We start from the raw sequence: 207839 nt of genomic DNA on the forward strand, positions 1-207839 counted from the left end.
CCACGCAAGGATTTAGTCCAGAAAAAAGCCGTTTGCTGCCAGCTTAATCAAATGGGGTTTCATTACTTAATACTGTACTGTAATGAGTTTTACCGGACACCAACCAGCTGATTATACTGTATTTGGCAATAAGTGGTTATAAACAAAAACATAACCTCTCTTGGAGGTTATGACTAGTGATTGTTAGTCCTTTAGTTGGATTGGTGGTAATATACAGTATAAGGATTCGTACAGATTTAGTATTATGGCATAAACTATCGTACGTCGTCACTCGTGGTAATCCCGTACTCGACTTTGTCTCGCACGGGAACGACCACACTCATCCGGTAAACACTTATTTTCAAGACTAGTAACGTAATATACTATTTATTCAGGTGTTAACGTAAAATAACGTGTTTACTAGGATAAAAACTTATATTCCGAGTTCAGCATTTTTACACATAATTTTGTTTCTATTATTATTATTATTATTATTATTATATATATAAATAGCCAAGTTGTCATACGAGGTATATGTTCAACTTTCTGTATACTATTTTTTGTTGTAAACTCTTTCTTTAATTGGGCATTTATATTTGAGAAATTGATATCTGGTAGCTGAAACATTTTTATTTATCTAAACTGTTAGAAAATATGGCTTGTACTCTATGAGTTGGCCTACATCTTTGAAAATGGTTCCTCATTCGTACCTCTCCTAACCCTACAATATTTTCATGCAGTTTTTCAACAAGAAAAAAAAAGGTGAGTGCATTGTTGAGATACTGTTTTTTAACAGCTGTTTTAAGACACGTTTTTTTCTGCAAGATAGAGTATTTTTTTTAACAGGCAAAATTACTTTCATATAGTAATTTTGAGCTGTTTCAACTTTTATTTTCGATCTACAGTAGAACCTAGATTATTCTCGATAATCCAGACTCTCTAGTAAATCGACTCTATCCCATCCCTGAAAAAATCATAGCCAAAAAGAAGTAGAATGTACCACGAAAACTAGTAGTATTCGTGGTATTTACTACAGTATTAAAATACTTATGTACACCCCAAAAATATTCCCCAAAACTAAAAGGAAGCCGGCTAAAAATAGAAAAATCGCCCAGTTGGGAACAGCAAAACGGACATCATTATAGGATAATTAGTTTATAAACAGTGTTGATGCAGTGCTGAGATTCGCTCGGTTATAAGCAGATAATAGCCGCATTTGCATATTGGTGCGTAATTTGCGTAATTAACTGTGCATGAAAATCAGAGATGTTGATTAAAACCAAATTAAGTGTAATTATAGCTATAGACAGGCCTGTAGGGGTAAGGAGGACCGGCTCAGTCCCCCCTTACCTGGGTGGATTTAGCACGTAATTGAGAGGTGATTTCCTGACTTGATGATATGTCCAGGTGCGAGGATGGTTTGACGGGTTTTAGCAGTGTGAGAGTGTTATTCAGAGATAAGGATTATAACAGTCAAAACCAAATAGGTGCAAATATCATGTCAAAATGGATCTGTAGCAATGTTCAGTAAGTAAATGGATCTATAGTATTTTAATGTTTTATTTGTCCTAGGACGCTAGGCACGAGCCCGGAATTATTTTTCACATTACTTCAGGCTGGACCTGGGGGTGCGGTATTATCACATGGATAAAATCCATTGGTGATTTGTTGGGATTTGAACCCGGGACCTCTGGAACCGAAGTCCCTCGCCGTAACCACTAGACCGGCTTGCTCCCCAAATGAATCTATAGTGTACATATACAGAATGTCCCGTAAGTAACCAGCTAACCCCGGTAAATGGTTATATGTGTCAAAATAAAGAGAAAATTTAAAGTAGCCTAACTCACATAGATAAGAAGTCAACCTTGATAACAAGTCTTATTTGATAATCCCCATGGCAGTCTTTTTATCGAGGTTCTACTTATTTATTTATTTATTTCCAACGGCAGCAGCCAATTTACAAAGACAAGCATATTAATATAAACTATTAATAGTATCGTATTAATATCGTTATTAGTATCGTATTAATAGCATAGTATCGTGTATTGGGATTTAGTCTACTGTACTAACATTCTAAGAAAATGTCTCATAGAATGATAAATTGTAAGCTATGGGGGTGAGTGGGGGTGGGGATGAATAGTGCAACGGATATGAGTAGTAAAGCGATACTCATAAAACATTTTGGTGCCCCGATGAGTTGAAACAAAAACATGAACTTATCTGACTTAAGTCAACAAAGATTTGAATCTCTTCAAATAAATAAAAAAAATCTTATGAAAGTATTGTAATACAACAACTATAACAGTATTCCTAGTGACAACCAAGTTTTGCAATTCGTTTTTACTTTCTCTCCCTATAAATAAAAGTAGAAAAGTATTGATTTCGTCAATATTTTTCGAGTTAGAGTTTTGGGTGGGGGATTTCCATTTTAGGTCCCCCTAAACCTAAAGAAACCCTAAACATTAAAGTGGTTTTCGAAGAGGTGTATGTGTGTGTATGTTTGGATACGTACAGTGCTACAGACTTCAACTTTGGTCCAATTTTGATCGAATTTGGTATTTGGGTAGTCTACTAACTCATGGTATTGACGACCTATTTCAACATTTCCAAATCTTTATTATAAAATGCACTTTTAAGATTTCCTTATAAAACGGCTTGAATGAATTTTATTTAAATTTATATCAATATCAATTATTTAAGATGGGGACATGTGCGTATTTCAACCCAAATATGAGTGAAGGATGAGTGTAGGATGAGTGGCGCGATCTTGTAGTCTTGTTAGTGACTAATGGCGACATTTCAACACAGCTGTTAATTAATAGCCCATACAGCTAATAATAAGGGACCTACAGTTTATAGTGAAATCCGAACCAAATTTTGGTCTTGGTATTAACGAATTGGTCTAATTATCAGGATAGTATTGCGGAGAACGAAACGATCCTTTAACCTCTAAATAGTACAACCGTTAATGCTATACAATTTTTGGTTCAAAAGTTATAGATATTTTGTGATTTTCTCTATAAAATATCATAGTAACCCCCACCGCTTACTCATTGTGAGTGTTTTTGAAAGCTAATAGGAGAAAGTATGTGTCAGTTTGCTGATTCAAATTTTTTGTAAATGCTTGAACATATTAATTAATTTTATTTACAAAGCGGTTTGGAATACTATCATGGGTAATTTCATCAGTAGTCTTCCCCGTTGTTTTCTTAGGGCTTCTAAAAATTTTATTTTTACTGGGCAGTTGATACAGGCTGAAATTAGACACAAACTAAAAATTTATTTTTCCAATGACAATCTAGACTAAATCAACGCTAAACATTTTTGAAATCCATCGCACAGTACACTACAACTATCCTACAAACTTCTCAACTTTCGGCAGTCCAATCTTCAAACAAATCCCAAAGAATATTCCATTTTCCAAGTACAAAAGCACCCTAATTTCCAAATTCGGAGACGATGGGGCGGAAGGGCAGCCGACGCGCATCTCGAGAAAGGAATCAATAGTGAATAGGTTATGCATTTTAACGATCCCTCTTGTACACCCGCCACCCTCTTATAAGAATAAAGTAAGATTTCTGCCGTTACTATGGCAACATTAGTCGCTGGACCCGACACACACACACACACACACACACAACATGATGTATGTTCCAACCAGTGTGATACACATGGTTAAACTCCTGACAGGGGTGGTCCATTTTGGATATTACAAAGCTTTTATGTTAACACCCCGGTTTAAAATCGGACATTTACTTTATGTAAGTTTGAATTGTGGGGGCACTTTCCCCAAGGAGGGAATTTCAATGTTGTATTGAAATCGCGAATTTGTAGCAAATACGGTGTTTTGTAAGGGGTGGGCCTATACTATTTTATCTCTAGTAGTTAAGAGCGTTTTAGCAAATTTCCCGTATAGGGAATAAGCTATTACCACAGTACTCATGGTAATACCTGGACTCGGGACCGATTTACTTTTTCGTTTTGAGGTCCCTAGAGGCCAAAAACACCATCCGTTCAATTTCCTATTTATATAATGTGTGTCCGTTAGCGTGATAACTCGAGCAAAAATGATCCGATTTTGATGAAATTTGGTACAAACGTGTAAGCTACGTCTGTTCGAACGAGTTCGCTAACCAGCATAATCGGACTATGGGAACGGGGTTAATGGGGGGTTTTGTGGGGTAAAAATTGATTTTTCCCATTTTGACCAAAAAACACAAAATTTCATAATTTTCTCCAAACCATTTTGTAGAGCTTTAAAGAAAATTGTGTATTTAAATGTTGTTGTATGCCCAATGGTTACGGAGATAATTTGAAAGAAATATAAATTTAAAATTCCGATGTTATTCTTATGGAAAACAAATAAACTGTTGTAGTTTACTTGTTTATGGATATATTTTAACCAAATTTGGAAATTTTGTTTATTTCATACTGAGCTACCAACATTGCAATAAAAAACACATCTCAATACCTTCCCTAGCAGCACACCTAAGTACTCACTAAAGTTAATGTTATTTAGATATAAAATAAATAATGTTATTTAGATAGGAAATAAATCTGACAACTTTTAGGAAATATTTTAGTAGAAATCCAGCCAGGTAAATGGAAATTCGCTTAGTCTGCAGGTATGGTGCGACGGGGTTATTTAATTGTTTAAAATGTGTAGTTTAGTATTTTCTCTGTTTTGGCTTTTTGGGAAGGTATTTTAAAAGTTCATCACTGGAGCTTTCTTCCATCTTAGCTAAGTTATAGTTTGATTAAAACTATTGCATTTAAAACAAGTGTAATTAAAACATTGTACTCCATGATTTAATCTGATCCAATCAGCAGAAAAAATACTAAACCGTCTTACCAGAGGTTCAGGGGACAGATCAGATTAGATCAGATTAGTTATTTAAGAAAATATCCAAATACAAAATCAAAACTTTCTTTGATTTTCTCTTTTTATTTAAACCCGAAAAACATAAATGGACACAAAACAATTAGCGGAAAAAGCTGAGAATTATATCAGAATAGATTTGGTTATTTTGTGTACACATTTTAAATATACCAACCAATATCTCTGCTACTCCCTTACTTCATAAAACCCTAAATAGGAAAATAATTCAAGCATATTGACTATATTTAAAAAAAATATATATGAATAATATAAATACAACCTTTATAAAACCCAAAAAGTGATTTCTGTTGCAATATCATTCAGTTAAGATTGTTTAGTTCAACAAATCTTATAATCTCCGACAAATATAAAAACTTTTGCAAAATTTATGACAGCTAGCCTGATCTACTGGACCGAATTACACGCAGTTTGTACCAAATAAAAAATATTTTCCTGTAGATGTGCAGAATCCTTTATAAATAAAAATAGGCTCAAAAACAAGCACAAAAAATTGATTTAAAATTTGAAAAAATTAACATGGGTCTTATGGGTTGCTATGTTGGTGACGAAATAACAACAAAATATGAACAGAAAATCAAAACAAATGGAAGAAAGTCCAATCACATGTATTATTTACAGCATGGGGTGAAAATAGAGAAGTTTGCACAGTACATACTTTTGGTCAAGTTTTCGACCACGGGGCGAGCTCTCGTAATTAATTAAAACAAATATTCCTGTATAAAATCTAAAACTACTTTTTAAGCATATACATGACAAAAAAAGACATCCCTCACTCAAAAGGTACACCTACCCACTATTGATCATAAAAATAACACCAGATGTTATATTATTATTAAAACAGTCTTGTATAAATGTCCCACCGATTTCATTGTCCACTTTCAGAATCCCTAATTCAATCAGGTTTACAACAAGACAGCGGTCTGCCTTTCTCTGGTGATAACAATTCAAAGCAATGTCTGAGTTTTACTATCGTTTGATAGAAAGAGAGGGACTGGAGTGTATTGGGGTTATGACACGTCGTTTATGGAACGAGCCTCAGTCAAGAAACTATAACACCCCCCCCCCTACCCCTCCCCGCCCTTGTAGTGCCTTACAAATACTCCAAGAGTTTGTGAGAGAGCTTCTGTTAGGCTGGATTTGTGTTTAAAAACAATGAATTATTTTATAAGTAAGCCAAGACTGAGATTGAATATTTTGGGTTCAAATGTGACTCTTCTGGGCACAAGAAGTTGTAGCCAAAAACTAGAAAATGAGCGGTCAAAAACACATTTTGTATTTTGACCAGTCTGGTGAACTATTTTGGTAAATTACACTATACCAAATAATTTTCAAATGTAAATTTCGGATGTTATTTACATTTTTGTAAATCTATATATACATCCCAAAGTACCCATGAGCTTTTCGTAATGACGAGAAACCTTGCGCAAAACTATCCATTATTTCATAAATAATTGTCCTTTAATGTCGGAATTCCTTTCTAAATGGGACTTTCCATGTAACTAATGTTAAAAATTCATCAGCTGTACTTAATTGTTTGTTATTCTTTCAATTTATTACCTTATGAAAATCAGGTGTGATTATTTGTTTGTATTACTGTATTCTGTTTTGTTTATTTCAGTTCAACTTAACCAATCAATAGTTTTATTAATACTTATGAAGTAAAACGGGGTGAAGCCCGTGGGTAACAACTAGTTAGCTCTAAAATTGGTTCCATCTTGGTTTACTAGGCCTATTATGTATGAGCTGTTGATAAGTTTTGTATTACACAACCGGCACAATAATAAATTCAAATTACAGTATTGACGTTTACAGTTGAAATTGTCTAAAATTGACATTGTTCTAAAATGCTCTATGTGACCCTATGGTGAACAAAAACAAATCTAAGTTACGATATAAATGTACTTTTTTAATCAGGATTTTTCCGTGACAAAATCAGCGGGCTGATTTTTAAAGTAACAATCGCGAGCAGCTGTGTTGACTACATACAGTTCATTCTTTTTCGCCCTAGGCGAAGAACAGCTACTAACCGCAACGCATTTATTGAAAACTTTTCCGTTTTCTCTTCAGTATGACGAAAAAGTAGATTTTATTGTTGTGCTGATACTGATGTGCAAGGCATTTTGGTTACATAAACAAAAACCCAACACAGCAATTTAAAAAATCTCAGAGTAGGCCTACAGAGCTGTAGTTCTCTCTCCTCGGAATCGGAATTCAATCGATTAGAAGATCAGATCGAGACGGAGAGTGCAGCAGCACAGTCGCCACAAGAAACTGTTCTAATATGCAAGTTCTACCCGTGGGGGGGGGGAGCGTGCCAAATTAAACATTCTTCGCAACAGCGCAGCAGACTGCTCGGTGCCCGATACATTCCTACAGAAACCCGCAGCCCCGGGCACTCTCCGTTCCTTGTACAGTTGGCATACTGTATATGCAGGATACTACGTTCCTTGTACAGTTGGCAGACTGTATAGGAAGGATACTACGTTCCTTGTACAGTTGGCACACATTGGTTATAGGAGGGCACTGCGTTCCTTGTACAGTTGGCAGACTGTATAGGAAGAATACTATGTTCCTTGTACAGTTGGCACAACATGGATATAGACAGGGCACTACGTTCCTTGCACAGTTGGCAGACTGTATAGGCAGGATACTACGATCCTTGTACAGTTGGCAGACTGTGTAGGAAGGATACTAAGTTCCTTGTACAGTTGGCATACTGTATAGGAAGGATACTACGTTCCTTGTACAGTTGGCACATTTTAGGCATAGGAAAGACACTACGTTCCATGAACAATTGGTACTAAATGGGTATAGGAAAGACACTACGTTCCTTGTACAGTTGGCATACTGTGTAGGAAGGATACTACGTTCCTTGTACAGTTGGCACAACATGGGTATAGACAGTACACTACTTCCATGAACAGTTGGTACTAAATGGGTATAGAAAAGACACTATGTTTTATGTTCAAAATGAGACTAGTGGACATAGCACTTAGTTCCATCTAGTTAGCAGCCAAAGGATGAAATACTGTATTTAATATCTAGTTAGAAAACCATTGGTATGAGATGGACACTATATTCAATTGGCACCTAGCAACACATCACTATGTTCCATGTTTATCAAAACATGGGTGTTGATCATGAGCAGGGCAGTAAGTTCTACATCTAGTTGGCACACATCGGACACCACTCTATTTAACGTATAGTTAGAAAAGGGGGTATAGAAAGGACACTACGTGCCATGTTTATTTGGTACATAGTGGACACAACACTATGTCCCATGTACAGTTGTTCCAGTTTGAAACAAGGGGTTTTAGGGGTGTTTTAATTTCCTGTAAATACTTTTACCAACTCAAATTGCATCATCTATTTAGAACCAACTCTTGTATATTTAAGTATTATTTGCGACAAAGAAGTTATCTAGTGTACGTTCAACACCAAATTTGCAACAAAGTAATATGTAGTGTATGTCTAACAACAATTATCAAACAGCCCAAAGTTGAACCAATATAGCGTTTTTTAAATATCTGACACCCACTATAAAAACTTAAAATAATTTTAAAACTGAAGACTCTCCTGTATTTCGCCTTTAATCTCCCTCCGAGATGTCACAGTCCCCTCCGTCGCCATTTTAGCGCCTTTGAATGCTCGAAACAAGAAAATATATTTGAAGGGGAGGCTGTAGCTGTGCATATAACCCCCCCCCCTCCCACCAGGCTACACAAGGACTAACGACGCCCTTTATTTGGGACTACGTAATTAGGATCTCGCTACGACGTTGACGTTCTCCTGCTATTGCCTTGGAATTGAATTACTTGAGGTACCTACTTTTTCTACTTGACTCCTTCAATTCACACCCTTGAATACAGAGAGGTGTGAGTAAATTTTTGGAGAAAATGTTGCTAAGCGTTGGAAAATGTAAACATTTATTTCTCTACATTCTACATATTTAAGGTGGGAGTGAAATGAACAATCAAATTGATATTGTCAAAATAATTGTTGAGTACTTAAATAAATGTTTGAATACTACAAATAACCATGATTGAAGTAAATAATAGTGTTTCGAAATTGTAATGATTGAAAAAATAACTGTAAATAAATGTTTGAAATGGACCAATTTTCATTATTGAAATAAAATTAAATGGAGGCGAAGGTTTAAAATTAAAATATCTTAATGTTTTACATCGATCTTGGAGTGGTCTTTTACTCAAAAGCAGTCACTTTTAATGTAATTTGATGTCAGTTAAAAAAAAATTCTGTTACTTACTACTTAGCATTGAAATACTTAAATTAAGTTGAATTGAGATTTTGAGTAGGTTTATTGTCTTAAGCTGTCCATTCAACCGTATTATTAACACTACATAAAAACCCACATTTTTTTCTCATTTATAATCTAAAGCTTTTTTTACAGCTTTTCCAAATTTCCCTACATTCTAAAATGGAAACTAAATCCTCAAAAGTTACCAATTTCACTGTTCCCAAAACTTCAATGAAATGAAAATTAAATTTAAAATGCCTTGATCCAAAGCTACTTCCAACTCTCACTACCACTTCTCTCTTGACTTAGATGAAGCCACAAGTTATCATATTTCTATTACTGCAGTGCTAAAGCTGAGTTAACAGCCTGGATAGTAACGAGACTTTGGCTCGAGTCACAACGGGCGACCCGTCCTATAAAAATGTCACGTATCGTGGTTGTACCGGTCTTATATTATACAAGAGATACGCTCTCTGGGTGTTCTGTAGTGCAACTGCTGCAGATGCTGTCGGTAATATTCCGATATTGTTTACCTAGTGCAAAAATTTACCACATTACAGTATGTGTAGGGTTGGAGTTAATGGTGACAATAGGATGTTGGTATACTTTTCTTTATATATGCAGGTTTCAAATTGAAAGTAATGTTTTCTACACCTATTATGCTGTTTTTAATACTAAACTCATGATCCAAGACAAAATGATTTTTAAAAGATGGTATTTTTTAAACTAGAATGTTAAGTTGGTTTCAGGTATCAATAAAAATGTATTGTATCACGTTAAAAGTTAAAAGGAGGAAAACGAGTGATTTTATGATTTTTTATTGAGAATTGGCCAATTTATTGAAATTAAGAAATCAATTATCAATATTTTACAACCGGCCCTAAGTATGTCTATGTTCTTTATTTAGGCATAGGTTAGGGTCTTAATTGTATTTTAGGACCTGATATAACTTTTAAAACAGCTCTTCCAATGTTTTAGCTTTAGGTAATTAATGTTGAACATTTTACTTTGGACATTGCAACGAGGTATGTCAACGTTGGACGCAGATGTCAAATAAATATTTTCACTGTTTTAAGGTATATGAAATATTTGACTTTAATATTAAAGATATAGAGAGAATTTAATATTAAAGAGAATAGTTCCTAAGTGTAGGTTTTAATTGTTTATGTTGATGGTATAGTAAGAAATAGTAGGCTAAATTTGACAGGTAAAAACAGGATAACAAGAATATGCACTAGAAAAAGATTAAGCTGTGTACACTTATCAAATAATTTATTTTTGTTAAACAGAGCTAATTCACAAACAAGAAAATTTAAAGAATGTAGCACCTATGATAACACCTTGTAGTATACCAACCGTTATCTCATTACCACTAGAACGCCTGCAGGGTGTGTCAACCACATAACACACCTCAGTGTTGCGGGAAGTCACCGCCAGATCGCAGGCTGTGTCAAGTGGCTAGTGATAACGACTCTATAAGAATGTGTGCTGGGGTCATACAGCCGTTAATATAAATAACGCAGCAGTAACCGGCCGACTGAACGCACGTTTTTAATTTCGCCGGGGCGAGAGGCGCACAGAAACGGCCCTTTTGGGGGATGATGGACGGTAATGTCTGTTATAAACATTAGATAAGCCACAAACCGCCCTATGTTCATTTGCTCAACGGTTTGTTTGAAAAACACGGCCAGAGCGATTTTTATGAGGTAAAAATGCGAGAGATAGAGGTCATAGAGGAGATGAAAATAATTTAAATTATTGGAGCCATCACAAAAATAATAATAGCCTGTATCAGCTATGAATTAAATGTATGGTAAATTTTTGATTTTAGCACAAACATAAATTTTTTTATATATATTTTTGTTTGTAAATGAAAAAAATTGTTATTAAAACCCAACACAAAATGTATGTTAATTATCGTCAAATAAATCAAACATTTTCAATAAAAAATTAATGAAAATTTTGAAATGATAAAGATGAACACAACCACTGACTTCAACCTTTAAATAATGGTTTATTAGTTTTTAAAATTATAAATATGCATTTTAACAGTATGTGTTGTATTATGACTAATTTCAAAGGTATTACCAGATAACTACAAACAGAGAATTAATTAATAAATCAAATAATCATAGCCATATTTGTTTTTCTTTTAAAGTTTGTTAATAGTAGGCAATATACTTATAATCTACAGGGTTAGTAAAAAGTGTGGAGACCCCCTGTTATTTTTTAACGGCCCATACTAGAAAAACTAAACTCGGCACACCATTATGGCATGTTATGAAGTACTTTTTGGGCACAACCGCCACTTGGTGTTCATCCCCAAAATGGGGGATTTTGGGGGAAACTAAAAAATTTCAAATACAAAGACCCATCGAATGACCCCTCATTTTGAAGGTCCTGGTAACAAAAATCCAACAACGCAAACTAGAGGTCTCTTTCTTAGTTAAGTAAAAAATGGCAGCCAATTGAAATTCTCATAAGTTCCCAAACCCAAAATGGGGGATTTAGGGGAAACTCAAAAATTTTAAATGATAAGCCCCATCAAGTGACCCCTCATTTTGAAGGTCATAATAAAAGAAAACTAACAACGCAAATTATAGTTCTCTATCTGAACACAGTAAAATATGGCAGCCAATTGAATATAAAATTGCAAGTTATTTCCGATTTCTAAAGATTTCAATCAGTCAATCAAAAGCTCCATTCCATTTTCCATTTTTTACTGGATTGAGATAGAAACCTCTAGTTTGCGTTGTTAGTTTTCTTTTACCAGGACCTTCAAAATGAGGTGTCACTTGATGGGGCTTATCATTTAAAATTTTTGAGTTTTCCCCAAAATCCCCCATTTTGGGTTTGGTAAGCAAGTGGCTATTAGGCTTAAAAAGTACTTTATAACCTGCCAAAAAGGTGTGTAGAGTTTAGTTTTCCTAGTGTGAGCCGCTACCAAATTTACAGGGGGTCTCCAGACTTGGAAAGCTGCAAGTTAAATTCAACTTCTGAGAATTTCAATTGGCTGCCATTTTTTACTGGATTGAGATAAAGACCTCTAGTTTGCGTTTTTGGTTTTCTTTTACCAGAACCTTCAAAATGAGGGGTCACTCGATAGGTCTTTGTATTTGAAATTTTTTAGTTCCCCCTAAATCCCCAATTTTGGGGATGTACACGAAGTGACGGTTATGCCCAAAAAATACTTCATAACATGCTATAAAGGTGTGCCAAGTTTAGTTTTTCTAGTATGGGCCGTTAAAAAAATAACAGGGGGTCTCCACACTTTTTACTAACCCTGTATATTGGTATATACGAAATAATAAGAAACGTCGGATTAAAATTCGTCTACAAACTACTTAATGTGTGCTCACTATTATACTAAAACAACGATCATTTCAATCCTCTGTTTTGGATAATGATCTAATATTTTCATTAATATTAGTAATAATTGGTAATGAATTTCGCAGGGTTGCCAATCATGAACTTAAATAAATAAAACAATATTTAGTGGGAGGGATATATATATATAAGGGTGTATTTATTTGATTTGTGTATTGAAGTTTTATATCCTTTGTAAACATGCATTGTTTTTATCTCAATAAAGCACGGTTTTTATTTAATTTCATAGTGGAAAGGATAGAAGGTACTGTAACGGTAGTAGTGTTCTATTTCAATTAAAATAACAATAAATAAATGAGTTTAACAATTTCGAAAATTTGAAATTAAATACAGGATTGTCTAAAAAGCAAGTTACAGCCCATTTAATGGTCCAGCTGGAAGTCCATCTTGTGAAATGGCCAGAGCCCACGTGACCGTTATCACAACAGCTGATAATGACGTCATCTTTATCTTGATAACAGCTTTCCCTTGAGCCCAAGGGTTAAATTTTGTACAGAATATAAAACATTGTTTATCCGAAAAATATACCGTCTCACTTTCACCCTCATAGGTATCAGTGGAAGGGTTTTGTTACTGAAGTTGGGGATTATTGGTTTTGATTTAATAATTGACTTCTTTAAATATTGTGTATATCGCCTACCCCTCACCTACCACAACTCCAGACTATGATTTCCGTTTAGTGAAATGAATTTAAATTATTTGTTACTGCAAATGAGTGTATTAAAAATTTGTACACAAAGATTAAATCCTGAGATGAAATAAACAAATTTGTCTAAAAACACCTTTAGGCTATCTACAGATGAATAAAAAATTTGTGAATTCGTTGAATTAAAGAGAGACGGGACCAACAACTCGCCACATCCTCTTAAAAAATATCATTTACGTAAAAGAGTGTTGTTGAAAAAATCTCATTTACGTAAAAAAAATTGTTGTTTAATAGATAGTCATAAAAATTTAACTTGTTTTGAGATGGTAGAATCTACAGTTGCAACTGCAATAGGTGTAATTCAGTTTTGAGGGTTTGCGCTAAAATTAGTGGTAATAATCATTTTATTAATATCGTTCATGTGACAAACCTGTAAATTACAAAGTATAAACTTGTATTTTAGATTAAACCCCGAGCATAAGTAAACGATTTCTAGTGGCAATAATTGAATGTTAAGTTCTTGAAAACTTCAATATGTGCTTAATACAACTGTTTCATAAGTATCATCAGTTACATCATAGCTTTGGTTTACAATGTGTTCGATATTTGATTTGTCATATCATACTAATATTATTCATACTATTTATTATTGTTTGTTTGTTTGAAGTTCAACAACTGGTCGGTTTGGGTTGAAATTTGGCATGATGATAGGTCACATTACCTACTAACATATAGACATCTTATCTCAAAAAATCCTTTCGGGCTCCACTACAGTGACTCTGCAGTTTCACATGCTATCCTTATGAGTATTCATATTTAAAAGGAATTAAATAATTTTGCCAGCTGTGTCAACTACATCAGTTGGTTCTATGAGTTGGATAACTTGTTATTCTATTGCAAAAATGTTATAAAGTTTACCAACAGGGTGCAGCATTATTAATTCTCTTTGCATTTACGACAACAGCTAATTTGAACCAAGCAGCAAAAAAAGCTGCGAGAATTTTTTATTGTTTAGTTGCAGTGGTAGAACATTATGGCTATGGTAGATGTGCTATAGGTACAGTATACCACAAATTATAGCAAAAAAATATTCTTAAAACGTGTCAATGGTGGACATTGCAAACGCAAAGCACGAGTATAACCGCAATAAGCATTTCATACTTATACACCAACCCCGTACGAAGGACGGGTACTCTGATAGTGTACAATATGTCCAAAACAAAAGATTTATCTTCCCAACTTAAAATTACCGTCAAAAACTGTAAAATCACCTTTTACGTTCCCAGGCCCGAAATCGGGGCACGCAGGTTTTGAAATCCCGGTGATTACTGGAGCCGACAAATTGGTCAGAAATTCATTAAACACAATACTCAGCGGTCTCGGAATGATCTTTTGTTGCAATTAAGAGCAATTTGAGGAGGGATGGGGCACGGTTATTAGTAACCGTCTGGTGCCAGTCGGCGTCTGCGCACAGCGCCACCTAGCTACACTAATTGTAAATGGTGTTATAAGTGCGAACTAAATGTGGCGCCAAAGTCATTGTTTCAAGCATTACCAAGATGGAACTTATTGCTGAGTCATATTTACTAAGGGGTTGCGTTGGAAATCGTGATGTATGGGGTGAATGTTGAGCAGTTTTATTAGATGACAATGTTAATGATTTCGGGAATAAATTTGGTAGAGTACTTATTTAGACTGTATGTACAACTGTGTCACTTTTGCATAATGTGCACAGGTATGTTTAACATACAGGGTCTCCCATAATACTCCCCCCTGGTTTTTGAACGGCTGCATATATTCAAACGAAAATCGTTACTAGGGTAGTGTAAAGTACATTTTGGTGGTATTTTGAAATTCAACCCCTCTCCAAATAGGGGATGGTTAAAAAATATCAAAACCTCACCAGCAACTTGATAGTAGTTGCTATTTACACTTCTTAACTTTTTTAAACACCAGCAACCCCTGTTTTGGGGGTGGGGGTGAATTTTAAAATACCACCAAAATGTACTTACACTACCTTAGTAACGTGTATCGATGCTCATTTGAATATATACAGTCGTCAAAAATTAACCAGGGGGGCTAATATGGGACACCCGGTAGTTGCTTAAAATTGCGTAGGACATGTAGCCTACAGCAGTAAGTAATGCAGACAGCCAAGCCATTGTATTCATAAAACAAATTGCACTATTGAAAGTTAAATCTAACCAATAATCGTGGAACTTTTATAAAGGAAATATATACCTGCAAGGTACGTATCCTTATATATAATACGTGAAGGCGATATTTACGAAACACAACTCCTCCGTTAAAAATGGATAAATTTGTATTTTTTGTGTGGACGCACCCTTTCACCAATTCCTGTAACAAAAGCCCTCGGGCTTTGCCCCACAGGCGATCAAAATCCCAACGTATTTCTTATGAAGAAAATATTTTGTTTACTTAAACAGATAAATAATTTGTATTAATTACTGTTCATAGTAAACACATGATACACACAAGAGCGTTCGTTTTCAGAGGGAGTTAGTTTCCAGTTTCAAAAACTGGGGTGGAGTGATTAATTACATTACCTTTGAGTTGACTTTTAAGTCATCGGAAATTATAGCTGTAATTCGTTTTGAAATGACGCTTGTAACACTTTGAAATTACTCGAAGCAACAGGTACAGTAGTAAGACAGTAATAACCGTGGTTGCATAATTTATCAAAGTACAAACTACAAAACGAACTCCTTTGACATAATTTGCACATACTGTATTTTCTTATTACAAAACTAGGTTGACATCCTCTTTTAACTTTTAAGCCCGTCCACAATATCTACCAAGGCCTGTGTGGAACGCCTTAAAGCAAGGCATGAACAACATGAGAACGAATTTTAAGCGTTAAGGTGCAACGTCACAATCTTTTAGAGATGTATTAGATGATGATTGATGTGTTGATCACTCAGCTGCAATTTCTAAATATATTTAAACAGACAAAAAATACGTTGAAAAATAAATCCAAGACAATGGTCTAACAATAAGATGAACCCAGAAGCCTTGAGTTCTGCAATCCTCAGTCCGCCAATCTTCAAAATCCCACCCTCACCTTTCAATCATTTTCCTAGACATCCATACCCCACCATTGTCTGCTCCTCCACTTCCAGTACCCGGGTGCCCGCGGGCAGGGCTCCGCCACCGCGTATCAGCTGCTACAATTAACGTGATTTTTCTCGCCCCGCACGAGATTTCGTTGGCCTTTGGGCGGGCCATTAATTGATATCGCTCAGATAGGATCTAAATAGGGAACAATAGTTTAGCCACCTACACTCTAATGATTCCGGCGTGGAGTCCCCAGGCTGCGGGAGGGATAATCGTACAAAATTACCCATCAGAGGGAATAATAATTACCGGCCGATGGTAATTATATATATGATACCATGTCTCAATAGGAGCTCGCAGGGATATTTTGTTTTCCAATATCGGGTCGCGGATTATAGCGGTGAAAGGGGAGTATTTGGGTAAAATATGTGGCTATGGAAAGGTGATGAATATACGTAAATCTTCAAACACAATTTTTATTTATCGTAACATTTTAATGTATCAAGTAATGATTGATGACAAATTAACGATTTTTAAAAGGTAGACATACATTACCGAAGTAGTCTGGTCGAGTAAAGAAATTCCTCTTTTGCAAGACTTTCATAGAATGTTAAATCGGTTATAAATATTCTACCATCTATTTGACCCCTTGTAACTTAACCGGAATACTTTTCCAATACTTGTTCAGTTAACTTTACTATGTACAGTGTTTTTAAATTTATTTGCTATACCAACAAAAGAATTTGTCAAAAACATTAAAACAATACTTTGAAAGATATGTTGTAAGTTTTGAAAACTACAACAGCATTTCAAAGTATAGAATCTTTGTTATAACATTCTAAACATACAATAATGTAAATGATGATATTTTCTGACATAATACTAGTTTCCTTATTCCTGCTATAATATTAGTCAAAACCACAGCAAAACGACACAAGTAATGTATAAATTAATAAAATGATCAATCAAATTTATAAATTGTTACAGTTAAAAAATGTACCTTTCCAATTTGGAATTATTATAATGGATTTATGTACAGTAGTTTATTACAGTATTACCAAAGAAAATATTTTCAAAAAAACACACTATTGCAAACAACTAATAGAAGAACGAAGTTCTCACTTTCTATTGAACACAAATGTAACAATAAAATAGTATGCCTACTCATAATAGATAAATATAGTCAAAAGTTATATTAAATGAAAGTTCGACAGTTAGTACAGTTAACCTGTGTTGGAATTTTCAATTTAATATGATCATACTGTCGTATGATTGTATAATTGTGAAATCGAGGAACTTCTCAGCAGACAAAATAACGAAAGACGTAACCATTCCATTGCCTAAAAATGCTGTTAAATACTATTAAACCCTTACTTATTTTAAAAATAACAACCCACTACGAAATCCATACAATATATCAATTTATTCAATAAAAAGTTGGATAACCAAAGGCAAACACAGCAATCAAAAATGGTTAAAAAAATTCAAGACAGCCTAAAAAGGCAACATTTAAATTGAAAATGAAACTTCAACTCCATGATTTTAGACAAAGGTCTTACCAACTCAAACAACAAGTCATAGACAAATGAATTAAATATAGACTCTCAGCCATGCTTCGGCTACCATAGGTTCTGGCGCACACCGCTGGGAGCGCCGTGTAGTTACGTAGCGCGTACGCCGTAACTACACGGCACTCCCAGCGGTGTGTGCCAGAACCTATGGTAACCGCAGCACAGCTGACGGTCTATATTTAATTCTTTTTGTCTATGAACAAACTTGTCCAAAACCGACAAACCCTAAACATCACCAGCCACAACAATCACACACATAGATCATCCCACAAACTCATACAGAACAAAAGACGGTCCAGTGCCCTTCACATTTCAAGGCCACATGATACATAGGAGTACAAGGTAGCGAGGATCGTGATAATTGAAGTCTAATGAGTGGCCATGTTTTTATTGTTCTTTGATAATTTTTGAGCCACAGCTGTCATTATTGACTTTAATCTGAGGCTGGGAAATGATAGGTTGCGATGCGTGAGCCCGTGTCTTTCTCTGTAATAATTGTTAATGAACTTGGCTGGGATAATGACCAATGGTAATTAGAGAAGAGATGCTGTGGCTTCACTCGAGGTTGATGAGGTCCTTAGCTTTTTTTCAGTGCCGTAAAAATCAATTAGGTTTTCTCAAGGTTTGCCAAGGGAAAGTGTTAATTTGGTGTGGATATATTTGCCAAGCGGGGAAGTGTTATAAGGAGATGCTTGTGTTAAGTTTGGAAGTGTTTTTGTTGCTTTAGTTTATGAAGATTCATTTTATTTTGATTAATTAATTGAGTAAAACGCAGTATTATCTTACCTCCGTGGTATATTATGTAAGTAGTATTTGAGTATTCATTGCAGAAATTTACCGTTAAGAGAGATCGTCGTAAATTCCTTTAAGACGTTTCAATATCTGGACTCTGATCCCGTCCTCAGGTGGGCAAGTACCTAAAACATAAAGAGATTAGCAAGGAGAGTAAAAATAACATAGACAAATTTTACAAAAAAAAACGTTGGGTACGACCACGACCAAAATAGTCAAGCGAAGGGGGCTTTAGCTGGGTTTGTTTACTCATCTTGTTGTGTTTTAGTTTTTTATTCACCTGAGGACAGGATTAGATTCCAGATCGCGAAACGTCGTGAGAACTTGTATTTTACTAGGTCTAATCATGATGAAAAATGTCTTCAATAACACATCAAATACCATAAACTTAACATCACAAAAATGAACTTCAAACAAAGAATATTTCCGTCTTTTACGTCAACTCGTAAGCTATATCAGCGTCATCTGTTTTATTTAATGTCCATAAACCAAAAGAGTATGAATTTCAATTGTGACACAATCTATAGGAAAATCAACTATGTACTCTTTGAGAGCAAAAATGGATAGTGGATTAGATGGAAATCGGATATCTACTTCTACTCAGTATCCAAAGGAGATTGTAATATCTCAGGAAAATACCTTTTTACAAATATTAGTAGTTTAGATTTTTTAGTCTAGGCCTACTAATATATTTGTAAATATAATACTTATTGCATTTGAATCTGTACATATACCCTATTCTAACGTTTTAAAAGGTGATCAGTTTTTATATAAAAATGATCGTGGTTGCCTCCATTGACAGGGTGTGCCGGTGTCAATTTCTGATACATGTTGTCAACATTGACTCCATAAGTCAATCCATTCTGAAAGGACATCTTGAAATGAAATAAAATTCTTCTTTAATGAGGCGAACTTAGGAACTCGTGGTCCCTTTCTTACAGTAAGAAAGGACCTTCCTCTCTCACTGTCCTTTCTTACCTCTATCTAGAACCTAAGACGTGATGTACAATATGATCACGTCTTCCAAATTTTCTTGTTAACTATGTAATCTTTTATTCCGTCAATAATCATAATAATATAGAAAACCTACTAAATAACTGGATCTATACAACAGTAGGTACACGAAGGAGGCTTCATTACATTTGCTAAACTTCTAACAGGTAATGCTTAACAGGGTATGCTGTTGTTAATTTACTGATGAATTCATAACCAAGTCATTTTGAAAGGATGACTTCTTGGAAACTATGACACCTTTTACCACATCAAGAATCGCAGTGTCGAAAACCTACTGAATAATATTTATAGTACAGTTGTACACTCTGGGAGGCTCAACCACATTTTCTATGACTACAAAACTGACTAAAGCATTGACAAAAATAATTAAATATAGACCGTCAGCTGTGCTGCGGTTACCATAGGTTCTGGCGCACACCGCTGGGAGCGCCATGTAGTTACGGCATACGCACTACGTGACTAGACTACATGGCGCTCCCAGCGGTGTGCGCCAGAACCTATGGTAACCATGGTAACCGCAGCACAGCTGACAGTCTATATTTGATTCTTTTTGTCTATGCTAAAAGTAGTCCATATAGATGTGATGTCTACTTCAGTACGCCAACGGCATAATCATTCAGAACGTAAGACGCTGGTTCACAGAAATTTGGCAGTTCGGATTGTTTCACAGGCTTCATAGATGACCTGGGAAGTGAAAGCAGATGATGGACAGCAGAAAACTACAACAGTTACCTTAGAAGAGGGAAACAGTTCCTTGCAATGTTTCCTGTGTACTCAAATTACCAACGTTTCGTGATTCAAAACTCTTCTCCATATTGTTTGCCATGTTTTGATTATGACATCCCTAGCGGTAAGGATGAAAAATACTATTCTAGTTGCTTTGGATCTGAGACAAATATTAGAAACTAAATTATTGCTTGTTATACATTTTTTGGCTAATGTGTCTGAGGATATTGTATACAAAAGTTAAGATTGTCTCTGTTACCAATAATATTATAGTTTGTTATTATGACCGAATATGACAAATACTTCAGTCCATTGACTTAAGATGATACAAATTATAGACTTCTTGTCTCAGTGTAAATCCGAACATTTGACGTGTGATTCATGTGGACGACACGTAAATACGTATACGTCAATTGGAAAGTATTTCTTTTAGAGTACATTTTACAATGTGCCCCTAAGGATTGGTTGTGATGTCCGAAAAATTAGTAGTCAAAATAGATCTTTTTGTCTAAATAATTTTAAAAATAGTAAAATAACTTAACTATAAAGTTAAGCGTGCAAGCGTTTGGGGAGCGAGCTGGTCTAGTCGTAGAGCGGTAGAGCACGGGACTTTGGTCCCTGAGGTCCCGGGTTCAAATCCCGCCAAATAACCAATGGATTTTATCTAAGTGATGATGCCGCAATCCCTAGGTCCAGCCTGAAGTAATGTGAAAAACAATCCCAGGCTCGTACCTAGCGTCCTAAGACAAAAACATATAGTCAAACGTGCGGATAGTAAACATAATCAACAATGGTCATCAGCTGATCCATAGTTTTGAGAAATATATATATGAGAGTGTATTTAGATATGTATTACGTCAAATTGTTGGGTTTGAAATTTAAATTACGCCATACCTTACTAATTTTGTACTGGCATGGAATTTGAACTATCGCAAATCCCTTTAGTGAATTTACGTTAATAATTGGCTGTTTCCTTAAAAATAATCATAAATTCCGTTTATAATCCAATTGTATAATACACAAGCAACAATCTATTGTTTCCTAGATTACACATTTCAGAATTACAGCACCACCCATTGTCCTCTTGTCACCGAAAAATCGGCACTCACATTGTCTCGAAATGTTGATGAAATTGGGAAATCCACGACACAGATTTCCCTGTCTGCGGAACATATTTGATTCACTCCACCCCTCCTCAGTTACATAATGGCTTATTAGTATGGTACGGATCGAAATTATCGTATTTTAGTAGATGGAGTTCTTAAGTACTGGGAAGTTTAACCTTCCTGAAATATAAGTATATTTCGTAAATTATTCTAAAATTATCGTATTTTAGTAGACGGAGTTCTTAAATACTGAAACAATTAAGTTTCCTAAAACACCAGTATATTTTCAATTTGATTTAAATTAAGTAATTTTTATTTATTTATGAATTTTTATTAATTTTTTTCAAATTGTTTATAAACTTTTATCAATTTATGAATACCTGAAGTTGAGAGTATATGAATAACAACAAGTTTGACCTAAATTTAAATTGATATGCAGTTTGACTTATATAATACCAATTAAAAATTATTGTTGTTTTTGTGATATTAATGTAATATTGTAATAATATCAAAAGCAGAATATAAAATGATTATCAGGTTAGTGTTTTTTGTATTTGGAGAAAAAATACATAGTATCAATTCAAAATAGTACAAAGCTTTTCACATTAGAAGTCGCCAAATAAGTAGTAAAAATAGTCAAATTCTGGTTTCACCAAAATAAAATTTATTAAAAAGAGATTTAATAGTATGTAAAATACTGAATATGTTAGCATTTGACAATTTTGTGTAATATCTTTACTAGTGAACTATTGGTATTGTACCATCCTTTATCAAACATTAAACCAAATTTTACGTCATTCCTTATATATAAAGAAAATATTTCCTAAAAAGTCGGAAACATTTTCATTTTACCATTGTATGACCTTCTGAGATTCGCCCTGTATATAATGTGGTCAATAAATCTAATAAGAGATGTGGGGAACATTATTATTAACATTTAGGAGGGTAAAAATGTTTCATTTATATCAATCAAAGCGCATTGCTTCCTGTGACTTTTAACCCACACGTGTCGCCAAAACTGTTTGGGAGTTTCAATAAATACGTCTGATTCCTTCTTATTTAACGGTTTATTGAAAAATACCAGTCTGCTTCCACATATCATCCAGTAATAAACAATCTTTCTTAAATCGTACGTTTCAATCTTTATATTTTAAATAATTTGATGGAACCTAATCTTACTTTGAATTAAAATTTACTGTGTAACATTGTGACGCTCTTGTTGCAGCAAACCTGCAAACCTGGTGAATTTTATGTTGATTAATTAAGATTCGATGAAGGTAAATGCAAAAACGCTCTGAAGCATGCAAAAAACGCTCAATGAATACTTACATCCGCTGTCACAAGTAAGGAAGTAACATTCTTTTCTTTAAATACCTTTTACAAATAAAATTATAAAATTGTCATATTTTATTAGGATCGGGTTTATAATCAGTATCAACAAATCTACAAAAACCAATATTTTCTCTATAATTGTGACATTGGAGACAATGCACAAAACAATGTTATACTGTACTGCCTTATGTTGTACTTTTAATATCTCGATAACCATTAGGTGTATAGTAAACTTATAACAAATTTAATTGTTTGTATTTAAATTGTATTGCCTACAATTTAAATTCAAATGAACCTCTATTTTTTTATTTTTCAAAACTAGTAACAAATTATTTCTTAAACTCCCCTTTTGATCATACTGATTTGCAAACGATATTATATTAGCAGATTATTTAGATTTACATTCAACACAAGTTTAAACTTACGTCTTTGGTCAAAGATTGTTAAAATGAAAGCGATTTTGCCGGAAACAACGTTATAATGGGCAGTAAAATCAGTTTTTGTTGACACAGAGACCAATAAATACTTACTTCAAAAATCTCTAAACTTTGGACGTCTATGTGTAGCTCGAGGGGACGTGAATACATCAATACATGTCTATGCTGGCTGTATTTGAAATATAATTTCATGCAAAGGTGGTTCTGTAGATTTTGCGTACACAAAAACAGATAAAAAAAGTTGTTTGTGGTCCTTGGACTTAAGGCTATTTGCAGGTATTGTAAACAATTTTAAATAGAAAAAACTAACCACTTTTCTTCATTATTTTACAACCAACCCATTTGTAACTACGATAACCTCACTTTTCCAATAGTGTGCGCAAAACGTGAGTTTTACGAGTGCAAAGTGGCGTCGAATCGTGCCGATGTAAGATGAAGGATTCAAGGTCACAATAATTAAATAGAAACAAACACTCACGAGTTGGAGGCCAATTAATTACGGCAATTAACGATAATTAGATGAGGCAAGCAACTCGCCGGCTAATGGTATAAACATAGGCTCATAGATTATTATTTATGTGTGACCACTTAACACTCTCGTGATCTCCTGTAACTAGAGTTTCATTCGTGATTTATGATCCGTACTACAAATTCTACCGGGTGATTTTGTGGTCAGGTTGTTTTGGGTTGATCTTTTGGAAATTCACCATTGGAAATGATCATTGGTTGTGTATTTCAGAAAGGCCCAAGAAAATACATTAAGTTGGCACAAACGTAAAGAAATACGCAAAACAATTGAATAATATTATTTGAAAAAAAACATAAATATTCTTTCACGGTCTTACTACATGAACTTTGGTGTCCCACACTAAAGCAGTGATATATTAATTTATCCTTCATACTGTAATTATTATAATATTCCTCATGTATTAAAAATGACCAAAGATCCAATCTTCTAAAGTTCAGCTTCTCCTAAAAATTTAAATAAAGCCGAAACCCGAAAAAAATTATGTATTTAGAAAACCAGAAGTGTTAAAATTTCAGGGGCATAAAGTGATTTACATTTCTTGCTAGGAAACATACATAGCTTTGTCCTGAAAGGATAATAATAATTTACAATAATAAGAGTAACTTTTGCAATTTTCAAAACATTCAATAACTTTTTTGGAATCTAATAGAAATGCAAAGATGGATTAACTGCTGCTTCCACGGGGAAGCATTTTTAAATTTCATGATTTTTAATACTATTTAATTTGTGTAAGAGTAATTTTATACACAGTTTGCACGATTACACACAAGTGTGTACCACGTACTCCTTAATAGATCAGAAAGTGATTTTTTTTTATTCATGCATAAAATTATTTCAAAGACAACTATACAAGAACCCCCAAAACTGTCTTAGCACGATTTTTACTACAACCACACAACTTTTCGTTTTATTCCATCGGACACAAAGATTCCCATAAATAACCACGCAACATTTCCCAACATTCCTGGCAGTTTGATTAGAATAGAAACCGAGTACGAGGAGCAGTACCAGCGCACGTTGACCCGCCGGTGTATCTTACTATGCAAATCCCTCCACAGAATGCCATTGGCCGAGGCAAAGTGGCCAATTTTGGCACACTCGCCGCCAGATTAACACGTTGTGGAAGGTGATCTACCTGAGATGCCGAGGAAGATGTGGACAGTGAGGGTCTTGGAGGCTTCAGCAGCTGCTGAGGAGCGCGGGGTGGAAAGACTTAAACGCGCGGGAAGACCGATGGCGTGGCGTCGCTATGAGCTCTTGAGTTATTGCAACTCCTGCTAATACTATACTGTACTGGGCATTTTGTGCTATCATGAAACATTGAAACACTTCAGTACGAAGGTATCTTAGAGAAGCATTCGTTAAAATATTCATTTAAAACTTTTGATGAATCAAAAAACAACTTGAAATAGATTTTCACTGATATAAATTCTTTCTGCGCGAAAACAAATTTTATTAATGGATTATTTCTTTATAAATACTTATTATACGTTTTAAAATTATATTATTTCAATGCTGGTTTATATCACGATATTACATAAACATTTCCGATATTGTTACACATGTATGTTTTTAAAGAACTATATTGTAGTGATTGATTTGGGCCAACAAAATAATCGTAAATAATCTTATATTTTAAAATAATACAAGCTGGTGAAAAACAACGTTTATATAACTTTTGGTTCTTATCATTCTTTGGTGGTTTGAGGGTTATTATTTTTGGAAAATATGGCTTTTTGAATTTTAAAGTAAAATTCAAATATTCACTGAACGATACACTAATAGTGAAATATATTTCCTCCGTAGCATACGTAGCATCAAATGTAGTTTTCCACTTAAATAAAGATTTCTATGTTCGCTTTACTTTTACCAATGTAGACCCTACAAGCAGTATTTCTTTATTCATGAACTACTGCACCAGAAGAGTATCGTACTACACCGGAGGCGAGTACAGCCTATCGTCAAATCAGGGCGGAGCCCCATCGCGTTGCATTGAGCCGCTTAACTTAATTAACAATGCTAATTGCAAGCCGACCAGCTGTTTTAAATATGTTTTTTCTCTAAAGTACGGTGGTTACTGCCGCTAATGTATCATTAGCCGAGCGCTTATCGGGCCTGTAATCAAAACAAATAAAATCCTTCCAGGCTAGACTTCGGCTGTTATTACATTGTTGGGGCAGATTACATTGGAAAGGTTCCTTTTAAGTGGCGGTTCAAAGGATAATTGTTTCGTCGGGTTTCTACGAATGTTCAACTGTAATTGTAGTGATCGATTTTGTCGATGAAGGGTTCCCTTGATGCCTGTAAATAGGCTGAATATTTAAAACACGTTTTAGGCCACCAATGGTAGAAGTGTGAGATTTTCATCTTTGAGCATCAAAAGCTGTGGTAGTTTGCACACTTTTGTGAATGTTGAAAAAGTATTATTCGTCTACTTTTCAAGCTATACATGTTCAGCTATGAGACGAGGCACAGGAAAAACCCAGTTTCTTAAATCATAACGTAAAGTTATTTAAAGCAGATCTTCCTAGGTCAGGATGAAGTTTTTTTAACGTCTGCCTGATACTATCCTAAAGAGAACAGACACAAGAAAATTTTCGAGGCAAAATAAAGTTTTGTGTCATTAACGTTTGCCTATTCTTCGGATGAATTAGATAGTTGTCAGTTTGAAGGTTAGTTTTCATCTTTTATGCAGCTTGTTTTAGATGTAGTTATTATTTAAAAATTATTTTTGACCATACAACACCTTTCTTGTGCAACATGATTTAATTTTGAATGAAGTACGTATGACTATGACTAAGCTGTGGACGTATAGAAATAAAAAAGACCAATTTAAACTAAGTTGTAGCTGCATGATTCACGACTTTCAACATAATAATTTCTTTCTTGAAATCATGCATATTTACTAGAGATAATGATAATGTAATCTTTGAAAAGATGTTTATAATTTGTGTAGGTACATTGTTTGATTATTCCAAAAGAAATATTAACAACAACTCGCCAAGTATAAATTGAACCATTCGAATTTGTGACAACTTTGATGAATACTATAGCTACGACTTTCTCAGCTACCGTGGTCAATTATAACTGCATTGTCTGTGAAAGTTACAGTCTTTGTATTCATATTCAAATCATTATTCCCATGACAATACCTCCATCATTAGTTATATCAAGAGGTCATCTTGCAGTCGGAAGCAGACAGTGCCAGGGTCAGCTCTGCAGTAACTCTGCACTAGCCACTTTGTACTGCAGGACTGCAGGCTAGGAAGTGGTACAATGGTACAATAATAATCCGGACCTTACTCATAGATAACCTTCAACCTATGATAATCATCTAATAGGTATACCCTTATTTATGGGCTGTTGTAGGCCCATTGATACCACACAAAACACAGGATGAGAAAGTATAACATTTTAAACAAAGAATAACATTTGATGGTAAATTTTTCCCAATATAAGTCATTTTCAGAACGACACTTCCTGTTGTAGAAATGTATCATACCTACAGCAAGTGACACAGACACTCCTAGGTATAGGAATGTTCCAGACCTACAGCAAGTGACACATACACTCCTAGGTGTAGGAATGTTCCAGACCTACAGCAAGTGACACAGACACTCCTAGCTGTAGGAATGTTCCAGACCTACAGCAAGTGACACAGACACTCCTAGGTGTATGAATGTCCCAGACCTACAGCAAGTGACAAGACACTCCTAGGTGTATGAATGTTCCAGACCTACAGCAAGTGACATAGACACTCCTAGGTGTAGGAATGTTCCAGACCTACAGCAAGTGACACAGACACTCCTAGGTGTAGGAATGTCCCAGACCTACAGCAAGTGACACAGACACTCCTAGTTGTAGGAATGTTCCAGATCTACAGCAAGTGACACAGACACTCCTAGATATAGGAATGTCCCAGACCTACAGCAAGTGACACAGACACTCCTAGATGTAGGAATGTTCCAGATCTACAGCAAGTGACACAGACACTCCTGGGTGTAGGTATGCCCCAGACCTACAGCAAGTGACACAGACACTCCTGGGTGTAGGAATGTTCCAGACCTACAGCAAGTGACACAGACACTCCTAGTTGTAGAAATGTTCCAGATCTACAGCAAGTGACACAGACACTCCTAGGTGTAGGAATGTTCCAGACCTACAGCAAGTGACACAGACACTCCTGGGTGTAGGAATGTTCCAGATCTACAGCAAGTGACACAGACACTCCTAGGTGTAGGTATGTTCCAGATCTACAGCAAGTGACACAGACACTCCTAGGTGTAGGTATGTCCCAGACCTACAGCAAGTGACACAGACACTCCTAGGTGTAGGAATGTTCCAGACCTACAGCAAGTGACAAGACACTCCTAGGTGTAGAAATGTTCCAGACCTACAGCAAGTGACACAGACACTCCTAGGTGTAGAAATGTTCCAGACCTACAGCAAGTGACACAGACACTTATAGGTGTTGGAATGTCCCAGACCTACAGCAAGTGACACAAAAACTCCTAGGTGTAGGAATGTTCCAGACCTACAGCAAGTGACACAAAAACTCCTAGGTGTAGGAATGTTCCAGACCTACAGCAAGTGACACAGACACTCCTAGGTGTAGAAATGTTCCAGACCTACACCAAGTGACACAGACACTCCTAGGTGTAGGAATGTTCCACACCTACAGCAAGTGACACAAAAACTCCTAGGTGTAGGAATGTTCCAGACCTACACCAAGTGACACAGACACTCCTAGGTGTAGAAATGTTCCAGACCTACAGCAAGTGACACAGACACTCCTAGGTGTAGGAATGTTCCAGACCTACAGCAAGTGACACAGACACTCCTAGGTGTAGGAATGTTCCAGACCTACAGCAAGTGACACAGACACTCCTAGGTGTAGGAATGTTCCAGACCTACAGCAAGTGACACAGACACTCCTAGGTGTAGGAATGTTCCAGACCTACAGCAAGTGACACAGACACTCCTAGATGTAGGAATGTCCCAGACCTACAGCAAGTGACACAGACACTCCTAGGTGTTGGAATGTCCCAGACCTACAGCAAGTGACACAAAAACTCCTAGGTGTAGGAATGTTCCAGACCTACAGCAAGTGACACAAAAACTCCTAGGTGTAGGAATGTTCCAGACCTACAGCAAGTGACACAGACACTCCTAGGTGTAGAAATGTTCCAGACCTACAGCAAGTGACACAGACACTCCTAGGTGTTGGAATGTCCCAGACCTACAGCAAGTGACACAAAAACTCCTAGGTGTAGGAATGTTCCAGACCTACAGCAAGTGACACAAAAACTCCTAGGTGTAGGAATGTTCCAGACCTACAGCAAGTGACACAGACACTCCTAGGTGTAGAAATGTTCCAGACCTAAACCAAGTGACACAGACACTCCTAGGTGTAGGAATGTTCCACACCTACAGCAAGTGACACAAAAACTCCTAGGTGTAGGAATGTTCCAGACCTACACCAAGTGACACAGACACTCCTAGGTGTAGAAATGTTCCAGACCTACAGCAAGTGACACAGACACTCCTAGGTGTAGGAATGTTCCAGACCTACAGCAAGTGACACAGACACTCCTAGGTGTAGGAATGTTCCAGATCTACAGCAAGTGACACAGACACTCCTAGGTGTAGGAATGTTCCAGACCTACAGCAAGTGACACAGACACTCCTAGGTGTAGGAATGTTCCAGACCTACAGCAAGTGACACAGACACTCCTAGGTGTAGGAATGTTCCAGACCTACAGCAAGTGACACAGACACTCCTAGGTGTAGGAATGTCCCAGACCTACAGCAAGTGACACAGACACTCCTAGGTGTAGGAATGTCCCAGACCTACAGCAAGTGACAAGACACTCCTAGGTGTAGGAATGTCCCAGACCTACAGCAAGTGACACAGACACTCCTAGGTGTAGGAATGTCCCAGACCTACAGCAAGTGACAAGACACTCCTAGGTGTAGGAATGTCCCAGACCTACAGCAAGTGACACAGACACTCCTAGGTGTAGGAATGTCCCAGACCTACAGCAAGTGACACAGACACTCCTAGGTGTAGGAATGTTCCAGACCTACAGCAAGTGACACAGACACTCCTAGGTGTAGGAATGTTCCAGACCTACAGCAAGTGACACAGACACTCCTAGGTGTAGGAATGTTCCAGACCTACAGCAAGTGACACAGACACTCCTAGGTGTAGGAATGTCCCAGACCTACAGCAAGTGACACAGACACTCCTAGGTGTAGGAATGTTCCAGACCTACAGCAAGTGACACAGACACTCCTAGGTGTAGGAATGTCCCAGACCTACAGCAAGTGACACAGACACTCCTAGGTGTAGGAATGTTCCAGACCTACAGCAAGTGACACAGACACTCCTAGGTGTAGGAATGTTCCAGACCTACAGCAAGTGACACAGACACTCCTAGGTGTAGGAATGTTCCAGACCTACAGCAAGTGACACAGACACTCCTAGGTGTAGGAATGTCCCAGACCTACAGCAAGTGACACAGACACTCCTAGGTGTAGGAATGTCCCAGACCTACAGCAAGTGACAAGACACTCCTAGGTGTAGGAATGTCCCAGACCTACAGCAAGTGACACAGACACTCCTAGGTGTAGGAATGTTCCAGACCTACAGCAAGTGACATAGACACTCCTAGGTGTAGGAATGTTCCAGACCTACAGCAAGTGACACAGACACTCCTAGGTGTAGGAATGTTCCAGACCTACAGCAAGTGACACAGACACTCCTAGGTGTAGGAATGTTCCAGACCTACAGCAAGTGACACAGACACTCCTAGGTGTAGGAATGTCCCAGACCTACAGCAAGTGACACAGACACTCCTAGGTGTAGGAATGTTCCAGACCTACAGCAAGTGACACAGACACTCCTAGGTGTAGGAATGTTCCAGACCTACAGCAAGTGACACAGACACTCCTAGGTGTAGGAATGTTCCAGACCTACAGCAAGTGACATAGACACTCCTAGGTGTAGGAATGTTCCAGACCTACAGCAAGTGACACAGACACTCCTAGGTGTAGGAATGTCCCAGACCTACAGCAAGTGACACAGACACTCCTAGGTGTAGGAATGTTCCAGACCTACAGCAAGTGACACAGACACTTCTAGGTGTAGGAATGTTCCAGACCTACAGCAAGTGACACAGACACTCCTAGGTGTAGGAATGTCCCAGACCTACAGCAAGTGACACAGACACTCCTAGGTGTAGGAATGTTCCAGACCTACAGCAAGTGACACAGACACTTTTAGGTGTAGGAAGGTTCCAGACCTACAGCAAGTGACACAGACACTTCTAGGTGTAGGAATGTTCCAGACCTACAGCAAGTGACACAGACACTCCTAGGTGTAGGAATGTTCCAGACCTACAGCAAGTGACACAGACACTCCTAGGTGTAGGAATGTCCCAGACCTACAGCAAGTGACACAGACACTCCTAGGTGTAGGAATGTCCCAGACCTACAGCAAGTGACACAGACACTCCTAGGTGTAGGTATGTCCCAGACCTACAGCAAGTGACACAGACACTCCTAGGTGTAGGAATGTTCCAGACCTACAGCAAGTGACACAGACACTCCTAGGTGTAGGAATGTCCCAGACCTACAGCAAGTGACACAGACACTTCTAGGTGTAGGAATGTTCCAGACCTACAGCAAGTGACACAGACACTCCTAGGTGTAGGAATGTTCCAGACCTACAGCAAGTGACACAGACACTCCTAGGTGTAGGAATGTCCCAGACCTACAGCAAGTGACACAGACACTCCTAGGTGTAGGAATGTTCCAGACCTACAGCAAGTGACACAGACACTCCTAGGTGTAGGAATGTTCCAGACCTACAGCAAGTGACACAGACACTCCTAGGTGTAGGAATGTTCCAGACCTACAGCAAGTGACACAGACACTCCTAGGTGTAGGAATGTCCCAGACCTACAGCAAGTGACACAGACACTCCTAGGTGTAGGAATGTCCCAGACCTACAGCAAGTGACACAGACACTCCTAGGTGTAGGTATGTCCCAGACCTACAGCAAGTGACACAGACACTCCTAGGTGTAGGAATGTTCTACACCTACAGCAAGTGACAAGACACTCCTAGGTGTAGGAATGTTCCAGACCTACAGCAAGTGACACAGACACTCCTAGGTGTAGGAATGTTCCAGACATACAGCAAGTGACACAGACATTCCTAGGTGTAGGAATGTCCCAGACCTACAGCAAGTGACACAGACACTCCTAGGTGTAGGAATGTTCCAGACCTACAGCAAGTGACACAGACACTCCTAGGTGTAGGAATGTCCCAGACCTACAGCAAGTGACACAGACACTCCTAGGTGTAGGAATGTTCCAGACCTACAGCAAGTGACACAGACACTCCTAGGTGTAGGAATGTTCCAGACCTACAGCAAGTGACACAGACACTCCTAGGTGTAGGAATGTTCCAGACCTACAGCAAGTGACACAGACACTCCTAGGTGTAGGAATGTTCCAGACCTACAGCAAGTGACACAGACACTCCTAGGTGTAGGAATGTCCCAGACCTACAGCAAGTGACACAGACACTCCTAGGTGTAGGAATGTCCCAGACCTACAGCAAGTGACAAGACACTCCTAGGTGTAGGAATGTCCCAGACCTACAACAAGTGACACAGACACTCCTAGGTGTAGGAATGTTCCAGACCTACAGCAAGTGACACAGACACTCCTAGGTGTAGAAATGTCCCAGACCTACAGCAAGTGACACAGACACTCCTAGGTGTAGGAATGTCCCAGACCTACAGCAAGTGACACAGACACTCCTAGGTGTAGGAATGTCCCAGACCTACAGCAAGTGACACAGACACTCCTAAGGTGAAGGAATGTCCCAGACCTAAAGCAAGTGACACAGACACTCCTAGGAGTAGGAATGTCCCAGACCTACAGCAAGTGACACAGACACTCCTAGGTGTAGGAATGTTCCAGACCTACAGCAAGTGACACAGACACTCCTAAGGTGAAGGAATGACAATAATTGCGTTTCCGACTGGTTCGGCCGGTGACATACATACAAAGGTCAGATGGCTACCAGGCTGACACCATACTGTCGCTGTGCTGTCCGTTATTGACACCCACAAATGTGGCCTTCCTAAAATAATTCTCTCTCATAGCTATACTGAAAAATTTACAAATAAGATAACACCAATGTTGTACATCATTTACTATTGCTTTTGGTCTATTAGTTTGTACCCTACACAACAAAAGCTTTGACAAAGAGTTTTACCTACTATACTCATACTCATTTAGCGTCTTTTGGAAGAAATTGTAGTTTGTACTAAATTATCGAGCTAAACTAAAACATTTTATACGATCAATACATTTTATGATTGTTATACATTACAATTAGGTATTACTTTTACACAATAATTAGTGTACACTACTTTACACAAACAGTGCAAACTGTGTAAACAATTTTCCCAAATTCAACAGAACATAATATACACAGAATTTACAAAATCAAAAGCGATATAATTTGGTGGGTGGATCTCCAAAGCTGATCATATGCAAACCATTCTTCTCCAGCTGGCACGAGTATGGGCCCAAACTGGAGTGGTATGCGGTATAAATTACACGACGCGTAGTGGGAGTTGTAATGTCGTAGGCGGGCCCATTGTACCAGGGGCCCGGGGCCCGCACCAGATTTGGACCACAATTATCAGAAATCGAACAGCAGATGCCGAGTTTAGTTAACAGGTTTTTAATTTCACGACCGCCATATCGTGAGCGACGTGATGCATCGGATAATTATCCAATTACCGGATAAATGCCGCCATTATATTTGCATAGGAAACATAATTCGTAATTACAGGAACAGAGAAATCATAGCGTTCGTGGTGAAAGGTGGGTGGACGCGCGCACGGACGGGCGCGGGCAGGCGCGCACGGGCGATACCGTCCTGTGAGGTGGGGTTGTTTAAATACAGCTAATACATTCAGTCTATTATATCTTCAAAGATGCAAATAAAAGACGCAATTTTTTTAGGCATGAGTTAGGTATGTAAGTGGAAGCGATACTCCCTGGTATGGATTAACGTCCACACTAGTGATTACTACGACTATCCGCAGTACTATCCTGATAATTAGACAAATTCGTAAATTACAAGGTAAAAGTGTTTCGGGTTCCACTATAAAATGTAGGCACATCCTACACTATGGTAGGATGGTTGCCATTTCAGTTAAAAGTATTAAAGTATGAATCCATGCAGTTGTTTTTTTATCATAACAAGAGTACACAACAATTTTTCTTCATCACTTCACGCAGCTCTTTTTCCAACAACCTAACTATGTTTAGTGGAAAATATACTGCCCCTAAACCAAGTGTGTTTTAAATGTTGTGAGAGTGTGTAAATGTTAAAAAAAACTTACATAAATGTAAATTCAAATAGGAGTTTTGTACCCTATTCATTCGCTATACGTTCAAGATGTGAATTCGAACAAAAAGATTTTATTTATTTCACACTATCGATATTTTATCAAATGTAATGTTGTTTTTCGTTTTTCTCAACAAACACATTGAGCAATGAAGAATGGTAAAGAATGCAGCAAACAAATCAATGATGTAAAAGATTGAATACAATTTGACTTAGATTAATTGTCATGTAATTATTACTTTATTATTTATTTTATTTAACATGACAAAAGATATTGTCAAAATTACTAATTTATAATTAGTAAGCAAGAAAGAATAGTTAATTTAATTTCTTATAATACCAAGTTGGTATGAGCAGGATAATTTCATTTTTTAAGTTGTCAGTCCTGTAAATGCAAGCAGTCCAAAAATCATACAGTACAGTTCAATCACTCTCTCACTTTAACTGTGCTACTTTAACCATGTTGATGCCAGTAAGCATCAGATCAGTTCACAGTGCAAAATTAATATCATTTAATATCAAGTGCAGTGCAAGATACATATAAAATAGCATAGCAAGATATATTTAACTAAATTGCCAGTATGCAATATGAAGAGAACCACAATAAGGGGCCCCTGGACAATAAATTTTTAAATGGAAAATACATGAAGAGGATTAGGCCTAGTGAAAACCAATGCAACATCAAGGTAACAAACATCAGTTAATATTTATACAGTCCACTTATAAACTCTTTCTTTTTGTATATGGTTATTACAGCCAAAACATAACATTAATAATCTAATCGGTTATTGAAAAATAAAACATAAAAATACTTGTTACGCAGTACCTCCTTCTCAAGTACCTAAAAACAATTCACATTGAAAACTGCGGATGTAAAACAAATCACAACAATAAATCGGAATCGTATCCAAGGATAACAACTGGAGACCTCGATCAGTCTGCAAGTGGAATCGCTCGATTTCGAGCGAGTATAATTAAGCTGGATCAGAACGGTAGACCAATTAAAAGTTGTAAGTGGCCCGAGGTGGTGTACTGTGCTGAGATGTTGCCAGACACGTTGTATTAGTCACACCAGACACTGCCAGACACGCCAGACAAGAGGAACTGGTCAGACACAAAGTCTGGCACTGTATAGCTGAAAATAACGGATGAAATGAAATCAAAATTACCAGAGTCACGGCAAAATTAGCGTCGGAGATCTTCTTTGTCAAAAATAAATGAGGTAACAAAATACTTCAAATTTCAGAAGGGGAGGAAGACCGTTGTAGTAAACAATTCGATTTAATTATAAACCTACGCTTAAGATAAAATGTTGGGAATAAAATGTCACAGTGCTCAAAATGGGTTTTCGTCACACTACAGCAAAAAACAGCATTTTTTGTACATGCGTTGCTGGTCTAAAGTTACATAGGGAGTGAAAGGCCTTTTCAGTCCCTAGGGAGTAAAAAGTTGTAGATTTCGATTGTAAACAATCGCATGGATCGAAATTATCTATCGATTGATTTATTTGGTGATGTTTTAGATTCTTGTTAATTGTCCGACATATCGATTGTAATGTTCAATAACACAATCGCAATAGGCGAAATGATTGAATCGCTTACTAAACAGCTGCTTATTTACATTAGCAGAATCGGCTTCGCCTCGATCATTGGATACTGGAAAAGTACACATTTTATTCCATTGCGAAATCTAAAGTCGGTTTTGATGTTATTCATGTACGTCGACTTACTTTTCTTTCCTTTTTTATCGTTTGAAATTATCTCTTTAGAGAAGTATCTAAATACGAATTGGGTACAAAAAACCAAATTATAGTTTTTTTCAGATTGTTTACTCATTTCAGTGGGACCTCCCCTGAATTCCTATGTACAATAATATAGATTAAACAATTCTCTTTTACTGATTCCAAATAGCCAAAACGCCTTAAAAGGACATAACCTTAAATCCCCCAATAACTCAAACCCCAAGGTAAACTGTACGTTGAAAAATTACATTACAGGTTAACAGAGCTTATCAACCCTGTTTTGTGTTAAACGATGCTTTTAACCCATAAATCATAATCAATCGGGTGCCTAACACAGCGGAAGCGCTCCCTGGGTGTATCGTTAACGATGGAAGTACTTTCATAATAGAATATTCCTTGTCAAAATCAATCTTAATCAATCAACGAGTTGCCATGGCAACGCTATAATAACAGGCGACTCCGGCTCCTCAAATATTAACACTTGCGCCCCTCCAAATATTTTTGGATGTTAAAGATCTCGTACAATATAAAATTGAGGTGGTTTCTGTCTGTCTGTGCAGCTACCACGACTAAAATACTAGACGATACAGCCAAAGTTAAGCACAAAAATTATCCACATCTCTAGGAATGTTATAGGCCTATTCTCTTCCCAGAGTTCCTCTCGGGCTACGTCCCTTAGACGTCCAAAGTTCTTGTGAGGTTTTCAAAAGTAAATATTAATAAGTGACATTCATGGAAGCATGAGAAAATTTACATTGTAAACCTTTGCACTGACATTTCAATGTAAACAAGCAGAACTGTCAAATGCCAGACAGCTGATCCGAACAAATTAAATACACAGCTATGTGGTAGAAAACTATGTAACTGTGTAACTTAAACTATGTCATTGATTATGGAAATAAAAGAGATTTGATAACCGTCACTATTACATCTCTGGCTCTGCTTTTGATTTATAGCATCTAAGTTATGAAAATAATGGTTTTGATATATTTCATGTAAACAGTAGGACAATCACATGTATATTATACTTTTTTTTATAAATTTGGTGTTTTTTTTTTAATTCGAACTACTTATTAAGTGTTTGAATAGTACTTCTTCCCGTTACGAAGCAACGGTATAGCAGTTAGTTTATTCTAAATTAATAGTTTCATTCACCCAACGAACAATAAAGATTTTTTGCCCGAAACGAATAGACATAATCTGCATAATTTTTGAAAGGTAAAAGAGTGTTGATGTTTTAAATTTGCCTCGGAAACCAGTTTTGAACCCTATTGCATTGTACACATGTCTCCTGGTTGTATCTTTCTTGTTTAATATGTGGTTACTTATTTAATCAGTACCTTACTCAAATACAATTCTAAACCGACACTTCACTGTTTGATCTAAAATACCACGTCTACTCCAGTTTAGTTCTCACCCTGTACATTAACATAATTATTCTAGTTCCGTGTTCGACCGCCAGACTGCAGTAGTAGTCATTACCCAGCATGCTACTAGATCTGTTATCGGAATAATCAAGGCTTTGACCCCCAGATCCATTTAAAATCAAATTACGGAATCTGGCCCAGTATTCGCCTCTATAATTTCCATCTACACCTCAAGCCATAAAGCGGTGAAAAATTCCAAACATTTGTGGCAAGCACGCGAACAACAATCGTCTGCATTGAGATATTCTAAAGTCGGAGAAAATTGTTTCTATATCGCCAAATTGATCGCACAGAGTTCGTGCAGATTGGAATTATAACTTAATGGTCTCATGCTACATTGGCTTTAATGGGCGAATTAAGTTAACTGGTGTAAAATGTTGAGGGTTATTGAGAAAAATTACAAAAAGCTGTGGTTTACATTTTTCTCGTTGTGGTTGTACATTAAATTAAGGGTCGACGAATTAAGTTAATGTTGTATATGTTAAAATATCCTTTGGATTTGTTTTGATAAGGGTCTGACTGTACAATTCTCTCTTCTAAAATGAGTTGTGTCAATATCCAAAAAAGAAGGTTTAACAATATCGTATAGTCCTACTTTTAAGTCTAACTCCATACAGTCAAATGTTGTGAAGTTGTCTGAAATATTTACTTTCATATTACATAATATTTTGAGACATAAGAAACAAATATGAATCACAGATTTTAACTGGGCTTGAAAAAACGATGTGTGTTCCTAGTTACTCGGAACTTAACTTGAATAGGGAGAGGCGGGTTCGATCCCAATATAAGTACAAAACATTGAGGGAGTTCCTCTTCACCCATTTAACTGTCTAATGTTCTTTGCCACAGACATTAACTCTTGAAACTAACTCTGATCGTCTAAGCTACATTTTAATGTGAATCCACAAGTTTCACGTGACAACTGTTTGTCTTTTATATTTTGAACCTAAACAATGAACGATGTTGAGATACACAACATATACTTATAATTCACTTTTTTCAAGAAGAACTGTTTTACTTAGATACATAACAAATATTTTTTAAATTCCAACAGGTTATATCTAGGGTTTTTCCTCACATTACCTCAGGGTATAGGAGAGAGCTTGCGGCATAACTTATAGAAAATTTCATTCGTGATTGGCTGGATTTGAACCCAGGACATCGGGGACGGGAGTCCCTGTCTGTACAAAAAAATACAGTACTGATAATCGTTCTCCACATTACTTCAGGCCGGGTCTAGAGGGGTTCACGTTATCACTTAGCTAGAAATCTATTGGTGATTGGCAGGAATTGAACCGGGGACCTCGGAAACTCTAGCCCCTCTCAACCAATAGACCAGTTCACTCCCCAGCACAAAGTACATGCGAGTACTCGCGGAGGATAATCGTATGCTACTTATAATTAATTGCCTAGACACAATGCAGCTCTACTAAAAGAGTGACCAATGGGGAGCGAGCTGGTCTGGTAGAGCGCAGACTTCCGTCCCTGAGGTCCCGGGGTTCGAATCCCGCCAACCACTTACATTTAATCTAAGTGATAATGCCCTAACCCCTAATTCTAGTCTGAATGTGAAAAACAAGCCCGGACTCCTGCTCCTATTACAAAAAACTATAAGTGACCACTAGGTGGGCCGAGTGACCGATGGTCCCAGCTCTACTGACCAGAAACAAATGTCCGAGGATCCATTCATCTGACCACGTGACCGCTGACGCCACTTATATTGACACTGATTATTTCAATATTTCATCTTCCGTGATAAATATGGCGCGAAGGTGGTGATGAAATTAACGAGAGGAGGGGCCCGGCCTACGCTCAATCTACCATTGATTTAGGACCACTGCTTGTTTCGAATTTGGAAGGCTCTGTTGGAGAGAATAACTTTAAAGGTAATGTTTACCAGTTGTGTTAAAGGATTGAAGAAGAAAGTGTGGAGTCAGATGGTTCTGAAAGAAATTGTGAAAATAAGCTCTATAAGAAAGTTATCGCTCAATCAATTAGTTGGTGTTGAACAAGGTGGCTTCAACATACAGTAGATAGAAGATAGACGATAACCCAGGAGCTAAATAAATCAAAATATATAGTTTTAAATTGTAATTGATAAAAGAAAATGGTAGAAAAGTGCACCCAAACCTTTACTCGCTCAAACAGATCAAACTAGTTGTAGTTTTAGTTATTAGTATGCTGAAAATCATTTTAGGTTTAGTCAGCAAATTTTCTGAAATTTTTATTACATTTATCAAAACGGTGGTGAAGAGTGCAATATTAACAACCTTAAGTGAAAAAGGATAAAGTCGAAAAATTCTGTAGTAACTTCGTAAGGTTTTTTTGCAATATCGTAAATGACGACTCCAATGATGAACACTTGTTTTAAAATCTTAATGCCTGAGGGGTTGACATATACAGCATTTGTTAATAGTCCTACGAATACTCAATTCTTTGTATTTAGAAGAAATCCTAGTGAACTTTATATATTCACTAAGGTTGAAGCCACGAAATTTGGCACTTAAAAATTAAGATACTATTTCGTCCAAACAGATTCCAAATAAAGATCCTACTTCATTCAAATAGATTCCAAATTAAGATACCACTTGATCTAAACATATTCCAAATAAAAATACCTCTTTATCCAAACTTATTCCAAAATAAGATACCACTTCATCCAAATACAGTAAATTCCAAATTATTATACCACTTCATCCAAATACAGTAAATTCCAAATAAAGATACAACCTCGTCCAAACATATTCCAAATTATTATACCACTTCATCCAAATACAGTAAATTCCAAATAAATATACAACTTCATCCAAACATATTCCAAATTATTATACCACTTCATCCAAATACAGTAAATTCCAAATAAAGATACAACTTCATCCAAACATATTTCAAATTATGATACCACTTCATCCAAATACAGTAAATTCCAAATAAAGATACCACTTCATCCAAACATATTCCAAGTAAAGATACCATTTCATCCAAACAGTTTCCCACCGCTAATTAAAAAAAATTCCAACATCAACTCTTTGCATCTATCAAACACAGCTGTTGGAGTCGCAGTTTAAACAATCAGCTGTAGAGATGGAGATAACTGTCAGACCAATCAGACGTGAGATAAAGAGATATAGAGACAGTCATAGTCTAGTCTCTGGCTTGTATCCAAGGAGACCAAGGTTTGACTTGGCACAATAACTGCTGCATTATTGGCTAACGGATTAGGTGTTGTACCTTGATTCGCCACCGATAGTCCCCAGGTATTGTGAAGAAAACACAATATGTGTGGGTAAGAAGTGTTTATGATCAGCTGTTAGCAAGAACATTTTACCTAGACCTATTTGCTTGCAAATGTTGTAATTGAATTGAGGAATGGTTATTTACAATTTACATGACGATGTAGTTTGTTACGTGTGCATTTTAGTGGATAGAGTCATTTAATTTGGAAACAGCTTTAGCTTTAAAGAAAACCATGTTAAGGGTATATTTATAATTTAATCAAAAATTGAAGTACAGGACTAGAGATTCTGAAGTAAGTCTGGAAAGTTTATTCGTGTTCTTGTTCATGATATTGCAGTAGATAGATGCTCTTATAATCTACTAACTGCTTAACTGACTCACTGTCATGGCCACTTGTACCCAAGCTGGTACTTGGCCTTCTTCGTTGTCGCAAATTCTCTCGGTCCCCCGAATCTTCCTCTACAAGTCTCATTGTTTCCATATCTTGATCCCATTGCCTGGTCTTTGGACTTCCTACTGGTCTCCTTCTTTTAGGACAACCCCTTAGTTCAATCTTCAATAAGGTCTTGTTATTAAACAGTGTCCATTATTGTAGCAAAACGACTATGGGAACAACCATCTTGCTATAAGTTCTAATTTGGCAATGCAATTGGGAAGGAAGTGGATAAGATAGGATGAATATTTCCAATGCTTAGAGAATGAGTTCCAACAAAAACAGAGTGGTCTTTGTTAGAGTCTAAATAGTATAAGAAATAATAATGAATTTTTGGTTGATACAGAATTTTCCAGACTTTGTTACGAAATGAATTAATTCTGAAGTTCAACTATGTTAGGTTAAGCTATGTTAGCTCTCGATCAATTTCTTAGACCCTTCAAGGGGGTGCTAAGAAGTTTGGTTTGTTCACAACGCTATTTGGTCAGTTCAAGACTTGATTGTTCACATTATTTGTTACATTTCATGTGGCATAAAGAAAATTAACTGAATTTCCTTTTGATGTTGAATTTTCCAGTCTTTGTTACAAAATTAAGTAATTCCGAAGTTTAGCTAGGTCAGGTTAAGTCTTTGATCAATTTCTTAGACCCTTCAAGGGGTGCTAAAAAATTTGGTTGGTTAGTAACAACGCTATTTGGTCAGTTCCAGTCTCCACACTGAGAAAACCCAAAAGAAATTAACCACACAACCAGATTGACCCATTTACTTAATCAATCTTCATAACCATAACCAATCGATCCTCCAACATCTTGTACATCGAGTACAGTTATTACCTTCGACCTCCGCAGTGTTCGCACCCTGACAATCCTACTACATCATCCTCGCTCATGTATTGACAACAATCACGTCGTCCAATTATCCTGCAGATGTTGTGAAATAGGTCTAACTCGTTATCCAAAACGGAAACGTAGCATTACGGTCCGGTCGTGGGTACGTGCCCTAGCCTAATAGAGCCCTCGCGACCTGGCGGTGTAAATTGACCCTAAATCGAATGATTATCCTCTGCCTCCGAATGACCCTTGAGATTTCTCACAGATCCGAGTCCGAGTCGCCTAAAGCCTCACGTGTCTCATTACCCGAATGGTAACCTGAGGCCGTCTCCCCATCACGACCGGCATTATCCTGGGCTCCGAGATGTGTCCTGTGCGAATCTCCTAAGTGGGACCGAGGCGGGGAATCGTAAACGGGTATGAGGAGACGCTGAAGGATGGGTTTGTATAGGTTAAAATGAACTGTTTTAGATCTCAAGATGAGGTTAGAGTATAGGATGTTCATTGTTGACTTACATTTTTGGGACTAAATGTGGTCTTTCGTACCGTGGTGTAGGCTTATTGGTAAACACGAATTTTTATTTTACGTAGTTACATACTTTTTTGTCCCAGGCTCTATCCCGGGTTCATTTTCACATTGCTTCATGGTAGACCTAGGGATTGCGGCGTTATCACTTAGATGGAATTAATTGGTGAATTTGCGGTATTTGAACCCAGTATGACTTTGGACAAAGTTACGCGCTCTACCAGCTCTTCGTGCATAGATAACATACTAAAACCACAATAAATAACCTCGGAGACATAACACTAAACCACCCCAAATGATTCTACTAAAAAATTATTTGGCAAAATACGTTTGCTATTCATCTCTAAAGAAATCACAAAAACAAATTCGTTGCTGGGTTTAATGTTCAAAAAATGTAAAAGCTAACCTTAAGGTGCAATTTTTTAACAAACAGGACATAAGGAATGCTATAAACTAATTCTGACTTTCTAATGTTAAGGGTGATATATTTAGAAATCATCAGAATCGTTTTCCACTGTATATACTGTATGATAAATTGTCAATTAAAATAAAATATTTCATTGATATGTTTAATATTGAAATATAAGGTTAAAAGTACTACAAGTTGCACCGAAAAACAGGGACGTTTACGTTATTACATATTTGAACGGCAATTATCGCAGCCCTCAATTACCCATTTGGCGTTGACAGACAAAGACGACAGAACAAATCAGACAAACTGGCCGCTAAATAATCCAAACGCCGTAATGGCGATGGCGCTGTTATAATGGCAGATAACAACCTTAGTCACATCAAATATTACTGACAATTCCATCTGTTTTGTTTCTCCAATTCCCTCGTTCATTAGTGATGGCTGTGGTTTGGTATTGTTAAGATAATAGACTGGCTAGAGACTACATCGACTGGGCCAGTTGACCGACGTGTCACTTGGTAGAATTGTTAAAATAATAGACTGACTAGAGACTATGTCGTCTCTGCCAGTTGACCGACGTGTCACTTGGTAGAATTGCTAAAATAATAGACTGACTAGAGACTACGTCACCTTGGCCAGTACATCGATGTGTCACTTGGTCGAATTGTTGAGATAATAGACTGACTAGAGACTATGTCGTCTCGGCCAGTTGACCAACGTGTCACTTGGTCGAATTGTTGAGATAACAGACGGATTAGAGACTATGTAGCATCGGCCAGTTGACTTATGTATCACTTGGTTGAATTGTTGAGATAATAGACTGACTAGGGACTACGTCCCCTCGACCAGTTGAACGATGTGTCACTTGGTCGCACAATAGACTGACTAGTGACGATGTCGTCTCGGCTAGTTGACCGACGTGTCACTTGGTCGACTTGTTAAAATAATATACTGACTAGAGACTACGTCACCTCGGCTAGTTGACCAATGTGTCACTTGGTTGAATTGTTGAGATAATGGACGGACTAGAGACTATGTAGCCTCGGCCAGTTGACCGTAGTGTCACTTGGTAGAATTGTTGAGATAATAGACTGACTAGAGACTACGTCACCTTGGCCAGTACACCGATGTGTCACTTGGTCGAATTGTGGAACCTGACTTCTGAACCCTTCGGCTAAATAGGGATTGGTCAATGGATTAAGACCATTACAAGTCCCAGGTAGACGAAGGCACAGGAGACAGGTTCCATCATACAGACTATAGACACTCATTATCGTAGGCGATTCAATCCACTGCAAGTTGCACTTTATCCCTTTACACAAAATATTGCCACCATAAAATATTATGATAAACTACATAACCTAAAACTCTAGAGCATTCCTCTATCTCTCCTCTAATTGGTCACCTATATATCAGTCAGTCAGCTGTGTTGTCATTAATTAACACTTGGAGCGCTAGTGTCGTGACGCGGAGACAATCACCTGCCCAATCACAATCATCGCTACTTCATCACTCATTATAATTGGCAGTCGGAACAATGACGTCATCACCCGCGGGAAATGATTTGACTGGCTTAGTTTATTGATGTTTTTTAACGTGTTAATCACTTTGGTAAATATACGCCATCTTAGACACTATTGTAGTATATATTGATGTCTTTGAATTAAGTTAAGACTCAATAAAGTGTGAGTAGCATGGTAGGTACCGATTTGGAGGCTTGGTGTGATTGCATGAGAAAACATTTTTGGGCGTATGCTGATCAACAAAGGAAACAAATGCTTAAATCTAGACTTTTATGGTGTTTTATGATTTTTAATGTTGCCCCAATTGTATGAGATTATTATTATATTGTTGTTAACTTGGTAGTTGCAAGGTTGATTTTTATTTTTCTGTTCTGGCAAATTTCCTATGTAGGGAATAACGCTATTAGCTTCCGACAATGATTTCCTTTTTTTTATTTGAGACCCCCAGAGGGCAAAAACACCTAAAAATACATCTATTAAATACATCTAAATAAATAATATAGTAGAGCATGAATCTAGTAAAAATTATACGACTTTAAATTTAAATTCATTGTGTATCCCCTGATATTTTTAATTAGACTATTATAGGTGCATACTCTACGTCAACAGTCCAACAAGTGGTGGTGAAACTCACCACATTTTGTACTTTAAATTTGGTACAAACTTATATACCTACTTCGAACGAATTCTCGAAACAGCATGATCGGGCTATGGGAACGGGATTTTATCGGATAAAAATGGGATTCTCCTTTCCTGTTGCAGCAAACCTAAATAAGTTACTCATACACTTTATTATTGTTACGTACACAAATAGAGGAAAACTCTGATAACTTTAAGGAGATATTGACTGGAAATATCCAATCCAGCAAATATTCACCTAGTCTGTAAGATTTGCTGCTGCGTTGTTAATTTATTTCTGTTTGGATGTTTTAGTTATGACTGTTTGCAACAGTGTTTTACAAACCAATGATGGAACATGTCTCAAATAATCAGATAAAAACAGAACAATACATTTTTAAAAGGAAAAAATATTTCGTCCAGCAAAAGTACAACTTTTACCGTATGAATTATATATTTTAAAGTATGCATCCCTCTGATTGAGAAATTAATAACTTTACTACTGAGCAACGAGACTTCGTTAAAATATTCCAAGCTGAAATTTTGCAAAGAATTATAAAAAAATACATTTTCGGCCTTAATAGTTTTTACATAAGTCATTAACGTATTTAATTAATGTATAGGTTACAATAAAAGTGCTAATCTTCAACAACGTATCTGAAAGTTAGATAATCCAGATAATTTCAGGTCCTCGGTAGTATAGTGGTCAGTATCCCCGCCTGTCACGCGGGAGACCCGGGTTCGATTCCCGGCCGGGGAGGAAATTTTTGGTAATGTTCGATCTTGTGAGTTTTAAAAATAATTTTGTTGTTTGTTAAAATTAATGTAATTTGAACTGTTTAATTACGTTTATATAGTAAGAAATGTAGTTAAAAATTAATAAAACTCCTAGAAACAATATAATAAAAACAAATAAAAATTAATTAAAATAAATTTATTTTTTCTTTCTAGTATGACCTATTTAATAGGTCATACTAACGAAAATGCAGTTAAATCTAAAGTTATCTCCCTATACATTAAATAATTCCTTTATTTTATTTTAACAATTGGTATTTACACAAAAAACCTAGTCGAAGTATTTGAAATTTAGTTAATAAAATAAGGTTATTCATAAATGTTTAGGATAACAATATTACAATTTTTTCACGGGTTTTCAAAGACCATTCAAACAAAATTGCTATCTATGATAACTTTGTAGTATCATGGTTCTATTAAGGGCAATTTTAAAGTATATGATTCTAACAATACATAATGTGTACCTAAATTGTATCGCTTAAGTATCTTAATGGAGTTTTCATACTGTTATGCTGTAATAATGGTACTGTACGTTTATATACGATTTAGATGAAAGTTTAATATGTAGCATAACGAATTTAAGAACTCCAGGTATGAGAAATCTTCATTCCAACCAAGTTTTAAAAGTCCACATATTGCGAACGTCAGCTGAGCATAATCCAGTGTGAATCTGGAAACTTCCCTCCAAAATTGACACCTTTTGTTTTTCAACCAAACCTACCCACACCTTTTTTTATTTAAAAGTAGGTAGATAATATGATGAAAGTCATCCACAATTAACTGAAAGCTTTAAGTTAATATTCGTCGTGAAATAACACAATTTCAACGCTATTTTAAACACTTCAATTTAATAAACATATTTTTTTATTTCACACATAATGGTTTGCAATGTTGTTCAAGTTAAAGTTACGATTAAGATGTATACATTCATTTCACAACATAATAACATTTTGATAATTCCTATTATCTATAATTAAATTGAGGATAAAACTGATTCAATTCATTGAATTAGTTAACCTTACTGTTGTTTATTTCTAAATGTTGGCATTGGTAAATTGGTTTAATTGTATGTAAAAAAGTATTTCGAATGTGAATTTGTTTCTACAGCTAGCCAGCCAAAGAAATTAATAACTACAGTTATTATGTTTTTGGACAGGCTGGTCCATTGGGCAGTATCCAAAGCCAATGGGATCTTTAGTTCACACTACTTGCAGCATCCAAAATAATGCTACATCTGCTTCTCGTAACAGAGATGTATACTTACAGTATCTAAAGTCAATGGTACATCTGGTTCTCATAAGGTAAAAGCCTATTTGCAGTATCCAAAATCAATGCTATATCTGCTTCTCGTAAAAGAGATGTCTACTTACAATATCTAAAGTCAATGGTACATATGATTCTCATAAATTAAAAGCCTATTTGCAGTATCCAAAATCAATGCTACATCGGCTTCTCGTAAAAGAGATGTCTACTTACAATATCTAAAGTCAATGGTACATATGATTCTCATAAATTAAAAGCCTATTTGCAGTATCCAAAATCAATGCTACATCTGCTTCTCGTAAAAGAGATGTCTACTGACAGTATCTAAAGTCAATGGTACGTCTGATTCTCATAAATTAACTGCCTATTTGCAGTATACAAAATAATGCTATATCTGCTTCTCGTAAAAGAGATGTCTACTTACAGTATCTAAAGTCAATGGTACATCTGATTCTCATAAATTAAATGCCTATTTGCAGTACCCGAAATCAATGCTATTATACATCTCTTTCTCGAAAAGAGGCGTCTACTCAACGACACCAATGTATGACATTTCTAGGTTCGTACCACGAATACTTGCTAGTAATCGTGGCCCGTACCAACTCAAATTTGAAACTATAACTCCCTCAGCCCCAGATCGGTGAGTTCGCGTCTACCTCGGGGCGAACGAACCCACCCATTACGTCACAATTAGAAAGAGATCGTTTTACAAAAAAGTCGAAAATTTCAATTGCTTTTATAAGCTAATGGGTCCGAGGACTCCAGGCTGTCACGACCGTCCATGTTTATCATCGACTGATTTCAATTTAAAATTAGACATCTAAAAATGAGCAACGTGGTAAACGTTACGAGCGCAGGCGATAGTATCTGTGGCAGTGCGCGGCTGCTGAAAATCAAGGGTTTTGGAGTGTCAATTGTGCAGATCCGTCGTGGAATCGTGGAAATTGGTCGTATAGTTTGTGGTTGGATTGTTGGAGTGGATGTGTAGCAAAATCTAAAGAGAATGAGCAGAGTGTGAGTTCTGCAACCTAACCTGTAAGCTCTGCAAGGTAGGAACAGTCTATACTCTGCATAAGGAAAAGAATTAACACGCTCCAATTCGTGACCAACTTCCAACTTAAAAGTTTATGAGTAGAGCTGATAAATGGACGTACCTCATTAGGAAAACACTTCACGGTATTTCTGATTGTACATAACAAATAAAAAAATAAAGTTTTACTTTCACATTTGGGGACATTTTTGTTACTCCCATTCAGTACGATGAGGCTTATCCTCATCGGAAATCTACAGTTTCCCGTAAGAACAAATAGGTAAATTTTCACTCGCTGAATAATCATTTAAATTCACACCCAGATTCAAAATACGTCCCAGAAGAATCAATTAAGTAATCTAACAAGCAAAAACATATTCAAATGACTTAAAATTTAACTATTAGTGTATGAAGTGGTTAATCTTCAACCCTAAATACTTTTGAAGAATTGTTCCATCACATTACCTTCACAATGGGAAATGACTAAAAACACAAATCAAAATTAACACACTTAACCAAGAATTGTAATTAAATCGAGGAAAACAGTTCTTCAGCAGCTTCATAGACCCTTTTCATTCACTTCCAGCCAAAGTTCAAATTCCAACTCAATTTCCAATCTTCCCCCACAACAATCCGGAGTGGTGACGCGATTCGTGCAAGCACCGTCTAAACAGCTCGGTCCACCCAAGCTATACCCTGAGGTCAGCCTTCTTTGTCTCTGATAACCGCACTATCAGCTCAAGGTCATGCCTGGTCGATCCTGCGGTTGCAGCAGCTGCCGTGATTAGCTCCGCTTACAATTAACCGACCCGCTCTACCGTCACCTCCACCTAAACCCTTTGTTCATCCTAATCCCGCGGCGGAACATCTGATTATGTGGTTGTAGATGAACCTGACAAAGGATCAGATCTCGGTGTCACTCCGGGGAAATGCTTTAGGTGCCACTCAAGGTCGAGGAAAGGATGCTGATCTCATAGATGGTCGAGAAAAATCATTGTAGGGTTTTAGTTTTAGTTAGGTAAAGATTTTTTTAATCATAAGAACCTGGTCAAGAAAATTTTGATTTGGATTTTACCAACTGTATGTAAAGTTATCTCATATTTCAAAAAACATCCCTGTTATTCTAATAATATAAACTTGCTTTTTTCCGTTAGCAAAATTTAGGCGGTTTCAGGGGGAGCTTTCCTGGGTTCCCCAGCATTTTTTTTTCAGCTGTTGGCTGTTGTTGCAAAGTTAGGGTGAGGTGAAGAGGATGGAATCATTTCCCTCCAAACCGACAAAGATTTTTTAACGGAACAAAAGTTGTGTACAAAGTCTTATAAGATAAAAAGATTAATTATAAGGAAAATGACACACATACAAGGAAAATAATAACAGTAGTAACGGGCATTTCCTCACCCAAAGCTAACCTCCTTGGAATTTTCCTTTATGTCAAGTGTTTCAACAAAGAAGCTAAATAACCCAAACCAACTTGGATACTAAGTTAGATACAGTATTTTCCCCATTTCTTGTGCTTTTTTCGTGTTAGTTAAAGAACTTACATTCATATTGAGTACTTCTAGAGTGTTCAAGATTCAATATAAACTGAAAATCTTAATTCAATATTTTTTTGACAAACTGCGTATTTAAATTAGTATCCATATACTTTTGGCTGCTAGACTTCTTCAATGACAAAGGAAGCTTGGTTCGAAGGGTGGTTCTTTATGTATCCATGTTTACATAGAATGCTGTTTTTATCCCTTAGTTGGGATATTTATAATCGAATCACAAATTAAATGATTCAACGAATTCAAAACACAAAAACTACTAAAGGAAAGATGTTAAGAGCCAAACACGTGTGCAAGTACAATTCATAACACAAAATGAACTACATTTCATTATGCGTTCTTTCTGAACACTTTACACACGTGGCATTCCACTAAAGTAAAACAATAAACATTCCACGCCCGCAAATGAGGTGGAGAGTTACAAAGTTCGACTCAATAATATTTTTAATCTTGCCCACGTCCGTTTACTGCGCCCATAAACGTTCACCAAATTTTACGAGCGGAGTTTTAATATTACAACGGCGGAATGGACCTCAGCAGCTGCATCTATTTATAGGTTAGACACTCCAAATTGAACCTTTGTTACTCGGTTTTGTTACTTCCACTGGAAATTTAATCCGCTCCGTATAAATTTATGACGCGCGGGCCGCCTTGGTCGCCGTAGAACCGGTGTTTTACTGGACTTAACCTGCAAGGTGGGTTTAGAATGTGTTTTGACGCATGCAAATTTATATTAAGTAGAACGATGTTTAACGACTTTAGTTTTAGTTGTCATTGTGGTGGCAGAAGTGGTAAGAGGTTCAATTTGATGAAAAATCATGTTCACTCAATATGGAAATAGTATATTTCATTACAAGTACCTAAAAGTGGCATTTCCCGTATGTGTGACGTGAATGTGTGTGAAAGCCCCAGTTACATCCCGCAGGTAAATGTATGTGTTATTTGTTTATGTGTGTGAATCCCGGTCACATCCCGCAGATATGTGTTATGTGTGTATGTGAGAGAGCCCCGGTCACTTTCCGCAGGTATGTGTATTGTGTATGTGTTCTGTATATGTGTGGTATGTGTGAGAGAACCCCGGTCACATCCCGCAGGTATGCTAACCGCAGGTTTGGTCCTCTCATTGTCTCGAAGGTTATAACTAATTACGTCCCGGGACAATTAGCATTGAATATGATCGCATAATAACGCACGAGGGACAATTATCGAAATTGTGGCCGCGACGTGCCGGCCTTTGGACGCAATTGAAGCGCTCGCCGTCAGAATCACACGAGCGTTGTACTGAGTGGGTGAAATCTAACTGGTTGTATAATTTCTGACGAGGGGCGTAATTTTTAAATAACTTAAATATAAAGGTTACTTACAGTCTTCGCAATCCAGTCGCAACTGGATTGCGAAGACTGTAAATAACCTTTATATTTATTACACGCAATCTGCCACACTGATTAATCATAACTTAAATAACCAATACAGTATTTTCAAAGCATGCCGTGATTGTAAATTTGTTATACGCATTTTGCTACTAATGTTTTTTCTGAGATCCCTCTAAACATTTTTCTAATACAACATATTGATTTGGTGAATGTTCCATCCAATCTCTACACAAACCAACGCATCTGGATACTTTAATACTTTTAATTGAAATGGCGACCATACAAAGTAGGTATTTTAAGCCAAGTATAAATGGAGATAAGTGTAGGATGAGTGGGACGATCTTGTAGTCTTGTTAGTGACTAAGGCCGACTTATTCCTTAGAAACAGCTTTGAACCAGGCCAATATATGAATTTGTGGATGCTAATACAGTTATAGTGTGTATTATGGAACCTGTCTCATGACTCACGTTTCGTTTCCGTCTATCTGGGGGATGTCCAATGATTTAGGCCATGGACTAATCCCGGGGAAACGAAAGTTCAGAAGACAGGTTCCATCATACATATTATAGTACACCGTTGGAATGTGTAACAACGAATGTTTGCTGGAAAGAAAGTGTCATCCGCAACTGAGTCCAGCAAAACTCTTCCACATTGCCATTGAGGTCATTTACTTGCAGACATCACGCTACAGTACTTCCCTCGCTCTGCAAGTCCGGAATTTCGCCCACACCATCGACAGATACATTCTGGCTGAAACCAGCGGTGATATGTGGCCTATAAACCAGGCAGAGAGGCCTATAAACCGAGTCCGGAGTGTGATTAGGGGAGATTTGCGCATCCAGCGCCCTTGAGGGGTTCACATTAGCGGGCTCTACTTTAACCTTGTTTATTTACCCATAAATCCGACCAACGATAGAGCGTATTACCACGTTGCGACTGTGTAATGGCGGGTAAATCGTGTGGTAACGTACAGGGTGTGAGTCGTGAACTCTTAGCAAAGCGTGTACAATTAGTGGGAACCGCACGAACCCGCTATCTCGCACTGAAATATAACTCAATCATGTCTACGTCAGCATGTTTGGGCATGTGATGGTATCAGCTGATTGGGAGTGACTCGGATTGAAATGGATTGTGTGATAATTGGTGAGGGTTGTGTGTATGCATCTGTGGGGAAGTGTGCAAATGAGTAAAATTTGGTTAGGGTGCGAGAAATAAGTTCAGAAAGAGACAGGAACACTGAAACTGCCTATAAGAGTTGTGCTGGTCAACGTATAGCATGTGAGAGGGGAGGATTCCTTTCAGATCCATACAGGTTTGTCTCTTTCTGTAAGACTAGTTGACAAAGGAAGAATCAATAAATACAATTGCTCCCTTCATTTTAGGGATACAGGTGTTGAGTGGTAAACATATCCATCTCAGAATAACATTAAATGCAAATTGAAATGTCTAGGCGTTTCAATTTTTCCAAATTTATCATAAAGGAATCAGCAAATGACTACTTAGCAAGTAGAAAGTTCAAATGCCACGTTTACAAATGAAAATGCGTTTGTGAGACGATACTTGTCCGATTCTTTATCGTCAAAGACAACTTTCTCAATACAGTAATTTAAGATTTGATGTTTAGTCACAGTCGTCAATAATCACCTGACTTCGCCACCTTTGGTCTTCCAACGCCAGCCGGTGGGCGGCACAACGTAATTTGTAAGATACCCGCAACATGTTAACGCATGATTGAGTAGGCGATCACCACCGGGGGGGAGGGGGGGGGTACAGCACGACTGTACGTGTTTGTTTACGGCGTTCGAAGCTAATAAGCGGTAATTAAACAAGCCACGATACCGCTAATCGCCCGATAACCACAGGCTGCGAGGTGCAAGCTACAAAAACGTGTTTGTATTTTTCCAAAATAAAACCGACTGCCACAATTATAATTATTGGAAGAATCAAGGCCGCGCCGAGGCTATCCGGTGGGAAGAAATAATTAACGAAATTATCTCGGAATTAACTCTCCAGGCCGATTAAAAACTTGATCACGGCCGACTGTACTCTCTAATTCTTCGGTAATCATGCGTTCGTTTTGTTTGCTTCGCCGTGATCATCGCTGTTGGGAACCGACTCGCCGCGGCTCAAATTAAATTCGGACGTGGCTAATTCTACCGATCGGATTCATCCAGTGGAATTCTTTCTCACACGATTCATAATTGTCAATCTGCTAAGTATGTGGATAACTCAACGCTTCTGGTAGTAGTTTGGCCATCGATGGGTTTGATTTGTTAGGCAGAAACTTTGTTCTTTTCGTATCGTCCCCGTAGAGATAGGTTTTGGTAGTGAAGCTACTTTGGTTACTTTTAGATGAAATTACTTTATGGCAGGATAATATTATACCTAGAACCACAATTAAGCTATGGACAGCAATTACTTTAAGGAATCTTACAGTGTATACTGTGTCAGTTTGAAATATATCTGAAGTTACACTTTCAAGGTAGTTAAGAAGCAGACATCTCTTTATTTTTGACCAGTCCTTCTTATTATACAGTACAACATTTCTTTACATATCCACCCATATCTGATGAGCGAGATCGACTGATTTTAGGGCATACTTGTCGTTTTTACGAAGAAAACGTTAACAGGAATTTCGCACAGACTGTCATTCAGTCATGAGTTTAGGTGCAAATGGTGTTCTACAGAACGTAGATTCCAGATCATTGATGTGCTCGGGATGTGACTTTGGAGCTATAGAAAATTATTGTCCATACTTTCATTACGATGTGAGTTCTGGACACAATCCATATGAAGCCAACTTGGATTAGATGGCTAGATTTATCTTTGACAGAAGAGTTGTTTCTACAACAAAACATTTTTGGTACTTTTTCCATTAATTATACAATACTGAAACCCCACCAAACAGGTATTAATGCATGAATGGTAACATCATTTTGATTTAATATATATCCACACTCTTGTGGTTCTTCCCACATTTCCTTAAGTACCCATTAAGCTGGTCTAGACTTCGATCCCTGAGGTCCTGGATTAAAATCCCACCAAATCACCAATGGATTTCATCAAAGTGATAATGCCACAACCTCTAAGTCCAGCAAAGGTATTGTGAAAACAAACACGGGCAAGAGCATAGTGTCCTAGGAAACATTTGCCTTCTGAGGAACGATCTTGTCTATTGGTATCTATTTTAGATCGTACGACTTCGATCCCTGAGGTCTCGGGTTCAAATCCCGCTAATCAATGGATTTTATGTTGACAATGCTGCAACCCCTAAGTCCAGCAAAAGTATTGTTGAAATCGATCAGATGCTAGAGCACAGCGTCCTAGGAAAAAAATTTCCTTGTGTCTAAGGAACGAGCTGGTCTAGTAGATCACGGAACTTCGTTCCCTGAGGTGTCGCGTTCAAATCCCACAAATCACCAATAATGTTTATCCAAGCCACAATCTTAGCAAAAGCAAGGTAAAAACGATAACAAACTAGAGCGTTCTAAAAAATCGCCTTGTGTCGCTATGATCGTTGGTCCTGTGACGGATGCTGCACCAATTGTCCGATACATCATCAATACGTGAACATGTCTTTGTGAGATCCCATCACGACCTCCATTGTCCCTGAACTCACACTTGACATCTGAGTACACAAAGGCTCTGCAGTGAATTACGGTTATTCCGTGAGACGTGTCGATCGCCATGGCCTGTTTTTAGAAGAAAGATGATCCATGGCTGTGATCGGATCTTGCTGCAGATAAGTATTGAAAAAAACTAGTTGGTTTAGCAGGTGAATAAAAGTCGAAGAGCTACAAGACGTCATTAACCTTATTTAACTCTTTATTTTAATTCGGAACTGTTACTATACCACCTTGAAAATCTGCAGAAAATTGTTCAGACAGTATCGAAATTCCCACTATATATTTATTACTTAGCAGTATGGGAGTGTCCCTGATGTATTTTACCTGGCATTCATGGGCATTTGGCAAAAAAATACTAATATATCTCAAGTTTCAAAGACGACAAACTTTACGAGGAGCTTCTTAGTAATTAATTATTGTACATCTAAACAATGATATAGCTAAAGTTACGGAGAATTTAGCCAAAATAAACAATACTGAAACTAAATCAGCTGATCCATTTCGGTACTGTTTATTTCGGTATACTGTATTACCTACAACCAATCTCAACAAATATTAATTAAAACTTGGAAACCCCTATTTTAAACCCCTCTACAAGATAAGACAGCAAATTCCTAACTAAAAAAAATTCTCAACATACTCTACTTGGAAATTAAATTAAACCTAATCGTTTAACCAACACATAAACCTTCTCCGTGGAGATAAATCTATCAACAGGCACGTGGGAATAAACGCAACAATTACAGTTTGGACATGTGACCGGCCAATCAGAGCGATGCCAGCTGTTTAGGTAGATTGCCGCGTATATCGACACCGAGCCTATCATTACTGTACAATCAGAACAATCAGCTGCGATTGCTCATCTTGTGATCTGAAAACTCCTCTGAATCACTCCGCGTTCTTTGTTGCTGGTGGCTTATGATTGTTTACTAGACAAAGGTGAGTTTTGGTTGAAATAATTAACATTAAAGGGGTTAAGATTAAGATTAAGGATTAAGATAAGGGGGTTTTAATGTGATCCACATCGTGGTGATTCCTGAGTGATGCGCGCTTGTAGAGCATTTGTTCAAGTCCAATACAAGGTTTGTAAATACCCTTATCTTAAAGGAAAATTGCAATATACTATAACAAGAACTATCAATCATTAGTACAGCAGCCAACTTCGTATTCTATGGATAAAAAAATTTCTTCTTCTCCAGTTTCTTCAAAGATTATTTCGTCTTCGGACCTACCTTTTTTTAAGTTTTGTGGATGTACACCTAAGAACCTTTTGTTAGAAGGGGATTTTGTGAATACCTCTTCTTTCTTGGAGTGTCTTAGGGGATCACAATTTCTTCAAGTCCCTGTCTTTTCTTCCAATAAGGTGAACCTTGTCTTCAACAGTTTTGATAGGTGGATACCTTTTGGTCTAGGACATATCCTTGCTTTCCTAAACTCCACCACATCACAGACTTGTCTGAAAGACCGAATGAACTGGAGGCTCGGATCCATCCATTGAGTCGCCGGTACAAACGACGTACAGCTAATGAAGCTAGTGTCATTAAGACAAGGCAAGGCGCTGATGTGTTCGGTAGTGGCGAAGACATAATTAAATACAAATTATCATTAACTGGAAGCCCAGTAGCTGATGGGCCTGACCGTGGAGAATCCAGTATGACACTCTTTGTGCTTCCATCGCCGCGGCCTTCGTCTGCTGCTGGCTACTGTTCATCTACCTTCACCTCTCCAACTCTCTCTCTCTCTCTCTTTCTCTCCCTGTTCTCGCTCTTCCTCACACACACTGACGAACCTAATTTAGGTGTACGTGGGAAAATTGTGTAATGTATTTTAGTTGCTGAGTTGACAAGACGATTCCTAAATTGTCCATTGACAAATATTGGTCTTTGATTGTTCGTCTGCACTAGTTTTCTTGCTTCATACTAAGGTCCTCACACAAACAGGTCTGATGGACCCTACCACTTTAGATGTACGTTGAAAATTGTGAGGAGGATTTCAGTATACAGTTGGTTCATTATTGGTCTTTGATTGTTCTTCTTTGGTTTTTTTCTTACTTCATACTAAGGGTTTCTTGAATTACCATCCGAAGTTCGTTCATAAATAAGATTAAGTACCAATGTACCGTTGCTGTTCAAGTAATAGGAAGACAAACTACTTTGCTTTGTACGTACACTTTAATTCGGTTTAGGCACCTAGTAACCTTTAGTAACTTTAGTAAATTACCATCGTATGACTTTAAGTGAAGAATCTTAAAGTACGTGGACCTACAACGTAAGGTGGGCTAGGAACTTTTCAGTGTCAGCATTACCAAAAAAGCCTTTGGTGACTGGTAGGATTTAAGCCATGACCTTTCATACAAAAGTCTTCTGCTTCAACTAGTTGACCATCCACATATTCGAGGGCGGAACCACGACCAGTTGTCTCACAGTCGAGTTGAATCGCCGTCAAGTTAACTCGCAATCAAGTTAAATCTAAGTTGTATTTGGCTCAGGGGCAGGTTGACGTGGATACAACTTGACGCAGACAAGAAAGTATACAGCTTAGGGTGGCGTATCGGTGGTGGTTATATCTGCAGATCTTTGAGAGGTACGGATGACGTAAACACAACTTGGCACAGACAAGAAAGAATACAACTTGACGGTGTAGCAGACGTCAAGTTGATCAACCTTGTACGGCCTCGTCAAGTTGTCTACGAAACCTCTTCATTTGTTTAAAAAATAAAGGATGCTGAATGTTTAATTTTGTTTTGAAATTTTAAACCACCCCCAGATGGCAAATTCTTCCAGAAGCAAGTCTAGTTTCTCGCAGTAATTTCTCTCTTCCCACAACGAGAAGACCGTTTTGACACGGGAATTAGCTCCAGCTCGGACCACAATCAGCTGATAAGGAACTACGCGGGGCTCGGGGGCCGTAATAGCTGCCAAATTTGACTAGAAAGCTCGCCTGGGATGATTGCCTAATTACAATATCCAGATGTTAAGTAGACGCGAGCGGTTCCCACAGCGGCTAGTGAGTAGTGGAGACTACTCCACGACTGTAGTTGAGTAGTGAGTAGAGAAGTGAGTAGTGTGGACAAAGAGAAGTAGCAATAATTTCTATAGAGCACCTTCCTGCCTTACACTACTGTACTGGAGAAATAATGAAAAACTTCAACACAAGATCGTGCCACTCATCCAACACTCATCTCCATCATTCATACTTGGCTAAACCTAACTTCGTAAGGTCGAAATTTCTGTTAAAAGTATTAAAGGAAAGTATTATTTAGAATACTGAGTTCAAATATACTACTGTATGGTATTCAATTACATAATGACCTATTGTCGAGCTATAGTAGTGCTTACCTTCAAATCTGAAGGCTGCTAGTTCGGTTACGGACGCTATCGGTTCTCTGGACCAAGATGCCATGTTGGGCAATCGACTGATGCTATGCAATACAAAGTCGATTCAATTGAGGTAGAAAAAACACAAACACTTACAAAACACTATCAAGGATAATTTATCATATGGAATTTACAACCCAACCACATAAATACCACCAATATATTATACTCTTCATAAAATTTAGGTGGTTTGAGGGGAAGATCCCCTACCTTTTTTGCATAATGTTGCAGCTTATTGTTTTGGCAAACCTTAGCTGTTGAGATATAGTTTTAAAGGTAGGATCAAGAGGAGGAGATAGGTTTCTTCATCTAAAACCACTTAAACTTTGTGTGAACGGAGTATAATAGAAACTATGAACACAGTAGTTGATAATTTACGCCCCTTTAAAGCTTAAATGATGATAAAGCATATCTGGTCACTCTTATATTTGCCACGTTACCTCAAAGTGGAGTTTAAAAATATTCTTAACTTGTCTCGGAAAATTTCCAACAACTTTTTTACATAGGCCTACTTAAAGTTAAATAAAATGTGATGGGAAAGGTAAATTAAACTGATGTTTGTAAATAATTGTATACAGTTTCTATATCCTCAGCATGTACCTTTCCAAATATGTACTTTCTCACGTAAGATTTGGAGATTCGTAGAACACCCGACACCATAAATTGGTCTAATTTATCTAAAGCAGTAAAATTATATAACACCTTGGATTGTTGACAACCAACCGGAAATGTAATCAAATATAAACATCGAGATTCCGGGAACCCAATAGGTCAACTGAGGGAGAAACTGATAATAGAAACAGTAAAATGGTTAACTGATTTCTCAATATCTAAAGCTCATATAAGAAAACTCGGCTGCACTTTACTTGACGTCCTACACTCATTCGAATGAAAATATCGATCGATATATCGATTAATCTATTGCTTCATTCGATATATCGTTTGGTTAGTTAGGTAAGGTTAACCTAACCTAACTAACCAAACGATATATCGAATGAAAGAATCGAATGAAAATATCGAATCGAAAAACCAATCGAATGAGTGGAAAACTCAGTAAGAACATCTTAAATCAAAATAGTTGTTTGCTAGAACTATTCGAAGATTTGACATATAAATTGAAAATTCGTATTTTGACTCGTGGTTGGTATCAGTGATCAAATTATATTTTAGAGCATTGACTGGATGTCGACATAATTACCTTCTTGGTAAATGCATTTTTTAAGTAAACTAAAAGAAACAGTTATACACTTACCAGGAATAATAAAGGTGAAGCTCAATCCTACTTATGGCTTATTTTAATGAAGATTTCTTACGTACTATCAAGAAACTGGGAAGCACAATCATAACAAACTAGTGTACATGTTGCTCGAATTCGAGCAATTACAAAGTATTACAGGAGTTATTTCAGATTGAATAACAGTCATATTTACAATGAATTTAAAAGAGTCAACTCAAATATTACCGTTGTGTAACTCAGACCCTGTTTATCTTCGTTATTGATAAACCTAAAGCATTCCGGACGGTTCTCTCCTTCTCAAAATGCCTCGCTGTACAGGCAACACAGGTCATTAATAGAGGGCCAATTGAGAACGAAAAGTCGTTTTGGGGTAGTGTAAGGGCGCATTTGTAACCAAATAGTTGAAGTTGTCCAGGTTCATGTTCAGACTGTTAAGCTGATGAGTTAAGCCTATTACGCGCCACTGTTCTGTAGTTGCGGTCGTTATCACGATTGCGCCTCCTGTCTATGTTTCGTTGTCGTTGCGTCGGAGACATTTAAAAGAAATAAACAACAAATAATAAACAAATTATAGCTACACAAAACAACGATAAATACACAAATTTAAGATACAACCATACTAACACGATCCGTCTTGGGGGTTATGTTTACACAAACTCAAATAGTAAATAAAAGTACTCAATGTGTTTCATTGAATTGAAAAGTAAATAACAGCAATTAAATTATACAGCTGATCAAAATGTAAGCAATATGTTCTCCATAAGGATAACGTGGGAACATTCAAAGCCACTGGGGCAGAGCCCAAGGGACTTTTTCGAAAATGTAAGGCCAGTTTGCAAATCTACGCGACACGCTCTTTCCAATGAGACGTCAATGGATAAAATCGGTTAAGAAATGGCGGAGGAGTTCAACCGACAAAGTTTCATGTAGCGTATTAATTATATAGATAGTTTCTTGTCAAACATAGACAAGCTATAAGAATCAAAGGTTAAAGGGGAAAGTAAACAAACAATTAAAAATAAAAACAAGTAACGGCTGATTTATATAAATACAACTCTTTAAGGTTCGTGCTCTTTGGAGAGGGTTAGTGGAAAAACTGTTATTTTTGTGATAAGTTTCACATCATAGAAAAGTATAGACTTATTATAGGTGTGCAATTTACGGTTTATCAAAAGTCCGTGATCATTGTTAGCTTTTATTGACAACTTCACCTAAATTTATTAACACTGTACAACATTTAAGATCCTTGACAAAGAAATGTTCTTATAAACAATTTATTTCGGTTACGACACATTTATATAAACAGCTGATGCAATGCTTCCTACGATGATTTAATTTTGAAGTGAATATCTGCAAAAATACTTTTGGTCTTAATCTGAACAACACGTGTTTCCCCACGTCTCCCTTTAACATCAGAATGCGTCTGTTATGAAACTCTTTAACGGTATGTAACCCACCGACATGTCATATTAGTCGACCGTTATAAAACAGCCCCTCTATATATAAACGGACAAAAAGGAGGAAAATACTCATGTTTTGTTCATTATTTTATTCTTTGAAACTTCAGAAATGTTTCCGAAGATGTTTGCGTTTGTTAAAGAATGTTTTTAGGTAGGTAGTTGTTTAATCTATGGTAGTTATTTGTAAATTTTTTTAAATTTTATACTAAGCTTCGTTCAAATGAAAAATTTCACTTTATTACCTTATTTGTAACAGCAAACCTAAGCACTTATTAAAGTTAATGTTATTTAAGTAGAACATAATCTGTAAATTATAAGGGAATATTTTAGTAAAAATCCAACCAGCTAAATGGAAATTATTTCGCAGATTTGCGGCGATGATATTTATGTCTTTGATTATAAATAACCAACTTAATATTTCATAGGTGATTGACTACTAAGTTGAACTCATCATCTTGTTGGTTTTCGTTTTAATAAACAAGCAATTTAGAATTTGATAATTTATGACCTGCTGATGAACTATAAAGCTAATAATGAGCTATAAGTTAAATAAACTAATCCCTTAAGGCCTGGACGGAACGGTTTTAAAATTGTTCCTTTGGTGTTTCGAGGGGTCAAAAACACTGTCCAATTAGCAACGGGTTAGCACGATAATTCAAGGAAAGATCATCCTATTTTGATGAAATTTGGTACCATTTGGAGGGTAGGTCATGAGGCAATAAATGGGTTTCTCATATGTTACTTACAAAGTATAGTATTTTGTGTTTTCCCCCCAAACCAATAAAAAATCATTTTGTATAAAGCGTTGCTGTTCGCTCAATGGGTACATAGGAAAACCCTGAATAAACTTGAATAATAGGCTATTTATTTTATTTTATACTAGGCTCATTTTACTTAAAGCACTCTTTATTACTTTGCCTGTGGCATCAAACCTAGGTACTAGTTAAGACCAATGTTATTTGAATAAGGAATAAATCTGTCTTGTTAAAGGAAATACTTAGTAAAATACTATCAGTCAAGGAAATTTGCTTAGTCTGCAAGTTTGCTGCAGTGGGGTGTAATAATTTATCACTCTAGGTGTACATAGAGCCATGAGGTCTTAACTTTGTATCAGTGAAACAAGAATATTATTTAGTAACATATTTTTAATTTGAATAAAAATTCGTTTACCTAAGTAGGTAAGGAAACAAGTATAAACCCACATAAAAACCGAACTAAATCTCTACCAAAATTATCATACCACTTAGGTGCTTCTGCAACCCAATGGTACTATTTTCACATTTGCTGTCGGTGACGGTAGGCGGCAGCACAGTAGCTCTGTTTCTCTAATTGGCTGTCTCTGATTGGCTGGTGGGTAATTAAGCGGCCATTGCGCTGCTGATGTGTTTTCTCGTTGCGGGAAATGAGGCTTGAAATGAACGCGTTGCGCCAAAATTGCCGCGCAGTCCACGAGGGAAAGGTTTTCATGGGGGGAAAGGGGGGGGGGGGGGTGATGAAAAAATAATCCTTGTTCTAGACTCGTGGATCGCTGAAACCCGTTACAGGCTGAATTGGTTTTGACAGAATGATTGGTTACTAGTAACACAGGATCATGTGTTTTTTACATTATCTTTTTATAATCAGCTGATAAGTATATTAAAATGTATTGTTTATGTTTTTAGTTAAGTAGTGTAGGCCTATGTTTGTGATTTCACATTGTCCAATTTCATTATTTTTTTTAATTTTAGAGACAACCTAGATGGCTAAAGTAAACTAAATATAAGATAACTAAAACAAAACTAAAATAATTAAATCTTACAATTGAATTGTGAAAATTAAAATTATACTTACTTTTGTGCTGTGTCAAACATTATTTTCTATCTAGGGGTGTGTGTACAGCTGTGAAAAAGTAGCTTTAGTGTATTAAATTGTTTTTCCTATACCAATATAAAAAAATGATCTACTTATGGCCAATGTCGCAGTTAATAGAATCATAGAATTGTGAGTTATTTTGTGATAAATGCGTTTATATGTAACGAGCAAATAAATAGATATACAAATTTAAATGTGAGCTTTACAACGCACGTTTAAGCTACCACGAAAAGCTCAACAGTTTGTAGTCATAACCAAGATATAAACATTCTAATGTTAAGAGCCAGTTTAACACTGAATATGATAAAGCCATGATTTAAAACAAAAGTTAGGTGTAAAATATACAAAAATGAAAATATTTGATGATTTCTATTCAGTAATAATTAAGTTCTACAAGAGATGTTCATGTGTGCATAGTATTTTCTGCAAAAATGACAATTACAAAATTGCAATCAACGAATGAAGTATTTTTACATGGATATTAATCAATCAATGAAGTATTTTTACATAAATATCAATCAATGAAGTATTTTTACATGGATCTCAACCAAGGAATTAAGTATTTTTACATGGATATCAGTCCAGGAATGTAGCATTTTTACATGGACATCAATCAAGGAATTGAGTATTTTTACACGAATATTAATCAAGGAATGAAGTTGACTATTTTTTACATGGATACAGTTGGAAGAATATTCCTCGCCTACCACAGACGATCGCAACTTTCCATCCGTGAAAACACCTCTCAGATAGTAATTCAAAACCAAAGACCACCGAGCACCGCTTCATTAAGCGGTCACACACTGCTGCTCGAGCTCCTGTTTTAATTTTACCGGTCTTTGAGTCCGTGTTCACGCTTTTTAGAATGCTCGTACCAAAGATTAAGTAGTGGCATTGAGCCAGATTCGAACCATGAAGGTAGGGAAAGTGGGCCTCTTAAGTTATCAATCTCAATCACACGAATCACTCTGTCCGTCTAGGATTTGGATTACAGTAATTATGAAATAAAAAATTATAAAATTCTTTTATTTCTTTCTTCTTTACTTTCTTCTTCTGTAAAATTCTTTAAAAATATGGGTAAGGGGATTTTTAGATGATCACAAATATTAGAATATTGACTCCTCTACAAGGTTGGTGTATGGCAACGTCGCACAAGCCGGCCTGATGCCATAGTAGTAACACGTACACATAAACATTGTGCGGGAACTCCATTATGAATTAGTGCAACAGCTGTTTTAGTCGGCCGGGACCGTGTCGTGCCATCTCGGACAAGTGCTATCTCGGCCAAGTGCTATCTCGGCCAAATTCTCGGAACTAAGGGTGGTGAGTTAATCCCCTACCGCCGACTAGTGCTATCTTGTCCAAAAACTGTTCATTGATAGTCTTATATATTTTATTAAGTCAGTTCAACAATGTAATGTACAACAATAATGTAAATTAACGCTGTTGGCAAATAGGACTAAACAATAAAAACTACACAATGTGTAAAACTGAAACAACCATAAAATTCAGCATGAAATCTATTCTCTAGAATGTTTTGACTCGTTCTCAGTGACCTTACAGCCAAATTCCACATTACTAAAAAGGTTTGATTTTAAAACACAAACGAAGTCTGGAAATGCAAAATGCGGCATTTCGGCCTTGTCAATTTATTTACATATTTTAAACGATTACATAATATTTACATATTTACAAAATGATATTAACTATGTACAATATAGCCACATATGCTTTGTCATCATGTTTTCCGTGTCTTGTTTAATCCATTTTGATAAAGTAAGATACATTCCTCAAAAACTTTTTAACGTCCCCAGAAACCTCAAACTGCTATGTAGCAGCTCTTTCCTATGCGCGTGTCTATCAAAAATATACTTATTTCTCTTTACTCCTTCTAAATTCAAGCCCACTCTTGTCTTATGGTGTAATATTTGTATCACTCACTTTACGCACCTGTTTCTATAGTTACTAAGTATTTAGTCCGCTGTTTTCTGAAATTTTAAAATTTAGTTACTTTTTGATTTAAGTTCTTATTTCTTTTTAACTATCAAAGCTATATGAATGATATTTTTACAACAGATTGTTTATACTAAAGCAGATATTTGTGCATGGATATCGTAATAGGTTTAATAGCAGTTCATGAAAAAAACAAAACAAAAATTATATAGTAGTTTAAAAAAGGATTTAAATACGATGAAGCCATAATTTAGAACATTACTAGCTGTAACCCGCGGGCTTTGCTCCGTTTAACTTCTTAATTTTCAAGATTATCTCGTTCGCATGGCTCAATCACGTCCTGGTTGAAGTTTGTTCGCTACGCTCACTCACCTTTAGGTTGGAGCTCGTTCGCTACGCTCACTCACCTTTAGGTTGGAGCTCGTTCGCTACGCTCACCCACCTTTAGGTTGGAGCTCGTTCGCTGCGCTCACTTGCCTTCAGGTTAGCTCGTTCGCTACGCTAACTCGCCTCCAGGTTGAAGTTCGTTCGCTACGCTCACTCACCTTTTGGTTGCAAATTAGCTGTTGTCATAAATGTAAAAGAAATAATAGTGCTGCACCCTGTTGGTAATCCTTGTAACTTTAATGCTATTGAACATCATAGAACAGAACCAACTTGTTTAATTGAAACAGCTGTTAAGATTCAATAATTCCATTTCTCATAAGGTTAACATGGTAAACTCCAGAGCCACTGGGGCGGAGCCCGAAAGGATTTTTGAAATAAGAATATGCCTATATGTTAATCGGGAATGTGAGCTATCATCATGCCAAATTTCAGCCCAATCCGACCAGTATTTTTCGAGTTTACTTTTCCCATACATACACACATACAGCAACCACCTCTTTTTTATAATAGTATATAGATATAGATGAGTATGCAGAAAAAGTTAGTACTTTACTTGCTCTTTTAAACGAGATATCAAACAAAAAAATTGGTTCAGCAGTTAAAAAGTAATACTGTAAAATATTTTTAAACCCATATTTTTCCCAAAAAAAGCTCAAAAGACTTCAAAGAGTATGTAAAAATATTTTTTCGCTTACACAGTGGTTAATCTCTTCTAAGACTAAATAAACTCAAAAAAAGTATATGTGATAATTTTTTAAAGGATTTTGTTTTAATCACTAGTTTCAGTAGCATTATATACCCTCCTTTAAAAAATCTGAACTAATAGTTTCAGCAAGAAACAAAATTCAAAATAATACTTTAAAATTCTAAGAGCAAATTAGTAGATACTACAAAATCTATCATTTGTGAGATACTGTGTAACCGTTGTGAGATAAAGGAAGTTGGACAAACACAAAGAAATGTAAAATTAGATCCAAAGAAGACATCTCGCTTGAGTGGGGTATTAAAAGTGAGTGCAATTTAAATTTTTGTTTTCAATTAAATCATAAATGCTAGTCACATTATTTTTAACCACAAATCAGCACCTTTTCTAAACCGATCCAGGATGATCATAACAATTCAAATCCCCATCAGAAATTAAAATTAGAAAATTTAACAAATTGAGTGGTCAAATTATTGAACTGGGGCAGTTTATTTAATATGACAGTGATTGGCTGGACATGTCTCATCAATTTCGCTGAAGAAGAACATGACTATGTAAAATGAGCTAACGTAATTGTTATATTTGGTCATTTTAATTATAACACTGTATATTCTCCCCTGTCCTATTAAGAAACGTTCAGGAAACAGCCTAATCAGGCTATTATGTTGTATAAGAGACTCTTCGACCTGATAACTCTGTAACTGGAAATCGTAGATCGCTCACTCAAAACTGTTTTTATTCCTCTTTCTTAGACGAACAAAATGAGCCTTCGCATAATGCTCAAAGTCTTATGGTTCAATTTATGCAAATTGTAGTAGGACGCGGAATTTCTAGGAACAACCTAGAAAGATTCAAAATTGAAGACATGTCGTCTTCAAAATTGGCCAAGATAGCACCAATTAGTGTGTTTGATCAACTGTAAATATGCACTGGCCGAGATAGCACTCATTTCTTAGGAAATTAGGCTTTGGCCGAGATAGCACTTGGCCGAGATGGCACTACATCGGCCGGGACTGCGGTGTTGCCACTTTTGTCTCGCCACGGCCTTCTGGAGGAGGACATTATCATAAGCATCAACTGTGTACGACCTGTTAATATCAACTATGCCGGCAAGATCAGTGATGCCGTCACATTTTGCCGTTGATCAATTACATATATTAAGTGTACCGTGCTAGTTACCAATCGTATGCAGCTTGAATTAAATGGACAGGTCCTGCATCCTGTTCCCCCGCATAACCGTGGTTTTTGTGTTCGTTTGTGACGTGTGTATGTGTTATTCGTGTTTTAAGACTTATTACGACATCCTACAAATTTTAAGTCTTCCAGTTGACACAATATGCGTCAAAACTGACAGCCATACAGACGAATTGTGAATTAAACAATTAATTGATCAGAAAAGGGTAACTTAATCGTAGATAATCAATCCCTACACTTTATATACACTCAAATACATAACCACTTATTTCAATACGTGAAACGTCGCAGCAAATCTCGTGTGGAAACTTCCACAAATAAAAGTCCCGTGTATAAATATTTTTACATTTTCGTCCAAGGTTACATGATTATGACGTAACTCGCTGCTACACACGTGAAGGTGGGTCACGTGGGTTCGAGCCAGACACTGTGGGTTATTGTCAAATATGTATTTACGTAAGTCTCAGACGACACAGAACCGTCTCTTCCGATATGCGTGCAATAACTCACACGTTTTCCTCAATTGTAGGTTGTGCTTTTAATAATATGATATTAAGGTGATGTTTTGTAATTCCGTGCAACGCTGAGAACCCCTCTCTCACAAATTAAAATGGTGTTTTGATTGGTTCATTCAAATTGAATAAATTGCTACTAAATTTGATTACGTAAGCTATTTTAGATATTTTGAAATATGTGAATCTGCATTACCATTAGATAAATCTGAAATGTCCATTGCTAAAGCATATAGACCAGTGCGCTTCTTCGGTAAATAACGTGAATTGAATTATCCTTAGTTAAATCACGTTATTTTGAATCTTCCTTAGCTAAATAAAGCGGGTAAATCTAAATTCTTCTTCGCTAAACACCGTGAGTTTGCATTATGATACGCTAAATCACGTACTGTACCCATCGCTGTATAATATTATAGATCGATGACTGTACCTTGAAATGCTGAAATGTGTAAACTTGCTTACCCTTTGAAGATCGCTAAAACATTTTATAGAGCTGCACTGTCCTTTGCTAAAACATATAGAGATCTAAGCTATTATTTGCTAAAACATGTAAACTTCCATTATGCTTCAAAGTAAGATAATCTTCATTATCCTTCGCTAAAGCATTTGAATGGTTTCAGCCTTCACTAAAAAGTGTTTTCTGTCTTATTCTTTGCAATGGACAATGGTATCGCCAACATCACGTTTTATCAGTTCTTCAACAAGTTCAGTTTTAGTTCTATGTTTCAGAAACCTTGAAAGGTCATCCAAGTGGCATTTACAAAAACTTCAAGCAGATATGCAAGTAAATGCAATTTCTTAAACACTTCACGATTTTTCATTTGGGTTTTGTCAAAGGTCGTGATCGAGTCGTTTTTCGGTATCATATTTTAACCATTAAGCTCATAGTAACCATTCTGTTGCAAATTTGGAGAAATACCATCCAATCCATTCAGTTCACCAATAAAAATCCAAATCACGTATGAAGCTGTTTTGCAAATCGCAGCTGAGCAGCCAAATAGCGATAGACTGTAGTCACGACATTTTACTTGCAAAGCCACCCTCGGCGGGGTTCACACGGCGCGGGTGCGTAAATAACCGTTGACAGGCGGCTGAGGTGATGAGTACGAAGATGCAAGTCCGCCATCTTCGGCACCATTGGAATTGTAAATAGACTGACGGCATTGTTCGTTCGTGCGCTCGGAACGCTGTTAATCGCCCAATCGCGTGGAGTACCGTGTTGAACGCCGGGAGCCGGTAGCAACCACGCCGCACCAATCTTGTTCCTTCGGGACGGATATAAGTATCATGTATAAAAGTATTACCTATATGGATGGGATGACGTTTTATTTTGGTAATGTGGTCCGAATAAAATGTTGGATTAAATAGTTTGGCTATAGATGGTTCATCTATGGTGTGTTTCGTTTTGGTCCTTCGAACCGGATAGAATGTCACGTGAATTGTTTAACCTTATTTGTACTTTGGGCCAGTTAAAATTATGTTTACATAGTTTAACGATTCAAGTTGGATATAACGTCATGTAGATTAAATAATTACGATTCATATTGGTCCTTCGAGCCGGATAGCGCTTCATATATACAGATGGTTTAACGTTTCATATTTTTGTCATCGGTCCGAATAAAATGTCCGGTGATTGGATAGTTAAACTTTTCGTCATACTTGTCATACTTGGTCGGATTATTGTTACGTATAGCAAACAAAAACTTATACTTATAAATAACAAAAACAAATGATTCAATCAGCCGATATGTTTTAAAACTCCTGATTGAAGTACAACAGATGATTGTTAAGATATTTGGACAATGTAAAAGGAGTATTAACATTGTTTAAATGGAGTGGTCATACATTACGAAAAGATCTCATTTTTCTGTTATTATTAATTCCATTCAACAAATAAGGCATCAATGAAAACGACATAAAATTTTCTAATTTTTTGTCGCATGCAACTTTTTTGTGATATTTGGCATCAAATACTTTAAATGGACGCCATTTTGAAACGGTTGATGATTTTTAGTAACATTTTTAATTTTAACGAAAGTAGGTCTTAATAAGATAAACATTTTTGCGAAATCTCGATACTGTATCTCAACCCATTTAGGAATTATATTTTTTTGTAAAAAAACCACAAGACCAAGACCTACTAGCAATAAGTAGTAGTAAGTAAGTAGTAAGCAATAACGCTATATACATGGGTCTAGAGAGTTACGGGACACCCTGTATAGTTAGAATAACTATTTAAAATATATTATTAATTTATATGAATGTATTAAAGATTATCATTCGAAATATTTTGGAACTGCTGACAGGGACTGCAGTCGTATGATATTTACTAATCTAACATGTTTCGAGCATAATAAATTTCATACTATTCGTAAATTTCTTAGTTTTGATTGATCATTAAATTATTGGCGATAAAATTATTAAATATAATTTACTAGTGGATTGTAAGGACGTTATATAAGTATCTAAAAAGCTCAAATGTAAAACAAATTATTGTCATATTAAAATAAACTCTAAATAAAATGTTCTTTTCACAATATTTTGTTTAAGCCTCTTTTTTGCTTTTGACGATGTTATTTTAAATATATAATTTGAATCATTCCAGAGGTTTAACTTTGCAAAGGCAGCAAACATATAGGCCTATAATAATTTTATTGTTTGAGGAAAATTGTAAGTTAATCATTTTTAGATCACTTTAGTGAAAGCAGAATTTATCTAAATTATTTGTTGATCAGTAAACGAACTACACTCTTACACGCACTCCATCGACAGAATTTAAAGTAGAATACAAATGATAATACATTTTTAACCACATGTTTAATATAAACAAAGCCGATGTTTATCAATCCCAATCCATTGGAAGATATTTTTAATATTTTCTCATTTTTTCCCTGGGACAAAGACCTCTAATTTGACTTATTTGAGCCCTCTTCTATCATCCTGCGGGCTGTCAAACTATCATAATTTTCATAAAAAAAATCTTTTAGAATATATAAATGTAGTACCCACCCCTTAGCCACAAATGAGTATAGCAACGGCCATCTTTAACTGCTGTGGCCTTCGAAGTGGCAACGTCGCAAGTAGTGTTGTAACAGCTGTTTTGTTTGGAGGCATTTAATGGTACTTTTGGATATAAAAAATGAAAGCTTGGTTACTAGGCTATGAAAATATTGACCCATTTTTAAATATACTGAAATAGATTTTCAATTTATATTGTTTTGGTTTTCAATGTTATGTTTTAATTTCTATCTTTTAATAAATTTATGTTCTTACATTTAAATTGAAATGCATAATACGCGGATTAATGAGCTGGCGTCCCCTGTCAGCCATGTTATCTTATGGGGCGTAAGAAACTAAAAAACAACACTACTTGCGACGTTGCCATTGCCAAGTCTACTAGGCCGTGGCCAAAGCACGAAGTTAAGAGTGTTCTTTCTGCTATATGTGGTATGGTTATGGTTTTGGAAAATTAGTTAATCCATAATAATGATTTGTCTAGACAAACTAACATAAATTTGGCCACTCATGGTGTACTTGGGAATACTATACTGTACAGTGTACTATCTTTGTTTAGTCTGTTAGTCTGTTGGTGGCTGCAAACAATGTTTCTACTGAACTTGCTGCAGGAAAAGTACACTTCAACTCTTCAGAACTATCGCTTTAAAATCCAATTTTTAGTGTGACTTTTTTTCTAAAACAAAGCATTTGTATATTTTTACATGAACATGCTATGTATATTGGCTTTAGGTGGCATTGGCTAACACTACAGACGACGAAGACGAATCCAATCCCAATTCCCAATCAGCTGACTTGACTACACTGTTGGTGTTGATTGTAGATTTGTTTGTTTTATTCTCAGATGTACTGTCATAATACACCATAAATTTTGTGCTATTGATTATTTACAAACATTATTTTGATAGTGCAAACTATTGCGCACAATCGTTGACTTAATGATAACTAAATCATTTGCTGTTTCGTGATGTAAGTAGAAAAGTCCTGTAGTTTCCTTGTAGGTAGAACTAGAACATACTTTTAGAGGTTATTGTTTTGCTAATATCTTTACCGGCTGTAAACTATGTTAATGGTATCTAAGTGTCATTAGAGTTATCAAACTTATTCAACGATAAGGTGTAAGTTCCCTGAAATAATAATGTAAATATTACTATAAACACCTATTTTTCAATTTCAAAGTGAGTTTGAGGTTATGTCTTCATCAAACAACTTCTAACAAACCTATGAAAGTATGCATTTCCTGTATAGAAATATCTTTTTAAAACAGATCTATAACCCTTATTTAGTCAGCACTGTATCACAGTATATAACACTGAGAATCCAGCTTGTTAAATGTTCATGATTAATATACTACAGTAAGAACTGTAGGGTTAAGTTATAGCTAACTCTTTGCTGCGATTTAAGTAGGCCTAATCTATCACTGGTCCAGTAAAATTTAGCTTTGATCAACTATAAATTAACCTTATACCTTTAAAAATACTGATTAGGCTGCATAGAATGTTTAGTTGTAAGTAGTTCCCTTTTTACGATCCTTGCAACACGTTGAAATAGGGCTACTTTTTACTAGCCTACCCAATTTGTATGGTACATTTCTTAGTGACCAAAACTCTCGAATGAAATGTTTGTTATTTATTTTATGTGTTGTTAACTTAGGCAAAGTCGAATACCAAGAATTTGAGGTTGAATCAACTACGTGGCGCATGGGTAACAACTTAAGTCCTACCATTGCTTGTTTTTGATTTGGTTCATGGATCTGTCGCATTATATTAAGAGTAGGCTAGTCTATTAAAATAATCACAATATATTCTCAATTCATTCTAACTTACATTGTATGTAACTGATAGAATAGCCTATTCACAAGTCGGCTAGAACACTTGTTTCGATGCATGAACTTAATCTTGACTCGCTATTCACCGGTACCGCTTAGTTAGCCAAGTAGTACTTGACCAATTTTTTTGTCAAAATGTGTTTTTTTGTCTCCATGTTTTCAGTTTTGTTATTTAATACTTGTCCTTTGAGGTATATGGCAGCTTGAAGTTTTTGGCTATAATAAGTCGCTCTAACTACACGGGATCGTTTTGACAGTAGCACAGTAGGAGCTATAAACCTCACCTTTGCTTAATTTAACAATTCAGAGACTACTCCATAAAGACAAATTTGTTTGCTAGAATCACTTTGTTTTAAGACATTGACACACATACTCGTGACACCTAGCAAGGTTAACCAATTTCAGTTATCGAAACTTTGCTAATGCTCGTATCTGCGGCCTAATGCTTTCTGTTTAATTGAAAGCTTCCATTTATGATAAAAAATTTTATCTGTTTCAGGTTAGACGAGTTCCTTAAATGCTTTTAAACTATAAAGCAGCAGCAATTGCAACGGTTCCTCTTGCAGTTATACTTACAACCATGACGTACAGACAGTCGAGTCAGCAGCGCAATCATTCCAGGATATCTTGCGACCTCTGTGAGATGGAAGACAATCAGATGGCAACAATGCGACAGATGTTCCGGCCTCGTGGTGCTTTGGCTAGAGCTCTGTACAGCAAACAGCTGATGGATTGTCGGTTGGAACGTATGGACCGCTCCAAGGTAAGAACAATTTTTATTCCTTTGGCTTTACCTATTTATAGTAAGTGCTGTGCGTACTACTCCATTGCAATTTGTATTAGCCTACTCTATTTATAATGTGTGTGGATGCTTTGTCTTATTTTTAAAGATTTGAGAACAGGCTACTCAGATCAAGTGTTGGCCTACGTTATTCATTTTTTTAGCGCGGTAAACCGCGATAACGATACATATTGGCAAAATTTTTATTCTGAAGTACCTACCAATGTAGTTTTATACCTGCTAAACATACTATGGTAGTATTATATTGTTGAATTGCAATTACTTCTACCCAAGAAAGACACACACGACAATATTTTACTCAGTGTTTTTAATGCATACAGTAGGCCTATTAGATTCCGGATAAGTCCGGCCTTAGTCCTTGAAATGCTGAGAGCCAAGCCAGTCTAAGGGTAAAAACACAGTGGAGCCGGGCAGGTCGCATACTCGCATATACGCTGGTCCCCGCATTACGGCTGGTTACCTGGAGGGTAGCTGGGACATACACACAGTGGTGCTCAATACAGTCGCTTGTCAGCTGCCGATAGGATAGGATAAACTTATGTTTGAATCCTAGTTCATTTGCTGTTTCATTCTACAGATCGTTGAGTACGTGACGGTTGAGGTGGTCCCGGATAGGTTTGGTTCAACAAAGGAGCACGGATAAAAACTTCTGATATTAAATTTTCTACGTCCATTATTTTATATTTTATTTCATGTAGGTAAAGAAAACAACAACCAAATAAATCAACTAAAACAAACAACACTCCGTATACAAAGAATGCGCAGGGAAAGATCCTGCGTGGAACTTGCAAACTCGAGAACACGTAGCTGTCAAGTTCTGCTATTTGCGCATGCCCCAGTCGAGCCTTCCCCGCTTGCAGCTCCCAAACAATCGACTTGGCAATTCTTCTAGCTTGCCGCCTAGCTTACTGCTACCATGTCGGCTACCTGCTAGGCGCGACTGTGTGCGTACCCATAACAACACGTGCTTTAATTCTACATCGCAGTAAGCGACCGGCCAGGCTACCAGCTTCCTGCCCTGCTTCACTGTGTTTTTACCCTAAGAGATGTAGGCTAGTTTTAATTCGCCTAATTGTGCTGTCGACAGTGCTAGACTTTAATTTAGGCCAATGGCCTCGGCCTACTCAAAGTTACATAGGGTAACTAAGAACTCTTATCCATGTTTATGATATTTCACCATCGTGCTTCATTCTCATGTTAGGCTTAATAATTCTAATTCATATTACCTATTGAGTTGCGCCATAAAAAATTGGTTACTTATATTTTTCATCCCCCGCTGTCATATTGAAACATTACAAGCCATCGAGGGTATTTAAATATGGGTCTCAATTTAAGTCTGTAGGTGAACAGTCCAATCCAAATAGATATTTACCTCCGTTATCAAAGTCCGGGTGGTTCTGGGACATCTATCAGCTTTCCTCTTCGACCATTGGAGTTCCTCCGCTAGGAAATAGTTAGAAAACCATCCCTAGAATTTGCTACTTCTGTGGCATATAAAACCAGAACCGCTGACCTATGCAGTTTAGTTTTTACTCAGTTGAATCTTAGGCTATTGTAGTTTTTCTTTCAAGTCTCTTCCCTCCTTAGGGAGGCATTAACGCATCAGCAAAAGTAGTTTTGTATTCATTTGGCACTTTCTGGGTATCAGATTCTTTTAGTTCTTTAGTACCCTTGCTTAAAATAGCCTACACACTCATATTAACATATACGCTACAATACCGATGATGAGTGCGGGCATCGTTGATCCCTTTTGGTAAGGTGCCACTCTGAACTAGCCAATATTTAATGTCAAAAGATATAGTTGAATGTAAACATAATACAAGGTAGGTACGGACTGCGGAATTGCTTGAAGCTTTCCAATTACTGATTTATTTTCTGAGGTTGTATAGCAAAGCAGTTATTATAGCTTATGGGTAAAAAGCCACAAACCCCGTTGTACCATACACCTTACACTTGCTAGCCCTGCGACTGTCATAGTTTAAAATAATAATAATACCTTTGTAAAATTATCTAAAAATGTTAACTTATATAGGATTTTAAATGATTTTCATGTATCTGTTTCCTGTCCACAGTACATTGAATACATTTTCTGGAATTGAAATTAATACATGCAAATTCAAAATGTACATGTTACCCTAAATTTACACCAGTTATGCTATATCTACAAATTAAGAAAACATCCTATAGGCAAGCATGTTTCTTGAAAACCTCTTTGTCTCAGCTCATGTGCTGTCACAGGGAAAATCTATGCATACTGTTAAATATATTTTCCTGTATATGTGCAGAACCCCTTTATAAATTAAAATAGGCTAACAAATAAGCACAAAAACATGGGTGTTATGGGTTGCCATTCTGGTGACGAAATAACCAACGAAATATAAACAGAAAATCAAAACAAATAAGAGAAATTCTAATCACATGTTTTATTTACAGTGGGGATGAAAATATATAAGTCTGTGCATTACATATTTTTGGTTGAGTTTTTGACCACTGGACGACCTCTGCGGTACCTATCTATTAAAAAATTTTACCATTAGCCTATATATTTTGTTTGATTCAAAATTATTATTTCCTAAACTCATTATAATCTGGTGATGTTTTACACAGTGTAAGGTGGCTTACTCCACAGATAATTGACTAGCACATGTTGAAAAGGTTATGATATTCGGCTGATAGTCTGTATATTCCAGATACGTTTCAGCATCAAGTCTCATTGTATGCTAATAAGACACGACTCCATCAAAGCATCCTTAATTACAAAAACAGCCTCCTTCAACTTCTCTTTGCTTGTAAAGATACATTCGTAGATTCGTACATGCATAATGTGCGTTTTTTTCCGATATAGATTTTATAGCTTAATGTTAAGATTTAACCTGTAATGTGTAAATGTAAAATGTCAAATTACTAAGCAGCTGAGAGAATATAGAGCTTGTGAAAGTAGTTTGGTAAGTTAGTTCATGTGACGATTCAAAACTTGACTTAGGTGTGTTTGATTGTTGGGAATTTAATCAACTTTATATTCCTCCCAATAGAAACAGCTGATTTTAGTCAATTATAAATTCGTCATTCCTTGAACACTATATCCTTGAACATTTAACTTCAAATGAACATTCTAATTTTTCTCTCATTAAAATCCTAATCCGTTTATGTATTAGGTAATTACTAAAGTTAATTAATTTTATTTTACAATTCAAGGCTAAAGATTTGATTTTTGATTGTAGATTGACATAGTTCTTGCAGATATATTTTTTTCTAATCGTATGCCAGACTTTTTCATTGGTTGGGGTATCCTCAGTGTTTGTCTATTCTAAGATATTTTTACTTGGGTGTTATTTTAAAAGACTCTTACTTTTTTTACATTGAAGCCAGCGGCATATTTATAGGAGAGACAGTATACAGTGTATTCAATATTCAAGTAAAAAACTTATGGAAAGCGGTCCAAACCCATGAGTTGTGGAAAAGCTGGGAATCGAGTCCGTCCCTCCTGCCCCGAAGTCCGAGACACTATACTGTACAATTATTAAGGTTTTAACCTTGAAAAATCCTGAATCTCAACGTTTCAACTTTCATAGTATGAGGCGAAAAAACACATTTACGAAAACAATGAAATTGTAAAAAACTCCAACTGAATTGTATGCTATATTTTCTATCAGAATTGGAATTATTATGTCTCGCTCGTATATTGTTACTTGACATTCATACAGAATAACCGTACATGTAATTCTCTCGCAATATTCCTAGGCTGCAGTTTTATAGTGCACTAAAGTTGTTTGGTATACGGCCATCAATACAGTTGCAACTACTTTGGAATTAAATTGTACTGAGATATAAAACGTCCCTGAAGTGTCATCTCGTAGGGGTGAAGACCTCGAGGGCTGGACGGAGACGTTATTTTTATTGTGGCGTTTTTTCTGAAACAAAATATACTCAACGTTTCATGAGAATAGAAATATTCGGTTTTGATAAATTTAGTTACAAAAACGTTCTATGTGCGGAGAATAAAAACATGTCCTATTTATCAGTTGGTTTAAAGTAAAAATTTCAACTAGGCTAGTTAATATTTATTCTAAATAATCTTTTTGTTTTTTGTGTAGGATTATATTTTGAAAAGCTCAAGATTTTTAAAATGTTTTTAAAAGTCCTTTTAGGTGGTGTTGAGTTCAATATGGTTATGAGAGATTGTTTAAAAATTCTATTTTGATAGATTGATGTAAGGTATTATTTTGTATTCTGGAAAAAGAGATGCAGAAAATAAATTATACTAGGCTATATAGTTTCAGAATTGGGATTAAGATTGATTTTCTGCAGTGTCTATTTTTTTATTTATTCATAGAACTAATGAATATTGAACGCAGTTCACTAATCTAGTTTTGTACCTCAATCACTTGCCTTATACAAGTAGTTCATGAAAGTAGGTAGTATTTTTGATCAAATTAAATGTATTCACGTGTTGTGCGTAAACCAACTTATAAATTGTGTCAAACTAAAAGGCATTAACCAATAAAACAATTTTTATCAAATAATATTCTTGCTGACCTTTTAAAGTATGTGGTAGCCAAAGTTATACAAAATTGTATAACTTAATTTAATTACCTAACTTTCCTGATTTCTCTATGTAATAAATATGACCACTTAAAATCAAAACTGTCACATTTAATTATTTAATCTTAAACAATAGGCTATATAAAAGGTATAAACATTCTAATGTCTCAAGTTGAAAAAGAATTCAAACAACCTTCCATAATTTAATAAATTTCAAATTTCAGTAAAACTCGCCGGACGCCCTGTTTTATAATTCCATTTTCCCCGTGTATTACGGACGTGTCATATATAAAGAATGTTTTTCCACATACTCCGTGTATGAAGAGAAGAATGGTAGAGTGTTGATTGGAAGAGAGGTGGGACGCTGGGAAAATGTGAAAATGAGTTTTCTCCCGTGGTTTACATAAAGGCGAGATAGTGCGCGCTTTGTCGGCCACCACCAGATAAATCAAATTTTCTCCTCCGAACCTCCCCCCGCTTCACACCCCTCGCTCCTCTCACAAACTACCCTGGCAAATAAATTCCTGGCTAACACGGTTGTTGTGCAAAGTATTATTTCGGTGATTGAACTGTGTACAAAGGAAATTGAACAGCCGTGAAAATAATGTCTTTGAGAAACAATCTGCCTGTTTTTTACACAAAATACAATAGCCGCTGCAAACCTGCATGGTAAATTTTTCTCTGTAGATGCTATGTGTTCATCAATACTTTAGTATACTAAATTATTCCTTTTTTTAAGTTTTACAAAATGGTTTGAAAAGAAATTGCAAAATTATAGGCCTATAACTTGATCAGTAAACATGGGGGAAAAACAACTTTCATCCAAACCCCCCCCCCCTTAAACCCCTTTCCCATAGTCCGATCATGGATGGTTTGCTAAGACATAGGTTTACTGAGTTTGTTTGTCCCAAATTTATCAAAATTTGATAATTTTCATTTGAACTTTCATATTTGAACTTTTTGGGTGTTTTGGACGGAAAAAGTAAATCAGTCCCAGACCGAGGTTTACCACGAGACCTATGGTGATAGCTTATTCCCTGTGTGGGAAATTCAAAGAAATGGTTGTTGTGTACAGTGTACTAACCCATACTATTTAAAAACTAACCTTCTCTAACGTCTTGTGTGAATAATCATAAATAATTGTTTCTAAAATCGTCTCATTTGATTGCTAAAATTTTAAATAATGCAATATTCACTGGCTCTTGGGAAGCAAGCTGGATAACCCCCACGGCCAAAAACACTGTTGGTGAAATTTATATTATAGTATCTGTAAGAACGAAGGCCAAAAACACCGTTGGTGAAATTTATATTATAGTATCTGTAAGAACGAAGGCCAAAAACACTGTTGGTGAAATTTATATTATAGTATCTGTAAGAACGAAGGCCAAAAACACCGTTGGTGAAATTTATATTATAGTATCTGTAAGAACGAAGGCCAAAAACACCATAGGTGAAATTTATATTATAGTATCCGTAAGAACAATAACTCTATTAAAAGTAATTCGATTTTAATGAAATTGTATAAACCTGTAAACCTAATTTTTTGACAAACTCACAACCTATCATGATTGGATTACAGGAACAGGGTTTTATGGGTAATAATTTATTTTTCCAATTCTAATCCCCAAAACTTTTGCAACTTTTTTTTCCAAAAAAAAACAAACTTTTTTTACATTAAAGCGGTGTACCTACTATATTGCAAAGAAAATTTTAAAAAACCTTAAATTTAAAATTGTCATTTTTTAAATGGAAAATAAATAAATTGTTGTTTAGGGATATAGTCTCAATAAAATTTAGCTAATTTGTTTATTTCTTAAAAATCTGTTATTATTTCTAAAAAACATCCTTTTTTACCAGCAAACCCTAAGTAGCCTACTCATAAAAACTTAAGCTATTTTAGTAGGAAAACAAATCTGACAGTTTTAAGAGGGAATTTTAGGGAACAACGAACAAGGTAGATTGAAATTAATCCGCTTTGTCTGCAGGTTTGCTGCGCTTGAAATTTTAATTTATGACTAGAAAGTCTGAGACAAAGCCAATATAAAAGTGAAGCGTTGGGTAGTAAACTGGCCTGTTTAATGTGATACAATATAGAGCGAAGCTTCTCTGTTTATAACAGGAACTGAGCTTTAATATGTACCAACCCTTCTCATATAGCATGAGGGATGAAAACAGGGAAATTGTGCTCTGCTGCCATGTGATATATGAGTTGGTAATGAATTTGGCTCTTGGAGAAAATGTTGTATTTGTTTTACGTGTGTTTACATTGTAATGTAAATTGAATTGAGTATTTCAATTTTGTAAAATATTATGTAGTTGTGTTAAGTGTGGAATATAAAGAAATGTTATTGTATCCTTGCATTATAACCCCAAAATATTACACGTTTAGGTAACAACTTTTAAACAAGAATATATGATGGTAAAACTTTTAATTTTTGCATTCAGAAGTTTTACAAATTTTTTTTGTATCACATTTAGGAGCTTTTAGCTCAAAAGATAAACAATCTGCCTTGTTTTCAATGGGAATACTTTAGTTTTTCTATTAGAAGTTCTGATAAATTATGTTTTAGGCTACTAAATCAGTAGGACAACTAAATAACGAAAACGTATGCAATGCACTATATACTGAATGTATTTTGTGGACAAATATTCAATTTTGTAATGTTAGGAAATAAAATTATTTAATATTTTTGAAATTAAAGATTAATAAATTTAATTGTACCAATATTGCTGCTAGTGGTTGGAATACATTCGAAATTCTATAGAAACGTTTAACAAAATTAGTAGGCTATTGCATACATCGACAAAACACTGTTGTTTTTTTATGAAAAAGTATTGTTTACACTTTGCCAGCCATTGGTTGCCAGTCATTTTATACTGCACTACAAAAACCCAGTCTTACCTAAATAATTGAATACCTGGATTTTAACACCTACTGTAATGCAAATAATAGACCTGAGGAATATTAAACATATAGAGGATTTCATTAGATTTCACAACGTTTTAAGGCCTGGAATCTGATCCCGTCTTCCGGTTAGAAATACCTAAAACATAGCAGAATTAGTACACAAACTTGGTAAAAATAAATCAACCGAAATTATTTAATTATTGCAATTTTTAATTTTCCATCTTAATCACAATGAGTTGAGGCTACTAATATTGCTATTATTTAGTAGTTTTCCTACAGTTACCTAACAATGTACATGTTGTCTCACTGATTTGAGAAAGCAAAGTGGCCAATTCGCTCATCAGTGAGACAATGTTAACATTGTCTCACTCTAATTACTTTGTCTCACTCCAGATTTGCAACGTGAAGGCACGAAATATTGAGCGCGTAACATGCAGGAAACGTCGTATGCGCGCGAAATACGTTGGCAGCACTGGCTGTAAATCAGCTGGTCAGCTGTTGTACTGTTGTATTTGTCACTTCACATTAAATGTTATATTAAAAGTTCACTTCTGTGTACAAATAGGTTATGTTTCTTCACCAATTTATTTGTTTTATGGTAACTGTAGGAAAAGTATAATGTGCAACTCGAGTTCAAAGTACAATTGCCTCACTCGAGAAACCATTCCTCACTCGCCTACGGCTCGTGAGTAAGGATTTCTCTCGAGTGAGTCAATTGCTCACTTTTCTCACTAGTTGCACAAATAACTATTTTCTCCCCTGAGAATGGTATCAGATTCCATATCACGAAACGCTGTGAAATATTACTATTTTACATTTTTTTATTGCAAATGTCTGCAATCATTTATTAATCAACATAAAATCACAGCAAACATGAACTTAAAACAAAGAATCTAAGACAAATACCGTATTGATTAGGCTACTCCTCATCTTTTACCTTGAAAACATAAATATTTTAACAAAATACCAAGTATTAAATCCACGAACATAGGCGTACGGTCAAATGAAACGCGCCAACAGCTGATTGTACCGACCGCGTTGCTCCCGCCATCGTATTGTTGCCCGCTATGATGACGCAATTAACGGACATTGAGGTCGCTGTCAGAAGGGTGACTGGTTAATTACAAGTACAACTGTGGCTTTGGTAATTAAGTGTTTGTGGCTATTGATAAACTCGATCGCTCCCAGGCCCTGACTCTGCGTTTTGAACTGTTCAGAAGTTCAGTGCGAGACAGGCGAATGTAACGGGTAATGGGCTCTCGCTGTTAGAACTGTTGTAGTTTAGGAAGTTTATTTAAAGCTAGTTTTCAGTTACTGAAGAACATACATGAGCCGTGTGGATTTAATTTATTTTGATTTGAAATACTCGAGATGTTAAGATAAACATGCACAAGTTTCTGTATTGGCTGAACGTTAAAAATGACTGGTTAAGCTATATTATTGTCTTTAGATGCTGGAAACGTTTAATTCATACGGACATAACTAAAAAAATGCTTAATTGTATCATTCTCTCATGATGTGTGACTATCGAAATTACACGTAATCTTTTAGTATATCTTACTGTGATAATTGATAGGGGCGAATGAGATGGGATATACTGTAAAATACAGACAAAAACAAATAAATTACAATAGGAAGACCGTTCAGTTAGCATAATTAAAATGGTTATTATAAAACAACTGCATTTAACCTCTAACTGAACACTTCACTGTACATCACTACTGTCTGTGTAAGATATGTAACACAAGTGTGTAGTATTGTAAGGGAAGATCTCACCAGGGAGGTACATAGTGTGACAGAGTTGATTGTCATTGATGGATGACTGGGGTGAAACAACACAGACTGTGTCTTACCTCTAACTGAACACTTCACTGTACACCACTGTCTGTGTAAGATATGTAACACAAGTGTGTAGTATTGTAAGGGAAAGATCTCACCAGGGAGGTACATAGTGTGACAGAGTTGATTGTCATTGATGGATGACTGGGGTGAAACAACACAGACTGTGTCTTACCTCTAACTGAACACTTCACTGTACACCACTGTCTGTGTAAGATATGTAACACAAGTGTGTAGTATTGTAAGGGAAAGATCTCACCAGGGAGGTACATAGTGTGACAGAGTTGATTGTCATTGATGTATGACTGGGGTGAAACAACACAGACTGTGTCTTACCTCTAACTGAACACTTCACTGTACACTACTGTCTGTGTAAGATATGTAACACAACTGTGTAGTATTGTAAGGGAAGATCTCACCAGGGAGGTACATAGTGTGACAGAGTTGATTGTCATTGATGGATGACTGGGGTGAAACAACACAGACTGTGTCTTACCTCTAACTGAACACTTCACTGTACACTACTGTCTGTGTAAGATATGTAACACAACTGTGTAGTATTGTAAGGGAAGATCTCACCAGGGAGGTACATAGTGTGACAGAGTTGATTGTCATTGATGGATGACTGGGGTGAAACAACACAGACTGTGTCTTACCAACTGAACACTTCACTGTACACCACTGTCTGTGTAAGATATGTAACACAAGTGTGTAGTATTGTAAGGAAAGATCTCACCAGGGAGGTACATAGTGTGACAGAGTTGATTGTCATTGATGTATGACTGGGGTGAAACAACACAGACTGTGTCTTACCTCTAACTGAACACTTCACTGTACATCACTACTGTCTGTGTAGATATGTAACACAACTGTGTAGTATTGTAAGGGAAGATCTCACCAGGGAGGTACATAGTGTGACAGAGTTGATTGTCATTGATGGATGACTGGGGTGAAACAACACAGACTGTGTCTTACCTCTAACTGAACACTTCCCTGTACATCACTACTGTCTGTGTAAGATATGTAACACAAGTGTGTAGTATTGTAAGGGAAGATCTCACCAGGGTGGTACATAGTGTGACAGAGTTGATTGTCATTGATGGATGACTGGGGTGAAACAACACAGACTGTGTCTTACCTCTAACTGAACACTTCACTGTACATCACTACTGTCTGTGTAAGATATGTAACACAAGTATGTAGTATTGTAAGGGAAGATCTCACCAGGGAGGTACATAGTGTGACAGAGTTGATTGTCATTGATGGATGACTGGGGTGAAACAACACAGACTATGTCTTACCTCTAACTGAACACTTCACTGTACATCACTACTGTCTGTGTAAGATATGTAACACAAGTGCGTAGTATTGTAAGGGAAGATCTCACCAGGGAGGTACATAGTGTGACAGAGTTGATTGTCATTGATGGATGACTGGGATGAAACAACACAGACTGTGTCTTACCTCTAACTGAACACTTCACTGTACATCACTGTCTGTGTAAGATATGTAACACAAGTGTGTAGTATTGTAAGAGAAGATCTCACCAGGGAGGTACAAAGTGTGACAGAGTTGATTGTCATTGATGGATGACTGGGGTGAAACAACACAGACTGTGTCTTGCCTCTAACTGAACACTTCACTGTACATCACTACTGTCTGTGTAAGATATGTAACACAAGTGTGTAGTATTGTAAGAGAAGATCTCACCAGGGAGGTACAAAGTGTGACAGAGTTGATTGTCATTGATGGATGACTGGGGTGAAACAACACAGACTGTGTCTTACCTCTAACTGAACACTTCACTGTACATCACTACTCTCTGTGTAAGATATGTAACACAAGTGTGTAGTATTGTAAGGGAAGATCTCACCAGGGAGGTACATAGTGTGACAGTTGATTGTCATTGATGGATGAGTGGGGTGAAACAACACAGACTGTGTCTTACCTCTAACTGAACCATTCACTGTACATCACTACTGCCAGTGTAAGATATGTAACACAAGTGTGTAGTATTGTAAGGGAAGATCTCACCAGGGAGGTACATAGTGTGACAGTTGATTGTCATTGATGGATGACTGGGGTGAAACAACACAGACTGTGTCTTACCTCTTGAACACTTCACTGTACATATCTGTAACTCTTGCACACGAACGTAGCGCCAGCATATCAGCATGCAGCATGAGCCATCGGCAGCCTAGATACTACTATTGGACTATAATGAGACCCCGAGCATGTGTGGTGTGTGGGAGCTGGCTACAAACACTGCATGATAACCAACCATCGCTTGTTAGCGACCACACCTGAGGTTCTCACGACCACTCTGTGATTCTTGTCAATCAAGCATACACGCTCGTGTCGAGTCACTGAGTCACTCTATACCCACAATCCATAGTATCTCCAGGTGGTTTTCTTAATTTTTTTTGAAACTTTTACGCGCGATTTCCCCATAAAACCCTATGAAATAGAATTTTCTCAAAAATGACCCGAAAGGTGTTGATTAAATTAAGTATCTTCCTATTCTTATAATTCCAAACAAAATGGTACAGCCTCCACAATGATGTTAACATTGCGATTTATAAGTTATTGCAAATTTGAGACTCCCCCCACAAAAATCATAGTTACTGCCACCTTTTACCCATAATATATTAGTTTGCAAATTCGCACATCAACTAAAATGCACCATTAACACTTTATAAGATGAACAAATACGACTTGGCTACACATAGTACTATTTTAATCACCGAAAGTTTTGAGCTTGATATTTCCACAACAAACCTGTCTATGACTCCTCCATCGGACTCTCACTTTGACCAATCTTCACAGTTCCCTGACCCCCGAGGGAGCACGACAAACGGCCATATTGGTCTACGCCCAAACTGTTTGGAAATGGCAACAAGAAGAAGACTCTAATTTGTGGAATGTTTACCCGCTAGAGGTCATCTACATATCTATAGACCTGGGCCAGGTGGTCGAAGTGGTGGCTGTATTGTTAATTATCGTCGATCGACCAGTCACGGCTCATAGAAATGGTAAAGTGTTTGATGGGGCCTGCCTAAACACTCATTCATCACGATCTCACTCTTCTGTCGAAAATATTGGGTGGTTTGGAACTGTACAGAGTGTGACTCTTGTAGTGTCTAATGTTGCTGGGAGTAAAGTGATCAGTTTGTCTAAAAACTCATTCACGACCACACTCATCTGTCGAAAATAGTGGGTGGTTTGGAACTGTACAGAGATGGCAAGTGTGACTCTTGTAGTGTCTAATGTTGCTGGGAGTAAAGTGATCAGTCTGTCTAAACACTCATTCACGACCACACTCTTCTGTCGAAAATAGTGGGTGGTTTGGAACTGTACAGAGATGGCAAGTGTGACTCTTGTAGTGTCTAATGTTGCTGGGAGTAAAGTGATCAGTCTGTCTAAACACTAATTCACGACCACACTCTTCTGTCGAAAATAGTGGGTGGTTTGGAACTGTACAGAGATGGCAAGTGTGACTCAGTGTCTAATGTTGCTGGGAGTAAAGTGATCAGTCTGTCTAAACACTCATTCACGACCACACTCTTCTGTCGAAAATAGTGGGTGGTTTGGAACTGTACAGAGATGGCAAGTGTGACTCTTGTAGTGTCTAATGTTGCTGGGAGTAAAGTGATCAGTCTGTCTAAACACTAATTCACGACCACACTCTTCTGTCGAAAATAGTGGGTGGTTTGGAACTGTACAGAGATGGCAAGTGTGACTCAGTGTCTAATGTTGCTGGGAGTAAAGTGATCAGTCTGTCTAAACACTAATTCACGACCACACTCTTCTGTCGAAAATAGTGGGTGGTTTGGAACTGTACAGAGATGGCAAGTGTGACTCAGTGTCTAATGTTGCTGGGAGTAAAGTGATCAGTCTGTCTAAACACTAATTCACGACCACACTCTTCTGTCGAAAATAGTGGGTGGTTTGGAACTGTACAGAGATGGCAAGTGTGACTCAGTGTCTAATGTTGCTGGGAGTAAAGTGATCAGTCTGTCTAAACACCCATTCACGACCACACTCTTCTGTCGAAAATAGTGGGTGGTTTGGAACTGTACAGAGTGTGACTCTTGTAGTGTCTAATGTTGCTGGGAGTAAAGTGATCAGTCTGTCTAAACACTCATTCACGATCACACTCTTCTGTCGAAAATAGTGGGTGGGTTGGAACTGTACAGAGATGGCAAGTGTGACTCAGTGTCTAATGTTGCTGGGAGTAAAGTGATCAGTCTGTCTAAACACTAATTCACGACCACACTCTTCTGTCGAAAATAGTGGGTGGTTTGGAACTGTACAGAGTGTGACTCTTGTAGTGTCTAATGTTGCTGGGAGTAAAGTGATCAGTCTGTCTAAACACTCATTCACGATCACACTCTTCTGTCGAAAATAGTGGGTGGTTTTGAATTGTACTGAAGTTTATGACCAATTGGTTCATGACATTTTATTCTTGCTAACCTCCTTTGGTAAGTTGTTCCTTTTTTGGGACATTTCCGGTAGATAACTTATAAAATTATTTAAAAATAACTAAGTGAAGTGAATACACGTAATAACCATAAATTATTTCGTTGTAACCCAAATATCATGTTTATACATGCAGAAACCCACACCTCATCCTCCCATTTACCGGATTACATACATTCTGGAGTTTCATTCACGTGCAAATCCAGCTTGAGATAAATTCTCAGCAAACTCGTAACTGTAATCAAGCTTGCATACAAATCCGCTGTTGGATATTTACGAGCTGGTCCAGATGATCTAGAGGCTTCTGATAAATCTACCATCGTCACCCGCCGGATGCGAAGGTATTGAGTCGCTAAATAAGATTTCGTTACCGCACGGTCAGGACCGCATATATTAGGCGGCCTCTAGTATTACAGGAGAACACCGGTTTCGTTTCCTCATGACTTCATTTTCTCGCAAATTTCGCTAATTCGATGGCCTCGGAAATGCTTGTAGCTTGTTGGAATTGTATCACCTCTCGTAGGGTCTGGTGGATTGTTTGTGTACTGGAGTTTGTTACTGCTAACGAAGATAGACTCAAAATGTATTTGTATTCTCAGTTAACTGTTGCACATCCGTAGTTTACTCAGTACTAGGTACGCACAACCGTTCCAGTACAGGTAACTCATTCCTTATCATCGCCACTGGTTATCAGTACTCTGACAATGTATCCCTATTCTCGGTTACAGGTTACATATCCGTAGTTTACCCAGTACTAGGTACACACAACCGCTCCACTACAGGTACATTCATTATCATCGCCACCGGTTATCAGTACTCTGACAATGTATTTGTATTCTCAGTTACCTGCTACATATCCGTAGTTTACTCAGTACTAAGTACACACAACCGCTCCACTACAGGTAACCCATTCCTTATCATCGCCACCGGTTATCAGTCCTCTGACTATGTTTTTGTATTCTCAGTTACCTGTTACATATCTGTAGTTTGCTCAGTACTAGGTACACACAACCGTTCCACTACAGGTACATTCCTTATCATCGCCACTGGTTATCAGTACTCTGACAATGTATTCGTATTCTCAGTTACCTATTACATATCTGTAGTTTGCTCAGTACTAGGTACACACAACCGTTCCACTACAGGTACATTCCTTATCATCGCCACTGGTTATCAGTACTTTGACAATGTATTCGTATTCTCAGTTACCTGTTACATATCCGTAGTTTAATCAGTATTAGGTACACACAACCGTTCCTCTACAGGTATCTCATTCCTTATCATGCCACCGGTTATCAGTATTCTCTATACTCGTATTCTCAGTTACCTGTTACATATCCGTATTTTACTCAGTACTAGGTACACACAACTGTTCCATTACAGGTAACTCATTCCTTATCATCGCCACCGGTTATCGTCGGATCGCCAGGCGGGTAGTTTATCATCGGTGACTCTAAGTGGCCTATTACCACTATCTACTGTCCAACCAACGACAGATCGCGCCCCGCACGTGTGACGGCATCTCGCGCATGCGCGTTCCTCATAGACACCTGTGCGCGCGCTTTTTGCGCGCCTTTATTGTTATTACAGCCCACTTATCACATTGCCGGCCACTTATTCATATTTTCAAACCATACCGGCTTGATAATTTCTCGGAAAGGAGTGTCGCTTGATGAGTGCCCGCGTGTTTTCTCGCGCCAGATTAAGATTACTTAGCCTTATCTGGCGCGCGGTGTGTATGGTTTTTACCCGCGCAAAATTGCTCTTTTCACACCGTCGATTCCGCGCCCGTGTTAATTGTTTTTTGAGGGAAATTGTCGAAGCGCCGTAGTTGGAAATAAGTGGCGGTGGGTTGTGTCTTTCGGGACATGGAATTACTTTAGCACTATTAGATTTGGTTTTTATCTTTTCTTAGGCGAGAAGTAATCATGGATATGAAAAAGTAGAATGGTTACATTAATGTTAAGAACGTTAATGTTAACATTAAGTTTTACTCTCTCTTATGTGTTCATTGAAGAAAATACTAAACGTGTTTAGATTTTACGTTTTGTTGAAAATTTTCGTTGAATAGTAAAAGACATTTTTTAAGTAGAGTTTTTGTTTATGTTAACATATTTTAATCACTCAAACCATAGCAAGTCTCGTGTTCTTCATAATATCACTAATTATTAATACTATGAGCAGATATTATCAATGACATAGCTGCAGAAGTTACGACAAATCTTCCTTTCTAGTTTGTAATCGTGCCCTGCCTTAAAACGAATCTTCAAAACTTCTATCTTACGAATAATTTTGATTTCACTCCTCAATTGTTTTATTAGATGCATACAAAGTAAAAAGTTGTTTTACTGACATTCGACATCCGGTAATTCCTTCTAAAAAAAGTTTATTATCATACATTCACCCCCTACAAGGTTCTTCTGGTCCTTGAATGTTTTGGTTTTTTTACTACAAAATTGTCTTTGGGTACACATACAAATTTAGTTTGTAACTCGCTCTTAACTGTGTGAACAAAATATATTTGTTTGGCCAATGACAATTCTCAGTAAGACATACAAATAAGAAAATGTCATTGGCGATCAACAATATTCCTAATACTGGAGATATTTTCTCAAGTGCGTCCCCCAGTGTCCCACTGTAAGGGGGGGGGGAGGGGGAGTGACAGCATATATAATGTATGCATATTGGACAAGAAAAGGAATAATGGAACGTGAGTGGTGGGGAGAGTGAGGGAAGGGGGTGATTGGATCCCTTGGCGCTGGAAAAACTGAGCCCGGGAAATATGAAAATGAGTTCTTTGTGTCGCGAAGGGCAGGTACTTTTATGAATTTCTTCATCAACTTTTTCTCCTTGAGGTCTCCAAATGAGTTTTGAGGACTTTGGGGTAGATTGAAGTATTAAGTGTATATTTGGGATTTTATCTGGGTACATTAGGGGTACATTGATTTAATTAAAGTCATAGGAGTTTATGCAGTTTAAACGTTTAGGGTTATTTTACATTTACTAAATACGTACTGATACGTAACTTGTGTTGGATGGAGTTGAAAATCTTTGAAGGAAACTTTTTGAAACTGAAAATAAAGCTTTTATTCAATTTGGCTGATAGCTGAGAGGTTAAATTTTTCACCTAACAATCAAAATATTGCTGGATCGATCCTGAGAAAAGTCAGTAGCTTTTTGGTGATACTGATCCCAGCTGTCCCAGATCATTGGACAAACGATTGCTCCTGGCTAATGAAACAGCTGATCTCAGTCAGTAACAAAACTACACAGATTATCTCATACAATTCTACACTCCATCCTTCCCTTATTTGAGTTTAATTGCTCACCTAGGTGGCATCCCCATCTTAATTGATTGATAAAATTGTAGGATCTGGACTTCTTTTTTAAAGGTGTTTAACGTGAAGTAAGGGTCGAGTACGACTTTGTTTTTCACCTTTTTCGTCAAATTTACAATACTTAAATGCTTCATTCTATGTCGTATCAAGAGATGTTTGTTGTAATAATTTCAAAGTTTGTAAAATGGAAAGAAAGAAATACAAGGCGTCACCGTCGATGTTTGACTCGACTTGAATATTGCTTAAAGTTTTCTTTATTTAATCTCTAAGGATGATGAATCTTCAAGGCTTTTAGCCGTAAAAACCTTATCAGAGTCTAAAAGTGACCATTGTCCTATTTTACGACACATAAAGAAATTATAAAGCTAAAATGTAAAACAGGTTACACTATTTAAAATCACTTAAATCCGTCAACACTATTCCTATTGCTATCCCTACGATTGTAGACGTGCTTGTTATTTCTCTTCGAAAACTTAAATGGTAAAATTTGTTCTAAACTCATGAAGTTTTAAACCATGAGGGGACCACTAGATTGCCAGTTACGGGGTGGATGTAGAAGGAACATTTTACTACCGGGGAGCTCCTCTATACAATGATACGATACCCTTGGGACAAACTACATTGTGCACTTCAGGTGCATCTGTGTGATGTATTCGATACATTATCGATACATCCGATGAAAACATTTGCTATAAAATATTTATCGTTATTTCGAAACGATAATCAGAAAAGTTGGGTTACCACTTTTGACCGTTATAGATATGGAATGATTGGTTTAAATCAATACTATAAAAGAGAAGGTATATTTTGCAAATAACTTTTCTCTTAGAACATAAGGTTTACGAATAAATTAGAAATTCATATTCCCTATAGGTTATATACGCGTTCTAAGATATGTTTTCTTCTATCGATTCTGCTAGGATTTGACTTGATTTTGATAATACATCCGAAGTTAAAATTTACTTATTAACATGAATTTACTTATTTACCTATTTCCGAATTTTATTTAGAACCAACAACGGTCAAAGTAGACCTACATACAAGTATTTACGTCGAAGTATTTACTTTATGCGTTATGCTTCCTTACCATCAGAAATACAGCAAACAGTGGACAGGACAGGTCTGCTAGTAACTAATATACTGAACATGTAATGAACCAATTTGTATAGGAAATACTATGTAATCAATGCTTTTGTTTTTATTTCACACGTAATAACATATTCATAAATGGACGAAACTTTAAGACAAAAGTCCTCCCATATTTTATTCATTCTTGCTGCTAATCAGCATATATCATTTTCTCTAACTTTGATCAATACTTAAATACTTTCTTATGAATTGACGACCATACAATGTAGGTATTTTAAGCCAAGATGAGTGTAGGATGAATGGTGCGATTTTGTAGTCTTGTTACTGACTAAGGCCGACATATTCCTTAGACACAGCTGTTAATTGATAGCCCATACAGCTAATGGCTACTAAGGGACCTACAGTTTATAGTGGAATCCGAAGCACATTTTTGCCTTGGTATTAATGAATTTGTCTAATAATCAGGATAGTACTGCGGATAGTCGTAGTACTCACTAGTGCGGACGTTAATCCACACCAGGGAGTATTGTATCCACAGTGCATGCCTATAAATATCCACAATTTGTGACCTCTTAGTAGCTGGCGTACAGGACGACGCCACCGTCCCAATTACCAATTTATTTTAACTTAAAAATTCTTCATTTCTTCACTTATAATCACTCAGAATGTCTATGAACATTACTTAAAAAACTGGCTTCCAACCAAGAATGTCCCGCATGCATCACTGTTGTCTCACAGTTATAAATCGTGTTTCAACGGACGGTATTAGGCAGATCTGATTAGCGATTGTTGGGATATGATTTATGCGACATTAGCATACGTGATTGTTTAAACACGTAGGAGTCTCGTAGCCGCGTAGACGCGTGGCTCGCCCAAACATTGCAACAAATCGTGCAATAACTCATATTTCAACTGAATACAATGATTTTGGGGAAAGTATGAGCGTAAGAGTCGTATTGGGTAGATTTCCGTATCTGTTGACACAAACAACCGAATTGAAAATATCGATTGTTCGATTGTTTAATTCGATATATCGGTTGGTTAGTTCGGTTAGGTTAACCTAACCTAACTAACCAAAAGATATGTCGAATAGTCGATATATCGATCGATATTTTCATTCGGCTGTTTGTGCCAACAGATACGGAAGTTTACACGTCGTATTTGTACTTGTGTTTCAGATAAGGTCTATTTAAGAACAGTGTATGTGCAAAAAGGTGTGTGTATATTTGTGTGTGTGTGTGCAAAAGGTTCGGATTCCACTATAAACTGAAGGTCCCTTAGTTGGCTGTATGGGCTATTAATTGACAGTCCTGTCTAAGGAACATGTCGGTCTTAGTCAGTGACTACAAGATCGTGCCACACATCCTACACTCATCTCTATTCATACTTGACTTAAAATACCTACCTTCGTATGGTCGCAGTTTCAGATAAAAGTATAAAGTATATGGCTGGTAGCTGAGTGGCTTTTTGATGGTTCGAAACTGGGCCTAGCTGATCCTGATCATTGGGCTTTAAATGTGTGATTCTGGCCATAGGGACTAACCCAACACAAGAAGACTTCTTTCCATTGTTAATTTTGAAGCTCGTTTCCGTGTCTAGTTCATGTCCGGTGACACTGATACAAGTGTCGATGAAATCTAAGTCGCAAAATTAAAGGAACTTTAGATTTTATGTTTACAAAATATTGAATCATTTTCATGTCGTAGACAAAGAACGCTAAAAGGTACAGATAAATATAAGAATATCTATATCTATAAAAGAGGAAGTTTGTATGTATATATATATATATGTTTGAACGTTATGGACTCCGAAACCGCTCGACAGATTGTAATGAAACTTTCAGGAATTATTAAGCATCTTTCAAGGATGGTTTTTGTGAAGTTTGGTGCAGATCCGTCAAAAGGGCTCCGCCCCAGAGATATAGGTGTTCTTAATCCCAAGAATACTGATGACTTCATCCAAATTACCCTCTGAATTGAAGCAACTACAATTTCCTTCCCACGTTAAGTGGGACAATGTCAGACTTTTTGAACTACAATGTTTACAAATAAATATAATTTAAAAGCAGATATTTTCTTTCACCAACTGTTTTGTAGGTTTGAATAATCACAACGTTCTGTATTAGTCATGATTTGAAATAGTGCCACAATGTTTCTACAGAGTGCAGCACAGAAAACTATTTTACTTTTGAATAAGTCCAAATATATTAAACCCCAATCGCAGCACACCTGTGCACTCAACAACGTTTAAATTCTCCAATGTTGAATATGTAAACATAAAAACCTTGATTAAAGTATTATAAACAATAAAAGGGATGGTAATGCCTCAATATTTTTATCTTTTGTTCTATACCCACACAATCTAACATAAATTATTAAGTGAATAATAATCGTGCGTGCTATCTCAGGTATTCAAATGCCATTACTGGCATTAAAAGAAGGAACTCCATTAATACTAATGCGAAACTTAAATCCACTTAAAAGGAGAAATAGTCTTAATCCCAAAAATACTGATGACTTCATCCAAATTACCCTCTGAATTGAAGCAACTGCAATTTCCTTTTTTGTCTTTCTTTCCCAATCACCATTATAAGGCACTAGGGCAAACCCTGACTATCGTCGGTTTAAATTTTGAAAATGCATGCTTTTCACACGGACAGCTGTATGTTGCGTGCTCACGTGGTGGTAGGTACGCCTAAAAACTTATAGAAAAAACAAAAAAAAATTGTTTAGGCCCTATTCACTGGCAATTAAGTAAAATATTCTATTTTTATTTTTTGTACACACTTTTATTATTCATCGTAAAGAACAAATTACCATTTACAATAATAGTTGTCAAGCGCAGCAACGCGCGCCGGGTAACTGCTAGTATAAACTAAAACAGTTTAGAGTAAAGTGTGTTTTTGTGACTCTATTTTGTTTACATTCCCCATTTCCATTGAAAAGTTTGAGTTTTCAGCTTGTACAAGGGTAATTAAATTTGATTAATCTCGACAATATGTTTCCAACTGAAATATATACTATGTAGATTCAGTTCTATAATTTGTGTACTCAACCTTTTACAAGTTCCAACTAATTCCCAGAATATAGGTGAACTTTCCTTATCAACATGACAAGTCGCATGTCAGACATGATATCGTACTAACAATGTTGTCTTGTTATAACTATGAGATACTGTAGAGATCCTTATTGCCCTACTTCACCCATTGTAAACTATGATACATACTAATGTTCATACCTAGAGCTACAGTTAGGTATGTATCTGTGTCAATGTAGAGAATATAGATATAACACATAAATACCCCCGCCGCAGCAAACCTGCCGACTAAGCGAATTTCCATTTGTCTGAATTGATTTTCAGTTAAATATATTTTAATAACATTAGGTTTAACGAGTACCTAGGTTTGCTGCTACAAGGAAACTAATAAAGTGTGTTTTTGAGTAAAATATTGATAGCTTAGTACAAAATAAATAAATTTGCCAAGTTTGATCAAAATATATCCATAAACAAGCAAACTACAACATTTGACAATATTCTCCATAAGAATAACATGGGAATTTTAAATTTACAATTTTTTTAATTTTTTCCGTTACTAATAATCGAACAAAAATACTTTTATATACTAAATTATTTGTTTTTTTAAGCTCTTTAAAAAGGTTTAAAGAGAAATCAGGAAATTTTGTGTTTTGAGGGTCAAAAGTGAGAAAAACCAATTTTTACCCCATAAAACCCCCTGTAAAGCCCCGTTCCCATGGTCCGATCGTGCTGGTTTGCGAACTCATTCAAGTTTATCCCGCTTTACACCTTTAAACCAAATTTCATCAAAATCGGACAAAAATTACTCAAGTTATCGCGTTCACGGACGTATATATATATATATATATAAGTCTATATATATATATATACAATACATATATACAAATTTGAACGAATGGTGTTTTTGGCCTCTGGGGACATCAAAATGAAAAAGTAAATCGGTCCCGGGTCTAGGTCTTACCGTGCCACCTACGGTAATAGCTACTTCCCTATAGGGAAATTCGCTAAAATCAACCGTAATATGTTCAAATGAGTAATGCGGTAATTTTACAACATAGATTAGTAAAACTATAGACTCAAGTAGACTTCTCGTCCCATAGTAAATTTTGAAGCTCGTTTTTCGTGTCTAGTTCATGTCCGGTGACAATGATCGCTAGTGTCGATGAATTTTTTTTAATATTATTTTAGGGTTAATTTCATGATTTGTGCTTTCCTGGCAATACAACTAAGGGACTGTTTATGATTATATCGTTTTATTTGGCTATACTAGGTTTTAAATTACTGGAACAACAAGAAACAAATTATAAGCAAAACAAGCTTTTTTCTGTAAAACGTAACAATAACATTTTCTTTAGCTGTTCCATAAGGATGAGAAATCTACTAAGGGAGCATTTTTTATTGGTCTATGGTTTTATCTATGATAAAAATATTGTAAAACCTTACATGTTAAAGTTGTTGCAATTTTTAAAATAAAAATAAACGTAGTTGCGTTTAACCACCGACAGAGCACAGAGCAATGGACTAAACTATAAAAAATCATGATCAATTGCGCATTTTTAAGCTCTTCTTTTTTAATAACAAACTCAAAGAAGCCCCTCAAAGAAGTCAAAAATGTCAACGATGAAGCTAGCCAGGGGCGAAATGTACAAGCCAAAGCACTTCCCTTCAGCGACAACCCTGTATTTTGTACATGTTAAATTTCTTACAAGTAGATGTTTGAATTTTTGTACTATGTCGAGTACACAATTTGTTTTCATGAGTGTATCAATAGGCGATGGATTAAATAATTGTAACAAATTAGTTAAGTTTTACCTACGTTTTTACGCAGGGTGAAAAATTTTCCAATTATGAGTGTTATTAGACCTTGAAAATGGGATTTAATAGATTAATGGAATTATTAGTCTGATAAAAGTATCTATTAACATTATACCATAGATAAAACATACTCCCTTAGTAGATTTCTCATCCTTGTGTATCAGATGAAGACAATTTCACTGTTGGTACCGTCCGGTGCACTGTAGGGTACATGTTTTGTTTACAATTAGTTTCTAGTTATTTCAGTAATTTAAAACCTCGTTTAGCCAAATAAAACTATCTAATCATGAACAATAACTCGTCCCCTAGTTATATAACAAAACAGTAAAGCATAAATCATGAAGCTAACCCTAAAATAATAGAAACAAAATTTCATCGACACTAGCGATCAGTGTCACCGGATATGAACTACACATGAACACTAGCTTCAAAATATACACTGGGATGAGAAGTCTAACTTATCGGTACAGATACTTCAAAATTCAAATATAACACGAATAAAAATTAGATTTAAAACAGTCCTACCAAGATTCTAAGACAAAATGGAGACTCTTTTTTATCCAAGCAAACATCCGAATCGAACATACAACCAAAAATAAATCACATGACCAACGCGAAATAGAAATAACACAAAGCCATTCTACCCCATTTAATTCACATCGAAGGAGAAAAGAGAAAAGTATTGGTAGCTGATTGGAACCCGAGAGAAATTGAGACACAGAGAAAATGTGAGAATGAGTTTCCTGTGCGGTTTACATAAAAGAGTCGCTTTTGGATCTTGAGGGTTGGGGAGGGGGGGGGGCTCCAATCACTCGTCCACAGAATTTGGGTTCTAACGGCCCTCCCCGATCGATAAAGTATCTTGGCAAAACACAATTACGGTTTGGAAAATGTTACAGACTTTGTGAATTTTTAAATGAACTAGAGGTCGTCCAGTGGTCGAAAACTCATATGTAATGTACAGACTTATCTATTTTCACCGCACGCTGTAAATAAAACATGTGATTGGAATTTCTTCCATTTATTTGATTTTCTGTGTATATGTCGTTGATACAGTATTTGCCATGCTGATGACAAAGCATGACAACCCTTAAGGCCCATGTTATTTTTTTTTTACTTAAAATTCATTTTTCGGGCTTATTGTTGTGCCTAAATTTATAAAGGGATGCTGTACATCTACAGGTAAATATCTTTCGAATAGTATGAGAAAAAAGGTTTTAATGAAACATGATTGATTATTAGAAACATATTTGCCTATTAGATTTAGTCTTCAAAAGAACAAGAGTGATGACAACTTTAATACAAGTTTTTACTAATCGGTTAGTGAAATTTATTTTAATAACCATTTAAGCATATTCCGGTTGATCTTTATGTATATAATATTTCTACATGTACTCATCTCTTGAAGCAAGTAGGGAAGTAAGGATCTCCGCAGTATCTCATAGTTATAACAAGACAACATTGTTAGTGCGATATCATGTCTGACATGCAACTTGTCATGTTGATAAGGAAAGTTCACCTATATTCTGGGCATTAGTTGGAACTTGTAAACCTATTATGGGTGAGTAAAAAAATCTTGATTTAAAATTGGTGTATGATTATACCATTCTCCTACAATCGTTTGAAGGTTAGACATCTACACTTCACATTAAACAAGATACTAAAAATGTAAAACCAATTTCTTCAACTTTTGAACTTAAATTTTTTTTGTAAAATAAGGAAACTGAGAAATGATATGGTTTGTAAGAGATTTGAGTTTTTGAAATGTAGTTTGGCACGATACTTACCTTATAATGAGTTAGTTGTTAGCGTATTTCCCGTTTAGGGAATTATCCTATTACAGTAGGATAAATGATAAGACATGTACCCGGGACCGATTTACTCTTCAGCAAAAACACTATTGTGTTTAAATTTATGTATTGAATATAAGAATGTTTTATGCATTGATGTCCATTTTGATTTAATTGGCAAATTTGTTTCTTTCATACTAAACAATCAAATGTTCAGTTAAAAACTCTTTATTACCTTCCTTGTAGCAGCAAACCTAGGTACTAATCAGACTATTTTTTTTTGAATTTTTATTTATGACAATTTTAAGAGGAGGTTTTTGTGGAAATTCAATTGGACAAATGGAAATTCGCGTAGTCTACAGGTTTGCTCTGACGGTATTTCTTTTTGGCAGTAGTTAAAAGAATAATGCTTGTGTAGTACTTTCCTTGTTGAAATAATCGTGGAAGCGTCTATTATGCTATACTCTCACACTTTTATCTGTTTTTGTGTGGATATTTTCATAAATTTACCGATTTTACACGTTATCTATATATATAAAAGGCAAAGCCCTCACTGACACACTCACTCACTCACTCATCACTAATTCTCCCACTTCCCATTTACCTACGAGGCTGAAATTCGGTACACCGATTCTTTGGGCATTAAATAGGACAACTAAGTAGTTTTTATTCTGATCGGGCTTTCGGGCTCCGCCTCGGTGGCTCTGGAGTTTCCCATGTTAACCTTATGATGTTTCATATTTAAAAGGAATTAATTAATCTTAACAGCTGTTTCAATTAAACAAGTTGGTTCTGTTCTATGATGTTCAATAGCATTAAAGTTACAAGGATTACCAACAGGGTGCAGCACTATTATTTTTTTTAATTTATGACAACAGCTAATTTGCAACCAAAAGGTGAGTGAGCGTAGCGAACGAACTTTAACCAGGACGTGATTGAGCCATGCGAACGAGCTCATCTTGAAAATTAAGAAGTTAAACGGGGCAAAGCCCGCGGGTACAGCTAGTATCTCAATAAACGAACACACGTATGCGCAAGAAATGTCCAAATTTAATGTGAAACATTGAATTTCGTACGTAAATCAGGTACTAGCATATAGATTGGTGTTAAAGAGCGACGAGTTGAATAAAACATTCTGGTCGATATATCTGTGTGTTTAGCAATTAGTCGAGAGGTACATGGCGACACGCCACGATCGACCGCCTACTATAGTCTGTATAGAGGACCTTAGCAGTCATGTGTTCGGTCCATAGTATTTAGAAACTAAGGATTTTTATGTCCTTCCTTTCCACATCCTAGGACACACATTGGGCAAGCTGGTCTAGTGGTAGCGCGGGGCTTCGGTGCCGAGGTCCGGGGTTCAAATCCCGCCAATCACCAATGGATTGAATTTATGTGATAATGCCACAACCCTCTAGGACTAGCCTGAGGTAATTTGCAAAACAGTTCCGGGCTAGAAACTAGTATCGTAGAATTTGAAAAAGTCCTAGGACAGTAGGTTTAAGTCCGAAACAGTTTTTCTCATTATTTCTAGCTACGCCCACAATGTCTTGGTATTATTACTTAACTACAATTGTAAAACATTACAATTGTACATGTTGTACATGTTGTTGTTGTAGTATACATGTTGTAAAACATCATCTACTGATTGTGTGGATTTGTACCCAGGACTTCGAGGACCTAAGCCTAGCGCTCTACCACTAGACCAGCTCGCAACCTACTTAGCATAGACGACCTTGATAACAATCAAGTATTCGGTCCATAGTATTATGAAAATGTGTCAAGACTTTTGACGTTTTCCCTTCATATCGTAGGACGCTAAGCTCTAGTCATAGGGACCGTTTTGCTAAATTTTTAAGGCTATGCTTATAGACTTACAAGATTAACATATATCTGAAACCAATTAGTATTCCAAAGTGATAGAAATACAGTATCAACAATAGACATAATTTGTAGCCCAAGACTTTGATCCCTGAGGTCCCGGGTTCAAACCCCGCCAATCGCCAATGGTGTTTATCTAGTTTATAATGTTGCAACCCCCTAGACTTAGCCAATAATAATTATGAATACCCCCGCCGCAGCAAACCTGCCGACTAAGCGAATTTCCATTTGTCTGAATTGATTTTCAGTTAAATATATTTTAATAACATTAGGTTTAACGAGTACCTAGGTTTGCTGCTACAAGGAAACTAATAAAGTGTGTTTTTGAGTAAAATATTTATAGCTTAGTACAAAATAAATAAATCTGCCAAGTTTGATCAAAATATATTCATAAACAAGCAAACTACAACATTTGACAATATTCTCCATAAGAATAACATGGGAATTTTAAATTTACAATTTTTTTAATTTTCTCCGTTACTAATAATCGAACAAAAATACTTTTATATACCAAATTATTTGTTTTTTTAAGCTCTTTAAAAAGGTCTAAAGAGAAATTGGGAAATTTTGTGTTTTGAGGGTCAAAAGTGAGAAAAACCAATTTTTACCCCATAAAACCCCCCGTAAAGCCCCGTTCCCATGGTCCAATTGTGCTGGTTCGCGAACTCATTCAAGTTTATCCCGCTTTACACCTTTAAACCAAATTTCATCAAAATCGGACAAAAATTACTCAAGTTATCGCGTTCACGGACGTATATATATATATATATATATATATATATGTCTATATATATATATATACATATATAAAAATTTGAACGAATAGTGTTTTTGGCCTCTGGGGACATCAAAATGAAAAAGAAAATCGGTCCCGGGTCTAGGTCTTACCGTGCCACCTACGGTAATAGCTACTTCCCTATAGGGAAATTCGCTAAAAACACTCCTGGGTTGGATCCTAGCGTCCTATGAAGACATAAATTTTATGACAAGTCTATATTTTCTAGTTAGTTTTGTACTCATGAATATACATCCTAATATTCGAAAACTAAGAAACTGAATATATATTATTTCATTCCAGACGACGCGAATATAAGAATAATTTACGACGTGTTTTGCCAAGTTTGCCGAACTATTGATATCAATGACAATTGCACATTTTACTACCGAGAACCTAGACAGAATCGCTGTTTTATTTTATGATTCCATAAAGTAAAGTTGTAAAACTTCATACATTGTTTTAGCTGGTGTCATTGATAAGTAATTTGATACATGAAAACTTTAAAGTTTGCATTAGATTGTGGTTTAAATGGAACAAGGTTTTTACAGTTTTTGCAATTCATTGTGATAATGTTTTCAAACATAAAAGTTTAAATGGTTGTAATCATGGATTCTTAATTCATCTTATAATGATTTATAAAAATACATATCTGCTTTTTGTCATGCATAGACAAAATGACTAACTCAAACACAACACTGAGAACGTGTGTAAACATGTTGTACTTAGTTAGGGTTACTAAGTACTACGGGACAGATCCGCTCCGTGGCATTGCATTTTTTGGGTGAAAAAGACACTTAAAATATAGGATCGACGTAAAAAACTTTTGTCTCAAAAAGATTTAATAGCAAATAATGAAATTTTTCTGATATAGTGATTTAAACAATATTCTTTTCACCTCATTTCCAACCATCTCTCTGCTAAATTTCATTATCTACCTGTATTTTACAAAATATACCCACAAACAATCGAGAATTGCAAAAATCCAATGAAAGCTTTGGTAATATATTCAATCTAAGTTTAGCAATGTTTTAATGGATTCCATAAAGATAATTATCCTTAATTTTGTAAAGAAAGGTCAATTAAGTTTTATGTTTAATTTGAAACAACTATTATTTCCCAAAATAAATTTTCAGGTTAAAGATTTTATATAGAAAAACACAAAAGTGAAATATAGATTTAAATAGAATTATTCATTCAGAAGTTGAATTTTTTTTATCTAGATGATTATCAATGACATACCATAGTAGAGATAAATTTAAATACCCATTGACGATGTCGCGAATGAATGGAGATAACGGGGCTTTAAACAGATAAGATAAGATAACCACTGCGTCGACTTTCTTTCTTTATTAGCCTATCTTTTTTAATGATTTAAATACCTCTTACCTCACATATTATTTATACTGTAACAATATTTGCTATTATTTCGCTTTAAATATATAGTTTTTACCATATTGTTAATCAAGATAGAAATTTGGGGTGTATCTTGACCTAAACACAGGGTGTTTCCGAATTGTCTGGACATATTTTGTGGAGATAAACATAAAACACCGTATAAGTATGGGTCTAAAGTGCCTAGATTTCCGCCTGTCGGTCTGTTTGTGATTTTTGTAAATTATTTTATATCTTGGGCATCTTTCAAGATAGAGACTTACAATTTTGTATGAATGTGTAGTTCTGAAAGAAAAAAAAACTGTGAAAGTTTCGTTCCAATATGTCAAGCCGTTTCAATATGGGGGCCCATTAAACACTTTAATGCCAAATTTTAAAAACTGTAAATATTAAGAAACTTCTTTTCCTTACACAAAAGATACAGAATTTAATACAAATCAAATGAGGCCTTTTTAGTTAATATCGGATGACAAACAACCGAGTTATACGTTTTTTCTACATTCGGTTACGCAATTTAGTAGGACTACCATACTTGAGAACATGGTTAGTTAGTAAGATAAAATTCTTTGTAACAATATTTGGTGTCATCGTGAGTATGACTATTCAGTTATTTAATGGGGTGGTCACAATTTAAAATCAAAATTTTAAGACAGTAAAAAATCTTTAACACACCATGGATTAGTGACGTACAAAATTTCATTGAATTGGACCACACTTGTAGTATGTAGCTTTATGTCTAACACACACACACTTAGACATGACTTTGAAACCCACCTTTTGTTTAAGAGATTTTTCCGCGTTTGGGGCCCAAAACGGTTATTTCCACTCAAAACTCACTTGGAAATACCATAGACGAAAAGAATTAAATACATACTGTCAGCCATGCCATGTTACCATAGGTTCTGGCGCACACCACTGGGAGCACCATGTATTTTCGTAGCGTGTAGGCCGTAGGCCTAACTACATGGCGCTCCCAGTGGTGTGTGCCAGAACCTATGGTAACCATGGTAACCACAGCATGGCTGACAGTCTATATTTAATTCTTTTCGTCTATGAAAATACTGATGAGAACAATACTTTCTCCACCATGGATTGCGTCAGAAGGGGAAGGAAATGTAAACTCTACTCATATTCAACTATAATCCCTCTAGTCCTGTCTGAGCTTATGAAGACATAAAAACTGAAACAATCGAAGCTTTGAATATTAAACAATGTAAATCAGTGGAAGGTGATTGGATTAGTACAGTAGCCCAAGGGAGTTATAAATTCTTCAACATGTGTTTGGCCAGAATGGTTCGATTCCCAAATTTGGCCCCAGGCTTGCCTCACTCATTAACAGGTTCTTCGGAATCTTCTGTTAATTTGCATTCTTGTCTTTGAGATCGATTTGAGGAATTTTCGGCTGTTTTGATTTGTAGTAGGAATGTTGTGGAATGTGTGTTTTTTTAGGATTTATCTTGTTAGATATTTACTTGGATGTTGAAATAGTTAGGCTTAATGAATACTGCTGTTCGTAAAAGAGAGTTTAATTCTTTGTAATTAAAACCATTAACACTAAGTTGAATTGTTTTACAGTTATAAACCAATTCCCATATATCTCCTTGCTGAATAATAAACCAATATGAATATATTTGAAAGAATGCAAATTGATTTTTCGTTTAAAATATTTGACAATGTTTAGCAAGGCACATCTAAATATATACATAATCCTTACTAAAACCCGATATTTTATAAAAAATATAGTAACCAAATTATCATATTGGGTTGGATTTTTGTATTAATTTATGGATTAATCGTAACTAATTAAACCAATAAGAAAGTATAGCAGTAAGTAAGTTTTATAACCGAAAATCTTTAGAGCTAGTCTAAAAATATTTTCAGAACCATTCTTGGTATAAACCTAATTCAGAAACTGAAAAATTAGTAATATTGATCTGAAAATTACGTAAAATTACTTCCCAATTTAACAATCTCTAAATCTCTTGGTAAGTCAAACAAACTAGGATAAGGGTGTATACAATTTTTTCACGATATTGACAATATACAGACAATTTATAAATCATCATATTAGAGCGGAGCAACCGGTTGTAACATTTTCCATTCTACGTTGCGCACAACAAAATGTCCATACATAATCTATACTAAACATAATTTTTCCTATCATAAATAATATCGTACCATACTTTAATCGTAGCAAAGGATTGTGTAAACTACTACACGAGAAACATACACCTTTGTTTGTAACCGATAAGTTTAATTTATGTTCTTTTTTTATTTTACAAAGTTTGCAGTTCAACTAAATTTGTAGCAAATTCTCGATAACGCTTAAGATATGTGGTAAATTCCCTGGATTAAGTTGAATCTCTTGTAAACTTAGAATACTAGGTATGATTGGCTTAAAACAGGAAATCACGAAACCACATCCCATGTCTAAATCTAAAGATTTGCTTCCGGAAAACTTGAAAACTATTGAACCGAAGGCTGGAATTTTGCTCAAAGTAAATCATGATCCAAGTTAAAACACAGTCTTGAAAATCCCGTCAACGCCCTACACAGGACAAAGCTTGAAGGTGAAACTTTTGGAAAAAAACTCGTTTACATATTGCTTCATTATTATTTTGCTTAAATTTTTATGAGGTAGGCCTAATTATGTTTACTACATAACTTCTAATTGAATTAAACCAAATAATATTTCGTAGAACAGTTAAGATAAAGTTTGGTGTTTAGTCAATAGTGGATGTTTTTCTACAAGGAATTCTCTATAAACTCCCGTGACACTATAATTACCATTCAAATCTCAACTGCAGCAACATCTGCTCAATACATCTTATAATTCCAAACAGTCATAACTCATCTTCTACTTTGTCACAGAACCGGTAACACCATAACATCATAAACTATGCAACGCGTAGCGCGTAGGCCGGGTAAAAATAAACTCAGACTGGCAGCATTAATTGTCGACGGTATTTATCATGTCGGGATCGTTGTAAATTAGAAGAGCACCGATACCGTGTGTCATCCGACCAATGTATGCTAATGGAAACAGCGGGGCTCCCAAAACGGACCCTTGCGGAATGCCAACAATCTGGCGAAGGGCTGAGCCAGTCAGTCATTAGGCACTTTGCATAACAGATCCTGGAGTCATAAGTCTCGGAGGTATGAATATGTATTGATGTGTTCATCTTGGTTGTCATTACTGAATAGATGAATCATTAGACCTGTGCGTGAAATGCAGGGGAACAGGTGGTTGTGAGTTTTCTGGAAGTTTTAGCTTTTGGTTTGATCTTACTCTCTTTTCAAACTAAATAGTTTAATTTTTTTATAGTTGAAATGCAATGAGGCTTTAACGACGCTGTAAAAGTTGTCGCTTCAACATCTTGAATCAATTAAAAAAAATGTTACATCGCTCAATAGCTTACTATTTCCATAATTATGCATCCAAGTATGAATGCATAGAACTTGGGATTTAATTGGTGTACTAGTAAAAAATAGTATTAAATAATAGTTCAATAGCTTACTTCCTGACAAATGCTATGTGCTATACATTTACTTAGGGGGAGCGAACTGGCGTAGAGGTTAGAGCGCGGGACTTCAGTCCCTGAGGTCCCGGGTTCGATCCCCGCCAAGTCACAAACGGAATTTATCTAAGTGATAATACCGCAACCCCTAGGTCTAGCCTGAAGTAATGTGAAAAACAATCCCAGGCTCGTGCCTAGCGTCCTAGGACAAAAAAATTTACTTTGACTTAATTCAAATAAGTCCCTTAGTTGATTAGGCATTAATGATTACAACTGTAATCAATACGCCTAATCAACCGACATCAGGTTCCCGGGTCTTACATTAAGATGATCAATGTCTAGAATGCTTTACACACGCATCAGCCGCCGCAATCACTGGTGGTCGTGGCCGTGTGCGGCATTTTTTAATTCAACAGTTAATTTAATTAACCGACAGGGACAAAAACGGTTGAGACGTGTCAGTAGGGACGAGAGCGGCATGCGCAACGTGATCGGACAAAAACCGGGGCGATCAGGGACGGGTGCAAAAGGAAACCGAACTAAATATATGACAAGTCCCGAAACGCGATCAATCTGGAGGTAAAAACAATACTCAGCTGTTTAGCATTGAACAGCCAATGTCGTACAGTTGTTGCATCCGGCTCGAAGGACCAATTAACAACGCATGCGTATTGCCGCGCAAGTTTGCCGCGCTTTTTGTCGCCCTAGGTGGCGATGAAACACCGCCGTGTTGCCTTCTACGTAACGCGGCGGTCGCGGTGTAAATGTACACCGTAGTTGGAATGGTGGTGGAGATTTATTCATTAAGAAGTGAAAGCTAGATAATGTTTGTAAATTTATGTGTAGATCTCAAAAGATATCTGTCAATTGATTTAAAAGTTTGACTACAATTAATTAACACATTATTTAAACATGTATTTTTTCATGTACTTTGTTAGTGACAAAAATCGGCTAACGATTTGCTTGAAATAAATACAATCCTGTAAGCTTTTCATAAATCAACCGAATTAAAACACGATTTAGTATCAATTTATGGGTACTGAATCAACATTGAAGTGTATATGAACCAAGACTTTTCATGCGATTCTTCTAGATAAGCCTACAAAAATGGTTACATTAACATATTGTTGTTAATTGGTGGCTCACTGATCCAAATCCCACTTTCTTAGGGATGGGTGCTGTAATTCTTGAACTATATGCGTAATCTTATAAAATACAGGGAATCATACTATGTAAATTACTAATGGTCACTTCACATTTTGCTCACCTTATACAAAGACTATTTTTGGCCTAGATTGATAGTCTTAGTTTGTCCTATTCTATTGTTGGTTTTTGGTCACTAAATAATAATGAAGGTATTCTCATTTTGTTTTATCAACACTGTAAACTTATATCTGTTATTCAACTACATTAAACATTTTTCATTAATTTATCAACAAGAAAGTTACTATCATGACTAACATCATTGTCATCATCTTCTGCTATGTGTCTAGTTGGGATCTCGTTCGGCTTCTCCAGAAGAATCTTTTAAGATAGTCTCTTCAGCTGACTATCTACACCAGGCCATTTCTTGACATCTGGGAATCCTCACAGTGTGCAGCAATTATATTTTCGGAGGCCTATTCGATGTCAAGACCAACATAAACACCTTTTGTGAAAGAACAAAGCTGCACTGCTTGAACCTTCGACATGCCATTACATAAAACCTCCCTTACTACAGACTGAATCAAATAAATTACCGTTCACCCAGGAATTAACTAGAAAATTCTGGCACTCAAGAAATTCTATGGGCTTCCAACTGGAGTCAAACGCTTGGATCACAAGTGTCAAGACCAAAATTAAGTCGTGACCCATTGGCAGAGCCTACTCGTTAACCTAGTACTTTGAAAACGACTTTGGAAATATTATCCAGCCAAAAACTCTGACGCAATCAATCCAGTTATGGTCAAATATGAAAACTTTAAGTATCAACTATCGTATATTACGTATTCTTAGTCTTGGAACATTCATTCACCTGGGCGGGCATTGATTGTGCCAACTTACCTGCATGAGGTAGTAGGGTATTCCTGATTGCGCCAACTACTCCATGGAGCTACCCGATACGTTCATTAACTGTCCCAAGTGGTGGCCATCTTTGAATGTATAATCGAGTAAGTTAGGTTAGGTTAGGATGACACGTAAACAAGAACATCCCTTCTGCCGGCAACTCACCCCTACCAGGCTTGAACGTGGTGCAACCAAAGAACATTTTTTTGGACCCTTAGATGGCTTGGCGCAACTAAGGAACTTTGGCGCAATTAAAGCACGACCCTAAGCCTTCAGTAGACCATGGACTATTGGAATAGTAGGTGTTACGCAAGTCAGGCCACCACAGAAGCTTTATCTGATCAGCCAGTGGCCATCGATACACTAATTATCTCATTTCCGTACAAGGTTGCATTTGAAATGCAGATCGCCGCAATTTGCACAGTTGTCTAATTAATGATCGCAGATCTCGGACTTCATTAAAATAATTAAGGTCGGACCACGGATCAATCAGGCGTGCCAGTCATTAATATTGTTCTCGTTTGATCTGATCAACAGTTGCGTGGGTGGGAGTGTGTGGTTGCTTGTGTGGAACTATGAAGTAGTGAGTTGAAACAGCAAAAGTAGTTTTTCCATTGGAAAGTGATGTAGGGAGTGTATCTTTTCTAGTCCCCAAAACATTACATAACAAAATGCGTTTGAATTTCAGTTTTGATAGTGCTATCCTCTGCGGTCATTATTATGCCGAATTGAATGTAAATTAAAAAGTATCGGGATCCTTTCCTTAATTAATTCCTGATGCACCTAAAAGTTTTACTATTCAATAATGCACATACTTGCGTTAATTGTAAATGTTTTGGTTACATTTAAGTAGTAAAACAACATGATGTATATTATTGTTCTCTATGATTGCCAAATGCAGGGCATCTTCCCTTTGGTATTGAAAGCTTAAAACATGAGTTATTATTTATTTATTTGTTAGATGACATAAATCGTGCAGTGTTTAAAATATGATGGATATAATCACAAAATTCTGGTTTAAAATTATGATTCACAAGTCTTCAGGCTCTTAGCATAAATTAAACATTCCGTACCATGTTTAGTTGCAATTCATTTATGAAAAATAGTGGTAACATTTATAATTTGTAAGTTACGCTTATGTCTGGTTATAATTAGTTTCTCGACGAATTATACTTCATCTCTTGTTATTTTACTAACATAGTTATTACGACCATGTTGAACTATGTATTGTAAAATAAACTCTTCTTGTATTTTATTCATAAGCATAACTCACGTTGTAAATTAAGTACCCTCAAATAAAAAAATAAAAAAAAAAAAAAAAAAAAAACAACAAAATTATAAATAAATAAAATTATGTTAAATGTAAGTTGAGTTGAACTCAAGCTACACATCAAACAGGCTTCACATCGTACAAATTTTGTTTTGGTTTTTTAATTCTTACCTTCACATCCTAGAACGCCTTTTAGCCCGGAACTGTTTACATATTACGTCAGGCTAGTCGTAGAGGGTCGCGGTTTTATTACTTGGATCAAATCCATTGGTGATTGGCGGGATTTGAACCCGTGACCCGGGGACCGAAGTTCCGTGCTCTACCACTAGACAAGCTCACTCCCCTTATGCAACTTAGTATTTTAGTAGTTCATATTTTTCCTCCAATTTCTAGGTCGGAATCATTTTACCACATTACTACAGGCTAGTCGTAGAGGGTCGTGGCACTACCACTTAAAAAAAAAACTTTTTGTGATTGGCAGGACTTGAACCCGGGACCTCAAAGACCGAAGTCCCGCCTTTTGCCGACGAGAAGTATCCCAAATCAACACTATCAACGTGTTCAAAAACATTTTGCACAATGGCATTCTCATGGTCCGAACCAGGTCATTTCCCATGCAGCGTTAAAAACACGAAACGGAGGATCCGAGTGGGAGTTTAGGAGGCAAAAACACCGTGACGGATCGCTACAAAGACGGTTATGATTTGCCTCCTTTCCACCCAGGCCTCATTATAATGCAATTTTCTTTTTACGCAGTTTTTGCCGATTATCGATGGCTGTCTTACTATTGTTGGTTTACCGGAATGCGGAAAGGTAATCGTCCCATATGGGTGTCGTGACGTGGAAATCAGCGCCGATTACCGTGATCTGCGGTGCTGTGAAATCGGCCACGTGTAGACGATATATGATTACAAAACGATAGTGTTGCTAGTGGTAATTTACATGTGTTGAGATGTTTTAGTGTTATTTGACTCTACGTGTTCAAAATGTTTCATCATTTATATCCTGGTAATTGTAATTTTATTACAATGTTACAAGGGTATTCACAAATATTTCCAATTTTAATATGACTGAATAAATATTGTATTTGGGCCAGATAATTTATCGTGATAACCTTAAATGCTAGTAAAATGACTAATTGAGAGAGCTGTGAGCGGTTTTCTATACAATAGAAATGGCTTAGACTATAAATGGAATATAGTACTAATCAGTACTAGTAAACAGATTTCCATCATGTAAACATGGTGATGTGATGTAATTCCTACGCTACATTTACTACAATGAACATTTTCCAACAGGAAACGTTTAATTCCCAATATTGTTCAACGGTTTTTTTTTAAATTATCAAAGCAAATAAAAACTAGAGCAGCTAATAAATATTATTATACGGTTTTTAGAATTATGTGAACAAATTCGAATAAGGACCAAAAGTATTTTAAAATACATTTTGGAGATCTGCCAGAACCCCTAAGACACGAATAGTACACACTGTGGTCACATATGTTATTTTTTTGTCCTCCGGATTGTTACACCCAATCGTCTACATGGGGTTTGCCCAATTTTTAAGCCCTAGACAAAAGTTCAGAAGACAGGTTCCATCATACAGATTACATACCATAGTGATGCATACAGTAGGGAACTTGAGGAACTCTTAAATGGCCCTATAAAATTTTACTCGAGCCCAAAAGTTCTAAAAAATTTTTCTCGTTATATTTTCCTAAAATAAAAATACAAAATTTGTCTAAGTTTAACTGGAGAATTAAAATCATTCACCTTCCCAAAAACAACATTCAAACATTGCCACACACCAATAAATAACACTAATTACTTTTGCGTGGACCAAACCTAACCCAACCCGGGAGGTCAGCTGACAATGGTACATCAGTCAGCTGTTAGCCACCTGTTTATACCACTGCTACCAACTGACAAACGATAATTATTCCCCATTAATACAGGCCGTATACTATTTCAACATTAGCACAACGTAGGCTTTAGGGCGGACGAGATGAATACAATGTGGCAATATTTACGAGTTTTCAACGCGTGATGGGTGGCTTCCGTCCTCAGTCTGTCTGGTCTCGTATTCAACTATGGGCTTTTTTACGAGATGTATCCTTTCCCTATTCCATAAACCATTTTCTCCATGCCGTGGCGATTGCAAGACGTGGATTTACGCGGGGAAACTAGTTTGTAGAGGACATTGTTTTTGTAGTGATCACGTTTGAATTGAAGTGGTTCTCTTAGAAAAAGCTATGGACCAATTAGAATTTTATTGTCTAATAATCAACTAATTATTCGAAAGATTGTTCAACCATATTATAACCAACTGTTAAAGCTGTTAAGCGCAAGTCCATTTGAAATCTAATGATTTTAGGTTCGTAAAAAATCTGGGTTATTTCTTTGAAACAGTTAAAGGTTTACACCAGAGTTAACTAATTGGTTTATTTTTTTACTAGCTGGCCCGACAGACGTCGTCCTGTCCTAATGTGGTTTTATATCAAATGCTCGTTAATTTTCAAGATGAGCTCGTTCGCATGGCTCAATCACGTCCTGGTTGAATTTCGTTCGCTACGCTCACTCACCTTTAGGTTGGAGCTCGTTCGCTGCGCTCACTTGCCTTCAGGTTAGCTCGTTCGCTACGATAACTCGCCTCCAGGTTGAAGTTCGTTCGCTACGCTCACTCACCTTTTGGTTGCAAATTAGTTGTTGTCATAAATTAAAAAAATAATAGTACTGCACCCTGTTGATAAACCTATTAACTTTATAATGCTATTGAACATCACAGAATCAAATTGTTTAGTTGAACCAGCTGTTATGATTCTTTAATTCCATTTAAATATGAGTACTCATAACGTTAACATGGGAAACTCCAGAGCCACTGGGGTGGAGCCCTTTTGACGGATCTGCACCAAACTTCACACAAACCATCCTTGAATAATGCTTAACAATGCCTGAAAGTTTCATTACAATCTGTCGAGCGGTTTCGGAGTCCACAAAGGACAAACAAACAAACAAACAAACATACATTGGATTTTATATATAGAAAGATAACACGTGTAAGTGAGTACATATCGTGAGACTAAACATTCTAAATAAGCATCAACACAATGTAAAACGAAATTTGGAAAGAATGCGTTATAAGGTTAAAAATAGGGGGTAGTTATTAATTTTAGCAAAATACGAAAATTCATCGTTAACTAAAATGAGTGTTTGAAAACTGTGATATTTATTGTACAGGATTGATATTTATCAGCAATAGATAATAAGACAAAACTTCTTCAAAGATAAATAACCGTTTTACCTTTGGTGTATTCCATTTTTCGTCATCTAAGGTTTTGATGATTGTGAGATTGCAATTGAATTTCTGTTTCACTTTTTTTCAAAGGTGCAAAGAAATAAACCCATAAATATTTTTAACATTTTGATTGTTTTTACAGTGGTACGAGATAGATGCGAATCAAGTTCCTCCGGAGATGAGGAGGATATTCCTCCAACTGTCGATGGACCAAGAGACGCTCAAGTTCCTAGACAACTGCAACGACAAATCTGATGCTTTGCTGACTCAGATTTGGCACAGCATTGTCAAAACTTTGCTTCGCTGGTTCCTCACACAGACTGACATTAATGGGTGAGTGAATTGCATGCAATTATTTTAGATAGTTTTAGCAGCTTTGTCACTTGAGTTTGTCGTTTGCTCAACTCAACACGTGCTCTTTCTTCGATTAGTCGTTGTGCAGCAATTGTCTGCAGAATTTTTTACAATGCCGATCATAAAACGAGACAAAGTATTTTGGTCAATACTTCATCGCTTCAAAACATATTTGTTTTGAAAAAAGTAAAATTATCTCGTGCGGTTACATGTATATGGATTTCGACCGCTTTCCCAAAAAGCTTTTCACCTACACTCACACTTCTTTTAAACAAAGGAAAAATCTACGAGAACTAAATGTATATTTCAATCACGTTTGGGAGGAACAAATTTTCGACTACCTCAACTCTCTCTTTTAACTTCTAAGAAGATAACTCACCTGACCACCCGAGTTTTGTAGCCTCTTGTAGCCTTACCTCTTTGCCTGGTTGAAGAAAATTCCCTTGAGGATCAGAAGATATTTTCTGACCCTTTTAAATGAGGAATGTTTTCCAGTTTGTGCCTTGCCTTTTCTCAATACTTAATCTTGCCTAAGTCAGCTTAAAATGCATCACTTTTCCATGACTTGCTCGCCCAATTTCCCTCTCAGTTGCACAACTGCCAAATACCTGATATGAAGCGATCTCCTCGCCACTCCGAGCGGAAATACCGATTCGCTAAACTTCTTCGGCCGAATTTAAGTAACCCATCAAAAGCGCGGCGTTATTACCTTTTTGCAATAGCTCCATATGGAGACGGGTTGAGTTTTTAAATCGGATAAAACTGACACTTTTTGCCACCGAAATCCCGTCAAACACCATTCTCGCGTTACATATAGTCCGGACGGTAAATCAGATGTTGACACGAGTATAATAAAATTGACAAATGCAGATATGCCTTTGAAGCCGCCGATAATTATCACTGAAGGCAAGAGGCGGTTTTTGTTCGCGTTCGATTCACCTTTGCAACCGCCGCGGCGACGAAAGAATTATCTAATTGGAATTTTAATTCTGAAAGAGATTTCTTGTGACTTAGAGGGTCGAGGAAAGAACCTTTAGCTCTCCAGGATTTCCTATCGTAATCAAAATTGTGCTGTTAATTTGACTATTCTTAACCTCCATACTTTACATTTTTTGGGTGTAAAAGCTAGAATCAACATCGAAACACTGCGGTATTCTTCATCGATTGTTTTATAGAGGAAAATGCCCAATGGCCTACGGACTACACCTGCAAACATCATATAGAATAGATTATTTACTAATACCTACGCTTGGCTTCTAGGAACTCAATAGCACAGACTATAGATACAGCACAGTATAAGCCTGTGTGTTTTTTATAGTTATACTGTAAAAAAATCGTTCACAGCTTTTATGAGTCAATATCTTATTGGGTAGGCAAGGTAGCCTTACCTTACCTACCTATGTGGTCACTCAAACCTCACTAGGTTTTTGGCCTCACCAACAACAAGTCGCCACCTTTCTCCGTCTTCCGTTTTATGTCTCTGCTCTTAGCTTTCCTACATTTCTTCGCACCTGGTCCTGCCATCTTAGCTGAGGTCGTCCTAGTGGTCGCCTTCTTATATGGGTAGGACGTTTGTAAATATGAATGCATCGATGTGTTAATCGAGTGCAGGAACCGATACGCGTAAGTGTAAGAAAGAGCACTAACTTAGTCTGTGATAATAAATCATTTTTCATTTCATTTCATGTGATTCGAACCTACTCTATCCTAGGATCTGTCCAACACGTAGCATTTCCAGCCCAAACCACAAGATGAGTTCGTCGATCAAGCGACAAGCGACAGCACGAAACAAGCCCCACTTGACGAGTCATTATCGATTACTCGGCCCGATCGACGATCGACCAACGAGTTATCGCGAGATGTGGGAACGCGAGGCTCCGGCAGGTCTGGCCTGGTGCGACGAATCGGACCAGATTGAAATGATTCAACACCGGTAGCATCGGCGTGAAGCAATTAAAACTGACCGTTGGCTCTTTTGTCGTCACATTCCTGAGGGATGGGCTCTGGGGCTCTGCCTCTCCCATCATCGCTCGGCTTCGCCCTCCTGGGTACGCCTGCTACTGTTCTATTTTTCTCTATTTCGTTGTTTGCAGTATTTCTTCGTCTTTGGACATCTGAAATCTTTTATACTTTATACTTTCTTATTAAATGGCGTCCATGCAAAGTAGGTATTTTAAGCCAATGAATGGAGATGAGTGTAGGATGAGTGGCGCGATCTTGTAGTCTTGTTAGTGACTAAGACCAACATTCCTTAGACACAGATGTTTATTAATATCCCCTACAGCTATGGCAAGGGACCTACAGTTAGTGGAATCCGAACCACATTTTTGCCTTGGTATATACGAATTGGTCTAATTATTATGATAGTAATGCGGATAGCCGTAGTACTCACTAGTGCGGACGCCCACACCAGGGAGTATCGCATCCACATTGCATGCCTATAAATATCCACAATTCGTGACCTCCTAGTAGCTGGATTACAGGACGACGCCACCCGTCCCAAGGAAATTACCAGTATACGAAATTAGTAATCAAAAGGTTGTTTGAAACTTTTAGCGATGAGGTACGTAAAGGAGTAACTATTGGAAGATTATTTCTCACTTTCCAAAAATTTTTCTTTGGTGTTCTCCTTGTCTTGACACATTTTAAATTTTTAGATCAGGAGATTATTTTGTTTATAATTAATATATTTCTGTAATTACTTGATTATGATCTCTTTAGCAATGAAGAAAGAGAGGTAATTAGGTAGCTATTGGCTATTCGTCACTGCGTTTCAAAGTACTATAGCGTGCCTTGAATCAAATATCTCATGATTTTCCAAAGGCCCTACTTGTTGGTTTATGCAGTCTCTTCATAGTATGAATGGTGCTAAATATCGATAGCCAAGCGTCTAGGAATTAACTTTGTGAAGAGGTGATTTTCTTCTTGTTTATTTACGATTTTACTAGACAACTCAATGAAGTACATAATTGTTACATATGAGTTTAACAATAATATTTTTGATTCTCTAAGACATGACTCAAGATACATTCAATACTCTGCTTGGAACAAAGCATGCATTTGATCTCTGAACGACATTTTAATAATGTAGGACTTACTATTCTCAGTTTTGATAGGCAACTTTGCCAATTTTGCTTCTACTGGACTATCTGACATGTCATACTAACCATTGGTCCCTTTTTACTTTTTCTAATATTTATCAATAAATGGCTGAACCACTGATCTACATCTTCTGATTTTCTTCTCATACTCTGAAGTTCCTTATAAGGCAAATCTACAGATTTCTAACCACGAAGACATTCTTCTAAGGAATCATGTTCTCAAATATGTGTGTAGGGGTTTTCTGGGATTACGAAAATTTAGAAGCCTTTCAGTGTTAAAAAGATGCCATTAAACATACAGTTTTTCGTCACAATTCGTTATCCACATCTAAAAACCCGGTACATCAGAAAACCACTGAGACTCGCGTCGAACACGATTAGGCGGTATGATTTGCAACGCAAGTTAGTAAAAGTGCAATAAACTGTTGAAGAGTTGTTACAACAGTCTGGTATGACTCAATAAATCAAGTTGTAACTGACCACCGCCACGCCTCGGCCTCACCTATAACCCTCCATTAAACCGCTAGATAACTCCTTGACTGTCTATCATGGCTCTACCCTCGCCCCGCCCTCGCTGCTGAGGAGGGGACTGTCGTGTTTGTACTATTTTGCAAAGCTGTTAGTGTGGAATTACAAGGTTTGCTCAGTGGGAAACTTGTTGATTGATTTTGCTCTGATATGTGGACTTTTCCAGCTTTTTGTTTGAAGATAAATGAATATCAGAGATTCGTGGACTTTTCGGAGAAATGCTGAGGTGAAATATCTAGATCCATGAGTCTCGTCGATTTTCTTAACGTTGAATTTCCTTGTCCCTGAATCCAGAAACACCGAACCGAATATACTGCTGATGATATTATTCTAAGTCTTGCAAGTGAACTCCGCCATCGCAATATATAGATTTTGCCAGCTATTCGCATTTTATTTTAGTTATTTTTGGTTCTGCTCAGACTGGTCAAGGTAGAGACGCTGGAAGAATCACAGAGCATCCAAATGTTTACGCGAGTTGATGGATATGCTAATAGAGGTGCTACTGGAAAAAATAGCCAACAGCTTACTAAAGGACGATTTTATGGAAAACGAACCGAAATTTCCTGCCTTATTGAGTTGGGAACGATCTTGACCAATTGTCTAGTGATAATGGTACTAAGACCCCCACAATGTGAGGTACTTCTATAGTCTGCGTGATGGAACCTGTCTCCTGGCCCCACCTGTTACAGGCCAGTGCCTTACACTAGGTAGATCGAGTGCTAAGAAGTCAAGTTTCATCATTCAGACTATAAACATATCAATAAGACGCCAATCTTTTTAATGCAGATTGTGTTCCTATACACAGTATCCGTCAGTGTTATGGAAGTTGGAAGGTTGCGTCCGTGTACAACACTCTTTTATTTTAGTTACCACTTAAGTAAGCTGAGGAAATTGATCAGTCATCGTTGAGCATTAAGAAATTTTTTTTAGACTTATCCAACTTGCGTAACAATGTCACAACTCTGTTCCAACAATGGGCTGAATTGTGTATCCAGCAATCGAGTGTTTTCTCAGTCGTGTCCAGCAGACTGGTTGTTTATTCAGAATATTAGATCGACCCATGACACATGACGGACGCTGGTCTCTGGTGATGGCTCGCCATTGTGTCCTGACGCAGGAATGTCTGAGCCATTGAGCCATTGAGCATCCAAGCCCGAGGCAGCTTCTGTGCTACGCCAGACTGGGTGGCTTCGGGTAGCTACTGTACGTGCTGAAAACATACGTGCGAAACTGCAGAACCCGTGATTCCCTGTGAAAACTCTGCTGAAATGTCTGCAGATCAAGACTGGGTGGCTTCCACTGGTTGCTACTATATTTGGTGCAAACATACGTGCAAAATCGCAAAACCTTTGGATAATACCATCTGGAAAATCTCAGATGAAATGTCTGCAGTTCAAAACGGGAGATACAAGACTGGATGGCTTCCACTGGTTGCTACTATATGTGGTGCAAACATATGTGTAAAATAGCAAAACCCCGTAGCAAATCCCCTCTAGAAAACAGATGGAATTGCTGTAGTTCAAAACTGAAGATACTAAACTAATAGCTTCCACTTGCTACTATACGTGGTGCGAACTTCGCAAAATAGCACCCCGTGGAAAATCCCCTCTAGAAAATCTCAAATGAAAATGTCTGCAGCTCTAAACTAAGGATACAAGACTGGTTGGCTAACACGTGTAGATACTATACGTACTGCAAACATCGCTAAATCGCCACCCTCTGAAAACTCTGATGAAATAACCGAAGAGCTTCCTCTGGTCGCCATTATACGTGCAAAATAGCTAAACCCGTGCTTCCCCCTCTAAAAACTCAGATACAATGTTTGCAGTTCAAAATTTATGGTACATGACTAGGTGGCTTCCGTAGGGTGCTACTATACGTGCTGCAAACATAGTGCAAAATAGCAAAACCCCGTGGATAATCCCATCTGGAAAATCTCAGATGAAATGTCTGCAGTTCAAAACTAAGGAACATTGGTTGGCTTCCACTGGTTGCTACGATACGTACTACTACTACAAACATCGCAAAACCCGTGGTGGACCTTCTGAAACCTCTCAAATGAAAAGTCTGCAGTGCAAAAACTTTACAAGAGCATTTATAAAAATTTAATTGTGTCAGAAAGATGCATGCCACTGCCCAGAAAGAAGCTAAAGATTTCCTAAACAAACAGCAGAATTCGAAAATGTCTTTGGCTGTACCAAAAAATTGTGAAATGGTTGTCTCTTCATCTTCTCAGTTTGTGAAAGATCATGCTCAAAGTTTAGTTTCTGAAGAAGTGGTTATAAAGAGATTAATCTTCTATTCCCAATAGATTATACCTTGTATGATGGAACCTGTCGCCTGACCCTTTGTCTACCTGGATTGGAATGGTTTAATTCCAGTCAATTCAAGGTAGATAGGTCATGAGATAGGTTTCACCATACAGACTATAGAATAATGTGACACCCACTCACTAGGGTGCGAGGTGAAGAAGAGTTGAGGAGAGTTGTTGAATGGAAGCTGATTCAAGCCAGTCCTACTTTTCAAGGACAGCTGGGTCCAATTTCGAACCAAAAATCTACCGAGTTCCCCCAGGATTGAACCGTCCACCTTCTGGTCAAAAGGCATGTCCGGATGAGTACAGTCTCTCCAGTAGCTAGTCCGCTATTGTGCCTATCAGGCTTGTATTCACAGGTGTCCAAGCCAGTTGTGCTTCATTATTCTTTTTGTTGCCGTTTTAATTTCGTCGCTCTTTTTGTTCGGTTCTGGACGCTTGCTTTGTGAACGCTTATAAGACATTCCTTTCTCGCAAATGACGCTTTGTTTTTCCGTCTCGCTGAGGCTGCTGTCATATTTAGCACGCCATTATCCTCTCCCACCGTTCTACACTTCGGTATGCTCTGGCTGCTTTATTATGATGTCGATTTGTTGGGAATATGACGTTTCTGGAGCCCATTTAGATATTTTCCTAATGAATTACATATTTGAATGATCCTTGGTTTCACTATTGTCATTATACGTATTTACATTTTTTTTTTGTATTGTACATTAACCTTCGTTTTAGTGAGGCCCTGTCGATGGTTATGTTGCACAAATTAACTGTAGGTTACTTGAAAAGTTCATGAGAGTTCAAATAAACTCTAACATTTCTGCAAAAAACTAATTTTAAATAATTTTAGTAGTTCATAAGTTCAATGTTAAAACGTTTGTTATAGTTGCTAAGCACTGATAACAATTAAAATTTAAAGTAGACACTTGCAAACGTCATTCGCCTGAAACCTGTTGACATTATGCAATTTGTGGTTGAAAACTGTTAAAATAGTTTAATGAATAAACCTCAACTATCTGGACACCTATAGTATGAGTTTTTATTAATCCCAACAGCCATTCCCTAACAGTTGTAAAGTTTCATTCTGCTTTGGAATGTTCAACTGTAAATTACACATTCAGTTGTGTAGCACAGTATAATACATTTTTTTTTTATTCTGTAAGTTCTGTATGTTCAAACGTTTTCAGTAAAATGGTTGAATAAAAGTGGTACTCAAACGGCTCTAAAATCCATTGATTGTTTTCACATTCAGATCATAGTCTGGAGGATTTACAACATCAGCCACACCGAATTAATGGAAAGTTGATGTATTGACAACTTATGTTCTCGAATTTCGGGTTCAAACAGATTTTCGTTCCTGGACCGCAAAATGATGACTTTCATCTTCAAAATACACCAGAATTATTGAGGAAACATCAAACTGTAAAAAAAACATTTTTGCTTTTGATACCATTTAGTTTCCATACGTTTTCAAAGTTAGTGCGCATGACTGTGCACTGCACCATATCGGTCTTGCCGTCACTGCGCGGACTCACTATCAAACAAATGAGTCCGAGAAATAATTTATTTGTATCGGAGCGACTACACATTGTGAGAGTAATTCATCGTCGGAGTGGGAGTGGAGTGAGTAATAGTTGAGAGAATTCTACATTGACTGACCATTAGCTTATCGTGGAGTAGGCCGTGGCGACGGTGTTGGATGATTGACTACATTTTTGGTTATTCAATTTGTAGTAGGTGAAGACAGTCTGTGAATAGGAAGAAATGTGAGATATCCAAAGGTATTAAGTAAGATTTAATGTTGTGTGGTTGTGAAAATTTTATTAGTTAACAGTTCTGTGTTCAACCTATGAAAATGTGAGACGCGTAGTACCACAGATTAAAGACTCCTTATTCTATGTAAATACAGTACTACTAACAACACGACTTCATAGAACATTCGAGGAACTTGCCACTAAATCAGTCATCTTCACAGTTTTCGGAAAAGGGGTATTCAGACGATCCCAAAAGAAAACCTTCTTTCCCTTTCAATTTTTTTAAATTGCGATTTCCCCATAAAATCCTGTAAAAGAACGGAAAAATCTAATTTTCTTCGTAATCGGTTCGAAGATTTTGTATGCTATAGTACTTTTAACTGTCAAAAATATTGTAGGGATTCTGTAAAAATTCTGTCAAAAATGTATTGCAGCTCTCGTGATTTCTCCATAAAATATCGTAATTACCCATCGCTTGCCCATGATAAGGGTTGTTGACAAGCTAATGGGAGAAAGTATGTATCGGATTGCTGATACAGCTGATTCCATAATGGTTCATTTAATTTTATTTGGACTTCCATCTATTTGGGTAACTTTGATCCCCAATTGTTCCACATTAATGACAAGTTAATGATTCTTGAATTTTGGTGTCAAAAGTAACGTTTTCAATCCTGGGGCATGTGTATTTCGTTATTTATGTCTACCATTTGTGGGTTCGGAGGACCCCTTGGCGATTCTGTACTTCTGTGTTCATTGTACAATGTATCATTGGCTTAAAACCAAGGGTATTAACATAACACAAAAAAACCATTTAAAATCTCACCCCCATTTCTTTTGGTTAAGTCTTGAATCATAGGTTTTACTGGTGGTAGACTACTATTAGTAGTTTTAGAACCCGAGGTAAAGCATTTACATACAACTGTATCATTTGATAAAAGAATAGTCTCGCCTTACGATAAATTTCATTATTTTCCAAGTTCCAAAATATGGAGCATATCCTCTCTCCATTCATACTTGGCTTAAAATACCTATTTCAGAGTTAAATTTGGAGATAGCATTACAAAATTGTACCCAATTCAAGCTGGCGTTCCCCAAGGAAGTGTTCTCGGACCTGTACTCTATACGCTGTTTACAGCCGATCTACCTGAAAATGTGAATACTTCTGTGGCCACTTTTGCTGACGATACTGCTATTTTAGCGTCCCATCCTGATCCAGTGGTAGCTTCACTTAATCTTCAAAATTCGCTAGATGACTTAGAAGAATGGTTGCAAACATGGAAAATAAAAGTGAATGAGAGCAAATCTACTCATGTGACCTTCACTACCAGATTAGGTACTTGTCCTCCTGATAATGTCCTTAAATAATGTCCAAATTCCTCAATCCCATGAAGTGAAATATCTCGGCATGACGATTGACAAAAGATTAACATGGAAAAACCACATCTGGAACAAAAGAATGTACCTAAGTTTAAAATTTAAAAATCTTTCCTAGCTCCTAAATAGTAAATCAAAATTGACCATTGCAAATAAATTATTACTATACAAAATAATCCTGAAGCCAATTTGGACTTATGGAATCCAACTGTGGGGAACATCTAGTATGTCGAACATAAACATCATCCAACGATTTCAGTCAAAAGTTTTAAGGTTCATCCTGCAAGCCCCGTGGTATGTTAATAACAATATCCTTCACAAGGACAGTGGAATTCCGACGGTTGAAGAGGAAATAACCAAATTTAGTACAAAATATCTAAAGAAGCTTGAAAATCACCCCAATCACCTGGCTCTAAACCTTTTGGACAACAGTACCAGTATATACAGGCTGAAAAGGATTCATGTCTTGGACCTAAGCTCACGTTTTGTTTGAACAATTTAATTTTCTCCTGTTTATTTACTTATTTATTTTTTCATTGAAATATTTTTAAGTTAGATCTGCCAATGGACAGAGACTAACTAACGTTTTATTAATAATTGTTATTGTATTTGCTGAATGTTCAAAAAATGAACAGATTGTAAATAAAATTGTTATATATATATAAAAAAAAAAAAACTTTGTATGGTCGCCATTTCAAAGAAAATTATAAAGTACCTATTTTGACTTACCACCCAAAGCATGACAGTGCGCATAGCCAACTCTCCGTAGCAACCGTGATCAAATGAGAAATGGTAATTAAGTCAAGACAATGGCTGACGAGCGCTGCGCACACAAGTAATTAATTACTTTATTAATTATTTGGTGCGCATGTGCGGTAGCCGTGATTGATGCGTGCCACCTGCGCAATGCTATGCGCCTCGTCAAAACGGCATTAACACTAATTAATATGAGGGACAAAAGTGGCTTAGCGCATTGTTCTTTGCCGCAACCTTTCTGTGGGAAAGTATGCTGTGGTGTAATTAGAAGACGTCTGGGTTTGAGAGTGACGTATGTATATGCTGTATTACGTATGACTACGTGGTGAAATAGGCTATCATGTTGATCATACCTTTATCTGTAATCCAATATTTTTAACAGCTGACTAGATTCCTTGCAAGCGAGCGAAGCACACCATTGTCAAAGCGAGCAACAAAACAAACAAACAAAAACAAGTGTTTTGTGTCGTGCTTTACGCATTTATTCATTTTGATTTGTTGCACGCTTTGACAATGATGTGATTGCAACGAAACGAGTCAAAATCTGTTGATGAAAGTTTTTGACCAAAGGCGAAGGTGAGAAAACCTATTTTCTTAGTCTTATAGAAAATGTATACCCCAATGGCTATATTATGGAATAATATGGATGGAACTGTGGGTGTGACGTATGTGTTATCGGTATGACGTATGTAGTGTAAACTATGACACATATTTTGTTTGGCGGGTAGATTGTCACGTACATATATGCATGACGTATGGATGGTGTCTGACGTGTGGGTATAATATTTGACTATTGTTATAAGATTATGACTCTGCATAGCATCATAGTCAAAAAGAATTAAATATAGACCGTCAGCTATGCTGCGGTTACCATAGGTTCTGGTTCACACTGCTTAGCGCCATGTAGTTACTGCCTACGCGCTAAGTAACTACATTGTGCTCCAAACGGTGTGCGCCAGAACCTATGGCAACCATGGTAACCACAGCACGGCTGACAATATTTAATTCTTTTTGTCTATGGTATGACGTGAAGATGTGGGTGGTAAAACGTATATGTACGACTGCGACATAAAGATGGCAAATCATAAACCCACGATTTCGTCATCGACACAATCAAAGCCATTGTGTTTACCATTTACCACAATCAAAGCCCAGCTGATGTGAGCCGCTAGTTGTGATCAGTGATGGCGGACGTGTGCTGTCATTGGTCGATGGATGGACCGCGGTTGCATACAAATCAGCAGCTCGACCATCACCGGGCAGAGCTTACTTTGCATTTCATCGTTTTGCAAAAGCCTCGTTGCCTCGTTGGCCACGGATGGTTGATCATCGTTTGTTGTTGACGATGCGTTAAAAAGTTAGCTTAACGATTTGTTATTAGTGTTTTGCGTACATTATGGTGGGTGTGAGTTGTAGTTTGCTAATAATGTATAAGTAATGAAAATATAGTTTTTGTACTATATGAAGGTACTTTGGTAAAATACTGACCACACCTGAATAGGTTACCCTTAGGTTAGGTTAGGTTAGGATAGCCGGAAGATAACCTAACCTAAATGTGTGGTAACCATTAACCTAACCCATTTAGGTATCGGTATAATACCAAAGTACCGATATGAATTGACTAGAATTCTTAGAAAGTAAGGTTTTAGTTTTGCTTCTGTTTAAAAAACAATTTGATTTACGTCAAAACTTACGTCAAACAAATATTCACCTTTCATATCCAAACATTTCACCCACGATTATTAGAGAAAGTGGTATGGATCATAAACATTAACAAATTACGTTACTGGCCCAAATTACTGCTTACAAGTGGGATTTGAGGATACAGTGCGAATGCTTCGCAAGAGTCGGCTAGTCTTATAATAAGTTCAAATAGCGCAGCCTTGATACACTTTAGTATTCAATTACAGATTAACCAAACGATATCAGAAATCTGACACATACTTTCTCCTATTAGCTCGTCACCATGGGTGGGTGGGTGTAACTTGATATTTTATAGGGAAAATCACAAAAGTTGCAATAACTTTTAAACCATAATTTTTACAGCAATGTTGTACAAAGAAAATGTTGTACTATTTTGTTTAAAAAGTATAAGGACTATGACGTACTAAATTTTCATCAAAATCGTTCGGGCTATTTTCGAGAAAATTTGATTTTTCTGTTATTTTATGGGAAAATCAGGATAAAAAATCAAAACTTCAAAAAATGAAAAAAATGTCTTGGGATATCTTGGATTAGTACCTTCATACGAAATTTCATCAAAATCGGACTACAGGTGTGGTCTGTAGCTCTGTACTTATAGTACATCCACACATACAGATATCACTTCGAAAACCACTTTTTTGGGTTAGGGGGACCCAAAACGCATATATCCATTTAAAACTCAAACTTAAAAAATTGTATGCAAATAATACTTTCTCCATAATACTATGGTATAGGGGAGAAAGTGAAACTAATTACGTGTTGGCAGAAGGTGTCAAATGTAAAAGGCGGCAATTTCAAAACGCACAATGTTTATTCCTGTGTGTGTGGCAAATAATTGTCTGATGATATTAGATACACATGGCTCAATGTGATTTATTTTAATTACTGTTAAAGATGAACTTGAAGAAGCTTGAAACATGTACAGCATGAAACATTTCATTTTACACTTTAGCAACACAAGTAGATTTTCATCTAAAACTTTTAATAAAGATTATGTTGTAGAAGACTAAATAGCAGTGCTGTGGTTGGTATACGTTCTAGCGTCCACCGCTGAGAGCGCCGTGTAGTTACGTATCTCGTGCGCCGCAACTACACGGCGCTCCCAGCGGTGGACGCCAGCACTTATGCTAACCGCACTGCTGACGTTCTATATTTAATATGTCTATGATAGAAGTCTCTGTTTCGGCAAAACTGTTGACCAATTACGTACTTCATTACCCACCCACCCCAAGATGCGATAAAGGCATCCAATAAGTCTGTAATGCTGGAAACCCCTATCGTATACACTGGGAACATTTACATGTAGAATAAAATGCGCGATATTAGGTCGTGCATGCAAATGCAGGTGGAATAAACCAGACAAGACTGATGCACATGCAATCAGGGTCTCGCTACTCGGTGCAACAGTTCGTATTATGGCCGTCATAAACTGGCTGTACAAGCGGGAGTTACGGCGGTTGAAAAGAATGCCGTGGTTTCCGCTAACTTGGAGAATCACGTGTAAATTATAAGAGACGTGTAACTTGTGTGAGTTTAATCTTTTGGGAAAAAGGATTTGGGTTTTGGGAAATTTTACGTTTTTGTATTCAGTAATTAAAATCTTATAAAATATTGACTTATATAAAAAATACCGTCACTGAACCGGAATAAGACAAACTTTTGTAGTGAGGGGGATGTTTAAAAGCATTGATCTATCAAAGTAATGTAGAAAGTTGTGGCATTGTCACATAGATACAATCCATTAATGATTGGCTGGATTTGAACCCGGGACCTCTTTAAACGAAGCCTCGTACTCCACAAGACCAGCATTCCCCCATTTCTTGGTACTGCACACATTTACACCAATCTTCACCGACATTCCACTCGCGCTGTGTAATCTACATGACAATGTGTTTCACACCTCGCTCGCTCCGCTCTAGGCGCGATTTTTAGCGACGCTCGCCGCGCGCCGCCCCAATTGGTCGTAACTATAATTCATGGCGACTTTACGGCCGCGGCGATGCGCAATGCGCGACTATTTCGTTATTAACCCTACCTATGGTAACTAGAGTGCTGTGAACGGGGTTGTGTGGTCTGTGTGTAAATCGGACATTGTTGGAGTTGTTCAACTAACTGTGACGGAGTTTAGTACTTTTAGTAGTTTAGTATAAATTTGCGTATAGCTAGAACACAGATTCCACGTGATTATCATGTGGGGTTTAGTGGTAGAGAATGTAATGCAGAGAACGTTTAGCACACAGAGAAGTAACAGAGGAAACATTCAATGGTACACTTGAGTGTCTAGCACTAGTGGCTGGTGTCTAGGACAAAGTCCAGCCACCCTCTCGCCCTCATGTAGTACTACAACGCACACGGTGGAGGAAGACCCTATGCGCTGTGCGATAGGAATTGCCGCAACAGAGAAGAAACGTACAGAGGAAACATTCAATGGTACACTTGGGTGTCTAGCACTAGTGGCTGGTGTCTAGGACAAAGTCCAGCCACCCTCTCGCCCTCATGTAGTACTACAACGCACACGGTGGAGGAAGACCCTATGCGCTGTGCGATGGGTTCTTCTTTACTCGTCATAAGTTAGTTGTTTGTTCCTTTATTACTATGTGTTTATCCTGAGAAACGATTGGTTTTCTAAATAGATGGGCCCAAAGATTTGGAAGGATTCCGAGCAACTGGGTGTCAGTATTCATAACTAAACTGAAGCCAGGTCTCAATTACCGGAAGAAGTTCAGCGCTCTCACCACTATACTAACTTTCTACCTACTTATGCATCTTCTGTAAAAAGTATATAAAATAGGATGCTCAGGGACCATTTTCAAATCCATATTTACGATTTCAACACAATACTGGATTTCAGTTAACAACAACATAGATTACAAAAACTAAGATTTTACACAACTTTTTTTCTTAGTATAAATTGGGACAAGGTAATTAATTATCTCTTTTGCCTCTTTCATATGCAATACATGTCATAATAGTTATTCGTGTAAGAACTTCTCGGTTCTATTCTTGAATTACAATTACGACCTTGTGGCCAATAAAAACGTCATCATAAAAATCATTTTCGTTAATCTTTGACCACCTAATGTGACACCTAGGTTCCTCCACTGCACCAGAATCAATATTAATTGCGACTTGTAGGTAGCGGTCACATCGATCTCAACCGCATACAAGTCCTAATGACATTTTGATTACTCCCCCCCCCCCCCCCGCCCCTGACCCATCCTTGGTGACAGACATCGCCCGCGCCCGCGACTCTGATCGTTTTCCATTAAACCGTTTGCTTACGACGCCATCCATTGGCAATGTTGACTGTTCTCGATGAATTATAGCTGCGATGTCGTGGTAATGTCTGTTTGTAGGGTCGACTAATGCCCCCGCGAGTGTAGTTAAGTAGGATGCTTCGACTTGTTCTGTTCGACGTGAGGAAAGTGGTTTTGAGTCATGTGGATTTTGTTGTGGTAAATTGCTCATTCTAATTAATTAACGGCGTGGCGTAAGGATCAGGGTTACCACCTTAAGGGAAAATCCGGAAGGAACCCCTCCCCATTCCTCGGATGACCATGGACATAAACATAGGCATAAGAAGGGACCAAAGACGAGACTGTTCCGACAGAATCGGGACGAGTGGCAACCCTGCTACCTTACTAAGGATGGACTGGGATTTTTCCAAAATAAGTTCCCTTATTTAGTATACATATAATTAAATGAAAACACCCTTCTTGAAAAAGGTGAAGTTAGGACTGGCAAGATATTTATAAGACCGTGTAGTAAAATAATAAAGGGCGAATTGCGTGAATAAGTAAAATATCCCAAATATTACTTAGGTAACACGGTGGAAGTGAAATTAAACTAAATCACAGGCTATGTCCAAACAGAGAAACTAATCCCACAATTTTTCATACGAGCTAGAGACTCTTGCATGTTCCTCAATATATATGTCAGGAGATAATAGGACACTTTTACTGAAGAACGAAAAAACAAAAGTGAGGAATAAGTGAGACAACTTTTTCAGTTGGATGTATAATTTAAATTATCACATTGCCTTCTGACAAACCCTAGTTTCATTAAAAGATCGTTCTACCTTATAAATCCTGACTATCTCGATTATTTTCGAGGACTCCTAGTCAAGGTTAGAAACGAAAATGCACAACTTTCTGGTGAGTCCAGACCAAAACCGAAACAGTCAAAGGAATCGCCAACATGTTACCACATTATGTATAGTAATCTTCAGACACCTGACTTTCTTGCATGTTGTTATTCCCAGCACCGACCGTGTTAATATTTGTATTACATTCAAACATAAATCTAGGAGGGCAATGGCAGAAACAATACTTTTGACTTCTCAGCTATGTTTTGAATTTGGAACAGCCAGCGACGCGACGAAAGCCAACGTCTATTTGACAAAAATCGATAACACTATTATCATTTACAAAAAAATAACACATATAATTTCCCCAATAACGCTAGTTTTTTCTTCTCTCCACAATTGTAGGTAATGCGCACCCAGAACCATGGAGTTTTTGCCGAGTCAAATTGTAAATTAGGGAATACCCGCGTTCACACGAGCACCGCGAATAATCCACAAGCTGGGACCGCTTGTTTAAACTGTGGCAAACGAGAATCATCTCCCAGCATTCTTATGCGGCTATTTTGCATCGAAAGAAATGTCCTGTTTGGATACTCGATTATTGTGGGGAACTTCCCATTCGATTGACTGGTACAGTAGTTTGAAACGATTATTCTTGGTTGTCTTAATCTACCTCAAGGGTGTATCTAGATCATTGGTTGTCAAAGATTTCCAGTTGCCTGAAGAGGTCATAGTCCTTTAAACAGCCTCAGTTCAGTAAGGTTTCAGCACATCATGATTACGTCAAAGTTTTCTCCGCTTACTTAGCTTGTAAATTAATTACTTTCTTCTGAGTCTTTACACCAGTCTTTTCACTCCATTCCTAAAGAGGGATTATGCAAGTATCTTTGGGGACAACTAAAGCATTTGCAGTGCTTGAAAGACTATGAGCTTTGTAGTGATTGAAGAGTCCAAACATAGTCACTTTGAAGATATCAAGGCCTTTGGTGACTTATTTATTGGATGGACTTTTGGATGAAGTAAACACATCTTATCAAGGAGCAATTTTTGATGAAGCTTTTAGATTGTGTGTTGTTCCTTCATGGCGAAAAAGTGATTAAGGTTTCCATGTTTCTCTTACTTATCTTCGTTGGCTTCACGTATTGAAGGATGGTATGGTGGATGCTCAGCAAGCCTATTTAAAAAAATTTGGCTCGATATTGAATTTCCTTCTTGTACTGAAACAGTTAAACAGGCTGAAATTAATTGAGTATGACATGGAAATGCAAACTCACTTGACGCTAGTGTGCCTCTATACGATAGTGGCCGACTAGTGGCCAGTGGCCATATTGTGATGTCTCCCAGATAGGCCACGGTGTAAGCCACATTGTCCTATGATATGTGGTGTGCTGCTGTCGCTATCTGGCGACAATAACATAAACAGCATTGTGTGTTTGCGCTAATTGGCCAGCAGGGTGTGCTCGCTGTCATCTGATAGGCCTAATTAATGCGCCGTTGCCTGTGTATCTACCGACCACGTCACTTTGCGCCATCTACATTGTCGCGTAGATTTTACGGAACGCGCCTCGCGGATGAAAGGGCATTCATTTGTATCTGACCCATTGATGCTGGAATGTTGATAAGTTGAATGCTTGAATGGAGTTTGTGTAGTGATTAAAAGTGACTTTACCGTTAACATAAGCTCATACACCTTCTGTAAACAATGCAGTTGCTGGGGAGATTTTTAAGGTGGTATTGACAGTGGTGAAAAAGTTCGCCGATTCTTGAGAACAGAAAACAATATTTTCTTACTACTGCGTGGAAATTATCATATTGCCACACCTGTAGTTGTACGCAAAATAGTTCATTTACGCTCTAGGGCGGGAATATATCATTCCCTCTTGCTAATCAGCTCATTTCACTGTTTGTGTTTCTACACCAATCCCAGCCGTGGACCCGCGATAACAACCGGTAAGCAAATAACATATCCTAAAAAAGCAAACATAACCTTAATGACATATTATAAACTCATGTATGGGTAACAGTAGGCATACAACTAGTTAAAATCTTTGTGTTATGATGAGTTGGGTGTGGTGGTAGAAGAAATCTTGTGTGTATTATGAGCACAAACAGTCATTGCCCCTCTCAAATGACCATGACCATGACGTACTTTGCGCTCTTGAAACACAAACAGCTATTTCATGGTCCGATTGATGATTAAGTTAAATTATGGATGATTTTGTCTAGGGTGCTTGGATTGATGTTGATCTAGCAATGAGTTTTCTCACATAATGTAAATTTGACTCTTCTTAGCTGGGAAGATTTTGTCACACATAAATGATCAATCAGATCAACGAGGCTGAGAACGAAGAACGTAGATTTCCACGGCATCTTTCGGAATAAATCCAAGTAAATCTTCGTAGTTGGGACAAAGAATCATTTGATCTTAGTTAGAATGCTGCTGCAGTTGGATAGGTGAGTAGGTTAAAAGTGCTTTCTTAGTAAAGTCAATAGCTTTTTGGTGGTTCTATGGTTCTAATCTGTACCCACATGGCCATGGGACTTTCAAAACGATTCTGTCCCCAAAGACTGCCTCATCATAGTTTGCTGTACGTCTATCACCTCATTCGTTCAATATTCATCCAGTAATTTTCACGAAGAAAAACACGCCCTGATGTGTTTGAATTTCATAAATCCAATCTTCCAACCTTTTTCCTGTAAATTGGACTCGGCAAGGTTTACTCATTGAAATACATTTTAACCCCGTGAATCCTCGTTTTAAACAAAGGTATGGTTAAATCTTTCTGAATTAGGAAATGTCTACTCATGGCGAAACTTCAAACAGATTTCTTTGAATTCAAGCACACTACTGCAACCTCCACTTAATCACACCCACACACAACTCCCCTATTACTCTATGTATTGGACCTCCCACAATTGCGTTACCTCATTGTATCGGTGTCAATCGTTCCAATTAATCAGAGTCGCGCCAGAATGGTCGAGTTTACCGCGCTTTTTACTGCCGAGTTCCCGCGCTCCGGGCGCACATTAGACCTACTTACAAATTACCAAACATGGAGTGCAAACTCGCGGACTACCGGGAACGGCGAGGCACGCTTTGTAATTTGGCACGCGTGCCGAGTGTTTGTACACCATAAACCTACGGTTTACGAGTTTAGGCGGGAAAACAGCTTCCACTTAATTGCGACTCGGTGTCGGGTCTGCTGGGGGAGGTAAAGTAGTGCGTAAGATGGATCCTGTCTTCTGTCCCTCCGGATACCTTGGGATTGGCCAACTGTTTAAGGACTGGGACAATACCTAGAAGAACGAAGGGTTAGGAGACAGGTCACATCATACAGACTATAGCAATTGTTGGTGAAGCAACCTTGTATGGTACCACAGTTTTTGTAGTTAAGTTGATTTGTGAACATCATCATCAGGTAATCTCTGATTGTGTGAAATGTTGCTGAATTTCTTATTTTGACAATGTTTCTCGTGAAAGAGTTAACCAACAAGTTATTTTTCGACCTATTGTGAATTTGTCACTTTGGATCTTTGGTTAATAGCGTGCTACAGTTGTTTGCAGTGATTTTGCAAAGGGTTTCTCATATATTTTGAGTTAAATATAACTTTTAGACCGTTTGATTTGAAGCTGTCTGGAATATTTCAGTGATCAGACTGTTTTCTCACATTATGTAAACAAAATGCATCTGTGAGGCTTTTGACTAGAAATATTCCGTTGATGTATACCATTTTCGAAAAATGAGTCTGATAATGAATCGTTATTCGTCAGCACTTTCTTTAAGATGAAATCCTTGGTGTCTTCTGGGTTGAACCATGAAGATGTCGACGTTTCGGAGGAATCAGTCCTCCTTCTTCAGGGCAACGTAAACTCCCACATTAAGGAAGCTGTGAAAAGTGTCAACGTTGCCCTGATGACGGAGGACTATATGTCTCTGAAACGTCGACATCTACGTCGCCTAGACAACACGGTTCAACCCACAAGGATTTCATCGATAGACAACTCTTACCGCATTGTCACATATCGAAGCACCTCTGTAGTGTTGGGTGTTAACATCGCGCGACACCCAACACCAATACCATTGTTGGTCGCGATACCGCAGACAATGGTGCCCATTCATTTTGCCCGTATTTACGAACGGGAACACATAGAGGAGTACCATAATTGCCATTAGCTGAGACCGAATGCAAATCCGGCATTGTGCGGCAGATAGCCATCTCGCAGGTGTGTGTGTGTGTGTGTGTGTGTGTGTGTGTGTGTCGGAGCATGTTCTCGTGTGCCGTGTGCACCTCCTGATTATCAGCTGCGGTAATTAATTGCGGTCCGGTGTGGCAGTGTCCGCCGCCGCCATTCATGTCCACTGTACAGTCCCGCCACTGTCACTTGGGGCCTGTGGTAATAACAGTGGTCATAGGGTGGAGAATTTTACTCTGTGTTTTACAGAACTGCAGAAATTCTTAGACGTCAACGATGAAGTAGCTGCTGTTTCTCCTTCGGTGATGGACGATGCTTATGAAAGAAACTACGTATTTAGATATTTCATTAACAAGTTAAAAATGGGTGGTAAAACTGGATTTTTTCTATGGAATATAATACTGATGTTGATTGCCTTAATCAATGTAAATGAAAACCTGTGCTTCTGTCTTCTGTCTAATTACATTTGGTCGTTTGAGAATTTCCAAAAGAGGCAGTGACAAATTTCCTCCATTTGCCCAATTGCCAGTTTATGTTTGAATTCTAAGCTCTTAGTTTGTAAATTTAAACTGTACTTACTGCACATATTATTTACCGTGTTTTAAATTTTGAAAAATCAATGTTCGAATAACATGTTGTGTGCCAAGATTTTCTCACCCTCATCAGTTACACGAATGTCTCCATTGGCTTCAGATTTTGTAAAATATATGAAATTTAAAATTTTGGTGTAGGGATCTCGAAATCTTCATCGTTCACATGAAGCACACCTGCATTAGTATTATTGTAGGAAATTAGATCCCCCCTCTAGTTTCCAAACAAGGGAATTCGTTGAACTGAGCTTTGGATATGAACCCGCTGCTAAGGATCGTCAACCTGCAACCAAAAGCCTGTAAAGTCAATACAAAGAAAATTTCCAGGTTGAGTTTTGTAATGCCGAACAATCCATACGAATTATAAATAAATAATAAGTAGTTGGATTTGTCCGTGTAGGTGGATGACTCTACAGATTCTCACGTTGTTTGAGCGTTGCTGTCAGTTTGGTTGATAACCAGTTATTAGCAAAGATCCTCGGTATCGTAATGATACATCGCCACCTACATCGTCTTCCTGATAAAACGGTTTTGTAACGGAATCGGAAATTTTATTTATATGCTTTACGACCGTTTTCTAAACTTTTTTAATCCAGTTCTTAGAATTGATGAGATTAACATCATTGTTTTTTAGGTTCAAAGATTGAGAGAAAAGAAGTAAAATTGCAACGCTTCGAATTTCAACTGATCAGCTGATAAGACCACTTTAATTGACAATGTGTTTGGTACAATGAGTCATTGCATCGCTGTCAGTGGCTATAAGAGGTGATAAACGAAAACATAACCAATCTTAGAAGTTACTAGCTGTACCCGCGGGCTTCGCCCCGTTTAACTTCATAAGTGAGCTTGTTCGCATGGCTCAATCCTGGTTGAAGTTCGTTCGCTACGCTCACTCACCTTTAGGTTGGAGCTCGTTCGCTGCGCTCACTTGCCTTCAGGTTAGCTCGTTCGCTACGCTAACTTGCCTCCAGGTTGAAGTTCGTTCGCTACGCTCACTCACCTTTTGGTTGTAGCTGTTGTCATAAATTAAAAAAATAATAGTGCTGCACCCTGTTGGTAATCCTTGTAACTTTAATGCTATTGAACATCATAGAACAGAACCAACTTGTTTAATTGAAACAGCTGTTAAGATTCATTAATTCCATTTCTCATAAGGTTAACATGGGAAACTCCAGAGCCACTGGGGCGGAGCCGATTGGACGGATCACGAAATTGATGGTGTATAAACCTATTCCATGAAATTCTACACGTATGTACCAAGTTTCGTGGCAATGGGTTCAGCGGTGTCTGAGTTTATCACTGCCAAATATATATATATATATATACAAACATCCTCTTTTATACTTATAGATGAGTTGAGTAGTGATTGTTAGTCATTAAAAAAAAAAAAACTGTGTGTGGTGTACGCAGCTCGAGTAAAATAGTCTTTACGGGATCGTTGCGTTATCTATTAGATGTTCCTTACAATTTATTTGAACATTTTAGCTTTACTGTATTTTCATTGGACGAATTAGTGGCTTCTTGATGATTTATAAATGGACCAATTCTTGATAATTGGGATATTATCAAACGATATTGAGAAATACAGGTGATCAACGAGTACATCCATACTTGCTGGCACATTTTGTCAAATTTATTAAACATTTTGATTTTCTTACTGCGATTGTAGGTTGAATAGCATTGCAGCTTGCAGTATATGCCCACTCTGGTAGGCTAGGTCTTGTACATTATATTAAACAGGGTCGTATATACTCAATGTCGTGTTTCGCCAGCAATACAGTGCTTCTGGATGTCCCCTCTTACAAGTCGCGGGGAAGTATATTTGATAGTTTTGTCGCAGGGTATCGTTAAGTTTTATAGAAATACGCTTCCTGACTCTGTGGCTGCTAGTTTCACAAAGGTTTGACATACAAAAATGTTTATAAGTTCTCTTTGATGATACTTTAAGTTTTTTTTTAGGAAGCATTAAGGATATTCACGACGTTTCGGTATCTGGAATCTGATGCCGTCATCAGGTGCGGAAGCTTAAACCACCAAGATTTGCAGAGATCGTCACACCTACGTTCCCACGGCAAGATGAGGACGCCTTGCCGACCATTAGCAAGGAGGTGACACCTGCGACCGTCAGTGACGTCACGGTGGTGGACACAAGTGTGGAACTGACTGCGACACAACTTGCCGACCAAACAAGTGTAAATAAGGTAGACTTAGCTAGTAGTAATAATGGTAACAGTGAGGAAAAGTGGAAATTGTGTAAACATAAAGGTAAACTAAACAAAGCAAAAAGTAATACACCAAATCAAATCTCTTGCAAAAATAAATTCTCTGTCTTAAGTCATATTAATGAGGTGTCTGATGGTGTTGTTTTTAGAAACCCTTCAGGTCATTGGTTAAAAAAGCCTAAAAATTGTATAAAAAAGCAATCTCAAATTCAAAGAAAAACTAAAAGAAATATGTCAAAAAAACCCAACAACACTCAATGTAAATCTATTCCAATTATTGATTCCAGTGTCACTGGTGACATAGTCTGTGACTCAGTTAGCTTGGATCCTAAGAATGCAACCACAGTTCCAGAATGTAACACTAATGTCTTTGTAAATAGTACAGTTAGTAATTTAGTTCATTGCCTTACAAATCAATTTGAAAAAGTGTTAGTCATTGGCGACTCACATTTAAAGTTTGCTGGTAAACAAGCCTCAAACAGAGGTGCTCAAGTGCATTGCGGCCCTGGAGACAGAATCCAAGATGTTAAAAGAAAACTTTTAAGCTTTATAGATAAGGATTTGTCTGTGATTTACCTACATGTTGGCTGTAATAATTTAAAGAGAGGTTTTAGGGGAGGTCCGGGTTACAACGGCGGGCACGGTAAGAGAGAGAGTTTGCATCATATGGCAGATCTCCTGTATACTGCCAAGACACGGTTTCCAAAAGCTGAAGTTTGTCTTAATAGTGTTTTATCTCGCCATGACATTCCTTTTAAGCCTTTACGTGACTTTAATTCTCAGCTGGATCTCATGTGTAATAATTTTGGCGTAACTTTTGTTGATCCAAACCGTTGTGTTGGCAGGAGTGACTTAGCCCGGGACGGAGTCCACTTCAATCGAAGGGGCACCTCTCGCTTAGGTTCTCTGATTGTGGACCACATTTCTGCAGCTTTGGATCGTGTGAGTGCTCTCTCCCGTGGAGCTGCCCCTACTCCCTGTCATGTTCCCGGGACTGAGAGTGTCGATTGCGTCTCCAATACTATTGTAGAGGCATCCAGGGCTTCTCATGTCCCGGAAAACTGACTGGGAGGGGGGGTAAAGGGAATCTCAAAGTGGCCCATGTCAATATAAGGTCTCTAAACACTGCATTCGATGAGCTCTGCTCACTTGTTCATGACTTTAATTTTGACATTTTAGGGGTTACTGAGACCTGGCTCCACCCAAACACACCCACAGACAGTTATGCTATACCGGGATATTCAATGCTTCGTTGCGATCGCAATGATGGAAATGGTTACCCAGGAGGGGGTGTGGCATTGTATGTGAAAGACGGCATCGACTTTCAGCCTTACCCCCTACCTGATTTCATCGATCCTGGTATTGAGCATCTCTGTGTGGTGGTGAGTTTTAAAGGGAGTAAGTTTGGTATATGTGTGGTTTATCGGCCTTCCTACATAAGGTACACTCTCCTTTCGGATCTGTTTCGCTCCCTCTTTATTGACCTTGCGGTCGAAGTCAAATCAGTCATTTATTTGGGGGACACGAATATTGATATTCTGTCACAAACCTGCGAAACAAATTACTTGTGTAGGCTGATGAGAGAATCCAACACTATACAAATTGTCAACGAGCCTACAAGAGTGACAGAAACCTCGGCAAAATTGATTGACCATATTATAGTAGACAAATCTGCCGAGATTGAAAGTGTTGGAGTCATAGACACCCCCAGCATAGTTGATCACAGAGGAATGAGGATGACTGATCATAAACTAATATATTGTTGTATATCTTGTCAGAAAGACAAAAGGGGGTCGAAGCTTATCACATATAGAGATTATTCCAAATTCAATGTTGATACTGCACTAAATATAATTGCTGATATTAATTGGAACTATGTGTACAAACTAGAGTCTCCTGATGAGATTGAGAAATTCATTACCGATAATATAAAGATGGTGTTTGATGAGGTTGCTCCTGTTGTTTGTAAGAAGGTAACACGGAAAAAAGCTCCTTGGATAAATGAAAAGATTAAAGAATTGTCACTAGTAAAAAATAAGCACCGTAACAAATACTGGAAGACCAGAGATTCTTCGGACTGGTATGAGTACAAGACTTCGAGAAATAAATTGAATTCTATGATACTAGAGGCTAAAAAAAGATTCTTCTCTAATAAGCTTGCAAAATGTGAAAAACCTGCAGAGTTCTGGAATTGTTTAAAAAATTGTGAAATTATAAGTAGTAAGAGAAATAGTATGCTCCCCCCTGATTTAGATATTAACAGAATAAATGAATATTTCACCAATATGGGATATGGAAACGATATAGATATTGAAATACTAAATATATTTCAGAATGATAAAAAACACGGTAATAATGATAGGTTTAATTTCAAACTTATTACAGAAAATGATGTTAAGGAGGCAATGAACTCTATAAAATCAAAAGCTCTAGGTGCTGATGATATATCTATAGAAATGATAAAATCTGTTAGCCCATATGCAATAGGAGCAATTACACACTTATTAAATATGAGCCTGTCTTCTGGTGTTTTTCCTAACAGTTGGAAGATTGCCTACGTGAAACCTTTGCCTAAAGTTACTGCGCCAAAAACCATCCAGCAGCTAAGACCGATATCTGTGTTACCTGCAATTTCAAAGATACTAGAGAAGATAGTAACCGAACAAATTGCTTTATTTCTAGATGAGTATAATATACTGCCTAAACTACAGTCAGGGTTTAGAAAAAACCACAGCACGTGTACTGCACTGACTAATATGTTTGCCGATCTATTTGATGCCAAAGACAAAGGACTCTACAGCACATTAGCTATCTTAGATTATTCTCAAGCATTCGACTCTATTGATCATGAATTATTATTGGCAAAAATGAAGTACTATGGTTGCAGCGATAAGGTTGTATGTTGGTTTCGGTCATATTTGGAGTCCCGACTGCAGGTTACTAAAATTGGGAGTGGGACATCAGATCCGCTTTGCAAATTGCGAGGTGTTCCTCAAGGTAGTTGTTTAGGCCCTGTGCTGTTCAATTTATACACGTCTGACTTGCCCAGAAGTGTAAATTATTGTACAGCACACTTGTATGCTGATGACTGCCAACTACACTTGTCATACAAGCCAGACATGACATCCGCAGCAATTGGACTCATCAATGCTGATTTGCATAGCATTTTTCAATGGTCTGTCATGAATGGCCTTGGACTGAACGTTGACAAGTGTGTTGTCATGCATACTGGACCACCTATTCTAATGCAGGAGTTGAGAAAATCTGACATTGAAGTCACCCTTGATGGCATGGGATTGTCTGTTTGTGACACTGTCAACACGCTTGGTGTTGTACTTGACAAGGACCTCTCTTTTTCTGACCACGTCACATCTGCAGTCCAACGTGCAGTGGGAAGATTGAGAGGTCTTAGCAGATTTAAAACTCTCCTGCCAGAATATGCCAAAACGCAACTCATGCGGTCCTTGGTCCTTCCAGCCTTCACATATTGCTTTCCTGCATATGGAAACAGCATCTCTAAGGAGGACATGGCAAGAGTTCAGAGAATTCAAAATTCTGCCATAAGGTTCATTTTTGGCCTTAGTCGCTTTGACCACGTGTCCTCCTACAGAGATGCTGCTAAGCTCATCCCAATGGATGACATGTGCAGAAAGCTGACCTGCTGCCTGGTCCACAAAGTGCTCACGCTGGGAGAGCCTCATTACCTCAGTGAGAGGCTGAAGTACAGGAGGGAGATCTGTCTGCGTAGTACTCGCTCTGACCTCAGGCTTCACTTTCCTAAAGTTAGGCTTGAGGCTGGAAGAAGGTCTTTTTCTTATTTCGGCCCGCAGTTGTACAATGGCCTCCCTCAAGTGATTAAGGGTTCGAAATCTTATAACTCATTCAGGGCCGCAATGAAAAAAACAAGTGTATAATTTATGTTTTAAATCATTCTGTTTGACATTTCTTGTATATACTTATTTATGTAAATATATTAGGATAGTTTAGATTTAGTGACTTGAGTTAGTTTGAAAAACATGTATCATGAAACTCGCTCGTAAATAAAGGCATTTTTATTTATTTATTTATTTATTTATTTATTTGTACACATTTAACCCAGCCAATGCTTGAAACCCTCAGAAAAAACCATAGGGAGAACTTTCTTGTTGTATACATAACACAAGAAAGAAAACTCTTGGAACAATGCCCATAGGTTATAGAGAGTTAAAAATCTCAATAATTGCAATAATACTGCATTTATTTTTTGTGACTGTTTTAATTTGTTTCAAACTTGGACGAATGTGCCTGAAACCAATGTAATTTTGTTCCCGATGTAAGTATTTTGATATAGCTTGTACATTGTACAATGCAGTAAACAGAAATGACTAAGACTAGGTAAACATAAACAATTTTTTTTTATTTTTTACCTAGGGTGTAGATTTTTTTATATTTTCTAACCTTTTTTCGAAATTCATCACAAAAAAAATTAAGTGTAAGAAAGTTTCAAAAATGTCAAATTGTAACGTAGTTTTAAATCGATGATTGTAACATAGTCCATTCATGCTGTTCTTTGACGAAAATACATAGAAACGAGAAACGGAAGGGTTGAGGGTGGTATGAAAGGGTCTTGCGCGAAGTGGTGGCTTGTGATTAGTTGTCTGTCGTAATTAACAGCTGATTAACAGCTGAGTCTGCGTCTAACCTCCCTCCCTCCAACCCCCTCCACACAACCCTGTCTCATCAACCAATCGTGGCTGTACCAACGGTCATGTCTTGTACATCACTAACTTTCTAAATCCTTTTTTGTAACGTTTATACTAAAAATAATTACCCCCGAAACAAACCTATAGACTCAGCGAAATTGTCATTTCCTAATGGAATTCTCACTAAAATATTTCCTTAATCAAGTAAATTTATTCCATACTAGCTGTTACCCACGGGGTTCACCGCATTTGACTTCATAAGTATTAATACAATTATTGATTGGATAAGTTAATCTAAAATAAACAAATCAGAATACAGTAATACAAACAAATAATCGCACCTGATTTTAGTAAGGTAATATATTGAAAGAATAACATACAAAATAAGTACAGGTGAGGTATTTTTAACATTACGTATATGGAAAGTTCCCTTTAGAAAGTAATTACGACCTTAAAGGCAATACATGAAATAATTGATAGTTTTGCGCAAGGTTTCTCGTCATGACGAACATTTTAAGTTTGTTTATGGGGGTGTGACTTGTAGTTTTCCCAAAAGTTCATGGGTACTTTGGGATTTATATATGGATTTTAATAACATTAGGTTAACGAGTACATGTTTGCTGCCATAAAGGAGGAAAAAGTGTGTCGTTCTGTTGTTAGATATCAACGTTATCTTAGTTTATCTCCTACATTTGCCTATTAACTGTACACCTAGCGACACCTATGAGCGACGCGTATAACCAGGTGTGTGTGTGTGAGAGAGAGAGAGAAACAACACCCACGCTCTATTACCATGGGTCTACAATCTATATGGGAGTGTTAATTTAATTAACACAACACCTGCACATGAGTCATCGAAGTTTTTCATTTCAGCCATCGAGAAGAGCTAAAAAAATAAACAATTTTGCACCTTGAAGCATTGTTGTAAATCACGGAGAAAATTTAAAAAGCAACTGGTCGTAAAAACATCCCATGTTTTTCTTATAGAGAAAAAAAACCTTTTGAAGTCTTATTGTTTATGAAAAAATTTTGAATTATGTTGGCAAATTTGTGTATTTCATGTTATACTTGTTAACATTTGATCAAAAAACTGTTTTTTCTCCCCCGTAGCAACAAACTACGTTTTCGTTAAATCTAATGCAATAGTAAATTGGAAAAAGGATTTTTTTTTTATTTTAGTAAAAATCCAATCATTCAGCAATGTAAATTTGCTTAATCTGCATGTTTGCTGCCAAACGAAAAATATTAAATTGTAATTTAAACGTTCTATTTAAAAACTATAAGCTTACTTAGTTATGATTTAGTACCTTAGAATTGACTTGAAAGGTAAAGGATATTTTTATAACACAAATTTTAATATATTTTCAAGTCGTTACTATACTATCATTGACTTTAAAGTCAAACAACAACAACATTTAATCAAAGAAGAATCAATTAAATAACAATATAACAATAAGCTGTTAAATTATTAACACACTATTATTGACTTTAGAGTCAATGATACTTTAATATAGTTGTGAAAACATCCTATTGCTGCAGTACTGTAATTTTATCATTGCGTTTTAGAACTCTAGAACCCAGGGAAAATTGTTTACAATTATATATTACAAATATTTCAGTATCAATAATTTTACTAGCTTAAATATTAAACAAAAAGGTTGTTCTGCTACATAAAAAGTAACCTCCCCGGCCGGGAATCGAACCCGGGTCTCCCGCGTGACAGGCGGGGATACTGACCACTATACTACCGAGGACTTGAGATGGAGGTGATTAAAAGTGTCTACTGACTGGAATCACATGTGTAGTAACATTTCTTTCAATAGGGACTTTGTACAGAACTGTTTTATAAATACTGTAGTGTATGTTTAGTTTTACCATACACTGGATAGTGATTGTTAAATACATCAATGAATTTGTATGAATACATTTTATTATTTCCAACTATCAAGTTTTCTCTAAATACGGAGTATAATATATTTGCATATTCGTGCATCTCTTCGTGGATTTATTTTTTATATGTGTGAAAATTACCAGAAAAATATCTAAACACAACAAATATTTGGATCAATAAAAATAATGTTAAAACGAGAAAAATATCAATTTACGATCAAAACCGCACACGTCAAAGACTTTCCTTGTGATGGGACTTTATATTTTTCTAATTGTCATATTTTGCACGTTTTCCATTTGTTCCTGAAACGATTGAAAACAAGGTTTGTAAAAAAAACTTGTTGTACGATCGTTGTTGGTAGGGCCACAACAAATCTTTAAATCTACTTTGCATATTCGTTCGTGTATTCATTGCATATTTCACAATGTATTACCCCTTTAACGTGTAAAATCAACGTACGTTATTGCATACGTATTCAATAAATGTTTCAAATCGGCGTAACAAATTAAATTCTTCCTATTCTTTTTCAAAACCTCACATTTTGTAACACATACATTTTCACCCTACAAAATTTGTACGAAAAAACTATAAACACTTTAAAATATCCAATACATAAAAAAAAACATATAATTAAATTTGAAAACAATAAAAAAAATTGCATCAATATTTAATTACAAAAGTTGAGTAAAAACAAGGCCACGCCCAGTAATAACTTAGCAAAGCCAATACTTGACCTGAGAAACGGGAGGAGTCTGATTACTACACGATCCGAGGAAATAGAGAGAAGAGAAAGAAGAAGAGTAATTACGGAGGGAAGGGGTTGCTCATAGCTGATTGGCGCGTTGGAGGGTGGCTCTGCTAATTGTGTTTCTAATTAGCCTCCCCTCCACCTCGTTGACCATTGGTCACTGGTCAGACCCTCCCCTCTCCCCTTTACAACCCCCTCAAATACATTGTTCATTGTTGCTGCCTCCCCATTGTCTGTCTTTCATGTTCCTCTTTTCATTTCTTCGAATTATTTTCAGGGCTTCATATTGGATTTCTTGATTGGGCTGGTTGAATGGAGGGATGATTTTAGTCTTGGGTTGTATTAAAGTTTAATTTTTGGGGTTAATGTTACTTTTAACAATGTAGGATTTTAAATTGATTTTGTTTAATTTTAGTGAGTGTCTCATTTGAATTAGTTATTACTGTAGGTCTCATGGTAGGACCTAAACCCGGGAACGGTTTACTTTTTCGTTTTGATCATACTATGAATACGGGGTTTTATGGGGTAAAATTTGATATTCCCAATTTTTTACATTCAAAACGTTGAAATTCGCAATTTCTCTTCAAACCACTTTGTAGAGCATAAAAACAAATAATTTAGTATATTGAAGCGTTGTCGTGTGATTAATAGTATGGAGAAAAATGTAAAAATTGTAAATTTAAAACTATTATACGTTTCTTAAGTAAAATAAGTATACTAATGTAGCTTTCTTGTTTATGGCTATATTTTGATCAAATTTGGCAATTCGGTATATTCCTATTAACATTTAACAACAAAAACACACCGTATTACGTTCCCTGTAGCAGCAAACCTAAGTACTCGTTTTAGTATTATTTGAAATCCAATGAGGATGGGAATTCGCCTAATCTGCAGGATTGCCGTGGCGGGGTTATTTATGTTATTGCGTGGGTAAATTAATTGATGCCTGATAATCAACTGTAGATAGATCTCTGCACATCATTCAATGCTAAAAATTTAACATAAGCTGTGTTATCATACTTGCTTATCTTTGTTATCATTTCGGGTGTTTGTAGCATAAAAAATCTTTGTGAAAGTACTATGGTCCGTTCACAAAATTTAGGCGGTTTAAGGGGAATGATTCCTGGGTCCCTCCTACTTCTTTGGCTTAATGTAAATATCAGCTGATCAGCTGTTTGTTATTTTACATTTAGGGTTAAGTAGAGGGAATTGATTTGCTTCCCCTCTAACCACCTAAATCTTGTGAACGGAGTATAGTACTGTTTATATAATCAAAATATTCAGCTACTTTTATCTCACCGGTTATTGGTATACTACAGCAGCTGAGAGTGAGAAAGAGCACGGGTACAGGGGGTGGTATGAGGGGGTGTGGTGGGGGAGGGGTTGAACTTCTGCGCTCTGCTCACCAATTACTGTAGAGTAATTAACAAGCTAACTGAACATCAACGCCTACTAACATTGACAGCAACCTACAACACACCTCCCTGTAACGGTGCGCTGTAGTGAGTGACAGTTTTAACTTATTTTTTTTTAAATTTTTGAACCTTCAAATGCTATTGACGTTTTTCAAGATGAAACTGGTGAATTTCTAATTTTTAGGCGGCCCTTAACCTCTCAGCTACCCAATGATGTTTAGGTATCAGAACGCGTACAAATTCAACTTTGGACACTCTTTTTTTGTCCTTGTACACTAGGTTGGAACCCAGGATTGCATTTCACATTGCTTAAGGCTAGACTTAGGGGTTGCGGCAATATTACTTAGATAAAATCCATTGGTGATTGGTGGGATTTGAACCCGGGACCTCAGGGATCGAAGTCCCGCGCTCTAATGCACACTCAATCACGCAATGGCCACTTGAGAATGCCGCACATGTTTGGTTTGCGTCGCCAATTCGTCCGTCACGGGTTCGAGTCCCGCTCCAGCTATTGTTAGTTAATTGCCAACAGCGCGCTGCGACAATCGAGTCATACCGAGGGGAATCGATAATGTATCGATAACGTGAAAACTCAGGTCAAACCGCAAGAGCGAGTAGCGGTCGTATCGCTGGAATGTGTGGCGAAGTCATCGGGTACTCGGTAAATGAGAACGGAGCACATGAAAAGAGCCCGAAATTTTAATCCCCAAAAAGGTTCAGTAATCTTAAGCATGGAAAGAGCCCGGGTCTCCACAGGTACCTGAGGAGGAGGACGCTGACTGCCTGTAAATAGTGTTGTGTTTATTTGGGTTAGGTTAGGTTAGGTTAAGTTAGGTTAGGTTAGGTTAGGTAAACAGACTATACCTTTTAGTAATGTAAATATCTTTGAAAATTGTGTATTTTATTAATATATCTTTTAACAGTGTATATTTCAATATTGTAAATAATTTCATGTATTTCAACCGCGTTATTGGTTCTTTCTCCTTTGAAGACCCGTTGTGAAAGTTCTAGAAAGAGACCGTGCTCTTTTCGCATTCGTCCTGGGTGGGACCTTGGAGGTCCGGGCGCTTTTCAAGCGTCTGCCTGAGTTTTTGGCTCTTTTCATGTGCGCCCGTCGGAAGTCATTTACTGTAAGAGTTGTGATTAACGTAAATGTTGTGTCACGTCACGTATGACAATAAAAAAAATATCAAGTTTTTCGCCCAACGTAACCAAAACGTTTCTGAATGTAATTCTTGGATTTACAATAGTAATAAGTTAGAGATCCAGCGACCACAGAATAACAATTTCAATTTCTAATTCCGTGGTCGCTGTTAGAGATCATACTGCGATGTTAAGGATTGTAACGGGTAACAGGTAATGGTAACTATGAGAACATGGAGTTCATAATCGTTCTGTTAGATCGTGGTGATTTTTAAGTTAGTAAAGTAAAATTAACGATAAATAAATAGTAAAAGACGACGCACTCAAGCATCACCAGACAGCAACATAATGTTTCATATTTAACTGAAGATGAATGAATGATGAGTGAAAAATGGAAAAGTGAAGAATAAGTGAAGGATATGTGTTGAATGAAAAGAGATGCCTTGTGTATGTTTGATTTTGTGTCAGTAGACCAAATGTAAGACCAGGTGTGTTTTGGCATAGACCAACCAGGGAGTTTTATCTATGGTATTAGCCAGGACCGTTTAAAGGCCATATGATCAAGAATAGAAAACGGAGAATGAAGTAGACGATGTCAATCCTATGTAAAACAGTTAGTGAAGCCATAGATTAGGATTTCACTATGAACATGAAGGGAAAATGACGACAAATAATGTCTATGCAATTTTACAAACTAACGATTTTGAGGCCAAAAATTACATTCGAGTTTCTCCAAGCGAACGCTACGTTTTCCAATCGAGACAAAGATAAAGGATATGTGACGATTGAGCTGATAGATTCAGAGAGGGAGGAAATCTCACAAACGAGGGAATAAATAAAACGACAAGAAGGAATAAAGGAGTCGCAGCCTCAGCGGTAAAGGAATAGGTAATCGTGCGTGCTGTGAAGTCACCAACAGCAGATTGGGGATGAATAATAAGGGTTGGTTCTGCCGTGGCGTGGCGCTGCTGGGTGGAGAGAGTAATAATTGCTATTTCGAAAACAATTCTTAATTGGTGATTTGTTTGTATATTGCCGAAAGATTAAGAGTTGCAGAAGAATCTCAGAGTCTGAGGAGAGTAATAAAATGTATTGTACAATGTACATCTGTCGTAGATTGAGATTTACAAGTGCGTGTTCATGTAAATAAAACAACAAAGCATTATATTTGAGAAGGTTATAAATCGACTACACGACGAATGTTCTGTTAAACTATTGACAGAAGAATCTCAGAGTCTGAGGAGAGTAATAAAATGTATTGTACAATGTACATCTGTCGTAGATTGAGATTTACAAGTGCGTGTTCATGTAAATAAAACAACAAAGCACTATATTTGAGAAGGTTATACATCGACTACACGACGAATGTTCTGTTAAACTATTGACAGAAGAATCTCAGAGTCTGAGGAGAGTAATAAAATGTATTGTACAATGTACATCTGTCGTAGATTGAGATTTACAAGTGCGTGTTCATGTAAATAAAACAACAAAGCATTATATTTGAGAAGGTTATAAATCGACTACACGACGAATGTTCTGTTAAACTATTGACAGAAGAATCTCAGAGTCTGAGGAGAGTAATAAAATGTATTGTACAATGTACATCTGTCGTAGATTGAGATTTACAAGTGCGTGTTCATGTAAATAAAACAACAAAGCATTATATTTGAGAAGGTTATAAATCGACTACACGACGAATGTTCTGTTAAACTATTGACAGAAGAATCTCAGAGTCTGAGGAGAGTAATAAAATGTATTGTACAATGTACATCTGTCGTAGATTGAGATTTACAAGTGCGTGTTCATGTAAATAAAACAACAAAGCATTATATTTGAGAAGGTTATACATCGACTACACGACGAATGTTCTGTTAAACTATTGACAGAAGAATCAAATACAATTATTCATTCCTATTCTTAAACTTTCTCAGTTACGGAGAAAATTCCGAAAACCTGAATATTTAAAATGGTCATTAACAGTTAACTATTGTAGTTTTCTCTTAGGTATAGAGTATACCTGATCAAATTTAGCAAATTTGTTTATTTCGAACTAAGCTATCAACATTTCATGAAAAACATAACTTATTGCCTTCCCTGTAGCAGCAAACCTAGTACCCATTGAAGTTATTGTTAAAAAAAGCCTGACAATTTTAATGGAATCTTTTAGTGGAAATCTGACCAGGTAAATAGAAATTCGCTTAGTCTGCAGGTTTGCTGCTGCGGGGTTAATTTAGATGTACATAACGGTTGCTAATTTTTATTTTTGTTATTCAAAAACTGGAAACCCCAATTGTTATCCCATTAAACACCGTTTCCATGGTCCGATCATGCTGGTTCTTATATATGAATACTAGCTGTACCCGCGGGCTTTGCCCCGTTTAACTTTATACGTGAGTTCGTTCGCATGGCTCAATCACGTCCTGGTTGAAGTTCGTTCGCTACGCTCACTCACATTTAGGTTGGAGCTCGTTTGCTACGCTAACTCGCCTCCAGGTTGAAGATCGTTCGCTACTCACCTTTTGGTTGCAAATTAGCTGTTGTCATAAAAATGTAAAAGAAATAATAGTGCTTCACCCTGTTGGTAATCCTTGTAACTTTAATGCTATTGAACATCATACAAGAGAACCAACTTGTTTAATTGAAACAGCTGTTAAGATTCATTCCATTTAAATATGAGTTAACATAAGGTTAATCTAACAAAAAACCACTAAGGCTAGGATTATACTAGGACGCTAGCGTCCGAGAGGCTGGCGTCCGGGACGCTAGCGTCCCACTTCGAGCCGATAAATTACGTGATTTGTGTTGGGACGCTAGCCTCTCGGACTACTATTTTATCAATGTTTTGTCACTTTTTGTCAGTCGTCAATATGGCACCAACAAATGAAGAGATGTTGCTGATTGATGATGTTATTAATTAAGAAAAGAAGGCGTCGTGCAAAAAGAAGGTTTAGTGTAGACCCGTTTTTAGCTGCCCGACGTGTTAAAAGCCTGTATTTTACATTGATGATCTTTGCAATAGTGAAACAAGATTTTTTAATTACTTTAGAATGTCACTTCCTTCATTCAAAGAGCTTCTAGGCTACATCCAAAGTGACATATTTAACAAAGTCACAAAAATATAATAATATAGAATTAACCACCTGTTATAAACAAAACATTACAACAAACACGATGAGCAGTCAGCTGACTCAGACCATCACGGGATCAAACTGCGTACGCGCGCACATGTCAAAAGAGAGCGTCCCAGCTCGGACGCACAAAATCGAGCGCCCGGTGGCTTTTTTAGCATCCGACGCTGGCATCCCTAGTATAATCGTCCCCATTTGATTTAATGCCCCGCTAGCGTCCCGGACGCCGGCCTCCCGGACGCCAGCGTCCTAGTATAATCCTAGCCTAAGTGGTAACACTTTCCCCGCCAAGTCAGCAATCCAAAAAAGACAATAAATCATTACTTTTTCCGCCAAGTAAAACAATGTAATGTATGTAAGTTTGGCAACTTGGCAGCAGACTTTTGCTTGGTTTTTTTCATTAAAGTTACGTTCGTGGATAATTTCACAAATCAACTTCTCTAATTAATTAGTCCAACTAAGTATAACAATTTCGAGGTAATCAGTAAATATAAAACCATCAATATTATGATTTTATGAAATGTGGCACAAATAAGGTCAAATTTTGTAAAATAAGCTCTCACCTAGCAATGTACTATTGGGAGAGATACTTGCTCAATGAAACTAATTTTATGGTATTTTTTAAAGTGATCAAGCAAAAGTCTGCCGCCAAGTTGCCAAACTTACATACATTACATTGTTTTTCTTGCCGGAAAAAGTAATGATTTATTGTCTTTTTTGGATTGCTGACTTGGCGGGGAAAGTGTTACCACTTAGTGGTTTTTTGTTAGATTTTATTTATTTTTGTAGAAAATTAACAGTTAAAATAAAAGTCCTCCTTTCTCTGATATATAGACCAGGGAACAACTACATCTCATTTAATTTCAATAATATTGTTTTTTGTAGAAATAATTCTAAATTTTTGGTCTTATCTGCTTTAAACCGATTAAAAACTTTTTGACACACGTACCAAAATTACTATTTAACAAACCCCCTGGGCTTAAAATCAGTTTAAAATTTCATCAATGGTCATCTTGAACAACATAAAATGCGTTGGTGTTACAAGTGTTCTGATAATTAAACCCGTGTATCTAAAGACTAGTGTAAATTGAGCCCTTATTAGAGAAGTAAAAATGTAATCAAACAGATTAGGTTTGTTAGAAATAGCATAAGGCAAAGCAAATATGGAAAACTCATTTATCCTAAATTTAAATATCACTTTTTTGCTTGTTAACATACGTAGAGGGATTTTCCCGATTGTTTTATTTGTTTTAGTGTATCAAAACATAAAACAAACCTTAGTACTAGTACTAAGTTTAAAGTTCCTAGGTTTCATGTTTTGATAAGTAGTATTAAACTGTTAAAAATGACGAGCTACTGTACCAGTGTACCGTCGGTACACTGCATTTTTCAATGGAAAGTATCGGGGAATATCACTGCTCTAAGTAATTTTATATAGTAAGTAGTTCAAATCATTCGGTATACCTGAAAAAATACTTTATAAAAGTTTTAAAATAATTTTTCAGCTGTTCTTATGAATTTCTCTAACATTTAAATTAATTGAGATTTAATCGCAGCTGGTCCTTCTTTTGTATTGATTTTAATCCCATGTTATTTAAATGGGCCAACATCGTACTTTGAGGGCTAGCCAAGGGTTTATGGGTCAACGCACCGACTTGAGACCCTCAAAAGGCACATCTACACGTTAAGGGCTTTCAAACAACATAAAAAACATTAAAATTGAGCCAGTGGTTTGGGCTGTAGGTCAGTCAACATTTAAGGAGAAGGAGGAGAAGGAGGAGGAGAAGGAGGACACGGAAAATTTGTGAATTTTCAAACTAGATTTTCTTGGCTCAAACACAACCGTTTTTTAATTTTTTTTTATTTTGCTGAGAATGAGTGCCCCTATCCAGTAGATGAATAATTATTTTAATAGCTTTTGTATCTTCAGAGCTATAGACAAGTAAAAAAGCCACTTTGTCACGTCATGTATATATACACTGCAGCAGCTGTGTACCGCTGGGGGACTTGGCGGGGCGGAACGCTGCCGCGTTCCTTAATATAAGTTAATATAAGGTTAACATGGGAAACTCCAGAGCCACTGGGGCGGAGCCCGAGAGTCCGATCAGAATAAAAACAGCTTTGTTTTCTTATTTAATGCCTAAAGAATCAGTGTACCAAATTTCAGCCTCCTAGGTAAATGGGAAATAAGAGAATTAGTGATGAGTGAGTCAGTGAGTCAGTGAGGGCTTTGCCTTTTATATATATAGATTAATATTAGTTTTTTGGCCTCTGATGACATTCAAACGGAAATTTTAATCGGCCCCGGGTCTGTTTCTTACCATAAGACCCTCGAATACTAGAAAAGACCCGGTATGGATCATAAACAAATGATGTTGTTGGCCCGAATCCTATAGGGCCTACTGTACTAATAGCATAACACCCTACTATACTAATAACATATGTTTTGGCAGTTCAATTTAAGCAATATTAAATCATATTTATTTTCGGCCCAAAACGTCTTTTGTTTATGTTTATGATCCATCCCGAGACCTGCGGCAATAGCTTATTCCATGGGAAATTCGCTGAAAATGTTGAGGTCACTTTTACTTTGCACATGTTAAAATCAAATCGGATCAATTGAAACCAATTAAATGAAACTCGTTTAACGAACAATAAACCCAAACCGTCGTTGATGAGAGATTGTGTCGTGATAGAACACGATGGCAGTCAAGCCCCGCCCCGAGTATTGGAATATTTGTCAGCTCAGAATAATTTGAGCAATTCGAGCGGAAGCCCGCCTCCAGAGAATACCAAGTCCGTAGACACCACTTGCTGACTAGAGCGTCCGTGAGATGAGCTGTGTTCAGTAGTTGAGACATTAGTGCCGAAACTCAATAATATCAGAACTTTTATTGGTGTTGCATTAGAGTCACGATCACAACGATAATGAGTGGCTAAGTCATGGATGATGGTAACCTAACCTAAATCGGTCAAGTCATAACATTGGCTTTGAATGTATATTTAAGCTTGATAAAGGTTTAGGTAAAAATACCCCCGCCGCAGCAAACCTTCATTCTAAGTAATTTCAACATGTCTGATTACATTTTTACTCAAATATTTCTATAAATAAGACATATTTATTCCCAATTTAAATAACATTAAATTTAACGAGTGTTTCGGTTTGCTGCTAAGGGGAAGGTAAAAAGTGTTTTTGACCAAAAGTCAATAGTATAGGATGAAATAAATAAATTTGACAAATGTTATCAACATATATCCATAAACAAGTAAACTACAGCAGTTTTCATTTTCTCCATAAGAATAACATGGGAATTTTAAATTTAAACTTTTTTGAATTTTCTCCGTAACCATTAAGCATACAACAAAGCTTCAATATACTATATTATTTGTTTTTTAAGCTCTACAAAATGGTTTAGAAAGAAATTGTGAAATTTTGTGTTTTTAGGGTCATAAAAGGGAAAACCCTATTTTTACCCCATAAAACCCCCCATAAACCCCCGTTCCCATAGTCCGATCATGCTGGTTCGCGAACTCGTTCGAATATATGTACGTTTACACGTTTATACCAAATTTCATCAAAATCGGATCATTTTTGCTCGAGTTATCGTGCTAGCGGACACATATATAAATATATATATATATATATATGAATTAGAACGGATGGTGTCTTTGGCCTCTAGGGACCTCAAAACGAAAAAGTAAATCGGTCCCGGGTCCAGGTCTTACCATGAGTACTACGGTAATAGCCTATTCCCTATATGGGAAATTCGCTAAACAATTGAAGATTTCCTTTGCAAAATGTCTTTGCAATTAATTTAATTGTATCCTAATCCTTACAATGCTACAGCTTAGTATCAAAATATTGGGATAAATGAAAAAACAATTCAAACTGATATACGTTTAAATGAAATATACATTTTTTAATAGGCTATAATTAATAGTTATCATATTAAACTAAATGGCATTTTATATAGAAACATTATTGTTGTCATTGTATTGTAAAACATTATTTGCACATTAGGAACTACTAAAAATGTAACTGTATTATACTAGAAATTATCTTATCAGTTTGTTAATGAGAGGATGAAAAAATCCACCAGGATGACGTAACATTATTAACAGCTTAATAAAAACAGAAGCCTAAAATATTTTAGCAAAGAATAGCCATGCTTAAATATATTTAAAAAAACATTAAAGACTTACTTTAAAAAATTTCTTTGCGATTCATTTTGTTCTATTAAACAAAGGATTAAGGTGAATTGCAAAATAATTGAAAATGCAGTAAGTTTGAATGAAATATATATTTTAAATATAGTTCTTTGATATATTTAATAAAAAATTAAAAACATTTTACATACTAGAAACATTCTGTTATTATATTGTATTAATTATTTGCTCAATGTTGTGCAGTACTACAAATGTAATTTTATAGCCCTTAAAACACTTTTGCAAATGACCACTCATAAAAGTAAAGTGATGAGGAGTCCTCATAGAAGACCTCGTAAGAACGCTATTAATCACCTCAACGACCAAAACCCCCAATACCAATACCATCATCCTCCTCAGGAACGGCGTAGGGCGTGGGTCCAGCAGCGGGGCCTGACTCTACAGCCTCAGCCAAGACTGAGATCATACACTGCATCACCAGCAGTGCTCCTGTAACAATATTGTACCTCAGTTATTGTTGTACACTATAGGTCTAGTGATGGTACTGAGGCAGCTGACTCTACAGCCTCAGCTAGGACTGTGATCATACACTGCATCACCAGCAGTGCTCCTGTAACAATATTGTACCTCAGTTATTGTTGTACACTATAGGTCTAGTGATGGTACTGAGGCAGCTGACTCTACAGCCTCAGCTAGGACTGTGATCATACACTGCATCACCAGCAGTGCTCCTGTAACAATATTGTACCTCAGTTATTGTTGTACACTATAGGTCTAGTGATGGTACTGAGGCAGCTGACTCTACAGCCTCAGCCAAGACTGAGATCATACACTGCATCACCAGCAGTGCTCCTGTAACAATATTGTACCTCAGTTATTGTTGTACACTATAGGTCTAGTGATGGTACTGAGGCAGCTGACTCTACAGCCTCAGCTAGGACTGTGATCATACACTGCATCACCAGCAGTGCTCCTGTAACAATATTGTACCTCAGTTATTGTTGTACACTATAGGTCTAGTGATGGTACTGAGGCAGCTGACTCTACAGCCTCAGCTAAGACTGTGATCATACACTGCATCACCAGCAGTGCTCCTGTAACAACATTGTACCTCAGTTATTGTTGTACACTATAGGTCTAGTGATGGTACTGAGGCAGCTGACTCTACAGCCTCAGCTAAGACTGTGATCATACACTGCATCACCAGCAGTGCTCCTGTAACAATATTGTACCTCAGTTATTGTTATTGTTGTACACTATATTATATCATGATTGATTTGTAGCAAACGGATTGATATTTTAATTAATAATTGTAAATTACGTCAACCAATTCAGTTGTGTATTGGAGGGACGTACGTTTCGACCTTTAGGCCATCTTCAGCCCCGCTGTTACACTAAGTTGTTCCATCCTTAGTTGCATTGTTGGTGTAGCAACCGCGTCAAATATTTACAATTAAGAACATAAAAAACACGAAAACACGACATTGACGAAGACGAACACATATTAATAAAACTATCACCGTGCGCACGGCTGAATGGGCTCGGGACTGCGGCGGCACTGACTTGTCTAAGTGCCTTGCTTTAGACTTTGTACCATGACGTTACTCACTCCTTCTTGCATTATCTGTCAGTCGAATAATGGTATCATATACAGGATTGGCGTCTGAATGAATTCTTTCATTTAAAATATTTTTATTTAGCTTGAAACCCTTGTATATGGCCATTTCACGAAATGGTCTTTGTCAACTAGGTCAGATGTGTTTTTTAAACTCTTACTGTCCTGCAAAGTGATGGATTCTCTGATGATTTTGTCAATTTTCATTGCCAAAAGATAAGATGGGGCTTCTTTGAAATTGATAAGAGGTCGAATTGGGGTTCCCAAATTGTTAAGTAAATTGTTAAGTAAGGAAATTGACGTAAGTTACAATTATTAACTATATTATAATATTATACCTCAGTTATTGTTGTACACTATAGGTCTAGTGATAGTACTGAGGCAGCTGACTCTACAGCCTCAACTAGGACTGTGATCATACACCAAGTATTTCCTTACACCTGCTAATATGTTTTAGTCTATTAGCTAAATTTAGCAATTTAATTCATTTTGCTTGATATTCAGTCATTCATTTTGCTGCTACAGGGAAGGTATTGTGGTGATTCTTTCATTGTAATGTTGATAGCTTTGTATAAAATAAATAAAACTGTCAAATTTGATTAAACTATATCCATAAACAAGCAAACTACAACAGTTTATTGATTCTCCATAAGAATAACATCGGAATTTTAAATTTAATTTTTAAATTATCTCCGTAACCAAGTTAGGCATACACCAACGAATCAATTTACAAAATTATTTTCTCAGCTCTACAAAATAGTTTCGAATGAAATTGCCAAATTTTGTGTTTTAGGGTAAAAAATGGGAAACCCCAATGTTTACCCCATAACACCCCCCATAAACCCCCATAAACCCCCGTTCCTATAGTTCGATCATGCTGGGTTCGCGAACTCGTTCGTATAAATGTAGGTTTACACGTTTGTACCAAATTTCATCAAAATTGGATCATTCGATCATGCTCGGGTTACGCGCTAACGGACATATATATATATATATATATATATATATATATCAATAAGAGTTGTAATGATTCCTTGTAAATCACTTTATCTTTATTACAACACAGATTAAGTATCCTTCAAATACCATTTTTTATTTATTTTTTTTAGAATGATGTATAGTTTTTAAACATGTGTTCATTAATCAACTGTTAATGTTTACCGATTTTGTAAATAGAATTGTATTGTTGAGTATTGAGTATTGGATTGAGAATATTGTTTCTTTCGAGTTGAATCTAATTATTATACAATACAGAATAAAATTATTTTCATCCGTTATCATCACAAAGGGTGTTTAATGTTTTAGGAAAGTAAAATAATTTGTTTATGATCCATACTACATATACTGTGTTTCTGTTAAAATATCCATGGCTGAATTGATAAGAAATCAATCGTTGCGTGGTAAAAATTTGTATTTTAATCAGTTTTCTCATTCAAATAGCCATACAGGGTTAGTAAAAAGTGTGGAGACCCCCTGTTATTTTTTTAACGGCCCATACTAGAAAAACTAAACTCGGCACACCTTTCTGGCATGCTATGAAGTACTTTTTGGGCATAACCGCCATTTGGTGTACATCCCCAAAATGGGGGATTTTGATTTTGGGGGAAACTAAAAAAATTTAAAAATTAAGCCCCATCGAGTGACCCCTCATGTTGAAGGTCCTGGTAAAAGAAAACCAACAACGCAAATTATAAATCTCTATCTCAATCCAGTAAAAAATGGCAGCCAATTGAAATTCTCAAAAGTTAAATTTAACTTGCAGCTTTCCAAGTCTGGAGACCCTCTGTAAATTTTGTGACGGCTCACACTAGGAAAACTAAACTCTACACACCTTTTTGGCATTGTATAATGATCATATCGAACTTATTTTGTATCCAGTACCGTGACCGTGTATAATAGCTGTTTTATTGTCCTTTTTTACGCAAAGATGGAGTGATAATACTAAACCATCGTTTGTGAACTAAGGCCATGAAGATCCATTTTTGAAAAGTTTCTGTATAAAGTTTAATGTGTAACGGATTGATTGATTGTTTATTGATTTATTTATGTATAATGTCTTCCTTTTAAGCCAATCGATACATTTTACCCTCATACTAATATAAGTTTGTATTATCTGTTATTGTTTATAAGCCATCTATTTACCCACAATAGATTGATATTTAACTTAAATATCTTCTTAATTCTGTAATTAAATTAACTTAAATCATTTAAGTTCACTGAACACTTTTAAAACCAACCAGGTTTACTTACCCAACAGAAAAAGTACGTAAGATGTTTTCATGTTGCTCAACTAAGTGCTGTTAGACGAATGTGAAAATTAATTTTTTTCCTTATCAGGAACGAAATATATAAGTATGGGTTGTTGACATAAACTTATGGTCATTGATAGCTCCTTTATCACTGTTATAAAAGGTATGGCGAGACATGTGATATAAATTGTAAATTGAACAAACAAAAGGAAATGTATTGATAGTGTTGCACAGAGTGAATCAGACCACCAGTGCACATACTTTCACGGGAGTAAGTTTTCTCCTAGAAACGCAAAATGAAATTATTCCCCCCTAAATCACATACGAATAATCAATTTAAAATACTTAGAACATGATCCAAGTACATTAAATGTTTATATTGTATCGGCAAAGACATCTCAATTTTAACTCTTTGTTGTCGTAAAGGAAAGGCTAGTTTACCTCATTTGCGGAATTCACTTTACTTTTAGGAACTTATTGGAAACTCCAAGGCTTTTAAAATTAAACATTAAATATAATATCCCCGCTGTAGCAAACCTACTGACTAAGCGAATTTCTATTTGCCTGGATTGATTTTCAATGAATCTATTGAATTAACATTTATGTTTAACGAGTACCTAGGTTAGCTGCTACAGGGAAACTAATAAAGTGTGTTTTTTATTAAAATATCAATAGCTTAGTATGAAATAAATCAATCCTCCAAGTTTGATCAAATATATCCATAATCAGGCCAACTACAACATTTTATAATATTCTCCATAAGAATAACAAGGGAATTTTAAATTAGCAGTTTTTTGAATTTTCTCCATACCAATCACCGTGCAAAAACACTTTGATATACTGAGATATTTTTTTAAGCTCTTTAAAAAGGTCTGAAGAAAAAAAATTTATATTTTGTGTTTTAAGGGTAAAAAATTAGAAAACCCCATTAATTTTTACCCCATAAACCACCCGTTAAACTCCGTTCCCCATGGTCAGATCATGGTGGTTCGCGAACTCATTCAAGTTTATCCTAGAACCTTCAAACCAAATTTTATCAAAATCGGACAAAAATTACTCAAGTTACCGTCTGAACGGACATATAGCCTATATATATATATACATATATAAAAATTTGAACGAATGGTGTTTTTGGCCTCTGGGGACATCAAAATGAAAAGGTAAATCGGTCCCGGGCCTAGGTCTTACCATGAGACATACGGTAATAGCTACTTCCCTATAGGGAAATTTGCTAATACTGTAAAACGTTTCAAATGTAGTGAAGATACCTTTAAATATGTTTAAAAACAAATAATATTGGATAATCTTTATGCAGAAATGAGAAAAGGACGATTATTTGCAGCATGGTTAATCCACTCGTGGATAATAAGAAGTCCACTGATATTTCATATAAAAAACATTTTATTCAACGAGCACTTAAATTTCCTCCTATATGGAAGTTAATTAAGTGTTGTTTTAGCTAAAACCTAATACATATACATATATATACATGTATTACAAATGTGAACTACAGAATTACTTTTTTCTCTTATGGGGCCATAAAAAAAGTTTCCCAGATTTTTATGTTATTTTGTCACCTATGATAAAATCTTACCTTGGAAGAATTAGCTAAAACTGTGAAAGCATACCATGGTTATGCTTAGTAAAGGAAGCATGGCGAGCGGTGTTAGAGTTAAAATCAGATATGCCGTCGACTTTCTACAGAAGTTTTAAGAATTTCCTTTCGTCACTTCGCAGTTGTCGCCATAACTTTTAAAAATACAATTAATTGGCATTTTTACACACACTGCTTCGATCCAAATAACTTATTCAGCAAGGTGACGCAATGTACTTTATTGTAGCATAACTACCCTTCTTTTATTCATTTCAATCAAATACACAAAGAAAATCACAAAGTTTCAGCCTGGAAACGTCCGGATCCGGGCAGCTAGTGTGAAAGGGCCTTCCGGGTTCTCCCGCATTGACGGTACTGGACGGACCCGCACCGCACTGGTGTGTAAGAAGGCTAATTTAACATTGTATCCCCCCTTTGAATTTGTAGTGTGTCAATGAGCCACATAATAAATCTTTACTATAGATTTCGAGTTGTTCCAAACGTGATGTTTGATAGTATCACAATCACCACAGTTGCTATATACAAATTCCGATTGATCCTATTGGGAAACATGGTTAACCCTTAGCGAATTAACATATGACAACATACCCAATGCTATTTGCTACATCCAAATCCGATCACCGTTTCCATTTTCTCTAGCCAGATTCAACACTATAATTGAATGTTGCAACTGTAAACCGCATACCCCAAGCACCCTCGGTCCAGTAATTTTTCAAGAGTTCTATTGACCAAATGCCCCACTAATTCTCCCGTTTGGGCAGACGCTGTCCTTTTCGCATGCAAATTCTGGCTTTAAGAAAAAAATCGCAACACTATGCATTGTGAAGGGGGGGATTGGGCCTGTTTTGAGGGGTTTAGGCCCCGTTCAAACCGGCCCCCGGTACTCTTTGAAGAGCAATTAAGAGATTATAAGAACATGCTGTCAAAGATGCTGTTCCCTGCATGCTACAGTGTGCAAATGCCCATTCAATGTTGCCAAATTGGGTTCCCACTTAACGGAATTTGTGGTTAGAACGGTTCGAACTCGTTGTAATTTTTTCAATTTTTAAATAGCCGTTGGATTTCATTCGATAATATTATGTCCTTGAGGTATAGGTGGTAAACTTGGCTGAGAAATCTTAACTTAAATTCTTTAACTTAATTTATTTAATACAATACAATAAGGGGTCTTTCTGTAACATCAACATCCCTTTTTCAGGTGTCTTATTGACCAATTGAGTTGTCTTGGTAAGTTTATGATGTTATGGAGGGATTGATAACTAATAAGGTCATTTCCTCAAGGTCTTCGCCCGGTAGGGTTTGATTTATTACTAGAGTTCCCTTTCGAAGATCGAATGATCCTGACCAATATAAAACTTCAACCAATTTCAGCAATTTCTTTCCAAACCATTTTGTAGTGGTAACAATCAAATAATTTAGTATATTGAAGCGTTGTTGTACACTTATAGTTGGATAAAAGGTAAACAAATTTAAATATAAAGATCCCATGTTATTCTTGTGGCGAACGAGTACACTGTTGTACCTTGCTTGTTTCCGGATATATTTTCATTCTAATCTTTGGACACTTTACTAAAACACACTTCATTGCCCTCCCTGTAGCAGCAAACCTAACTCATTGAGCGAACACCTAAATTACTAAACAGCTTGTTCCAAATTTTGTGAAAAAGGGAATGAATCTGACATTTCAAAGAAAATAGTGAAAATCCAACCAGGCATATTCGTTTAGTCTGCAGGTTTGCTACAGGGGGTACTTAACCCTACACCGTAGGTGCAGCGCTATCGGGATAAGCCACATAGACGCAGTTAGCAGTGATTTGCGACGCTGTACGATAATTTACAGCGCAACGTGTCCGTGGGCCGCTACAGCGCATGACATCTTACTGGGTCCTCGTCTCCTCCCGCCTACGGTTTGGACCGTTTCTCGTTCTGTATTTTATTTGGCGCGTTTATTGGCTGCCCACATCCCGCGCCGATTTAGCACCGTTGTCAAACGGCTGTTCGACACGGCGTCGTGGTGTTCGTATTTGTTTAAAACATGGGAGTGATGTGTTTGTTAACATTGGGACAGGGTTTTATGGGGTACCTGAAATAGTCAATATAGACTACTTAGGCTTCGATTGTGGATAGTCGAAATATGTGTTCGAAAGTTTATTGGTTGCGTTCCCGTTGAATTAGGCATTGTAACACCGTTATTGTGCAAACATTGACTCTGTGCAATATAGTCTGTATGATGGAACATGTCTCTTGACCGACCTCGGGACTGGCCAAGAGGTTTGGACCAGTCCCAGGGAAACGGAAGGTATTGAGACAGGTTGCATCATACAGACTATATGGTATTCCATCTGTATGGACCAGCTGTAGCCATTAAAAATCCTCTCTCACAATGTGTTATTATTGTCAGTGCAGTAATAAATTATGTACCTACCTTAGTTGTAAGTACTCTGGTTTCTACCGTCTGCGAATACCAAATCTCTGCTGTTTTGATTTGCCAAATCTCATTGATTTATCTGATATCGTTTAGAAAATATTAAGCTCGTGCGGGACATGTATATCGATTTTCCCTTAGTTTTCAATACCATAATGGTTAATATGACATAAAATATGCTTTCGTTTGCTCTGCGTTGTCCAGTCAGTTTAGATTGGCTAAAAGTAATCAATTTACGACGGGAATTAGTAATTTTATTCTAGATTATTTTTAAATCTAAATCATAAATGGTGAAAAGGTTTTATGTGTCAAGGTATCCCCAGCCTAGGTTACCTCCAAATTATCTAGCCAACAAGTTTGAATTTTTGCGTGAAAGAGGCGCAGGGAATACTCGCTCTGGCTCGTCCACGCTGCGTATTCCTCATCACAGGACGACTCTTTATAACAAATCTTTTGTAGTAACTGCATGCCGCCTTTGGAACTCTGTACCTTATCCCATTAAATCCTTAGAAAGCCGATCCCGACTGACGGTGGCGCTGAAAGAATATTACCTTAACCGGATGGCCGTGGCGTGGCGGGATGGCGTGCATTAGGCCTGGGTGCAGCTGAGGGTGTATGTGTGTGTGATTGTGTGTTAGGGAAATACATTTATGTAATGTTGTTACACCTATTTGTTTATTTCAATCATTATTGTTTTATTTTGTTAATGTTTATCAGTATTGTTAGTTTTCTAGAGGTTAACTGTAAGAAAGGACCGTGAGGTCCTAAGTTCGCCTCAATAAAGAAGGATTTTCATTTAATTTTATTTCATTTCATTTCATTTCACCTCTTTCATCAGACGGCAATCTCAAATTGACATTGTCGTCGAAACCAATACAGACTCTAAGGTTTTATGTTAATTCACGAATAAATTGAGTCACATCACAGCCTAAACGCAAACATCTGCGCCCTTGTTCAAAATACATGCAAATTCATACATCTGTACGGTAAATCGAACTTTATCAGCGTGATATGCAACAATACAACAGAGGTGTCAAGCGGCGCATTCACGCAGTGTAGAAAATAAATGAACTTTGTCACACTTCATCCGCGGAGGTCTAATTTGTCCTTTTATTCTGGCGCAATTCTTAATAGCTATTGACGAAATTGACAGCCTCGATAGCTTTGTGTGCCTCTCATGCAAATTCGGACGAGTGATTAATATCCAGATGCTGTTTTGGGGCGAGGCCCTACAACCCCTTCCTCTTGTCATTTTTCCGTGTCATCGGAGTTCAATAGTTCGAGACACCTGGAGATGTGTTGAAGCTGAAATTTGGTTCTCGTTTGAAATGTAAACAACACGTTTTGCTATAAACTGGAAGGTTAGTCGTAAATTTTGTAACATGTACAAATTGCTGTTTTAGTTGTATCCCGGGTTCAAATCCTGCCAAATAACCAATGGATTTCTAGATGATGCCGTAACCCCTAGGTCTAGCCTAAAGTAAAGTGAAAAATAATACCGGGCTCGTGCCTAGCGTCATAGGACAAAGAATCTGTATAAAATCCCTATTATTTAGGAAACCCCGTAGATATAACATTAAGGTTTTAGAAATATTGTAGGTTCCTAGACTTAGAATCGCGCAGAAATACGTACTTTTAAATAATGTCTAGAACATACATTTTGTGTTTTATATAGCCCAAAAATTTAACAAATAATAAAAAAATATTAGCAAAAGAACTGAGTATTTGTTTTCATTACTGAGATCTACAAGTTTGTGAACTGATTCACCGTATGCTGTGTAGCTTTTTTGTATGCCTTCATAAAATTTAGGTTTTAGAAATAATCTAGACCTAGACCTAGAATATCGCAGAAATACGTATATTTAAATAGTGACTAGAACATACATTTTGTGTTTTATATAGACCAAAAATTTAACTATTAATTAAAAAAATATTATTAAAAGAACTGAATAATTTTTTCATGATTGAGCTCTACCAATTTGTGAACTGATTCACCGTATGCTGGGTAGCTTTTTTGTGTGCCTTCATTGTTGGTTTGTGTAAAGATTGAGTATTTATTTATTAAACATATCCTGTAGACGTTGACTTTGAAATCCATACGATACATCTGTCTATTGGCATTACAAGGAAATTTAAATTACACTACGAAAAATTATAAAGTAACCTGGATACATACGACGATATGACGTAAGCAAGCAAACATGTCACTCACAAAAATTAATTATAATTCTGTTTGTGATAAAATAGCAGCTAAACAATTTTTTTATCATTTCCCTAAGTACATAATTTATAGGTTATGATCAATCCTGCACTGATTTCAAACGATTAAATTGGTAATACTAATTTTCGAGAAAACTTAATTTAAATTCGACGACGAGAGGTTTAGAGAGGGCTGTAAAGGAGCTACGCGCAGGTCGTCAGGCGCTCTCTGTTGTAATTAGTCTCTTGTTAATTATCACGGTATGGCTTGGTTTGTCCCCTTCCCAACCCCTTTTTTGCCTCTAGACCAATCAGAATCACCATCTGTTCTTGCTGTGTGCCAATTTGTCCAAATTATAGTAACAATTGAGGAAACTATTAGCTCAAAACATAAACTATTTTTCGTCATACTGCAGCAAAAACAGCCGTTTTTAATGCATGCGTTGCAGGTCTCAAGTAGCATTTTTACTCTCTAGGGAATAAAAATCAGCTGTTGTTAACCTCGATTGTTACCAATCGCATGTATTGTTATTTTTTATCGGTTGTAGCTTATTGTTTTGTATTATTGTCAATAGTTCGACATATCGACGGCATAATGTATACTACGAAATTCGTAACAGACGAAATGATCAATCAATCAATCAATCAAAATATCTTTATTTCATAATATGCAAACATATAGTTACATGAAATAGAGTCATGGGAACTAAAACTAAGTGAGTAGGTTATTCAAAAAATACATAAGGTTAAATTGTATTCTAAATTATTAAGAGAAAGAGTCAAAATCAAAAGAGTCAAGAACAAAACTCCCCGATGGAAAAGAAAGCTGATTGAATTAGAAATGCTTTTGCCAAATTTAAAAATCTGTTTGTATTATTTTTTTTTGATATTTTGTGGTAAAAGGTCAAAATATTTGTTTCCTTTATATGTGATTTTTTTTAAAGCTCTAATTTATGATGTTCAACCAATCGATGGGGTCTTGTATTATAGCTATGGACAGTAGCCTATTACCAAATGTTAGTTTATTGTTAGATACTACAAATTTTATTGTTTCAAAAATAAAGAGGCTGTAAACAGTAAGTAAATATTTTAAATTTGGAAAAATCATTTTTAACTACATCAGATTTTTGTTTAGATTCAAAATTACCGTTAATGCCCTTTTCTGTTGGAGTAATATTCTATCCATGTTTAATTTAGAGGTTGACCCATAGATGCAGATACCATAAGTCATGATCGAATCAATTTACTGAACAGCATTAGCAAAATTGAAGCAAGCTGGAAGTTGATTTGTGATTTATTTTTACATGAAATGTACTTTCGTTTTCTAACTTAGTTTGTTAAATGTGTCAATATGAAGAAAAATATAGTCCATCACACGGGCAAAAAGTGTATTTTTAACCCTAGTTCATTTTCCTAATTCTTTCTGGCATTTTATTGTTAACTATACTAATAATGAGCCTATTTTAAAAAAAGAAGAAATTCTATTCTAAAACAAAAATCAAACTAAAAAGTTTTTTAAAATATTTTCTGTTTACAGTCCCCTTAAGTCAATGTACTTTCACGTTTATTTATTTATAGGACATGCAGTTGTCACGTGGAGGATATCCCATGAACCGGGAAAACTCTAAAATAACCATCCTGTGTAAATGTGGGATGGTTACCTAACGTGCATCTAAACCTGTAACAAATAACAACACTGTTATGGGTTATGGTTAACATAATGAATAACAACGCGTCTGATAAGATTTCCAAAATGCTAAGCAGAGGAAATATCCACTGCCTTCTGATGAGAAAGTAAAGTCGGTTTATACATTTTCATTTTGACACATTTTTTGTGTCATATGTGTATGGGAAATTCAGTTGAAATGGATCCAGATTTCAGTTTTGACTGTTGATTTTGTGTGGAAACTGATAATTTTATTGCCAGCCTCTCTTGATTTGTACCTACAATTCACCTCCTTGTTGGGTTTGGTCTGGAAGTAGTTAATAGACAAATAAAAATAAAAATAGTGTTTTTAAATCAAGGTGCTGTACGTTGAAACTGTTTTCAAGTAATCTGCAAAACCCTGTAAAAAGTAACATGTTTTAAAAGGGTTTATATGTCAATTTTAAATCTGCATGGAATATACAAATACAAAGGAAAAATACAATGGCATAAATTTCTGCATCAAAGTGTTGTTCTTTTACATGTTAATATTCCAATAGTATAGTACAAAATAATTAACTGCTGACAAAGTGTGCATTTGTAGTCGACTCTCGTACTAAAGGATTTGTACACGAAGGGAATTTTTACCCTTTGAGACGGATTATGTTACGATTAACGCTTTTGAGAATTTACATAAAAAGATCAAACCCATAGGAAAACCGGGCAAGAATATTTATTTTAAATACACTTCCGTAATCCGCATACAATGCAAATTTACATGATCACAATAATTATTATCTCCCAGTAAGTTATTAATTAATTACATATTGCAACCGATCGCAATGGGAGTCCCACAGGGGTCAGTTTTAGGACCGTTGATGTTTTTCACGTGACTCCAGGAACGTGACGCTAATCGATGCCTAATAATGATTCTTGTCTCCGGAGTATGGAGATTCAACAGTCTGGAGGGCAAACAAGGGTATTGTCTGGCACTTGCCTAAACTCAACATTTGTCATCCGTGTGAAGAGATTATTCTTGTGATTTGTTATTAGCTCTTCACTTCTCCTAGTTACAGAGTGTCTACGTGTTTTTTGTTATACTTTATGGTTGGAAGATTAGGATTTGGAAGGTTTGTGCGTGGTTCTATGTGGTTTCTGGATGGGAGAGATTTAATTTAACTCGTCGATAAGAGTATGGATTTAATTATTTTACCCACTCTAAATAGAATATCATTTAAGCGGGAAAAAATAATCTTAAAATAGTTTGTAATAATTTTTTTACTACAGTCCCGTGTCGAAGTCCATATTTCATCATTATATTTTAAGTACATTATCCTTTTCTCTACTCGATAAATATAGGTTTTTAGGTATTACGACAAGTTGTTAGTTGATGTCGAAACATAATTTGTAACCGTGGAATTTTAGTTACACAAAGGTGCACCTCGTGTGTGGAGTGTGGATGTTAAGTATATGATAGGAAAATAGGACTGTTCACACCCCAAATGTTAATACGTTAGATGTTATGAGTTTGATAACTGAACTTTCACTAAACTATCCATTTGAACATAACACTATATCAGCAAAACTAACACAAACTTTCTCCCATTAGTTTCTAACAACCCTTATGATGGGGGTAGTAAATAATTTTTTTTATAAAATCACAAAAATTGCAACTGTAATTTTTACAGCATTGGGGGATGTACTCTGTACTTCTAAACCACTTTTCAGGCTCAGGGGTGTCCAAAACGGATATTTCCAATCAAATATTTAAAACTCAAATTCTTAAGTTTTGACGAATACGAAAACAGTATTTTCTCCTTGTCTGATATGTGCTAAAGAAAATTAGTCAAGATTACATTTTAAAGCATTTCTCTATAAGATCATGTTCTTACATTTTATTTTCACTCAAATACAATCCACTTTAACCCACCTACCAATTCTCCCATCACTCTTTAATTAATTAACCGTCTTGCACTTGTAACTGAAAACTTAAACGACATGGTAAACAAAATGTCCTCAAGTAACTCCCTTAAGTGGTTTACCTCATTAGCCACACGTCTCTATCTCCGAGGTGTCTTTGATGACTCAAACTCATCTGCCTAAGTGTATTTATCATTAGCATCCCCAGGCGTCTTGGGGTAGGGCGGTGGCCGCTTAGATAATTAACTACTGATATGATACGCTAATGCTAGGGGTGTTACACCCTTAGACGACAAAAACTGTACCCGGAGACAATGCGATAGGCCAATGTTTGTACGGAGAAAAAACCGCCGATTTGCATGCGGCGGGCGCGTGCAGTTTTTTGTCAACTAGGGTTTTTTTTGTGGTACGTGAACTTAATTTTGATCTGTTGTTTTGTTGTGGTTTTCACTAATTGGGCACGCCCCGGTAATTATTGTTAAAGGGTGTTTTTTTAGGAGAGGGTTCGAAGTTGTGGGGTTTATTATAGTGTGGTTATAGCTGTGACTAAACAGAATAGTTTGGATCTATGTTGTAATAATTGTAGACTATTAGAATGTTTTAATTTTGTTGATTCTAATACAATGAGAAAAAAAAGGTAGGGGGTTCTGGTGTATAAGTTTTAGTTGATTTAATTGTTGACACATTTCAAAGTATTATATATTTGAAAGGATATTGGTTATTAGTACATAGTTAACACAAAGGTATCAAATTGGGCTGTTTTCAGCGAGTACGATTTCTTTTAACATATATTTTTATTTTAAAACAAATTAGTCCTCCGCATTGCTAACAATTAAAATTAACAACTAACTCAAATCGATTGATAAACAATAAACAAAAAGAATTTTGCTAACAAATAGGAATTCTAAGTACTGTTTCTTTTAGTACCCTTTACATTCATTCAAACGAAGCTTTGGAGTGATTTTCCTTTACAACCTAAGTACGTTTTACAACTTAATACATCTTTAATTGTTTTTTTTTCTATTTTAATTGAATTTTTACGTCTTTTGTAATAGTTAAACCCCTGGCATTGTTATCATTTTGTTATCATCGTCAATATTTTGTTAAATAATGTAACTAATAAAAGACCCAACGAAAAAGATCCCCTCGATCCAAAATCGTTACCGCTTGGAATTGAACCGACAGCCTTTAAAATAGTGGAATAGTTTCACATATTTTAATCTTAAACTGTTTACTGCCGTATCAACGTGTATATCGATGATTTCAAAGTGTATACAAATCGTGTGATCACTACTTATGATTTGTCAATAGTTATATACTTGTAACAAACACATTCTCGCTCCCAGAGACGGTTTCTCCAGGCATCTCACCGTACTCCTACATTACTTACTATTTCTACGATTTTCCGTTTATTTCCCGCCAAATCGCTGTAAGTTGTCGAGATTGCGCGGGAATGCCGGGGGAGAGGAACGACTCACTTGATGCATTCTTGTAGTTGGTTTAATGTTGGGCATAAATTGTGGCTGGACTGCATTACAGGCTCTACACATGGATGTGGAGGGAGTCTTCCCGCCAATTTGGTGTCCTCTATCTTTGACTGTGAAGTGTGAATAGAACTAGGAATTTAACTATCATGTAAAGCCCCCCCACGGGTGAACATGCTCGCCCGTGTATGGGGGCTTTACAGTTTTAGGCAGTTTTAATATCAAAATTGACTTAGTGGAATTGAGCTATTGACTTAAGACGCTAAATAAATGACAGAGTGGTTTTGAATACGCCACCTTTCCAACATTAAACTGATGGTAAAATTTTATATGAACTATATAATAGTTTATGTGATGTTAAAATGGCAAAAGTAACAAAAGTACTGTCGAGAGTGAAGCTTTCTGAGTGGCTTATTCGACTTTGTTCTTTTTGTTCTTGGTTCTTGGTGTAACTGGTAAATGCTTCTTTATGTATGGAAAAACAGTATAAAGTTCTGTCAAACCAATCAAAGCCGTTGATAGATTGTAATAACTTCGAAATAAATAATTGTTGGTTTCAAGCTTATCTTGCATATTTTTGCGCTTAAAAGTTTTGACTATTAAGTTTGGCACAGTGGTTTATTAAGCATGTTAGAAGTAGTTTTTTTTTTTTTCTATTAAGGTACTTGGCACAGTATTTAGAGGTTGGGACATTCAAGTCAGATGTATAGATAGTTTATGTACAGTTTTCTTGGTCTATGAATCTTTCTCAGAAAAATTTGGATCTTGTAATAATTACGAATTGCATTAGCTGTGGTTACAAACCTTAATCACTAGAGTTCAGTTTAACTATATTTACTCCAAGCACCAGAGTTTAAATAGACGTTAAGCAGTTTCTTTGCACAATAGTGAATTAATGTTTTCCACTATTCGTACGAAAATTTCCAAAAAATGTCAAAATTATCTTTAAATACTTTTCAAATACCACCCTCCCCCCACAACCGTGTGTTTCCTTATTCGTTCTGGGACAGAAAACGAGTTACAATTTCTGTATATTAGGAACTGAACTCAGCTATCCTTGGACATTATTTCATTTGATATCTCTGTCTCAAGAAACCTTTAATACTTTCTTAGTTAATGGCGACCATACGAAGTAGGTCCAAAACAGCTGATACAGTAACAAAGCTACTTCTCATCCAACCCTATCCTACGAATTTAACAGCTTCGTGCACACAATGTACATCGCAGTTGTAATCAGCTGATTTAGTCATTAAACATATTCACAGCTGTTTTATGCCAGCCTCTCCACATTGCCAGTGTCGGTTTGCGCAGTAAGTGTTGGGCGCCTCGCACAATGTTACCCCTGTAAGCGTCGTTTACGGGTTTATGTGTCTTATAATCGGCTCGCCGCCCGCTTGTATTAAGTTGTCAGTCGATGTTAATGGAGAACATTAAAACGGCCGTTAAAACGTCTTCGTGGAACTTGCCGCCGTACACCGTACTTTACACCTTTGTCTGAGCTGGGGGTCGAGTTTGGCTCAGAGAAAACTAGCGTCTTCGTGAAACTTGCCGCCGTGTACTTTACACCGGATTGTCTGGGGCTCATTGTACTGGGGGCCGAGCTTGGCTCAGAGAAAACTGTAGCTCAGAATATCAAAAGCGTTAAAGCGTCTTCGTGGAACTTGCCGCCGTACACGATTGTCTGGGGCTCATTGTACTGGGGGTCGAGCTTGGCTCAGAGAAAACTGAGTGCGAACTGCACAATATTAGTTTTTAGGATTGCTCAGAATAGCTATAAAATCGAGACAGTGTACAACTTTCTTATGTTGGTACCAAATAGAGTAATTGACTAGTTTATTGGTTCATGGCTGTTTCAATCCTACAATTTCCTACTACCCCATTCCCAACACACTAAGTGTAATTAACACGAGTCCTTGGTACAAACGGTGGCCAACGTCTTGCAATTCCCTCTTTAAGTGCTACCTCTAGTCCTCCAGTTGTACCTCTAGCTCCGTGGAGGTATACCATGGACGTTAGAACAGAAACGGTGTGGATTATAACCATAAAAAAATGACGTAACTGGCCCGAAAGTAAACATATTTGTATTATTATTTAATTGAGTTGTCAACAACTTCCGAACCAGACCTGTTCAATGATTTATTAAATGAGTTTGGCCAGTGACGTATTTTTTTTTAAAGAGTAAGCATTGCATACTGTATATTTCGTGTATATACCGTTTCTAGTCTAATACCCCTACTATCCTCGAACATATACAAATGTCTTCGCAAGTAGTAAGGGGTGCATACAGATTCGATTAAAACCTTTGGTGTATCACCAACACCTACACAAAAAGGTCTTCTAGGTGCTGGATTTTTAGTGAACCAGATTTGCACATCATTGTACTACGAATCCTTGACCATTTGTGATCAGATTCTTGATTTATAAAGTTGCAAATCTTCAAAAGTTTGAAAAATTTCCGAAATTTTTTCACAAATAACAGTGTTTGGAAATTCTTCACCCACCACCACATTGTCCACCAAACACTCAGTCGACTGCTAGCTGAACAGCAGCCTATTGTACATTCTCTCCAAAGACCACTAAAACTGTATCACCGATTATTCATTAGCCCCCAACATGGCAATGCCGCCATTGTGGGGCTATGTTAAGTGGTGTCAGTATCGTTGTTTTTGCCATTGTGGCGGCCGAGGTATTTAGTCGCTGTGTCCATCACTCAACCCATCAATCCCGTAATAACGGACAAACGGACGAATGCAAATCCCCCTTTTGCGTCGCTGCCGCGCTCCTTTGCGAGAATAACAATCCGATATTTGAATTACAATGCCAGATAAATCTCGCACCAACCGGTTAATTGCCACCAGCGATATGGCTATCGGTTGATTATGCGGAGAAGTTAATATGGATTGGAAAAAAATTAAAGAGTTATGTTAAACATAAATATAATTTAGGAGGAAAAGTCCGTGGTTTTTTGGGGACTTTTATGTGATATCTTGACATATTTTATGTGTTTGGCATTTTTTAAAAAGTTTGTGGGGGAATTTTAGTATTAATACATTTAAATGTTAAAGTACCAAACGGGTTCACAATAGGTGGTGTGAAGTTTTAAGATACAGTAGGGATACTGTCGGAGTATGTTAATCGTTACGATATTTCAGAAGTTCGTGTGATTTTTAATTGAAATTATTATAATTCACTTAAATTTATAATTAAGATAATGGATTAAAAAGGGCACGGTTGAATATATGACATAACAAGTATACTCTGTACTCAATTAATTAGCAGAAGGTTATTCACTCGATATAGATTACATTATTTATGTATTGTATGTATAACAGTAATTTTTGATCATAAATAATAATGCCGATAAAAATGCTTATAATGTGCTAGATTTATATCACGGTAACCATACAACCACAAACTAAAATCTACTTTACAGATGCTTGTTTGTCATTCCAAAATCAATATATAAAAAAAAAACTCTTACGTATATTATTTTATTTGTTTATTTGATTAGCTACTATGATTACCTACAGCATCAATATGCGATCACATTATTAAAAGTGCGTCACAGATTCCTCATATAACGCTAAAAAACGTCTTTCCAGTTACGCTTGAAAAAATGCATACTATTAAATTAATTAAGTTTATTGAACATGGAATTTAGAATGTTACCAAAACATTGTTACTTCATTACATTCTTAAATTGCTGATACATTTATACTTTAAACATTTCTAAGGGGAGCACTGTGGATGGCGATTTCATATGTATGGTTATATACATATACACTTTTTATATGTATACAGTATGGACGAAAAACTTTTGTAAACTATATCATATCTCCTATATCGCATCAACTGGTCCCTCTATACCTGATCATTTGTTTTTTAATAAATGATCCTGACCATAGACAAAAATAGTTAAATATAGAATGTCAGCCTACTGAGGTTACCATGGTTACCATAGGTTCTGGCGCACACCGCTGGGAGCGCCGTCTAGTTACGTAGCGCTTATGCCAACTACATGGTGCTCCCAGCGGTGTGCGCCAGAACCTGTGGTAACCGCAGCACGGCTAACGGTCTATATTTAATTATTTTTGTCTATGTCCTGGCTAACGAAACAGCTGATCTTATAATAATCTGCAACAGCTGTTCTTAGTCAGTAACAAAGCTACCAGATCATCTCACTCCATTTCCTACATTCATCCTTTACTCATATTTGGGTGACGCACCTGGGTGGCGTCCCCATCTCAATGATTGACTATTGATAACTATAGTACCGGTTTCAAAAATAAAAAAAAAATTCTGTAGCACTTTCTGTGAATAGCTCAGTCAAAGATCTATTCGAATTGAAATTTTGCTACGTTTGGTTTATAGAGGGGTTGTTTGCATTTGTTTAGAGTCAACAATGTCCAAACACTTTTAAGTTTCAAACATTTGATCACGAATATAAAATAAAACTTTTAATTCCAAGCACATAAATCCTCATCCATATTCGAATAAATCAATAATCGCAAACATATTGTTACAACTGCAGACAATGCAAGCAAGAAGTCGGTATAATTCATCGTGTACCTGTGAAGACGTTCGGGGACGAAAAACGCCGAGGAATGCCGAAAGGTGTCTGCCGAAGATGCCCGAACAAAAACGAAACGGCGAGCTGCATAACAATGGACATCTCGTGAATATGGAAGCCGAAACTCCATCGTTCGTCAATGTCAGGGTAATTTCAACCAAATGCTTCATATCTCCTCCACTGGACGATCAAAAAACATGCGTTAATTTATTATGAGGTTTGAGTCGGACGAAAACGAGTTTTGGGTTTTGGATCCACTGCAATAAAGTTAAACAATGAAAATCTAGATACGAATAGTGTTAAGTTTTTAGACTGACTTTTGTATACTTAGACGATCTATCTATACCAGCAATAACAGCAGAATTGTGATTCAAACGCTTCTCACATATTTCACTTCTTTCAAAATGCTATTTTTCTTTTAGTTTTGACGAATTTCCCATATACCAAGCGTTTGTGAACTTTGTCATTTCCGTAGACCTCATGGTAAGGCCTAAGTTCGGGACCGATATACCTTTTCGTTATTATTAAATGCCCACAGGGACCAAAAACACCAAATTAAATTTCAAAAAGGTATACGTGTATTTATTTATTTATTTATAATAGATAGACTTATATGTGTGTGATTGTGTGTGTATTAGCACGTTAAGTCGTATAAAAATGATCCGTAAAGATATTTGGTACAAACGTGTAAACTTGTGTTTATTAAAATAATGTCACAAGCATGAATCAGCATGATTATGGGGACGAGGGTTTATTTTTGGGCTAATGGAATGAAAATTGGGGTTTTCAAATTTTTGACACTGAAATAATCCGAAATTTCTTTTCGCACCGTTTTGTAGAGCTTAATTAAGTTATTTAGTAAATTAAAGCGTTGTTGTACGTTTTTTTGGTTACGTAGAAATAAAAAAAAAACTGTAAATTGAAATTCTTAATTTATTATAGATTGAGGATAGTTAAACATAAGTAGTTTATTTGTCCATTTATTAATCAAATTTCACAAATTAAAAAATTAATTTTATTGAAATTGAAAATAAATGTGACAATTTTTGAAACTTAGTTATAATCAAATCAGACGAATGGAAATTCGCTTAGTCTGCAGGTTTGGTGCGGAAGGGGTATTTAACATTAATTGCAAAAATCACATTATGCACTGTAGTAAAGGTGATTTTTTTTTAAGAAAATCTCCTTTAAAGGTTGGAGTTTACACATTATGTTGAATTCAACCAATTCAGTTACCAACGATCGTGTAATGTGCTAGATAGTGTAAAGAGGTTATATACAATCACAAGAGTAAGTAATCTTGCTGTGAAAGAGTAGAATAAACAACGAAAGGAAATAAGTTGCATTAGAATCCCTAAGCACTCCCTAGAGTGTGGTGAGGATAGGGTTATCTGAGTCGTGGTTGCTTCGTTTCTTCATTCAAAGTTTATATTAGCAACAATAACTTCTATGGCTGTATAATTGTAACATGTACAGACATTATAGTTTCCTTGCTGAAAGACTTGACTGAAAGACCGATTTAGACGTTGAGATTCGCTTAGAATCATTTTGTTTACGTTTAAGTTGTGTTCTGCAGTTCTGCAATAACCTTTTATTGTTCTATGAAATTTTGGTGTACAACCATTTTTTTGTATTTATTTCATTAGATAAGTTATAGTTACTATTTTAGAAACGGTTTTGCTAACTGAATTGACGTTGTATTCGCATAAAATCGGTTGAAGTGTTCGATCCAAAAAAAAAATAAAAATAAAAAAAAATAAATAATAGCTAAGTTAAATAGTTCGAAAGAGTAACTACTCTCATATATCTAAAACTATATATCCAGAAGTCCTTGATCATTGTTTGAAAAAATAGTGCTGCATAAAGGAATACCTTATATTAGTCGGTAAAAAAGCTTCTAAATGCGTATTCTACACTCATTTTTTTATAAACACTTGTGTGTGTTGGAATATTTTGAACTGAATCTAATACAAAACTAAATATATTTTAGGCCTATCTTAAGAATTTTTTTGATAGATTTAACAGTAGGCTTACCTTACTGAAGAAAATAGATTAAAATGCATTAAGCGCATCGAATGTTCAGAGCGACTACCTCCTTCTTCAGTACTATAGTCATTGTTGTAGGAATTTCTTGTCGATCTACAAAATCCTTAAAGCCATTTTTTACTTCAAGTCATTTTTACAAAAATATTCTTATTGTATGTGTCTCTGTTTGATTATAAAAAATCGATTTTTTGCATGTAAAATATATTGTCTTATCTCAGGATCGAACCCGACGATCTATTGATTACAGTGTAATTACTATAACCATTCGGTACCTCTTAGCTACCTAAGTATACAATCTATACCCAACATTTCATTACAGTAATATCATGGACGTATTATTACGTTACCTATGGCTATACAACAAAAGGCATACGCAGCAAAGTGTAAAATTATAGAATAATTTACAAAACAACAAATAGTACAGTGTAGTCCGAGTTTTATAAGTATTACATTTTAGTCACATGGTGTTAAACTAAAGGTGAACAATCATTCAAATATTTAATATTATGTAACGGTGTGTATATATTTTTTTACTTAAATTAATTTTCCAATCAATACGTTATCAATCAATCCATTACCTATACATCCATTATTATCACCACAACACTGAGCCAAGATTCATCATGCGTTTACACACAGACAGTCGCAGAGACCGACAAAATATCGCCCGGCCAACCCACAACTCGCTACATAATAAAACTTTATTGCTGTTTATAATTTTCTTGGTCTGGCCGTGTTTCCATATTCGCTAACTTTTCCCCTCTCTCCTTTCTCATCTTCTGACTTTACATAAAACATGAACTCCGTATATTATAGGGCTGAAATGAAGCGCGGATGTTATACGCCCCTCAAAGCCCCCCTACCTTTATTGCCCTTTGCTGTTTCGCCGTCGTTTTTAATTGGGCTTGAAAAATTCAAAGCATTAGTAACTCGGACCTTTCTCTTTTCCCTTCCAGACTTATTTTAAGTCTCCCAGACTTAGTAATGTATTTTAAGTCTTCAAGACTTAGTAACGTCTTTTAAGTCTTCAAAGAGTCCAAAGTGAAGCAATTAAGCCTGAACCTCTTAAAGTTGAATTATTTGTAAAATGTTTTAAAATTGGAAACGTTACAGGAGAGTGTTTTTGCAAATTTATTTTCGTGTAATTTATGTGTGAAAATTGTAAACATTATCGAACTGTCTGTGTGACCGAGTAGTTATTAGTGCTAGTCTTCAAACAAGTTCGCTGTTACGATTCCAAACAAGATCGTTCTGGGTTCAGATACGATTTCATTAGGCTCTTAATAAATGATACGTAAGGTAAATAAAAGAAACTTCTTATAACACTTAAAACATATATTTACACTTATACTGTTAACTCACAAGACAGTAAATATACATAAAAGATGGTAAGTGGTGATCGATTTCGATTGGACACTCCAATCATCAGGGTCCTATTGGGTCTCCAATGAGTGTCCAATTAAAATCGATCACCACTTAAACCATGTTTTATGTATATCTACCGTCTAGTGAGTAACAGTGTTAGCCTAAATATACGTGTTAAGTGTTATAAGACGTTTCTTTTATTTACTTTCCGTAAATTTAATAACACGCATAATGCTGATTAAGAAGTTATTTAATAAAATGATACTATACCCTTAGCAATATGGAAGTGCCCTTGAAAACAGTTAAAAATACTTTTTTTCGTCTACTTCGATTAGTGTGCATTATACTATCGTACTATCGATATGTCGAACTATTGACAAGAATTCAGTTATAAGCTACAACCGATTAAATAAATCTGGACACAATTCCGATACATGCGATTGGTGACGATGTTTACAACAGATGACTTTTATTCCCTTGGGACTAAAAATACTTTTAGATTTTTTTAGACCCACAATGCTTGTATTAAACCTGCTAATGATGCAATATGACAAAAAAGATTATAAACATCTCAAACGTTGTTTGAGTATTATTTTAACCATTTCTAGTGTACAATTCCAGCATTGTTTCTGCCATAGGTGAGGCGAAGGTCATTAATTGTTGCACGGGTGTTCACCTACTGTCACTGACAGGCATAAGGACCCCCTTACCCCCCCCCCCACAGCTCCTTGGTTACCATAGCAACGACATGTGTGGCTCATTCTGCATACCCGATGTCTTTATTGATCCTGTTTGCGCTAATGGCGTTTTAATTTGATTGCCTTTACTAGAAGGAAGGTTAATTTGAATCGTGTTCCTCAGGGTTTTGGTGGTTGGGGTGAACATGATTGGTTGGTAATTTGGTATTTTATGTATCTGGAGATAAGAGTTAGTTAAGTTTATTGGTCAAGTCGGTGAAATGTAACTTTTGGACAGTTTTACCAGACAATCATGATCCTAGTTAGTTAAATTGAAAGACTAACTTTTCAGTACAAATTTTTTGACTTGAGGTTGTAGCCGGAAATTTGTAAATATATTCTTGGGGAAAGATACTTTTGAAAGGTATTCGATTACAATTCACAAAGAAAACATTGCGATTGTCGATTTTCAAAATGTTAAAAACCTACCTATAAGTGAACATGTGTTTTAGCAAATTGTAACAATGTACACAGCTGATTTAATATTGTAACAATCAGTTTATATTTAAGCTACTCAGATCACAGTAAACATTACATTGATTATAGACCATCAACACAATGTTTAAGGGGATGGGGGGGGGGGGGTAGTAAAATTAATACGATTGCCATATTTCCACGGGTCACAAAATTATTCCAAATTGGTACGTTTGACAAGTTTAGTCATTACATAGAATTGTTGAGGGATTGGTTACATTCAATAGTCGAAGATTTGTTTTGAATTTTTAGGAAATATATTTAAAAATTTTAATGTTTCGCTACGCGTAGAATAATGATGCCAAAGATAGATTTTCTTATGCATTTTATCCTAAAAATTACTTTTATGGCAGTTTCCAAATTAAATTAAAAATTAGATTCACAATACCTACCATTGCAAATATGTGTCATACTAATCATAAGTCGATTATTTTAACAGTTCTTTCTAAGATACAAAGAAAGGACGGTTCATTGCTGCTAGGGGTGGGTTAGGGGGGTTGAAGTTGATGATAATTGAAACAATCCGCAGAAGACGTCGCTGTCTTAGTAAGATTGAAGTGACTCATCTGCATACAAACCCGGAGGTAAATTAAGGGTAAGCCAGGGTAAAGAGCCTATCAGACGGGATTTGGCCATTAAACCTCTGGCACGCTTCGCACAGCTTATTATTTTGGAGCGATTTAAAACACATTTCTTGCAAAAGCTTTTAATTCAAATAATTTGGGTTTGCGAAGTTTTTCCAACGTTTCTGGTAATGTATGTACAACGTATCCACTTTGTTTAGTATGTAGATACATTGAACAAAATCCCTTCATAACTATGTATCAGAATAGATTCTTTAATATCTTCTTGTATAATTGTACTTAAGTATACTCTTAAGGTGATTTACTCTTCGGTTATTTAAATAACAACTCTTGAAACAACCCATTTTTCGGGAAATAAGAAAAAACCAAGTAATTGAATGTGGGTGATATCTTCGCAAAATCCCATTTTAATATTCTATTTGCATTAAGGTAAGTGATATTTAATGGTTCAAAGAAAACCAGAACACACTATGAACGCAATTGGCTGAAAATTGATTTATTCTCCCACTCAAATTATTTATGTAAATATCTAAAACTACCTTACTTAGACTAATCTAAATTTACCAACCGAAAATGGTTCTTTAAGTCCTATACTGTATATTTTCCTTCAATCTATTCGTTTCATATATATGTTTGTTTCAGTACCTATTGCTTAATTACTAACGTTGAGTTATCTTTCAAGTTAAATCCCTACTTAATTAAGAAAATTACCTCATTTAACAATTACTACCATTGGTGCTACTGTAATTACTCATGCCAGAACAAACGGTTGTATACAGGGTGTCCCGGAACTATCTACCAAAATACTAGAGTATTGTTCCTGAGTTAGAAACATATGTAAATACCATATTTAAATTGTCCGGAAGTCCTTATTTACTTACACAGCCATCATTTTGTATTTTTACTTATTGTTTTTTTAATGGTTTAATATAAGAAATTGAAACTTTGCACAAACATTTATGACAACTAGACAAAGATAGAAAAAATAATGAAAATTTTTCAAAATCATAAAACAAAGTGGCGGCCATTTAAAATTTTATTTCTTAAATAAGTCAAAAACCGTTGATTTTACAAACATTTTACTAGAATAACTTGTTTAAGGAAGGTTATTGATCGATATTTACAAATCGATTAATACCTTATTTTATTTAAATTGGACGAATATTAACTGAGATATGGCAGCTTTAGTGATACGTGTCCTCTGGAGGTTAGTTGCAGCGCATGCTGGAAGCAGTCTTTGTAATAAAATTGCCTTAAAAAAGTTATTCTTGTAAAACTTGTAAAATCAACGGTTTTTTAGTTATTTAAGAAACGATATTTTAAAAGACCGCCATTTTGATTTATAAATTTGGAAAACTGTCATAATTTTTTGCTAGCTTTGTGTAAATGTCATGAACGTTTGCAAAAATTTTCAATTTTGTATGTTAAAACCAGAGAGCACAGAAAACATTCTTTAGAAAAAAGTAATAAGTGAAAAAAAATAAATGATGGCTGTGTGAATAAATAGTGACTTCCGGACAATATATGGTATTTATATATGTTTCTTACTTAGGAACAATGCTCTAAAATTTTGGTAGAGAGTTCCGGGACACCCTGTGTAGTAGAATTGTATGCGTGGTTTTGTATACGTGTCGGGGGTTGTGGTAAGGTAAGGGGGGTGGAATCACGTAAGGTGTACCGGAACTTGAGGAAATGCCGTTTGGAACTTTGTACAAGCGCGGGAAATCGAGTCTGTACATTAAGGGAGGTTTCTACCCCTTCTTAGGAAATTGTGCGACGAACATTGTAATTAATGTATGTTTGTAAGTGATATTTTTAACAAGTTAATATGTTGTACATACTTATATATCAATACGGTATTAGATTTTCTTTATTTTATTAAAAATTGTATAGGAAAATATATTTGCATTCTAATTTATGGTATTCTGTAATTTTAACACAGTTCCCGTGTTTTAAACACAAAAGTCAGATCCCTCATTGACTGACTGATTCATCACTAATCCTCCAACTTCTGGACTAGCTAGAGGTCTGAAATTTATACTCATTACTCAGGTTAAGGAAAGTTAAGTAGTTTTCAAAATGATTTTAGTGTTCCCGTAATCGTACTTTAATAATGGAAAGAAAACTCGGGGTGTCCACATTATGGAAAGTCATGGATAGTCATGGAAAGTCATGGAAAATCATGGAAATCTTCAATGTTGGATGGATTTGAGGGGACCATTCAATGATCTAGTCAATTCAAATTATTACAGTTGTATTAGTTTATGAGTTTTGTTTTGGTATTAGTTCATTGTTGTACCTATTGTACTCCATTGTTATCTGTTAATACATATTTCAGTATTTTCTGTGAAATAACTTTTCTAGACAGTATTATTCGTGTGTGTATGATACATTATAGTTTTCGAGTAAAGTTCGTGAGTCATGGAAATCAATGGTAAAAGGTAATGGATAGTTATGGAAAGTCATGGAAATTAATGGACGATTTTCTGTGGACACCCTGAAAATACTATATTTGTATACCTACTTTTACTTATAAATATCATTTTTGTAATTTTAGAAAAGGTTTCACTCTGTTATTTAATTGTTCAAAACTATTTTTCTATTATTTCGCGATAACTCAATCGCGTTTTAAAGTTTCTTTTCGATTTATAGTTCAAATCATGTTCATAAGCAGTTTAAGTAACTTTCAATTGGTTTATGTATTGATTCTGAAAATGTATTGATTATTTGAATAGCAATAGTGGTATATTAATAGTTAAAGATCGCGATAAACCTTCAGTTCAAGTTAATTAATTGACCAAACGTGATTAATCATCATTCAGATGGTACAATCAATCGTGACACAAAGCTAGACATTTTCGACTACCTCTAATAGACAGACGCCATTTCCCAAATTTCCAGTAATTGAAACAAGCAAAGCTGCGATGCTGCAAGCCAACAATGTACTCGCTGTTTTGGCAGTCGAAATTACGAGACGAATCCTTTCTGTTCTCACGGTTACTCGTCATTAACTGTGGGAGGCTCCGAAATCGTCGCTGACCCTTCAAATTGGAAATTTGATTGTCTAACAAGAAACTTAGAGCATAGTTATCATTGGTCAAATCCCGTGAGATCCGAACATTTTGTGATCGAGTGTGACCGGGCTTTATTGGGTTTGGGATTAGCATGTTCCATGGACCGTTATGGCTTGATGGTTTGCGGTTTTGGAATTTCTCTCTGATGAAAAGAAAGGTCCATTTGGAATTGGTGAAATTTCGTCGTCCGGTAAGAGATTGCTAAGTGTGTGTTCCTCATCAGATACTTCTCATTGTTACTCATCTAGTAACAATTTCAGTGGAATAAGTATGTAGTATAGACAAAAATAATTAAATATAGACTGTCAGCCGTGCCGTGGTTACCATGGTTACTACAGGTACTGTATAGGTACTGACACACACTGCCGGGAGCGCCGTATAGTTAACATAGCGTTACATAGCGAGTTACATAGCGGTGTGCGCCAGAACCTATGGTAACCGCAAGCTGATGCTCTATATTTAACTATTTTTCTCTATGGTAGTAGGTAATAGGGTAGATCAAGTGTTTTGTCTAGTTAACAATTTATTTTGCTGTTGTTTATGTTTAGTCTTAAATTAGCTTTTTCAACCAGCTTTGTAAATGGTGAGATTGTGGTATACTGTACTGACATTTACTTTTCATGACTTTACTTTTCATCCCGTAAGTAATTAGTGATTTATCTTACTTAACTGTAATATAGGATAAACATTGAATTTCAACCACCTTTATAAGCCAGCAGTAGAGTGTACGAAATCACATAGGCTCACTCCCATTGAATTGCAATACCCTGATGTAATTTATAGTATGAAGACCTACATAGACGTGTGTATACTCTTTAGCTGAGTGGATATATTGTTCTCATATGAATCAGGAGGTCGCAAGTTTGAGTCTAAAAAAAGTCAGTAGCACTATTTAGAAAATTTTCCCAGATCCTAGATTTCAATCAGAGTGAACATGTTTAAAATATGTTGCAACAGAGTTTTTCCAGCATGGAGAACTAGCAAAAATTGTTGCCTTACTGATAATCTATGTGAAGTAAATTCAAATTATTTTATTTCTTTGATTTGAGACATGCCTCTAAACCAACAGATTTCCTCCATAAATCTTGAAAGAGTCGAAGTTGTAAATCTAATCTAAAAAAAGTACTAGTTCCATTTTTTTTTCGCATAAGCAGTAAGGGATACCTGTTATAGGGGTTGCAATATCACAAGTACACATGCAAGGTCACGCAGTCGATAACAGGAAGCTGAACACACGTAGGGTGTCTTGTAGGTGAACGAGAGAGAGTGAGACAGCGACAGAGAGAGAGAGAGGGTGATAGCGTCGTGAGGGGCGGCCGAGGGGGTTAAAACAACAAAATGTTTTCACACTCAGTGGAAATACATTATACTTTCAAAAAGTGCGCCACCCCGCCTCAAGTGCGACACATCTTTAAAAAACAGCGCCCGGCCCGGCCGTTGCTAAGGAACGGGAGGGGAATACCCCGGGCAATTTAATAAGATTTGCCCTACACCCCCCTTCTTGAGACCCATCTGAAAATGGAAAAGGTGATAAACGAAGCATGCACATATCTAGAGACAATGTGGGGTAGTTGGCGCTGAAATTGACGCTTGCTCGGGGCGAGGGCTAGTTGATTTTGGAGGGAGTAAAATAATTTGTATCAATTATTTTTGTGTTAGGTCAATGCACTTTTGGTTGGTACGTGCATTTAAATGTGAAAAGACTAATTATTGCATATGACCCCGTGGTTGCCAACTATGAAACTCTGTAAGATAGGTGAATTTTGTCCGAATAAAATTACGCCAGTGATTCGAAATTTACACAGAATGCTTTGTTGAGAAAAGTATGAAAGGATCTATGAAATGACAGCAAACAAAAACTGTAAACGTACCTGTAAAAGTTATGTAAACAACAAATTTAAAAAATTAAAAACTTATTACTCGTAAACAGAAAGGTTAATTTTTAAAATAGAATATTCATATTAACGTTAAGAAGACAACATTTATATGCTCGATACTAGATTAAATCATTGGCTTTAAACCTTTTAAGTATGTTCATGTCTTACATGCTTCCTGATATAAAATTTGTATGATACAGACTGCTGGGCCGTGCAGCCTCAGATACGTCAGTTGCTGGGTCGCTCACTGGCCGAGGACGGGGATCTGCTGGACCTGGGTGCTGGTGACGACCTCATCACTAGTCACTAGTCTGAGTGTTACAGTGTTGTTGTATGTTACAGACTGCTGGGCCGTGGGTCCATGTTTGTGTTCTCCAAGCCTCAGATACGACAGTTGCTGGGTCGCTCACTGGCCGAGGACGGGGATCTGCTGGACCTGGGTGCTGGTGACGGTCTCATCACTAGTCACTAGTCTGAGTGTTACAGTGTTGTTGTATGTTACAGACTGCTGGGCCGTGGGTCCAGGTTTGTGTTATCCAAGCCTCAGATACGTCAGTTGCTGGGTCGCTCACTGGCCGAGGACGGGGATCTGCTGGACCTGGGCGCTGGTGACGGTCTCATCGCTAGTTACTAGTCTGAGTGTTACAGTGTTGTTGTATGTTACAGACTGCTGGGTCGTGGGTCCATGTTTGTGTTCTCCAAGCCTCAGATACGTCAGTTGCTAGGTCGCTCACTGGCCGAGGACGGGGATCTGCTGGACCTATGTGCTGGTGACGGTCTCATCACTAGTCACTAGTCTGAGTGTTACAGTGTTGTTGTATGTTACAGACTGCTGGGTCGTGGGTCCATGTTTGTGTTCTCCAAGCCTCAGATACGTCAGTTGCTAGGTCGCTCACTGGCCGAGGACGGGGATCTGCTGGACCTGGGCGCTGGTGACGGTCTCATCACTAGTCACTAGTCTGAGTGTTACAGAGTTGTTGTATGTTACAGACTGCTGGGCCGTGGGTCCATGTTTGTGTTCTCCAAGCCTCAGATACGTCAGTTGCTGGGTCGCTCACTGGCCGAGGACGGGGATATGCTGGACCTGGGCGCTGGTGACGGCCTCATCACTAGTCACTAGTCTGAGTGTTACAGAGTTGTTGTATGTTACAGACTGCTGGGTCGTGGGTCCATGTTTGTGTTCTCCAAGCCTCAGATACGTCAGTTGCTGTGTCGCTCACTGGCCGAGGACGGGGATCTGCTGGACCTGAGCGCTGGTGACGGTCTCATCACTAGTCACTAGTCTGAGTGTTACAGTGTTGTTGTATGTTACAGACTGCTGGGCCGTGGGTCCATGTTTGTGTTCTCCAAGCCTCAGATACGTCAGTTGCTGGGTCGCTCACTGGCCGAGGACGGGGATCTGCTGGACCTGGGTGCTGGTGACGACCTCATCACTAGTCACTAGTCTGAGTGTTACAGTGTTGTTGTATGTTACACACTGCTGGGTCGTGGGTCCATGTTTGTGTTCTCCAAGCCTCAGATACGTCAGTTGCTGTGTCGCTCACTGGCCGAGGACGGGGATATGCTGGACCTGGGTGCTGGTGACGGTCTCATCACTAGTCACTAGTCTGAGTGTTACAGTGTTGTTGTATGTTACAGACTGCTAGGTCGTGGGTCCATGTTTGTGTTCTCCAAGCCTCAGATACGTCAGTTGCTGGGTCGCTCACTGGCCGAGGACGGGGATATGCTGGACCTGGGTGCTGGTGACGGTCTCATCACTAGTCACTAGTCTGAGTGTTACAGTGTTGTTGTATGTTACAGACTGCTAGGTCGTGGGTCCATGTTTGTGTTCTCCAAGCCTCAGATACGTCAGTTGCTGTGTCGCTCACTGGCCGAGGACGGGGATATGCTGGACCTGGGTGCTGGTGACGGTCTCATCACTAGTCACTAGTCTGAGTGTTACAGTGTTGTTGTATGTTACAGACTGCTAGGTCGTGGGTCCATGTTTGTGTTCTCCAAGCCTCAGATACGTCAGTTGCTGGGTCGCTCACTGGCCGAGGACGGGGATATGCTGGACCTGGGCGCTGGTGACGACCTCATCACTAGTCACTAGTCTGAGTGTTACAGTGTTGTTGTATGTTACACACTGCTGGGTCGTGGGTCCATGTTTGTGTTCTCCAAGCCTCAGATACGTCAGTTGCTGTGTCGCTCACTGGCCGAGGACGGGGATCTGCTGGACCTGGGTGCTGGTGACGGTCTCATCACTAGTCACTAGTCTGAGTGTTACAGTGTTGTTGTATGTTACACACTGCTGGGTCGTGGGTCCATGTTTGTGTTCTCCAAGCCTCAGATACGTCAGTTGCTGTGTCGCTCACTGGCCGAGGACGGGGATCTGCTGGACCTGGGTGCTGGTGACGGCCTCATCACTAGTCACTAGTCTGAGTGTTACAGTGTTGTATGTTACAGACTGCTAGGTCGTGGGTCCATGTTTGTGTTCTCCAAGCCTCAGATACGTCAGTTGCTGGGTCGCTCACTGGCCGAGGACGGGGATATGCTGGACCTGGGCGCTGGTGACGACCTCATCACTAGTCACTAGTCTGAGTGTTACAGTGTTGTTGTATGTTACAGACTGCTGGGCCGTGGGTCCATGTTTGTGTTCTCCAAGCCTCAGATACGTCAGTTGCTGGGTCTCTCACTGGCCGAGGACGGGGATCTGCTGGACCTATGTGCTGGTGACGGTCTCATCACTAGTCACTAGTCTGAGTGTTACAGTGTTGTTGTATGTTACAGACTGCTAGGTCGTGGGTCCATGTTTGTGTTCTCCAAGCCTCAGATACGTCAGTTGCTGGGTCGCTCACTGGCCGAGGACGGGGATCTGCTGGACCTATGTGCTGGTGACGGTCTCATCACTAGTCACTAGTCTGAGTGTTACAGTGTTGTTGTATGTTACAGACTGCTAGGTCGTGGGTCCATGTTTGTGTTCTCCAAGCCTCAGATACGTCAGTTGCTGGGTCTCTCACTGGCCGAGGACGGGGATCTGCTGGACCTATGTGCTGGTGACGGTCTCATCACTAGTCACTAGTCTGAGTGTTACAGTGTTGTTGTATGTTACAGACTGCTAGGTCGTGGGTCCATGTTTGTGTTCTCCAAGCCTCAGATACGTCAGTTGCTGGGTCGCTCACTGGCCGAGGACGGGGATCTGCTGGACCTATGTGCTGGTGACGGTCTCATCACTAGTCACTAGTCTGAGTGTTACAGTGTTGTTGTATGTTACAGACTGCTAGGTCGTGGGTCCATGTTTGTGTTCTCCAAGCCTCAGATACGTCAGTTGCTGGGTCTCTCACTGGCCGAGGACGGGGATCTGCTGGACCTATGTGCTGGTGACGGTCTCATCACTAGTCACTAGTCTGAGTGTTACAGTGTTGTTGTATGTTACAGACTGCTGGGTCGTGGGTCCATGTTTGTGTTCTCCAAGCCTCAGATACGTCAGTTGCTGGGTCGCTCACTGGCCGAGGACGGGGATCTGCTGGACCTGGGCGCTGGTGACGACCTCATCACTAGTCACTAGTCTGAGTGTTACAGTGTTGTTGTATGTTACAGACTGCTGGGCCGTGGGTCCATGTTTGTGTTCTCCAAGCCTCAGATACGTCAGTTGCTGGGTCGCTCACTGGCCGAGGACGGGGATCTGCTGGACCTGGGCGCTGGTGACGACCTCATCACTAGTCACTAGTCTGAGTGTTACAGTGTTGTTGTATGTTACAGACTGCTGGGCCGTGGGTCCAGGTTTGTGTTCTCCAAGCCTCAGATACGTCAGTTGCTGGGTCGCTCACTGGCCGAGGACGGGGATCTGCTGGACCTGGGCGCTGGTGACGACCTCATCACTAGTCACTAGTCTGAGTGTTACAGAGTTGTTGTATGTTACAGACTGCTGGGTCGCGGGTCCATGTTTGTGTTCTCCAAGCCTCAGATACGTCAGTTGCTTGGTCGCTCACTGGCCGAGGACGGTGACCTGCTGGACCTGGGCGCTGGTGACGACCTCATCACTAGTCACTAGTCTGAGTGTTACAGAGTTGTTGTATGTTACAGACTGCTGGGTCGCGGGTCCATGTTTGTGTTCTCCAAGCCTCAGATACGTCAGTTGCTTGGTCGCTCACTGGCCGAGGACGGGGATCTGCTGGACCTGGGCGCTGGTGACGACCTCATCACTAGTCACTAGTCTGAGTGTTACAGAGTTGTTGTATGTTACAGACTGCTGGGTCGTGGGTCCAGGTTTGTGTTCTCCAAGCCTCAGATACGTCAGTTGCTGGGTCGCTCACTGGCCGAGGACGGGGATCTGCTGGACCTGGGCGCTGGTGACGACCTCATCACTAGTCACTAGGCTGAGTGTTACAGTGTTGTTGTATGTTACAGACTGCTGGGTCGCGGGTCCATGTTTGTGTTCTCCAAGCCTCAGATACGTCAGTTGCTGGGTCGCTCACTGGCCGAGGACGGGGATCTGCTGGACCTGGGCGCTGGTGACGACCTCATCACTAGTCACTAGTCTGAGTGTTACAGTGTTGTTGTATGTTACAGACTGCTAGGTCGTGGGTCCATGTTTGTGTTCTCCAAGCCTCAGATACGTCAGTTGCTGGGTCTCTCACTGGCCGAGGACGGGGATCTGCTGGACCTATGTGCTGGTGACGGTCTCATCACTAGTCACTAGTCTGAGTGTTACAGTGTTGTTGTATGTTACAGACTGCTAGGTCGTGGGTCCATGTTTGTGTTCTCCAAGCCTCAGATACGTCAGTTGCTGGGTCGCTCACTGGCCGAGGACGGGGATCTGCTGGACCTATGTGCTGGTGACGGTCTCATCACTAGTCACTAGTCTGAGTGTTACAGTGTTGTTGTATGTTACAGACTGCTAGGTCGTGGGTCCATGTTTGTGTTCTCCAAGCCTCAGATACGTCAGTTGCTGGGTCTCTCACTGGCCGAGGACGGGGATCTGCTGGACCTATGTGCTGGTGACGGTCTCATCACTAGTCACTAGTCTGAGTGTTACAGTGTTGTTGTATGTTACAGACTGCTGGGTCGTGGGTCCATGTTTGTGTTCTCCAAGCCTCAGATACGTCAGTTGCTGGGTCGCTCACTGGCCGAGGACGGGGATCTGCTGGACCTGGGCGCTGGTGACGACCTCATCACTAGTCACTAGTCTGAGTGTTACAGTGTTGTTGTATGTTACAGACTGCTGGGCCGTGGGTCCATGTTTGTGTTCTCCAAGCCTCAGATACGTCAGTTGCTGGGTCGCTCACTGGCCGAGGACGGGGATCTGCTGGACCTGGGCGCTGGTGACGACCTCATCACTAGTCACTAGTCTGAGTGTTACAGTGTTGTTGTATGTTACAGACTGCTGGGCCGTGGGTCCAGGTTTGTGTTCTCCAAGCCTCAGATACGTCAGTTGCTGGGTCGCTCACTGGCCGAGGACGGGGATCTGCTGGACCTGGGCGCTGGTGACGACCTCATCACTAGTCACTAGTCTGAGTGTTACAGAGTTGTTGTATGTTACAGACTGCTGGGTCGCGGGTCCATGTTTGTGTTCTCCAAGCCTCAGATACGTCAGTTGCTTGGTCGCTCACTGGCCGAGGACGGTGACCTGCTGGACCTGGGCGCTGGTGACGACCTCATCACTAGTCACTAGTCTGAGTGTTACAGAGTTGTTGTATGTTACAGACTGCTGGGTCGCGGGTCCATGTTTGTGTTCTCCAAGCCTCAGATACGTCAGTTGCTTGGTCGCTCACTGGCCGAGGACGGGGATCTGCTGGACCTGGGCGCTGGTGACGACCTCATCACTAGTCACTAGTCTGAGTGTTACAGAGTTGTTGTATGTTACAGACTGCTGGGTCGTGGGTCCAGGTTTGTGTTCTCCAAGCCTCAGATACGTCAGTTGCTGGGTCGCTCACTGGCCGAGGACGGGGATCTGCTGGACCTGGGCGCTGGTGACGACCTCATCACTAGTCACTAGGCTGAGTGTTACAGTGTTGTTGTATGTTACAGACTGCTGGGTCGCGGGTCCATGTTTGTGTTCTCCAAGCCTCAGATACGTCAGTTGCTGGGTCGCTCACTGGCCGAGGACGGGGATCTGCTGGACCTGGGCGCTGGTGACGACCTCATCACTAGTCACTAGTCTGAGTGTTACAGTGTTGTTGTATGTTACAGACTGCTGGGCCGTGGGTCCAGGTTTGTGTTCTCCAAGCCTCAGATACGTCAGTTGCTGGGTCGCTCACTGGCCGAGGACGGGGATCTGCTGGACCTGGGCGCTGGTGACGACCTCATCACTAGTCACTAGTCTGAGTGTTACAGAGTTGTTGTATGTTACAGACTGCTGGGTCGCGGGTCCATGTTTGTGTTCTCCAAGCCTCAGATACGTCAGTTGCTTGGTCGCTCACTGGCCGAGGACGGTGACCTGCTGGACCTGGGCGCTGGTGACGACCTCATCACTAGTCACTAGTCTGAGTGTTACAGAGTTGTTGTATGTTACAGACTGCTGGGTCGCGGGTCCATGTTTGTGTTCTCCAAGCCTCAGATACGTCAGTTGCTTGGTCGCTCACTGGCCGAGGACGGGGATCTGCTGGACCTGGGCGCTGGTGACGACCTCATCACTAGTCACTAGTCTGAGTGTTACAGAGTTGTTGTATGTTACAGACTGCTGGGTCGTGGGTCCAGGTTTGTGTTCTCCAAGCCTCAGATACGTCAGTTGCTGGGTCGCTCACTGGCCGAGGACGGGGATCTGCTGGACCTGGGCGCTGGTGACGACCTCATCACTAGTCACTAGGCTGAGTGTTACAGTGTTGTTGTATGTTACAGACTGCTGGGTCGCGGGTCCATGTTTGTGTTCTCCAAGCCTCAGATACGTCAGTTGCTTGGTCGCTCACTGGCCGAGGACGGTGACCTGCTGGACCTGGGCGCTGGTGACGGTCTCATCACACAGAACCTCGCAGGCTTCTTCTCCAGAGTGTACGTGACGGAGGTGTCGCGACCCATGAGGTGGGCGCTCAAGAAACGAGGATTTCAGTGAGTAAAGATTTCATAACCTGGAGTCCGGTTTGTATTGTTGATGAAGAAAAGAGTTTTTGAAAGGTTATGATCAGGAAGAAAAAGTATAATACTCTAGAATAAAATTCTGTAGAATTTTGAACTATCTCTTATTTTAAAAGTATGGACCGTATTTCTGTCTCACATAATTATTTGAATTTACAGCGTAGTTTTCATGTATATAACATGGATTTTTTTTACCCTTAAAACATGAAAAATTCTGATTTTTATTATAGCCGTCTTTAAGTGCTAAAAATCAAAAAAATTTTTATATTTTCGTAAAAGTTAAAAGTTGAAAAAGAAAATAAATAAAAAACTGTACATTTAGAATTCCCATGTTATTTTTACGGAGAAAAAGTAAAATGTTGTAGTTTGCTAGTTGCCCCGTCACATAGTTTAAGGATATATTTTGATGCATTTTTGAAAAATGTGTTCATTTTAACCTATCAATTCTTCAAAAGTATGCCTACTCTTTAAATTTCAATGGGGAAAATTATGATTTGTCTATGAAAATATGTTTGTTAAAATCCAATCAGTCAAATGGAAATTCGCGTAATCTGCAGGTTTGTTGCTGCGTGCTGCTTTCTTGTGTTACAAACGAAGAGTAAATAACATACTAAATTCACCTTCAGTATCAATTTTACCATCCAAACTTCATGTATCTTCCCTAATGTTGCCAACCACGTCTCTATTTTGCATAAACCTCTTTTGGCTCATTACCGCAAACCCTCTTTCACGCATTGTACCGCTGTCAGCCACGTATGTAAAACAGTTGCAAAAACCGGCCAGCTGGTTAAAGGGTTAAACAGGCAAAAAACAGGTCAAGGGTGTTTCAACAGAATTATAACATTGTTAAACAACCCGGCCAGATGGATAAGTAGGGTGACAATTCGAGGGGCTGACCGCCAAAAAACTAGGTCAATTAGGTAGTTTTTTGTCGCGGAAAGGGTTGGTAAACAGCTGATTTGACTTTGTCACGGCTATTGTTTTATTGGGGGTTATAAAGGGATAATTGTGTTTTGACTGTGACTACAGGGTGTGATAATAGATTATATGATCTCCATAGCGAATGGGTGTATGTGGTTCTTTGTAATAGAGCTGTTTAAGTAGTTGAGTCGATTTATGTGTGTTAGCAGTTGTGTAAGATTATGTGTTATATTTACAAACGCTATTTTTTTCTATAAATATTATTTTAACAATTAGTAGTCCACAACGCTCATACTATCGCGAGAGCGTATTCTAGTGGTAGAACGCAGGGCTTTGGTCTCAGAGGTACCCGGTTCAAATCCCGCCAATCACCAATGGATTTCACCATGTGATAATGCCGCGACCCTTAAGCACGAGCCTAAATTAATGGGTAAAACAGTTCCGGGCTAGAACTATAGATTAAAAATACTGCCTTGGAGTATGTTAAATCTATGCTAGAACCTAGTGGTGTGTAGTGGTAGAAAGGTAAGACCATTGACCAAAACAAGTAGACTTCGCATCCCATTGTACATCTTGAAGAACGTTTTTCGTGTCTAGTTCATGTTAGTGACACTGATCCCTAGTGTCAACGAAATTTTGTTGTTATTTTAGATTTTCATGATGCTGTGCTTTACCGAATAGTTATATAACTAGAGGACGAGTTATTATTTAAGCAGTTTTCTTCGGCTAAAAGAGCCTTTAATTACTGAAATAACAAGAAACAAATTGTAAAAAAAACAATGCACCTGACGGAACCAAAAATAAAATTGTTCTTAGCTGATCCATAAGGATAAGAAATCTACAAAGGGAGTATGTTTATGCTACTACTGTATAATCCGTTCACAAAATTTTGGTGGTTTAAGGGGAAGTTGCCCCACTACCTTTTTTTGCTTATTATGTAGCAAAATCGCCTAAATTTGTTGAACTGCGTATAGCCATAGGTACCACCATAGACTAACCAAGTATGTTTTATTCATGGTAAAACTTACCGTTTAGGTACTTAAAAGCAAGTATGGACTGAGATTAAAAATTTCAAAATCTGTTTACTTTAATTATAAAGAGTTGTTTTTACCCCGAGAGTTTACGACTGGTTTATAGCACGTTCGGGGAGTTTGTCGGCGCAAAATATTAAAAATCTAATTTAAGTTTGACTGTTTTCTTTTACGGCTTATCTTTTTTAATTCCGCCTTGCGCCGCCATCCCCTATCCGCGCTGTTATCATTATAGAGGAAATTAGCCTGGGAGGGGAGGGGGAGGGGGTTTGTATATTAGGGCTTTTTCGTTTTTAGCGAGGGTTGGCGATTAAGGGACTTTCATTATGGAGTCTTCGATCAATAGTGGGAGAGTTTTGTTTCCTTGCAAGTCAAATATATTTTACAAAATCTTTTTGTTGCTCCTAAAAAAATTACTAAATCAAAAATACTACCATACATATAATTTAATACAATTTTTTTTGTTTTCAGGTCCCAGACTGTGTCCATTTACAGGATAACTCGAGCAAAATTATCCGATTTTTTATACGTGTAAACCTACATTTTATTCCAACGAGTTTGCGAACCAGCGTGATCGGACCATGAGAAAGGGGGTTTTATGGGGTAATGATTGGTTATTCCAATTTTGACCCTAAAACATAAAGTTTTGAACTTCTTTTCAGTTCATCGTACAGCTTAACAAAACAAATAGTTTAGTATATTATAGCATTGTTCTGTGCTTAATGAACAGAAAATGAACAGAGCAAATTCCAAAAATCTGCAAATTTACAATTCCCTTGTTATTCTTACGGAGAAAAGGCAAACTATTGTAATTAGCTTGTTTATGAACATATTTTGATCAAATTGTTTATTTCATATTAAGTTATCGAAACTGCAATAAAAAAACACACCTTCCCTATAGCAGCAACCCTTAGTAGAGTACTCGTTAAAGTAATGTTAATTAAATACGGAATATGTACAACATTTTGAAGGAGATATTTTAGTGAAAATCCAATAAGGTAAAAATGGAAGTTGGTAATGTATATTTCTTTGGGTTTCCAAAAAGCAAATGGCATTTTTCCATTTTCTAACTTTGCCTTTTGGCTCAAAAATGTAGATTTCAGTAATATTATTTAAATTATATTATTATTTGTAATGTTTAATAAGAAAAGAGTTTGCAGTAAATATTTACAGTAAGGAGTTCTATTAACTCCTTTAGGAGTGATTATTTAATTACTTTTGGCTGTTGACAAAAATAAAAATAATAATAAACCTTTTCTGTTCATCTACTGATTATAGGATATTCAAACAATTAGTCAAATAGCAAAACCACAAAATTATGACAGGAGGCATGGTTAAGTATCTATGTATATAAGTATATATGACTATCAAGCAGATAGTCTAAATATTTTCTTTATAAATAAGCAGTTAATTAACAATAAACTTTTGGAGTAAAGATATTCAATTTCTCGTCAATATTTTTGAGTCAATCCCATTAAAATTTGGTTAACTTATAAAAGATTCAACGGGAATCAGGCTCTAATATAATTTAAGGTGTCAGGAAATACCAAAGTCAATAACCTTTTTAATGACATTGAGGAAATTCCCTTAACTTTGTGACTGACTGACACTTTTACGAATTAAAATTTGTTTTTGTGATATCGACTTAGCTTTAAGTAAAGTTTCTTGGATAAAAATATTGCATAAACGTTGATTCTGGTTATTAGGGTTGAATGGTTTATAATACTTTTATTTAACACAATAATTATCTATTGTTTGTGGTTTAGCATTTTTAATTTTGGTTATTTAACAGTTTACTTATTTAAAAATATTATTAATCAAATAAGAAGGCATTCTTTAGATATATAATTTAGTAATTTTATTTCACAGTTATTCGCAAAATACTCCCACCCCAGCAAACTAATAGACTAAGCAAATTTATATTTGCCTTATTGAATTTTTACAAAAAAATATTTCCATAAATTTGCCAGATTAAAAAAATACTTAGGCTTTCTGCTATAGGGAAGGTGGTGCAGTTTGAGTGAAATATTAATAGCTTAGGATTAAATAAGTAAGTATGCCAAATTTTATCGCAATTTACTGATTCTGTAATTGAATAATATGACAATTTTATGCTTACAATATAATAAAATGTTATATGTAACTATAGGCATACAAATAGGCTGCAATATACTAAACTATTGGGTTTTTAGATCTACAAAATGGATGTAAGAGAAATTGCAAAATATTTTGTTTAAAGGGTCAAACATAGAAAAAACTAATTTTCACCCCATAAAATCTCACTCCTCATCTGATCAGATGATTTTTACTTGAGTTATCGTGCTAACAGGCACATTTCATAGGCTATATTTATATGAATTTTTAAGGATGGTGTTTTTGGCATCTGGGAACATCTGGGATATAAAAAAAAAAGAAAATCGGTTCCAGGTCGAGGTCTTATCATGAGACCTATGATAATAACTTATTCCCTATGGGAAATTCGGTAAAATATAGATTATCAACATGACAGAAACCATGTGATGTTTGCCATGTTCAATTCTCTTTCAGAGACATTGTAATATTCTGATGTGAAGTTTGCATATCAACCACAGTCTTGTTGTTTATTACAATGATATTACATTGTAATAGCCATTATGTGATAAGGTCCCGTGATACAGGTGGCTGTAACTTGCTCCATATGTTTATATCACATCCGCTTATGGAGAAATAGAAATGTTGTTAAGAAAAATATTATTGCTCATGTGTATATTGTAAACTGATTTGTCGATTAAATAAAAACCTTAAATGTACAACTTTTGAATTCTATTTCGTTTTAGGAATATTATAAAACATTAATCATTTTTCTGAATCATGTTTATAACCAAACTTTCTTTCTTAAACAGTAAAAAATGAGTACTTTATTATACTTTATACTTTTCTTTGAAATGGTGACCATACAAAGTAGGTATTTTAAGCCAAGTATGAATGGAGATGAGTGTATGATGAGTGGCGCGATCTTGTAGTCTTGTTAGTGACTAAGATCGACATATTCCTTAGACACAGCTGTTAATTAATAGCCCATACAGCTAATGGCGACTAGGACCTACAGTTTATAGTATTCAATGTCTGTGTTCTTTATTTACTGTACATTGGTCTCATCCATTGTAATTTAAGTTTTTTTTTGTCAAAACAAAATTAATTTTAACCTGATTTTCAAAACTTATTTCTCCACTGACAACCCTCTCAGAGCCAAGTTTCTGCAGCAACTTAATTCCAAGTGATTGCCTTTCACACTTAGCAAAACTTGTCTAATCCCATTTAAATAAACCGCCACTTGTTCCCCATCTTATAAACTAAGTTGCGTCACCCTTGTAGTATGTAGTTAGCAGTTATCTGTAGAGGATGTGTTAGCTGCATTTCATTATTACTTATGCAGTTCTTTCTACACACATAGTTACACACCAAAACCATATCTACAAATGTCTAGAAAATATGTAAATTTTCTGTAAGTAAGAGATTTAAATATTAAAGAATAATGTTTAGATTAACTCCAAGGCTTGTAACCATACAGCTTTTCCCAACTATTCACAAAATTCAGGTGGTGAAGGTTCTCTGGGTTCACTCACCCCTTTTTTTTTATTAAACCTGTGTATCAGCTGATCAGCTGTCAGCTATTGTTTCAAAGGTTTTCAAAGGTATTACAAGAATACTACACACAAGGAGACATGTTACAATACATACAGTCCCGGCCACGTAAAGAGAGAAAATGTCCAGGTAGACCTGGTCAGGCCTAATCCGCCGTTGTCAAAACATAGCTATTGTTTTGAAACCGAGGGGGCGCGCTACCCCATCCCAGCGGTCATTGCTACTGCCTCCCTTTAATTCTTAGAAATAACTCGGGCCAGTACAAATTCTAAAAATCGAACGGGTGATCGCCTATAATTAAGTGACAGGTCATTTTATTCACAAAGTGAAGACGAATATCACAAAATTTGAATCGCAATTCTACGTCGCTTCGTTGATTGGCTAGTCGATGTTGAAAAGCAGCAGGCAATGACCGCTGAGGTAGCAATGACCGCTGGGATGGGGTAGCGCGCCCCCTCGGTTTCAAAACAATAGCTATGTTTTGACAACAGCGGATTAGGCCTGACCGGGTCTACCTGGACATTTTCTCTCTTTACGTGGCCGGGACTGTACAATACATACATACATACAGACTATCTCGGTAACATTACTAACTGACCAAGGAAAAGTGGCACCTCTGGCTCGAGAATTTACACCGTATGGTATCGAACTAGCAATCTTCAAAAGTGAGCACTGGAACCATTTCTCTATCCAGATAACTCTTCTGACAACTATTGAAAAGCTGCAAAATCAATTTGCACACCATTCATTCCACATTAAAACTTTCATTCATCCTAAAACATTCAACTATGTGTCTGTGTCTAGTGAAATGTGTTTGTTCATTGTTTCAGAGTGCTGGAGATAGACGATTGGGAGAACCACAAGTTCGACGTTATTTCCTGCCTGAATCTCCTCGACCGGTGTGACCGGCCTTACAAGATCCTACGGCAGATCCGGCAAAGTCTGAAGCCAAACGGAAAAGCTATCTTCGCCTTAGTTCTACCATTCCAGCCTTATGTTGAATCAAGTAAGATTAAGTTAATAGTTGTAACTGGTTTTTGTTGTCATATTATGCCTAACTGGTTATTGCTTTTAAAACCTCAGTATCTATTTAAAATAACCTCAGTTGAAGGTCTGGTTTTGAATTATTTCTGAAAGACTGTTTGTCAATTGAAATTTATAGTCATGTGTTAATTTGTTTCTAAATGTAAATAAAGTTTAGTTTGTTGTTTTGTTTGGTAAAGAACACAAGCTCAGTTTTATCATAGATAAAACATATTCCCTTAGTAGATTTCTCATCCTTATGGAACAGCTGAAGCCAATTTTATTGTTAGTGCTGTACGGTTTATGTAGAGGTCGTGTTTTGTTTACAATTTGTTTCCCGTTATTACAGCCATTTAAAACCTCGTTTAACCAAATAATACGATCTAATCATAAACAATAACTTGTTCTCTAGTTATATAACCAAACAGTAAAGCACAAATCAAGAAATTAACCCTAAAATAATAGAAACAAAGTTTCGTCGACACTAGCGCCTTTGTGTCACGTACATGAACTAGACACGAAAAACGTGCTTCAAAATTTACAATGGGATGAGAAGTCTACTTGTGTTGGTTAGTCTATGGTTTTATTCTGCTAAATTTAATCTAGCATTTTATCATTTCTTAATTTAATATTGTCCGTGATATCACTATTATTGTGAATCACATATAGTGACGACGACATTCTGTGCTTTGGACAGTTGTTCCAGGTGCTTTTTAGGAACCCAGGTATATCTTTATCAATTACATTATCAATCCAGATGGGTATGCCACCTAGGTCTGTATTTTGATCTAAATATGAGTGAAGGATGAGCGTAGAAGTTGTGCGATGATCTGTGTAGTTTTGTTACTGACTACAGCTGAGGAGATAGATAGGTGAAGCTAGTTAACCATGTATTTTGAAGCACAAAAAAGAAGAAACATGGAATGACAGTACAGCAGGACAATCCCTGCTACAATGAAGAGTAGGGACCACCCGGAGACTCTGTGATGGAGATGCAAGAGCCAGACCAGATGGTATCTCCTTTGGTTAAATATAAATAAATTAATAAAAACCCAAAATTATTAAATTAATCAAGTTCTCCATTGGTAATGTATTAAGTTGATCTTTTATCGAAAACAACCAAATGTTTTCAGTTATGAAAGTAACATAGAAAAATAAATAACACAAACCATCAAAGTAAAAACATTACTCTATACCTGATAAAATAAAATAAAGCAATACTCACTCATCTGGTTGTCCCTTCGCTTTGAAAAATAATGGGAGAAGGGTAAAGAGAGGTATGCTGGTACGAGTAGTTTACTAACTTTGTATTATGCAGTGCTAAAATCAAATAGTAATTAATTATTAAAGTGCAGATTACTAAAGCCTGGCAATCAGGGCTGTATACAATATCTATGAGGACCCCTTATTCTGATCCTTCGGTGGATGGGGTGTAGAAATACACATGGTATTGATTCTACTTGATGAACTTGATCCTTTGCTTTTTCACTCTAGCTAGGAGATTAGCTTGTAAATATTGTTTCCATTTTATTTTTAGTAACAATTTTAGAGGCCAAACTTGTTTACTTTGAGTTGGATCAAAAAATGTTGACCTGGATCATGGGTCAAAATCGGGTTGCTTTAAAAAGTATTGATTTTCAAATTAATTGGTATACTATAATCGGATTAATTTACTTCATCAATTTCAGTGAAATCGAATACGAAACTAAATTGAAAACGTAATGGTCCTCGGTCATGACAAAATCTTGAGCATCCCATGCGGTTGCGGTGAAATCATGGACATCCTCCACAATTGTGGCGTTATCATAAACAATAAATTGTAAATGAATAAAATCGTCTTCGGTCACAACAAAAATGTGAACATCTTATGCAATCAGGGAGAAATCATTAAAATCTATTGGTACCGCGTTCCCAAAACTTCATCATTGTATCCTGCGACCGCAGCAAAATTGTGATTTTTGATCACGCAATCTTCGCAGACACTTTTGGCAAATTTGAGAGTAAAAGTTAAGCTCAAAAATCCAACAGTCTATTTTTGAAAATCATCGTTTGAGAAAAATATCCTTTTGGGGTACCAAGTGAAGCCTTCCTCCAGGCAGAAGCCTCCAGATACCACCGTGTCAGCAGTTAGGGAAATAAGCCTGTGCTGCTAATTGTCTTTTGAGTAAATAAAGGGTGACATAAGTCGCTGTAACTACGGTGTGCATTCTTAACAAACAAATATATCCCACACTTTGACAGCACTCTACTGTACCACTATAATTCTGCCTGTTACATATGAAAGAACATACAAACACATACATATTATTTACACATATACACATACATATATGAAGATGGTGGAAAGTGAGTTGCATATGAATATTTAATTTAATTCATTATTTGTGCAGGTGGAAAAGGAAACCAACCCCACGAGATCTTGCCAATCCAGGGACTGACTTTGGAGCAGCAAGCAGCCAGCGTAGTCAGCAATGTGCTTGGTTTGTTTTACTCAGTCTTTCCTAAACATTCTGGTTAAACATTTCTTAAGTACACAGTCATCACTACATTTTATTGGTGTAAATCCATCACAAGTTGACTGATGTCTACTAAAAAGTGTATGTATGTAAAGAAACATAAAACATATGTCCAAGTGGATTAGGAAGTTCGCAGAATGCTGTAAGCTTTTCCACGACAAGGCCAGTGCGGACGTCAATCATTTAGTTATTGAGAGGGTAACGAAAGTTGAGGGAATATTGCTTTCGAGATCATTATGTTTAAGAATACCAGGGTTATGGTTTAGGGACATGTCCAATCAGCTTAGCCATCTTTCCCACAGTCACTCGCTGATCCACTAGCAAAACATAACACCGAGAACCTAACACCAACAGGTATACTTTTGTGTCATTCTCATCTGAAATTTATAGGCTTTTCATGACTTACCTCCACTATTTACTATCATATTCATCACACTGTCCGGAAAGCAGCCGTATTTAGCTCTCTAAATCGTCCGCAAAATCATCGTTTTTGGTTAATTTCAAACAGGGAACAGAAAAAACATATGGTTAATATTTTGGTTCGCTAACCTCATAATGTTATGCATTATGAAAACGCTGCCAATCACCATAGAGATAAATGGATTACGACGATATTTAAAGTTATGTTTGTAAACAACAGAAATGTAAACGTTGATGACGTCTTAGTATGATCTCAAATTATGTGGTCTAATTTTGTAACGATTAGTAGTTTATTTTCATAGTATGATGAAAATAGTTGTTCATCACAAGGAGCTAAAGTGTCTATTTGGTACTTAATCATATTTCCACGATTGCGTACCAAAAAGAGCCACTTTCGCTCCTTTGATGAAAACTACAATTGTACATCCATACAATTTTCACATAAAAATTGTAGCTGGGAAAACCAAAATAACTAGGCTATGGTGTTAGTTTTGGTTTTTCAACCAGCTTACTCCTTCGTGACTTTACGTTCTCGTACTTTTCTGTCAGGGGTTGTTTGTGTTGTTTCACATTCAACTCTAAAACAACATTTTCAATAAAACACATTTTTAGTGGTTAGAACTCACATACATGAGGTCATTTGATGCGTTAGATTAATTAATGCATAAGTAATTAATTAATGCATGCATTAATGCGTAAGATTAATAACGTTGCATTAGATAAGTGGTGTTCCTTGTCCTCCTGGCTGAATAATGCTGTAATCATCACCAAACTGTTGTTGGCAGTAATGGTGATTTTTTGTGGAGGGTGTGTGTTTGGGGCAATACTATCCCTAGATACTTGACCTGTTAATCTTTTGCAGCACCCCTCTGCTCAGTGTACACCAGTGCTAGAGTGCTAAGCCCTAACAGCTATGGGACGCTATCGTCTTATCTCATCGGGCTCAAATCTCGGAATTTCTAGAGATTTCAGCCTTCTTTGGGCCAGACAAAAAGTGTTCAGAAGTTTCCACCTTATTTTCATCCCAATGTCTGTGATCTCTCAATTAATAGTCTTTAGGTATTTCCTAATTTGGCACACTAAGCAGCCCCACTATCCTCTAATCCCCCCCCCCCTTTTTAGGCTAAGTATGCTTTTCCATCCCTTCCTTGAGGGGTCTATCAGTATTTTTGAGGTCCTTAGACCGAGTTGGTGCTCTAGGTTAAAGCCTTCTGGATTTCCATCCAGTCCCGGACTTGGGTTTCTCTAAAGCTAATAAGGTACCAGAGTAGAATTCTGCCCCTGTAAGCTATTCTTCCGCATCCTTCTGTCCCACACAAACCGACAAAAATCTCTTTATGGCGCTAAAACAAGCCATCCACACCACGCGTACTGTCGTGGCCTTGTTTATGCACGCGTATTAGTTGATGCTATTTATTGAAAAGGTTGATTCATTTGGAAAGATTTATTGATACAAAAATGTCTAATGTTGTTGTTAACTTATTTACACTTTAATTATTAATAATAACATATGATTAATTTTTACTTATTGCCAACATAGAACAAGTTGATATACTATAATTCTCCTACGCTTAAAAAAGAACAACAAAATTAAGACCTGACAAAGTCTTTCAAATATTCAGGCTGGCGATGTGTTCTGTTGGATCTGCGTAGCACTGGACTTTCGTTTCCTGTCTCATGTTGAGGTTGTTCATTGATTTGTGGCGGTGGTTGTTCAGTAGGGATGGTGATGAGGTCTTCAAATGGATGATGTGGTCCTGGTTCTTCCGAAGTATCTTCTTGTACTGTGGGAGCAAATTTGACAGTCTTTAATAATATTTCAGTAAGTTGTAGTTGGTCGATGTGTCTTTTAAATATATATCCACTGTCTAGTCTAATCAGGTAGTGTAAGAGTCCGTACTTCTTAATGATGGTTCCTGGTTTCCACAGATTTTTGTTGTTCGAGGAGTACCGTGCTTGGACTCTGTCTCCTACTTTGTACTGTCTTGCTTTGGTGTGTCGAATTGAGGATTTTTGATGGTTGTCTATTTCAGATAGCTTGATTTGTAGATTGTGAATCCACTGACGTCCTATGATAGATGGCCAGTTGTCTGATACAATGTAGATTTCACCTTTAGAGATGTTAGATTTGTATTTTATATTGACCTCTACTTTTCCATAGGGTTTGAATACATCTTTTGTGTAAGATCTAAAAATTAAGTCAGTTGGTTGGATTGAAAGATTGAGGTGTAATTAATTGAACTTGTCTATGGGAAGAAATGTATACCCTGAACCGGAGTCTACTTCAAATTCTACAGGTTTGTTTTCAATATTCACAACTGTAAGAAACGGTGGTGAGGCTTCGGTTTGAAATATGTCTACTATGTTTAGAATACCATACTGGTGGTCAATTGAGTCGTTTATCTGGTTAGTTGAGTGTGTGCTATTCTTGGACCTATTGTTCAAAAGTGTGCTGATGCAAACTTTACCTACATGTCCTTGTCTTGAGCATTCAGAACATTTTAGTTTGCTTTTGTCCGTTCTTCTTAGATATATATTACATTCTTTAGATAAATGATTGGATTTGCCGCATCGCAAACATAACCCGTTGATTCCCAATTCATCAAAGTTGATTCGAGACTTTGGAGTGTGTTTGGGTTTCCATTTGGACCTACTGGAAACATTGTGTTGACAAGGGGAATGGTCATGCTGTCTTGGTGTAAGAGAAATCTTATTGATATCTGGTAGGTCTGATGTCGATGTAGGAAGATGTTTGAGGGAAATTAGTTTAGAGTCAAGTCTGGAAGCTTCTAAAGCCATTGCCTTCGATACGATTTCCTTGAACTCTGTAATATCAGATTGTAAAAGATGTTCACGAATAGAGTTGTCCTTAAGGCCGCGAATGAACTGGGTGCGAAGGAAGATATTTGATATGGATGATTTACATTCGCAGGGTGAGATAAATTCACAGTTGGTTGATTTATCCCTAAGATTACTTACAAACTCTGAAATTGATTGATTGTCGGTTTGATAGATTGATAGAAACTGGTGCTGGGAAACAAGTTAATTTCTTTTAGGTTCTAGATGTTCTTTTAGGATTTTGATCAGGTCATCGTAAGTTAATTCGTTAGGATTATTTGGTGCAGATAATGATGAAACTAGTTTGAAATTGCTTGGTCCAATTGAGTTCAAGAGCAATTTAGCACAATAATCTTTGTTAGATGCAATATTTTTCATCTGAATGTAGTTCTCAAAGCGTTGATAATAATTTGAGAATGATTCCTTTTTACTGTAAAAAAGTTGGGGACATAAGCCATTGTATGAGTTAAGTTTGTTTCAGATTGTTCAGTGTCATTTGGCTTTATGTTAAAACATTGTGTAGAAAGTTGACTTACCAATGTTGTTATCATGGTTTGTTGCATTTCCAAAAATTGCTTAAATTGTTCTTGATCCATGTTGATGAGATTTTAGTTAAAATGTTTCTGATTGATAATTGAAAATGCAGTTGAGGTTTACTCGTCGTCAAAACTTGTCGTGGCCTTGTTTATGCACGCGTATTAGTTGATGTTATTAATTGAAAAGGTTGATTCATTTGGAAAGATTTATTGATACAAAAATGTTTTATGTTGTTGTTAACTTATTTGCACTTTAATTATTAATAATAACATATGATTTATTTTTACTTATTGCCAACATAGAACAAGTTGATATACTATACGTACAGTACCAGACGTAAACCGACACTTCACTCACAAACTCTAAAAAAAAACTGCTCCGATTGTCCTTGTCGTAACGGTGATATCTTTACACACTGATATCATTAATGTCACTACGTCAACCTGACGTCTTACACTTACGGGAATCAGGATGTTAATAAGAACTACTTAATGACACTGTAAAACTGCTATCGACCAAACTGGCCGGAGTTACTCAGGATGGAAGCTATAACTGAGGTCTCGAGGTGTCGGTTAACTTGGACTCATGGGGTGGGGAAATGGCATTTCCTGCATAATCTGTCTGACACAATTTTATTTGCTTCAAATGACATTCTTTTGGTTGGTTCACTTTTAACTTTAAACTCACTTGACTTTTACGGAAATAGAGGTTAAACCCTTGAAGTACCAGTTTTCCTTTGCCTTAAGCCTCGTTCACACGGTGCGAGTTTACAAGCTACTCGCCAGCGTGTAAGAAGCCGGCGAGTTGGCGAGTGTGCTTGTATTTGTTCACACGCAGCTTGTCCACTCGCCAACTCGCAGACGTGTAGAAAGACGCTGGCGAGTCGGCGAGTGCGCTTGTAGTCGTTCACACGATGCTTTTTCCACTCGCGCAGTAGCTAGCTTGAACCAAATCCTCCGACATCATTGAATAACTTGCGCACAAGCACAAGCAACTGTGTTCACACTGGGCTACTTTACACGCCTACTCGCTCAAAAGATGGCGAGCTATTTTACTAGCTGTGTGTAAAAAAGCCGACGTGTAGCTTGTAAACTCGCCCCGTGTGAATGGGGCTTTAGAGGGTTTTCCTCTGCAATGACCAATAAGTCCAAATGTGTCCTTCAAAAAATTGTAGCACTTTGGCTTAACATTTCTAGGCTTTCTTGCCTTTTCCCATTATAATACAAACGCAAACCACATTCAAATTAATAAATATGTAATTTCAACTAAGTCAGAAAATGTGTGTATACGGGCGTATTTCCTTGAATATTGTAATTTAAACTATTAACATTAACAAGAATAAGAATAAGAATAAGAATATATTTATTTCCAAAATTACAAATTACAAAAATTACAATCGTGGCTGTAAAGCAAAGTACAAAGGAAAAAAATCCCCACAAAGACTGTACATCTGCGTGTGGGGAGAGTCTTCTCCGTCGCTCACCACTTCACAGACAAGATAACAAAATAAACAAATAATTACTTAAATAAAAAGAAGTATTTTTTTGCCATATTGTTGGCAAAAACAACAACATGAACATGAACATGAACAATATTTGAAGTACTTGAATGAGGGTGCCAGTACTGAAGTAGTTTGGTATTATTAGCCTAATTTAGTTTTAGAATTGTCATCGACTTTCATTATGCCCTGTACTGGGATCTGATGAGCTCTTCGGCAGCATCATCGCTCAGACCGAGAAGCCAGCGCCCGATCTTTCTGCTGAAAACCGTGACACTGTCTCCCTCCCATTCTCTTATCTGTATGGGGAGATTAGTGTATATAATGTGGGCTAGATAGTGAGGGGTAAGAAGCTGTGCTTTATTGTTCAATTTGGGAACGGAGATGCCTATGTGTGTTCTAGATCTAGTGTCATAAGAATGTAGCGAATCGGAGAAAATTTTGCTTTTATTATTTTTTGAAAAGGTTATAACTGTTTTTAGGAATAGTTTCCTGATGTTAAGGACTGGAAAATTTTGAAAAAGTAGGTAGGTGGGGTATCTTTGGTCTTTTTTTAGTATGTGTTTAATTATGGATTTCTGGGTAACAGCAAGAGGAGCCAAGACAGAGGCAGACGCAGCCCCCCCACGCAAGTATCCCGTACTGTAACAGTGACTGGACATACGCAAAGTATACACACCTGCAATGGTCCACAGACAGCACACAACCAAGCTGTGAAAAAGCGAAGATCATTTTTCTTAATCTATTGTTGACGTAATCAACATGTGGAGCCCAGCTAAGTTTGTAGTCAATTATGACCCCAAGGTATTTGTAATTTTCGACTTGCTCAATGATTTCACAATGGCACGGCGCTGTCCATGGACCCCCGCAGCCGTGCAACCTGAGTACTCTATGGCCCGGACCACTGTCGCATCTAAAGTAAATGGGCAGACATTTGGTCTTGGACACATTTAAGGATAGTATGTTGTGGTCAAACCATAGTTTGAGCTTGCCCAAGTCGGAGGACGCCCTGTCATATACGGCGTCCCAATTTGGCCCGGAGGAGACTAGAGCCGTATCGTCAGCAAATAGGAACACCTTACCTTTAATTGACAGATTTGAGATATTGTTAATGTATATTAAAAATAAAAGAGGGCCAAGCGTGCTTCCTTGGACGACTCCATAGTTAATGTCTGTGTTGTCACCGTTGACTCCACGTATTGCTACAAACTGTTTTCGACTGTAAAAATAGTTTTCAAACCAAGTTAAGGAAGTATCTTTGACACCTAGTAAGTTTAGCTTTCTGAGTAATAAATTTCTATCGATAGAATCAAACGCTTTAGCAAGATCCAGGAATGTTATCATAACTTTATTTTTTTTACTGATTTCTTGGGTAATAAATTTTGTGAGATCAAAGAGTGCATCCGATGTGTTTAATCCTTTTCGGAAGCCGTATTGATTTTCTGTAATAATATTATCTTTCTCCAGATAGTCTAAGAGCTGGATTTTTACCCATTTCTCTAGAATTTTACTTATCACAGGTAACAATGAAATGGGTCTGTAGTTATTAATAACAGATTTTTGCCCAGATTTGTGTATCGGGATAACCTTAGCTAATTTGAAAATATCAGGAAAGTTCCCCGTGCGTATACTTGTGTTTATTAAGTGCCGAATTGGAATATGAAGGCTTGCATTTTCTTTAATAATTCTGACTGGAATGTCGTCCCAGCCTGGAGCTGAACCTCCCTTGATACTATTTATTAAATTGGAAAGCTGGGGCTCATTGACAGGCACCATCTCAAACACAGAATCAACCGCGTGGTCGGCGTCATCCACCTCCTGACGTCCCGAAGCCGTGATACCCATTGCCAACTCAGATCCCACAGAAGAGAAAAAATTGTTAAATGTGTTACAAATGTGTTTTGTTTCTGGGGGGGTGGCAGTGTCAGAGTTAACAACAAACGCCTCAACCGGAAACGGCGCTTTGGCACTTGGTCGGCCAGCCACCTCGTTTACAACTGACCAAAATTTACGAGCGTCACCCGCGGATTCGTCAATTTTGGTTTTGTAATAATTAAACTTTATATGCTTGATTAGGGAATGTAATCAATTAAATTATCAACAGCAATTAAATTATCGAGCTGATCATAATGTAAACAAATAATGATAACATTGAAACTTTAAAAGCCACTGGGGCAGAGCCTATGTGTCTTTTTCAACATGTAAGACCTTATATGACATTTACAGAATGAGATATTTCCAATGAGCCATAAACTAACAAAATCGGATGAGAAACCACGAAGGAGTTCTGTCCACAAAAATCGTGCTTGCCTATTTTACAGTTAGGATAAAATAAAATTATATTTTACCATACCCAACCACTGGAGTTGTTGGTATGACGACTAGTTTCGTTCTTTAGAAGCTTAATAAAGCTTTTTCATAATACCATTAATACTTCAACTATTTCCATGTTCTTATCAATAGATGTGTAGTTGTGCGATTCCGATATTACATGTTCAGCATAACTGGATTGCTGATGTTTTGATCTTTTATGTATATGTTCTTTCAAAACTACACATATATTGATAAGAATACGGAAATAGTTCAAGTATTACCAAAAAGTTTGATGTTAAGAATTCACCATCTACAAAGCTAAAAAACTCTACCCATGTAACATTTTAAATTATAAGACTTCTTTCCAGTCAAATATTATATCACTGATACATATATTGACAAGTTACAAATCAAAGAAGTATAAAATAAGAAGAAAAAAACAAACTGAAATACAGGTAGCACTGGAGAGAAAAAGAAACATCATGATTTAGTCAGTGGCAAGTGATAAGACAGTGTTGACCTGTTATACTTTTAATAAGTTTTATAATTTTTTATTCAATTTTAATTACTTTATCAACATGACAAGTTTTAATTATTGTGATGGTGGCAGTCTTTTAAATTATCTATTGACATACCACAATGTATTAATACATTGATGATGTGGTTGCTTACAATGACCTGATAAAGTTCAAAGGAACAAAATTAGTCTTCTTACCAACAACTGTGGTTGGATAAGGTAATCATTTTATTTGATCAATACTATATTCCAACCAGGGTCAGAATGAATAATTTATTATAAGCCCAACGATGAAGCAGGACAAGTGGGTCCAGTTTCAAAGCTATGTATCAAAACCTGCTGTAGGTAAGGATTTCATGGTCCTACAAACCGCAGTGCCTGCTAATCTTTTCAAATGATGTCAACCAGGCATATTACTGGCTAGACGATGTTGTGTTCATCACTAAACTGTAGCTGATAGTAATGTTGTGTTACAGAGCCTGCAGGCTTTACTGTACTGAGGTGGACAAGACTGCCCTACCTCTGTGAGGGAGATGTCAACCAGGCGTATTACTGGCTAGTCGATGTTGTGTTCATCACTAAACTGTAGCTGTTAGTGATGTTGTGTTACAGAGCCTGCAGGCATTACTGTACTGAGATGGACAAGACTGCCCTACCTGTGTGAGGGAGATGTCAACCAGGCGTATTACTGGCTAGACGATGTTGTGTTCATCACTAAACTGTAGCTGATAGTGATGTTGTGTTACAGAGCCTGCAGGCTTTACTGTACTGAGATGGACAAGACTGCCCTACCTCTGTGAGGGAGATGTCAACCAGGCGTATTACTGGCTAGACGATGTTGTGTTCATCACTAAACTGTAGCTGATAGTGATGTTGTGTTACAGAGCCTGCAGGCATTACTGTACTGAGATGGACAAGACTGCCCTACCTGTGTGAGGGAGATGTCAACCAGGCGTATTACTGGCTAGACGATGTTGTGTTCATCACTAAACTGTAGCTGATAGCGATGTTGTGTTACAGAGCCTGCAGGCATTACTGTACTGAGATGGACAAGACTGCCCTACCTGTGTGAGGGAGATGTCAACCAGGCGTATTACTGGCTAGACGATGTTGTGTTCATCACTAAACTGTAGCTGATAGTGATGTTGTGTTACAGAGCCTGCAGGCTTTACTGTACTGAGATGGACAAGACTGCCCTACCTCTGTGAGGGAGATGTCAACCAGGCGTACTACTGGCTAGTCGATGTTGTGTTCATCACTAAACTGTAGCTGATAGTGATGTTGTGTTACAGAGCCTGCAGGCTTTACTGTACTGAGATGGACAAGACTGCCCTACCTCTGTGAGGGAGATGTCAACCAGGCGTACTACTGGCTAGACGATGTTGTGTTCATCACTAAACTGTAGCTGATAGTGATGTTGTGTTACAGAGCCTGCAGGCTTTACTGTACTGAGATGGACAAGGCTGCCCTACCTCTGTGAGGGAGATGTCAACCAGGCGTATTACTGGGTAGACGATGTTGTGTTCATTACGAAACTGTAGCTGATAGTGATGTTGTGTTACAGAGCCTGCAGGCTTTACTGTACTGAGATGGACAAGACTGCCCTACCTCTGTGAGGG

General features: G+C 37.1%; 2 protein-coding genes and 2 non-coding genes across 4 annotated transcripts; 3 read left to right on the top strand and 1 right to left on the bottom strand.

Annotated features, from left to right (window-relative positions):
* The first annotated feature begins 45624 nt into the window (after positions 1-45624).
* Positions 45625-45696, top strand: Trnad-guc (transfer RNA aspartic acid (anticodon GUC)). The gene has a single exon. It is a non-coding gene; the product is annotated as a tRNA-Asp (tRNA).
* A 25579-nt stretch (positions 45697-71275) lies between these two features.
* LOC129003427 (protein-L-histidine N-pros-methyltransferase-like) lies at positions 71276-185962 on the top strand. Its single transcript, XM_054431719.1, has 4 exons — positions 71276-71378; positions 72588-72851; positions 112049-112239; positions 185833-185962. Exons 2-4 carry the CDS (start codon positions 72606-72608, stop codon positions 185960-185962), a joined length of 567 nt encoding a protein of 188 aa, XP_054287694.1. The 5' UTR covers positions 71276-71378; positions 72588-72605.
* Trnad-guc (transfer RNA aspartic acid (anticodon GUC)) lies at positions 141241-141312 on the bottom strand. The gene has a single exon. It is a non-coding gene; the product is annotated as a tRNA-Asp (tRNA).
* Positions 185963-188767: 2805 nt separating the features above from the next.
* Positions 188768-207292, top strand: LOC129003428 (protein-L-histidine N-pros-methyltransferase-like). Its single transcript, XM_054431720.1, has 5 exons — positions 188768-188955; positions 195389-195564; positions 197972-198061; positions 206969-207077; positions 207241-207292. Exons 1-5 carry the CDS (start codon positions 188768-188770, stop codon positions 207290-207292), a joined length of 615 nt encoding a protein of 204 aa, XP_054287695.1.
* Positions 207293-207839: the final 547 nt, after the last annotated feature.

This window comes from Macrosteles quadrilineatus, unplaced genomic scaffold (assembly GCF_028750875.1).
Source record: "Macrosteles quadrilineatus isolate MER2022 unplaced genomic scaffold, UCM_ALF_1.0 Scaffold_9__3_contigs__length_116548681, whole genome shotgun sequence".
Taxonomy (NCBI): domain Eukaryota; kingdom Metazoa; phylum Arthropoda; class Insecta; order Hemiptera; family Cicadellidae; genus Macrosteles; species Macrosteles quadrilineatus.

Bases quoted from the DNA above. Each gene is read 5' to 3' on its own strand.
- LOC129003427 (XM_054431719.1), top strand. From the start codon at position 72,606: ATGCTTTTAAACTATAAAGCAGCAGCAATTGCAACGGTTCCTCTTGCA. The intron at 72,852-112,048 runs GTAAGAACAATT...TTGTTTTTACAG, and splicing joins AACGTATGGACCGCTCCAAG to TGGTACGAGATAGATGCGAA. The intron at 112,240-185,832 runs GTGAGTGAATTG...TGTATGTTACAG, and splicing joins ACACAGACTGACATTAATGG to ACTGCTGGGTCGCGGGTCCA.
- LOC129003428 (XM_054431720.1), top strand. From the start codon at position 188,768: ATGTTTGTGTTCTCCAAGCCTCAGATACGTCAGTTGCTTGGTCGCTCA. The intron at 195,565-197,971 runs GTAAGATTAAGT...TTATTTGTGCAG, and splicing joins CCAGCCTTATGTTGAATCAA to GTGGAAAAGGAAACCAACCC. The intron at 207,078-207,240 runs GTAGCTGATAGT...GTTGTGTTACAG, and splicing joins GTTGTGTTCATCACTAAACT to AGCCTGCAGGCATTACTGTA.